Source organism: Heptranchias perlo, chromosome 4 (genome assembly GCF_035084215.1).
Source record: "Heptranchias perlo isolate sHepPer1 chromosome 4, sHepPer1.hap1, whole genome shotgun sequence".
Taxonomy (NCBI): Eukaryota; Metazoa; Chordata; class Chondrichthyes; order Hexanchiformes; family Hexanchidae; genus Heptranchias; species Heptranchias perlo.
In genome coordinates, this window is record NC_090328.1 from 118620066 (window position 1) to 118839785 (window position 219720).

The 219720-nt window shown below is 44.2% G+C and overlaps 4 protein-coding genes across 17 annotated transcripts; 2 read left to right on the forward strand and 2 right to left on the reverse strand.

Moving 5' to 3' along the window:
* The first annotated feature begins 219 nt into the window (after positions 1 to 219).
* On the forward strand, positions 220 to 63042 carry aco1 (aconitase 1, soluble). Its single transcript, XM_067983563.1, has 21 exons — positions 220 to 342; positions 7802 to 7912; positions 14574 to 14742; positions 16639 to 16776; positions 23802 to 23871; positions 24826 to 25009; positions 28218 to 28357; positions 28635 to 28806; positions 32325 to 32425; positions 35479 to 35595; positions 38185 to 38344; positions 40812 to 40947; positions 43691 to 43775; positions 44641 to 44797; positions 48570 to 48694; positions 49754 to 49858; positions 52477 to 52619; positions 56376 to 56523; positions 57825 to 57947; positions 59477 to 59662; positions 62586 to 63042. The coding sequence occupies exons 2-21, from the start codon at positions 7813 to 7815 to the stop codon at positions 62700 to 62702; spliced, it is 2676 nt and encodes an 891-aa protein (XP_067839664.1). The 5' UTR covers positions 220 to 342; positions 7802 to 7812; the 3' UTR covers positions 62703 to 63042.
* Positions 26441 to 157856, reverse strand: LOC137321234 (antiviral innate immune response receptor RIG-I-like). 14 transcript variants are annotated; one of them, XR_010962751.1, is made up of 20 exons: positions 157636 to 157856; positions 102116 to 102424; positions 93835 to 93966; positions 87292 to 87473; positions 85743 to 85893; positions 84892 to 85008; positions 83322 to 83435; positions 81196 to 81349; positions 76729 to 76987; positions 74261 to 74423; positions 73493 to 73594; positions 72383 to 72540; positions 71146 to 71281; positions 70750 to 70898; positions 70247 to 70328; positions 68812 to 68982; positions 67830 to 67981; positions 58493 to 58770; positions 52845 to 53007; positions 33494 to 33612 (listed from the first exon to the last, which is right to left on the reverse strand). XR_010962751.1 is itself a non-coding variant. In XM_067983558.1 (19 exons), the coding sequence occupies exons 2-19, from the start codon at positions 102219 to 102221 to the stop codon at positions 27663 to 27665; spliced, it is 2424 nt and encodes an 807-aa protein (XP_067839659.1). In that variant the 5' UTR covers positions 102222 to 102424; positions 157636 to 157856; the 3' UTR covers positions 26441 to 27662. The 14 variants fall into 14 exon arrangements, 6 of the variants coding, with proteins under 6 accessions (XP_067839659.1, XP_067839660.1, XP_067839663.1 ...); XR_010962749.1 differs by lacking the exon at positions 33494 to 33612 and adding an exon at positions 35519 to 35555 and having other exon boundaries at positions 52453 to 53007; XR_010962750.1 differs by lacking the exons at positions 33494 to 33612; positions 157636 to 157856 and adding exons at positions 35519 to 35555; positions 102715 to 102729 and having other exon boundaries at positions 52453 to 53007.
* An 88-nt stretch (positions 157857 to 157944) lies between these two features.
* Positions 157945 to 162365, forward strand: LOC137321238 (small integral membrane protein 27-like). The gene is made up of 2 exons (XM_067983565.1): positions 157945 to 158237; positions 161461 to 162365. The coding sequence occupies exons 1-2, from the start codon at positions 158193 to 158195 to the stop codon at positions 161572 to 161574; spliced, it is 159 nt and encodes a 52-aa protein (XP_067839666.1). The 5' UTR covers positions 157945 to 158192; the 3' UTR covers positions 161575 to 162365.
* A 2706-nt stretch (positions 162366 to 165071) lies between these two features.
* ndufb6 (NADH:ubiquinone oxidoreductase subunit B) lies at positions 165072 to 174779 on the reverse strand. The gene is made up of 4 exons (XM_067983564.1): positions 174480 to 174779; positions 172456 to 172548; positions 169254 to 169298; positions 165072 to 165268 (listed from the first exon to the last, which is right to left on the reverse strand). Exons 1-4 carry the CDS (start codon positions 174660 to 174662, stop codon positions 165209 to 165211), a joined length of 381 nt encoding a protein of 126 aa, XP_067839665.1. The 5' UTR covers positions 174663 to 174779; the 3' UTR covers positions 165072 to 165208.
* Between the last annotated feature and the right edge of the window lie 44941 nt (positions 174780 to 219720).

Sequence of the window (219720 nt, forward strand, 5' to 3'; positions counted from 1 at the left end):
TGTGCCGGACGAAATTGGTCAGCTCTTCCAAAGAGCCAGCAAAGGCACGACGGGCCGAATGGCCTTCCTCCCGCGCTGTAAGATTCTGGGATTACACCAGTACCACGTGCTGGTGCTTGGCCAACGCGGGAGAATGACGTCATCACGTCGAACAATGGGCCGATCGACGCACGGACGCCCACCGCGCGTGCGGTTTGACGGTGCGGCTGTGATGGGCGCATGCGCGGAGGTGTGGGAGCGCTCGGTACCAGGGCGAGCTGGACGGACCAGAGGGACGTTCCCGTGAGTGAAGCCGCGATAGGAGCGGACGTCGGCGTTTCGGGTTAGGGGCCGCCTCATCAGGTAACGTGGCCACCACGGCGAGGAAAACGGACTGACATCGAGTCTGGGGTGACAGGGGATATTTCGGTTTGCCGTCCGCTCCTGCCCGCACCGTTGCCGCTGTGACCTGCTCGTGCTGCTGCGGGTGCACGAGACGGCGCGTGACCGGTGCAGCGGCAGGACCCTGTGCAATGACACCAGTGCAGGCAGGGCTGGGGGAAAAGTGCCGGACCTTGTGTAATGACACCAGTGCAGGCAAGGCTGGGGGAAAAGTGCCGGACCCTGTGCAATGACACCAGTGCAGGCAAGGCTGGGGGAAAAGTGCCGGACCTTGTGTAATGACACCAGTGCAGGCAAGGCTGGGGGAAAAGTGCCGGACCTTGTGTAATGACACCAGTGCAGGCAAGGCTGGGGGAAAAGTGCCGGACCTTGTGTAATGACACCAGTGCAGGCAAGGCTGGGGGAAAAGTGCAGGACCCTGTGCAATGACACCAGTGCAGGCAAGGCTGAGGGAAAAGTGCAGGACCCTGTGCAATGACACCAGTGCAGGCAAGGCTGGGGGAAAAGTGCAGGACCCTGTGCAATGACACCAGTGCAGGCAGGGCTGGGGGAAAAGTGCAGGACCCTGTGCAATGACACCAGTGCAGGCAGGGCTGGGGGAAAAGTGCAGGACCCTGTGCAATGACATCAGTGCAGGCAGGGCTGGGGGAAAAGTGCAGGACCCTATGCAATGACACCAGTGCAGGCAAGGCTGGGGGAAAAGTGCAGGACCCTATGCAATGACACCAGTGCAGGCAAGGCTGGGGGGAAGTGCTGATATGCAGGACCTTGTGCAATGGCAGCAGTGCAAGGAGAGCTGGGGAAAAATGCTGGTATGTTGAACCTGTGCAATGACATCAATGCAGGCAGGGCTGAGGTGAAAGGTGCTGGGCCCTGTGCAATGACAGCACTGCAGGCAGGGCTGAGGGGAAAGGTGCAGGACCCTGTGCAATGACAGCACTGCAGGCAGGGCTGGGGGGAAAGGTGCAGGACCCTGTGCAATGACAGCACTGCAGGCAGGGCTGGGGGGAAAGGTGCAAGACCCTGTGCAACGACAGCACTGCAGTCAGGGCTGGGTGGAAAGGTGCAGGACCCTGTGCAATGACAGTGCAGGCAGGGCTGGGTGGAAAGGTGCAGGACCCTGTGCAATGACAGCACTGCAGGCAGGGCTGGGTGGAAAGGTGCAGGACCCTGTGCAATGACAGCACTGCAGGCAGGGCTGGGTGGAAAGGTGCAGGACCCTGTGCAATGTCAGCACTGCAGGCAGGGCTGGGTGGAAAGGTGCAGGACCCTGTGCAATGTCAGCACTGCAGGCAGGGCTGGGTGGAAAGGTGCAGGACCCTGTGCAGTGTCAGCACTGCAGGCAGGGCTGGGGGGAAAGGTGCAGGACCCTGTGCAATGACAGCACTGCAGGCAGGGCTGGGGGAAAGGTGCAGGACCCTGTGCAATGACAGTGCAGGCAGGGCTGGGGGAAAGGTCCTGGACCCTGTGCAATGACAGCACTGCAGGCAGGGCTGGGGGAAAGGTGCAGGACCCTGTGCGATGACAGTGCAGGCAGGGCTGGGGGAAAGGTGCTGGACCCTGTGCAATGACAGCACTGCAGGCAGGGCTGGGGGTAAAGGTGCAGGACCCTGTGCAATGACAGCACTGCAGGCAGGGCTGGGGGAAAGGTGCAGGACTCTGTGCAATGACAGTGCAGGCAGGGCTGGGGACAAATGCTGGTGTGCAGAAATTGGTTGGTGGGGGGTTGAAGAGAGGAAGAGTAGTTGTGAATATAAGCAGATCTTCTCAGAAAATTGAACTTGTCTGCAAGTGAAAGCTGGCCAGCTGCATTTCCTGAAAGGGTGGTGGAAGCAGATTCAAAAGCAACTTTCAAAAGGGAATTAGATAAATACTTGAAGGGTAAAATTTGCAGGACTATGGAGAAAGAGTAGGTGAGTGGGACTAATTGGTCAAAGAGGCGTTACAGGCACGAATGGCCTCATTCTGTGCTCATCATTCTATGATTTCACTTGCTGGTTTGATGCTCCCACGGACAGATCGGTTTCCACAATTAGTCCCTCTCTGGCTTTGTATAAGTTTCTAAGAATGCAGGCAAACCGCCTCGTGTTAATAATTCAGTTCCGTTTGAAACTGGTCGCTCGAGACACGAGATAGTACAATAACAAATTCATACTAAATTTATTTGATCAATTTTAAATAGTATAAAGCCATTCTTAAGGACTGCAGGTCTAAGCTCTGATATCTGGCGTATTTGCTGCCAGCTACGTTAAATTATTTAGGGGTTCAAATGTGCAACAATAAAGTGCTTCTGCTTGGTCAAGGTTTTAACTGTAAGGTATGTATTGTACCACATTGATATTTAATCCTTCTAAAAAGTACAGAACTAATTATACTATATAAGTGGAAATCAGTCTGCAATTTGCCTTTATGGACAGTGCTGATATGACTAGGGTACAGTTTTAGTCCAATTTGGTTTTAATATGCTGAAATCTAAAAATCTACCAATCTATTAATTGATTCAAACTGTGTAATCCCCTTTAACACAGTGAAACAAACTTGATATAACTGCAGTTCAGAGTTTGGTACAATACCATTTTTGTTCAACGAGCCACTTGAATTGATAACTGGCGCACTTGGCACTTCTGCTGGGAAAAATGTAAATGGTGATAAGAAATCTTCAATTTGTGTACATATTATGAAGAACACACTGGAATGTGTGATGAGTCAGCAACACAACACAGGATTGAGATGAAGATAAACTTAAGATGTGCTTTTTTTTTGATATGATCTTACAATTTATGTAAGTCTATGTTTTCAGTTTCTTATAGCAATATCAGTCACTAATTCCTCACTGTTAATGTTGTGGAGTGGTATGCGATACAGATGTCATTGGCTTGTGTTTTGTTATTCCGACAGATTTAGAGGGGCTGTTGCAAAGAATTTTCTATTTTAAAATGTTAAGAATCACAAGTTGTAACTTCATGTGAAAAATACATGTTTAAAGAATTTTTTTTTGTATTGGGATGGTTGTGGTTGTGGTTTTGTTTTTTTTTTGCTTGATTTTATTTTCTGTCCTGAAACTTGCAGTTTGAAGCGTGGTTGTCATACTGAAATGTTTTTCTATGAAAAGGTGGTAGAGTATTGTGCACTTCATAGACTGCGACTTTTGTAATGGTTTTCAGCCTTTTCTATGTATGGAAAACCCATGATAAAAGTGTGGATTGGTACCCTCTCACCCCTGAGTGAGAAGATTGTGGGTTCAAGTCTCACTGTAGGACTTAAGTACACAATGTAAGATCACATTTCAGTGTAGTACTGAGGGAGTGCTGCATTGTTGCAGGTATTGCCCTCCAAATGAGATGTTAAACTGATTGTAAAAGATCCCATGACACTCTTCAAAGTAGACCAGGGAGCTTTCCCCAGTCACTTCAACCAATACCACCAAAAAAAAAGTCTTTAATTTCATTTGCTGTTGGTGGGATCTTGCTATACGCACGTTGGTTGCTGCATTTACCTAGAAAATGGTGATTGCACTTCAAAAGTATGTCATTGGCTGTGAAGTGCCTTGGAACATACTTTTAGCAGATGATAAGGCACAATATCAATGCAAGTTATTTCATACGAGTAAGTCAACAAATGCAGAACACAGAATCCGTTTGGCTCCGTTGGAAGTGAGTGTTATGTCTGGCCCCAGACAGACATCTGACCTTGCAGATCTCATGGGCATCAGTTTGAAACATCATGTTATACTATCAGTATTGCATATGTTCATGTGTTTAGAAATTGAAAAGTTTGATACTTGAGTTTTGGTACAGCATAGATTGTTGAAAAATGTCAAGTGATTTTTGATGATGCATTTTTGGTAGATTTTCTTTCTTTTTTTTATATTCGGTCATGGGATGTGGGCGTCGCTGGCATGGCCAGCATTTATTGCCCATCCCTAATTGCCCTTGAGAAGGTGGTGGTGAGCTGCTTTCTTGAACCGCTGCAGTCCCACAGTGCTGTTAGGTGGGGAATTCCAGGATTTTGACCCAGCGACGATGAAGGAAAGGCGATATATTTCCAATTCGGGATGGTGTGTGACTTGGAGGGGAACGTGCAGGTGGTGTTGTTCCCATGTGCCTGCTGCCCTTGCCCTTCTAGGTGGTAGAGGTCACGGGTTTGGGAGGTGCTGTCAAAGAAACCTTGGCGAGTTGCTGCATTGCATCCTGTGGATGGTACACACTGCAGCCACTGTGCGCCGGTGGTGGAGGGAGTGAATGTTTAGGGTGGTGATGGGGTACCAATCAAGCAGGCTGCTTTGTCCTTGATGGTGTCGAGCTTCTTGTGTTGTTGGAGCTGTACTCATCCAGGCAAGTGGAGAGTATTCCATCACACTCCTGACTTGTGCCTTGTAGATGGTGGAAAGGCTTTGGGGAGTCAGGAGGTGAGTCACTCGCCACAGAATACCCAGCCTCTGGCCTGCTCTTGTAGCCACAATATTTATATGGCTGGTCCAGTTAAGTTTCTGGTCAATGTTGACCCCCAGGATGTTGATGGTGGGGGATTCGGCGATGGTAATGCCATTGAATGTCAAGGGGAGGTGGTTAGATTCTCTCTTGTCGGAGATGGTCATTGCCTGGCGCGAATGTTACTTGCCATTTATCAGCCCAAGCCTGGATGTTGTCCAGGTCTTGCTGCATGCAGGCACGGACTGCTTCATTATCTGAGGTGTTGCGAATGGAACTGAACACTGTGCAATCATCAGCGAACATCCCCATTTCTGACCTTATGATGGAGGGAAGGTCATTGGGCCTAGGACACTGCCTTGAGGAATTCCTGCAGCAATGCCCAGGGGCTGAGATGATTGGCCCCCAACAACCACTCGCATCTTCCTTTGTGTTTGTTGAAATGTGTAGAGTACAGAACCTGCTCTTGTCACATAGGCATTTGGAGCTGGGGCCAGAAGTATTCACCAAAACCACAGTGGGTTGCATATGATTACACAGAAATGAAAGTTCCCATACACACAAAAACTGAGACAAAAAAAAATCAAGCCTTCCCCAATCTCCCCCCTTCTCCCAAAAACTTGGAAGCTTTACTCTCAGCTTTTTAAATTTTCTGAGCCTCGAGAACTGGTAGAGATCAATTCCTGATTGGTCTAAATCCACCAATCAGAGAGTGACCTTTTCACAGTCCTTCAGACCCAAGAAGTTCAAAGAGCTTAAACGAGATAATCTTTGTACACAAGCACACACAAAGATTAAAAAGAACAGGAAGGGGCTTTGCGAGCCAGATTAAAGGAGCCTGTGGGCTGGATTTGGATGTTGTACACCCCTGCCACAAGTCACTGCTGTGTGTTCTGGTATCTTACGATGGTAGTTTTTAAAAGTAATACATTTTAATGTATTGATGAACAAAGTGAATGAATGATCAGGTATTTTCATGATTACCTGAACTTGCATTGTATATTTATATTCAGGACTTAGGTTGGGTTGAAGAAAATGGAATTTCAGTATAGAGATCATTTTAGTCAATGATTACTTAAAACTCTTCAGGATAGCAAACAATTGTTTAAATAATTTAATTCAGTACAATGTTTAATATGTTCTTAACTTTGCGGCCTTGTATGGTATACTAATTGAGCTTTCCCTGATTTGAAGAAGTCTTAAGTTTCTTTGCATTGTTCATTTATTGATGCTGTTGTGTAAGATAAGTTAAAAGTTCAAAACTTATGGCCCCCAGACAACACGTTTTAGATTGATTTGGAGTTTTGTGGGTCAGTGTAATAGGTCTGGTGCATAACCAATGAAGTAACTTCCTACTTTGTAATTTTGGATGCCGTCATGGAAGATATAGATAGATATTGCATAGACTAGGCTTGTATTCCCTTGAGTATAGAAGATTAAAGGGTGATCTAATCAAGGTGTTTAAGATGATTAAAGGATTTGATAGGGTAGATGGAAAGAAACTATTTCCTTTGGGTGGGCGGGGTGGGTGAAGTCCAGAACAAGGGGGCATAACCTTAAAATTAGAGCTAGGCCGTTCAGGGGTGACGTCAGGAAATACTTCTTCACACAAAGGGACATAGAAATCTGGAACACCCCGCCCCCGCCCCCCCCCCCCCACCCAAAAAAAAAGCTGTTGAGGCTGGGGCTCAATTGAAAATTTCAAAACTGAGATTGATAGATTTTTGTTGGGTAAGGGTATTAAGGGATATGAAACTAAAGTGGGTGGATGGAGTTGAGATACAGATCAGCCATGATCTAATTGAATGGCAGAACAGGCTTGAAGGGCTGAATGGCCAACTTCTGTTCCTTTGAAAGTATAGCTGATGGTAGTGTATGTTTAGTGCTTTGTACAATTGTAATCTTCATGAATGAAAAGGGGATGCTAAATAGCCACCTGGTTGCCCAATGAATTTGTTCACTGTTGAGATAGCATTTACCTTTCTCTCCTGTTCTGCCTATGTGCCCATAATTTGGACCCATGATATATTTACTGATGAAACCAGCTCACTATCCATGACTTTGTCACCCAAGCAGGACTAGCATAGATGACTTTATGTAGGATCACTCGGAAGTATATGCCCTTTGTACTGGTTAATGTACAGTAATTCATAAGCACCATAATTTTTGTTCACATTTTAAACAGTTAAGTTAAGTTGACAAGCTATACCGTTTACTAATTTCTGTCTTATCCACTTTACCATCACGTGTTTTTATTTGTTAAGAATATTTTGTATGGGGTTACAGCTAGTTGGCAGTGAGATACAAAGCAGTAATTCTGTCTTACGAGTCATTCAACATCAACCACTATTGAATCTTGAGATGAGTGCTTCAACTGGGTGTTTATTTTGTAATGTATGGAGTTCATAGAGGTGGCTTTATTTTATTTGGATCTATTTTGACAGTGAAGGAGACCAATCACTGTGCTCCATCTTGTGCTTTGAAGAATTATTTATTTCGTAATGAAAATTTAGAGGCAGAGCAGTTGACTACAGGGAAATAGAAAGGGTAACTTGCAATTTTGAGTTAGAATTATTATTAGAAGGAATTGAGAGCTTGGTATGTCTGATATCACACTGTGTACGTAACAGTATTCCTTCTGCAGTCTCATTATAGCATAGGCCTTAGGCGCTGAGCATTTTGCATATTGTATTTACATGATGTCCTGTAATATGTTTGAAAACGTCATTTCTCACCTGGCAAGTTTTTAATTTGAACTCTGTGGTGTTCTAACGCAAGTAGTTAATACAATGTTGGGTTTGTGCTGGTTTTATAGTAGTACTGATATTGTTAATCCATATGGCATTCTCTTAGTTATAGTACGTCTTAATGTTGGGGCACCAAAATAATTTGTTAACTTTATTTTTAAAAAAACTTCTGTAATTTTAGCTTTTGGAGAAAATTTAAGTTCAAATGTGTATATATTTTAGGTGATCCTTTTCCTCCATTAGGCACATTAACAATGATGAAGAACCCCTTTTCACACCTCTTGGAGCCCCTTGATCCTAATAGGAAGGAAAAGAAGTTCTACAATCTGTGCAAATTGAGAGACGACAGATATGGTAAGCTCATTGCTCTTTTCACAACAGCTTATCGCAAACGTTTTCATTGCAATTTAACCATTGTGCCCATATATTTAAATTGATTGTTAACAGCTTGATGGTCTTGCGCCAATCTTGGTGAATCCAGCAAGTTTGGGTGTGAGAGCCACATTTTGGGAACTAGTGGTGCAAGCACCCCTCTTAAGACTATGTAAAAGCAACTGTGCAACACATCCTTGAACATTTGACACCGGACGAATTATGACACTTCTGTTGTACATGCTGTGGTTCATTCACTGTCACTAATTGCAGTGTTTATATGTGGATGAGAAAATTAACTGGCAATGTTGTCCTCTCAAATTGAAATGTTCTTTGATATTGATACACTGCCATCCTACAAAGAGATCCTTTTACACTTTTCATAAGATAAAACGTATAAGTTACTAACCACTGGGCGGGCAATATTTTGTTACAGTCAAATTTATTTTCAATCATTGCTTTGCTCCGTACTGAATTCATGAATGCTGAATTCAGTCTCCAGCTTTCTCACATATAATTGTTCTTTAGTACATTAGTGCCAAAGGATGAGTGTGGGTTGAGTATGATGCCAGCATTATTCCTATATATGGGATGGCTGTTGCTAGAGGCTTAAACCTTTCGTAGTGTCAAATGTGTAAATATCAAAAATAAGTATGTTAACATTTGAAAACAGAGAACTGGATATTATCCAGGTAGTCCAGCAGCAAACCTGGCTTCTGTTAATCGGACACATGTAATGTTAATTGCAGAGAAATCTAAAATTGAAAAACAAATAGTGCTGGAAGGGGAGCAATATAGGAGAAATGGCTTTTATAATTTTAAAAAAAATTCAGAATCTTTGTTTTATTCACGAGTTGCGTCAGAATAATGTCTACATCCACTGGATTGCTCAGAACAGACTACCAACCAGCAGATGATATAGAAACATCTTTCTGATTCACTAAATTTCCTTAAGGCTGTGGACTAATCACACCAGAACAAAAGGGACTGTTTTTCCTGTGATAAGGTAGTTGCCAATAAGAAAGAGACAGATTGTGACCTTTACACTGCAACTCCTTCCCCTTCCACCTCACCCCTACATTCTATTGCTACTGCACTAGTATTATAATATATATTGGCAAGAGTCTTTATAGTATTTCAGACATAGGATTAAATGTTGCATTTTAGCACTAATGAATAATGGATTTTAATTTTTTTATCATGATTCAAATAATTCTTTCACATCAAAAGTTAGCATGTTTTCCACTGTTTCTTAAAATATAGTCCATCTTCATCATAACATTCATTAGTACAGTGCACCCTTATTTATAGCACTGCTGCTTTGTATAGGAGAAAAGGCTTTTTGTGGATGAAAGTAACTGTCAGATGGGCAAACTATAATTGGTATCTTTACTGGTCTCTTTACCTACAATTTGGCCTGGGTGCTTTTTCGTAGTTTCCATGGATTTTTATACTGCGGGCTGGCTGTAAGATCGCACTGCTGCTGGCTGTTTGCCCAGTCTTTGCACAAACACCAGTTGTCTCCTTGCAGTAGTGGAGTTCAGCGGCTAAAAAATATTCCTATTTTTCTTTTAAATTATACCAGTGGCTTCGCTAATCCCTTACCAACGACAGATCCCAGTCCAGTACCCTCAGTGGTGCATCTTAACCATTCAGCCTCTGAATAAAACTTGCCCTTGCAGTCACTGCTTGCCATTGAGAAACCCAAGTTTGATTTCAGGTCTGTGCACCAAAAACGTCAGGCACCGTACACAGTGTGTTTTGTTTTATTTAACTACTACTTCAGATAGATTTGTGAGGAGAGGGCGCCCCATTTGTCAAAGCTTCATATCCAATTGGCTATTTGCAACGCAGTATCCCGTGACTATCCCGTCAGCTGCCTCGGCCTTAAGCCCTGGAATTCCCTCCCTAAACCTTCACACCCCTCTCTCTCTTCCTTCAAGATGCTCCTTAAAACCTACCTTTTTGACCAAGATTTTGGTCACTTGTCCTAATATCTACTTATGTGGCTCAGTGTCATATTTTGTATAATAACGCTCCTGTGAAGTGCCTTGGGACGCTACATTAAAGGCGCTGTATAAATACAAGTTGTTGCTGTTGTGTATGGTTCGAAGGCACAAAGCTGCCTATAATTAAACTACCAGTCTCACTCAGGACAGCAAAAGATGGCTAATGTGGGAATTGGAAGTGTTGCTAGTCCAGTTAGGATTGTGTCCATTCGCTAAATGACGCAGGCATGTTTGACTTTTAACACTAGGTACTAAATGTGGGAAAATGTTAGAAAATGATTGTCACCAGTTGTAACGTCCTACACCATACGCAGTTAAAATGTTAACAAGGAAAAAAAACAGTTTGATATGTCTCATTTATGCAATTCTATTATTTTCCTGTCTTTCAACTGTGTATATATATATATATATATATATATATATATATATAATGTATGCAACGTGACCCACATATAAGACAACTCCCTGAAGCTCCATTCCCCCCAAAAAATCCATGATTCTTGTAACATTACAAAGATCCAATGCACCAAAAATCTGACCTCTGTTTGGCTGGAATCTACAAATAACATTTCCTGTCTGTTCTTTCTCATTTCAACTACCACATTCTTATCCACTGTCGTTCCACTCCTCAAGGACTGTGATGTTTAAATGATAACTCCCTCCTGACTTCAGTCCTGGCTCCCGCTGCTGATTTTAAATCTTCTCTCCCTGTATCCATCCTGCTGCGATGGATGCTAACTTTAAGTTGGAATTAGCAGCTTGGAATGGTGTCAGGAGGGAATGTTTTAATATCGCAGCACTGAAGGATTGCACTGGTGTGGTGCGACTACTGGGTCCTAGGAAGAAAACCTGAGGGAGGATAAGACTCGCAAATCAGATGACCCTGTCCCCTTACTTTAGTCCCAAAAAGAGACGCAAGTTTCTAGTCTTATCAGAGAGTATATTCAGGAGTACTCTGTGTTCCAGCTGGTATCTCCTGTACAAAATACAGGAAAAGGATAAGAAAGATTTTCATTTATATAGCGCTTTTTACAACCTCAGGACGTCCCAAAGCGTTTTATAGCCAATTAAGTAGTTTTGAAATGTAGATACTGTTGTAATGTAGGAAATGCAGCAGTCAAATTGCGCACGGCATGGTCCCACAAACAGCAATGTGATGATGACCAGATGATCTGTTTTTATCACTAGATCTCAAATTTTGAGCCACTTGTAATGCTTCAACAGTTGGAGTCAATCATACAGAATTGTGATTCTGCTCCTAATTACCATATAGGAAAATTCTTACATTACTTGAAAGAGAAAAAAATTAGTAACATAGCCTGTGAATGTATCTATGAATAGAGTGTTTCTGGGCACTCTTGCTGTCATATTATGATTTGTTGTTGGCTCACTAAATGCAGTGTACTTGCCAGAGCTATTGTATTGTCTAAAGATCAGCGGCTTGATCCTTTTATCACGTTAGCAATCGGTTACTTCATAAATATGTTTTTTTTTAAAATAAGCCTTTGATGTGATTATTAAGAGATTTTTCTGTGCCGTGTTCTGATTTATCTACGTTTAAAGGCAAAGCCACTGGTTCCTATGCCTGCTCTTGGAGCTTAATTTGATAGTTTGGCTGCAGAATGCTGAGAGAAAGGACTGTTTAGTTTGTTTCCATTTTTGCTGACTGTTACAAAGTTGAAACTTTTCGAGTGTTCGTTACCTCATGCAATATATTAAAAGTGTAGTTGTAGCAGGATCTGCTATTCCTTTACTGCACCAAATTGGTGGAATATTGTTTCAAATCACAATTTTAAACCATCATTAAATCTCTCTCTCTCTACATATATAATTCTTGTGTCACTTCATGCACTTCAAAGTGTTACACTTGCACCTGATTGATTCATGAAATGGCAACAAGTCATTAGATGAAGTACCGATGACCAGGTGTATCATATATATGGGTCAAACGAAAATGTAATTTTCCACTTGCTCATTGATTCCCTGTGAGGGAGTACTACTTTATCTCAGGATGTGCCTATTTACATCACTTCAAGGGCTAAACTTGATGAGTGCAATGTTCGTGTTTGAAACATTTGGAGACTTTCAAAATGTTTTTATTAAACCTTATCGTGGAGGAGAAAATATTTCAGGCCACCACTGGTTGCATGAGATCTTGTTTTTTTATTTGTTCATGGGATGTGGGCGTCGCTGGCGAGGCCAGCATTTATTGCCCATCCCTAATTGCCCTTGAGAAGGTGGTGGTGAGCCGCTTTCTTGAACCGCTGCAGTCTGTGTGGTGAAGGTTCTCCCATAGTGCTGTTAGGAAGGAAGTTCCATGATTTTGAACCAGCGACGATGAAGGAACGGCGATATATTTCCAAGTCGGGATGGTGATGACTTAGAGGGGAATGTGCGGGTGGTGGTGTTCCCATGTGCCTGCTGCCCTTGTCCTTCAAGGTGATAGAGGCCGCGGGTTTGGTAGGTGCTGTTGAAGAATCCCTGGCGAGTTGCTGCAGTGAATCCTGTGGCTGGTACACACTGCAGCCACGGTGCGCTAGCGGTGAAGGGAGTGAATGTTTAGGATGGTGGGTGGGGTGCCAATCAAGCGGGCTGCTTTGTCCTGGATGGTGTCGAGCTTCTTGAGTGTTGTTGGAGCTGCACTCATCCAGGCAAGTGAAGAGTATTCCATCACACTCCTGACTTATACCTTGTAGATGGTGGAAAGGCTTTTGGGAGTCATGAGGTGAGTCACTCGCCGCAGAATACCCAGCCTCTGACCTGCTCTTGTAGCCATAGTATTTATGTGGCTGGTCCAGTTAAGTTTCTGCTCAATGGTGACCCCCAGGATGTTGATGGTGGGGGATTCAGCGATGGTAATGCCGTTGAATGTCAAGGGGAGGTGATTAGACACTTTTTCTTGTTGGAGATGGTCATTGCCTGGCACTTGTCTGGCGCGAATGTTACTTGCCACTTATCAGCCCAAGCCTGGATGTTGTCCAGGTCTTGCTGCATGTGGGTTCGGACTGCTTCATTATTTGAGGGGTTGCGAATGGAACTGTACACTGTGCGATCATCAGCGAACATCCCCATTTCTGACCTAATGTTGGGGGGAAGGTCATTGATGAAGCAGCTGAAGATGGTTGGGCATAGGACACTGCCCTGAGGAACTCCTGCAGCAATGTCCTGGGGCTGAGATGATTGGCCTCCAACAACCACTACCATCTTCCTTTGTGCTAGTTATGACTCCAGCCACTGGAGAGTTTTCCCCCTGATTCCCATTGACTTCAATTTTACTCGGGCTCCTTGGTGCCACACTCGGTCAAATGCTGCCTTGATGTCAAGGGCAGTCACTCTCACCTCACCTCTGGAATTCAGCTGTTTTGTCCATGTTTGGACCAAGGCTGTAATGAGGTCAGGAGCCGAGTGGTCCTGGCGGAACCCAAACTGAGCATCGGTGAGCAGGTTATTGGTGAGTAAGTGCCGCTTGATAGCACTGTCGACGACATCTTCCATTACTTTTTTTTTAAACTTAATGCTCATCAACATGAGGTTATTACTGGAATATAGAACGCTTTCCTCTAAGGGAACCTACTTGTCTGCATCAAGCATTCCAGAAATAGGTATAGCCACTATGTAATAAATTGGATAGCCCATTGGATAGGGTGGTGAAGGATAGAATACTAAAGCCTGGTCTTCAGTTGCTTCCCAGCCTTTATTCACAGAGATCCACATTACCCCCTCCACACCCTAGATAAGCTCTCATATAAATGGATACGAGAGAGTACCCAATTGATACGCACCACCTGAATACAATTAACACTAGTTTATATAAATTACATGGATCCAATTAACACACTGGTGTATTTAATACTCCCTCTGCTTCAACACTGTGCCTATCCTCCCACTGCATCAGTGTGACATTTTTCCATTTGTAATACTATCCTTCGGTCTCCTAATACTGAATTAGGGAGTTTTCTGCTTTTGATCCCTGCTCACTAGAACTGGATTGAGATTACCCAAACTCGTTACATGTGGGACTCTTAACCAGCTGAGAGGAGACTTTCATTCCTTTTGGTCTGGTTTTGAACCCAAATCATTGAGCTGAAAGCCACATGTCTAATCCACTGCACCATCTAGTTTATCTTCTTCCCTTACCCCATCCCCAGCCTTTTTGTTTCATTTCGGGGGTGGGGGGGGAAAGAAAAGACCAGAAACACCTGTTCCTCAGGCCTCTTGCGCATCCCGATTTTCTTCACCCCACCATTGGCGACCGTGCTTTCAGCTGCCTCAGCCCTAAGCTCTGGAATTCCCCCTCTACCTCTCTCTCCTCCTTTTAAGATGCTCCTTAAAACCTACCTCTTACCAGACCTAATACCTCCTTATGTAGCTCAGTGTCAAATTTTGTCTGATAATCGCTCCTGTGAAGGGCTTTGGGACGTTTTACTACATTAAAGGCGCTATATAAATGTAAGCTGTTGCTGTTCCCCTCCCCCCCCCCCCCCCCCCACCACCACCACCACCATTTCTTTTATTATTCTGCTTCTACTACCAAACCCATCTCTGTTTCTTAAAGTAGTTTCTGCTGCTTGTGCAATTTATACTCCATAATGGTATGTTATTTTAAGATGATTTTTCTTCTCTTTCTTCAATAGCACGTTTGCCATTCTCCATTCGAGTACTTCTGGAAGCAGCAATCAGAAACTGTGACTGCTTTCTTGTGAAGAAAGATGATGTTGAAAACATATTGAACTGGAAGGTGACGCAACACAAAGGTGTCGAAGTGCCTTTCAAACCTGCTCGCGTCATCTTGCAGGATTTCACGTAAGTGTAATTTGAACATAAATGGCGCATTGCTATAACGTACAGCATAGTTTGTAAAAAGAAAAGGTACTAAGTACAAAATCCAATCAGCATTTACCATAATTTTATACAGATAATCCACAGACTATATTTAGAAAAATGATGTAAATGAACAATAGTTTTTTTTTGTTACACTTGTACCTAGGATTGACTGAAGCAGTGTTCTCTGTACTTTTCTCCATAATCAATCAATCCCTTCCTGTCTAAGTCGCTTCTCACGTAGGGAGGCTTTGCCCAAAGACTTAGAATGGCTAAATTTATGGATTGATGGTGTCAGTTGCGACATGTTTGCTTGTCCTCTTGTTGCCGCCAGACAAGATCATGTTTTCCTGGACAGTATTTACACATTGGACAATGTATGACGCAAGACTAGTTTTTGTTTTAAGCATAAATTTAAATGAAAGATAAAAGACATGAAGTTTTATTTGATGCATCCAGCACTTATGGGAGGATTTTCCGTATGGATTAGTACACCTTCAATGTCTAGTTTCCTCTTCTCTGTGATCAGTTCAGATTATACATGGGTGAAAATGCCGGGGGCTTAAAGGGTAGGCCACGGTGAGGCCCAGAGATAAATCCAGCTGGGAGACATGGTGAAATATGCAGCCTGGTGTGATGACCTCGGTGAAAGTTGCCACCAATGTACTACGTTTCATTGAGGTCTGGAATTTGGAATCACTCATCCGGGAGGAGGTTATGGGTACAAATGACCTTGTTCGCAAGAAGGTGGACATTTTTCAGGCTGGTGTGGAAGGGGTGAGCTGCTGCATACTTGACAGGGAGGATGGCAAGGAGGTTGGAGAGGTTGACTCTTGAGAAGAATGCACTGCATGGAGAGGAGAAGGGTGAGCGGCATCGCAAGTTGATGCTTGGTGGGAGCCAGTGGCACGAGCCCCAGTGAGTGGAATGGACGATGCAGAGCAGACAGAACTGCGAGGCTGGCCAGAAGAGATGAGCCTGAAAGCTATGCTAGGTGAAGGGAGGGGAGTATGAACAGCAGAAATCAGGAAGAGGAGGGACAGAAGATGATGTAGGAGAGTGAGATGGGGTAGATAGAGGGGCAGGAGACCTGTGTTCTGAGAGGCAGTCAGTATGCACACACGAGCGGACAAGGAGCATTCAGTAGTTATAACATGAACAGATTCTGTTTATGTGCAAGGGCAGAGTGAGTTTGGACATTGCAGACTTTGCTGCAACAATTCTCCTGGGGATTGGGTTTGGAGCCTGCCTGGGAGCTTAATTCAAGCCCTGTCAGGAATTTGTGATTCAAGACCTGTTGGAGGTCGGAGAATCCAGGATGGCTAGGGTCGAAGCCTGGAGATCGTAATCGTAATCCAGGAACTGCCCGGGAGTGGTGATCTGGGGCTTGGGAGATGCTTGGAACCATAACAGCTGACATTCATGGGTGAATCGTGCAACCTGAGACTAGATTTATTCCTTCAGTCTGGGTTGGACTTGACTTCAGGTCCTAGAATAAAAGGAGTGACTGCTAATGTTTTGTTCAGGTCTTCAGTCCATCTAGTGTTCCAATAATGTAGTAGCTAGCCTTTGCTACTAGAGGACACCACTGAGCCTTATGTGGAGTCCTGCCTAGAAAGGCCAATGTGGCATTCCCATTTCCTTTATAGGTCCTGTGGTCTTTATCAAGATATCTTTTCCAGGACCTGTATCCTAAAAAAGCAGGTCCTGGACTTTGGACCGCAGGGAATTTTTCAATCTATTGGTAAAATTAAGATATGTCTAATCCATAATTTATTTTCCTGTCATTGAAGAGAAAAGAAAGGTTGGGCATGGTTTTATAACGGACATGTTCTATGAAATGAATTTGACACCTGTGAATATTCACTTCCCCCACAGTGGTGTGCCTGCAGTGGTGGACTTTGCTGCTATGCGTGATGCTGTGAAAAAACTGGGAGGAGATCCAGAGAAAATCAACCCTATTTGTCCTGCAGACTTGGTTATTGATCACTCCATCCAAGTAGATTTTAACAGGTGGTAAGTTGTAATGATAAAATGCCAGTAGCTCCTGTTTCAGGAGTGTCCTCAGTTTGCAAAGGATTTTGAATTACTTTGTCAACTTCAAAAAAGGCAAGTTCTGTAAATTAATGCTATCAAGTGGGTGAAAGTGATCTTAATTGTCTAATTTTATCCGGTTTGATTACAGTTTTAATCAAAAGTGCCAAATTTTGGACATTATGATGCAAATAATGCAGTTTGTTGCATTACCTTTAAATGTTTATAGTCAGTCGTATAATATACGCCAAATGTGACGTTGTAGAACTCTTTCTAATAGTGCATAAATCCTTCGAACATTGGGAAGCTGTACGGACAATGACACAAAAGTAAAAGTTCTGGGTACGGTAGCATGGTGGTTATGTTACTGGATTAGTAACCCAAGGGCCTAGACTAATAATCCAGAGTCATGAGTTCAAATCCCGCCACGGCAGCTGGGGAATTTAAATTCAATTAATTAAATAAAAATCTAGAATAATAAAAAAAATAGTATCAACTAGTAATGGTGGCCGTGAAACTACTGGATTGTCGTAAAAGCCCATCCGGTTCACTAATGTCCTTTAAGGAAGGAAACCTGCCGTCCTTACCCGATCTGGCCTATATGTGACTCCAGACCCACAGCAATGTGGTTGATTCTTAAATGGCCGAGCAAGCCACTCAGTTGTAAAATCTCGCTGCGAAAAGTCATAATAAGAATAAAGCTGGACGGATCACCTGGCATCGGACCACTAGGCACCGGACACGACAAAGGCAAACCAAGTCCAGGCGACCCTGCAAAGTTCTCCTCACTAACATCTGGGGATTTGAGCCAAAATTGGGAGATAGTGAAGCAACAGCCTGACATAGCCATACTCACAGAATCATATCTTTCAGCCAACGTCCCAGACTCTTCCATCACCATCCCTGGGTATGTCCTGTCCCACCAGAGGTGGTGGTACAGTGATATACAGTCAGGAAGGAGTGACCCTGGGAGTCCTCAACATGGACTCCGGACCCCATGAAATCTCATGGCATCAGGTCAAACATGGGCAAGGAAACCTCCTGCTGATTACCACCTACCACCCTCCCTCAGCTGATGAATCAGTCTCCTCCATGTTGAACACCACTTGGAGGAAACACTGAGGGTAGCAAGGGCACAAAATGTACTCTAGGTGGTGGACTTCAATGTCCATCAACAAGAGTGGCTTGGTAGCACCACGACTGACTGAGTTGGCCGAGTCCTGAAGGACATAGCTGCCAGACTGGGTCTGCGGCAGGTGGTGAGCGAACCAACACAAGGGAAAAACCTACTTGACCTCGTCCTCACCAATCTACCTGTCGCAAATGCATCTGTCCGTATTGGTAGGAGTGACCACTGCACAGTCCTTGTGGAGACAAAGTCCCGAAAAGGACACCGTCCAACGTGTTGTGTGGCACTACCACCGTGCTAAATAGGATAGATTCAGAACAGATCTAGCAGCTCAAAACTGGGCATCCATGAGGCGCAGTGAGCCATCAGCAGCAGATTTGTATTCCAGCACAATCTGTAACCTCATGGCATATTCCTCACTCTACCATTACCAACAAGCCAGGGGATTAACCCTGGTTCATTGAGGAGTGTAGAAGAGCATGCCAGGAGCAGCACCAGGCATACCTGAAAATGAGGTGCCAACCTGGTGAAGCTACAACACAGGACTACATGCATGCTAAACAGCGGAAGCAACATGCTACAGACAGAGCTAAGCGATTCCACAACCAACGGATCAGATCGAAGCTCTGCAGTCCTGCCACATCCAGTCGTGAATGGTGATGGACAGTTAAACAACTAACTGGGAGGAGGAGGCTCTGTAAACATCCCCATCCTCAATGATGGCAGAATCCAGCACGTGAGTGCAAAAGACATGGCTGAAGCGTTTGCAACCATCTTCAGCCAGAAGTGCCGAGAGGATGATACTTCTCGGCCTCCTCCCAATATCCCCACCATCACAGAAGCCAGTCTTTAGCCAATTCGATTCACTCCATGTGATATCAAGAAACGGCTGAGTGCACTGGATACCACAAAGGCTATGGGCCCCGACAACATCCCGGCTGTCGTGCTGAAGACTTGTGCTCCAGAATTAGCTGCGCTTCTAGCCAAGCTGTTCCAGTACGGCTACAACACTGGCATCTACCCGACAATGTGGAAAATTGCCCAGGTATGTCCTGTCCACAAAAAGCAGGACAAATCCAATCTGTCCAATTACCGCCCCATCAGTCTACTCTCAATCATCAGCAAAGTGATGGAAGGTGTCGTCGACAGTGCTGTCAAGCAGCATCTGTTCACCGATGCACAGTTTGGGTTCCGCCAAGACCACTCTGCTCCAGACCTCATTACAGCCTTGGTCCAAACATGGACATGAATTCCAGAGGTGAGGTGAGAGTGACTGCCCTTGACATCAAGGCAGCATTTGACCGAGTGTGGCACCAAGGAGTCCTAGTAGAATTGAAGTCAATGGGAATCAGGGGGAAAACTCTCCAGTGGCTGGAGTCATACTTAGCACAAAGGAAGATGGTAGTGGTTGTTTGGAGGCCAATCATATTAGCCCCAGGACATTGCTGCATGAGTTCCTCAGGGCAGTGTCCTAGGCTCATCCACTTTCAGCTGCTTTATCAATGACCTTCCCTCCGTCATAAGGTCAGAAATGGGGATGTTCGCTGATGATTGCACTTCCATTCGCAGCCCCTCAGATAATGAAGCAGTCCGTGCCCGCGTGCAGCAAGACCTGGACAACATTCAGGCTTGGGCTCATAAGTGGCAAGTAATATTTGTGCCAGGCAATGACCATCTCCAACAAGAGAGCGTCTAACCACCTCCCCTTGACATTCAACACCATTACCATTGCCAAATCCCCCACCATCAACATCCTGGGGGTCACCATTGACCAGAAACTTAACTGGACCAGCCACATAAATACTGTGGCTACAAGAGCAGGTCAGAGGCTGGATATTCTGTGGCGAGTGACTCATCTCCTGACTCCCCAAAGTCTTTCCACCATCTACAAGGCACAAGTCAGGAGTGTGATGGAATACTCTCCTCTTGCCTGGATGAGTGCAGCTCCAACAACACTCAAGATGCTCGACACCATCCAGGACAAAGCAGCCTGCTTGATTGGCACCCCATCCACCACCCTAAACATTCACTCCCTCCACTACCGGCGCACAGTGGCTGCAGCGTGTACCATCCACAGGATGCACTGCAGCAACTCGCCAAGGCTTCTTCGACAGCACATCCCAAACCCGCGACCTCTACTGCCTAGAAGCACAAAGGTAGCAGGCACATGGGAACAACACCACCTGCACGTTCCCCTCCAAGTCACACACCACCCTGACTTGGAAATATATCGCCGTTCCTTCGTCGTCGCTGGTTCAAAATCCTGGAACTCCCTTCCTAACAGCACTGTGGGAGAACCTTCACCACACGGACTGCAGCAGTTCAAGAAGGCGGCTCACCATCACCTTCTCAAGGGCAATTAGGGATGGGCAATAAATGCTGGCCTTGCCAGCAATGCCCACATCCCATGAACGAATAATAAAAAAAACTCAAATTAATGGTCAAAGGTTGAATCAATAACTTGCTGTAATTTAACTCTGGTAATTATGCTTCAAAATACAGGACAGTGGGAAAACAGTCTTAGAGCTTTATACATCATTCCTTAATTCAAGCTTAATGGGGAGAGTCTATAATTTGTGCTCGATGGCGGAGGGATTCACATTCGGGATTGAGGGGGGGATGGGGAGTTTGATTTCACTTTCAGTATGAGAAGCAACATCCAGTTTTAATCTTCAGTTCCACTGCATGCTCATAGATGGGCCAGAAGTGGAGAATGCTTTAATGAATCGATGGTTCATCTAACTGGAGTGATTTCAAGGAGTGTGCTTAAGTTGGTCATTAATTGACTGTTACTTCAGAGATGTGGAGATGCAGGGAGAGAGCGTAAAATCTGATTATTTTTATATTACGTTTGACACTGTGGAAAGCAAGGATAAAGCTGATAAATTCCATAACAAAGGCAAATAATTAAAATGTTTTAATAAAAATGAAAAATTGCCATGAAGAATGTATGATGGAATTATAGCTGCTGAAAATCCAAGATGGTGGCCCTTGGCTCTGAAAATTTGCAGAGAGAACATCCCTGAGCATGTTCAGACTGGGCACAAAGCCGCACAGCAACCAGGCTCTAATAATGGCATGCTGAGTTTACATAGGTGAATCCCATATTAAATGTGAACATTGGAAATTATAATGAGAAAGTTGACACACTGACAACAGGAAGTCAAGTGACTGGTGCAGACAAAGTGTGAGCAGATGCAAGATTTTTAATTACTATGGATGGAAAGAAATATAGTTATTTGTAATCACATCACAGGCATTACATGATCAGCCAGTATTTATTGGTGATCAGCCAGCATGTAGTTAAATCCAGATATGCGTAGTCCTGATTTCTTTTTAATAAAAGGTTCTTGTTACTTCAGTGACACATGAATATTGTTGCTAAGCACCGTTTCTGCTCCTTGCATAGCAAGTAATGGCACAGTCAGTCCTGTTCCATGTCTTAAATTGGGTGTCCTTAGTACATAGAACAAGATTCCGCTGTAGATGTAGAATGATAAAGGGACAGCGGGTCATTTTAAAATGATTACTTGAGATGAGGTTTAAAAATTTCAGCCTTGCTCTTGTATTCAAAATTAATTAACAATAAATTATAATGGTTGTGTAACTGCTTTGTAACTCAATTGTCACCTTTTGTAATGCACAAAACAATTACGATTGTATATAAAATACCTGCATTTATTTGATTTTACAGTGAATTGAAAATTAGGTGGTCTTCCTAAGAATGAGGAGGAAAAAAAATTGTTGAATTTGGCCTGGCGCAACATCGTGCAACAATTACTGCACTTCTACTTATTGTGTGTAGCATTATTTGCTGCCCATGTGTCACAGATTTGCATAGGATGTTCCAGAAGCAGTGAAAATGCAGGTTTCTGAGGAATAGCAAATCACTTGCATTATTTATAGCCCATGGAAATGTCATTTGGTTGTGGGGTTTGCTTACGTGTGAATCTTCATAATTCTAAGTTGGGGGTCACCAGGGGGATCGTATTCCCTTTTCTAAAAGTAATACAGCACATTACCCCTTGGTTGGACTTTAGTGTAGATTAGGCAAGTGCTTGTGCTCTTTTAACCTGTGATGTTTGTTTCCTTGGAAAAAAAATGGCCATCTGTTTTGTGGTCACACAAATATGGCTAGTTTCCTAAAACCATTAATCTGTTTATAGTGGTTTTAGTTTGGATTTGCGTGACTTGCTTTGCTTTTTTTTAATATAGACTTGATCTATGCACTTGCCAGTTTTTTTTCAGCTAGCAGGCTCACTTTGATGTATGCGCTGTGTTGAAGTGCAAATGGCTCCTTGGGGAAAGTAGAAAAATAGGATAATGTGTATATTTAATTACAGAATGCTGCTGATAGGCTAAATTGAATACTGCTAATCTATATTTACAATCACATCAGAGAACTTGTTTGAACAGATGTATGCAACCTTCTTTCTGAAATTAAAGTTTTTTTTCTGACATTTTAAATTCATTACAGTTTGCACGTAGTTTCTGGCAGTTTGCGCACAATAAGCGCCTTGCTGATTTGGGGAATTATTGAAAGAACGATTCTTGTGATGTGGAAATTATGCAGCTGCTTTTGAATCCAAGATTTTGATATGCTAAACTTAACTGTTAAATATCAATAAGAAGAACTTCATAAACATGGGCTTGTGGACTAAAGCTTTTTTTCCCATTTGCATTGACATGCTATGTTCTAGGAAAGATCAAAGAATCTGCTATATGTGACAAAAGAGGAAGAGGGTGGAATTATGATTGAACGGAAGCCATCAAAGCTGGCAATAGGTTAGCTAAACCATCCCGGCATTACATATGCAGCATGGGTCAAGTGACATGAGTCCTAGAGGATCAAATAGAGATAAAAGCGCCCACTCATGGTGGAAGTTTTGGAGTGAGACTAAGGCACAGCAGCAAAAACCCAGGAAACATCAGGGGAGGGAAACAACTTCATTATTATTTTAGCATTTGGTCTTATTTATACGAAATTATAGCAAAAAAAAACACATCAAGATAGTTTAGAAATGGGCAAGCCTGGTAAATGAAGCAAACTCGGTTCTGTACACTGGTATGCTTGTGTCATTGCATGAGCTAGCATTGTGACACAAGCTTGCAGACCTACCAACTGGTTTGGTGTGTTTAGTGGGCTAGAACAGGGAGCATGTAATCCGACATCAGATTTCAAGGCTCACAAAAACTCTGGTTTTGCAAAATCATTGGACCTCTGGAAATCGTCTTTTTGAGTGTGCCATTGATACTGGGAGAGCTCCATTGCAGACATAGGTGCTATTCCCTCAAGGTGAAAGTGGCATGAGAGGCATCCAGGGCCCTATGGAATTTGCATTTTCTGAAATTAACCCATTTGAGGGCATTCTTTTATTGAACTATGTACAATTCCTCTGCATTACTATTTTGTGGCCTAAATTGGTCATTTTAATAGAATAGGAAGAAATACAATCCACTCAAAACCATTGTGGTTCTTATGGTTTAACTGAACTTTTACTTCCTAGGATATTAGCAAATTGTTGCTGGACGTTCGTGTTGTGAAACTGAATAACAGATCATACTGTAATAACCAGCATTAATTGAAATGCCACAATATCATTCTCTCTTCCGTTGCGGGGTAATCGGGAAAATAAAATATGTTGAGGTCCTGGGAACTTAGTACGTTATGTGTTGCTTCTGGATTAGTGCTCTGGATGGGACCTATCTATGATGTTCATTCTTTCACTGTAAAGCTGCATAGTATATTGTAGTGTTTCCTCCCTCCCACTTTACTTAGGTAACTTTATTAGATATATTTGCGTACTTACTTGTGATAAATTTGTGACAAATGTTTTGGTGCTGAAACTCATCTAGTTCTGATTTTTTTTCCCCCCAGGCCAGACAGCTTGCAAAAAAACCAAGAAATTGAATTTGAAAGAAACCAAGAAAGATTTGAGTTTTTGAAGGTACCTTATTTTGTGTGGTTTATCAAATGTTCTGCAGTAAAATGTCTTTTACTGTTCCATGTGCCGGGAAAGAACAATCTAGTGCATTACGGTCTTGACCTTATGAACTGAAATAAAGATTCTCCAAGGGGGGGAACCAGAATTCTGAAACTCTTCCATTTCCACCCACGATGGAGAATAAGCACAAGATAACAGAAAAGCTCATGAGCTGTACTCGAGTATGTTTACAGCAGAATATAAAAGCTTGGGAAAAGACAATCTTATAAATTTTTGATTATCTCGGTAATACTAGAACTTCCTTCCTGCTTCCCAGCAGTTGGGTTTGATAGTCGGTGCTGATATTTGATAAAATCATATATAAAGAAATATACTCTTGAGCTTGCTCAGTGGCTTAGCTGGTAAAGGCAGCTGAGCTATAGAAGCCAGGAAGTACCAGCGTCAGTGCCCAGTCTTAGAGTTGGCTGATCTCAGCCAGGTTGTTATTCGGGAGGCTAAAATTGGTTTGGGACACCTCTGTGCTAGAGGGGGGGGAGAAAATCAGTCACAATTCCTGCTCCTGCTTGCTAGCCACTGACTTCTGTTAGACAACCACACATGTGCATTTTCCATGAGGAAAGAGTTGGGCACAGCTGTGATACCCTCACAGTCACAGAGCCTGCCAGAACTGTCTGTGCTCATACTTAAAAGGTGGCCACTTGGACCCCAGCGGAGTCAGTACCTGCAGGAGAAGGGAAGGGATTGAAATCACCAACAAAACAGTACTTTGGTCGACAGTGATTCGAAGCTCCAACATATTGTTTCCCATCGGGTACTCGTTTGTGCCCATGAATCAACATTAGCAGCAATTTAAAGGAATAGGGATTGTAAGCAGTCATTTAGCTAATTATGTATGTTGTCGAGTTAACCATCTCTGCAGCTTTAAAATCTTTTTTCACCTTTTTCTTTAAACCAAAGTGGGGCTCTAAAGCTTTTCGAAACATGAGGATCATTCCTCCTGGCTCAGGAATCATCCATCAGGTGAATTTGGAATATTTAGCAAGGGTGGTATTTGATCAGGATGGATGCTACTACCCCGACAGTCTAGTGGGTACGGATTCTCACACAACAATGATCGATGGCCTTGGAGTGCTTGGCTGGGGTAAGCAAAATATTGTCACCTGCTAGACGTTTGCCTTATCTAAAGATTATGACTGGGATTTAATAGTATTATCTTTGCAGGAAAGAGTTTCCTTAGACCAGAGAAGGTTAAGGGGAGATTTGATAGAAGTGTTCAAAAGCGTGAAGGGTTATAATAGAATAAATAAGGAGAAACTGTTTCCAGTGACAGAAGGGTCAGTAACCAGAGGACACAGATTAAGGTAATTGGCAAAAGAACCAGAGGCGACATGAGGAAAAATAAATTTACGCAGCGAGTTGTTATGATCTGGAATGCACTGCCTGAAAGGGTGGTGGAAGCAGATTCAATAATAACTTTCAAAAGGGAATTGTTTAAATACTTGAAGGGGAAAATTTTGCAGGGCTATGGGGAAAGAGCAGGGGAGTGTGACTAATTGGATACATTTTTCAAAGAACTGGCAAAGGCACGATGGGCTAAATGGCCACCTCCTGTGCTATATCATTCTATGATTCTGTGATTAACTTTATGTTCTGACAAAAACGGTTTAGATTTGGTGTTGCTTAAGAGGTATGTTTTAAATTTCAACAGTATTTTTAAAATCTTCTGAATATTGTAGGTTTTTTTTTAGTCAAAACTCATCATTCTCTACTCAGCCATTTACAAACCATTTACAGCAAATGTCTTGGACTGGTTTTACAGAGAACAGTTCCATAATCCCAACGAATGTTAGATACTACAGTCACATTTCAGGATTTACGACTATTCTTTCATGGGAGGATCTTGGTGTATGTAATTTCTTAAAAGTGCTACTATTAAGTTAAATGTAGCTCTCGAGGGGTTAAATTCATAGAACAGTATAGCTGGGAAATTTAGATAAGGATTCAGATGAAACATCTGAACAAGAATGCCTTAGACAATGAAAGTTTGACTGGACATTCCAGTGAACATTCACACTTCTTATCATTGGGATGACCCATTCATGCGGTGTCTGCAGAGAACCTATAGTTGTCATTTTTATTGACTGGTCTAATGGCGAATCACTGAATGGGGAAGAAGTCAGATTGGTACCGACTTTCGACTTTGTGTGAGCACAGCGAAAATAAAAGGAAAGAGACACACGGGCAGGCAGTCAGGTTTTAAACAGGAGCCTGCAAGGTTTAGACCTGGAGCTGGAAGCAAAGGTACAGTTCAGTTTTTCATAGAATCATAGAATGGTTATAGCACAGAAAGAGGCCATTTGGCAATCCTGCTAATCCCATTCCCCTGCCCTTTCCCCGTAGCCCTGCAATTTTTTTTCCTTCAAGTACTTATCCAATTCCCTTTTTTGCAGTTAGAAATTGTCCAGCAAGAATGATAATGCTAAAAACAAGTCTGCCTTCCCATGGAAGGGACAGGATGTGTGGTTCATTATATTTTCTCATTTTTCAAGGAAAGAAGTGAAAATTGAGTGAAATAAGTGAAGTTTATTTACGGCTGTTCATCTGAATGTTCACTTGATGTCTTCAAAATAAAGCACTTTAATTATGTGCCTCAGGCCTCGTCTGACTAAAGTGTTTTTCAGTCCATCAAGGCACGATTTGAGAAATGCATGTAAGGGCAAATGTGAAAGACATAACATTCAGTTCATATCACAAGGAGGTGCTATTGTTACACTCCTGATTTATGCTAGCGTACAATTAAATATTAGTTACGGCTACACACCTGAATATAAGATGCACAGACTGCTTATGGGACTACCATCCCCAAGAGAATAGCTGAGCTAGACCTGAAACTTGCAACAACTACACTTCCACGTGCTGCAGGCATGAAAAAGTCAAGACAAGCTTAAAAAGTATCTGGTACTCGATTGCCAGTGAAATATTCAGTTTCATTCTACGAGCGCATATTGCTTGATTAAAATCTTAAGTGCGTCAATCAATTCCTCAATACCACATGCGCAAGAATTGATGGTTTGTGTGTGCGCCTTGGTTTTTACAAGTGTGTGAAACTCCCAGTCGTTCTGCAAAATAAAATTTTGGGCCGGTCAGTTCAGCCAATATTTTAGTCATTAAAGAATAAATTTTCCACTTGTGCACTACTGGCGTGGAGCCTTGCCTGGCAGGCACGCATGTCAGGAAATTGCATACCATAACTCATGATTTTCTGTGCATTCACTTTAATGGATAGAAAATCATGGGTTGCACGTGTGTAATTTTCCAACATGTGCTTCTGGCGAGTGAGGGTCTGCTCTACTTCAGACTACTCACTTTTTCTTAGTGTCATTCTAAGCCATTTTGCTTGGATGACTGCACTGATCTAATCTGCCTAATTTTGTAGTGCACTCACTGAAAAAATTTGAAGCCAGTCTAATTTAAATCATCCAACATGGAGTTTGTGCTTGCATGCACAGTTATGCTTCCCTTAATCTTGAAGGCCTGTATTCAGTAACCTGTGATACTGAATAAATGAGGAGAGAGTACAAAGTACTAGCCCCACTTCTGAGTCTCGGGGGGGCATCAGCAGACGGGAGTGGGGTGGGGGTGGGGGCGGTGGGGGGGAGCGTGAGGGCACTACGTTTTAGGCAAGATCCTCGCTTTAAGAGCACACTATCAGCCTTAGAGCCCTGAGCTGGAAATTACTTAGGCAGGCCACGTGTTTTTCAGTGGCTTTATTGATGTTGATAGCAACTGGAACTTCAGATTAGTGTGGGGCATCTCCAGATCCTAGAAAGAAAGAAAGACTTGCATTTATATAGCACTTTTCATGATCTCAGGACGTCCCAAGCTACTTTACAGCCAATGAAGTACTTTTGAAATGTAGTCGCTGTTGTCATGTAGGGAAACGTGGCAGCCAGTTTGTGCACAGCAAGGTCCTACAAACAGCAATTTGATAATGACCAGATAATCTGTTTTAGTGATGTTGGTTGAGATAAATATTGAACAGGACGCTGGGAAGAACTGCCCTGCTCTTCTTCGAAATAGTGTCATGGGATCTTTTACATCCACCTGAGAGGGTAGGCGGGGCTTCAGTTTAACGTCTCATCCGAAAGACAGCACCTCCGATAGTGCAGCACTCCATCAGTGCTACATTGGAGTGTCTGCCTATATTATGTGTTCAAGTCTCTGGAGTGGGACTTGAACCCACAACCTTATGAAACATCACCTACCAGCTGGGTATTGCTGCACCCAATGTTTGAAAACTGTGACGTCCTGGATTCTCACTGATGGTGTGAATACTGCTTCTTTTGCAGGCGTGGGTGGCATTGAGGCCGAGGCAGTAATGCTGGGTCAGCCCATCAGCATGGTCCTTCCTGCAGTAGTTGGCTATAAGTTAGTAGGAATCCCAGACTCCTTGGTAACATCAACAGATATAGTCCTCACAATCACAAAAGTAAGTACACTATACCTCCAAAAACTGAGGAGGTATTGTGGTAGTGTATATTAGGCATTTCAAGCTTAATGTTAGAATCCTAGTAACTTGCATTTTATATATATGTATGTATGTATGTATTTTAAATTAATTGTAACTTTTTATATATTTTTAAACTTTTTTTAAAAAGTCTTAAACTAGTTCTTAGCACCAACTTCAGAACAATTAAGCTATTGTTAACAAAGATTATTAACTTGATCATTGAAACAATTTGTTTTTATTTTTTTCTTCTTTGAAGCATCTTCGCCAGGTTGGGGTTGTGGGCAAATTTGTTGAATTCTTTGGGCCAGGTGTGGTGCAACTCTCCATTGCTGATCGAGCAACTATTGCCAACATGTGTCCTGAGTATGGGGCAACAGCAGCTTTCTTTCCAGTGGATAAAATAAGCATAAAGTACCTGGAACAAACTGGTATGAACGTGAAAATTAATATTAAATGCACATTGCAATAATCTGGATGTGTCTCCACCTAGTTATCTTCCATACTTTAATAGAGTAGGTAACTCTACTGCTGAAGTACTGATGTGTACCTATCCGTAGAATCGTACAGCACAGAAGGGAGGCCATTCGGGCCATCGTGCCTATGCCGGCTCTTTGAAAGAGCTCTTCAATTATTCCCATTCCCCTGCTCTTTCCCCATAACCCTGCACATTTTCTCCCGTTCAAGTATTTATCCAATTCCCTTTTAAAAGTTATTATTGAATCTGCTTCCACCGCCCTTTCAGGTGGTGCATTCCAGATCATAAGAGTTCTCCTAGTGCATTAACCTATTATTGGGAGGAGTTGTATTTTTCACATTAATAGCATGCGTGTGCAAATTTTTTAAGTGTGTACTGTGGATCATATAACGTTTGTGAGTGCTGCCATTAATTTACACATATCTGAAGATTTATCCGTCAATGTGGAAACAGAGCTGAGACCAGACATTTCCAATCGTTCGGGCGCAGGAAATGTAACCAGTAGAAATTAATGGAATAAGAAGTATAAATACAAATCATAGAATCATAGAAGTTACAACATGGAAACAGGCCCTTCGGCCCAACATGTCCATGTCGCCCAGTTTATACCACTAAGCTAGTCCCAATCGCCTGCACTTGGCCCATATCCCTCGATACCCATCTTCCCCATGTAACTGTCCAAATGCTTTTTAAAAGACAAAATTGTACCCGCCTCTACTACTGCCTCTGGCAGCTCGTTCCAGACACTCACCACCCTTTGAGTGAAAAAATTGCCCCTCTGGATCCTTTTGTATCTCTCCCCTCTCACCTTAAATCTGTGCCCCCTCGTTATAGACTCCCCTACCTTTGGGAAAAGATTTTGACTATCGACCTTATCTATGCCCCTCATTATTTTATAGACTTCTATAAGATCACCCCTTAACCTCCTACTCTCCAGGGAATAAAGTCCCAGTCTGTCTAACCTCTCCCTGTAAGTCAAACCATCAAGTCCCGGTAGCATCCTAGTAAATCTTTTCTGCACTCTTTCTAGTTTAATAATATCCTTTCTATAATAGGGTGACCAGAACTGTACACAGTACTCCAAGTGTGGCCTCACCAATGCCCTGTACAACTTCAACAAGACATCCCAACTCCTGCATTCAATGTTCTGACCAATGAAACCAAGCATGCTGAATGCCTTCTTCACCACCCTATCCACCTGTGACTCCACTTTCAAGGAGCTATGAATCTGTACTCCTAGATCTCTTTGTTCTATAACTCTCCCCAACGCCCTACCATTAACGGAGTAGGTCCTGGCCCGATTCGATCTACCAAAATGCATCACCTCACATTTATCTAAATTAAACTCCATCTGCCATTCATCGGCCCACTGGCCCAATTTATCAAGATCCCGTTGCAATCCTAGATAACCTTCTTCACTGTCCACAATGCCACCAATCTTGGTGTCATCTGCAAACTTACTAACCATGCCTCCTAAATTCTCATCCAAATCATTAATATAAATAACAAATAACAGCGGACCCAGCACCGATCCCTGAGGCACACCGCTGGACACAGGCATCCAGTTTGAAAAACAACCCTCGACAACCACCCTCTGTCTTCTGTCGTCAAGCCAATTTTGTATCCAATTGGCTACCTCACCTTGGATCCCATGAGATTTAACCTTATGTAACAACCTACCATGCGGTACCTTGTCAAATGCTTTGCTGAAGTCCATGTAGACCACGTCTACTGCACAGCCCTCATCTATCTTCTTGGTTACCCCTTCAAAAAACTCAATCAAATTCGTGAGACATGATTTTCCTCTCACAAAACCATGCTGACTGTTCCTAATTAGTCCCTGCCTCTCCAAATGCCTGTAGATTCTGTCCCTCAGAATACCCTCTAACAACTTACCCACTACAGATGTCAGGCTCACTGGTCTGTAGTTCCCAGGCTTTTCCCTGCCGCCCTTCTTAAACAAAGGCACAACATTTGCTACCCTCCAATCTTCAGGCACCTCACCTGTAGAGGTGGATGATTCAAATATCTCTGCTAGGGGACCCGCAATTTCCTCCCTAACCTCCCATAACGTCCTGGGATACATTTCATCAGGTCCCGGAGATTTATCTACCTTGATGCGCGTTAAGACTTCCAGCACCTCCCTCTCTGTAATATGTACACTCCTCAAGACATCACTATTTATTTCCCCAAGTTCCCTAACATCCATGCCTTTCTCAACCGTAAATACCAAATACACACAGTTCCTGTGGCTTTGAGCCAGATAGTCAAACTTCTAGGTCCCAATGGCGCTCAGGCTATACTTTGGACACTCAAAATTTATTAAGTTCAGTTCTGAAGCTTTTTTTTAAAGCAGGAATTCTGGTGAAGGAACGAAATTACATTTATATAGCACCTTTCACAATCTCAGGTTGTCCCAAAGCACTTTGCAGCCAATTAAATGCTTTTGACATGTAGTCACTATTGTAATGTAGGCAAATGCAGCAGCCAATTTGCACACAGCAAAGTCCTTTAAACAGCAATGAGATAAATGGGCAGATCATCTGCTTTAGTGATGTTGGTTGAGGGATAAATATTTGCCCAGGACACTGGGGAGAACTCCCCTGTGCCCGGTATCTGAAATGGAAGTTTAGAATCCCTGCAACTGAAGATTATGACACCTTGACAGGGCAGTGTTCTGTGCAGCCGGGGTGGAGAAAATCAGAGGAGTGTCATCACCGTGCTACTGTTGTTTGCACTCTCTGAAACCTGGTTAAAGAGTTGTAATGACAGAAGCTTGTGAACAGGTCAACTGGCTACCCATTGATTAAAGGATTTGATAGGGTAGATGGAGAGAAACTATTTCCTCTGGTGGGGGAAGTCTAGAACAAGGGGGAAAAACCTTAAAATTAGAACAAGACTGTTTAAGGCTGATGTCACACAAAGGGTAGTGGAAGTCTGGATCCCAAAAGTTGTTCAGGCTGGGGGTCAATTGTTAGGCAAAGGGCATTAAGGGTTACAGAACCAAGGCGGAGTTAAGAGACAGATCAGCCATGATCTAATTGAATGGCAGAACATGCTTGAGGTGCTGAATGGCCTACTCCTGTTCCTATGTTCCCCCTAGCCACGAGAGGTTTGTGGCCCAGTGAAGCCTCAATGTGGGGAAATGGAGTAAGTCGCATTCTCATTTTAAAAGAAAAAAGCATTCAAAAAGCTACTCCTGTGGGAAAATTTGATGTGTGACTATTTATTAGCGAAGGTACTTAACCACAGAGCTGTCAGCTGTATTGAGAGCATGTTACTGTTTGTCATTATATAGTTAAATCTGGTTCATCGATGGATTTCTGTTGCAGAACTTGTTTGCTTATTAGCGCAAGTGTCACCTCTTGTGTTCTGTTACCAAAATTGCCTTTAACGATTAAAAGGTATTACCTGTTTCTAGAAAGCAGAAGCAGTTTACCATGTTGTTGCTATTTTTCTTCCTTGTTTAAGGTCGAGATGAAAATAAGCTGAGTTACATTGAGAGGTATCTCAAAGCTGTTGGAATGTTCAGAGATTTCAGTGATCCATCTCAGGATCCGGAGTTTACTCAGGTAAAATGATCCCTGTGTGTTCAGGTGAAATCTCAGGGTGCTGAGAGATCCTGTAATGTCAAATTATAGACTTTTTTTTTAATAGTCCCAAGTCTTTGAGTCTATAGTTACAGTGTTGTCAAGTAATTCTAAGTGAGGTGTGACTTGGGTTGGGGGAGGTGGAGATGGGAGTTGCAGGTAATGCTGAGGCTGTGGAGATAAGGGTGGAAGTTACTGGTTTGGAGTGCTGCAAGAAGGAAAAGAAAGAACCTGTATTTATATAGCGCCTTTCATGACCTCATGATGTCCTAAAGTGCTTCACAGCCAATGAAATACTTTTGAAGAGTAATCACTGTTGATGAGGACACTGTAGGGGTAATTGGGGGGAGGGTGGTGTGAGGGTGGAGGGGTGAATGTGGGGCAAATGGGGAGGGGATAAGAAAAAGTCTCTTTGGGCTAGCCTCCCCTGCAAGTTCCCTGTTGAAATATCACACTCCCGGTACTTTCTTTTAAAAACTTGGCATTTGTGGGGGTTTTTTTTTAGTCCCATTGCCAGTTTTAAAAAAAAATTTTGAGCTCCTACTCCCTGTCTTTGATTTTATTTTTGAGGTCCCATTTATGGTATTCTTTTTTTAGTCCTGCTTCGTGTTTGTGCATATTCCATTAGTTCCATTCCTGGTGTTTGTGCTTTTTTAAAAAAGTCTGCACACCCTGACACTCCCCATCCTCCAAAACTCACTTCCCCGGTGCTTATTAATATATATTTTTAATTTTCCTCCTTACCCTTTCCCTTAGCATTCTCTTCGTAACTGCCCTAACTCCCTCTTTCCTGCACACACCTCATTCCAGCACCTTTTCTGTGGACGCCACTCAACTGTCATCGAACTCTCTCGATTCCGTAATGTCCTTCCTCCTCTTTTCCTTGCCCAAACCTTTCCCCACTCCGACATTCAACTTCCACCACCAACTGTTTCCTCAGTTTGCACCGCCACCTTCTCTGTAGCCCCATTCTTTTCTCCTCTTTCCCCCTCTTAACATTTTGTATCTCTCGCCACTCAATTCAAGCATCATATCCAATTTCACACTTACTCAATTTCACAAACTCCAAATTGTCTGCAGCCTCTTTGAAAACAATACGTCTTCCACTTAGCCACAATTCCTAAACTCTTGCCTTATGTGGCACATCTACTTTCACATGCTTGTTCCACCTAGCACAGGAAGTAACCCAGATAAATATAAAATTCAGTAAGTACTGTACATCTTTATACAAAATATACAATTAAATACACGTTATATAAAAATATTTGCACAGACATATACATCTATTATTCACACTACATATCTGTATTTTAATATACTATGTCACATGTTTCACTAATTTAACTCCCGTTCCTTTTATCACATAGACGTTACATCCCAGGCCATTTGGCCCAACCAGCCTGTTGGTGTTTACGCTCCACATGAGCAAATAGTTCTAATCACATTTACTCACCTTGTTCCCATATCACTTTATCCCCTTTTCCTTTATCCACTATCCATTCTAATCTTTAATGTTGACATAGTTTATGCCTCAACCACTAACCCTGGAAGTGAATTCCACAGACTCGCAACTTCTATATGAAGAAACTTGTCTTTCCCTCTGTTCTAAATCTCTTGCGTTTAATCTTGTATCCATGGCCCCTTGTTCTAGACCCCTTAACTATTGGAAACAGTCTGTCTTACCTCAAGGCAGTGAGTGACTCATACTGATGTAGAGTTTCATGGGCATTGCTGGCACAAATAGCATTCTTTATATTTGAGTCTAGACCATATTAGTAAACTATCTGCAAGGATGGGGCACAATAGTGCCTAATCCTGACTCTGTTCTTTCCCAACATCAACAGCAGGGGTCACTGGATAGTGATCAGGAGTGGGAGCCTTGGCTGACTTGTTCTATTCCTCCACATAAAAGTCCAGTTGTAGTGAGACCAACTAACAGCGTAGATTAGAGGCTATCCTGATCTGTATGGTTCAATACCATATCTTGCAGTGCAATTATTCTCCTTGAGGGAGCCCTACTTTGGGATAATGGGGAGTGTTTTTTTTTAGAAAAGAGTATCTTAATAGAGTGAGCAATGTCTATGGTCCCTACTTATTAGGAGAGCGTAGTGATGGCTTCTTTGCAGTCTGAGATTTAATTTGAATCTTTAATGTGATTCATTTACTTTAAAATGATCATCATCCACATAGACATTGAGATTTGGTTAACTTCTATGACCCACAAGAAAACTTTATTAATATGATGTGAAAATGGCTTTTAATATTTTGCGGTGTCCACACTGCTGAAAGATATGGCCTACTCCTGCCCCTATTTCTCATGTTCTTATAGTTACGTAGCTCAATATGGATGGTTGAGGTACTGCATAAAAATATTATTTTTAAAAAGTTGATACAGACTAGTGATGTGGGTTGCACACTGGTCTTCCACCTTTTGGAACTTGGGTTCCAGCTCAGCTGACACTGCTGGTGTAAAAGCCTCCTCTGGTTTCTAGCTGCCCTGGCGCAAAGTGAGTTTGCAAAATCTTGCTGCAGTTGCCAATGCCGCAGAGCAAATCTGTTGCTAAATCCGACACTAATTTGGCAATCTCACTCAGGCCGTGGAATGGTTGAAACAGAAGATTGGCAATTGTCATACAGGCACAATTCAGGGGATGCTCTTCTGGGGTTGAGTGGGACTGAGGCATGTCATTGGACAGAGTAGCAGGAGTTTTACTCTGCATCTAACCATGCTTTGTGCGAGAGGTTTGATGCTTGGATACAGGGTGTCCAAAATGGAAAATGTTCCGTTCCCCAGCAATAACACCTCTTAACAGTGCGCAAAATTAACAAATAAACAAAGTTCTAAAAGTTGACAGATTATAAAAGAATTTGCTATAGTGACAGGCTAAATGTGCTTTGACTGTCATGCAAATAAATGTTCCATAGAAAACAAAGAATGTTGTGTTCAGAAACATTGATTTTATGTAGTTTATGTTGCATTTTTTGAGTTGTGCTCTTCCAAACTGTGCAACTGTGAAATCTTTTGTTGTGTGCAGATTGTAGAACTAGATCTTAGCACCGTGGTATCGTGCTGCAGCGGTCCCAAACGACCTCAGGACAAAGTGGCTGTGTCCTGTATGAAGAAAGATTTTGAAAGTTGTTTAACTGCAAAGGTGAGCTTTAAATATGCTGTTTATCACTGGAAATGCCAAAAGATGAAAGTTTTACGCTGGGCATACACTGGCTGAAGGGTAGGAAACTATGTGTTCTATTTAGCAGTTATATCGGGTTGGGGAATACTGAGTGGGATGCCCCAGGGCCCAGTGCTGGGACCATCACTGTTTCTAATGCATAAATTCAGAAATGCAAAGTGGTTAGATTTGCAGATGCTACCAAACTAACAGGGGCAGTGGAATGGGAAGAAGTAGTTCAGAAACTACAGAATGAGTTGGACAGGGTATGAAAATGGGCAGAACAATGGCAGATGAAATTTCGCCAAGATGCATAGAAAGGTAAAATAGGCGACTTGCATTTATATATCGCCCTTAACACCGAAAAATATTCCAAGGCACTTCACAGAAGCTTAATCAGAGGACACGTGCACTCCATGAGTGTTCTGAAATAGCTATGGATGAAGCTGAAAGACACTTGGGAGTCTTAATAGATTCAACGCTGAACATGTCCAATGAATGCAGAGCAAAAATCAACAAAGCAAATAAGATGTTGAACTACATAGCTAGAACAATGGAATATAAGTCAGAGGAGGTAATGATCAAACTGTATAGTGCTTTGTTCAGACTCCACCTTGAAAACTGCGTCCAGTCTGTTATAACTGGATAGCCTGGTGGTGAAGGATAGAATACTTGAGCCTGGTCTTCAGTTGCTTCCAAGCCTTTATTCACAAGAGATCCACATTACCCACTCCACACCCTAAATAAGCTCTCATATATGGATACAAGAGTCTCCAATTAATACACACCACCTGAGTACAGTTAACACTAATTGATATAAATCTCATGGCTATAATTAACAGTCTTGTTGTCAAGAAACGAGAGAGACGGTAGAGGCAGTGCAGAGAAGGGCCACCTGACTGATCCCGTATCAGTGGTCTGAATAATGTGGAAAGATTGGAGAAACCTGGGCTTTTCAACCTGGAAAGGAGGCATTGGAGAAGTGATCTTGTAGACGTACATGATTGTTAAGGGTATAGAAAAAAATAACCGGGAGTATTACTTTAAATTAAACTGTGGAAGTAGAACTAGGGGACATAAGTTCAAACTAGTAAACGGTAATTTTTGGACTGATACATAGAAATTCATCTTCTCACAGAATGATCAACACTTGGAATAAACTTCCAGTTGGAGTGGTGGAGCCAAAAACTCTGGAATTATTTACAAAACAATTGTTGCTACTATGGGGGGTTGTTAGAATTGCTCTGGATGGATGAATTAAGATGGGCCGAATGGCTTTCCTCATCAGTAACGATCTTGTGAACTTGTTTGCACTGCAATTTTACTAAAAAAAAACACTTGTATTTAAGACCAAGCACAAGTAGATGTGTATCAATATGACTGCATCTTAGAGGAAGTGAAAGATACTGCAGAATTTTCTCAGTCTTCCTGAACCATGCTTGCTCATTCTGAATAATTATTGCATTTATGTGGCTATTCTTAAGAAGGGAATGCATTGTTAATTACCCTGAGATTCTTGCATACCACTTGGAAACACTTAAGTAATTCTGAAAGTTCCCAGACATGTTTGTTAAATCTGTTTGCATGAGTATATTAGTTGGATTTAAAAGAAGAGGGGAGTTTTTAATCAATGAGATACTTCTCCTTCTCTCTTCCTTCACCTCCCCTCCCTCTTTCCCCCCCCCCCCCCAAAAAAAAATAGCATTGTTCCTTGGTTTAATATTTGTGCTGGGCCAGTGCTAAATTTTGTTGGATGGGACAGTTCCATGTTAGCACCTGGGATCTGTCTGGATAGCAATCTGTCAGACTTCCAAGGGAGCTGGTTACTGATGTCAATGGAACGCCTCCTTGTAGAATGGGAGGACTCTAAATGTAGGATCAACACAGTGAAGAAAATGAAAGTTAAATCTAAGAATGGTCTCTTTCAGATGAGAATGTTTTACTAATTTTAGACTGACTTGAGGGGGTGGCATGAAATGGCTCTGTATTGCAAATGCTCCCTCTGGAACATAGGAACAGGAATAGGCCATTCAGCTCCTCAAGCCTGTCCTGCATTCAGTTAGATCATGGCTGATCTGTATCTTAACTCCATCTACTCGCCTTTGATCAATAACTGTGAATACCCTTACCTAATGAAAATCTATCAATCTCAGTTTTAAAATTTGTGTGAAGAAGTGCTTCTTGACATCTCCCCTGAATGGCCTAGCTCTAATTTTGAGGTTATGCCCCCTTGTTCTGGACTTTCCTGCCAGAGGAAATAGTTTCTCTATATCCACCCTAATAACTCCTTTAATCATCTTAAACACCTCAATTAGATCACCCCTTAATCTTATACACTCAAGGGAATACAAGCATCTGCACTCTCCTTTTTCTTTAAAGTTTAATCACACCCCTTTGAAAGTTCGAGTGGGGTTGTGGGAAATTTCACCAGGGACAGTTAATCAAAGATGAAGTTGTTATATTGAAATTAAATTTCTATTGTCTTAAGTGAAATCTTTCCAAAGATTTTTCTCCCTCCATATATACATGTGTATATATATATATATCTCTCTCTCTGCCATTCAATTTTAGCAAGGATTTAAAGGATTCCAGATCCCATCAGCTCGTCAAGACGAAAAAGTGAAATTTAAATACAATGAACAGGAGTATGAGCTGCACCATGGTTCAGTGGTAATTGCTGCCATCACCAGCTGTACCAACACCAGTAATCCATCTGTAATGTTAGGAGCAGGTATGTTACCTACTGTAGCTCTCAGTTACCTACCTACATTTGCCCAAAGTTGGGGCTTTTATTTTTGCTTCTGTTTGGCAAAATGGTTGTAGGATAACTGTAGATCTCGTGTCATCGTTCAGAGTAAGTTAGATGATATGCCGTTTTATGCTGACAGGAGTATTGCACTATGTATTACGCACAATGTATTCTGCTAAAGAGCAGCTCTATTTGACTTGGCCTGTTCTGTCCCTTTAAGACCACAGAGTCTAATTGCTGTTAATAGGACAGACTAAGATCAATAGAGGTCAATTTCAGTTTTTGAGAAAAGATTGGGAGATTGGCAGGTACTTGTAAATTCTTGCCTCCAGGTTAGAAGAAATTAGTGTGGAATGACTTCTTTGTGTATATATCCTCCTGCTGTCCTGTTCCGTGGATTTTTTTTTAAAGAGTCCACCCAACTGATACTGGCTAAGTAATTTCAGTGATATAACCTTGAATGAATTGTGGTCAACCTTGCAAATGGAGATAACTTATTTCGTTGGTGCCTGACCCACTTCTATTTTATGTGTTTTAAATATAACTTGTTGGGTAGGATGGTGGGTGGCTGTATTTAAGTTCCAGTGCACTGCGCCACATAGTGGTAGAATGCAGGTTTGCATCTATGGTTCTTTGCATGAGAAATTACAAATCTCGGCTGTTGGGAAGTGTTGAACAGAGCGCAGGTAGTTTCTCATAAAAAGGGAAGGGAAAAGTCAGACAGGCACACACCTGAGACTACTCTTGCACACCCCTGAGAAGCATCGCTAGACACCTGGGACCAGGCTACTTGCCCCACCCTCATTGACACAATTGTTGTGTGGATGCACTGAGCTCACAGAAAGAGAACAAATTACCTTTCTTCTTTCCTTGGTAACTTATTCTACAGTTCCCAGGCTCTCTAATATAAGTCCCTTCATGACTTCGCCCCTCCAAATCTCTGCTGCCCGTATCTTAACTCGCACCCATCACCCCTGTGCTTGCTGACTTACATTGACTCCCAGCCTTGATTTTAAAATTCTCATCATTGTTTTCAATTCCTTCCATGGCCTCGCCCCTCCTTCAGCCCTACAACCCTCCGAGATCTCTGCGATTCTCCAATTCTAGCCTCTTGCACAGCCCCGATTTTCATCGCTCCACCATTGGCGGCCGTGCTTTCAGCTGCCTAGGCCCTAAGCTCTTGAATTCCCTCCCTAAACCTCTCTATCTCTCCTCCTTAAAAGCTACCTCTTTGATCAAGTTTTTAGTCACCTGTCCTAAATCTCCTTATGTGGCTCGGTGTCAAATTTTGTTTGATTATTGCTCCTGTGAAGTGCCTTGGGACGTTTTACTACGTTAAAGGCGCTGTATAAATGCAAATTGCTGTTGTCTATTTGACGGATTGATTTTCATTCATTGATGTCTTCATACAGAAGCACATTGAACTTTATAAACTTAGATCAGCCGATGTAGTTTGTACAGGTTCATAGTGACTTGAAGCAACTCAGTTGTTTACTCTCCTTGCACTACCGTAAGATGATGTTTTTGTGCTCTATCTCGGTAACTTGTTAGTATTATTAGGCATGCTTGCCAATGAAAAGACTGCAGTTGAAGAAATCCTAAAAGCCTTGAAACACATTCTAGACCAACTATTGTTCTGGTTTTAAAAAAGAGTCACTTGTTGATTCAGGAATACTTAACATACATTCCTAGCATACTTGTGATGTTTTTCCCAGCTGCAGTTGTCTTGTTGACTCTGATTTAAACTGCTGCACAGGAAATCTGCTATGGTGCCTGTATTTCATGTGTTGGAGGCATATGTCAAAGAGCTGGCACAGGCTCGATGGGCCGAATGGCCTTCTGTGCTGTATGATTCTATTCTATATAGTTCTTCACTCTTGTTATATTGAAGAAGTGATTCATGCTTTAAGGAGCTGATGCATCTTTTGGATATGTGTTTACTGCACAGATTTTGAAATGATGTATCAAATCATCCAATAGTGGGAACTATTTTATGATGAGGCAATTGTGGCGGATCAGAATTCAAATTGTGCATTTTTCTAAAGCATTTGCTAAGTGCAGTGGCATTTCTGCAGTAATAAATAAAATTGATTCTTCTAACTGTGCTTTATAATACTATTCAGCATTGAAATTAGTAGGTTAAAGTGCTAATTGTTTGTCTTATTAAGTTGCCCTGGCTAAATTAAATGTTCACTTGGCAAAGCCATCCTGTGCCCTTCTCATTGAATAGTATTGGTCACTATCAAATGAAAATCAATCAGTGAGGCGAACTTTTCTTCATGCAGTATACACAATAAATCTTAGCATCCTCTGGTAACAGAAGAAATTTCTCTATTGAGGAGAGGGCTAGTGTAAGAAATGCTGAGAAGCCACCCATTGTCTTGTATCTTGCTGTCACGGTGTTTCATTCAGGAAGCAGATTACATTTTTTTCCCCCTGTACCTTACAGGGTTGTTGGCTAAGAAAGCAGTAGAGGCTGGCCTCAATGTCAAACCCTACATCAAAACCAGCTTATCTCCAGGAAGTGGTGTAGTTACCTACTACTTAAAGGAGAGTGGAGTCATGCCTTATCTCTCTGAGCTAGGGTAAGTCCAGAATTCCTCCGTGGTCAATGTTGGTAGTCTTGGTCCATACTGGGATACTAGTACAGAGATTGAGTTTCTCATTGGTACTGTATACAATGTAGTCATTTTTCAACTTTCTTCAACATTTGTGTATAATTCTTGGGACTTTATGGAATGTAGCTATAATGTGAGAGAACTTTTGTAACACAATTGTGCCAATAATTATGTATGTTCTCTAATTTTAGTATGTGGCTATCTCTTTAAATCCAGTCCCTGTACATTTTATTTATATATATATATATATATATATATATATATATAAAAAAACACTGCAGTTCAGATCCCAGTACCAGACTTATTTCGATACTTGCCATAGAGGGAGTGCAGCGAAGGTTCACCAGACTGATTCCTGGGATGGCAGGACTGTCGTATGAGGAGAGATTGGGTCGACTCGGCCTGTATTCACTCGAGTTTAGAAGAATGAGAGGGGATCTCATTGAAACGTATAAAATTCTAACAGGGCTAGACAGACTGGATGCAGGGAGGATGTTTCCCCTGGCTGGGGGTCCAGTCACAGTCTCAGGATATGAGGTAGAACATTTAGGACTGAGATGAGGAGAAATTTCTTCACTGAGGATGTGAACCTGTGGAATTCTCTACCACGGAAGGCTGTGGAGGCTGAGTCACTGAATATATTTAAGAAGGAGCTAGATAGATTTCTAGACACAAAAGGCATCAAGGGGTATGGGGAGAGAGCGGGAATATGGTATTGAGATAGAGGATCAGCCATGATCATATTGAATGGCGGAGCAGGCTCGAAGGGCAGAATGGCCTACTCCTGCTCCTATTTTCTATGTTTCTATGATACATATGTTGGAAGGATAGTTCAAACTGCCTTTCAACCTGTAAGCTTGAGAGGAGTAATCAAGCTAACTTTAATCAAATGCAGACACTGTGATTTGTTCAGTTAAATGCGCGGTGGGCAACTGTTTTAAATTCACTTTCAATTATGAAAAATCCAAACCAGCCATGGCAACCAATGAAGATATATTTAAGTGGCCGGATCTGTTTGTTGGGTTGAGTTATCAGAAGGTAGTTGAACTGTCTGGAGAATGCACAGGAAAGTATAAAGTAGACTAGGCAACTCCCATAGTCAGAAAGCGCTTTGGGATGTCCTGAGATTGTGAAAGGTGCTATATAAATGCAAGTTCGTTCTTCATTTAGATTGTGACCTTTTCTATTATTTTGTCTAGTCGTCGGATAAAGGACAGTTTACTGTAAAGATATAACTATTACATTACTGTTAGATTATTCACTTGTTCATTGTTTAATACATTCACTTGATATCTTAAACTGGAAAACAAGGTCTGATGTGATGCTCTATTGTTCTCAAACTGAAGAGACCCCTTATGGAGGCACAAGATGGTCGAGCACCTGAAAGCAATTGCCAAACAGGATTTGGTATTTGTTTCCCCAGGAGAATTACTAAAAGCTTACCTAGATCTCAAGGCAAGGTTAGACTCCTCTGAAGGTTTGGGGAGTTGGGACTCATCCATGATAGTGATCTAAGGTATGAGACCCAAAATAATTAGAGTAAGAAAGTTGTAAAAGATGTAAAAATATAACAGTATTCAAGAGAAAAAAAAATTCTGATCATTATAGTTTAGCCATATATATCAAAAAGTCAATAAATGAGTAAAGTTTAAAATGATTTTCTGGTGAAACACTTTACATGTTTTCATTCTGATCACAGGTTTACTTTATTGTAGGACTATTACGCTGTTTAAAAGCTAGTGGCCCTTCTCTGTTCAGGAATTAAATATTTCTCTCTGGAAATGCAAACTGTTTTAGTTTCATTCTTTGAAATAATGAATATTTGTTAACCCTGTTCCAAAAGCAGGGAACTGTGGTTATTGAGCGCAAAATGGCTGATAGTTTTCATGCTTTTATGAAGACATGGAAAATCAGGGAATGCTGCATTACAATTTCTGTGTAGACTTGAGACTTAACATCTCAAACTACTAACAGGGTTAGCTATTGGTAATTGAATGATCAACTGAGTGCTTCTTCTTTAAGCTGCCATGTTCATAAGAACATAAGAAATAGGAGCAGGAGTAGGCCAATCGGCCCTTCGAGCCTGCTCCGCCATTTAATAAGATCATGGCTGATCTGATCCTAACCTCAAATCTATATTCATGTCCAATTTCCTGCCCGCTCCCCGTAACCCCTAATTCCCTTTACTTCTAGGAAACTGTCTATTTCTGTTTTAAATTTATTCAATGATGTAGCTTCCACAGCTTCCTGGGGCAGCAAATTCCACAGACCTACCACCCTCTGAGTGAAGAAGTTTCCCCTCATCTCAGATTTGAAGGAGCAGCCCCTTATTCTAAGATTATGCCCCCTAGTTCTAGTTTCACCCATCCTTGGGCACATCCTCATCGCATCCACCCGATCAAGCCCCTTCACAATCTTATATGTTTCAATAAGATCACCTCTCATTCTTCTGAACTCCAATGAGTAGAGTCCCAATGTACTCAACCTCTCCTCATACGTCCGCCCCCTCGTCCCCGGGATTAACTGAGTGAACCTTCTTTGTACTGCCTCGAGAGCAAGTATGTCTTTTCTTAAGTATGGAGACCAAAACTGTATGCAGTATTCCAGGTGCGGTCTCACCAATACCTTAGCCTTGGAAGATGCAGGCAGGCAGTGTGGGACTTCCACGTTTCTAACTATTTGTGATTAAATAGTTTTTTTTTTACTCTAGGTTTGAAGTTGTTGGCTATGGGTGCATGACGTGCATCGGTAACAGTGGTCCTCTCCCAGAGACTGTAGTGGAAGCCATTACTAAGGTAAAGTGCTATTAATATCACAATAGTTTGAAGAGTCCTTTATTGATCATGTGTGTTTATTGTGGAGTCGCTCAAAATGTACAACAAAGATGACCTTTGTTACCTGTGACTCCATTTGTGCTGTCAAAAGTACTAACGCGTTATGGTCCTTTGAAGTGATGAGCTACTTAAACCACAGTGCGATTAGACAGCTCATATGAATTTATTCTGAGGTCCATTATTCTAGAAAAGGAAAAATTAACTTACAATTATTTTTCAGGGAGTTAAAGAACTAGCAAGAAGATTCAACCATGATCAGTGTACTTATTCCTCTGAACAGGTTGAATTAAAAAGTAAATATGCTAATTAGCATTACCAGGACAAAGCAGCCCGCTTGAGTGGCACCCCATCCACTACCTTAAACATTAACACCCTCCGCTACCGGCGCACTGTGGCTGCAGTGTGTACCATCCACAGGATGCACTGCAGCAACTCGGCAAGGCTTCTTCAACAGCACCTCCAAGATCCGTGACCTCCACCACCTAGAAGGACAAGGGCAGCAGGCACATGGGAACAACACTACCTGCACGTTCCCCTCCAAGTCACACACCATCCTGACTTGGAAATATATCGCCATTCCTTCATCGTCGCTGGGTCAGAATCCGAGAACTCCCTACCTAACAGCACCGTGGAAGTACCTTCACCACATGGACTGCAGCGGTTCAAGAAGGCGGCTCACCACCACCTTCTCAAGGGCAATTAGGGATGGGCAATAAATGCTGGTCTTGCCAGCAATGCCCACATCCCATGAATAAATAATTCTTAAAAAAAGAAATTAGCATTGCTTGTACAGGTATTTTCAGTTATTTAATCCTTGTTTGTTCAGGGTGACCTTGTCGCAGTGGGAGTATTGTCTGGGAACAGAAACTTTGAAGGTCGTGTACATCCCAACACACGTGCTAATTACCTGAGTTCCCCACCATTGGTTATTGCATATGCCATAGCTGGAAGTTTAAGGATCAATTTTGAAAAAGAGCCATTGGGTAAGCTGCCTCACTGTGTATCTCATCCTTTAACTGCTAAAGAAGGATTTCTACAGCAAATAAAAACAAGGCTACAGTTTATTTTTAATTTATTCTAAGGATTCGTTAAATATTTTGGTAGACCTGCAAGTTTCTATTAATATGCGGCAGTAGAAAATCTGATCACGGCAGCTTGAAGACTTTGTGGGTTCCATTGTTACGGTTTTTTTCTCTTTTTTTGTTTGTATTTGTATGTTTTTCAAAATGTTAAAGTATTAAGTGTACTTTAAGATCGTTATGTCCTTGCTCTTGATTTTGAACCTGGAAATTTTGAGAAAGGAAATGGGTGTATTCTGTGGGAACAGTGATGTCAGCAGGTTGACATTTGTTGTGCTGTGCAAATTTGTGTCCAGGATTCCCCTACGTGGCTGGGTTCCTGTTCTCACACAACGGGTGGAAGAGATAGAATCAGGGACCATGTCACGCGCTGGGGTACTCGGCATTTCCAGTAGTTGATAAATCAGCAGTGACTGAGTCCTGAGACCTTAGACTGGGAAATAGTGCATGCTGCCACTGAGTCATAACTCCTGCGTGTTACTTAGTGACCTAAAGAGCAAAAGAAACACTTGTGCATTTCACGACCTCAGGATGTCCAAAAGCACTTTACAGCCAATGTCGTAGTCTTGAAGTGTAGTCACTGTTGCACTGTAGGAAAAGTGGCAGCCAATTTGCGTACAACAAGTTCCCACAAGCAGCAATGTGATAATGACCAGATAATTTGTTGTAGTGATGTTGATTGAGGGATAAATATTAGCCAGGACACCAGGGAGAACTCCCCTGTTCGTCTTTGACATGCAACATCCTGGAGGAGGAGGTTAATCCCTACTCTGTTCCAACCATGCAGCCTTCAAAATAGTGCCATGGGATCTCTTACGTTCACCTGAGAAGGCAGGCGGGGCTTTGGTTTAACATCTCATCCGAAAGACAGCACCTCCCACAGTGCAGAACTCCCTCAGTACTGCATTGCAGTGTCAGCCTAGATTTTGTGCTCAAGTCTCTGGGGTGGGGGACTTCAATGTCCATCACCAAGAGTGGTTCGACAGCACCACTACTGGCCGAGTCCTGAAGGACATAGCTGCCAGACTGGGCCTGCGGCAGGTGGTGAACGAACCAACACGAGGGAAAAACTTACTTGACCTCGTCCTCACCAATCTACCTGCCGCAAATACATCTGTTCATGACAGTATTGGTAGGAGTGACCACCGCACAGTCCTCGTGGAGACGAAGTCTAGTCTTCACACTGAGGATATCATTCAACGTGTTGTGTGGCACTACCACCGTGCTAAATGGGATAGATTCAGAACAGATCTAGGAGCTCAAAACTGGGCATCCATGAGGTGCTGTGGGCCTTCAGCAGCAGCAGAATTGTATTCCAGCACAATCTGTAACCTCATGGCCTGGCATGTTTCTCACTCCACCATTACCAACAAGCCAGGGGATCAACCCTGGTTCAATGAGGAGTGTAGAAGAGCATGCCAAGAGCAGCACCAGGTGTACCTAAAAATAAGGTGCCAACCTGGTGAAGCTACAACTCAGGATTACATGCATGCTAAACAGCGGAAGCAATATGCTATAGACAGAGCTAAGCGATTGCACAACCAACGGATCAGATCAAAGCTCTGCAGTCCTGCCACATCCAGTCATGAATGGTGGTGGACAGTCAAACAACTAAGGGGAGGAGGAGGCTCTGCAAACATCCCCATCCTCAATGATGGCGGAGTCCAGCACGTGACTGCAGAAGACAAGGCTGAAGCGTTTGCAACCATCTTCAGCCAGAAGTGCCAAGGGGATGATCCATCTCGGCCTCCTCCCGATATCCGCACCATCACAGAAGCCAGTCTTCAGCCAATTCGATTCACTCCACGTGATATCAAGAAACGGCTGAGTGCACTGGATACAGCAAAGGCTATGGACCCCGACAACATCCCAGCTGAAGACTTGTGCTCCAGAACTAGCTGCACCTCTAGCCAAGCTATTTCAGTACAGCTACAACACTGGCATCTACCCGACAATGTGGAAAATTGCCCAGGTATGACCTGTCCATAAAAAGCAGGACAAATTCAATCCGGCCAATTACCGCCCCATCAGTCTATTCTCAATTGTCAGCAAAGTGATGGAAGGTGTCGCCGACAGTGCTATCAAGCAGCACTTACTCACCAATAACCTGCTCACCGATGTTCAGTTTGGGTTCCGCCAGGACCACTCGGCTCCAGACCTCATTACAGCCTTGGTCCAAACATGGAAAAAAGAGCTGAATTCCAGAGGTGAGGTGAGAGTGACTGCCCTTGACATCAAGGCAGCATTTGACCGAGTGTGGCACCAAGCAGCCCGAGTAAAATTGAAGTCAATGGAAATCAGGGGAAAAACTCTCCAGTGGCTGGAGTCGTACCTAGCACAAAGGAAGATGGTAGTGGTTGTTGGAGGCCAATCATCTCAGCCCCAGGACATTGCTGCAGGAGTTCCTCAGGGCAGTGTCCTCGGCCCAACCATCTTCAGCTGCTTCATCAATGACCTTCCCTCCATCATAAGGTCAGAAATGGGGATGTTCGCTGATGATTGCACAGTGTTCAGTTCCATTTGCAACCCCTCAAATAATGAAGCAGTGTGTGCCCGCATGCAGCAGGACCTGGACAACATGCAGGCTTGGGCTGATAAGTGGCAAGTAACATTTGCGCCAGGCAATGACCATCTCCTACAAGAAAGAATTTAACCACTCCCCTTGACATTCAACGGCATTACCATCACCAAAACCCCCACCATCAACATCCTGGGGGTCACCATTGACCAGAAACTTAACTGGACCAGCCATATAAATACTGTGGCTACAAGAGCAGGTCAGAGGCTGAGTGTTCTGCGGCGAGTGACTCACCTCCTGACTCCCCAAAGCCTTTCCACCATCTACAAGGCACAAGTCAGGAGTGTGATGGAATATTCTCCATTTGCTTGGATGAGTGCAGCTTCAATAACACTCAAGAAGCTTGACACCATCCAGGACAAAGCAGCCCGCTTGATTGGCATCCACCACCCTAAACATTCACTCCCTTCACCACCGGCGCACAGTGGCTGCAGTGTGTACCATCCACAGGATGCACTGCAGCAACTCGCCAAGGCTTCTTCGACAGCACCTCCCAAACCCGTGACCTCTACCACCTAGAAGGACAAGAGCAGCAGGTACATGGGAACAACACCACCTGCACGTTCCCCTCCAAGTCACACACCATCTTGACTTGGAAATATATCGCCATTCCTTCATCGTCGCTGGGTCAAAATCCTGGAACTCCCTTCCTTACAGCACTGTGGGAGAACCTTCACCACATGGACTGCAGCGATTCAAGGCGGCGGCTCACCACCACCTTCTCAAGGGCAATTAGGGATGGGCAATAAATGCTGGCCATGCCAGCGACGCCCACATCCCATGAACGAATAAAGAAAAAAAGAAAGCTATAACCTTCTGACTCAAAGATGAGAGTGCTACCCACTGAGCCACGGCAGACACAGCAACAGCAGCACTTCAATGGAGAAGGGAAGGTAGTAATTTAGACACATGGACGTTTATAAACATTCGTACAAATCTAATTTACACTTGAATAATTTGGAATATTTTATAAAGACCCATTATAAGAGCAGGCTGCATGGTTGGAACCAAGTAGTGATTAACCTCCTCCTCCAGGATGTTGCATAATGTGGAACAGTTTTATATTTACAGCTGAGCTATACTTCTTTTCCCTTTCAGGTGTTAATGCAGAAGGAAAGGAAATTTTTCTGAGAGATATTTGGCCAACCAGGGAAGAACTGCAAGCAATTGAAAGGAAGTATGTTATTCCTGCCATGTTCAAGGAGGTTTATGAGAAGATTGAGGTAAACTGGATGGACTTTACCCAGGAAATTAAAAGTTTTGATAGTTTAAATTGTTGCAACAGTGTCTGAGTGAAGCCTTACTGACATACTCTATTCTAATAAATATTTTAAAATATTTCAATATGACATTGAACCCTGGGCTTGGGCTGATAAGTGGCAAATAACATTCGTGCCAGGCAATGACCATCTCCAACAAGAGAGTGTCCAACCAGCTCTCCTTGACATTCAACGGCATTACCATCGCCAAATCCCCCACCATCAACATCCTGGGGGTCACCATTGACCAGAAACTTAACTGGACCAGCCACATAAATATGTGGCTACAAGAGCAGGTCAGAGGCTGGGTAATCTGCGGCGAGTGACTCACCTCCTGACTCCCCAAAACCTTTCCACCGTCTACAAGGCACAAGTCAGGAGTATGATGGAATACTCTCCACTTGCCTGGATGAGTGCAGCTCCAACAACACTCAAGAAGCTCAATACCATCCAGGACAAAGTAGCCCGCTTGATTGGCACGCCATCTACCACCCTAAACATTCACTCCCTTCACCACCGGCGCACATTGGCTGCAGTGTGTACCATCCACAGGATGCACTGCAGCAACTCGCCAAGGTTCCTTCGACAACACTTCCCAAACCTGTGACCTCTACCACCTAGAAGGACAAGGGCAGCAGGCACATGGGAACAATACCACCTGCACGTTCCCCTCCAAGTCACACACCATCCTGACTTGGAAATATATTGCAGTTCCTTCATCGTCGCTGGGTCAAAATCCTGGAACTTCCTTCCCTACAGCACTGTGGGAGAACTTTCACCACAGGGACTGTAGCGGTTCAAGAAGGCAGCTCACCACCACCTTCTCGAGGGCAATTAGGGATGGGCAATAAATGCTGGCCTCGCCAGCGACGCCCACATCCCATGAACGAATAAAAAAAAACACCACCTTTTGAAATATGGTAACTACTGGCCTCACTATCACTGTGGTCCTGTACTGGATTAGAGGTTCAGAAATGATAGGTCAGAAGTACAGTTACTTTGTTCATTCATACTTTTTCACAGAAAGGAAATAAATGCTGGAATTCTTTGAATGCTCCTGGTGACAAGCTCTACACTTGGAATCCCAAGTCAACGTATATTAAGTCTCCACCATTTTTTGAAAACCTGGTATGTACTGATAGTGGTGTTTTCAATATCTTAGGATCACTGCCCCATCCTCGCGGAGGAAAGATTCTAATATTACCTGATTTAATCTACCTGTAATATTTAGATTAATAATCTTCATAGAGTGCTTAAGATTGACAGAAATTCCGTGTGCTTAACACACAAACTGCAGTGGTGGTCACTCTAATGAAAGGAAAAGACTTTCATTTATATAGCGCCTTTCATGACCTCAGGATGACCCAAAGCACTTCACTGCCAACGTAGTACTTTTGAAGTGTAGTCAATGTTGTAATATAGGAAACACGGCAGCCCATTTGCGCACAGCAAGGTCCCACAAACAGCAATGTGATAATGACCAGATAATCTGTTCCTTAATGATGTTGGTTGAGGGATAAGTATTGGCCAGGGCACTGGGCAGAACTCACTTTGCTCTTCTTCGAAATAGTGCCATGTGATCTTTTGCATCCGCCTGAGAGGGCAGAAGGGGGCCTTGGATTAACGTCTCATCCAAAAGACGGCACTTCCGACAGTGCAGCACTCCCTTGTTACTGCGCTGGGAGTGCCAGCCTCGATTTTGTGCTCAAGTCTCTGGAGTGGGACTTGAACCCACGACCTTCTGATTCAGAGGCGAGAGTGATACCCACTGAGTCACGCCTGGCACTCTAATGGTTAAGTAGGGATGGCTGAGCTTTTTCCTTCCTGCAGCATTTGCCTGCTAGCTTTGACCACTTCTCTGGCTTATGTTTGCACTTCACCCTGAACAATTACCCAGATCAGATTGTGATCAATTAAAGCTAAAGCCACAGTTTTGTGTGTACTGGAAATGTGACGAAAAATAAAGCGAACAAATATTTTTTTTTGGATGCTTCCAAAGTAATTCATCTGATGTATGTGGGACCTTTCTATGCAAAAATAGCTGGTGTTTGTCCATATAGGAACATAGGAACAGGAGTAGGCCATTCAGCCCCTCGAGCCCGCTCCGCCATTTGATAAGATCATGGCTGATCTGTGATCTAACTCCATATACCTGCCTTTGGCCCATATCCCTTAATACCTTTGGTTGGCAGAAAGCTATCTATCTCAGATTTAAAATTCGCAATTGAGCTAGTATCAATTGCCGCTTGCGGAAGAGAGTTCCAAACTTCTACCACCCTTTGTGTGTAGAAATGTTTTCTAATCTCGCTCCTGAAAGGTCAGGCTCTAATTTTTAGATTGTGCCCCCTACTCCTAGAATCTCCAACCAGCGGAAATAGTTCCTCTCTATCCACCCTTTCTGTTCCCCTTAATATCTTATAAACTTCGATCAGATCACCCCTTAACCTTCGAAACTCTAGAGAATACAACCCCAATTTGTGTAATCTCTCCTTGTAACTTAACCCTTGAAGTCTGGGTATCATTCTAGTAAACCTACGCTGCACTCCCTCCAAGGCCAATATGTCCTTCCGAAGGTGCGGTGCCCAGAACTGCTCACAGTACTCCAGGTGCGGTCTAACCAGGGTTTTGTATAGTTGCAGCACAACTTCTGCCCCCTTGTACTCTAGTCCTCTAGATATAAAGGCCACTACATTGCAAAGTAATTCCTTGTTTGTGAAGTACTTCCAGATGTTTTATGTTTTAAGACATAAAAAGGCACTATATAAATACAAGTATTTTTATTTCTTTGAGTCAGGTGATTTCAGGCAGGGCAGCAGGCCTCAACGTCTCCAGACTGGGGAAGAATTTGCCAGAGTTCCAGCTTCTGATTTGTTATCCAGTTGCCCCTGTTGGAAGACTGAATTTGTGGATGCCAAATGAGGACTTGGCGCAGATTGCCCACACCTTCCCCATGGCCCCCCGCCGCCCCCTCCCCCAGGTTGACTCACGTGTTGATGCTTACTGTTCAGCCAGATTCCCTGATCTTTGTGCTGCTCCAATTCTGGCCTCTTGTGCATCCATGATTTCCATTGCTCCTCCATTGGCGGCCGTGCCTTCAGCTGCCTAGGCTCCAAGCTCTGGAATTCCCTCCCTAAACCTTTCCGCCTCTCTACCTCTCTCCTCCTTTAAGACGCTCCTTAAAACCTATCTGTTTGATCAAGCTTTTGGTCACCTGTCCTAATATCTCCTTATGTGGCTCGGTGTCAAATTTTGTTTGATAAATCGTTCCTGTGAAGCTCCTTGGGATATTTTTGCTACGTTAAAGGTGCTATATAAATGCAAGTTGTTGTTGATACTTGAAGAACAGTTATTTGGATGAGGTAGCAAAGGGCTGTTGATCATTGAGGCCACCCATGTTTGAGTTGCTATCTTCAGGAGAGAATTGTAATGGGAGAACATCAGACGGGGGAGTGGATTCGACTTCATTAGAACAAACAATACTAGATGTCCTAATTCAAAATTCAGCAGATGTACAAATTGAGCTTGCATTGTAATATCCTTGACCCCCTAGCCTGGGGTACTGTCCTACTTTCTACCAGCAGCTATGTGGTATCTGTATGAAGTAGGAAGACGTGAACGGTAATAATGGATTATCTGTTTGTAACCACCACAGTCAAGCCTGGAGGGTGATTAATGCATCATAGATTACATGTAGATTTTTTTTTTATTTAAAAAAAACTGACCTTGTCCTTTTTGATTTCTTCCAGACTGTAGATCTTCAACCTCCTAAATCTATCATTGATGCCCATGTCCTTTTGAACCTGGGTGATTCAGTAACAACTGATCATATCTCTCCGGCAGGGAATATTGCGAGAAACAGCCCAGCGGCACGGTATTTAACTGCTCGAGGGTGAGCACAAGCCTTAAGAGTTTTTTCTAAATATTCACATTTACGCTGCGCCCTGCTGCAAATGGTTCATAATGGCACACTGATACCAAGCTTGGGATATGTGAATGTAATTGCTGATTTTTAAACTTTTTGTCACGAGGTAAAGCTTCTACTTGTATTTTTATATGGATAATTTTGAACATCTGTTGTGTGAAATGTCTCTACAACATTATAGAGGGCACTTACTTGTGATTTTCCTAGAAAAATGGGTGGAATTGTGGACTATGATCTCCAAAACACTGATAAAATTCTTGGAAAATACCTTAGTCGTCATAAGCCAGTGTTTCTAATTACAAATAAACAGAATTGCAGAATGGGATCCTCAAAACACTGAAAAATCCTGGAATCCCTATAATAAAAAAGCAGAAATTGACTTATTCATTTGCTGGAAATCAGTAGTGTGAACATTACATGATACTGACAACAATTTGCATTTATGTGACACCTTCAACATAGAAAACGTGCCAAGGTGCTTCACAGAGGTGTAAGGGGAAATAATGGACACTGAGCCAAAGAAAGCACTATTAGGAGGGGTGGCCAAAAGCTTGGTTGAAGAGTTGGATTTTAAAGAGGGTCTTAAAGTACGAGGGAGTGGCCGGGAGGTTTGGGAGCAAATTCCAGAATATGGGGCCTAAGCAGTTGAAAGCAAGGCAGCTCATGGGTGGGGGGATTTGCATAAGGCTAGAATCAGAGGAACAGAGAATTTGAGCGGAGGTGTTGTGCTGAAGGAAGTTAGAGATGGGGAGGGGTTTAAACATGATGAGAATTTTAAATTTGTGGGATATTGTGGGACCGGGAGCCAATGTAGGTCAGTGAGGACAGGGGTGATGGGTGAGCAGTACTTGGTGTGGGATAGAATACTGGCAGCAGAGCTTTGGATGAGCCAAAGCTTAAGGAGGATGGGGCACTGGCCAGGAGAGCATTGGAATAGTCAAGTCTGGAGATGGCAAGAAGACAGGGTTTGTGGCAGGACCCAAAGATGATGGCTTCGTTCTTCCCAGTGTCTAACTGGAAGAAATTGCAGCTCATCCAAGACAGAATGTCGGACAAGCAGTCTGACAATACAGAAGCAGTGGAGGATTTGTGAAATGTGATGGGGAGGTAGAGCTGGGTGTCATCAGCATACAGATAGAAGGTGACCCCTTGTCTGTGGATGATTTTGCCAAGGGGCAGCCTGCAGATGAGGAAGAGGAGGGGGCCAAGGATAGATGCTTGGTGGACTCCTGAGATTGTTAGGCGTGGGGAGAGATGCCATTGATAAAGATCCCCTGGCCACGGATAGGTTAAGGTGGAACCAAGCTGGACAGTAGAGGAGAGGCACTGAAGGAGGATGGTTTGGTCAGTTGTGTCAAAGACTGCAGAGAGGACGAAGAGGGATAATGCATCATGGTCATAGTCACAGCGAATATTGTTCATAATTAGGGCAGTTTTGGTGCTGTGGGATGGGCAGAATCCTGATTGGGAGGTTTCAAAGAGTTGAGAGAGATGTGCAAAGGTCTGGGAGGCAGCAAAATGTTCAAGGACTTTGTAGATGAAAGGGTGTTGGAAATGGAGCAGTAGAGTTTGTAAGGACAGAGATGTCGAGGATGTTTTTTTGAGGGGAGCGTGTTGATAATGGTTTTGAATGGGAGCATACAGTTCCCGAGGAGAATGAACCATTTGTAATCCCTGGTAGCTTTGGGGCCAGGAAGGGAAGTTGGATGGTCAGTTTAGTGGGAATGGGGTGAAGGGAGCAGGAGGTGGGTCTCGAGGACAAGATGAGCTTGGAGAGGGCATTGGAGAAGAGAGAGAGAAACTAGAAAAAGACAGGAGTTCAGGGCTAGGGCAGGAGGGCCTTTGGGGAGGAACGGTTGGGTGGGGAATGGGAGGAAGAGCAGAGGTAGCTGAACGGTTGATCATTACCTTGGTGACAAGGAAGTCTATGAGCTTCTTGTAATTAGAGGTGAGGATGGAGGAGCAGGGGAAAGGGGTTTAAGGAGACAGTTGGTAGTGGAGAAAAGAAGGCAGGGATTATCTTTCCTCTCCAGAATGCTCCTGGAATAGTGGGCAATTTTGGCAGAGTAGAGTTAAGTAGAGGAAGATGTGGTCCACTCAGATCTGGCAATGGTTGACTAAACCAGTTGTGTGTCCCTTGTAGGAGGAGGCTCATGTGGAGCATAAACATCGGCATGGACCTGTTGGGCCAAATGGTCTGTTTCTGTACTGTACATTCTTTACAATTCTTCGTAAAGATGGAGGCGGTACAAGGGGAATAACAGTGAAGGCTTCGCTGGAGACGAGGGAATCAGAGGTAGTGGTTGAGCAAATGGACCAGTGGTATCGTGGTGAATGGAAGGCCAAAGGCTAGGCAGTTGGGAGTTTGAAAGTGCAATTGTAAGAAACAAGAAGGAAGAGTTTTTTTTTGGGGGATGGATGCAGAAGAGGGGGTTGGTGGTGGGTAGTGGGATGTGAGAAATTAAAGGAAGTGGTTGGAGAGACCTTAGCACTAAAATAGAGAGGACATGGAAGATGGTGAGATTGAGTTGGTGGCTGTGAAAGTGAATAGAAGAGTTTATATGGAGGCTAAGGCTTAGGACAGAACAGATGTAAACTTAGACGAGAGTAGGCAAGGGGAGCTGGGGCGGGGATTGGAATCAGCAAGGATGAGTTGTCATTCAGAGGCTGAGGGAGGATATCTTTGAGAAACTTGGGATGAGGCGGGCAGGATGTGGATAACAAAGTTTTTAAAGGTGAGATGGAGTTGGGTGGAGATGCTTGAAGGAGGAGAAAGTGCTGGAAGAGTAAGGAGAAAAACCAAGGTGTGATTTGGAGATTATGGGCCAGGCCACCACTGGCGATTTGGGCAAGGCAGATGGAAAGTATAGCCGGGCAGGGAGACTTCGGAAAGGGCAAAGTGCCACCATCCTTGAGCCAAGTTTCAAACCAAGCCAAATTGTCAACACAATCATCCACAATAAGTCTGTCTTCGTGAGTGAATGGACATTCTGGAGGGAAATGCGGAGAGGGGCGATTGTTGATGCAGCGGCAGAGTCCAAGTGGGCAGTGGTGGGCAACGTGACTGGGACAGGGAGGAGGTTGGTTGAAGAGGTTTATCACCAGCAGGCATGGTGGGGAAAGGTTGATGAGAGAGGAGAATAACTAATCGAATAGTAAAATCTGGAGGGGGAAAATGGTTTTGACAGGCTACAAAACAAAGATAATATCCACGTAAGATAATGTTGCAAAATTCTTGAAGTAAAGGATGAGGCTTGCAACTTAATTTCTATCATTTACGGTTATTGGATTGGATTTAAGTGTTTGAATTGGTAGCTTATAGTAGGAATATTATACTGGTGCCTCCATTTGATGGCGTTAATTAGCACTGGAGCTGGAACCTATAGGTCCAGAGAAAACTGAGAACTACTGATTTTGTAAAACATCTGGTTAATCTCTAGCTTAAAACCAATATCTCCACAGAATGGCTAAGGTGATATTTGGTATAATTATTTGAAATGTTCCAAATGCAGGATGACTTGAGAGATTTGGGGTGGAGAGAATGAGGAGAGGAGTAGTGGGGATGGGGAAAAGACAAGAGGAAATATTAGGAACACATTGTACTGGTAATAATAAAATGGACCTGTGTGAATTTCTGGTGTTGTGTGCCTGTGACTGGAAATTTTGAACAACATGCTTGGCGTTGGCCCTTTATATTAAAAAAAAATGATTATTTCCCTTTAGTTTAACTCCGCGACAGTTCAACTCCTATGGATCCCGTAGAGGTAATGACGCAGTAATGGCGAGGGGGACATTTGCAAACATCCGTTTGTTCAATAAATTCCTAAGCAAGCAGGGACCGCAGACTATTCACTTCCCCACTGCAGAAACAGTAAGTGAGAAATCAAATGTTTCATATCACCAAGCCGCAGATTTGCCACGTATTGAGCCCCAATGAGCTATCACACGCTAAGATATGGGTTCACCTTGTGGCCCTCTACATATTGAATTCCTGTTTTCAGCCATACTCTCCTGAAGTGCCTTTATTAAACATGAAAGTAATCAAAAAGGCTATTGCATAAGTGGCAGCGATTAGGGATGGTTGCTGTTTTCGTTAAATGGTCCATCATTAATCTTTTTTGAGCCCTTCTGTACTTGAGCATACAGTGCACTGCGCAGCATTTGCATTTGAGTGATAATGAGGGTGATCTGAAGGATTACGTAGAAAGTACAGCACAGAAACAGGCCATTTGACCCATCTGCTCTATGCCGGTATTTAGGCTCCACACGAGCCCCCTCCCACCCTCCCTCATCTGATCCTACCGACATATCCTTCTATTTCTTTCTCCCTCGTACTCATCTAGCTTCCCCTTAAATGCATCTATGTTCGCTTCAGCTACTCCATGTGGTAGCGAGTTCCATATTCTAACCACTGGTAAAGAAGTTTGTCCTGAATTCCCTGTTGGGTTTATTAGTGACTATCTTATATTTATGGCCCCTAGTTTTGGTCTCCCCCACAAGTAGAAACATCTTCTCTACATCTACCCTAGCAAACTCTTTCATAATTTTAAAGACCTCTATCAGGTCACCCCTCAGTCTTTTTTCTGGAGAAAAGAGCCCAAGCCTGTTCAATCTTTCCTGATAGGTATAACATCTCAGTTCTGGTATCATCGTTGTAAATCTTTTTTGTACCTTCTCCAGTGCCACTATATCCTTTTTATAATATGGAGGTTAGAACTGTGCACAATACTCCAGGTGTGGTCTAACCAAGGTTCTGTACAAATTTAACGTAGCTCCTCTGCTTTTCAATTCCATCCCTCTAGAAATGAACCCCAGTGCTTTTGTTTGCTTTTTTTATGGCCGTATTAACCTGAGCCGCTACTTTTAGTGATTTGTGTATCTATAAAAGGATACATTTCATCATACGCTGCTCCTGTAACAACCAGACTGATGTAATATGTAATTGAAAAGAAAGTGGTCTCTCCCCTTAGCATACTGCTACTCCATCCCAAGTTCTGATCAGGTCGGATGTGAATAAAGTTAATTGTTTTTATTCAGTAACTGTAAAATATTTAAGATATTTACATTAAACTGCAGCTGAGAATATATTGAATTGAAAATAATTTGTTCCAGTACTAAGTCTCAGCTTAAAAAAAGAATTCTAAACTGCATATGTTTCTCCATTGGCGGCAGCTTGATGTATACGATGCTGCAGAACGCTATCAACGGAACTCTCATCCACTGATTATTTTGGCTGGTAAGGAATACGGATCAGGCAGTTCGAGAGACTGGGCAGCTAAGGGTCCCTACTTGCAGGTGAGTTGTTTGCACAGTGAAGAATATCTACAATCCCTGATTACTAAAGAATAACTAACTGGTAGTAATATAACCAGCAGCTGCTTTTTTTTAAAAAAAGGGTTTTTTTTTTCCATGCTATTTGTCACCAAAATTGATTCTCCTGGGAAGGCGGGTTTCTGGGTGTGAAGTGGTGTTATAGGGGGAGTTGGAGGGTGAGAGTTAGGGTAGTGCTGAAATGGCAGACAGGGACCCCTGGATTCCACAATGGTAGGTTTTTGATCTATAGCTTCCCAGAATGGCAGAGAAAAGGGTAACAATGATGTTCACATTTTTGTTTCACCTTTGGACCTCATTTCACATCTTCCGTCAGCGGAGCTCCCAGATTTGAACCGGTCTTCCTGTTAAAAGTTCTTGCTGTTTTAAATATTTCTTTGCGTGCTGTCATCAAACAAAACGCATGCCAAAAAATGTATGGAAGCATTGCGGCTGCGAGGAGTTTGCTAAATGGCAGCTATCAACATGAACAGTGATAAAACTAAACTGTGAACTATAAAAGAACTAACCTACTCCTTGAGCAGGTGTGTTTGAGCCACCTTGCTTGTGCAGGCAAACTCATACTTGCTTTGCACCCTTTCATCTTCTGAATCTTGGAGTGCCACCATGCACGTACTCACAGCACATGATGTGTGAAAGCCAGTCTGCTCTGCATGTGGAGTCAGTATGAGTAATACTTCTGTCAAACTGAGGAATCTGTTTGGATAACTATAAAGGCAGGATCAATCCACAGTGGATTCTGGGATAAAAACAGAAAATGCTGGAAAACATTTAGGTCAGGCTGCATCTGTGGAGAGAGAAACAGAGTTAATGTTTCAGGTCAGCGACCTTTCGTCAGAACCCAGTGATGTCACATGGTCACTGCGATGTGGATTCTTTATTGTTCCTACAGACTACAGTGACAGTCATCTTTGTACGGGAAATTCCATTGGCCATTTTGATAAGATCTCAGAATAGAAGTGTTCCGAATTGGGACAAATTATTGCACATTATTTTACCCCACAAGTAAATCCAATGTATATAGACATCAACAAAAAAATTACTTCAGAATTTAAAAGGCAGTGGAAATCTGGGAGGTCAAGTTTGGACAGTGTGATACTGTCATTTTGAAGTGGTAGGTGATCCCATTTTGTCTTCCCCTCTCAAACCCGTTAATACAAAATATTGAATGAGGGAAGGAGAGTTAAAGCAAGTTTAGAAATAAATTTATTCTCCTAGTAAATGATGAGTGAACTTCTTGAAGAGGTGGGCAGACACTATTATTTTGCGTCGGGTATAGGCTGATGGGGTTCATACCACCACTCGGGAGCTAGACTAAACCATCACTTGCCCCTGAATGTGTTAGGCGATTTTGCCAGATTCTGTGCTTCACTACGCATCATAACTCAGCTGACAATGCTCTGACGTGTTTTAGTTGCTTTAAAGAGTAAGTTTGTGAACCACATCCTGTAAATTGAATGAATTGAGTAACCCAGTCATGGTCGTCTTACCAGGGAATCAAAGCTGTCCTTGCTGAGAGCTATGAACGCATTCACCGCAGCAATCTCGTAGGGATGGGGATAATTCCACTGGAATATCTGCCAGGACAGACTGCTGACAGCTTGGAACTTACAGGTCGCGAGCGCTATACCATCACCATTCCCGATGTGCTGAAGCCCAGAATGAATGTGGAGGTTAAGGTAAATTTTCGATTTCTATTACTGTGAACAGTTGTGGTGATAAGTGCAATATAATATTTAGAAAACAGCCGACCAGACTAGAGTGCTCTGACATGTAAGTGGCCCTTGGATATGTGCAGTACTTTGGATTCTGTAAATGGGCGTGAGCAGTTTTGTATGAGCCCCTGAGCCAGAGTTCCAGGGGAAATCCAACTACGAACATTTAGACTCCTATTGCCTTTGTTTCTGACTCCCCCACCCTGCTGCTGCATTGTCTCCTTTTAGCGTCATCTGATTTTCTTTAAATCAGAGATTTACAGCACAGCAGGCAGTCATTTGGTCCATCGCACCTGCTCTCTGAAAGGTCCATTCCTCTGCCATTTCCAAATACCCCTCTCATTTTTCAAATCATTTATTCACTTTCTTTCTAAAAGCTATTATGGATTCTGAAATAAAAACAGAAAATGCTGGAAATACTCAGCAAGTCAGGCAGCATTTGTGGAGAATGAAACAGAGTTAATGTTTATGGATTCTGCTTTGATTACTGCTTCGGGTAGGGCAGATCACAATAACCCTCTGCATAATATATTGTTTCCCTAACCTCTTTGTTCTTTTGATAATCTTTCATTTATGCCTTATCGTTACTGACTAACCAACAAGTGGAAATATTTTTTCCCTATTTGCTTTATCAAAGCTCCACATAATTTTGAACACCTGTGTCCAATCTCCCCTTCTCATAATTAAAGCCTCACATCCCTGGTATCATCCTAGCGAATTTCATTTTTTTTATGGGCGTTGCTGGCAAGGCCGTGATTTATTGTCCATTCCGCATTGCCCATGAGAAAGTGATGGTGAGCCACCGCCTTTAACCGCTGCAGTTTGTGTGGTGAAGGTGCACCCACGATGGTGTTAGGTAGGGAGTTGCAGGATTTTGACCCAGCGATTAATGAAGGAACGGCGATATATGTCCAAGTCAGGATGGTGTGACTTGGAGGTGATGTTGTTCCCAAGCAGCTGCTGCCTTTGTCCTCCTAGGTGGTGGAGGTTACGGATTTGTGGGGTGCTGTCGAAGAAGCCTTGATGAGTTACTGCGTTGCTTCCTGTAGTTAATACGCACTACAGCCACAGTATGTTGTTGATGGAGGGGGCGGACATTAAACTAGCTAATGGGTTACCGATCGTGGACTGCTTTGTCCTGGGTGGTGTCGAGCTTCTTGAATGTTGTTGCAGCTGCATTAATCCAGGCAAGTGGAGAATATTCCATCACACTCCTGACTTGTGCCTTGTAGGTGGTAGAGAGGCATTTGGGGGTCAGAAGGTGAGCCACTCGCCGCAGAATACCCAGCCTCTGATCTGTGGCTGGTCCAGTTGCCTTTCTGGTCAGTGGTGACCCCAGGATGTTAATGGAGGGGTATTCAGCGATGGTAATGCCGTTGAATGTCATGGGGAGGTGGTAAGACTCTTCCGTGTTGGAGATGGTCTTGTGTGGCAGGAATGTTACTTGCCACTTATCAGCTCAAGCCTGGATGCGGTCCAGGTCTTGCTGCTTGCAGGCACAGACTGTTATGGAGCACAGGTCTTCAGTACATAGCCGGGATGTTGTCATGGCCCATAGGCTTTGCTGTGTCCAGTACACTCAACGGTTTCTAGATGTCACGCGGAATGAATTTAATTAGTTGAAGACTGGCTTCTGTGACGGTGGGGACCTCAGGAGGAGGCCGAGAAGGATCATCCGCTCGGCACTTCTGGCTGAAGATGGTTGCCAACACTTCAGCCTTGTCTTTTGCGCTCGTGTGCTGGGCTCCGCCATCATTGAGGATGGGGATGTTCATGGAGCCTCCTCATCCTGTTAATTACTCAATTCTCCACCATCATTCGCGACTGGTTGTGACAGGGCTGCAGAGGTTTCACTTGATCCATTGGTTGTGGAATCGTTCCCCTCTGTCTAAAGCATGCTGCTTTTTTTGTTTAGCATTGCATGTAGGCCTCTGTTGTAGCTTCACCAGGTTGGCACCTTACCTGGTGCTCCTTTTTCATTGAACTAGTACCCTTCCTAAAGTAGGCTGTCCAAAACAGGATGTAACATTTTAACCTTTTTAAAAAAGAAGTAGCAATGTTCCAAACTTGGAAGCGTTTTACCCTAACCACCATTCCCGCTCTCCCCCCCCCCCCCCCCCCCCCCACAACATAAAAAGATGGTTATCCAGTAAAAAAAAAATGGCAAATCAACTTCTCTTTTCAGAAAACTAATTGTCACTTTTGGGAGATAATTGTTGATGCAGTATTTGTTCGATAGTCTTCACAAAAATGTTCTGTGACCCACATGGTGTTTCACTTGGGATCGATAGTGAGAAATGAAAAATGGGCAAACAAGCATGTGTTGAAAGTTGAGGTTCAATTTTAATTGAGGCTGGTACTTGCCTATTCTTGTTAGGTATTAAGGGTTACCGAACCAAGGTGGGTAGGTGGAGTTAAGATTCAGATCAGCCATGATTTAATTGAATGGCAGAACAGGCTCGAAGGGCTGAATAGCCTACTCCTGTTCCTATGTTTCTATCTACTGGGAATTTACTGGTCCTGAACCAGCATTTCCTTAAGTTATTGTTTTTGAAAAACTGTACTTTCATTTTAATAGCAACAGTGCAGCCATACAGTGCAGTCTGGGATGCTATCCACTTTTTAATGCCATAATGTATTGCTTTTATTGGTACAGTGCTTGGGATTGACAATGTTGACTATATAAGTAATTAAACTTGCCCTCTCCTTTGTATTCATGTTTACCCTGTAACTTGTTTTCAAAAATATGACTGAACTTAAGATGCCAAGTAAATGGGGACAATGTCAATGTTTGGGCTGTGCTCTAACTACTTTTTTCAGTAAATGTTTTGTGTGCATGGATATGTGTACAAATATTTGAACAGAATTTCTTCTTTTGTTCCCCTAGCTTGACACAGGCAAGACCTTCGAAGCCACCATGAGGTTCGATACTGATGTAGAGCTCACCTATTTCCGCCATGGTGGTATTTTAAACTATATGATCCGAAAGATGTTATTAAATTAGCTGAACGTTTTTTTGGGGATGGGGGAGGATGATAAGAGTTTGATCATGTCAGAAACGCACAGATTTAAAGCACTAATTATCAAAAGTAAATTTTGATATAATCCTGTTTATTCCCGTCTAGTTGGAGCAGTGAAATTGTTCTGACTGGGTTTTATAATAGATAAAAGATTTATCAGTATCTTTGTAATACCCATTCTTGAGCTAATTTTTAACTACAATTCCTTAACATGACTTTTCAAAATATTTGCAAGCTATATTGTATGGTTTGGCTGTAATAATGAAATCTATTTTTGAAAACCAGCCACCTTTGCAATACTATTAAACATGAAGTATATGAAAACTCGTCAGCATTCTTTAATGTATAACATTTATTTTTTATATGATTCGCATTGCTTCCACAAAAACAACTGGTTTGTTTATTTTCCAAACAATTTGCTGTCTTGTTTTTATGTTTGCTGAATTAAGCTGTGAAGTATGTTGTGAAATAAGAAATTCCATTAATGTGGATTGCCAACTTTTTTTTTGGCAAGAGGAAAAGTTTGGAGATTAAGACTGTTAGGTACTGCTGCTCAGACCAGTGATTCGTTAGCTTTGGGTTGGAGATCTGAGTATGGAAGTGTAGTGCTTATGGTACTGGACTAGTAACTCAGAGGTCATCTGTGACTTGGAGGGGAACGTGCAGGTGGTGGTGTTCCCATGTGCCTACTGCTTTTGTCCTTCTAGGTGGTAGAGGTCGTAGGTTTGGGAGGTGCTGTCGAAGAAGCCTTCGCGAGTTGGTTCAAAGGGCAAGTGGTGAAATTGAATTCAATAAATGTAATAGGCCAGAACCAGGAAAAATACCATGAAAGGTTTATCATAAAAACCCAACTGGTTTACTAACGTGCTTCAGGGAATGAAGCCTATCCTGTCTGTGACTAATCCGCATTATGTGGTCAACTCTTAATGCCCTCTGACATAACCTTGTAAGCCACTCAGTTGTAAAAAAAATTGCTACATAACATGCAGCGGATCATGAAGTAGGCCAACCACCAACCAGCCTGTGTTGCCCACACATAGGAAAAGGCCCTTGACTCGAGCCCAGCCTTTCTGTTTGCTTAGCCCCATCTTCCTACCTACATTCAACAACAACTTGCATTTATCCAGTGCTTTTAACGTAGTAAAATGTCCTGAAGCGCTTCACAGGAGTGTTATCAAATAAAACTTGACACCGAGCCACATATTAGGACAGGTGACCAAAAGCTTGGTCTGAGAAGGTAGGGTTTTAAGGAGCGTCTTAAAGGAGGAGAGAGATTTAGGGAGGGAATTCCAGAGTTTAGCACCTAGGCAGCTGAAGGCACGGCCACCAATGGTGGAGCATGACAATCGGGGATGCGCAAGAGGCCAGAATTGGAGGAGCACAGAGATCTCTGAGGGTTGTAGGGCTGGAGGAGGTTACAGAGATAGGGAGTGGCGAGGCCACAGAGGGATTTGAAAACAAGGATGAGAATTTTAAAATCGAGGTGTTGCCAGATGGGGGAGTCAGTGTAGATCAGCGAGCACAGGGGGTGATGGGTAAACGGAACTTGGTACAAGTTAGGATATTCATCTGTTCTCTCTCCAAAGACACATCTGTCTTTTAAACCCATTTATAACATTTGCTTCAGTAGCCTGTCTGGTAACTTGCCCCATAGGGTAAGCTTTATAAATCTATGCTCCTGGGGTGAAGTTTTGTGCACCTCAGTAATTTGGATGCAGGGGTTAGCATGATCTGAAGGATTTTGTGTCCATTAGTTTTACAGGTACAGCTGGAGTAACTGGTGTTTTGTGAATTTTATCCCGCAAGTTGCCTGGAGCATGGAAAGATTTGGAGAAGTTGTACTAGGGCATTCAACAATCTAAAAGAGCTTACATTTATAGTCGCAAATTTCCTATAGGTGATTGCATCCTTCAGAAATCCTGATTTGAAAAATGACAGCCAACTCTGGATTTGAACTACTTCAGGCAGGGGATAGTGTTCCAAACAATGCCAATTCCACCTCACTAACATCTCCCATCTCTACCTCTACCTCAGCTCATCTGCTGCTGAAACCTTCATCCAGGCCTTTGTTACCTCTAGGCTCAACTATTCCAATGCTCTCTTATCCGGCCTCCTGCCTTGCACCCTCCGTAAACTTGAGCTCATCCAAAACTCTGTTGTCTGTATCCTAACTCACACTAAGTCCCGTTCACCCATCACCCCTGTGTTCGCTGACCTACATTGGCTCCTGGCCTCGATTTTAAAATTCTCATCTTTGTTTTCATATCCCTCCGTGGCCTTGCCCCTCCCAATCTCTGTCACCTCCTCCAGCCCTACAACCTTCTAAGATCTCTACAAGTGATGTTCTGTGTCAGATTAAATAAGATTAGATAGAACTGAAGAATTGGATGAAAATTTACCAATGACACCATAGGACCATAAGAGATAGGAGCAGGAGTAGGCCATTTCGGCCCCTCGAGCCTGCTCCGCCATTCAATGAGATTATGGCTGATCTGATTTTTACCTCAACTCCACTTTCCCACCTTTCCCCCATATCCTTTGACTCCCTTACTGATCAAAAATTTGTCTAACTCAGCCTTGAATGTATTCAATGACTCAGCCTCCACAGCTTTTTGGGGTAAAGAATTCCAAAGATTCACAACCCTCTGGGAGAAGAAATTCCTCCTTATTTCTGTCTTAAATGGGCGACCCCTTATTCTGAGACTATGCCCCCTAGTTTTAGATTCCCCCATGAGGGGGTAACATCCTCTCAGCATCTACCCTATCGAGTCCCCTCAGAATCTTGTATGTTTCAATAAGATCTCCTCTCATTCTTCTAAACTCCAATGAGTATAGACCCAACCTGTTCAATCTTTCCTCATAAGACAACCCTTCCATACCCAGAATCAACCTAGTAAACCTTCTCTGAACTGCCTCCAATGCAAGTATGTCCTTAAATAAGGGCACCAAAACTGTATGCAGTACTCCAGGTGTGGTCTCACCAGCACCCTGTACAGTTGTAGCATGACTTCCCTGTTTTTATACTCCATTCCCCCTAGAAATAAAAGCCAATATTCCGTTTGCCTTCCGGATTACCTGCCGCACCTGTATGTTGACTTTTTGTATTTCATGTACGAGGACACCCAGATCCCTCTGTGCCGCAGCATTTTGTAGTATTTCTCCATTCAAATAATTTTTTATTTTTCCTCCCAAAGTGGATGACTTCACATTTTCCCACATTATATTCCATCTGCCAAATTTTTGCCCATTCGCTTAACCTGTCAATATCCCTTTGCAGACACTTTGTGTCCTCATTGCAACTTGCTTTTCCACCTATCTTTGTATCATCAGCAAATTTGGCCACAAGACACTCTGTTCCTTCATCCAAGTCATTGATATATATTGTAAATAGTTGAGGCCCCAGCACTGAGCCCTGCGGCACACCACTAGTTACAGATTGCCATTTTGAAAATGATCCTTTTGTCCCGACTCTTTGTTTTCTGTTAGTTAGCTAATCCTCTATCCATGTCAGTATATTACCCCCAACACCATGAGCTCTTATCTTGTGCAGTAATCTTTTATGTGGAAATCCAAATATACTGCATCCATTGGTTCCCCTTTATCCACCCTGCCCGTTACTTCCTCAAAGAACTCCGTGTTGACTCTCCTTAATTGTATTATGAGTCTCCAAATGTCCTGCTAGTACTTCCTTAATAATTAGGCTCTGCAACTCATGTGAAGAAAAACACCAGCACTGGTCATTCAGTCCATGATTGTGTGTCAAAAACTCCTCAGGCAAAAGGTTAGCGTAAAGCAGACAAACTACCTTTCCCTTGAATATATCTTTGTATGAAAAGATATTAGAGCATGAAGCTCACCAAAGCATTTAGTAGGTCTTAAAGATTGGCAGGAATCATTATTTTCCAGCTGAACAGTAGGTGTGCGTTTGAGACAGGGTTCACAGACATATTATCTAATTGAACTACCTGTTGGGAACCAGTGACCTCAAGGATAGTTCATCTGCTAAGCCTCATTGTTAGCCTGTAATTTCAAAATTATAACAAACCTTCAGCTAAAGCAGTAGAAATTCAATTAGAGTATACTTGGAAGCCTGAAGTACGGTGCAATCTAAATCCTGAAGAGTTCTCTCGTCATAGATCTAGATCAATTCTCCATTGCCATAAGGATTTCTAATACCCTTTCCCAAACCTAGAGAACTCATCTGACTCCATTCAACAGCAACGCCGTTAAACAAAACTGCAGAAGGAAAATTTGCCACCTGTTCCTTAATCTAAATAGAAAATCACTGCTTTTGTTCAGCAACCAACTTTGCAGGACCACTTGGTTAGAGTACCACAGGCAACAACTACAGTGAACAGCTGAAGAACCAGAGGGAAGATGAGAACTTTTTGTGCGCAGCGAGTTGTTATGACCTGGAATGCACTGCCTGAAAGGGTGGTGGAAGCAGATTCAATAATAACTTTCAAAAAGGAATTGCATAAATACTTGAAAAAGAAAAATTTGCAGGGCTAAGGGGAAAGAGGTAGGGGAGTGGTATTAAGTGGATAGCTTTTTCAGCACAGGCACGATGGGCCGAATAGACTCGTTCTGTGCTGCATAATTCTGATAGTGAGTTTCACCTGTTCCCTTATGCATGTGTTAATCAACACAAGAAACATATATGTCAGCAACTGATAGCTGGACTAAGCTGAGCGAAGTCCTGTGACTTCCATAGTCAACAGCACAGATAATCTTATACAATGCTCTCCGTACTAAAGGCCAAAGGAGAGCGAAGATTTGGAAGGGCTGCTTGACAACTTTTTAAAAAATGGTCTGCTATTGCACCTGCTGTGTTCAGAGATCAATTTGTTGTGCAATGCACAAATTTTACAAATGAGCATTTTATTTTCACTAACAGTGATTCATGCACCAGTATTATTATTAAAGTACTGTTGATCCTTTTTAACCACCATCAGCCAGAGAGGGAGGCAAAAGGCTACACTTCCCATTCACTGCTTAAACAGGAGCAGTGGGCCACAAGGGTGTCTGCGCAGGAGCTCTAGGTGGAATAGAATATTCCCATTTAACTAAAAATTAAGTTCCAGTAGTCCATTACCAGATTTCATTATTACCTTCGTGGCAAATGTTGCCTGGTCCAATTGTTGTACTTCATGAATAGCTTGGTACATCATCTTCTCCTGTATATAATTGATCATTTCTTTCTCAATGTTCTCTTTCTTGCTGGTAATAAGGATGCACTTGCTACCTTGTGCTCTTCCACGGCCTGTAACAACAACAGCAACTTTCATTTATATAGTGCCTTTAACAGGAACAAAAAGAACCGTCATTTCAGATTCACTAAACACCAATTAGAGAATGTGAACTGCAATTACAATTGTCTTTTGCAGGTTGATTTAAAATGTTTAACCACACCATGTACAGACTGAATAATAACATTAATGATATTAATGGCGGTTGGTAGGTGTATCAGGCTGGCTGTGCAAAGTCCTTTATGTTCCACTGTCGATAATTCTAGTTGAATGGAGATGCAAGTCAGCTGACATACTACTCAACTGCATGGAACTAAGAATTAGCAACTGCAAAGCAGCATTTCTGTACACTTTATCAAGGAAGTTAAATTCCACAGGCAGCCTTAATTAGTGCATCATCAAGCTCTGCATGGAATTTACAGCACAGAAACAGGCCATTCAGCCCAACTGGTCTGAGGTGATGTTTAGACTCCACACGAGCCTCCTCCCACCCTACTTCATCTCACCCTATCTGCCTATCCTTCTATTCCTTTCTCCCTCATGTACTTATCTAGCTTCCCCTTAAATACATCTATGTAATTCACCTTAACCAGTCCCTGTGTTAGAAGTTCCACACATGTGCTAAGAGATCAGGGGGAAAATTTTCATCTGCACTGCCTCGGAGCAGAGTGAATCGCCTGCCCGACCTAGAACCCCCCGCCCCGCTCCCCAAAAACACTTTTTACATTCAGCCTCCATTAACCACACCTAAACATTACTGAAGCAATACATGACTTGTTACAAATAAGAGGACACTTAGGAGGAGGGATCAGTTTATCACACCTTACTTAGTCAATGATCTTACCTCTTGTTTGGATCATTTTTATAACGTTGCCCACATACTCGTACAACAGTACAAGGTTACACTTAGCAATGTCGATTCCTTCATCGGCAACAGATGTCGCTATAAGGATTTTGCTTCCAGAAGCATCTCTAAATGAAGTCAGTGCTTCTTTTTGTGAGGGTAGAGTCATTCCTGTAAAACACAATATATGCATTGCTAAAGCTATTTTTTTCCTTTAATACCTTGTACTGTGCTCAGTAAAAAGAAACAAAAAAGATATTTACAATAATACACTACCTATCTCTGCAACCTCCTCCAGCCCTACAACCCTCTGAGATCTCTGCGCTCCTCCAATTCTGGCCTTTTGCGCATCCCCCACGCTTTTCATCGCTCCACCATTGGACCATATGAAATAAAGCAATGTTCCAAAACGCCATAACATCAGCTGTCAAACTCTAGATATTTGTCACTTGGTTTATTTTTAGAGTACTGTATTTGCTATTTTTCCTGTCCCAGGTACTGCTCTAATGCCAGGGAGGGAATGGAAGATTTACAGGCCCTTCTGATCAGTGAGGTTACAACAAATGGAACATTCCACATTACAACACAGATTGCTTTGCTCAGCATTGGGTGATCTAACCGAGGTGTTTAAGATGATTAAAGGCGTTGATAGGGGAGATAGAGAGAAACTATTTCCTCTGGTGGGAGAGTCCAGAACAAGGGGGCAAAAACTTAAAATTAGAGCTAGGCCATTCAGGGGTGATGTCAGGAAGCACTTCTTCACACAAAGGGTAGTGGAAATCTGGAACTCTCTCCCCCAAAAAGCTGTTGAGACTGGGGGTCAATTGAAAATTGAAATTGATAGATTTTTGTTAAGCAAGGGTATTAAGGCGGGTAAATGGAGTTAAGAAACAGATCAGCCACGATCGAACTGAATGGTGGAACAGACTCGAGGGGCTGAATGTCCTACTCCTGTTCCTATGTTCAGAATGAAAGGGTGGAAGTAAATGCAGCCGAGAGTACTGTGTCCACGTTAGAAATACATAGAATCATACAGCACAGAAGGAGGCCATTTGGCCCATCGTGCCTGTGCCGGCTCTTTGAAAGAACTATCCAATTAGTTCCACTCCCCTTTTCACGTATATATCCAATTTGCTTTTGAAAGTTACTACCGAATCTGCTTCCACCACCCTTTCGTGCAGTGCATTTCAGATCATAGCAACTCGCTGCGTTTAAAAAAAAATTCTCCTCATCTGGTGTCTCTGGTTCTTTTTGCCAATTAACTTAAATCTGTGTCCTCTGGTTACTCTGCCACTGGAAACAGTTTCTCCTTATTTACTCTATCAAAACCCCTCATAAGTTCAACACCTCAAATTTAAATTTCATCATCTTTGTACTGAGCGTAGAGTTTTGTCACCACATTAAAAATCTCTAATTGCACAAAAGATAAAATTACCAGTGCTCTTGGATCGGCCCAACAACATTTCAGGTTGTAAGAATGCTAGTGCCTGGCTCTCTCTCAGCCACTTTCTCAATGCCTGTATAAAAAAAAGGAAAATAATGTACACTTTTAAACAATGCTTCAAATAAAAAGACTATCCTCCCCAAACTAAATACCATAAGCTAATTTGGATGGATTTCACTTTTTGCTGCATTTAATTGCAAATCTGATTTCAAGTAAGATTTTTTTAAAAATTCAAATATTTAAGAACATGTTTACTTTCTATAGCGAACATAATAAGGAACACAGGAACAGGAGGAGGCCATTCAGCCCCTCAAGCCTGTTCTGCCATTCAATTAGGTCATGGCTGATCTGTACCTTTTGTTAGACACCCTTACCTAACAAAAATAATACAATAACGACAAGGATTAGGAGTTTGCTCTTTTATTGTTTAACTTCTTCCATGCCCCCAATGTTAATATATGCATTCTCATAAATGCCACTAATAGGTAGCTTACATCTGCAAGAGCTCTGGTTCTGACAAACAGGATAGTTTTCGTGTTTGGGTTGCTGTTGTACTCCTCGCTCAGAACTCTCCTCACTTCACTCAGCTTGGGATTCTCGTTGGTTGGGTCAGCGTCTATTTTGAGCAGTTGCTGTTTTTTATCTGGAGGGGAACAGAACAAGAACGGGATTGAACTGAGGTAGCGAAAACAACAACGGGCGAGGAGCAATGCACAGTGTAGCCCGCGTATAATCTTTCCTGATTTTAGCGTTAGAACTGACAAAACTTGAAAGGCCACCCTCCGCCAAAACATAAAAAGGGAGAGACCCCAAATGTAGACTTTTCTTAAAGCTTTATGAATATGATAAATATAAAGCTTGATCACTAATTAAAGCATGATAAATTTTACCTTCAAATAATTTGGTAAGCACCTGTTCCGTCTCATCAAATCCGCCTTCCTTCACGTTATTAAAAAATAGCTCCAAATAACCTACTGCATCTTTGGTGCGGGCGTCATCATTGATAATCAGAGCATCGTTGTATTTCTAAGGATGAGGACAGGTTATAATTAAACTAGTAAAAGAGAAGAATAGTTAATAACATTTACAATAAAGCTACCAAAGTAAATGGGGAATTCATTGCATGACCATCAGGAGATGAATAAGAAAGTGCTGGGTGTTTTGAAATTGTACAATAAGCAATAGATTCTAATAAATAAACAATAACAACAACTTGCATTTATATAGCCCCTTTAAGGTAGTAAAATGTCCCAAGATGCTCCACAGGAGAGTTATCAGACAAAATTTGACATCGAGCCACACAAGGAGATATTAGGACAGGTGACCAAAAGCTTGGTCAAAGGGGTAGGTTTTAAGGAGCGTCTTAAAGGAGGAGAGAGAGAGGGGCGGAGAGGTTTCGGGAGGAAATCTCAGAGGTTAGGGCTTGGCAGCTGAAGGCAGAAGAAGAACTGGCATGGCCTTTGGTACAACAATACAGATTGTCGAAGGTTAAGTGGTGATTTGATTGAATTTTTTAGGATTTTGAAAGGAATTGATGGGGTAGAGAGAAACTTTTTCCGCTGGTGGGGGAGTCTAGGACAAGGGGACACAACCTTAAAATCAGAGCCAGGTCATTCAGGAGAGAAGTTAGGAAACACTTCTTCACGCAAAGGGTGGTAGGAGTGTGGAACTCTCTCCCACAAAAAGCAGTAGATGCTAGCTCAATTAATAAATTCAAATCTGAGATTGGTAGATTTTTGCTAGCCAATGGTATTAAGGGATATGGAGCCAAGGCGGGTGGATGGAGTTAGGAGACAGATTAGCCATGATCTCATTGAATGGCGGGACATGACTCGAGGGGCTGAATGGCCTACCTCCTGTCCCTATGTTCCCAAAATAAAATCTTAAGAGCTTACACAATGAACAGATCAATAGTGCCCTATATATCCGAACATTTCAATGCACATAATGTGGTCATTTAAATTTTAAAATTATATTAAAAATACTGCTATATATAGAAAACCATATTGTTCTTGAATTCAAATTTTCAAAATGATTGAATCAGAAATGAAGTAGTTAAAAACCAATCGCACAGACACAAAACCTCACTGATGGTCAGGGTTGTGACAGCAGTACGAGCTCCCTCACCCGCAAGTGCTCGGTGTAAGTGAAAAGGGCCCGGCAAATCTGCCTCTCTTTTTCCACATCTTCCATTTGGAGAACTTTGCACTTTTTCTGCACTTCTACTATCCACTGCTCGTACTTCTGTGTCCCGTGGTTTCGATTGGAGATATGCGACAGTTTATCTGCAAGGGCAAAATAAGCACTAAGAGAGACACATTCCAAACAGTAATACCTCCTCTAATTAGCAGAACTTAAGGCTCAGGTGGGATAAGATGCATCTTAAAAGCTATCCCAATCATCCTGATCAAATAATTTTTTTTTAATATTCGTTCATGGGATATGGGCGTCGCGGGCGAGGCCGGCATTTATTGCCCATCCCTAATTGCCCTTGAGAAGGCGGTGGTGAGCCGCCTTCTTGAATCACTGCAGTCCGTGTGGCGAAGGTTCTCCCACAGTGCTGTTAGGAAGGGAGTTCCAGGATTTTGACCCAGCGAAAATGAAGGAACGGCGATATATTTCCAAGTCGGGATGGTGTGTGACTTGGAGGGGAACATGCAGGTGGTGTTGTTCCCATGTGCCTGCTGCTCTTGTCCTTCTAGGTGGTAGAGGTCGCGGGTTTGGGAGGTGCTGTCGAAGAAGCCTTGCTGCAGTGCATCCTGTGGATGGTACACACTGCAGCCACTGTGCGCCGGTGGTGAAGGGAGTGAATGTTTAGGGTGGCGGATGGGGTGCCAATCAAGCGGGCTGCTTTGTCCTGGATGGTGTCGAGCTTCTTGAGTGTTGTTGATCAGTCACAGGTAAACAACAGGTGCAGAATGGCACAATTCATAACGTAATAATATCGCGAACATAGATTTCCTCCACTTACTATTTGTAGTGAAACCTAAATACATTTCCAAATTTACTGCAAATAGCATAAAATGGAAATCTTTAACCCAGATCACCAGTTAATTGGTCCACCCTCTGTGAAAATTGAAAAATATCCTTTTCGATGATATTTCCTGAATTCGTGCAGGGACAAGACCGTGATCTCACCCAAAAGGAATTTCATTCATTATCTGTCTAATTCTATGTTTTACACGAGCAGGATTTTGTCCTTTCCAGTTCATCAAAATCAAAAAGCGTTGCACTTACCGATGTTGTATATCTTCCTGGCCATCGCCTCCACTTGAGTCATCATTCCAAAGATAATTTCCGCAAATGGATCCTTTGTACGTTTGGCAGCCTCCCGAATATCTGCCAACATAAAAAAAAAGTTTAAACAATACATCTCAGCTTTTCACTATCTTACAATTTAGACGTCAAACAAAGCAAACGTTAGCCTCACTTTTTATTTTCTCTTGTTCTGATTTCCTTTGTTATCCATACAGAACACACTATTACTCCAGCTTCCCAATCACTTTCTTTTGGAAGGTTTCAAGTAACATTAATGTCAGTCAGCTCCGGAAGGGACTGAATTATATGCAATTACATAGAATGTACAGCACAGAAACAGGCCATTCGGCCCACACGAGCCTCCTCCCTCCCTACTTCATCTCACCCTATCAGCATATCCATCTATTCCTTTCTCCCTTATGTGTTTATCGAGCTTCCCCTTAAATGTATCTATGCTATTCACCTCAACCACTCCATGTGGTAGCGAGTTCCACATTCTCACCGCTCTCTGGGTAAAGAGGTTTCTCCTGAATTCCCTATTGGATTTATTAGTGACTATTTTATATTTATGACCCCTCGTTTGGTCTCCCCCGTCTACCCTTTCATAATCTTAAAGACCTAATGGACATATTACATGGATAAATTCATTCCCAGCGGTTTTAAATACATTAGGGCTGGGCAGAATGAACATGTGAAGAAGACTGCACTTCAATGCTACCGAGATTCTGATACAGTAAAAAGTCTTACGTTTCTGTGAAACAAAGACATATTTTGCCAATTCTTCCTCATTCTTTTTCACAGTTGATATAGTCTCGGCATCAAGATTGGCACAAATCTGAATAATATAATTCACCGTATCTCTGACTGTTTTAGCATCACCAACTCCAACAGATGCTGTCAATCCAATGATCTATTGAAAAACAAAAAGGAGAAAGAAATCTTTAATGTTATTACACAGAGGGCTGATCAAGGGTAAGTTTAGTATTTCCCTTCCTTCCTCCCCATCACCATGTTACGATTGATTTATCAGCTTTTTTTGGTCCCCACGTGTACCATTCCCAGTTATCAGGCCCAGTTAGACATAGCTACTGAGGGGAAATGGTTCAGTGCGTTAGGATTCTATATAATGGCTGTGAATGAGAAGTATTTTGATATACTGGCTTATGAACTTGCATCAGGTGCGGTTTATTTGAAGTTGCCTCTGAGTGGGTGTGCGCGCGCGTGTGCGTATGTGTGTGTGTGTATACATGAGCGCATCTGTATGTGCAAGCATGTATGCATGTGGGTATGGGTGTGCATGCTTGCGTGGGTATGGGTGAACGTGTGCACGTATGTGTGTACATGCGTGCGTGCATGTGTACATGCGTGTGTGCATGTGTGAATGTTGCATCATCACACTGTCAGGCTGAGCAAGTCTTCTTATTCTGATGACGCCATTGGCAACAAAAACAGGAAAAAACCGTCCCCTCCCTCGTAGTGCGGCAGGTGAATGAAACAACTCAGCCATACCTCCGATTCAATTCTCAGCCTGTGCCGAGTTAGCTGATCTCTCCCAAGGCAGTGGTGATTGTGCCTTGGTGCTACTGGCTGTGAAGGAGGAAAATAATTGTTCAAGGTTCCTCCCCAAACAGTAACTCCACCTGGAAGTGAATGTGTGTGGAATTATGTATAGTCAAGAAGCTACCTTCAGGAGAGAAGGACTATGGGGAAATAGAAATAAATAATAGAAAAAACAAGTTTTTAAAATAAATAAAAACACAGGAATTGCTAGACCAAAAAAACCCAAGGTCCATCTGGTTCGCCTTCTACCATCCTGGTGGTCGCATGATACAAATGATAATGGAGTTATTGACTAATTATAATTAATCAATCTCTATTGATTAGTCTACAACAGACCCAGACATGTGGTGAGGAAAACTCCCAGTGGTGGAGAGCTTTGGGAACCGCAGGTTCCTCCCAAGCCTCATACACTTACCATATCAGATCCGTATCCCAAAATGTTATTTTCTGAACAAAATCTATCTAATTTGCATTTGAATGAATCGATACTATCTGCTTCCACCATCTCCCCAGGGACTCCGTTCCACAGACTGACCACTCGCTCACTGAGCTATTGTTTCCACAGATTAGTTTTGAAATATAATTCCTTGTAATCATCTGACTTTTAGAAAGAGGTCCTGATGGTGAGACTGCTCCTTTTAAATTTTAGCTTCTTCAGTATGAAGCAGTGGCATAAACAAACAGGAAGGAAATTTAAAACAAAGACAGAAAATGCTGGAAAACACTCAGCAGAGAGAAACAGAGCTAACGTTTCAGCTCGATGACCTTTCACCAGAACTGGAAGAAGTTAAGAGTTGCAATAGTTTTTAACCAAATACAGAGCCAGGGGAAAGGAGGGGGTGGGGGAAAGAACCAAAAAGGAAAGGTCTGTGATAGGGTGGAGGGCAGGAGTGATCAAATGACAAAAGGGATGATGGTGCAAGGCAAAATCATAATCATAGAATCTTACAGCACAGAAGGAGCCCTTTTGGTCCATCGTGCCTGTGCCAGCTCTTTGAAAGAGCTATCCAATTAGTCCCACTCCTCTGCCCTTTCCCTGTAATCCTGCAATTTTCTCCCCCTTCAATTATTTATCCAATTCCCTTTTGAAAGTTATTATTGAATCTGCTTCCACCGCCCTTTCAGGCAGCGCATTCCAGATCATAACAACTCGCTGCATAAAAAAAAATTCTCCTATTAAATCTCCCCTTGACCTTCTCTGTTCTAACGAGAACAATCCCGGGCTCTCCATGTAACTGAAGTCCCTCATCCCTGGTATCATTCTAGTAAATCTCCTCTGCACCCTCTCCAAGGCCTTGACATCCTTCCTAAAGTGTGGTGCCCAGAATTGAACACAATACAGATTACAAAGGTTCAGCATATTTATAAAAGGGGGTGGTAACGGGACAAGTAAAGAAACAAAAGATGGTTCTCGAGGAGGTGCAAGCGGAAACATCTCAAACACGAGAAGGGAAACAGAAGGTATTGAAGGTGAACAAGTAGGTAAAAGAGACAAACGGAAATCCCGTCAGAGGGAAGAGCAAAACTTCCTCAAGGCGGGAATTCCTGGAACAGAAGCAGCCGTGAATTAAACACTGAAACAAAAGCAAAATACTGCGGAGGCTGGAAATCTGAAATTAAAACAAAAAAAAAACAGAAAATGCTGTAAGTTTAACCTGAGGCAAAGTGTCCGGCCTTGTGCCCAGCTTGCTATCCAAGTATCGCTTCATTAAAACATTGTACGGGTGATTTTTAACTGTGTTGTGGCATTCATCGAAAATCAGCAGGCTGAAGACAGAGAACGATGGGATTCGGCCATCTTTCAGACAGTTCAGCAGAATCTGTGGCGTCAGGATCACGATATCATTCATCTCGACTAACATCTCAACTGGAGAGCTGTCCCCTGTATCACCACACAGTCCACACACTTTGAAGCTGGAAGATAAAGACAGATGCAAAATTAGTCTGGCAAGATAACCAAACACAGAAATTAAACTCTGACCATCCCTTACAGCTATAACTGTGAATGTTTATATATTGGAACCCACCAAATAACACAAGAAAAAAGAAAGAACTTGCATTTATACAGCGCCTTTCACAACCTCAGGATGTCCCAAAGCGCTTTACAGCCAATGAAGTACTTTTTGAAGTGTTGTCACTGGTGTAATGTAGGAAGCCAATTTGGGCACAGGAAGCTCCCACCAACAGCAATGAGATAATGGCCAGATAATCTGTTGGGTGAGGGATAAAGATTGGCCAGGACACCGGGGAGAACTCCCCTGCTCTTCTTCGAATTAGTGCCATGGGATCTTTTACGTCCACCTGAGAGGGTAGACAGGGCCTCGGTTTAAAGTCTCACCCGAAAGATGCCACCTCCGACAGTGCAGCACTCCCTCAGTACTGCCCTGGGAGTGTCAGCCTCGATTTATGCTCAAGTCTCTGGAGTGGGATTATGAACCCACGACCATCTGACTCAGAGGTAAAGGTGCTGCCCACTGAGCCAAGGCTGACACCAAGGGGGTGATTTTAACCCCCAAGAACGGGTGGGTTGGGGGGGCGAGTGGGAGTTGAAAATAGTTGTTTTTTGGGTCGCGACCGCAACCCGGCTTTATTTCCGGGTTTAACGTCAGTGCGTAAAAGTACAGGTTTCCCACTGGGAATGCAAAGTCTGAAAATTTTGCAGTTGCCACCCAAAAAAACAATTATTTTCAACTCCCACCCGCCCCCAACCCACCCGTTCTTGGGGGTTAAATATCACCCCCCAAGTAAGCACGTTAAACCCAGTTAGTCTCTACTTGTAATAATGATATTCTATCACTGCTATTTATTGTAGGGTGGGTTAGACACTGTTCTTTTACCTTCGGGACGGGGGCTCAAATCCAGCATTGACTGATATATTCCTGTCAGTCAGCTGTAAAGATCCAACACACTTTTCGGGTGTCGGGCACTTCCAAGTTAGTTCTAAGTGGGCACAGCTCCAGAGCACAAAACTGCCTCTAATTTGGCACCTATCTACTTTGAGCTGTTCAAGATGATTAAAGGATATGATAGGGTAAATCGGGAGAACTATTTCCTCTGGTGGGAGAGTCCAGAACAAGGAGGCATAACCTTAAAATTAGAGGTAGGTTGTTGAGGTGATGTCAGGAAGCACTTCTTCACACAAAGGGTAGTGGAAATCTGGAACTCTCTCCCCCAAAAAGCTGTTGAGGCTGGGGGTCAATTGAAAATTTCACAACTGAGATTGATAGATTTTTGTTAGGTAAGGGTATTAAGGATTACGGAACCAAGGCGGGTAGATGGAGTTAAGATACAGATCAGCCATGATCTAATTGAATGGCGGAACAGGCTTGAGGGGCTGAATTGCCTACTCCTGTTCCTATGTAATCTGCACTCATTAGCACTGTCACTCAAGCCAGAGGAGTGGTTTGGTGGAGAACTGGTAAAGTGTAACGTTGGTGCAGCAGGGGAAGGCTTTCTGAGGCTGGGACACCATTGGGTGCCTGACCTGGGAATGACACCTAAAAACAGAAAGGATTCCATCCCCCAGTACTAATGACCATCGTCATAAAGAGCACAAAATTCACCAGGAAGGTCATTAAAAAAAATTGTTAGCACCGTAACTGTATAAAAATAATTCTTCTGTCAAAAAAAAAAATCTTTTTCTGTGTATCTGTCGACCCCTCCACTGTCTGATTTGTCACACTGCTTGTCCAACATCCAGTACTGGATGAGCAGAAATTTCCTCCAACTAAATATTGGATGACTGAAGCCATTGCCTTCGGTCTCCGCCACAAACTCTGTTCCCGAGCCACCGATTCCATCCCTCTCCTTGGCCATTGTCTGAGGCTGAACCAGACCGTTTGCAACCTTGGCGTCCTATTTGACCCTGAGATGAGCTTTCGCCCCCATATCCGCTCTATCACCAAGGCCGCCTACTTCCAACTCCGTAACATCACCCGTCTCCGCCCCTGCCTCAGCTCATCTGCTGCTGAAACCCTCATCCATGCCTTTGTTACCTCTAGATTTGACTATTCCAACGCTCTCCTGGCCGGCCTCCCATCTTCCACCCTCCATAAACTCGAGCTCATCCAAAACTCTGCTGCCCGTATCCTAACTCGTACCAAGTTGGCCTCTGGCTACTTGCGCATCCCCGATTTTAATTGGCTGCCGTGCCTTCAACTGCCTAGGCCCTAAGCTCTGGAATTCCCTCCCTAAACCTCTCCGCCTCTCTCTCCTCCTTTGAGACCCTCCTTAAAACCTACCTTTGTGACCAAGCTTTTGGTCACCTGTCCTAATATCTCCTTATGTGGCTCAGTGTCAGATTTTGTTTGATAATCGCTCCTGTGAAGCGCCTTGGGATGTTTTACTACATTAGAGACGCTATATAAATGCAAGTTGTTGTTGTACAGGTTTCAGTGTGCACACTTGCTTTTGCGGGCGTGCTCCCAACACAATCACGTGCCTGCTATTAAGACTCTTCGTGCTGGCTTGCTACAAAATGTAGCATCCCAATGTTGTGGGATATTTGGTAGTGCATACCACTGGACTGTGCTCAAGGAAACACATTAATAAAACAAAAGAAACAAGAGTCGAGCTGCTGGAGAGTTTTATGCACCATTTTTAATTGTTGTAAAGCAAATTTCCTTATTTATAAGAACATAAGACAGTATAAACCAGAGTAAACCATCACTCCCAATCAGCTTGTTTACAAAGATGATACCAAAACTAAGAGGTTAAACCAGTCAGGAAATATTGAACAGGCTGGGGCTCTTTTTTCTAGAAAAGAGACGACTGAGGGGTGATCTGATAGAGGTCTTTAAAATTATGAAAGGGGTTTGATAGGGTAGACGTATAAAGATGTTTCCACTTGTGAGGGAGACCAGAACTAGGGGCCATAAATATAAGACAGTCACTAATAAATCCAATAGGGAATTCAGGAGAAACTTCTTTACCCAGAGAGTGGTTAGAATGTGGAACTCGCTACCACAAGGAGTAGTTGAGGCGAATAGCATAGATGCATTTAAGGGGAAGCTAGATAAACACATGAAGGAGAAAGGAATAGCAGGATATGCTGATAGGGTGAGAGGAGGCTCGTGTAAAACAAACACCGACATGGACTAACACAGGATTGTTCCTTTTTACTCAAGTTTATTATAACCCAAACCCAGGTATAAACAAGTACGACCTTTAAGCGGGGAATGCGAGTCGACCGCAGAGGGTGATCTGTCCTCAAAGAAACTTTCTTCACCACTGTTCCCCGACATCCCTTCTTTGGGGTCCCTGACGCTAGTTTGCGCCCTCTCCCCAGGCAACACACAATCTCATACCTCCGCTCCTCTGACCACAAAATCTTTAGCTTTCACCTCCTCCTAGACAACTATCTTCCCCAATCCGCTCAGGTGGAGCTGACTGCAGACCATTGTCTCATCGCAGCTTTGAAGCTGCCTCACCAATATGCCGGAGTCCACAGCTGCGGCCTGATGAAGCCCCTTTTAGACAAGGCCTTTGTTTACCAAGGTTATCATGTTCATTTTGAAAGAAAAAATTTGCAGGGCTACAGTGAAAGGGTGGGGGAGTGGGACTAACTGGACTGCTCTTACAAAAGTGCCAGCACGGGCTCGATGGGCCGTACGGCCTCCTTCTGCGTTGTAACCTTTCTATTCTATGATTCTGTTTCTGCAGTCTCAGCAAGGTCTAAGGAGAGGCGTGCAGGACCCGTTAGCCTTTCTACTGAACAAATCCCTATTAATTTTATCCGCTGGTCTAGATTTTAATCCCTGATTCTTTCGGAATCAGCATGACCCCTCTCCACAGGCGCAGTGAATGACTGAAATATGGCAATGGTGGTCTCTTTCCAAGGTTCCTAGCTCGAGAACACACTGTGGTGCACAGAAAGCAGCTTAGAGAGAGAGTCAGGCAGAAACTAGGGGGAAGGGGAAAAGAAAAACGTAATAACAAGAAGAAAATATAAATGGAAAAAAATTAGATTCAAATATGGTGAAAAGAAAAGAAAAACATTTTTTTGTTTAAATATAACTGGAGGTTGACCCACTGTCAAAAGAAAAGTCTATACAATAGTGAGACACTGGAGGTAACATTGCTTCTTCAAAGGGGCTGAGGTGTGTAGCCATTTCTGTGCATACCTGGTCTTTTGGAAGTGTTTCTTGAACAGGTCATATTGCTGTTCATAGACAGGAACTGTGGTAGCCATGAAGACAACTTTACGTTTCTCCTCCTCGGGGGCGACCGTGAGGTGTTGCTCACTTATCCGGAGTGCGACGATAGTTTTTCCACACCCTTGATCAGTCATTTTAGGACAGAAACGAGAAAGACATTTGTTTGACAATAAAATCATTCTCGTCAGCACGGCTAAGCTTGCTTACGATGTATTAATCTTTGTTTCTTTAATAGCTTCCCCTGTAGATAATAAGCAACAGCTATAATCAGAAGTGCAAGGGCAGAGTGTGCTGCAGTTGTAATGTGCTGCACGCAGAAGGATTAGGGCATGGGACGGGCTCTCATCACCACAGGGCCATTGGGGCAAGCACTGTCTGCAGCCCAGCCACTTCCCCACAAGGAGGGAGGAAAAGGTGGCAAATCATTCCACAAGGGTACGATGATGTAGTGACTACATTACTGGACTAGTAATCTAGGGGCCTGGATTAATAATCCATGGGAATTTGAGTTCAAATCTCACCATGTCAATTAAAAACATCTGGAATTAAAAGCTGCTAAGATACAGTCGATGTAGAAATGTAATGATTTATATTTTAATATATGTATTGTGTGTATTGTGCAATGAATTTATGTTTAATATGTACTGAAGCTTTGGATTTTGTTAAAATAACTACTACATGTATAAATCCGTGTAACAAGGTATAAGGTTGAGAAGCAAAGCATGATGGTGAATTAAGTCAAAAGGATGTTAAAAACAAAGCATGTGCTGAAGCAGTATTATTGAGTAAAAACTGCAAGGAAGGTGCTGTAGTAATGTGGTTGTTTCAAATAAAACCAAGGACAGAGCGTTAATTTAATCACCAAATGAAAGGGTTTGGAGCCTTCAGAGGCATCCCTTATCGCCAGAGTAAAAGACCTTTGCAACAGCTGAAGGGAGGATTGTTTGTGTAAAACTGCCTTTGTAGTAGCCCACGTAGAGACTGTTGATGTGAATTTACAGATAAGGAATGGTCCAGTCTGCATAAGCAAGGAACGGGGTGATACTGGGAATAAGCGTAGAATGTACTATTAAAGGTTGGGGAGGATGATTAAAAGCGTGGGCGCGATAGCCCAGGTGGCTACTTACGGTCACACAGGCAGAAAAAGGGTATAAAAGAACTACTATTGAACTAGAGAGGCAGCACGAAAACTCAGAGGAAAGAAGAAGAGTCTTCAGTCAACAGAACACAGCAAGAGAGAGAGACAGACTGCGCCACAGTCACATGGGGGCTACTCTCGAGGAACAGTCTGTGATTATTGTCTTTGTTAACTATTACTTCTTTGTACTAGTTGTAAAATTACTTAATAAACCTGTTATACTTATAAACAATATACCTGTACCCATAGTGGTTTGTTGCTATCAGGAACAAGTCTCTTGAGTAGGATTAAATTAAATGCTAAAAGTAGGACAAACCTACACTGCTGTCAGTAGAAGTGACCACAGAGCTGTTGGTTTGTGGTAAAAACCCAACTGGCTCATTAATGAAGGAAGGAAGCCGGCCATCCTTACCTGGTCTGGCCTAAACATGACTCCAGCCCCACAACTGACTCTGGAGTGGCCTAGCAAGCTACTCAGCCAAATCAAGGCGGCCCACCACTACCTTCTCAGGACAACTAGGGATGGGCAATAAATGCCGGCCTTGCCAATAACGCCCACATCCTGAGAATTAATTTTTTTTTAAAATAGCTCATGGTTTGAGAAATTATTGTGAAGGCCTAGGAGTGGGTCATCTGCCCATCCTCTTAGCCAAGGAATGCCATGGACCCCCACAGGGAGAAAATGAACCATTTTAAGAAATGTCTAATTTTTAGTAACTGACTGAAATTGAGTGCAAGCATATTTTGACTATACCCAGTCATCGACAATACCGCAGGAAACTACTTCAACTAGCAATTCACTTTCAGAAGAGCTTAGTTGGCGAAAAACTATGAGGTAAATTATTACAGATATTCTGGCAAACACACTTAAAAGTTTAGAATTGTTCGCAGTACATCTAAAAACAGCTTGTGATTGCAAACTGACAATAGTCATTAATTTCGCAGCCGTGTGTACCTGTTGGAGCACAAATGATTGTGTTGTCTCCTGCAAGGGCTGGTTTTGCAAGTTCCTCCTGGTATCCTCTCAATTCTAGATTCTCAATGGCAATCGAGTTTTGTTGGAACTTTTCTATAGAAATGAAACAATTATGGCACAACAATCTGGATCAATTGATGTGAAGATATGGTAATTTACAAAGCAGCATTATTTCAGTTTGAGAACATTGCCTGATGCCTCCAATGATCACTGCTTCAAGGCATCGGTCAACTCTTTTGTACCTGATGCATCATCCAGTTACAGGTAGGCACCTGGTAATATTAATCAGGGCCAGTTTTGATCGCCTAAAGGTGTCGGATACATGAATTTTCCAGATATTTTCTGGAAAATTGGCCTGGGTTTCTATCTCTTCGCCCCTCCCAGGGGATTACATGGCTCCATGTGGGTGGGGAATGTCTGTATGGCAATGCGTAAGGCATCACAACTTTGTGGGACAGGCTGGATGGACCAGTGGATCTTTTCCTGTCCCGTCTTTTTCGTGTTTTCGTAACTGGCATTACTGACATGACAGTGACGGTAATCCCATGTTATGCATGCAGCGTAACAGCTAGCTGGCACTGAATTACAGAGCCGTCGTCACTCAAGCAATAAGAGAGTCAAAGGCTGAGTTGAACAATGAAATGGAGCACCAGAAGAACAAAAAAGAATGAATTTCTGCCTTAAACTCACTGCCACATCTTTCTTATTCTATAACACGCAGTTTATTTAATTTACCACATGGTCTTCAAATTTTTTTTGGGGGTGGGGGCGGGGGGAACAGGAAAAGGCCAGTAAGTCCAAAAAATCTGCCCCTTTTTGACTGATCACAACCCCATCTCCCTATCTTTATCATTGATTCTTACCACCAGCCAAACACACTGATTGATAGAAGCAGCCTGTATAAACGATAAAGTAGTAACGATAATGGTGGAGATACCTGGTATCCTTGATAATGCTTTAGCACCCTTGAAGTCCAGGCAACTCATAGAATCATACACCACATAAGGAGGCCATTTGGCCCATTGTTCCTGTGCCGGCTCTTTGAAAGAGCTATCCTTTTAATCCCACTCCACCTGCCCTTTCCCCATAACCCTACAAATTTTTCCCTTTCAAGTATTTATCCAATTCCCTTTTGAACGTTACTATTGAATCTGTTTCCTCCACCCTTTCAGGCAGTGCATTCCAGATCATAACAACTCGCTGCTTAAAAACACTTCTGCTCATCGCCCCTCTGGTTCTTTCGCCAATGACCTTAAAAACTCAAGTCCTATTTACATTAACAAGCAGGAAAAGGGGCCAAAGACTGAACCCACCCATCCCTTTTATACTGGCTCATCTCTACCTACCCATCTTTTCATCATATCCTCAATCGATCCTCACCCGGTATTGGATTGGCTGCTTGTGGAAAACCACTGCGCCTTTCTCTCACCGATGGTCACCAGGGGACCACACGAGGGTCTGACTGTTGCATTTTACTGGAAAGTTCCTCGACAGCAAACTAAACCACCACAGCCTATACCCACCAAGGGAGGAACGCAGTCGTGCTTACCTGTATTGCTGGCTGCTGCCCCACAAGTATTCTGCTTTTCCGGCTCTTCTGAATAGTGCATTTCTATATCTGTGATTACAGAGCTGCTGCAGTTCTCCCCATCTGTGTTTTCCTCACCTATGGAAAAGAGCTAAAAGTGATACAATTGTTTCACAGCTCCATGCATGTTTTAGGTGAAATCACCGTAGCACTTATCCAAGCTCCCCTCCTGGCTATACGTTCCACCACATGCACCACCCAAACCCACCCATGGTGGTGGTGTGGCCATTATTCGATGATCCCGCCCCCTACACCACTGGTACTTTCTCCTCCTTTGAGCACCTCACCTTGTTCCACTCCTTTAAACCCCAACCCCCGCACCCCCCCCCCCCCCCCCCCAAGTTTCTCCCCGAGATATCCTCCCTCCTTTCCTCACTCAGCCTGTGCCGAGCGACTCCTGATCTTCAAGTGATTTCAATCTCCATCACACCTCCTCTTGCCCTCTCTTCTCTGAATTCATGGCCCTCCCGTCCTCTTTAAACCTCTCCCCCCATATAAACTCTCTCTACCCATTTCACAGCCATCTCCCGTGACCTCTCCCCAGCCCATGCTCTGGATCACAGGCAAGGCCATCTGTGACCACTTCCTTGTATCCCACACCACCCACACCCCCTGCCCCCTTCCTCTGTGTCCATCCTTAGATGAAACTCTCCCTCAAGTCATTTATATCTGCACTTCCTCTCTATCTATCCTATCAAACCCTTTAATCATCTTAGACATCTCAATTAGATCACCCCTTAATCTTCTATACTCGAGGGAATTTTAAAAAAGTTTACATTTCAATATTATTCATTGCTTATATTAATTCCTACCTGAATCTGGAGATAAGAGCTGGGTCACTACAATACAGTTGCACCTCTCCAAAGCTATGTGAAATTCCTTGTAAAAGTTTGTTTTGTCCGACCTTTGTAAACATTCCAGTAGTTTCGTTGCTCCAGCAGTAGGACCCTTGCGTTCTGTGGTCTGCGCAAACATTTGAGAAAGTCAGGTTTTTATTTGGTCGCTTAAAGTGAGTGTTAAAGAGACACAAGATCATCTTTGCAAAAGTATTTCCACACTTCCGTGTAGTAAATGATCGGCAAGGTGAAAGCACAGTCAGAAGGAACCTTTCCGAGCCTTGGAACAGCCATGCAGACTCTGCATTGACCATAAGCCCACTGCTTAGCAATACCCTGAACTAATTCTGCACAGATGGCAGAACACAAGACTTCAATTGCAACCACTTTAGCATCTTTGTGTAGTCCATTTGCAGAGATGACTTTGTGCATTGTGGCTGTGTGTTTTGTAAGCACACAAAAACAATTAATTAATATTTTCTTATACAACGACAACTTGCATTTATGTAGAGTCTTTAACATGGTAAACCATTCCAAGGCGCTTCACAGGAACGTTATCAGACACAATTTGACACCAAGCCACATTAGGTGTTATTCGGACAGGTGCCCAAAACCTTGGTCAAAGAGGTAGGATTTTAAGGAGCGTCTTAAAGGAGGAGAGAGAGGTAGAAAGATGAAGAGGTTTAGGGAGGGAATTTCAGAGCTTAGGGCCTGGGCAGCAGGAGGCACGGCCGCCAATGGTGGAGCGATTAAAATTGGGGATGCACAAGAGGCTAGAATTGGAGGAGCGCAGATATCTCGGAGGGTTGTAGGGCTGGAGGAGGTTACAGAGATAGGAAGGGTGGCGAGGCCATGGAGGGATTTGAAAACAAGGATGAGAATTTTTAAAATCGAGGTGTTGCTGGACCTGGAGCCGATGTAGGTCAATACACATTTTTAGTGCCAGAGCAAAAAGGGCAGGGTAGAGGCCAAAATCAGGCAGGGAGGATGCACACTCACGAGGGAATCTGCTCAATTTTCCTTCCATTTATATTGATGGAAAGGAAAATCGAGGTGGCTCCATTACTGGCAAGGGGGCGTGTAATTCCTGGACTCTGAACTGCACCAAGGCAATGCCTTACACCCTGGTGCTAAAGAGAAAAATCCACCTCAAGAAGTTTTAGAAACATAAAAGGGCCAATAAGCCCAATAAGCCAAATAGGCCAAACCCACCCATAGGGTTGCCAACTCTGGTTGGATTCCTGGAGGTTTCATCACATGACCTCCCGCCTCCAACCACCCAGTCAAACAATATTTTTTCCCCCCCATCTCCAATATTATTATAACTAATGAACAGAAAAGTTCAATGAAAAAACATACAATTTTTTTTAACGTCCCTATGATTTTTTTTTTCTCCCGGCCGTTGCTCGCAGCAGTGTCCTGGAGATTAGTTTTTAATTCCTGGAGACTCCAGGACAACCCTGGAGAGTTAGCAACCCTACCTACCCCACTTGCTTCCCCATATACCTCAATCCTTAAGAAATACCGTGCAAATCTCTTCTTTTTCTCTGACTAGGAGACACGTCGGCATATAAGTAATAACTTCACGTGGGTTTATGTTGGAGACAATCGTTTGTGAAATGCGGTCCAAAAGCTTTTTATTCATTTCCAGTTGCTCAATTTTGGAAAAGTTAACATTTTCAATGGCTTCCTGCAGACCAGTGTAACCTGAAAATATAACACACACAACATTATTAGAAAATGTTATACATACCAGAGGCAATTAGGATTGCCAACTCTGGTTGGACGTATTCCTGGAAGTTTCATCACATGGCTTCCTGCCTCCAACTGCCCCACCTGGTCAAATAGCCTTTCTCCCCCCATCTCCACTATCTTAATAACTTACAAGCAAAACTGTTCAAAACTCGATGGGCTCGAATTTAGCAGGCCTGCGGGTTCCCAGCGGGTGGTCCTCCGGGAGCGTGGAAAACGCGGACGGCTAATTGTGTGCGTCCCCCACGCGATCGCAGGATAATTGGACCCATTAAGCCCTGCTTCCGGGTTCTGCGCTCCCCAGCTGCGTGCCGGCCGGCTGCGCATGCGCAGTACCGTCGACGCGATGTAGGAGCTCCAGTTAAAAGGGCAGTCTCCCAAAGCCCCTCCTGCTGCAAGCAAGAGGTCTGGGAGAATGGCTCAACAAAGGGGAAAGGCTGCGCCCCGTTTTTCAGATCTGGCACTGCAGCTGATGCTGGAGGGCGTGAGGAGGAGGAGGGAAACACTCTTCCCAGAAGATGGGCGCAAGTTCCCTGCCGCCGCAACCAGGAAGGCATGGGCAGAGGTGGCGGCGGAGGTGAGCAGCAGGGGCAACACCCCAAGGACTTGGGAGCAGTGCCGCAAGCGCTTCAATGACCTGAATAGGTCTGGCAAGGTGAGTACACCAACGCACCCTCCCACATCCCGTCCCCACCATCACGCCAAGCAGATCACAACCCCCTCCTGCACAGCCACCACTGCGCTCCATCAGCAATCCTCACAGCCACTCATTCACCATCCTCGCCGTGCACGCAAGTACCCACCATCCCTGACCCCACCCGAACACTACCACACACCCCAATCCCCATGCAATGGGATGGGCACGTGGCCCACGCTTCCTCCCATCCGTTCCGCGCCACGCTCAACCCAACCACACCGATGCTCGATGCGTCTCACGATGCAAGACGCACCCACTCACACATCTGTGTTTTGCCTTCACAGGAGAAGAGAAGCAAGAACAATAGGGAAAGGGCACGCACCAGAGGTGGGCCGCCGCAAGTGGTGGAGCTCACCGACGCAGAGGTGGAGGCGCTCGACCTCGCCCGCACGCGACATTGCCTGTCGGTGGCCGATGGCGAGTGTGTCGCTGCCGAAACGGCCGGTAAGGGAAAGCTGACACTCAACACCCATGATCGCGAGTTACCGTCTCATCACCTGCCATCAGGCGCACTGTCAAGTTGGTCCACATGCCTCAAAGTGCCCTCTGTTCTCTTGCAGGTCCGTCTTTGGGTCAAGCGAGCGTGGAGGGCGATTCCTCAGAGGACATGGCGGTCTCTGAGGGTGCATCGTCACATCAGAGCCAACCATCCACCAGCGCAGAGACACGCACCTCGGTGGGTCCCCCTCGCCAACTAGTTGGGGTAGCACTTGGTGAGTCACTGCGCACGAGTGAGCATGAGCAGACCCTGGTGGCAGGGGCAGCCGCGGAGGGAGCACTCATCTCCAGGCTCTGCTCAGCCGGACCCAGATGCTGAACCCAGGGGGCCACCAGTGAAAAGGAGAGTCGTCGAGGGCCACCAGCTAATTGCTGAGGTACTGGCAGAGGTGCCGGGCGCATTGTCCACAATAGCGCAGGCGATGGAGGAGTCCACCTCCTGCATGTGGGCATTGGTGGCGCAGGCACAGGAGGGTACCGGCGACACAGTGTCGCGGGTAGGTGCGGGACTGTCTGCGGTGGAGGACAGGCTGGCCTCCCTCGAGCGTCACGCACAGCTCCACTTCGAGTCCTTGCAGGCCCTGACAACGTCTGTACGGATTCAGGGTGAGCAACATTCCGACGCCACCAACAGGCTGAGGGATACACTAGGGGTGGCCTTGCAAGGCCTCACACATGCCATCCAAACTGCCGTCCAGCAGGGTGGAAGGGGTGATGTGGGCCGAGGCCAAGAGAGGGATGATGGTGACCGGGGACATGGAAGCGGGGACGCCTCTCAAGGCGTCCCCACGTCCCACCCGTCGCCCACCTCTCAACCAGTACCCGCAATGGTGCCTCCTCTCCAGGTGGCCGAGTCTGCCCCTGCCCCGGTGCAGGAGGAGCAGTCTGTGGAGGTGCCCTCACGGGCACCGAAACCCAGGGGCCGTCCGCCAAAAGCATCTACCCGGTCAAGGCAAGAAGACGAGCAACCTGCCACTACCTCTGCTGGAGCCACAGGGGTAGCACCACGTAGGGGTTCCCGGAGAAGAATTGCAAAGGCCTTATAATCACAAAGGGAATACACCAGGGTGTTTATTATTTTGTACTTTGTTTCTTATATAATGTCACATTCCAGATATTAAATAGTCTATTCTCACCACTCCTGCCACCTCTCGTCCATTCTTCCGCGGCTTGTGCAATAGTTGCGTTCCGTGGAGGCCATCATGACGGCGAACACCTGCTGCCACCCATTGGGCACACTGCTGTGGGTGCAGGATTACTGGCAGCACTCTTCAGTGGAGGGGGCTGGTATGGCCGCTCGCATGTGCAGGTGAGGAGATGCGAGCGCCTCGCAGTGTCTGACTCTAGGAGAACCGTTGACGTATGAGTGCGTCCCTGGCCCGGCGACCATCCCGGTGAGTCGCGGCTCGGCGCATGGGTCGTCCAACATCCTCTGGCGCGTCCTCCTCCTCCGCCTCCTCCTCCGCATCCTCCTCCTCGCCCTCGCCTTCCTCAATGTGGGTGGCGGGTGTGGATGGGGCCTCCTCCAGCGGCACCCCTCTCTGTTGGGCCATGTTGTGCAGGGCACAGCAGACAACTATGATTCGTCCCACTCTGAATGGTGTGTATTGGAGCGCTCCCCCAGAACGATCAAGGCACCTGAAGCGCATCTTGAGAAGCCCTATGGTCTGCTCAATTGTAGACCTGGTAGCAGTGTGGCTGTCATTGTACCGATGCTCCGGCTCGGTGATGGGGTTCCTCAGAGGTGTCATGAGCCACGTGTGGAGGGGATACCCCTTGTCGCCGAGGAGCCAGCCATTGCCGGCGTTGGGTGCCTGCAGGATGGGCGGGACGGCGGACTCCCTGAGGACGAAGGCATCGTGGCAGCTGCCGGGGTATCTGGCGCACACGTGTAGGAATCTCTGGCGGTGGTCACAGATGAGCTGGGCGTTCATGGAGTGATACCCCTTCCTGTTGATGAACAGCCCTGGCTCATGCGGAGGTGCCCGTATTGCGATGTGGGTGCAGTCGATTACACCCTGCACCCGTGGGAAGCCAGCCATGGCATGGAATCCAACCGCCCTCTCCATCTGGCTGCGCTCGTCCATGGCGAAGTTGATGTAGTGGGAGGCCCTGCGGAACAACCCATCGGTGACCTGCCTTATGCACTTGTGTGCAGAGGACTGACAGACCCCGGTGATGTCCCCGGTGGCACCCTGGAACGAACCGGATGCGAAGAAGTTGAGGGCAGTGGTGACTTTGACGGCGACAGGTAAGAAGATGCTGCTTGGTCCATCAGGGAGCAGCTCGTCGTTAAGGAGGCTGCAGATGTCGGCGACTACCTGGCGATTGACTCTGAGCCTCCGTATGCACTGCTCCTCGGAGAGGTCCATGAAGCTGAGCCTCGCTCTGTACACCCTGTGCGGAGGGTAGTGCCTCCTGCGACGCATCTCTCTCTGCGGTTGCCCTCCCTCCTGCTGTGCAGGTGGGTGTGCCGCAGCACCGTGTTGGGGGGCCCCACCTCTCCGAGGCGGACGGCGTGGACTGCGAGGCTGCTGGGGCTGGTCATCCTGTTCGTCCTCCGACGATGTCAACGCACCACCCATCTGGCAGGTGTTGGTGTGAGGGGTTGTGCAGGGTAGGTGGGTGGGTCCTCGGACTGGGGCTGCGGTTTCGTGTCGGTCTGTCCTCTGGCTTGGCGGGGGTTGGTGGAGGGCAGGGGTTGCCCTATGTGACGCGGTGGCCTCCTGCATGGGTGTGGGCTCTCCCCCGTGGAGCGCACCTTGGCACCTGCCACAGGCTGCTGGCTGCAACACGCCTGGTTTGAAGGGTACTGTTTCCCCCAGTGTGGGAAACTGACTGCGTTGAACCTAAAATCCCACACTTCCTCTTTTGACAGCTGCTTCAGCTCATTAACTGACCACAACGAGCAAGTTAAGTGCTCTCAAGTGGAACCCCACTGGCTTTAATTGCCTGCGGGATTCCCACCAGCGGGGCTTTCGCGCGCAGCCCCGCACGTCAGCGCGGTACCCGGAAGTGGCCGGGATTTCGTCCGAATCCGGTCACGTGATCGGAGATCGGGATTTTCGGGGCCCCCCCCGCTGGAAACCCGCAGGTAACCCGACCCTAAAATCGAGCCCGATATGTCCTTTCTCCCGGATATTTGCTCGCGGCAGTGTCCAGGAGATTAATCTTTAATTCTTGGAGACGCCAGGACAATCCTGGAGGGTTGGTGACTCTGAAGCCAATTACCAATGTGTACTACCACGTAGGGTGTCAGCCGTGGCTCAGTGGGTAGCACTCTTACCTCTGAGTTAGAAGGTCATGGGTTCAAGTCCCACTCCAGGGACTCGAGCACATAATCTAGGCCGACGCTCCCAGAGCAGTACCAAGGGAGTGCTGCATTGTCAGAGGTACTGTTAAACCAAGATCCTGTCTGCCCTCTTGGGTGGACGTAAAAGATCCCACGGCACTATTTCGAAGAAGAGCAGGGGAGTTCTCCCCAGTGTCCTGGCCAATATTTATCCCTCAACCAACATCATTAAAAAGCATTATCTAGTCATTATTACATTGCTGATTGTGTGATCTTGCTTTGTGCAAATTGGCTGCTGTGATTCCTACATTTCAGAAATACTTCATTGGTTGTAAAGCACTTTGGGCTATCATGAGGTTGTGAAAACTGTCTTTCTTTTACAAACAGGGAGCCTTAGCTGCCAGCCACTCTTCTTGAGAGTTCATGGGCAGCCCACCCAATTCCCTGATATTTGTGGCCAGTGGGAAGCTTTGTCAAATCAAGTCAAACGTATCTATTTTAAAGAATGAATAATTTTGGTGGCACAGTGACATAGAACATTGGAACTCCAGCGTGTAGTGATGTGGAGTAGGGAGAGACAGGTTCACTTCTGCATTGAATACTGACCTCTCACCTGTCAGTCACTTTCCTCACCGGAAAGCGGGAGGGGAAAAATAAAAGAAACATAATTCTCAGACTATTTTCCGACACCATCTCACAGTCGCCGTTACAAAAACTAGGAGATTACCAGTGCGCTCCTTTTGTCAAGGGAAATACATCGTGCAAAGGTAAAGGATAGTTTTTTGTTAGAAAAAACTTTCTCCCCCTCCCCTTAGGTCTCTCTGTAACCTCCTCCAGCCCTACAACCCTCCGAGATCTCTGCGCTCCTCTAATTCTGGTCTCTTGCGCATCCCCGATTTTCTTCGCTCCACCATTGGCGGCCGTGCCTTCAGCTGTCTAGGCCCTAAGGTGTGGAAATCCCTCCCTAAACCTTTCTGTGTCCCTACCTCTCTCCTTTAAGATGCTCATTAAAACCTACCTCTTTGACCAAGCTTTTGGTCACCTGCCCTAATATCTCCTTATGTGGCTCTGTATCAAATTTTGTTTGATAATCGCTCCTGTGAAGTGCCTTGGGATGTTACAGGCACTATATAAATGCAACTTGTTGTTGTTGCCATACAGTGGCTAAAAGATGTCTAAACAATCTGCCTTCTTGTCCTCTTAGTCATCAGTCTTAAGGAGGCTCCTGAGAGAGCGTGTGGCCCATCTGCCAATGTGTTTTTTCACCTCTTGTTGCCTTCCCTATACACTCAGTTAGCTCCACACAAACCAGGGATCAAAGCTGGGACTTTCTGGTCTGTATTGGCTCAGTATCTCTCCATGTGATGCATTTATCCACCAAAAGAGACACTGTTTAAGAAACAAAACTTTTCAAGAAAAGAATGAATCTACCAATATTTTCTACTTTTCAGTTAAATTCTCTATCACTTCCTCCCAACCGGGTTATCTCTTTCTGTTCATCCCACCCTCCCCTGAAACCATAAGGTGCAGAGGTCCAAATTATGCAAAATGCTCCTTTTTGTCTCCCCAGCTGACTAGAGACCCTTGCCCACTAAATGTTCCAGCGTCAGTCAAGACTGGAATTCAAAACTCTCAATTCTTTGATTGGGAATTCAATACACAGCTCGCCTTGAGGCACTGAAAAAGTAATAGTAAGAAAAACTAATGGCACTCACCAAGATTCTTACTTATCCATATAATGATGATGCGCCTTAACAATAACCTTTGATTATAATAACAAACGCGTGAAGTATATAATTCTGACTTCCATGCAGCAATAGCTTACTCACCTGTTGCTCGAAGTTCATCTAAAAACGCTCGATACCACCCTTTTTCTTCCAACTTAAGCAAGCACTCAAGAAAGAGCTCGGCAGATTGTGTGGAAGATTTTTCTTCCTCTGATGAAATCCTTTCAATATCAACTTGGGGAAAGAGAACACTGTGAGTCTTTAACAGAATTGAAAAAGTGAATTGTCAATATGAGAGCCAAGCATAAAGCAAAATGAAACGTACAGGCCAGGGGAAAAAAAGGAGGGAAGGATTTGTAATCTTGAGGCACCGGAGCAAGTTCTGGAACAAGGGAAAGCCTTCACCTGAACTGAAGTAACACCAACGCTCTTGTGGAGAGGTAGAAATCGAGCGATAAGGGAGGATTTAAACTAATATGGTGAGGGTTGGGGGGGGGGGGGGGTGGGGGGCGGGGGTGTAAGAAAGTCTAGGATTGAGGGAAAGCAAGGTTAATAAACACGTTGGAACAGCAGAAGGTTTAACTGAAATAAATGGTGAGAAAATATCAGAGGAGAAAAGGAAAGAGAGAGACTTTCGGGTAGAGGAGTTAAAAACTCTGTTATAGAAGGGGGCGAGAATATTTTTTTTTTTTTAAATGAGATAACCAGGAAAATGAATAAGTGTTGATGTTCCAAAAAAAATTGAGAATTAGGATTGAGTGTTATGTATGTGAATGGACAAAGTATTCAAAACAAAACTGGAGGGTTAGAAGTAATAATTATGGAGGGATATGACACAGTCTCTACAGAAGGAACATGGCTTAAGTTTGAACAGGACTGGGAACTTTATATTCCTGGTTACGACATTTTCAGGAGAGGTATGGAGGGCAAAAAAAAATTAGGGTGGGGTAGCAGCGGTTCTAAAGGATTTTATCACAGCACTAGAATGTAACAATGTCCATGGGGATTGAATTAAGACAGAATCCTTGTGGATAGAATAGGAAATGAATTGGTACAATTCTGAGTGGGCATTACAGGTAGGGTTGCCAACCGTCCAGGTTTGCCCTGGAGTCTCCAGGAATGGAAGATTAATCTCCCAGACACTGCTGCGAGCAAACAACCAGGAGGAAAATTAAAAAATGTAAGTATTTTTTTTCATATTCTTTGAATGCTTTTGTTTATTAGTTATAAGAAATATTGAAAATGGGAATAAAAGGCTGTTTGACCGGGTGGGGCTGTTGGAGGCGGAAGGTCATGTGATGAAACCTCCAGGAAGTTGGCAACTCTAATTACAGGCCAACAAACAGTGGATATGAGAGGTGATGATTTGCAGATAGTTCAGAGAAATATGCAAGAACAGGGTAATAATGTTGGGTGATTTTAAGAAACAATGTTAGAGATAACTGTAGAAAAGGAATTGGTTATTAATTTTATAAAGTGGCAGAACTCAAGGCAGTAAAGCCACTGGCATGTATCTTAGTCCTTTGAAAAAAAAGCCAGAGGGGAGATAGAGGCAGCTCAGGCCATAGTCTTTCAATCCTCCTTAAATACGCAAATTCTGCCAAGGGACTGGAAAGTAGCCAATATAAAATCTTTGCTCAAGAAGGGAGGCAAGGATAAACTAGGCAACCATAAACCAGTTTAACATGAGTGACGGGCAAATTCTTGGAATCGATCACTCAAAATTAAATTAGTGAGCATTTAGAAATGCAATGGTTAAAACGGAGAACAGCCAGGGTGGATTTGTTAAAGGCAACCCGTGTTTGACAAATTTAAAAGGGTTCCTGTAGTTAAGCAGAGGAGAGCTGACGGCTCTCTCCATAAGGATTGTCAGAGGTGTTTGATAAGGTGTGCCACAAGTGGCTCGTTAGAAATATTCATGGGTGTGGTATAAAAGGAAATATAGCAGCATGGATAAAGTTGGTAAATGGACAAGAAATAAAGAGTTAGGATAAATGGGTGCTGCTTAGATTGGAGAAGGGGTCAATGCCAAGTCCACTTTTGTTCTCTGTGTATGTAGAGAATTTGGAATTGCGCATAGGGAGCATGTTAATGACATAAAAAGTAGGAGGTTTGGCAAACAGTGGAGAGAACTACAAAAGACTTCAGGAAGACACAAAGGATTGGAAACATTTTTTTTTTGGGGGGGGGGGGGAAAACTAGTGTTAACTGTAATTTAGTGTGGATAAGTGTGAAGTAATGTATTTCGAGAGGATAAACAAGGGATGGGAACATACATTTAACAGAAAGACATTGAAGAGTGCAAATGAACAGTAGACTCGGGGGTTCAAATCCGTAGCCAAAATCAAAATCTGAAATAAAAACAGAAAATGCTGGAAAACACTCAGCAGGTCAGGCAACGTCTGTTTCAGGTCGATGACCTTTCAGTAGTTGGAGGTTTAACAGTTTATATGCAAGTGCAGAGCCAGGGAAAAGGGGGGCAGGGAAAGAACAAAGGGGAAAGGTCTGTGATAGGGTGAAGGGCAGGAGTCCTATCCCTTTGATCTTTCCTAACCCCCACTTTTTCCCCTCTCTGTGTTATAGTTCAAATATGTAACTCCTTGAAAATGCAAATAATACCAGACATTTGTTGTACATTAAAACAGACGGAAATGGTCTGAAACTCATTATATCATCATCTCACCAGGTTGTGGAATCACCAAGTCTCTCTTGTTAAGTTTTGACCAAGCCATTGTATCACGTAAGGTACAAATTCATGAAGAGAACACAATCTAGATACCCTGTCATAGGTACAGCTTTCCTTGTCCTTTCAACATTATTGAGCCTTCACGTACAAATGAACAGCCGTCATCCAAACAGAGCTAAACCCACCAGGACAACATCCATTTAACAATCTGCTGTCATACTGGAGCAATAGTTATCAAGTAGCCTTTGCCTCCCACATATTTTATATACGTTTTTGGAAAATGCATTTCAGCTCGAGGGCCATCAGTGGTAGAAAGATTACGTTGGTATGAGGAATTTTAAACAGGCATAAATAGGAAACGCTGAATTGCCAGTCCAGAGAGAAACTTCAAGATGCTATTGGGAGAGAGCTGTGTATGTGAAGTCCAACTGAAGCTCAAGGAATGTGCAATCTCACGCCAAAGAAACTGAGTGTTCTTCCTCCAGACATTAAACTTCCGCAACAAATGCACAATGTCAACGAGTACAGGAAGTAGAATTGTGTAGATTTATGACTTAATCCTAAAGCAGGCCTGGAGCCTACAGCACGAAACCACTTATTAGCTTGGGCTTTCACAACAAGACAGTAATATTTCATACAAGCCTGTAGATTACTTCATGGGGCTGCATTCCAGATAGCATTAAGAGAAAAAAAATTGTAAGTTGGTTCAGCACTGCTTAAGATGTTAACTGTGGCTCATTGGGTAGCACTCTTGCCTCTAAGTCAGAAGGTTGTGGGTTCAAATCCCACTCCAGAGATTTGAACACAAAATCCAGGCTGACACTCCCAGTGCAGTACTGAGGGAGTGCTGCACTGTAGGAGGTGCTGTCTTTTGGATGAGACGTCTGCCCTCTCAGTTGGACGTAAAAGATCCCACGGCACTATTTCAAAGAGCACGGGAGCTCTCTCTGGTGTCCTGGCTGATATTTATCCCTCAACTGACATCACTAAAACAAGTTATCTGGTCTTTATCATATTGCTATTTTTGTGGGACCTTGCTGTGCACAAATTGGCTGCCACGCCCCTATATTACAACAGTGACTACACTTCAAAAGTAGTTCATTGGCTGTAAAGTGCTTTGGGATGTCCTAAAAGGCGCTACTTAAATGCAAGTCTTTTTTTTAAACCTCTTTTCCTTCTCTTCATATTAATCTCAATGATAATGAGGTATTTGTAAACTATAATGGTCATTTGATTCAACCAGCTCATAAGCAGATTGTCCAGCACTCCATGATGGCTCTGGCACTAGCATCTGGTGACAAGCGGCTTCAACTAGTACTGTTGTGCTGATGACATAAATACCACTGATACACTGACCAAAGAGCAGAGGGTAGATTTTATAAATTAGCAGTTCACAGCTTCATACAAGAAAGAATTTGCATTTCTATCACGTCTTTCACGATCTCAGGGCGTCCCAAAGCACTTTACAGCCAATTAAGTACTTTTTTGAAGTGTAGTTACTGTTGTAATGTAGGAAACGTGGCACAGTTTGTGCACAGCAAGATCCCACAAACAGCAATGTGATAATGACCAGATAATGTTTTTTTTAAAAAAGTAATGTTGGCTGAGGGATAAATATTGGCCAGGACACCAGGGAGAACTCCTTCGAAATAGCAAAAAGGGATCTTTTACGTCCACCCGAGAGGGCAGAAAGGGCCTTGGTTTAACGTCTCATCCTTAAGACAGTACTCCTTCAGTACTGCACTGGGAGTGTCAGGCTGGATTATGGGCACAAGTCTCTGGAGTGGGACTATGAATCCACAACCTTCTGATTTAGAGGCGAAAGGGCTACCCACTGAGCCAAGGCTCACGTGTAACAAAAGCGAACATCTGGAATTTGGGGTTCCCACACAATTTTCCATCCATTAGAATGAATAAAAAGGCCGAGCAACACTTCCCCTAGGGTTAAATGGTGCAATCTCATGCACTACCAGTTGCAGCCCTAGTAGTGCTAACTCCTGAGGAACAGAAACATAAATTAACTCTGGGAAATTCCTCTCAGACTCCTTACGGGAATCACCAGGAGACCATGGTTACCCGTGAAGCATCACTACACGTACATAAGCTAACCTTCCACTTAAATATTTCCTGGATAGCACCAGTCTCTTAAAAGGGACAGTGTCCCAGTAGTTGCCTCTACCTTCCAGTTTGAATGATAGCTGTCTATCTGCATGCGAGTGCTAAAGAAATAAATCACAAGGTAGTTAACTAGTTTTCACAGGAATTACTAGATGCAAAAAGACCAAGGTCCATCTAGTTCGCCTTCTACCATCCTGATAGTCGCGTGAGACAATGATGATGGAGTTGTTGACCAATGATGGCAATTCATCTCCATCAAATTAGTCTACAACAGACCCAGACATGAGGCGAGGAAAACCCCCAGTGGTGGAGAGCTTTGGGAACCTGAGGTCCAAAGTCACCTATGGAGGACAGTGTCCTCAAATAACTTTTTCAGACAAAATCCACATGCATCAAGAATCTCAAAAACACTGACTATTTTGTAAGTAGTTAGCTAATTTTATTGATGGCATGAATACACCTATAATCTAAAAAGATTTTTATTTTAAAATTGAGCCTCTCAACAGTTCCAACAAAAACAATCAAGTCGCCAAAAGGCCTTCTGCCTATTTCACGGGAAACTAAATAAATATGTAAAAAAGTGAACAGACCCAACTGTCCGAACCCATGATTTAAGGCGGAGTCTGCGGATAGAAGAAACAGCAAAAGGATAATGTACAACCCTGGTTCAATGAGCAGTGTAGAAGAGCATGCCAGGAGCAGCACCAGGCATACCTAAAAATGAGGTGCCAACCTGGTGAAGCTACAACTCAGGACTACATGCATGCTAAACAGTGGAAGCAACATGCTATAGACAGAGCTAAGTGATTCCACAACCAACGGATCAGATCAAAGCTCTGCAGTCCTGCCACATCCAGTCGTGAATGGTGGTGGACAATTAAACAACTAACGGGAGGAGGAGGCTCTGCAAACATCCCCATCCTCAATGATGGCGGAGTCCAGCACGTAAGTGCAAAAGACAAGGCTGAAGTGTTTGCAACCATCTTCAGCCAGAAGTGCCGAGTGGATGATCCATCTCAGCCTCCTCCCGATATCCCCACCATCACAGAAGCCAGTCTTCAGCCAATTCGATTCACTCCACGTGATATCAAGAAACTGCTGAGTGCACTGGATACAGCATAGGCTATGGGCCCCAACAACATCCCGGCTGTAGTGCTGAAGACTTGTGCTCCAGAACTAGCTGCACCTCTAGCCAAGCTGTTCCAGTACAGCTACAACACTGGCATCTACCCGACAATGTGGAAAATTGCCCAGGTATGTCCTGTCCACAAAAAGCAGGACAAATCCAATCTAGCCAATTACCGCCCCATCAGTCTACTCTCAATCATCAGCAAAGTGATGGAAGGTGTCGTCGACAGTGCTATCAAGCGGCACTTACTCACCAATAACCTGCTCACCGATGCTCAGTTTGGGTTCCGCCAGGACCACTCGGCTCCTGACATCATTACAGCCTTGGTCCGAACATGGACAAAAGAGCTGAATTCCAGAGGTGAGGGGAGAGTGACTGCCCTTGACATCAAGGCAGCATTTGACCGAGTGTGGCACCAAGGAGCCCAAGTAAAATTGAAGTCAATGGGAATCAGGGGGAAAACTCTTCAGTGGCTGGAGTCATACCTAGAACAAAGGAAGATGGTAGTGGTTGTTGGAGGCCAATCATCTCAGCCCCAGGACATTGCTGCAGGAGTTCCTCAGGGCAGTGTCCTTGGCCCAACCATCTTCAGCTGCTTCATCAATGACCTTCCCTCCATCATAAGGTTAGAAATGGGGATGTTCGCTGATGACTGCACAGTGTTCAGTTCCATTCGCAACCTCTCAAATAATGAAGCAGTCCGAGCCCGCATGCAGCAAGACCTGGACAACATCCAGGCTTGGGCTCATAAGTGGCAAGTAACATTCGCGCCAGACAAGTGCCAGGCAATGACCATCTCCAACAAGAGAGAGTCTAGCCACCTCCCCTTGACATTCAACGGCATTACCATCGCCGAATCCCCCACCATCAACATCCTGGGGGTCACCATTGACCAGAAACTTAACTGGACCAGCCATATAAATACTGTGGCTACGAGAGCAGGTCAGAGGCTGGGTATTCTGCGGCGAGTGACTCACCTCCTGACTCCACAAAGCCTTTCCACCATCTACAAGGCACAAGTCAGGAGTGTGATGGAATATTCTCCACTTGCTTAGATGAGTGCAGCTCCAACAACACTCAAGAAGCTCGACACCATCCAAGATAAAGCAGCCCGCTTGATTGGCACCCCATCCACCACCCTAAACATTCACTCCCTTCACCACCGGCGCACTGTGGCTGCAGTGTGTACCATCCACAGGATGCACTGCAGCAACTCGCCAAGGCTTCTTCGACAGCACCTCCCAAACCCACGATCTCTACCACCTAGAAGGACAAGAGCAGCAGGCACATGGGAACAACACCACCTGCACGTTCCCCTCCAAGTCACACACCATCCCGACTTGGAAATATATCGCCGTTCCTTCATTGTCGCTGGGTCAAAATCCTGGAACTCCCTTCCGAACAGCACTGTGGGAGAACAGTCACCACACAGACTGCAGCGGTTCAAGAAGGCGGCTCACCACCACCTTCTCGAGGGCAATTAGGGATGGGCAATAAATACTGGCCTCGCCAGCGACGCCCACATCCCGTGAACAAATAAAAAAATAACGTACAATTTGTGGCATTGCATAAGAATAGAAAAATGTGACGAGACAAAACACAGGCTCTAGTGTCCAAAAAGCTTTCCACGTGAGATTTACTAATTCTAGGACATTACCCATGGATGATTATATAGTTTAAAAAATGTCAAACTCAGTTGCCAGGCAACAAGATAACCAGACCCATGCAGCAAGGACACCACTGTCTTTCGAATCACAGAATCATAGAAAGTTACGGCACATCATCTCTGTGCCGGCCAAGTAAGAGCTATCCAGCCTAATCCCACTTTCCAGCTCTTGGTCCTTAGCCCTGTAGGTTATGGCACTTCAAGTGCACATTCAAGCATCTTTTAAATGCGATGAGGGTTTCTGCCTCTACCGCCCTTTCAGACAGTGAGTTCCAGACCCCCACCACCCTCTGGATGAAAACATTTTTCCTCAGCTCCCCTCTAATCCTTTAGGTACATCTTGAGGTACAATATTGTATGGTAGTAACAATCTTCCCTATAAGTTCCTGTTGTTTTGATACAAGAAAATGGCCGAGACCTTAACTATAGCCTGAAGAAGATTGATAAGACAAAATATTTGCTCATGAAATTATCCTCCAGCCTCGCCTCTTTACATTCAGTCTCAGCACCTCCTTCCAACACAGCTCAGGGGCAATTTTAACCTAACTCGCCAGGCTGGAAACCCACTGGATCGGGTGAGACGCCAGTTTTATACCCCACCCAATATTGCCTTCAATGGGGAGTAAAATGGGGACGGGGATGTAAAAACCAGCATTGCATCCGATGCAGTCAGTACCCGACGGGCGGGTTAAGGTTAAAATTGCAATCAGCGAGCAAAGTTACAAAAAAATGCAACACTTGGCATTCAATTATAAAAAAAAACAAAAGCAAGATCTTTGCATACCTGTCGAAAAGAAACTTTTGAGGAATCCTTGAATGTAAGTGGGTCGCAGGATGTTGGTGATGTACTTTCTGAAGTTGCGTAAATTTGCTTTGTCGACTTCGGTCATTTTAAATCTGTTTTGTATTTAATTTTTTAAACAAAAATCTCGACTGTATGTGCGACGTTGCAAAAAATACCACAAGCTGTATCTCAGCTTCTTCTTCCTCCTCCTCCTCCTCTGGATCCGCGAGTGAAAGGTTTTTATATCGTTCGGAAACTCCGCCTCTGCGGCGTAACTTCCAGTAAATCAGGTGGTGCTGAGAGCAGGAGCTGCAGGAAACAGAAACCTACCATTTATTAATCGTCAACTTTTTCCTTATTGGGAATAAGAAATCTTATTTTAATAAACTCGTCAATAACTTTCGCGGATTTCTGTGCCGGTGCAGGGGGACTTGGTGCTGAGTTAGGATAGACTCCACCCCTTTCCGCCAGGAACTTTAGTTTTGGTCGTCAGCGCAAGAATTTTGCCCCTTTTCTGTTGTTCATATTTTTAATTAGTTTCGGTTTTACTACTGATATCCTCCCTACACCCTCCCCCTCCCCCCATCCTTTTCATTTACAGATGATGCTGTTTTTCCTGTGCTTGTTCATGCTTATTGAACCAATGACAAACTCCCATCACTTTTTTCTCTGAAGCTGCTCCATGTAAAATCCTGGCAGGAGGGGTTAAGAGTCCAGTCTGCCTGCTGACCGACCTGTCAGCGTGCTTTCCAGTCTGATTGATTGATTGCCTGCCTGCCCGCCCTCAGCACTCCTAACTTGCACCGAGTCCCATTCACCCATTGCTCCCTGTGCTCGCTGGCCTACGTTGGCTCCCAGTCGAGCAACCTTGGGCCCGATATTAGGAGGGAGGCGGGTTGGCAGAGGTGGGGGGGGGGGGGGTCGACTGGGCGTGTGGGTAACGTGCCCAGTGAAATCGGGGTGCTCCGCACGCAATCGCAGCCTAATTGAAGGTACTTACCTTTGCTTCCGGGTTTCCCGTCCTAGACCTGCGTAGCGGGCACAGTGCGCACCCGCATCACAGGCTGTCAGCAGGAGGAGCCCTATTTAAAGGGGCAGTCCACCAATGCTCCTCCTGCAGCAAACAACCAATTTAGGAGCATGGAGCAGGCCAGAGGAAAGGCTGCTCCAAGGTTTTCGGACTCTTCACTCCAGGTGCTGCTCGATGGGGTCAGGAGGAGGAGGAGGGAAATCTTTTTCCCATCGGATGGGAGGAAGTGCCCTCCCTCCACCACCAAGAAGGCCTGGCTGAAGGTGGCCGAGGAGGTCACCAGCAGTGGCAATGTGTCCAGAACCTGGGTGCAGTGCAGGAAGAGATTTAATGACCTAACCAGGTCAGCCAAAGTGAGTATACTTATGCATTCTCCCACACTCCGTCTTCCACATCACCTCCACCACCACACAACTCCTTCTGCACTGCCACCACAATGCTCTCACATCACTCCTCACATCCACTCAACTATCATCCTTGCCTGCACATACTCATCGCCCCAGTTCCCATTCGAACACTACCAGGCAACCCAATCCTCATACAATCTCATGGCTATGTCGCACACGCACCCTCCCATGCAACTCCCTCACGGTCACCCCCTCCCACACCAATGCATGCAGCGGGTCATCATGCAACCATCACTCAATCATGCCTCTGTGTTTTGCCTTGATAGAAGAGAAGCCAGAATGCCCGGGAGAGGGCAAGGACCGGAGGGGGCCCGACACACCAGGTGGCACTAACAGATGCGGAGCAGCAGGCACTCGAGATAAGCCGGACCCTGGAGTCCCTGTCCATGGCGGATGCCAAGACTGGGATTGCACAAGTGGCTGGTGACAGAAAGCTAACACTCAGCATTCATGATAGCGAATGATCTTAGCATCACTTGGCATCTGCAGCACCTCAACATCTGTCCACATGCTTAATATTGCTTTCTGTTCTCTTGCAGGACCATCTGCGACTGCTGTGACTGTGGAGGGCGATTCCTCAGAGGGTCCATCGTCACATCTGAGCCATCCATCCGCCAGCGCAGATACACACACCTCAGTGGGTCCCCTTCCTCACTTAGTTGGGCTTGCACATGGTGAGTCACCATGCACATATGAGCACGAGCAGACCCTGGTGGCATGGGCAGCTGTGGAGAGTCCGCGTTGGTGGGAGCACTCTTTTCCAGGCTCTGCTCAGCTGGACCCAGATGCTGAACCCTGGGGGCCAGCCATGAAAAGGAGAGTCATCGAGGGGCAGCAGCACATTGCCGACGTGCTGGAACAGTTGCCACGTACACTCTCCACAATCGTGCAGAGGATGGAGGAGTCCAACTCCTGCATGAGTGGAATGGTGGCACAGGTACAGGAACTTATCTCCCAGATAGTGTCACAGGGACGTGAAGGCATCTCTGAGATAGCATCGTGGGTAGGTGCAGGAATGTCTGCGATGGAGGAAAGGCTAGCCTCCATCGAGCGTCAAGCACGGCTCAACAATGAGTCCATTCAGGCCCTGACAATGGCCGTTTGGATTCAGGGTGAGCAACATTCTGCCGCCTCAGACAGGCTGACAGATACCTTACAACTGGCCTTCCAAGGCTTTATACAAGTCCTCCAAACTGTCGTCCAGCAGGGTGGAAGGAGTGATGGTGGGGCCTGGGCCAGGAGAGGGATGATGGCGAAAGGGGACATGGAAGTGGGGAACGCCACTCAAAGCATTCCCACGTCTCACCCGTTGCCCCCCTCTCAACCAGTACCCGCAATGCTGCCCCCTCTCCAGGTGGCCGAGTCTGCCCCTGCACAGGTGCAGGTGGAGCAGTCTTTGGAGGGGGCCTCACGGGCACCGAAACCCAGAGGGCGTCCGCGCAAAGCATCTCATCGGTCAGGGTATGGACAAAAGCAACCTGCCCACTACCTCTGCTGATGTCACATGGGTAGCACCACGTAGGGGTTCCCGGAAATGTAAGGCAAAGATTTTGTGAGCACAAAGGGGATGCACAAGGGTGTTTGACGATTTGTCATGTTTTTAATTTATATTTGTTTTCTTCCACATTCACAATAAATCTTATTATTATCACCACTACTGCCATGTCTTGCCCATTCTTGATTGGCTTGTGGAATAGGTCCCTTTCACCATGAACACGCACACTTGATGACCCCATTGGGTCATTCTACAGTGGGTGTAGGTGTAGTTGCACCACTGTTTTGTGCAGGGGGCAGGGGAGGGGGCTGGTGTGGCCGCTCCTCTGTCCAGGTGATGAGGACTGGACTCTTCACACCGTCTGATGTTAAGAGAACCGTTCACATATCAGTGACTCCCTGGCCTCACGAGCAGCCAGGTGAGCCGCTGTTCTGCCCATGGGTTGTTCCTCCTCCTCATCCTCCACCTCCTCGCCTCCTCCTCCTCCTCAATATGGGTGGCAGATTTGGATGGGGCCTCTTCCAGCGGCACCCCTCTCTGTTGTGCCATGTTGTGCAGGGCACAACAGACGACTATAATGCGTCCCACTCTGTCTGGTGCGTATTGAAGCGCTCCCCCAGACTGATCAAGGCACCTGAAGTGCATCTTGAGCAGCCCTGTAGCCTGCTCAATTGTAGACCTGATAGCGACGTGGCTGTTATATCGACGCTGTGGCTCGGTGGTGGGGTTCCTCAGAGGTGTCATAAGCCACGTGTGCAGGGGATATCCCTTGTCCCCGAGGAGCCAGCCCTTGCAGGTGTTGGATGAGTAAAAGAGGGGCGGGATTTTGGACTCTCGGAGGATGAAGGAATCATGGCAGCTACCAGGGTATCTGGCGCACACGTGAAGGAATCTCTTGCAATGGTCACAGATGAGCTGAGTGTTCATGGAGTGATAGCCCTTCCTGTTGACGAACAGTCCTGGCTCGTGTGGAGGTGCTCGTATTGCTATACGGGTGCAATCAATAACACCCTGCACCAGTGGGAAGCCAGCCACAGCGTGGAATCCCACTGCCCTCTCCATCTGGCTGAGGTCATCCATGGGGAAGTTGATATAGTGCGAGGCCCTGCAGAATAAGCCGTTGGTGACCTGCTTTATGCACTTGTGTGCAGACGCTTGAGAGACCCCGGTGATGTCCCCGGTGGCACCCTGGAAGGATCAGGAGGCAAAGAAGTTGAGGGCAGTGGTGACTTTGACAGCGACAGGTAAGAAGATGGTGCTCGGTCCATCCGGGAGCAGCTCGTCATTAAGGAGGCTGCAGATGTCCGCGACTACCTGGCGACTGACTCTGAGCCTCCGTATGCACAACTCCTCAGAGAGGTCCAGGAAGCTGAGCCTCGGTCTGTAGACTCTGTGGCGAGGGTAGTGCCTTCTGTGTCACATCTCTCTCTGCGGTTGCCCTCCCTCCTGCTGTGTAGGTGGATGTGTCACAGCACTGTGTTGTGGGGCTCCACGTGTCAGAGGTGGACGGCGTGGTTGGCGAGGCTGGTGATACTGTTCGTCCTCCGAGGAGGACTGCAGCTACGGTGGCCCCCATCCGGAAGATGTACGTTTGAGGGGGTCCGCAAGGTAGGTAAATGTGTCCGCACACCGGGGTTGAGGTTCCAAGTTGGTGAATTTTAGTGTTAGGAGGAGGGTGGTGGAGGCCAAACTTTGTCCAAAGTGACAGAGTGGCCTCCTGCAATAACTGAGGGTCTCCCCCCACCACCTGTCAAAAGGACCTTTGCAGCGCCCACAGGCTGGTGGCTGCAACACATCCGTTTCAACTGGGAGTGTTTCCCCCAGTATGGGAAACAGTCTCAGTTTATTTGAAAATCCCACCCCTCCTAAAATCAGGTCTTTCCAACAACCTGAAGTACTTACTTAATTAGTTTAAGTGGCATCCCGCCGGCAATTAGTCCCACATGCGGGGGCTGCGCGCGCATGTCAGCGCATCACTGGGGAACCCGGAAGTGGGCGGGTTGGAGCCGGGCTCTGGACCCGCCCCAGGAATCCCCGATTTTCGGAGCCCCCCCCGCCACAAACACACCCGCTCAGAGGTGCGAAAATCGAGCCCCTTGTGTTCCAATCCCTCCATGGCCTCGCCTCTCCCTATCTCTGTAACCTCCCCCAGACCCACCCCCCCCACCCCGAGATCTCTCCACTCCTCCAATTCTGGCCTCTTGTGCATCCCCAATTTTCAGCCAATGAGTTGGAGGTGGGGGCGGGACTGGAGAGCCTCCAAACTCAGGACTGAAACTCCGACAAACGGAGTCTCCCGAGTACAGCAGGATTATTTCTCCTTACTTTGAAAATTGAAGTCCAGCTCTCAGCCTGGTTTCACCAGTTTTTGTTGCCTAAAATATTAATGACTGTCCTGTAATCTCATGACCAAAACTACAGCAGAGTCTCCCGAGTACAGCAGGATTACATAGAAGGTACAGCACGGAAACAGGCCATTCGGCCCAACTGGTCCATGCCGGTGTTTATGCTCCAAACGAGCCTCCTCCCTCCCTACTTCATCTCACCCTATCTGCATATCCTTCAATTCCGTTCTCCCTCATGTGTTTATCTAGCTTCCCCTTAAATGCATCTATGCTATTCGCCTAATAGTTAATTAATAATGAAAAATAAATTGATTATTTTTCCAGCAAAATGCAGAGAGTGGAGAATAGTTACATAATACAAATTATGTGCATAAAATCAATCCCAGTAACTTATAGCAATGCAGGCTCCAGGCGTGATTGAGGGGGGAGTTACCCAATCAACTTCACTCTGGCTGGAGCTTGTGGTGTCACTATATGTAGCCTATTTTAACCGTGCTCCATCCAGCACTCTGGCCTGTCCCCCAGCTGAAAGTGTCTTCAAAAACCCTCTACAGCTGTGACATATATGTAGCACCCTCTTCGCCACTGCCTAACGCTTCTGATTCTGTTGTGCTTTCAGCCAGTGCTTGCGCACTAGTCTCACATCTGGCTGCGGGCCTATACTTGGGGCCTGGGACTATGCCCAGTCTCACATCCCTGGGCTTAGCATCCTCTATCTCAATGCTCCCAATAATACATTCCCCTCCTTGTGCACATGCCTATCCCAGTACTTAGACCGCACAGCCCATCCCACTCATAGAATCTTACAGCACAGAAGGAGGCCATTCAGCCCATCGTGCCTGTGCCGGCTTGAGAATCCCTACGTGGTCAGTTTTCGGTAAAATATTAAGATGCCTACGTGGCAAAGAAGCAGAATGCAAAATGGTTAGAAAGGGTTAATTAGTTAGTAACTGAGATTGGTACAGGTGGCCTGGCCTCCTGCTGGGCCATATGTTTGCGTAGTCAGCAGGTTTGCATGGTCTTAGCAATGTAGAGTCTTTGATGTGATTCAAGGACTGGTCTGAATGTCTCCATGTTTATGGCAGATCAATATAGGTAACGAGCTTAGCCAAAGTTGAAAGACATTCCAGGTTGGGAGATAAGGAACAGAAGGGACAGGGAAGAACATTCCAAGTTGGAAGGTGAGGAAGTATCCCCTTTGATGTCTAACAGCAGCATGATCAGCACATGGACGATTTATGATTGGCCGGAAATAATGTAACCTCGCATGGCAACCTATGCCCGGCTTATGATTGGTGTTGACCCTCGTTAAGTATGTTCCAACCCTATTCATCTGTATAAAAACGTGTGGATTTCTGTATGTTTCTTGTTCTTGCTCTGCCAGCATAGAGGGACTCTATCAGGAGTCCAAATCAATGCTGCAGACTAAGAACCCTGCTATTAAAGTTGTGATGAACTTTAAAATGTATTCGACTTCAGTTTTTACTGAACCAGACTGAGGGGAAAGAATCCGGATCGTCATTTGGTGGCAGCGGTGGGATCTTAACGGTCGTTCACCGAGAGTTCGCGGAGTAAGAGGCGGATTATCTCAGACACGGAGGAAGGAAATGGCGCCCCGATGTAAGTAGTCTTAATTTACTACATCGGTTTTCCTCCAATCCGTCAGTCTGACGACGAATCGTCCAATCGCTAACACTCGTGTGGCGTCCTTACAAGATTCAGGTCAGTCTGGCGAATACACAGAAATAGCAGGAAGAGGTCAGTGGTCGAATATCACTGGGGGTCAGCTCCGGCTGAGGGTCAGCGTACGTACTGAGGGAATAACTTGTAAGCGGTAGGTCAGTGGTTAATATCACTGAGGGTAGTCAGGGTTTAAGTTCCTGGTGATTGGATATAAACAGGAACTATTGATAAAACTTAGATGCCGCCAAAAAGGCTCAGGAATTAATTTGGAAAAATAACAGAGGTACCACAGCCAAAGAACTAATTGCTTTATGGAGACAGTACTGTAAAAAAAAATGGATAGAATTAAGTGACTAGACAAACGTTTAAAAGACAGAGACCCGAAAAAGAAAGGTTCTGTTGTTTAAGTGTACTGTCCCTTTAAAAAGCCTGTCTTTGATCAGTGTTTTTTTTGTCGGTGTTGTGGGCCACGCCCCCTTCTTACTGTGTCTTGTGTGTTTTCTTCCTTTGTGTAATGTATCTGTCTTGTCGTGTGTTTAATTCTGATACTGCCGAATTAAAATTGGAGTTATTGAGGTTAAGTGACCTATTAAATTCTGGTTCTTATAAAGTGTGGGCATGTTAAATTCCAGACATGGGATCTTCAAAAAATTGGCATTTTGAATGTTTATTTTGTGATTGGCTGTGGTTTAAAAAGAGGTTAAAAATTAATGGGATACATTAAAAAAACCATCAGGATCATTGTGATAGGAAAAGTCGGAAAGCTGGAACAGCTCGGAGCGTTGATTATAATCACATCCACTAAAAGTATGTGAAAAAATAGTGTGCAAAAATATAGTATAAAGCAATCCACAAATGTGAGAATTAAAAAAATCAGTCAAACCTGTGTGAAGAGAAATTTTGAAGGTGGAAACTTAATCTCAAAAGGGAGAAAGGATCAAGTTACTCCTACCACAAGAGCAAGTTAATATTAACCCCTTCCATCCCAAGAGCCAGACTGTCATGCCAAGACCAGTTCAAACAGATAGAAATGACCCAGTCGGTTGAGAACTGTCTGAGGCTTGCCCAGAACACAGGTGAACATGAGGTAACAATTGGTATAGGTTATATTAGTAATGTTGTCCCAATTACTCGGAAATGCCAAAGGCTACAATTGACTGAGATATAAGTTTTCACGCTACAGTGAAAAATTGATAAGAAAGGAATGTAAAACAAATCATATGAAAAGGACGCATAGGTTAGACAATTGGAAGTCCATTACTTGAGCTATGTACTGACACAGGGTACTAAACACCTATCAGTTTTACCCTGCCACAGTATGATAAGGAAGTTTTGACAAGTTCTGGGGCTATTCAATTTTATTTGAAATTAATAGTAGAATACAAGATCTGACCAAAGAGGGGAGACCTTCCCTGACAAATTATATAACTCGCATTGAGAATGCTAAGAAAACTCAACAATTAGATCAACACCTCCTAACTCAAGTGTTAAAACAAAGAGCGACATGGAATGGAGGTGGACATCGTAAAAAGAGATAGGCAAATATGGAGACGTAAAGATCTGTGATAAGTGATATAGCAACTGCCTTTACCTCAGTTGTTAACACCATTGATTTGACAACATTAGATCAAAAGGTCAGAGATTTAGGGTCTCGCATTAAAGATATATTAAAAGATAAATGAAAATACAGATAAGGAATTGTCTGAGGATTAAATGCTGACCATATATTTGCAAAGGATAGCTACAGTGCTAGAAACACATGCCCAAACCATTAATAAATTAATAAAAGAGGAATATAACGTATCTTAGCAGGCGGCTGCTAATGATATCTGCTTAATGTGGTTACATCTTGAAAACACAGAGATTAGGACTTGGAGTTAGAAATTCCAGTCTGCAGCCCTGCGTACATCTGTATGTGGGAGAGACAGTGTTTATTTCAGACAGGCTGCGTGCTTCAGAGAGAGAGAGACTAGGCAATTTCTCTCTCCTGTTTTGTTTTCTAAATTTGTTTCGGGTATAGGGATTATTCCTTTGGATAAATAAATAATAAATGAAGATTTGACAAATTAATCACTTGGGCTCTCAAGAAGAGCCGCAATGGATTTTCTGTGTTTCTTTTAAAACAGGTGACCCTGGGTTTTTTTTGGACCACGTGAGTGTTAATGGTGCAGGATTACCAAGAGTAGTTACAAAGTTACGGTGCAACCTTTGCTGGAGAAATTTGGTGCAGGAAACGATCCAGTGGTGTTAAAGATTTAAGACTTTAGCTGCAGACATCAGCGGATACCAAATGTCACAGCGTGGTGATATCAACCTGATTCTCTTTTGAAAACATTTTGATTTGTTTTGTTTTAACCTATTTGTTGTCTTCCGAGACAGAATGCTCGAGGTGGGGAGATATGGGAATTTCTCTAAAGTCATTGAATTGGGCATGATAAAAAATCAATCTGGCATAAATATACAATCTAGTGGAAGTCAGGAAAGTGTAGTTGAGAATAGTAAATTGATAGCTTTCTCGTGGAGATATTTGTGTCCTTGCCTATAATGAATAATGAGAAAACTACACTCAATAGCCTGGCCACTACCCTGACATCGGGACCATGCAGGGGGAGATAAGCACTCTAGACACCCCTGATCTTTTTGATAAGATAACCTGAAAACCTAAGAGTGGCTACAGTGGACATAAAAGATACAAATGTATGTTGCCATCATCTGAAACGGAGATCAGGATGAAGAACATGATTACAAAGGCCTGTGGCCTGGTGAGCTATTGCAACCACTCTTTAAACAAACCAGTTGCTTTTACAGGACTGAATCCTACAGGACATATGATGTGTGCCATGGAAAATGTTCGGAAATACCATGAGGATGAAGAGACTGGCCAGCAGAAAGTTAATATCCAAGAACACTAAGCTCATTCCTATGAGATGCTGCTAGTATGCGGAGATACATGAAGAAGATACATTGAAGAATGAGTCTCAGACAGGCTCAGTTACTTGACAACAGCACAACAGGAAAATGGTTAATGTGGTCCAGGCGAGTGAGAAATCCTTTTAAACAAGGCACTGACACATGGTCCATAGAGAAACCAACTAATTAATGAAACAGTCAGGAAACACTGGTATCAATCAAAAGGACTGAAATTAAAGTAAAGAGGGACACAGTAATTTGGATTTCCAAAATTCAGGGTTAGGTTCCCATCAGTTAACAATAAAATTGGGAGAAACAATATTTAGAAGATATCCGCACGATGGATACAAAATTACAAGATTATGAGGGGCTCAGATAAAGTAGACAGGAAGTACCTGTTTCCCCTAGCAGAGGGTTCAAGAACTAGAGGACGTAGATTTAAGCTGATTGGCTGGAACAAAATTAAAGGGATGTGTTACTAGACATGTTGTCACTGTGTGTCCACATAGTGTTGGACACAGCCTAGAAGCACAGTGTGGGTTTAATAATACCGGTACCAATCCGGATATTAACTGTACCATGGAGGCCCTAGCGGCGGATCTAAAACCCACTTAAGTGGCATATGCCGGAGAGGGCAAATATTGTGTTACAACTAATTTGAAAACGTTTAAATATGCCAATCTAACTTGTGATATTTTAAGTCCAGAATTCTACTCCATTTCTGAAGTTCTGGTTCGGATTGGACCCGAGGAACTGGTAGAGATACACCGGCATAACCTCACCACCTTACAAGTTTCTGAGAATGTCAGAAAGGACTTAAAAGCATATCAGGACACATTTGGGTATCTGACATCCCTGTTGCCTAAATACTTGAAAGCATTGCGAATGGAGATACGCCTCTCCGAGAAGGTTTATTATAACCTACAACAGGACAATAACAACATTAAGCATGACATTGACCAAATTAAAGTCACCACCTGGTGAAATGACCTCTGGAATTTGGGACTGAATATACAGATCCATCTTTGGATTAGATTAATTTCATATGTATTAGTCGTAGTGCAGTTTGTTGTAATGTGCTTCTTGATTTTCATTGCATGTAATAAATGTAAGCAGAGGATGAAGGGTTTGGCAAAGATAGTAAAACAGAGCCTGGGTGAGAATGTCCCCATTGTCTCTGTGGTTTCAACGAAGAACACATCTTAATGGTACCGGGAGTAGCACCCGCTGGGGTAAGGTGCATGTAAAAGGGAAGACAATTATAGTTTGATAGGATTATCAGATGCTCTGCCTCTCTTCCACCCGGACTGGTGGCCAACACGAAGGGAACCTGGTTAAGATGAGGTACAGCATCTAATGGGATATTGTAGGGAGAATTTGGATTAAGGGATATAATGGGGAGGGCACCAATTCACAGGTGTAAAATGGTCTGAAAGGTACCATTCAGTCTAGTTAGGCTGGAAACAAAATATAAAGCACCATAGGATATTTGACTATGTTAGCCTTTTCAAATTAACATGAATAGGTTTAGCTGACCAAGGACATTCGCAGCTTACTTGAGAGATGTTTAGAAGGAGTCTGTTCCTGAGAACAGATAAGAGTACAAAGGCGTATTGATGAAACATGTCTGTGTTCTATTGGGACTTCTCTAGTTCAAGGGCTAGTCATATTCATTGTTATAACTCTTATAGTTTATTGCTGACTTAAATGTTGCTGCGCTGCAGAACCTGCAGAACCAGTGAGCACCGTAATAATTGGTTATCATGAAATGATAAAAGGGGGGAATGAGAATCCCTACGTGGTCAGTTTTCGGTAAAATATTAAGATGCCTACGTGGCAAAGAAGCAGAATGCAAAATGGTTAGAAAGGGTTAATTAGTTAGTAACTGAGATTGGTACAGGTGGCCTGGCCTCCTGCTGGGCCATATGTTTGCGTAGTCAGCAGGTTTGCATGGTCTTAGCAATGTAGAGTCTTTGATGTGATTCAAGGACTGGTCTGAATGTCTCCATGTTTATGGCAGATCAATATAGGTAACGAGCTTAGCCAAAGTTGAAAGACATTCCAGGTTGGGAGATAAGGAACAGAAGGGACAGGGAAGAACATTCCAAGTTGGAAGGTGAGGAAGTATCCCCTTTGATGTCTAACAGCAGCATGATCAGCACATGGACGATTTATGATTGGCCGGAAATAATGTAACCTCGCATGGCAACCTATGCCCGGCTTATGATTGGTGTTGACCCTCATTAAGTATGTTCCAACCCTATTCATCTGTATAAAAACGTGTGGATTTCTGTATGTTTCTTGTTCTTGCTCTGCCAGCATAGAGGGACTCTATCAGGAGTCCAAATCAATGCTGCAGACTAAGAACCCTGCTATTAAAGTTGTGATGAACTTTAAAATGTATTCGACTTCAGTTTTTACTGAACCAGACTGAGGGGAAAGAATCCGGATCGTCAGGCTCTCTGAAATAGCTACCCAATTAGTCCCACTCCACCTGCTCTTTCCCCATGGCCCTGCAAATTTCTCCTTTTTAAGTAGAGATCCAATTCCCTTTAAAGTTACCATTGAATCTGCTTCCACCTTCATCACATATCCCAGCCACCTAGTGTCAGCATTACCCTCTCTGCTTGTCCACAGACTCCCATCACCCCACCCCAGTTGGGCCCACAAACCCCCAACCTCCTAAAGCTGCCCACTCCCAACTTCCCCTCGAATGCTCTCATCCCTGTCGTTGCCTCCCACCCTGAGTACTCCCCAAAACTGCAGCCCCCTCCTCGTCCCCCAATTCTCCCAGGCATCACGTCCCACTCCACAGGTACACCCACCAGCCAGAAACCTAAACTCGCATTTAAATGCTGTCTTTAAGATAGTCAATAACTCGAAGTGGTCTGCAGAGGTGGAATGAATGCTGAGCAATGGCCGGAGAAGAGTTAGAAGAGATGACTGAGGACACAGCCGAAGATTTAGGTCATGAGCAGATCTTTGAAGATGGAGAGAGAAATTGTAAGGTTTAGAGTCAGCATTTTACAAGAATATGGCTAGATGGCTGAAAGCTTCCACCATGGCTCGTGGAAGAGAGTGAAAGGAATGCCAAAAAAAATCTTGCATTTATATAGCGCATTTCACGACCTCAGGATGTCCCTAAGCGCTTTACAGCCAATGAAGTATATTTGAAGCATAGTCACTGTTGTAATGTAGGAAATGTGGCAGCCAATTTGCGCACAGCATGATCCCACAAACAGCAATGTGATAATGACCGGATAATCTTTTTTTTTTTAAAAGTAATGTTGGTTGAGGGATAAATATTGGCCCAGGATACCAGGGAGCACTCCCCTGCTCTTCTTCAAAATAGCACCACGGGATCTTTTATGTCCACCTGAGGGAAGACGGGGCCTCGGTTTAACATCTCTTCTGAAAGACGGCACACTCTAACAGTGCAGCACTCCCTCAGTACTACACTGGGGGTGTCAGCCTAGATTTTGTGCTCAGGTCTCTGGAGTGGGTCTCGAACCCACAATCTTCTGACTCAGAGCCGAGAGTGCTACCCATTAAGTCACGGCTGACACCGTCAAGGCACGATTCAGAAGACATGCAATGGTTGCTGAGGTAAGCTGCGGCAAAGTCTTGGAGAGATTTGTAAAGGGGGATGTGGACTTTGAATTCAACGTGTTGGACTGGGAGTGAAGACAGGACAGATGGGGAGTGGAACTCAGTGCCTGATAGGATATGGGCAGCAGAGGTTAGACAAGTTGGAGTGTAAGTTGGTTAGAACATGGCAGGTCAGTAGAGAAAATACTGGAGCAGTTGAAAGGGATGAGGGACTTCAGTTATGTGGACAGACTGGAGAAGCTGGGATTGTTCTCCTTAGAGCAAAGAAGGTTAAGGGGAGATTTAATAGAGGTGTTCAAAATCATGAGGGATTTTGATAGGGTAAATAAGGAGAAACTGTTTCCAGTGGCAGGATGGTCAGTAACCAAAGGACACAGATTTAAGGTATTTGGCAAATGAATCAGAGGGGAGATGAAGAGAATTTTTTTCATGCAGTGAGTTATGATCATCTGGAATGAAAGGGTGGTGGAAGCAGATTCAATAGTAACTTTCAAAAGTGAGTTAGGTGTATACTTGAAGGGGAAATATTTGCAGGGCTATGGGGAAAGGGCAGGGGAGTGGGACTAATTGGATAGCTCTTTCAAAGTGCCGGCACAGGCACGATGGGCTGATTGGCCTCCTTCTATGCTGTATCATTCTATGATTCTAGGTCTGGATGAAAGTTTAAGCAGCCAGTGGGGGGTGAGGGTTGCAGAAGTGGAAGTGAGCAGTCTTGGTGACCGATAATCTGGATAGATTTCACACTGCAAATACCACACTTTGTAACAGATATCAGTTTCTCAGGTTGAATGCCTATTTCTTATCTGAGCCAAAAGCTGATATAGAAAGCTGGCAAGTAAACTTGGTGACCTGAGCTTATGTTTACTTAATAATTAAACGTTGCTGCTTTGTTGGTACACAGCTTCACTTTAGCAGAGTAATATATTTGGTCTTGCATGATCACAGAATCTTAGAGCACAGCAGAGGCTATTCAGCCCATCGTGCCTGTGCCGGCTCTTTGAAAGAGCTATCCAAATAGTCCCACTCACCTGCTCTTTCCCCATAGCCCTACAATTTTCACCCCTTCAAATATTTATCCAATTCCCTTTTGAAAGTTATTATTGAATCTGCTCCCACCACCCTTTCGGGCAGTGCATTCCAGATTCATAGAATCATAGAAAATTTACGGCACAGAAGGAGGCCATTCGGCCCATTGTGTCCGCGCTGGCTGAGAAACGAGCCACCCAGCCTAATCCCACTTTCCCGCATTTGGTCCGTAGCCCTGCAGGTCACGGCTCTTCAGGTGCATATCCAGGTATTTTTTTTTAAATGAGTTGAGGGTTTCTGCCTCTACCACCCTCTCAGGCAGTGAGTTCCAGACCTCCACCACCCTCTGGGTGAAAAAAACTTTTCCTCAGTTCCACTCTAATCCTTCTACCAATCACTTTAAATCTATGCCCCCTGGTTAGTGACCCCTCCGCTAAGGGAAATAGGTCCTTCCTATCCACTCTATCGAGGCCTCTCATAATTTTGTACACTTTAATCATATCACCCCTCAGCCTCCTCTGTTCCAAGGAAAACAACCCCAGCCTATCCAATCTGTCACCATAGCTAAAATTCTCCAGTCCTGGCAACATCCTCGTAAATCTCCTCTGGACCCTCTCTAGTGCAATTACATCCTTCCTGTAATATGGTGACCAGAACTGTGCGCAGGACTCGAGCTGTGGCCTAACTAGTGTTTTATACAGTTCAAGCATAACATCCCTGCTTTTATATTCTATGCCTCGGCTAATAAAGGAAAGCATTCCAAATGCTTTCTTAACCACCTTATCTACCTGTCCTGCTACCTTCAGGGATCTGTGGACATGCACTCCAAGGTCCCTCACTTTCTCTACACCTCTCAGTATCCTCCCATTTATTGTATATTCCCTTGTCTTGTTCGCCTTCCCCAAATGCATTACCTCACACTTCTCCGGATTGAACTCCATTTGCCACTTTACTGCCCATCTGACCAGTCCATTGATATCTTCCTGCAATCTACAGCTTTCCTCCTCACGATCAACCACACGGCCTATCTTTGTGTCATCCGCAAATTTCTTAATCATGCCTCCTACGTTTAAGTCCAAATCGTCAGTGTATACCACAGAAAGCAAAGGACCTAGTACAGAGCCCTGCGGCACCCCACTGGAAACAGCCTTTCAGTCGCAAAAACACTCGTCGACCATTGCCATTTGCTTCCTGCCACTGAGCCAATTTTGGATCCAACTAGCCACATTCCCTTGGATCCCATGGGCCTTTACTTTTTTGACCAGTCTGCCATGAGAGACCTTGTCAAAAGCCTTGCTAAAATCCATGTAGACTACGTCAATTGCACTACCCTCCTTGTCACCTCCTTAAAAAATTCAATCAAGTTAGTCAGACACGACCTTCCCTTAACAAATTCATGCTGACTGTCCTTGATTAGTCCGTGCCTTTCTAAGTGATAGTTTATCCTGTCCCTCAGAATTGATTCCAATAATTTACCCACCACTGAGGTTAGGCTGACTGGCCTGTAATTACTTGGTCTATCCTTCGCTCCCTTTTTAAACGGTACAATGTTAGCAATTCTCCAATCCTCCGGCACTACGCCTGTATTATAACAACTCGCTGGGTAAAAAAATTTCTCCTCATCTTCCCTCTGGTTCTTTTGCCAATTACCTTAAATCTGTATCCTCTGGTTACTGACATTTCTGCCAGTGGAAACAGTTACTCTTTATTCACTCTATCAAAACCCTTCATGATTTTGAACACCTACTAAATCTCCTCTTAACCTTCTCTGCTCTAAGGAGAACAATCCCAGCTTCTCCAGTCTATCCACGTAACTGAAGACCCTCATCCCGGGAACAATTCTAGTAAATCTTTTCTGCACCCTCTCTAAGGCCTTCACATCTTTCCTAAAGTGCAATGCCCAGAACTGGACACAATATTCCAGCTGTGGCCGAACAAGTGTTTTATAAAGGTTCAACATAACTTCTTTGCTTTTGTACTCTGTGCCACTATTTATAAAGCCCAGGATCCCATTTGCTTTTTTAACCACTTTCTCAACCTGGCCTGCCACCTTCAAAGATTTGTGCACATATACCTCCAGGTCTCTCTGTTCCTGCACCCCCTTTAGAATTATACCATTTGGTTTATATTGCCTCTCCTCATTCTTCCTGCCAAAATGTATCACTTCGCACTTCTCTGCTTTAAATTTCATCTGCTACGTGTCCGCCCATCTCACCAGCCTGTCTATATCCTCTTGAAGTCTATTACTATTCTCCTTGCTGTTTACTACACTTCAAAATTTTGTGTCATCTGTAAATTTTGCAATTGTGCCCTGTACACCCAAGTCCAAATCATTAATATATATCAAGAAAACAGTGGTACCTACCCCTGGGGAACACCACCGTACATCTCCCTCCAGTCCGAAAAACAATCGTTCACCACTACTCTCCGTTTCCTGTCACTTAGACAATTTCTTATCCAAGTCACACGTTATCAATTGGCTCAAAGTAAAACAGCAACAAATTAGAATTAAAGGGGCAGGGGACGTACAAATCCAAAGCAAGAAAAGTGGCTAGAAAATTGCCATTGTGTATCTACTGAGTCCATATTTATATGAAGGAAACAACAGTCCTGAATGATCAGTCAGAGAACTTACCAACAAAAGAAAGAAGGCAAAACAGTCAACTGCTCAAAATACTTTTGGAAACTATTTCATTTGCCATTTTTCAGCCTACCCACTACTGGCTCAAAATAATGTCTCTAATATAAAGACATTTAAAAATTACATATTTCACAATATGATTAGATTTACTTACATATAAAAAAAATCTTTAGATTCTTTTAGTAGCGTCATTAATGTTTTTACTTGACACCCTCAGCCTCTCTCAAAAGCTTTGGCTTGGAGTTGATATTTTTTCCCAGAACTAGCATTCTGTCAACAAAATGGTTTAAGCAGCAACAACTTGCATTTATATAGCGCCTTTAACGGTAAAAATGTCCCAAAGTGCTTCACAGGAGCGTTATCAGACAAAATTTGACACCGAGCCACATAAGGAGATATTAGGACAGGTGATCAAAAGCTTGGTCAAAGGGGTAAGTTTTAAGGAGTGTCTTAAAGGAGGAGAGTGAGGTAGAGAGGTGGAGAGGTTTAGGGAGGGAATTCCAGAGCTTAGGGCCCAGGCAGCTGAAGGCACGGCCACCAATGGTGCAGCGATGAAAATCGGGGATGCGCAAGAGGTCGGAATTGGAGGAGTGCAGAGATCTCATAGGGTTGTAGGCAACTACAACTGTGCCTGCAATTCCCAGGACGCTACAGTCTGTGCAGTATTTTCCAGCAAGTATTGATGTAATTCTTTTAGTGTACAACTTGAAGCACATCTTTCCTCACGCTGTAACAGGATTTCTGAGTTTCCAAATTATTTGAAAATAAAACAGAAGCTTAAGGAGCTTTTTTTTAAATAAAAATTTCATATCAAAATTATCAACAGTTTTTCTTTTAAACTAGAGGCGCAATTAGAGTGTGGCACCAAGGAGCCCTAGTAAAATTGAAGTCAATGGGATTCTGGGGGAAAACTCTCCAGTGGCTGGAGTCATACCTAAGGAAGATGGTAGTGGTTGTTGGAGGCCAATTATCTCAGCCCCAGGACATTGCTGCAGGAGTTCCTCAGGGCAGTGTCCTAGGCCCAACCATCTTCAGCTGCTTCACCAATGACCTTCCCTCCACCATAAGGTCAGAAATGGGGATGTTTGCTGATGATTGCACAGTGTTCAGTTCCATTCGCAACCCCTCAGATAATGAAGCAGTCCGAGCCCGCATGCAGCAAGACCCGGACAACATCCAGGCTTGGGTTGATAAGTGGCAAGTAACATTCATGCCAGACAAGTACCAGGCAATGACCATCTCCAACAAGAGAGAGTCTAACCACCTCCCCTTGACATTCAACGGCATTACCATTGCCGAATCCCCCACCATCAACATCCTGGGGATCACCATTGACCAGAAACTTAACTGGATCAGCCACATAAATACTGTGTCTACAAGAGCACGTCAGAGGCTGGGTATTCTGTGGCGAGTGACTCACCTCCTGACTCCCTAAAGCCTTTCCACCATCTACAAGGCACAAGTCAGGAGTGTGATGGAATACTCTCCACTTGCCTGGATGAGTGCAGCTCCAACAACATTCAAGAAGCTCAACACCATCCAGGACAAAGCAGCCCGCTTGATTTGCACCCCATCCACCACCTTGAACATTCACTCCCTTCAGCACCGGTGTACCGTGGCTGCAGTGTGTACCATCTATAGGATGCACTGCAGCAATTTGCCAAGGCTTCTTCGACAGCACCTCCCCACCCGCGACCTCTACCACCTAGAAGGACAAGGGCAGCAGGCACCAGCACGTTCCCCTCCAAGTCACACACCATCCCGACTTTGAAATATATCACCATTCCTTCATGATCACTGGGTCAAAATCCTGGAATTCCCTTCCTAACAGCACTGTGGGAGAACCTTCACCACACAGATTGCAGTGGTTCAAGAAGGCGGCTCACCACCACCTTCTCAAGGGCAATTAGGGATGGGCAATAAATGCTGATCTTGCCAGTGACGCCCACATCCCATGAATGAATTAAAAAAAGTTCAGGGATAGAGAGAGAGGAAGGCAGTTAATGATTACAGCACCTGTGCTTTCTGTTTATATGGAGGATTTAATTATGGAACTGGCCTACTTGTGTGCAAGAGTATACTGTTACCCAATCATTACATTTATAAGCAAAAGGACACAGGTGCTGAAAAATATGTTTTCCCCCCGCTTTACGTACACTAAGGCATTAAAGAAAAATTGAGTTACGTGCTGTTTGAGATGATTTTTTTTTAAAGACAATTGCTGTTTGTGCCAGGGCAGTTTATTCATGTAGCTTACAATTATTAAACCAGCCCACATTTACCCAGGGTCCAATTATCTTCTCAGTGTATGGGGAGCAACAGTTTTAAGTTCCTATCTGGTCAAGACTGCTCCCTCATTTGGGGCATGTGTGCGTGTGAGTGAGAGGGGGGTAATAGGGAAGAGAAACTGGGTTGACTTTGCAGTGAGAGGGCGTTACACTTAACGTTACGTGACAGGTATTTAACACCGTAATTGCCAATCACAGTGCCACCCACAGGACTTTTCAATGCATTTTTTAAAATGGAATTTTGTGATCCGCTCAGCAATTTTATTAATTAGATGCGTGTTGCAAATGTTGAATACATAATGAACTGTACTACAGCCAGAGTTCAAGTCTGAACATAAATACCTTTTATAACCTTTGATAAAGATCAGTAGAGCAGGAAACGGTGAAAACAAGGAAAAACTCTGTGGACTTTCCACCTCCGTACACAGTTATATATGTAGACTGCTAATCATTGCATGATGACCCAGTCAGGTTTTAGGCTATAGGATACTTGTCTGTTGGTGTCCCAGTATATTATTTCCAAGTCTTTCTGTGCCTCAGAAAACTTAAGAATCAATTGTGGAAAACTTCTGTAATGTTCTAACTGTCTCTAGCTGCACCCTGTTGTTATGCAACCTGTGCACAAAGAAAATACTTATTGACCACGATCTGCATATATTGACAAGTTTATGCTACATACTACATACTGTAAAGTGCTTTGGGACATCCTGAGGTCGTGAAACACACTATATAAATGCAAGTCTTTCTTTCTTCTTTGTTACCGATCTGTAAACTGCCTGGAAATAATTTTCCTTAAGCCACTTAATTAATTATCTCTATTTAATCTTAAAACATTTTTGGTGAATTTTCATGCTTATTAAAGCACGTCCAGCTCACGTTTTTTGCACAGTTGAACTCAGGAGAAACCTCTTTTTACTCTGTCTCCATGAAGAAGTCTTATCCCAAATTCATAAAGGTGCCTCCTATTACACTAGTATGAATTTTTTCTATTTCCCACGAGTTACCCTTGGGGATTTGAATCCATAGAAACATAGAAGTTTACAGAACACGATGGACCGAATGGCCTCCTTCTGTCCGTGCTGGTTTTTTTTGCGGAACCAATCCAAAACTAATCCTACTGTCCTGCTCTCTCCTTGTATCTTCCTCTGCTTCAAATATTTATCCAATTTTCTCTTAGAAGAGGCAATGGTGTCTGCCTCAATCACTCCCTGTGGCAAAGCATTCCAGTCTCCAACAACCTTCTGTGAAAAGAAAATTTCTCCTCTCTCCTCGGCAATTTTAAATTGGCGACACCCCCCTGCCACCAACTCCCCAATCAGCATAAATAGTCTTCTTTATTCACTCTATCAAAGCCGACGTAATTGCCAACATGCATGGATAGGACAAAAGTAGTCTCAGCTGGCTGTAAGGAGTGGTGCAGTAGCAATTTTAGAAGTGACTATACAACAATAACTTGAATTCATGCTGTGCTTTTAATGTAATAAAAAGTCCTAAGGTGCTTCAGAGGAGCAATTATCAGACAAAATTTAACAGCCACATATGGAGATATTAGGACAGGTAATGAAACGCTTGGTCAAAGAGCTAGATTTTAAGAAGCATCTTAAAAGGAGGAGACGGAGGTTAAGGGAGGGAACTCCAGAGCTTAGGGCCCCGGCAACTGAAGGCACGGCTGCCACTGGAGGGACGAAGGAAGTGGGGGAAGCGCAAGAGGCCAAAATTGGAGCAGCGCAGAGATCTCGGAGGGCTGTAGGAGGTTACAGAGATAGGGAGGGGCGAAACCATGGAGGGATTTGAAAACAGCGATGAGAATTTTAAATTTGAGGAATTGCTGGACCGGGAGCCAATGTACGTCAGCGAGCACAGGGGTGATGGGTGAACGGGACTTAGTGCTACTGCATTGTATATATTGGATTTATTTTGAGTGAGGGTCTTTTATTTCTTATCAACTGTTTTATACTAATTAGATTTATGGAGAGAAAATGTCATAAAATGTGGAATATAAATGAATGAGGATTCAGCGTAACTTATAATGGGGACTACTGTATTGTAGAAATGCATAAAGAGTTACTTGACCATATTAATGTAGAAATGCATGAACAGTTACTTGACCATAGTAAAGAAGAAATGCATGATGGATATTTGACCATGTTAACTCTTTGGCTCACATAATGGGGTAGCTACAGCACACACACACAGAAAGACACAATTGTGTCATTACGTTTAAGCCTTGGTATGTTGATAATTAAGTTGGCTGAGCAGGTGCTTAGTACCGTCTGGCCCCCCTAGCAGATAAGGGTATTGCTGACTATAAAATATAATGAGAATACAGTTTTATTGAGAGGCCATGTGGCCTTGAGACTGACTTCAGTCCTACTGATAACCAGCTCAAGAATGTAGGGAGGATAGTGTGCTCAGGCCTACGAGGCCTACGTGCCAAAATAGGAATGAGCTATGAATGTCCAGAGGGGGCAGGCTCACTACTTGATTGACCAACTTCCTGAACCAATAAAGAATGTACATGTACGCCCATATTCTATGACAGGTGGACATTACTAATTAAACTGTATAAATGTGAACTGTTTCCTTTGTTCAGTGAAGAGGTTGTTCTGACCATTGTTCAGAATACAGCTTCCCTTGTATACAAGTCAATTAAAGTAAAACTTTTCCCTTTGTGGTACTGGTCTGAGTGTGTTAGTGCATTGGTATAGTGTTAAGTTTCGACAGTATATATGAATGCAGAATATATATATATATATATACATACATACATATACACACACACACACACACACACACACACACGTATGTATAATGGAATAAACGGTATTCAATCCTCCTCCATTTCATCACCCTAGTCCAGAACTAGGGTTGCCAACTCTGGTTGAATGTATTCCTGGAGGTTTCATCACATGACCCCCTGCCTCCAACCGCCCACACACTTCCGCCATTGGTTGCCCAAAACGTCCATCCTCACAGCGGCCCGCTTCCCAGGGCCAATTGGAAAGTGAATAGACTCTTCATTACCCGATTGACTGACAGTCAAGAATCATCCAAACAGCCTTTATCCCCCATCTCCGATATTTTTTATAACTAATAAACGGAAGTGTTCAAAGAAAGAGAGGAAAAACACAATTTTTTTTTAAAGTCCCTAAGATTTTTCTCCCGGGTGTTGCTCGCAGCAGTGGCCTGGAGATTAATCTTCAATTCCTGGAGACTCCAGGACAATCCTGGAAGGGTTGGCAACAATACCCAGAGCTGGCAACTTCCCCCACCTGACATGACTAATCAACCTAGCCACTTGCTCATGACTACGCTCGATAGCCACGGCCTCTTGCACTAGGCAGTCAAGGTCAAGAGCCAGCCCCATCACTTTTAAACAACACCTACCAGTGTAAAAAAAACTAAAATAGCAACAACAACTTGCATTTACATAGCGCCTTTAACTAGTAAAACATCCCAAAGCACTTCACAGGAGTGATTATCAAACAAAATTACACACCGAACCACATAAGGAGATATTAGGACAGATGACGAAAAGCTTGGTCAAAGAGGTAGGTTTTAGGGAGCATCTTAAAGGAGGGGAGAGAGAGGTGGAGAGGTTTAGGGAGGGAATTCCAGAGCTTAGGGCCTGGGCAGCTGAAGGCACAGCCGCCAATGGTGGAGCGAATTAAAAATGGCGATGCAGAAGAGGCAAGAATTGGAAGAGCGCAGGGATCTCGGAGGGTTGTAGGGCTCGAGGAGGTTGCAGAGATAGGGAGGGGTGAGGCCATGGAGGGATTTGAAAAAAAAGGATGAGAATTTTAAAATCGTTCCCGGACCGGGAGCCAATGTAGGTCAGCGACCAAGGAGTGATGGGAGAATGGGACTTGGTGAGAGATGGGATACAGGCAGCAAACATAGAAACATAGAAAATAGGAGCAAGAGTAGGCCATTCGGCCCTTCGGGCCTGCTCCGCCATTCAAATGATCATGGCTGATCGTCTAACTCAGTACTCTGTTCCTGCTTTTTCCCCATATCCCTTGATCCCTTCAGCATTAAGAAATATATCTATCTCCTTCTTGAATACATCTAATGACTTGGCCTCCACTGCCTTCTGTGGTAGAGAATTCCACAAGTTCACCACCCTCTGAGTGAAGAAATTTCTCATCTCGGTTCTAAATGGCATACCCCGTATCCTGAGACTGTGACCCCTGGTTCTGGACTCCCCAGCCATCAGGAACATCCTCCCTGCATCTAGTCTGTCTAGTCCTGTTAGAATTTTATATGTTTCGATGAGATCACCTCTCATTCTTCTAAACTCTAGTGAATATAGGCCTAGTCAACCCAATATCTCCTCATACGTCAGTCCTGCCATCCCAGGAATCAGTCTGGTAAACTTTCGTTGCACTCCCTCCATGGCAAGGACATCCTTCCTCAGATGAGGAGACCAAAACTGCACACAATACTCCAGATGTGGTCCCACCAAGGCCCTGTATAACTGCAGTAAGACATCCCTGCTCCTGAACTCAAATCCTCTTGCAATGAAGGCCAACATACCATTCACCTTCCTAACTGCTTGCTGCACCTGAATGCTCACTTTCAGTGACTGGAGTACAAGGACATCCAGGTCTCGTTGCACCTCCCCTTTTCCCAATCTATCAAAATTCAGATAATAATCTGCCTTTCTGTTTTTACAACCAAAGTGGATAACCTCACAGTGGATAACCCCCACAGCAATGTGGTTGATTCTTAATTGCCCTCTGAAATGGCCTAGCAAGCCACTCAGTTGTAAAATCTCACTAAAAAAAGTCACAATAAGAATAAAACCAGACGGACCACCTGGCATTAGACCACTCGGCACCGGACACGACATAGGCAAACCAAGCGCAGTCGACCCTGCAAAGTCCTCCTCTCTAACATCTGCGGACTTGTGCCAAAATTGGGAGAGCTGTCCCACAGACTAGTCAAGCAACAGCCTGACATAGCCACACTCACAGAATCATACCTTTCAGCCAATGTCCCAGACTCTTCCTTCACCATCCCAAGGTATGTCCTGTCCCACTGGCAGGACAGACCCACCAGAGGTGGCGGTACAGTGATATACAGTCAGGAAGGAGTGGCCCTGGGAGTCCTCAACATGGACTCTGGACCCCATGAAATCTCATGGCATCAAACATGGGCAAGGAAACCTCCTGCTGATTACCAGCTAACGCCCTCCCTCAGCTGATGAATCAGTCCTCCTCCATGTTGACCACCACTTGGAGGAAGCACTGAGGGTAGCAAGGGCACAGAATGTACTCTGGGTGGGGGACTTCAATGTCCATCACCAAGAGTGACTCGGTAGCACCACTACTGACAGAGCTGGCCGAGTCATGAAGGACATAGCTGCTAGACTGGGCCTGCGGCAGGTGGTGAGCGAACCAACACGAGGGAGAAACTTACTTGACCTCGTCCTCACCAATCTACCTGTCGCAGATGCATCTGTCCATGACAGTATTGGTAGGAGTGACCACCGCACAGTCCTCGTGGAGATGAAGTCCCGTCTTCGCACTGAGGACACCATCCAACCTGTTGTGTGGCACTACCACCGTGCTAAATGGGATAGATTCAGAACAGATCTAGCAGCTCAAAACTGGGCATCCATGAGGCGCTGTGGGCCATCAGCAGCAGCAGAATTGTATTCCAGCACAATCTGTAACCTCATGGCCCGGCATATTCCTCACTCTACCATTACCAACAAGCCAGGGGATCAACCCTGGTTCAACGAGGAGTGTAGAAGAGCATGCCAGGAGCAGCACCAGGCGTACCTAAAAATGAAGTGCCAACCTGGTGAAGCTACAACTCAGGACTACATGCGTGCTAAACAGCGGAAGCAACATGCTATAGACAGAGCTAAGTGATTCAACAACCAACGGATCAGATCAAAGCTCTGCAGACCTGCAACATCCAGTCATGAATGGTGGTGGACAATTAAACAACTAACGGGAGGAGGAGGCTCTGTAAACATCCCCATCCTCAACGATGGCGGAGTCCAGCACGTGAGTGCAAAAGATTAGGCTGAAACGTTTGCAACCATCTGCAGCCAGAAGTGCCGAGTGGATGATCCATCTCGGCTGCCTCCCGATATCCCCACCTTCACAGAAGCCAGTCTTCAGCCAATTCGATTCACTCCACGTGATATCAAGAAACGGCTGAGTGCACTGGATACAGCAAAGGCTATGGGCCCCGACAACATCCCGGCTGTCGAGCTGAAGGCTTGTGCTCCAGAACTAGCTGCGCCTCTAGCCAAGCTGTTCCAGTACAGCTACAACACTGGCATCTACCCGACAATGTGGAAAATTGCCCAGGTATGTCCTGTCCACAAAAAGCAGGACAAATCCAATCCGGACAATTACCGCCCCATCAGTCTACACTCAAAGTGATGGAAGGTGTCGTCGACAGTGCTATCAAGCAGCACTTACTCACCAATAACCTGCTCACCGATGCTCAGTTTGGGTTCCGCCAGGACCACTCGGCTCCAGACCTCATTACAACCTTGGTCCAAACATGGACAAAAGAGCTGAATTCCAGAGGTGAGGTTAGTGTGATTGCACTTGACATCAAGGCAGCATTTGACCGAGTGTGGCACCAAGGAGCCCTAGTAAAATTGAAGTCAATGGGAATCAGGGGAAAAACTCTCCAGAGGCTGGAGTCGTACCTAGCACAAAGGAAGATGGTAGTGGTTGTTGGTGGTCAATCATCTCAGCCCCAGAACATTGCTGCAGGAGTTCCTCAGGGCAGTATCCTAGGCCCAACCATCTTCAGCTGCTTCATCAATGACCTTCCCTCCATCATAAGGTCAGAAATGGGGATGTTCGCTGATGATTGCAGTGTTCAGTTCCATTCGCAACCCCTCAGATAATGAAGCAGTCCGAGTCTGCATGCAGCATGACCTGGACAACATCCAGGCTTGGGCTCATAAGTGGCAAGTAACATTCGCGCCAGACAAGTGCCAGGCAATGACCATCTCCAACAAGAGAGTCTTACCACCTTCCCTTGACATTCAATGGCATTAGCATCGCCGAATCCTCCAACAAAATCCTGGGGGTCACCATTTACCAGAAACTTAACTGGACCAGCCATATAAATACTGTGGCTACAAGAGCAGGTCAGAGGCTGGGTATTCTGCGGCGAGTGACTCACCTCCTGACTCCCCAAAGCCTTTCCACCATCTACAAGGCACAAGCCAGGAGTGTGATGGAATACTCTCCACTTGCCTGGATGAGTGCAGCTCCAACAACACTCAAGAAGCTCGACACCATCCAGGACAAAGCAGCCCGCTTGAATGGCACCCCATCCACCACCCTAAACATTCACTCCCTTCACCACTGGCGCACAGTGGCTTCAGTGTGTACCATCCACAGGATGCACTGCAACAACTCGCCAAGGCTTCTTCGACAACACCTCCCAAACCCGCGACCTCTACCACCTAGAATGACAAGAGCAGCAGGTACATGGGAACAACATCACCTGCACGTTCCCCTCCAAGTCACACACCATCCCGACTTGGAAATATATCGCCGTTCCTTCATCATTGCTGGGTCAAAATCCTGGAACTCCCTTCCTAACAGCACTGTGGGAGAACCTTCACCACACGCACTGCAGCGGTTCAAGAAGGCTGCTCACCACCACCTTCTCAAGGGCAATTAGGGATGGGCAATAAATGCCCACATCCCATGAACGAATAAAAAAAAATCCCATGTGCTTTAATTGTGCACACTAACCACTAGTGTGGATCCTTGTCAAAAGCCTTCTGAAAAATCCAAATACACCACATGCACTGGTTCTCCCTTATCTATTCTACTAGTTACATCCTCAAAAAACTCCAGTAGATTTGTTAAGCTTGATTTCCCTTTCATAAACTCATGCTGACTTTGTCCAATCCCATTAATGCCTTCCAAGTGTTCTGTTATCACATCTTTTATAATAGACTCTAGCATTTTCCCCACTACTGATGTTAGCAAAGTTTTGGATGAGCTCAAGTTCATGGCGGGTAGAAGATGGGAGGCCAGCCAGGAGATCTTTGGAATAGTTCAGTATGGAGGTAATAAAGGCATGGATGAGGGTTTCAGCATCAGATGAGCTGAGGCAGGGACGGAGATGGGCGATGTTACGGAGGCGGTCTTGGTGATGGAGCGGATATGTGGTTGGAAGCTCATCTCAGGGCCAAATAGGACGCCAAGGTTGCGAATGGTCTGGTTCAGCCTCAAACAGCGGCCAGGGAGAGGAACGGAATTTGCAGTGGGGACCAAAGACAACAGCTTCGGTCTTCCCAATATTTAGTTGGAGGAAATTTTTGTTCATCCAGTACTGGATGTCGGACAAGCAGTGTGACGAATGAGACTGTGGAGGGGTCGTGGGAGGTGGTTGTGAGGTAGAGCTGGGTGGCGTTAGCATACGTGTGGAATCTGATGTCGTGTTTTCTGATGATATCGCCGAAGAGCAGCATGTGGATGAGAAATAGGAGGGGGCCAAGGATAGATCATTGGGGGACTCCAGAGGTAATGGTGCGAAAGTGGGAAGAGAAACCTTTGCAGGTGATTCGCTGCCTCCGACTGGATAGATAGGAATGGAACCAGGTGAGTGCAGTCCCACCCAGCTGGATGACGGAGGAGAGGCGTCGGAGGAGGATGGTGTGGTCAACCTTGTCAAAGGCTGCAGATAGGTCGAGAAGGATGAGGAGGAATAGTTTACCATCATCACAGTCACATAGGATGTCATTTGTGACTTTGATAAGGGCCGTTTCAGTACTGTGGCGGGGCGAAAACCTGATTGGAGGGATTCAAACATGGAGTTGCGAGAAAAATGGGCACGGATTTGGGAGGCGACAACACGTTCAAAGACTTTGGAGAGGAAAGGGAGATTGGAGATGGGGCGGTAGTAATAAATATATTGATATACCCATTAGAAGTGCTATAATTTTTTTTCTTTACCAGCATCCTTCTTTACCCAGAGAGTGGTTAGAATGTGGAACTCATTGTCACAAGAGTGGTTGAGGCGAATAGCATGGATGCATTTAAGGAAAAGCTAGATAAGTAAGAGGAAGAAATAGAAGGATATGTTGACTGGGTTAGAAGAGGGGTGGGAGGAGGCTTGTGTGGAGCACAAACACCGGCATAGACCAAGTGGGCCGAATGGCCTGTTTCTGTGCTGTACATTCTATTTAATCCTAAACTTCACCCAACTTGGAGATTTTCTCACACGGACAAGTAAGCTTCAAAACATCTTTCCATTGTTTACGTACCCTGATTCAACTGATTTTATTCTCTCTCATGAATTCCACCCAGAAAGCAGTGATTTCTTCTGGTACTTCCAGATATGTGACCTCTTGCCCAATTCTACAGCATAGCAAGGGTCATAGGACCCCAATGGCACTTGAGGACATTTAAGTTTGACTAAATTTATTCCTCTAGCTTGAGTCATGTTTGACTGCATGAAATGCTAATTGTACTTGTGCTGAGAAATCGGAGGAATTCAGTCCAGCCATCCAGCAATCTTGTTCATGAAATCACTGATGTAGCCTGACTGTGGCACCAGGGTATATTAATGATTGGAAGATCTACTTAAGAACATAAAGAAATAGGAGCAGGAGTAGGCCATACAGCCCCTCGAGCCTGCTCCTCCATTGAATAAGATCATGGCTGATTTTCTACCTCAATTCCACTTTCCTGCCCTATCCCCATTTCCTTTGATTCCCTTAGTGTCCAAAAATCTATTGATCTCAGTCTTGAATATATTCAACGACTGACCATTCACAGTCCTCTTGCATTTCATCCCCTCAAACATTTACAGTAGCAGCTTGTGGAAGAACTCAGTTTAGAAGGTTTGTCTCTTTAGATGGAGTGCAGCGCAGATCCACCAGAATGATACCAGGGCTAAAAGGGTTAAATTATGAGGCCAGGTTGCATAAACTAGGCTTATGTTCCCTTGAGTATAGAAGATTAAGGGGTGATATAATTGAGATGTTTAAGATGATTAAAGGATTTGATAAGGAATTTCCTCTGGTGGGGGAGTCCAGAACAAGGGGGCATAACTTTAAAATTAGAGCTAGGCCATTCAGGGGTGATGTCAGGAAGCACTTCTTCATACAAAGGGCGGTGGAAATCTGGAACTCTCTCCCCCAAAAAGCTGTTGAGGCTGGGGGTCAGTTGAAAATGTCAAAACTGAGAGATTTGTGTTAGGCAAGGGTATTAAGGGTTACGGAACCAAGGCAGATAAATGGAATGAAGATACAGATCAGCCATGATCTAATTGAATGGCAGAACAGGCTCGAGGGGCTGACTAGCCTATTCCTGTTCCTGTGTTCCTAGAGCATTGGAATTAACTCTAATATGAAAAAAACAGCAGAGGCTATATCCTAAGGCATCTGCCTCCCACTATTATTCCAAGCATTGTTGCTAATAAGTGGCAGCAGTCAGAGCGGTTAGTGAAGTTGCGATAGATAACGTCTTGGTTAAACTGAACCAATTGGCCGCAGATACAAAAAGCTTGCGCTTGGGCATTAGTGGGCTACAGAAGGGCTGTAAAGTCGGAACATGATATGTTGAATGGTGAAGATAAAATAGGAGGTCACCTTGGGGGAAAAGAATCCTGCTGAGAAAAGATAAAACAGCAAGAGTTGGGCTGTAAATCTAATAATCATAGGCAGGAGTTTAAGTTGATTCTTCTAGTTATAGCAGGGAACACCATGAATCTGTCATCCTTAGCCAGTCTTGTGTATTCCTTTTTCTTCAACGACAAAAGGTTATCTTTGATATAAAAACAAATTGATTTAAAATAGTTGATATATTGATTTTAAAAAGTTTAAAAATATTTGAGTCAACTTGAACGTAGACGTTTCCACTTGTGGGGGAGGCCAAAACTAGGAGCCATAAATATGAAGGCCATTAATAAATCTAAAAGGAATTCAGGAGGAATTTCTTTACCATGAGAGCGTTTAGCAAGTGGAACTCGCTAGCACATGGAGTGGTTGAGGCAAATAGCAGGTGCATTTAAAGGGAAGCTAGATAAATACGTACGTACTTAGATAAGTACATGAAGGAGAAAAGAATAGGATGTGGTGATAGCGTGAGGTGAAGTAAGGTGGGAGGAAGCTTGTGTGGAACATAGACATCGGCACAGACCCATTGGGCCGAATGGCCTGATTCTGTGCTGTAAATTCTATGTAATTTGCACGGCCAAAGTATTGGCTTGTTGATGGCATTCTTAACTTGAAAGATTCAGGCTGTTTTTTTGTTAGAAGAGGAGATGGGCATGTCCTCCATAGTGAATACTTAGTGGAAGTAATAATTTAGCATATTAACTATCTAATGCTCAATCTCAGTTTCAGTCCCATTTAGATTTTTAGGACTCAGACTGCCCTATTATTGTTCTAGCACTGAAAGAAATTCTTACTGTTGTGTTTTTTTCCCCCAAGTGCTCTGACCACTCTTTTAATATGTTTCTGCAAGCTCTGGTATCGATCCTGGTAAAGATCAACCCCTTCATCTTTTTCCTGCAGGATTTGTTGAATCAGGTTTTCCTCCTTATTTTCCTTCTGAGAATCTCCTGCAATGGCTTTACTTCACGCTCCCGCGCCTCTGGAGTCCCCCCAAGGATCTATCCTTATCCTCTAAATCCCCTATCCTCCTATTTCTCATCTACATGCTGCCCCTCAGCAACATCGTCCAAAAATATATCAGATTCCACATGTACGCTGACGACACCCAGCTCTACCTCACCACCACCTCCCTTGACTTCTTCACTGCCTCTGATTTGTCATGCTGCTTAAAACCTACCCCTTTGACCAAGCTTTTGGCCACCTGTCCTAATATCTCATGTGGCTCGGACAACCCTCCTGTGAAGCGCCTCGGGACGTTTTACCACGTTAAAGGCGCTATATAAATGCGAGTTGCTGTTGATTGTAATCCATTTAGGCTCACATGTTTTTACCCTATGCTTGTGGATCCTAGGTATGTTATTTATCCTGCAAGGTCAGCATTACGCTTTTAAACTTATTTCACTCGCCCTCTACTTCAATGTTGAACATTTTCTCCCCATCCATAATTTGCTTAAGCTGTTCTCTCTTTTCTTTGGAATTAGATCTTTTAGTTATATATCTAGCTGCTGGTCCTAAGTATTTTGAATCCCACATCATGTCAAACTTGATCACTCTGTGGTCACTACCCACTAAGGATGCCGTAACTTTAATTTCCTGTATGCTGTCTGGATCACTTACCATTACCATCTCATGACATGCACTGCCTCTTGTGGCTTCCCTGTTCCACTGGATCATGAAGCAGTCTCGCTTTATGTTTACTGACATGACCTCTGAAAATCTTGTTATTCCCAATTTATGTTTAGTTGATTGAAGTCACCCATTAAAATAATCTGCCTGTTTTCACAGACCCACTTTATCACTTCATAATGTAAACCATCTAATTTTTAATTCTGACCATGGGGTTTGTAGCCTAATGTTAACTCTGTATTTTTCACACAATAGATATCTAATCAGAGCAGTTCATTGTGTAACTTTCTCATCTTCCCACAGCATCAACTTCTTAGGTGTCCTGAGTTTTTTCCTTTCCTAAATACACTGAACTCTTGTATGTTGTATATATCATCCTCTGGGATTGGCTATGGTTCTGAAATTTCCACTACACTGTAATTCCCTACAGCATCACAGCCTCTAGTACTCGCATCTTATTCCTAGGTGACAGCCTTGGCTCAGTGGTAGCACTCTCATCTCTGAATCTAAAGGTTGACTGTTCAAGTCGCACTCTAGGATTTAAGCACATAATCTAGGCTGATATTTAAGTCCAGTACCGAGGGAGTGGTGCATTATCCAAGGTGGTGTTTTCAGTTGAGATGTTAAACCGAGGCCCCATGTGCTCTCTGAAGTGGACATAAAAGATCCCACGACACTATTTGAAGAGCAGAGGAGTTCCCCTGGTGTCCTGATCAAGATTTATCCCTCAACCAACATCACCAAAAAAAATTAACGAGTCATTTTCTCGGTGCAGTTTGTGGGACCTTGCTGTGCACATACTGGAGCAATAATCCATTATCTTAACTGCAACTACACAAATTGCTGTGAATTCCCTTCCTATTTGCCATGTTTGCCTACAAAAAAAAAATCGACTACACTTCAAAATTAATTCATCGGCTGTAAAGCGCATTAGGTGACATGAAAAGCATTATATAAATACAAGCTCTTTCCTTTTTTTTAATGCTTTTAGGGTTTCAGTATTTATAATTTATCATAGATTTGCTTTTCCTGTCTCCCCCCCCCCCCCCCCCACCGAGTTTGCTGCTCCCAGTATCCATGTCTCTCCGATTTTACTGCATTCAAACCCGCCTGTTAGCTGCCTTCCACTCTTTGATCAGTATTGTCAGGGATGCAAATGCCTCTTTGCCCTATCCTACATCTATCTAGTTTAAATGATTCTTTACAAATGCCTCAATGCTCTTCACCAGGTTAATTTGGTTTCTACATTTTGTTTGGTGCAGTCCATCTCTCCAGTTCCAGTGCTTTTTGTCTTGAAAATGCTTCAAATTACTTATGACGTTTGCATCATTATATTCATACCAGATTGCCAGCCATTTATAAACATCCTCAATTTTTTGGTGAATTCCCTTCCTATTTACAAAAATGATACCAGAACTGAGAGCTTATAACTATCAAGAAAGACTGAACAGGCTGGGGCTCTTTAGAAAAAAGACTGAGAAGCGACCTAACAGAGGTCTTTAAAATTATGACGGGGGGCGGATTTGATAGGATGGACGTAGAGAAGATGTTTCCACTTGTGGGGGAGACCAAAACTAAGGGCCATAAATATAAAATAGTCACTAATAAATCCAATAGGGAATTCAGGAGAAACTTGTTCACTCAGAGGGTGGTGAGAATGTGGAACTCGCTACTACGTGGAGTGGTTGAGGCGAATAGCATAGATGGATTTAAGGGGAAGATAGATAAACATGAGGGAGAAAGGAATAGAAGGACATTTTGGTAGAGTGAGATGAAGTAAATAGAGTGGGAGGAGGCTCATGTGGAGCATAAACACCGGCATAGACCAGTTGGGCTGAATGGCCTGTTTCTGTGCTGTAAATTCTATGTAATTCCAAACATGGGGAGCATACCGGAGAACATTATGTTGCAACCACTATCTGAGTTTTCAGGCAATCCTCATATATGTGATTCTCCATATGTCATTTGCCCCTATGTGGAGATGCCATCATTGTCCCTTCTGCATTCCTTCTAACCAAATTTGGATTCGGAAGTACAATTTCAAAATTTGCAGACAACACCAAATTGGTGGGGGGGGGGGGGGGGGGGGGGGGGGCGGGGCGGGGGGAGTGTAGTTAATACAAAGGAAGAATGCGTCAAAATGCAAGAGGACATTAATAAACTTGCAGAATGGGCATGTAATTGGCAAATCAATTTCAATATAGGTAAGTGTGAGGTGGTGCATTTTGGTAGAAAGAATAAGGAGGCCTCAAGTTGCTTGGATAATAAGAGTCAATACGGGATAGAGGAGCAAAGGGATCTGGGGTACAGATACACCAATCACGAAAAGTAGCGATGCAGATTAATAAGACCATAAAAAGGCAAATCAAACAGTGAGGTTCGTTTCTAGAGGGATAGAATTGAAAAGTAAAGAAGTTACGTTAAACTTGTATAGTTCCTTGGTTAGACCACATTTGGAGTATTGTGCACAGTTCTGGTCTCCTTATTATAGAAAGGATAGAGAGCCGTAGGAGGGGGTGCAAAAAAGATTCACAAGGATGATACCAGAACTGAGGGGATATACTTATCAGGAAAGACTAAACAGGCTGGTACTCTTTTCTCTAGAAAAGAGAAAGCTGAGGGGTGACCTGATAGAAGTCTTTAAGATAATGATAGGATTTGATAGGGTAGACGTAGAGAAAATGTATCCAGTTGTGGGGGAGTCCAAAACTAGAGGTCATTAATATAAAATAGTCACTAATAAATCCAATAAGGAATTTAAGAGAAACTTCTTTATCCAAACAGTGGTAAGAATGTGGAACTCGCTACCACATGGAGTAGTTGAGGCAATTAGCATAGATACATTTAAGGAGAAGCTAGATAGGTACATGAGGGAGAAAGAAATAGAAGGTTATCCTGATATGGTTAGATGAAGTTGGGAGGGAGGACGCTCATGTGGAGCATAAATGCCAGCATGGACCAGTTGGGCTGAATGGCCTGTTTCTGTGCTGTAGTTTCGATGTAACCTTTCTTCATTGAGTACTGCTCTAGTTCCAGGTAAACAACTCACCATCCCATAGGTATTGCCCTTCTGACATGTCTAGCCACCTTCCTTAACAAGGAATCCCATATAACTATATCTCCCTGCACCTGTCCGTCTGCATCTTTGTCCCAGCTATCTTCTATTACCTGATTTTATCCAGCATTATTGAAGTGCTCGGTATCTGTTAATGTCACTCCTAGTGGTAGTTTTACAGACTTTCTTACCTTCTTCACTACTTTTTCCAACCGTAATCCATCCAATATCCCTATTTTCTTGGTTTCTCTCAGTAGCTGCCTCCTTGGCAACCCTGTAACTGAATGCTTAGATCCCCAACTCAAAATCCTGAAGACCTTCTTGAGGTCCAGTGCTGGTCTGTCCATTTCATTGACAAATCATTTACGGAGCCTAGTAGTATCCACTCTCCCTTGGTATTCCCCTATTATTTGCCCTTTAATTCCTCTACCCTTCTCTCGAAGGCCACAGCCTTCTCTTTTAGTTTATTGATTCAACAATTTTCACAATTCTGCCCATTTATTACACTTGCTTCTCTCATTCAGAAGCATCCCACAGCAAGCATACCTCACAGCCCCCCATCCTAAATTACATTTCTCCTGGGGGGGGGGGGGCCCACTTTAATTTTATTTCTCTCAAAATGAGGAAATTTAGTAAAGCATAATGCATAAATCTGCTGTACTTTGTAAATAGGGAACTGGAAACTTTCACTCATATAAATATCAGGAATAACCCACCAGGACCTATATACATGGAAACAAGGAAGAAAAAAAGAACGAACTTTCATTTATATCGCATCTTTCATGACCTCGGGATGTCCCAAAGCGCTTCACAGCCAATGAAGTACTTTTGAAGTGTAGTCACTGTTGTAATGTAGGGAGACATGCAACAACAACTTGCACTTATATAGCACCTTTAACATAGTAAAACGTCCCAAGGCGTTTCACAGCAGCGATTATCAGACAAAATTTGACACCGAGCCACATAAGGAGATATTAGGACAGGTGAAAGAGGCAGGTTTTAAGGAGCGTCTTAAAGGAGGAGAGAGAGGTAGAGAGGTTTAGGGAGGGAATTCTGCAGCTTAGGGCCTAGGCAGCTGAAGGCACAACCGTCAGTGGTGGAGCGAACAAAATCAGGGATGCGCAAGAGGCCAGAATTGGAGGTGTGCAGGGATCTCGGAGGGTTGTAGGGCTGGAGGAGGTTAGAGATAGGGAGGGGGGGCTAGGCCATGGAGGGATTTGAAAACAAGGATAAGAATTTTAAAATGCAGGAAATCAATTACATGTAGAGTGAATTATTCGATAAAATTTAAACTATTTTCCCCCCTGCACATTTTGACTATCTTTAACTAAATTGCTGGCAGGTTTATGCAAGAGCCCGTTTAAAACATTTCACAATGCCCCTTCACAAATTCCTCAAACACAAAAATTATTTCTTACAAATTACAGGTAGTCTCACACACACACACTACATTATACATGTTTTAAAAAAGCAGCTCTTCATCTGCAACAGGTATAATTATCGGGTACATCAGAAATATTGACCTAGAAATAGAAAAGGTTAGAAATTCCCTTAATCCAAATACCCTCCTTCTACCTTCACAGCAAACTTTCCTAGTTTGCTGGAAGTTTTAACCAGGGTGACATAAATCTACAACTATGTAATTTTTTTTTGCAAAGCTAGTGCAAATCATAATTCTGTATAAAAATGGCAGAAACCAGCTCCCAAGAAACAAATCTGCTATCACATTGAATCATAATTGCTGGTGGAGCCTGACTAAAGCCTAGGGCTTGTAGCTGTTTCACATTTACATCAAGTATTACCATCAAGAGAGGCTGAAAGTATTTCACTTCCTATGGCAACATTTCTCACCGTGATGAGCACAAATTTCACCAGAAAAATTGAACACATTTATCAAAACTAATCTCGTAAAATGATTCAAAAACATTTTATTGCCAACCCAATTGCCAGTTTGATTGTTTTTATATATTTGGCAACTATTTTAGAACATTCAAGTACGATTATTTACAGAAGTGTAAGTGCCATTAATCTTCCCATCTGCATATTGTATGATTATTGACAGCCTGGAGCAGTTAAAATTGTTAAGTTTGTGTGATGCACTTTTTTGGCAATGATAAAATCAGATGAAAAGAAACATGTAACGTGTTTAAATAGATAAACCCACACAACTTCTCACGGCAACATAATGAGTCAGACCTTAATACAGTATAGTTATAAAATTTCCAATGTACAGATTCACCTTCCCAGTCTTCCTAAAGCAGCATCTGCACGTTTGATTGATCCGTACAGTGTTAGCAGTCTTGTCGACAGGAATTTTAAAAAAAACAAATCTGTACATATGATGCCAGCTTGATGACCATACACTCAGTAATCCTCTCTTGGCACTACTGTATGAATCTAATAAAATTCTCTTGGTTTTGTGGGGGGTGGGGGGGGGGAAGCCGGGGGTAGGAGGGAAAAGGAGCGATTTCCAATTTCAAACAAACTTTGTCTTGGGGAAACTATTTCCATGCATTTTCTGTTGAATGGTTAAACAGGTTGGTGCCATTAATGAACCTCTTTGGGATTTTCAACACCAAGGGTGGCCTGTCGGAGGAGTTTTTGGGAAGGGCTGTTGTTGGCGAGGGACAGTGTCCGTGGTCTTGCTCTTCCCCCTTGAAATTCCGATGATAGTCAGCGTCGGACACTGGATTTACGCCTTCTTGGCCGAGACAAGTCTGCGTGTTTGGATTTTCAGGACTGAGATCAGAATCCGTGGACAGCCCACACACATCCAAGGACTCCGTGCTTGTGTGCCTGAAGAGGATGTTAGCTGCTGCATTGGGAAGTTCCCGAGCTGCCCCTGGCTCAAGAACGCATTTCTCAACAAGTTCAAAATGGTTATTCTTAAGGTTAGTGGTTTTGCCTACAGTGCTGTTGTCACATTCCATACTTGTAACAATCACCTCATCACTATCACTTTCAATGGTTATGACAAGGGGTGAATGACGTTCATTATCCGCCCTCTCGCTGCTTTTTTCCTTTCTGCGTTTCTTTTTGTGTTTCTTCTTTCTCTTATGATGTCTGCTTGCTTCTGTTACCTTTCCTTCATACACTATTTCCACACTTGAACTCCTTTTCTTCTCTTTCTCTTTGTGTTTTTTCAATTTTGGTTTGCTGCTTAACGCACTCTCAACTAACGCAGAGCCACTTTTAGAGTTGCTGCTACACTGTGAAAGAGGACCAGGTGAACTGCCCTCCCTTCTGGGCAACATGTGAATTTCTGATGATAAGTTAGTAATCTGCAAAGTTGCACTTTTGCCGTCTTTGCTAGATGAACTTTCCAAATAATGAGTTTTATATTTTCTTTTGCCCCCTGGTTTCTCTTGCCTCACCTTATCAGTTCTACCAGAAGTAGTTCTAGACCTGGTGCTGGATGGGCTTCTCGATTGATAACTTCTATATTGGTAATAGACATCTTCCCTATGGCTACTTGGGCTTCTGAAGGTTGTACTTTCGGAACTAGATCGAACTCTATAATCTGAACATGGTGACACTCTCCTGTGGTGAGCTCTGGTTCTAGTTACAGAATCATGGCCGTCGTTAGTTCTACTGTGGTAACTATATCTTTCCCACTGATAGGAGAAACCTCTATTTCTTTCCTGGTATTCCCTCATATAGCTGTACGTCCTCTCTCTACTTCTGGACCGCCTTCTGTCTCTCACAGTAGCATAGCCTCTGCTCCAAGAACGTGATCTAGCTCGATGCCTGTAAATGATGCTGTCACTGTTTTGTGACCTGGTCCGACTTCTTGTGGGCGACGCTCTCTCTCGGTTCCTCGACCTCCTTCTGTCTCGGGTTTGATGGGCACGGGTTTCTCTGCTGCCCGATCTCGCCCTCTCTCTTGATGAAGATTGGTCTCTGCTGATTCTTCTGTTCCAGTCTTTAGCTCTGTGTTCTCCTCTGCAGTAAGAGTAGGTCAGCATGGCTCGATCCCTGCTGCTTGATCGGTCACGCCTCCTAAGATCACGCTTGTCTCTACTTTGTGATCGGATTCTAGACCGATCCTTAGCATTGCTGTCAACTCTGCTTGAAGTCCTTTTCCTGTGTCTACCTGAAGATGATGTGCTGCCCCCAGAATGGGAACTTTTTTTATGACTGTGACGCTTCTCTCTTTTTGATTTATTACTCTTTTTCCGTTTTGATTTTTTTCTTTTCCATCGGTCCCTGGACACAGACGATCTGGTTGACGAGGACCTGGTTGACATGGACCAACTGCTGCTGCTGCTGCTGTGGAATCGTATATGCACAGGCTGTTCAACAACCTCGTTGTTCGTGACCTGCACTGAAACCTCAGAATCTGAACTCAGCTCGATAAGCTCAGGCGTTCTTTCAGCTAAAGGCTTCACGTAACCGACTATTAAGCAGTCATCTCCCGAACGGGTTGAGCCCTCTTCCTTTGTGCCAGGGTCGGTCTTTATTGGCATCCCATGTAACGACGAACCAGCCTGTGGTGGAGTCTCTTCAGAAACAAGAGAGGTTTCATCAGGCGAGGAATTGCCCGGCTCCATGGTTTCTGCGACTGAGTAAGAAGGGCCGGGAGTTTCGTCGTCCCACGTTGCTTGACTCAGGCCAAGAGCTAACTCTGAAGGATTAGGGATTGCTCTATCTTCTTCCTGAATGTTTGTGGTGTCGGGAGATATTGTGATGACAGATAAATCGGAGTCACTTTCTTCCTCATAGGATGGAGCTGGACAGTCATAATTGGCCCTCTGGTCATACGATGCCATATTAAATGGCGCCCGAGCAAAGCTTATAAACTCGTGCAAGAAATGGTCCGTGCGACTGAGCAAAAAGGGCCTCAGTTCTTCCTGAAATGCCTCACTTTCCATGTCGTATCGAGTGATGTTAGACATGACGATGTGCTGCACAATGTTGACTACAGAACCGTGGGAGCCAAACAAGACACAGAGTTCACGTTTCAACCATGGCATCAACCGGTGAAGACATGCGGCATTGCGGCGGAAGAACTCGGCTGAAATGTCTCGGTACCGACCCCCATCCTGCACGTTCCTGACGCGCACGCCCGATCGGTACAATTCCCGTCTAAAATTGATCATCTCTTGCTCTTGGACCTGGCGTGTGGATCTGCCCTCGGACTGCGCTCTCCTCCGCGCGCCCAGTCGCAACATCATCCGTCGGAGGCTGCGTCCTTGATGTATTCGGGTTTGTCGCCCAAGTCCTTCAAATAGCACTCCGTTGTCAGGCAATTCGGAAATAACCGGAGACCTCCGAGGCTGATAGGTCATTCGACGTTCCCGGGTTAGTGTCGTTCGGTATCTAAACCTCTGCCCTCCTGGGCTGCCGAATGAGCCATTCTCTGTTGCCTTCAGTACATATTCCTGAAAATCATTTTCAGTGCGCACACTGTGGAAGATGGAGTTAAAAGGCTGTTTGCACAGAGGGCATTCTGCTTTGTTTCGAGACCATTCCTGGATGCAGCGAAAGCAGAATTTATGGAAGCAGCGATCGATGTAAGACATGTTGTCAAATCTGTCCAGACAGATGGGGCATTTCGCATCCGGCGATGCTTCAGCCCGGACTCCATGTGGAATCTTGCTGGTTTCGGGTTCTGGTGAAAATTGGTTATCCGCATTCAAATCCTCTGTAGCGGAAGCCATAATCTGAAAATCAAAAGTAAAAAATCCCATGAAGTGCTTTTGAACCCATACCAAAAGAAAAAGCTTAGAAAAGGTGTCATGTGTTTCCCTGTAAAATCCAGTGAAGTTTTCCATGTATAGTACAGACTGGCTGGAAATCAAGTCCCAGGCCTCTGCCATTCTATAGCCAGCTACTAGGAGGATCGTGAGAGGGGTCTGGGGTAACATGCCCTCCAGTTTACCCTCCCCCTGGGGGTGTACCTGAAACCTGGCCCGGTTGAGATAATAAGCTTACTTTGTCAGGAACTACAGGTGCAAATTCAAGCAGAACCACTTTGAACCACCTCATTTTAAAAAAATATACATGATAATTGAACAAGGATGTGGCTTAAAATAGCCAGAGTTCAACATGACTAGAAAAGAGAAGGCTGAGGGGTGACCTGAAAGAGAGAGGTCTTTAAGATTATGAAAGGGTTTGATAGGGTAGGCCTAGAGATGATGTTTCCACTAGTTGGGGGAGACCAAAACTAGGGGCCATAAATGTAAGATAGTTATTAATAAATGCAATGAAGAATTCAGGAGAAATTTCTTTACCCAGAGAGTGGTTAGAACATGGAACTCACTACCACATGGAGTGGTTGAGGCGAATAGCACAGATGCATTTAAGGGGACGCTAGATAAACACATGAGGAGAAAAGGAATAGAAGGGCATGCTGATAGGGTTGGATGAAGAGGGTTGGAAGGAGGCTCATGTGGAGCATGGACCAGTTGGGCCGAATGGCCTGTTTCTGTGCTGCACATTCTATGTAATATTTTACAGGTGGTATCTTGCTGATATACTAAGCCTCTGGTTTGCACAGCGACTGCACAGCACCAGCTGGATAACACTTTGGTAGGTAGCATTTCTCAACTGTAGCATTGTAGGACACCTCTATCTGCAGCATAGGATAGTTAAGGAGTACAACCCCTATGTTCCACACCTTCAGCTCTACAGACCAAATAATTACCCAAGTCAAGTCTGTGAAAAACTTTAGGCTCATCAGTTCGTCTACCTGACTCTCCCTCCCCCAGTCCCAAATTCTTAACAACTGCACGACTTATAACTAAAGCTGAAACCAGAATTCTTAGCTTTGTGGGCACGTCCAGAATGTAGTGCGATGCTTTGACATTTGGGTTGCCATTATGGATTGAAATGACAGTGATTTAAATTTCATGCAGGAAGCAAAACTGGAGTGTGGACTTCAATCCATTCCAGCCCACTTGGAAAACACAACCAATATCATACGTGTAACAGCAGACACAAACCATTATTGACACCGAGGACCACATACAAATTGGAGAACATTCTGAGCCCTTTCTTTTTTTTTAATATAAAGAAATCTAATTAAAGTAAAAATGCAGAAAGACCTTATGTTCCAGTTTTGTTGCAACAGCTAGCAACAACCTGAACCAGTAGCATTTGCATGCAACCCCCACCCCCCTCCTCCCAACTCTCCAACACATTCAAATTTTCTAGGGCAATTGAATCCTCCCTGTTCTTGCATCCAGTTTTCCTCAAATTTAATGACACATGGAAGAGATGTCCCATTATCCTGTCAGGGTCAGCAATATCAATGGGAGTGGGTAGAGGAAACTGCAGCTGCACAGCACCACTCAACTAAAATCTGAATTTCAATATCACAGGTAGCACGTATGTAGTAAAGGGACAAATAGATCCAATGGTGAACATGACACTGTTCAATTGTCGAAACTTAACACTATACCAATGCACTAACACACTCAGACCAGTATCACAAAGGGAAAAGTTTTACTTTAATTGACTTGTATACAGGGGAAGCTGTATCCTCAAGCCATGATTGAAGGCACAACTTCCTCGAGTCATTGAGACAGCTTAGGTTTATACAGTTAATTGTGTCCGCCCACCTGTCGTATAGAATGTGGGCGTACACGTACATTCTTTATTGGTTCAGGTAGTTGGTCAATCAAGTAGTGAGCCTGCCCCCTCTGGACGTCCATAGCTCATTCCTATTTTGGCACGTAGGCCTCGTAGGCCTGAGCACACTTATACTCCCCACATTCCTGAGCTGGTTATCAGTAGGACTGAAGTCAGTCTCAAGGCCACATGGCCTCTCAAGAAACTGTATTCTCATTATATTTTATAGTCAGCAATACCCTTATCTGCTAGGGGGGCCAGACGGTACTAAGCACCTGCTCAGCCAACTTAATTATCAACATACCAAGGCTTAAACGTAATGACACAATTGTGTCTTTCTGTGTGTGTGTGCTGTAGCTACACCATTATGTGAGCCAAAGAGTTAACATGGTCAAATATCCATCATGCATTTCTTCTTTACTATGGTCAAGTAACTGTTCATGCATTTCTACATTAATATGGTCAAGTATCTCTTTATGCATTTCTACACAATCTTTGGAGGCTGTAAGGATGGAGAAGGGACTGGCTGGGTTCTGGAGAGAAGAAACCAGAGACAACACACACATCCCACTAGACTTCTCAGCCAGGAGGTAGTCCAGTCCAACCTGCACACATAACCACTACTCCTTCGTTCAGCTGCCAAGAAGCAAGCTAAAGAATGTGGAAGAGGTTCCCCCCTTCTCTCTCCCACGTTTCTCATCAGCTTTCTGTACCTCTACCTGAATGACTAGCTATGACCGATAAAACTCAGCTCCTGAATAAGTACTAGTGCCAAGATTAGTCCACTGGATTTACAATTTGGATCTTCCAAGAGTCCAACTTTTTTGGTAACATTGGTATCTCCATGAATCCGATCAGTATATCCACATTATAACCAAAACAACTTGCGCCTTTAACGTAGGAAAATATCTCAAGGTGCTTTCTTTCCCACGGTTTGCTTTCTATGTAGAAATCATAATTTGCTATTGCCTAGGTCATCCTCCAACTTTCTAATGTGTAACAGGCTTCAATAGTTTATAAAAGGACTCAATAGCAAACTGTCTTGTGTGTGTTTGTATCTGTGTATAATAATATATATATATATATATGACTAGATTCCTTTACCCAGGGAGTGGTTAGAATGCGGAACTGGCTACCACATGGAGTGGTTGAGGCATTTAACGAGAAGCTAGATAAGTTCATGATGGAGAAAGGAATGCTGTAACCTACAGGGCTACGGACCAAGTGCTGGAAAGTGGGATTAAGCTGGATAGCTCTTTTTCAGCTAGCATGGACACGATGGGCCGAATGACCTCTACCTAACTTTCTATGATTCTATGAATAGATGTTTATGCTGATAGGGTTAGATGAAGAGGGGTGGGAGGAGGCTCATAAGGAGCATAAACACTGGCACAGTTGGGCCGAATGGACTATTTCTATGCTGTATATTCTATGTAATTCCTCTTACCCTCCCCATCACGTAGGATCTTATAGCTGAGAGAGGGCAGACAACAGGGTGGTTGCGCCAGTTTTTAATCTTTTCAATCACTATTACTAATGAGGCTCAATGTGCTTACAGCAGCACAGGAGAGGATCAGCTAACAAGGTATTGTTGAAGGATGGGAAAGGAACACTGATTAACAGAAACAAATGTAAGGAATCTTACAACACCAGATTCCTTACATTTGTCCACCCCAGTCCATCACCGGCATCTCCACATCATAACAAAAACAATGCATAGATAGTTGTAGCAATCTCAACAAGATTTACTGAAACCCAAATCCAAAAACATGGCTAAAAACCTTCCTAACACAAAGCCCCCATTTGTGTGTCCAGTTTTGAATGTGTTAATGTTACTATGCTGGGACTTTCCACCATGGGGACATCATCTGTTTGCTGCATACAGGCTCATCTGAAATACAGACAGGCTACACCATGAATTTTTCCAGAAGTTTTGAATCTGTAATTTAGAGAAAATAGTACAACAACTGGCAGTGTAAAAACTCAATTACAGGAATATTTTACCATGGATAGAACCCCAGCAGACCTTGTGATCAGTTTTATTCCAACCTACGACACCATCCCATTTGATGACTAATACATTAAGTGTATCTTCCCAGCTTCATGCATTTTTTACTTATTACAGTTTGAAAGAACTTTAAGATTTGGGGTGATAACTTTATTGCTGATAGAATTGGAGAGACCTTTGTCTGACATGGGCTCATTTCTTCATGGCAAAGTTTTCCTTTCTGGATACAGTGCCTGAAAAAAAGTCAATGTTTTGAAACCAAAAACTCAACGCAAAAGAGTATCTCGCCCACAAAAGGCCCTAAGATCACCCTCCTCTAGCGTGGGAAAGAACTGACGAAGAGAAAAATCTAGCAGTGTTATAAGAACCCCATTGATACACAATGCAGCAGAAAAAGGGGGTGACATCCCTGATTTCATGATATCATTGATGTCAAATACCGTAAACAGACATCATCCCTTGTGACTTATCCATTGCAATTGACCTGGCATATGTGTGCTCACTCCATCAGAGATAGCGGATGCATTGGTTATGATCTTCCAAAATTCCCTAGATTCTAGAACGGTCCCAGTGGATTGGAAGGTAGCAAATGTAACCCCGCTATTCAAGAAAAGAGGGAGAGAGAAAACAGGGAACTACAGGCCATTTAGCCTGATATCAGTCATCCGGAAAATGCTGGAACCCATTATTAAGGAAGTGGTAACAGTTAGAACATCATAGTATGATTAGGCAGAGTCAATGTGATTTTATGAAAGGGAAATCGTGTTTGACAAATTTATTAAAGTTTTTTGAGGATGTAACTAGCAGGGTAGATAAAGGGGAACCAGTGGATGTAGTATATTGGATTTTCAAAAGGCATTCGATAAGGTGCCACATAAAAGGTTGTTATGCAAGATAAGGGCTCATGGGATTGGGGGTAACATATAAGCATGGATAGAGTGCTTGGGCCTCAGCCATTTACAATCTATATTAATGACTTGGATGAAGGAACCGAGTGTAACATATCCATGTTTGCTGACGATACAAAGCTAGGTGGGAAAGTAAGCAGTGAGGAGGACACAGAGTCTGCAAAGGGATAGAGACAGGTTAAGTGAATGGGCAAGAAGATGGCAGATGGAGTATAATGTGGGGAAATGTGAGGTTTAGTAGGAAGAATAGAAAAACAGAATATTTTTTAAAATGGTGAGAAAGTATTAAATGTTGGTGCCCAGAGAGATTTGGGTGTCCTGGTACAAGAAACACAAAAAGTTAGCATGCAGGTGCAGCAGGCAATTAGGAAAGCAAATGGCACATTGGCCTTTATTGCAAGGGGGTTGGAGTACATAAGAACATAAGAAATAGGAGCAGGAGTAGGCCAATCGGCCCTTCGAGCCTGCTCCGCCATTCAATAAGATCATGGCTGATCTGGTCCTAACCTCAAATCTAAATTCATGTCCAATTTCCTGCCCGCTCCCCGTAACCCCTAATTCCCTTTACTTCCAGGAAACTGTCTATTTCTGTTTTAAATTTATTCAATGATGTAGCTTCCACAGCTTCCTGGGGCAGCAAATTCCACAGACCTACCACCCTCTGAGTGAAGAAGTTTCTCCTCATCTCAGTTTTGAAAGAGCAGCCCCTTATTCTAAGATTATGCCCCCTAGTTCTAGTTTCACCCATCCTTGGGAATATCCTCACCGCATCCACCCGATCAAGCCCCTTCACAATCTTATATGTTTCAATAAGATCGCCTCTCATTCTTCTGAACTCCAATGAGTAGAGTCCCAATCTACTCAACCTCTCCTCATATGTCTGCCCCCTCATCCCCGGGATTAACCGAGTGAACCTTCTTTGTACTGCCTCGAGAGCAAGTATGTCTTTTCTTAAGTATGGAGACCAAAACTGTATGCAGTATTCCAGGTGCGGTCTCACCAATACCTTATATAACTGCAGCAATACCTCCCTGTTTTTATATTCTATCCCCCTAGCAATAAACGCCAACATTCCGTTGGCCTTCTTGATCACCTGCTGCACCTGCATACTAACTTACTACAATTGTACAGAGCTTTGGTGAGACCTCACCTGGAGTACTGCGTACAGTTTTGGTTTCCTTATCTAAGGAAGGATATACTTGCCTTAGAGGCAGTACAAGGAAGTTCACTAGATTAATTCCTGGGAAGAGAGGGTTGTCCTATGAGGAGAGGTTGAATAGAATGGGCCTATACTCTCTGGAGTTTAGAAGAATGAGAGGTGATCTCATGGAAACATATGAGATTCTGAGGGGGCTTGACAGGGTAGATGCTGAGAGGTTGTTTTCCCCAGCTGGAGAGTCTAGAACTAGGGGGCATAGTCGCAGGATAAGGAGTCGGCCATTTAATACTGAGATGAGGAGGAATTTCATCACTCTGGTTGTGAATCTTTGGAATTCTCTAACCCAGAGGGCTGTGGATGCTGAGTCGTTGAGTATATTCAAGACTGAAATAGATCATTTTTTTGATTTTGGGGGAATCAAGGGATATGGGGATCGGGCAGGAAAGTAGAGTTGAGGTTGAAGATCAGCCATGATTTGATTGAATGGCGGTGCAGGCTTGAGGGGCCGTATGGCCTACTCCTACTCCTGTTTCTTATGTTCTTATGTACGTGGAAGATTGAAGCTGTTTCTGTTACAAACATGTGGTACCGCTGTCTGTTAATACCTTTTCACCTTTTGTAAGCTCCCAGATCAGATATAATACTACTGGATACCGAATGCAATTCTCTCTACTCTGCCTAGCAAGATACCTTAGGCCCAGCCTCACATTACATCAGTGTGGCATTTCCCTTACCTGCACCAGCCACCCTTGTAGCCTCTCTCAGTGAGACTGCCAATTTGGAGATTGTGGGTCCACTAGAAATTGGGCTCAGACTTGCCCAAACACATTTCATGCAAGACTTTTATAGGTAGTAGAGAGAGGACACTTTCATCTCATCACTCTGGTCTGCATTCTAAACTAGGTCTCAGAGCTTATTCACTCACTGCACCATCCAGGCCATTTTTAATACTTTACTGGGTACATCACGGCCCATTACTTCCAAATGTACCCCCAAAACCAAACCAAAGTAAAAAGTGGGTTTTCAGCTGAAACAGACCTGGTAAGGTGTATCTTCACAAATTCACGACTCGGCAATGGGAATATTTTTCACTTTGCCACAATTCTGTCATAATGATTTATTGCCCAGGTGATGAGATTTTTCTTATTTTCTAATGAATAAAATCTTAGCTTCCCTTCAAAAATATGTGTTAAGCAGAATACACATGCTTCCTTCCCCACCAAAATTCAATCTTTATTTTCTTGCAAGACTTTCTGTAACTCTAAGCACACAATTCTGCCAAACGCAAGTTATCCAACCATCTTCACTTGTGGATATAAAACTCTTATTTCCGGGGGAACGAAAAGACCTTTAACATTAGAAATAATGAGAATGACACCAAAATGATCTCTGCACACCACTCTCCTGAGTTTACACCCTCTGGTCTCCTTTTAAGCTCACTGGAAGCAGATTTGTAAGGAGACCTGCTTCTGTATATATGTATGTGCAAGTAGGACACATCATCACCAAACAGAAAAAGTGTTATTTGATTTTAAAAATCCCTTTAACGGCATATTTAGACCAGCAGCCACCAAACATACCAACTGTAAGGCTTTAATTTAATTGATCACGTGTATTGTAATAAATAGATGCGCCATCTGAAGATTAAATATCAGTGTCACACATTTCCCTCCTTTTTTGTCCATCAGTTGACTTATGAGATTATAAAAAAAAGAACAAGTTGGTTCAAAACAAGTTATGAATTTGGTAACTTTCTCCAGTGAACCCCCCACCCCCACAAGACATATAAGTGTTAAAGAATCTAATAAGATTTTTGTCACGTTTTCACATCACTTTGGACAGGAACGTAAGACGGAATACAACATTGCCCTAGTAAAAATCAAAATTTTATTAGCATGTCCTAGGAATTATTTCATGATTTTATGAACACAGTAACAAGATAGGGATTATTCATGCTTCAGAAACGCTGTTCAATTGCACAAGCACGCTGAATAATTAAATTACAGCATAAAACAGATCCTCCTTCAAACGCCTTCAAAAAGGCAAAACCTTAAAATTAGAGCTAGGCCGTTCAGGGGTGATGTCAGGTAGCACTTCTTCACACAAAGGGTAGTGGAAATCTGGAACTCTCCCCCCCAAAATGCTGTTGAGGCTGGGAGGTCAATTGAAAATTTCAAAACTGAGTTTGATAAGATTTTTGTTAAGGTATTAAGGGTTACAAAACCAAGGCGAGTAAATGGAGTTAAGGTACAGATCAGCCATGATCTACTTGAATGGTGGAACTGACTCAAGGGGCTGAATGGCCTACTGCTGTGCCTACAACACCTTTAATCATTTGGTGTTTGTTGTTTAGTGAACGGATCAGAGGTAGTTAAATGACCTTGAAATGTCAGGCCGAATTGCTTCCAACAGATGCTGGATGCACTTTTTATAAAAAAATAAACTGATTACTGAGTGATAAAAACATTTACAGCCAGAAATCTCTCAAACTAGAAATTGTGTAATTGCACCAACTTCCTTACTTTTTAAAAACAAAAGCAAGTTTTGATTAAGACATATAAAGTTTTTTTTCCAGAAATTGGTTTGTTACTTGTACATAACATCACACCATCAGAAATATTTATGTGATAAGGTTTTTAAGAAAATGCTCACTTCTGGATACCAATAACAAATTATTGTTGGATAAGCTTTTGGTTTCTTACTGCTGGCCACAGTGCATACACGGGGCTAATATTTTGCAAACTACAGGAATGCACAGTAATGATATAGCAGGCCAAAATGTTAATGTTTGTCTGAATTTCAGTTCCTGTTGAACAAAAAGGTGTTTAATATGATAATGTTGATTTAATGCAGGGTCATTGATATCAATCTGTTGAATAGTGTTTTTGATAACTGGCTGGACAACATTGCTGACAATTCAGTACTTAGCCCTATTGCTGTAACCTCCTCCAGCCCTACAACGCTCAGAGATCTCTGCGCTCTTCCAATTCTGGCCTCTTGCAAATCCCCGATTTTAATCGTTCCACCATTGGCGGTCGTGCCTTCAGCTGCCTAGGCCCTAAGCTCTGGAATTCCCTCCCTAAACTTCTCTGCCTCCTTTAAGATGATCTTTAAAACCTATCTCTTTGACCAAGCTTTTGGTCACCTGTCCTAATATCTGCTTATGTGGCTTGATGTCAAATTTTGTTTGATAACGCTCCTGTGAAGCGCCTTGGGATGTTTTAGTATGTTAAAGACTCTATATAAATGCAAGTTGTTGTTGAATTACCAGCAATGTTGTCAATACTAAATATCCTAAGTGATTGACATGCTAGGGTGACAACTGTAACTGGGGTGAAGATATCGATCAGCATATAAAAAGGAAAAGACCAATGATTCTTGGTAATCCCATTGATGGACAGCTCTCTGTCTACCATTACTAACTGTCTCCCTAAACCCCTCTCCCCTCACATCCAACTGTCTCCCTAAACCCCTCTCCTCTGCCCCCTCCACCCTCACATCCAAATGCAACAAGCTCATGAACTATTTTGTTACTAAGCTTGAGAACACCCGGTCAGCTGCCTCCCCCCTTCCCCACCAAGACAAACTTCCTCATGGCTCCCTGCTGCACTAGCCCCAAAAATGTATCTTTCTCTAGTTTCTTTCCTATCTTCCCCCATGGCCTCTTGGAGCTCATCTTGTCCATGAGACCCATCTCTTGCTCACTCGACCCCATTTCCACTGCTGACTACCCAACTTCCATCCTCACCCTCATGCCAACCGATATTGTAAATGATTCCTTCTCCTTAGATACTCTCCCCCTCTCTTTCAATGCTGCCTGTATCATCCTCCTACTTAAAAATCTACCCTTGACTTCACTGCCCTTGCAAACTACCACCTCTTCCAACCTCCCCTTCCTCTACAAAGTCGTCATCTCCAAAATCCATACTCAGCCTTCTCACAATTCCATATTTGAATCTTTCCAATCAGGTTTGCTTTTCTTCCACAACACCCAAACGAACCTAATCAAACTGACAAATTACCACCTCTGTGACCATGGTGCACTATCATGAGTGTGGGACAGGCTGGTCTGTGCCGGTGTTTATGCTCCACACGAGCCTCCTCCCACCTTATTTCATCTCACCCTATTAGCATATCCTTCTATTGCTTTCTCCCTCGTGTATTTATCTAACTTCCCCATAAAGGTTATTTACCTCAACCACTCCATGTGGTAGCGAGTTCCACATTCTCACCACTTACGCTAGGAGTGAAAGCGCACAGATTTTTGGGCCCTTTCTGTTTTTAGTATCTTAAATCAATTAATTTAAAATAACTGTTGGCAATAATAACAGACGATGTTCCTATGATATCTGCTATTTTAAAAGAGGTGCTAACCTGGTTAACTCCATTTAGACAGTTTAACACCTTTGTAAAGACAGCAGAGGAATGTCACATGATGCATGAGTTGTTCACTTACTATTGTTGCCAGCACTAATTTCTGCAACAACAACATGCATTTATACAGCATCTTTTAACATTACGGTCCTGCTTTGTCATATAACATGGGCTGTTCTGTACTGCGAGTCCAAAGCACCTGGAAACTTCAGGAATCAGATCGATGTGAAATTTCCAACTCCAGACTCCAGGCAGAATGGCAGGCCCAGTTGAGGGAAATTTCTTGCTGGCATTTCTAAAAATTAGTTAACTAAAATTAAGCATACAACTGATGATTTCCACTTCACCCACCCCCCAGAATTCTGTAGTTTTTGTTATAAATGTGACTTCTAGCAGTATACTTCACCTGAAGAAAAGCAGCAGATGAAAATTGACTGAAGAAAATGTTCAAGTAATTTTTACGGTTTTATGGTACTTGCTACTTACTGAGTGGTAGGTAGCTATGGAAAAAAAAAGGAACAATTTGACATCCGAGTTTTCTTTTGCTTACTTGTTCCTCATTGGTACTTACCGATTGATTGAACCGTTTTTGATTCATGCATGTTTAGTCGATCAGATATTTGATTATTAACTTAACAGAAAAATTCAGCCAATCACAAATTTTTGCCCTTTGGACATTAATTCCATGAAGTTGGATACCTTAAAAGTGACACGATGGACGGACCTTATAAGTAAAACTTTTAATTATATACCAGTGAATCTCCTGTGGCATGGTTCATGGTGAGTCAGGGGATACAGTAATAGCGGAGAAGGGAGAGATCTTGGGGATTTAGATACGCTGTGACCTTGATCTTGAGGCTTGGCTGTGTTATGTGGGATGTCCAGTGGTTTAGTCCATTGGGGTACAGAAGATGGAGTTAAAAAAAACGTTGAAATGAATTTTGATGTGAAACTTCTACTCAAAAAAGCTCAGCTTCTTTCCATATTACTTGGGAAATCAAATTCAAATACAGTTACAAACCTGAACAAAGGCACGCATCAACACTGAGAAAAATAAATACATTTTCTATAAATAATCATTCTTTTTGAATTCAAACTTATCTTAAAGAGTGCAGTGAATAAGTGGGAAAACCTCATGCTGACAGTTTGTGGTACTCACAACAACTTGCATTCATATAGTGCCTTTAACGTATTAAAATTTCCCACGGCGTTTTAATAACTTTCACGAAACTTAATCACCTACTGACCACCTGCTATACAACATGTTGAGTGGGATGCACTGAGTAGAGGATTGTATTGTGGGAAAAAGAAATGGTAGGTAGAGTGAGATCCAGACAGTCGCTGGTAGCTGGCTATGGGGGTTACAGTGGATTAATGGTGCCCAGGGAACAGGCATCTTGGATACTGTCTTGGCTATAGACATCAGGTCAAGTGAAGGAAGAAAACAGGATTAAAAACTACAAAAAAAAAAATCAGTGCGGTAAAATACTCCACAAAAATAAAGTTAACAAAAATGTAACCCCAATGTAAAGTAGATCAAAAACACTGTCTATGATGTGCTAACATTAATTTTTGAAATGTGTAGGACAAGGGGCATGTTCTCAAATAAAGAAACAACTAGCTTATCTATGGGTTAGAAATACCTTCTCAAATCTATAATATGACATTACCTATACGTGTCACATAATCTAGGTGTCACGATTCTATGACACAGTCACACCTGTGGCTGCACACTTCTTCCACTAGATGGAGATTAATAAGCTGCCGATTCCCACACCTATATCTACAGTATCACTAATTCACTGAGGAAAATTCACTTTGTCCTAACTTTCTGTGGGTAAAAGCACAGAGATCTACTAGTCGATTTAAATTGCAGAGAATTACACTCACAGTCGGAACAATCCAACATTTCCATAAAGCTTCAGTCTAATTCACAAATTCTACATTCGGAATTGTTCTGGGTATAAGTGAAGGGAGCGATAGAAGTATTCAAAAGATAACCATTTTCAGTTTGCTTCATAGTTTCCCGGACAGATAAAGATCGGGGGAAGCAACTTGTAGTGGAGCAAACATTCTGCAGTTTTTAAACATCAACTTGTATTTATACAGCGCCTTTAACATAGTAAAACGTCCCAAGGCGCTTCACAAGAGCGTTTTCAGAAAAAATTTAACACCGAGCCACATAAAGAGATATTAGGACCGGTGACCAAAAGCTTGGTCAAAGAGGTAGGTTTTAAGGAGCATCTTAAAGAAAGGGAGAGAGGTAGAGAGGTTTAGGGAGGGAATTCCAGAGCTTACGGCCTAGACAGCTGAAGGCACATCTGCCAATGTATGGCGAAGGAAATCGGGGATGCACAAGAGGCCAGAATTGGAGGAGCGCAGAGATCTCGGAGGGATGTGGGGCTGGAGGAGGTTACAGAGATAGGGAGGGGCGAGGCCATGGAGGGATTTGGACACAAAGAAGAGAATTTTAAATTTGAGTAAATAAAATGGGTGTGTCCCATGTATCAAATCAACATTACAGCCCCAGGTGACTTCATTGCAAATTCTAATTTTGGACTAATTGTAAACAAGATTTGGATTCGAGATTTCTGTTACAGCAGTGGAGAGAAATTTATGGAATAGATACACAATATACATATTCTGAGGGAACCCATTTAGAGAAGGATTGTTGTCTGTAGCCTCAGGGCACTACACAGTATGAACTCAAATTCTTGAAAAACAAGTTAATTATACGGTCTGGTCCAACATTATTGGACACATATACAAATACGCATACAAGGATCACTTTATATATTGTTTAAAACTATTCCCAGCAACATTTCCCTTCAAAAGATCCCTTCTGCCAGCTTAGATAGCATATCAGAATTATTAATTATACAAGATTTTCAGGCCTCAGCTGGATTACTGGGACTTGGTTTTTACCAAGCAGCTAAAGCCGAAAGGCTTTAGATCTCTGATGATCTGACCTCTGGCTTCAGACAAACAAACCATTAAAATAAAAACATTCTATTTGGAAACCTAGACCACTGGACCATCCGAAACCAAACTTTCTTACACTTTCAGATGAGGTGGGTGTAACATATCCCACGGCCACTATTTGAAGAGCAGGGGAGTTCTCCCCGGTGTCCTGGCCAATATTTATCCCTTAACCAACATCTCTAAAACAGATTATCTGGCCATTATCACATTGCTGTTGGTGGCATCTTGCTGTGTGCAAATTAGCTGCCACGTTTCCTACATTACAACAGTGATTCCACTTTAAAAGTACTTCAATGGCTGTGAAACGCTTTGGGATGTCCTGAGGTCAAGAAAGGCGATGTATAAATGCAAGTCTTTCTTTCTTTAGCCATCAATTTATGACCAACATCCCAAAACCTTTTTTTATATACAACAGCCAAATCTGTGAATGAACAGCAATAAAGAACCTTGCTGTGAACTACCTCATGGAATTGAGTACAGGCAGTGACAATTAGAGCCCAGAGGAACAAAAGCCAAAATAAAACTTCAAATACAGTTTTTCCTATTCTGAGGCTTCCCACTGAATCTCTGAAAAGGCGTAGATGTAAAGTGAGACGTTAAACCAAGGCCCCGTCTGTCCTCTCAGGTGGGTGTAACATATCCCACGGCCACTTGTCTGGAGTAGATATTGTTCTACTGTTGAGCAGTATTTCTCCTCTGCTAATAGTGCCATTTTTGGAATGCCTCTCCATTCCTGATGGAAGCTGCTGCAATGGTTCAGTTACTAAGCGTGCAAACTGTATATTCATTAAACTTGTTAACATCCCCCCCCCCCACCCACCCACCCACCCAAGTGTCAGTTACCGTGTCACCTCCTTTGCCTAAAGCCGTTAACTATGATTCAATAGCAGTAAAGAACTTTCTTCTCTAGTCCCTCTACATAATTGAAGTCCCTCATCCCTGGTACCATTCTAATAAATTTCCTCAGCACCCTCTCCCAGGGTTGTTCCTAACGTATGGTACCCAGAATTGGACACAATACTCCAGCTGGGGTCAAAACTAGTGATTTACAAAAGTTTTAGCACAGCTTCCTTAACCCAGGAAGCCGCTTTTTCATATGTGGACACGTGGATCGGTATATACTGTTGACTTATCTGTGCAATAATGATTGTGTTCAGACTCTGCTTATACTAAACCACCTGAATGCCACTCATTCAATAGAAAGACTTGCATCCATATAGCACCTTTCACGACCTCAGGGCATCCCAAAGTGCTTTACAGCCAATGAAATACTTTTGAAGTGCAGTCACTGTTGTAATGTAGGAAATGCAGCAGGCAATTCACGCACAGCAAGCTCCCACAAACAGCAACGACCAGATAATCTGTGTTTTCTTCAATGATGTTGGTTGAGGGATAAATATTCCAGTTCCTCCAACATCTTCCAGTTCTGACGAAAGGTCGTCGACCTGAAACGTTGACTCTTGTTTCTCTCTCCACAGACGCTGCCTGACCTGCTGAAAGTGTTTTCCAGCATTTTCTGTTTTTATTTCAGAATTCCAGCATCCCCGGTATTTTTGCTTTTGATAAATATTGTCCAGGTCATTGAAGCGGTCAGTGGCTCATCTTAGTTTAAGTGGGGACCTCTTTTCCTTGTCTTGTCACTCGCAGCTCCAGGAGTTGATCAGTCTGCAATCCGCGTCTGACTGTGATACCGTCACTCCAGACCGCCGGCGCTGCTGACAGGCCTGCCCGGGCCTACCCGGCCTCCCTCGCCACACAATCCACCCCTCACCCCGGGCTCTTACCTGCAGCCTCCCTCACTCGCCGATCTTCCTCACGGCCAACGCTCGGACTTAAATTATGTAACTGTGTTTTTTTTTATCATTCATTAAATGTTGAAGCATTTTCCCCTCCTCCTTGATCCCGTGGCGTATTATTTCCGCTCAGTTCCCCTCCTTAACGCCGGGGACAGGCCTCTCAAGCCGCTGCCTGTGAGGGTGTAACACCATCACACAAGCTCGGTAGGTGACGGAGGCGCACTGGCCGCCGGGACGCTGGAGGACCGACGCGCCGCGCTGGCCGCCGGGACGCTGGAGGACCAACGGCGCCCGCGCTGGCCGCTGGGATCTTGGAGGACCCAGGGAGACAGTGAAGGAGGTCACTGTTGTTTGACCGCCATATTTTGCCGCTGGGATACAGAAAGTGCACCTCCACACCAACCGTTGGGATTTGAGGAGTGGTAGTGGGAAGTGGGGGGTCCCAAACATTTAGATTTCCTCGGTCTTTTTATTTGGAAGTGACAGCTTCCCACTGGTGGCCCGGCTCGCTCGGTTGCCATAGTGAAGGGAGCCCGGGGGCCGCCATGATCCGTGTGAGTAAGCGAGCGCTGGACTGGATTTATTCCATTGTGAGTATAGAGTGTGAGCAGTGCTGACAATTAAACGTTAACTCTATTTCATGGTCCACAGACTTGCTGAGTATTTCCAGCATCTTCTGCTTTTAATTTTAGATTTTTAAATTTCAAAATATACTTTATTTCATAAAATTTAAAGATGCCACAATTCCAAGGCGATACAATTCAAATCAATACAACACAGATCGTACACAATACGATTCCAATATTTCAATTTAAAACACGGTACATATCTTATACATGCTGTACAGTACAAGGTGGGGTGGTCTTACACAGTGGCCTTTGAGTAGGCTGCACCTCGCTTCAGTGCGTCCCGCAGCACGTACTCCTGGTACTTGGAGCGTGCCAGTCGGCAACACTTGGTCGTGGACAGCTCCTTAAGCTGGAAGACAAACAAGTTTCGGGTGAAGCAAAGGGCCTCCTTCACCAAGTTGATATCTGTGATGTGGAGATGCCGGTGATGGACTGGGGTTGACAATTGTAAACAATTTTACAACACCAAGTTATAGTCCAGCAATTTTATTTTAAATTCACAAGCTTTCGGAGGCTACCTCCTTCCTCAGGTGAACATCGTTCACCTGAGGAAGGAGGTAGCCTCCGAAAGCTTGTGAATTTAAAATAAAATTGCTGGACTATAACTTGGTGTTGTAAAATTGTTTACAAGTTGATATCTGTCAGTTGATATCTGTCTCAGTGTGTCCCCCGTAGAGCAGATTTCCCGCATCCGCGGTATTTTGCTTTTGAGTAGTGGGGGGGTGGACAGGTTTGCCAACTCCGGTTGGGCATATTCCTGGAGGTTTCATCAGATGACCTCCTACCGTCCTGCCCCCACAATCCTGCCATTGGTCACCTGACACATCATTCTGCCTTCCTAAGCTAATCAAAAAGCGAATAGACTCTTCATTAACTGATTGGATGATTCTTGACTGTCAATCAAACAACCTTTTTTCCCACCTCCAATATTTTTATAACAATAAACAAAAGTGTTGTAAGAACATTTTTTAAGAACACAATTTTTTTTAATGCCCCTATGATTTCTTCCCACCCCTTGGTTGTTGCTTGCAGCATTGTTCTGGAGATTAGTTGTTATAATTCATGGAGACTCCAGGACAATCCTGGAGGGTTGACAACCCTACAGGGAGGGTTGTTAGCAGAAACACCGCAAACCAGATCATAACAACTCGCTGTGTAAATTTTTTTTTCCTCATGTCGCCTCTGTTTCTTTTGCCGATTATCTTAAATCTGTGTCCTCTGGTTACCAACCCTCCTGCCACTGGAAACAGTTTCTCCCTATTTACTCTACCAAAACCCTTCATGATTTTGAACACCTTTATTAAATCTCCCCTTAACCTTCTCTGCTCTAAGGAGAACAACCCCAGTTTCTCCAGTCTTGCCATGTAACTGAAGTCACTCATGACTCGTACCATTCTAGTAAATTCTCTGCACCCTCTCTAAGGCCTTAAAATCCTTCCTAAAGTGTGGTGCCCAGAACTGGACACAATATATAAGCTAGGGCCTAACCAGTGTTTTATAAAGTTTTAGCATAACTTTCTTGCTTTTGTATTTTATGCCTCTGTTTATAAAGCTAAGGATTCTGAATGCCTGTCCTTCTCAACTTGTCCTGCACCTTCAAATACTTGTGTACGTAAACCCCCAGGTCTCTCTGTTCCTGCACCCCCTTTCAAATTGTACCATTTAGTATATATTGCCTCTCCTCACTCTTCCTACCATGAAATAATGAACATTGTTAATGCCTCTTTAATCAATGGTGAAGATGAGCAACATTTAAAGTCAAGGGCCCACATTTTGGAAGATGTAGTTGGTGCTGTGGCACTTTACAAGCATTTCTGTGTTCACATTACAATGTGGTAAGGAATATCACTTACTGAGTTAATGTGGATTCATTAGACAATACAGTGTGAAGTATGGAAACTTCTGTTAATCAGAACTACTTAAATTTAGTTCAAATGAAAACATGCAGCAATTTAAAAAAAAATCAATTGGGTTACTTAACATTTTTACAGTACATTCAATTTTATGATGTTTATGCTATTGCTGTCAGTAAAGCAAAATATTTTCAGTTTTTGGTCGGAATGACATTTGTATTGTGTTTTAAAAAGGAAATTAATCTCTGCTTTTTAACAATAATACATTTTGATGGCAATTTCCTTTTCTCCAGGCCAGAAATATGACTGGCTAAAAGTGCCGTAACCTACAAGGCTACGGACCAAGAGCTGGCAAGTGGGATTAGGCTGGATAGCTCTTTTTCGGTTGGCACAGACATGATGGGCCGAATGGCCTCCTTCTGTGCGGTAAATTTCAGATTCTATGATTCATGTGGGAGGTCCCAGTTTGCAGAAATTATGCAGGAGTCACTATGGGTGCTTCAGAATCATCTACTGTATGAATTCAGTCCTAGTTTATTTAAATAGAAAATCAATTTTTATAGCGTGTGGACATTTTGCATGACTAATGTTTCTCATCACTAATTGAAAACATACAGAGTCTTATCCTTTTATCAGATTGATTTTGTCAGCAAATACAGTATTACAATGAAATCTTGCCTTTACAGACTAGCTGTACAGAAACTTACTGGTAATTGTCTGGATTTAAAAACTGTTGTTTAGGGATAGATAGAGAATTCTTTATTCTGCATTTAGCTTGTGCAACACCTTAACTGGGAGTGTTTGATGCTGGTACCTGGTACTAAATGTGCTCAAAACTCTAGCATAGACAGATACCCTTCATGTTAAGGCGAGTGAAATTTATCTTCAAAAATTCATACATATATTAAGTTCTTAGAGAATTACTGATCACTAATTGATTGAAACAATTCACTAAAGTAAATAAGCCGCCAACAGATGGAAGAGAATGTCTAATCTTCTGGTGGGATATTTTCATTCTTTCATTATCTGCTAGGTATTTTTGATGTTTCCATCTGTTTCTGCATCATCATATCTGCCACAGTACCTGAACCTGCATAGAAACTGGTTAAACTAGATAAATTTAAAATGTATTGTTACATGCAAAAATAGACTACCATCTGGAAGAATGAGGGTAAAACAAAGCTTATACATATTTTAAAAATAAAATACAATATAGCTCTATTAAAATCCATGGGACTGCATTGGTGAATAATGTGAAAAGAATTGGTAGTGGTCTCAAGACCTTCTACCACAGTTCATTTAATGTAACGTGTATATCTCATCTTATACAGATACTCCTGACCATCGTCTTACTCTCTTGGGGATTTGTTATTTATGCAGCCAACTTTAGCGCTACAGAGCAGCTGCAGGAGACATACCCATACTTATTCCCAGAAAATATCTGAAAAGTTAGAACTTCATAAAAATTCTGCCGGTCTGAGGACACCTGTGATCACTAACAGACCAAACAGCACAGCGATGATGAGAAAAGCCTCGTGGACTGTGTCAACTTGTGCGAGATTGGAGAAAGAATTTGCACAAGAATCAAAATGGTTGCAGAGTAATTGATGCCTCTTTCAAAGCTGCAACCAAGTATAGACCTGTTACAAGCAATGCAAACATAACTAGATTCACGTGCAAAGAATGACAATGCCAGATTGCAAATGGGTGTTTAATATATTTCCTTTTTTAATCACTTCCAATCATTCAAAATGTTGCTGTATATATTTTAATAATTAAGCTGTATTACCAAAGAATTGTTGCCCTTGTATTTCTTTATATTGTCACAAAGCATTTTTCCATTTGCAAACACTAGTGAAGTTTGAAATATTTTGGTTTGTCGTTGCATGGATTTCAATGAAGCAATTAACTGAAAATTTTGCACAAAGAATTAAAAAGCAATACTGCTACTCGTATGTGCTTCTTAGATGGATTGCACTGTATTTTTTATAATCTGGAGTAGACTTTTCAATATGCGTCAACTTTACAATTTCATGAGTGCCACATGAATGATACACTCAGACAATGCACCTACACAATTACAAGGGTGCAAGGACTCTGCAGTACAGGAAGAATAATTACATCCCAGAGCAGTTGAGGTAAGCTCCCTGCTGCCCTGACCCTTGTAGTCCCTTTATATGTGGCACTCCTTCATTCATTACCCTCATGGTGCCAGAGGTTAAAGTGGAATTTAACGGTGGGGTGGGGGGGGGGGGTGCGGAGGCTCTACAGAAGACAGTCCCCGATTCCTGATCCTGCGGCTCAGAATCTCTGGAGATACACTTTAGCCTTGTTTCTTACACTTGTGCTGGGCTCCATCGTGGTTTAGGATGGGGATGGTCATGGTCATGGAATTTCCTCCTCCTATTAGTTGCCTGGTTGTCCACCACCACTCTTGGCTGGATGCGGTACGGCTGAATTATTGGTTAGGGGAATTGTTTGGCTATCTATCGTCTGCTGCTTTTGGTGTTCATCATGCAGGTATCCTTCTAAGGTTCCTATGTTCTTACAGATGTTGAGAGGTTGTTTTCCCTGGTTGGAAAGTCTAGAACGAGGGGGCATAGTTGCATAGGTGACGGCCATTTACAACTGCGATGAGAAGAAATTTCTTCACTCAGAGGATTGAGAATTATTTGGAATTCTCTACCCCAGAGGGCTGTGGATGCTGAGTTGTTGAGTATATTCAAGGCTGAGATAGATCGATTTTTGGACTCTATGGGAATCAAGGGATATGGGGATCAGGCTGGAAAGTGGAGTTGAGGTCGAAGCTCAGCCATGATCTTGTTGAATGGCGGAGCAGGCTCGAGGGGCCGTATGGCCTAATCCTGCTCCTATTTCTTATGTTCTTAAGGTATACCTTGTTGCTGCTCCTGGCACAATGTTCTGTACTCGACATTGAATCAGGAGTAGTCTTTTGGCTTGACGGTGACCAAGGAGTGAGGGATGTACCACTATGAGTTTACAGATTGTGGTGGTGTACAATTCTGCTGCTGCTGCTGATGGCCCACAGTATCTCATGGATGCCCACTTTAGGGCTGCTAGATCTGTCCGTAGTCCATCCCACTTAGCGCAGCAGTAGTGCCACCATTGACCAGAAGCTTAACTGGACTGGCCATATAAATACAGTGACTACAAGAACAGGTCAGAGCTGGGTATTCTGCGGCGAGTGACTCACCTCCTGCTTCCCCAATGCTTTTCCACCACCTACAAGGCACAAGTCAGGAGTGTGATGGAAACTTGCCTGGCTGAGTGCAGCTCCAACAACACTCAAGAAGCTCGACACCATCTAGGACAAAGCAGCCCGCTTGATTGGCACCCCATCCACCACCTTAAACATTCACTCCCTCCACCACCGGTGCACCGTGGCTGCAGTGTGTACCATCTACAAGTTGCACTGCAGCAACTCACCTAGGCTTCTTTGACAGCAGCTCCCAAACCCGTGACCTCTACCACCTAGGACAAGGGCAGCAGGCGCATAGCAACACCACCACCTGCACGTTCTCCTCCAAGTATGGGTTCAGAGGGATATGGGCCAAATGCAGGCAACTGGGACTAGCTTAGTGGTATAAACTGGGCGACATGGACACGTTGGGCCGAAGGGCCTGTTTCCATGTTGTAAACTTCTATGATTCTAAGTCACACACCATCCTGACTTGGAAATATATCGACGTTCCTTCATCGTCGCTGGGTCAAAATCCTGGAACTCCCTACCTAACAGCACCGTCACCACACGGACTGCAGCAGTTCAAAAAGGCAGCTCACCACCACCTTCTCAAGGGCAATAAATGCTGGCCTTGCCAGTGACGCCCATATCCTGTGAATGAATAGAAAAAGAACTACACAATGCAAGATGTCCTCACTTAGGAGACGAAACTTTGTTTTCACAAGGGCTGTATGGTGGTTACTCCTATCAATGACAGACATATTTGTGACAAGTAGACTGGTGAGGACAAGGTCAAATAGGTTACCGCCTTGTGTTTTCCTCACTACCTGAGAAACCCATCCTCATAATTTAACCCTTTAAGCCCTAGTATATCTGCGCTGTACCCCGTCTATCTGTGTGGTCTCGATAATCTGTTGCTCTGCATGTTCATTTACTGTGAAATAAAGCAGCAAATGATTTACATCTGGCTTCATCTTACCAAGTGTTTTCTCGGTCTGTTTTCAAGGAGATTGTGTTTTAAGACACAAAAATCAGATTACAAACGAAAACTATTGTTACACCCCTGGGTTACACTGCCATGTTAGATATTGAGCAGTACAGGCGCACCTTTAAAGACAAGACCTCAGCACTGCTGTACCCGAGATGACATCTAAGCTTGTAACCATAGCAAGTCAATCACTTAGGATATTTGGTATTGACAACATTGCTGGTAATTCATCAACATTTATATAGCACCTTTAACGTAGTAAAATGTCCCAAAGCACTTCACAGGAGCATTACCAAACAAAATTTGACACCAAGCCCCATAAGGAGATATTAGGACAGGTGACCAAAAGCTTGGTCAAAAAGGTAGGTTTTAAGGAATGTCTTAAAGGAGAGAGAGGTAGAGAGACGGAGAGATTTAGGGAGGGAATTCTAGAGCTTGGGGCCTAGGCAGCTGAAGGCACGGCCACCAATGGTGGAGCAAACAAAATCGGGGATGCGGAAGAGGCCAGAATTGGAGGAGCTCAGAGATCTCCGAGGGTTGTAGGGCTGGAGGAGATTACAGAGATGAGGAGGGGCAGGGCCGTGGAGGGATTTGAAAACAAGGATGAGAATTTTAAAATTGAGGCATTACCGGACTGGGAGCCAATGTAGGCCGACAAGCACAGGGGTGATGGGTGAACGGGTCTTGGTGCGAGTTAGGATACAGGCAGCAGAATTTATAAATTGTGTATAAATGAAAAGCAACCTTCTGCATCCTGGTAAATCAGCATTTAATGATAAATAAGTCTTTCAAAAGAGCAACTGTATCTGTGTCTTTCCTCTGAAGTTAATTGCACAGCCATTTACACTAGACATCCATATGTGCCTTTGTCCTCTGATCAGTGGTGCTCCTAAGGCTCATCCCCATTCAGTGGTGGAACAACTTCTCCCGTCTCCAAAACTGTGTCACCCTGAAGGAACAGACCAAAGGATAGACATCAGCTGTGTGATTAGCTGACCGTGTGATCAACGGGTTATCAAGCGATTTAAAAGCCCAGAGCATATTATTCTTTATAATAACATTTCGAGTTTCTGTCCTAATTGCCGAGCCAATTTTCTTCTTTCTCATTGTTAAGTGTTTTAAGTCTTAAGAGTTTTTGTTCTAATTGGTTATTTTCTATTTTTGTTACTAAGCAATCAAAAATCTTCCTCCCCAGTTTTAATTTTCTCTCAATCTCATTGCACCAAAAAAAAATCTACGCAGTTAACAATCCCATGAAAAAAATTCTCCAACACAGTTGCTGTAACAGTTCCTCATCCACACCATTATGTATCCCTAAAATAAAATGTACCGGATTGTCAAAAAAAGCACAAAAATGTACAGAGATCACCGGCAGTAATTTCCATGGGGATTCTCCCAATCTCCCGCCAGTCTTCTGCTAAAGTTATGGCAGGAGTTTGGGGAACGCCCAAGGAAATTCCTCCCACTTAAACAAACCCTCCCTTTCACAAACCATTCTTGGGGTTTGAGTAGCTTTATTACATGCCATTTTATTATTTTGTTTTCAGTTCACACACTGATGTTGGAAGCAGTGTGTTTTCCAGGCTCTGCCAACAGTCTGAGGGCTACCATTAATGTGACTGAGTGTTCAAGATGTTGGATCAATGTCCTAAAGAGCCTGGTGTTATGACCAACACACTTCTCTTAACAAATACCACCCAAAAAACAGATTATCTCTTTCTTGTTTGCCTACATAAGTCAGTGTACTCCAAAAGTAATTTATTGTGTAAAGGTCTTTGAGACATTTTGATGACATGATAAGGTGCTATATTACATAGAATTTACAGCACAGAAACAGGCCATTCGGCCCAGCTATGCCAGTGTTTATGCTTCACACGAGCCTCCTCTCACCCTACTTCATCCAACCCTATTAGGATAAACTTCTATTCCTTTCTCCCTCATGTACTTGTCTAGCTTCCCCCTAAATGCCTCAACTACTCCATGTGGTAGTGAGCACCCACTGAACATTCTGGGCATGAAACTCCCCCACATACTTCATGATTTCTGCTCAGCCATGGATCCCTTATGTTCAGAGGCCTCCAAACTCACGCCGCACCCCCCCCCAAACAATGAGACAGTTCCTGGGACTTGCCAAGCAGCTGGAACTCTCAATGCACGCGGAACAAATCAAGCTTCTTTCTTCATATACAAACACCAGCACAAACACCAGTCAGCACTTTCCTAGCCAACGTTTCCACTTCTTGGTCATCCATTGTCTTTTCATTTGTGTTTGTTTTGAAACAGTTTAAAAGGTACGTTTCATATTGATCGATTAAGGTACGACTACAAAGTACACCTGCAGTAGTTCCAGCTGGCCGCTCAGGTGCTACAATGCTTTTCACAATTCCCTCTTGCAGCAAGAAAATGCAGATCCCAAAGCCATTGTGTGCATTAAAGTTAAATCTTGACTGCATCTGCCATATGTTGGTGCCTATATAATAGCTTTGTTGTTGAAATGGATTAACATTTTGCACATTAACACTGCAACATTTTGACCAATTTTAAAAAAAATGTTGTTTTGTTGTGCCTTAATCTGAGCCAACTTTGGTGTGGAAAACATTGGATGAGGAAATTGGGATTCATTATACTTGACTCTCTCCGCCCAAAGAGATGGATGCCAAAATGACAGAGGAGGACAGCAGCCTGACAGCAGGATGATGAAACTGTTAAGAGAGCAACACGGCACCAATAACTTAACAGATCAGCGTGGAGAGAGCGTCTCAGGTAGTGGGCATGTTATCGGAAGAGGGGCAGGATGCTTACCACTGGATAGATCACAAATTGCCTGGTGAAGCCTCCTCCAGGTGCTAAGACCATGCCCGCGGTCGGCACGGCAGATTTCTCCTTGGTCGAGGAGGAGCCCGAGTGCAGCTCTTGAGCGCGCTCACGGCACCATTATCCAACTGCAGTCCCAACAGCCCTTTTGCGATGCGTCAAGGTGTTAGTGGGAAGTGAGTAAAACTGAGGCAGTTCAAATATTTGAGAGATCACCAGGGCCACTAGGTTCGCGGTGACTCAATACGTCAAAATATGGTTTTACGGCATGAGATTTTCTCCCCGAGTGGGTTAGTGGGAACTGTTTTCTGCGATTCAGTCTGCTTTAGCCTGTGAAAACCAAAAGCTGGTGCCCTCGGTCATCGTTAACAGAAGCAACAATAAGTTCAGTTCATGTAAGGCTGACATATATAGTGCTGCAAGTCGTTAGTTGCATTACTCTTTTGCGGGCAGCGATGAGACAGAACATGTGGGGTGGGGTGGGGTGGGGAATAGAGGAATAAATCCTGTTGCAGGAGAGTACATTTCTTGGGGAAGGAATGATTGCTGTCAGGGCTTAGAAGGGCCACATTATAAAAGAAAAAACCTTCTCAATCACCTTGAGCAACACCACAGAAGGTCTACAAGTTTTTATAAACTTGCAATAATATAAACTTAACAATGACACTACAAAAATTAACCGTAAAGTGTAGGCATCATCGTCCATCAAATGCATAGAGAGCACTGGTCATCAATATCACAATGGCATCCTTCAGAGACGAAAACAAAATTTAAAAGAATGGAGGCAGCAGTCTTCAGCTGAACACTCTATGAAGGAACAGCGATATAGGTCCCAAGTCAGCATGGTGTGTGATATACCATCCTGACTTGGGACATATGTCAGCCGTTCCTTCATCGTCGCTGGTTCAAAAATCCTGGAACCCCCTACCTAACAGCACTGAGGGAGCACCTTCACCACACTGACTGCAGCGGTTCAAAAAGGCGGCTCACCCCCACCTTCTCAAGGGGCAACTAGGGGATGGGCAATAAATGCCGGCCTTGCCAGCGACGCCCACATCCCAAGAATAAATAAAAAAATACCAGCTATTCATTACTCTCCAGTGGAGAGACTAGAGAAGCTGGGGTTGTTCTCCTTAGAGCAGAGAAGGTTATGGGGAGATTTAATAGAGGTGTTCAAAATTATGTGGGGTTTTGATAGCGTAAATAGGGAGAAATGGTTTCCACTGGAGGGTCGGTAAACGAGGACACAAGAGTTAAGGTAATTGGCAAAAGAACCAGAGTGGAGATGAGGAAACATTTTTTTTAATGCAGCGAGTTGTTATGATCTGGAATGCACTGCCTGAAAGGGTGGTGGAAGCAGATTCAATAGTAACTTTCAAAAGGGAACAGGATAAATACTTGAAGGGGAAAAAATGTGCAAGGTTACAGGGAAAGAGCAGGGGGAGTGGGACTCATTGGACAGCTCTTTCAAAGAGCAGGCATAGGCATGATGGGCCAAATGGACTCTCCGCTGCTGTATGATTTAACTGCAGTTTCAAATATTAATAAACAGTACTAATAAAATGTTGAATCACAAAAGCATCACAGGCTACTCCTGTGTGCCAGTTAAACAGCTATATTGACAAGGTCCTAGCAGGAAGTTCACTTTCTCGATCGGGCAGTGGTGCAGGAAGTCCTAAAAAGGTCATACAATTGTGTTTTTGTTTGAGAGAAAAAAGCCCAGTGTGAGAACTGACTTGTGTTGTGGTTCGATTCCACAGGTTTCAGCATTTCCTGTTTCCATTTCATTTCAGATTTCCATCATTCTCAGTTTTACTATTTTTAATCTCGCCATCTTATTACATTGAAGATATATATTTTACACTAACACATACAGCGCATCTAAAGTTTAATTAATTCTGATGAAGGGTCATTGACCTGAAACGTTAACTCTGTTTCTCTCTCTATCCGCAGATGCTGCCTGACCTGCTGAGTATTTCCAGCATTTTCTGCTTTTATTTCAGATTTCCAGCATCCACAGTATTTTGCTTTTGATAACATTTAATTAATGTGACCCCAGAAAAGCTGTAGACTTTAAATACATTGGTTTAACTAATTCATCAGTTAATAATGCAACTTACCGGGAAAATCCTCGGCTTCACTGTCACAATGCCATATGGTTTAGTCTGTGGAACAGAAATCACAGATTTAAGAATTGGAAAAGTTCTTCCAGAAATACATTTGTTATCTGTGAGGCCCCTAACTACATGCAAATACTGAATACAATTAACAACTTGCATTTATATCGCGCCTTTAACATAGTAAAACGTCCCAAGGCGCTTCACAGGAGCGATTATCAAACAAAATTTGACACCGAGCCACATAAGGAGATATTAGGACAGGTGACCAAAAGCTTAGTCAAAGAGGTAGATTTTAAGGAGCATCTTAAAGGAGGAGAGAGAGGTGGAGAGGTTTAGGGACGGAATTCCAGAGCTTAGGGCCGAGGCAGCTGAAGGCACGGCCGCCAATGGTGGAGCAATGAAAACTGGGGATGCGCAAGAGGCAAGAATTGGAGGAGCGCAGAGATCATGGAGGGCTATTGGGCTGGTTACAGGTTGCAGAGATAAGGAGGGGCGATGCCATGGAGGGATTTGAAAACAATTAAATACAGACTGTGATTCTGATACGTATCCCATTTGTCCTCAAGATGTGTGCCTCCAAATTTACCTGTTCTACTCCCTGACCACCTTTCCATCTCATTGGAAATTTACTTGTGTTCATCCAATCCCCAAGAAAAATGATTTCGCGACCCTAACTACTACCACCCTAATGCACCCCCGGTCAGTACTTCTTAAAGTTATGGAAGCTGCCATTAACTGTCAAATTATCCCTTGCCTTGAAAGTTGTGGTTACCAGTATGATTCCACTGGTGATCTTGTTGAGCAACTTTTAAAATGCTCTCGAACGCTTTGGAGATTTGTTTGTCAGATATGGTTTGACACTGTGTGCTTCTAAATTAGTTGCCATTATAGTTCTTCTACCTAAGTTGTGCTTGTAACTAGCTTCTAGTTTCCTCTCAAATTCCTGCATCTATGCTGCAGCAGGTGAGCTGATGGGTCGTCCACTTTCTCCATCAGCTCGGAAGTTTTCCAGGGCTCTGTTTTCTCTCTCTCTCTCTCTCTGTTCTCTCGTATCAATGATCTTGCCTCGATTGACTTCATCCATTCCTTTGCTGATGATTCCATTCTACACTCACACCCTCGCTGCACACCACGTTCATTGCAACAAAAACCTTGCTTCTTTCGGTTCTTCAAAGACACGGTCTCCTGGACTGGTTTCGATCGCCTTTGGGGGGGGGGGGGGGGGGGGGGTCGGAGAGGAATTTTCCAAAGTATTTTTTCCCCTTTTTGGCCCTGGTTTGTTTTTTGGCACCTCCCCAGGAGGTCACATGGCTGTGGGGATGGGTGAGAGGTGGGGGCAGGGAAGACATGTTTAGTCATGATGGTCCAGCTATCATGATGTGGATCACGCTTGATGGACCAGCTGGTCTTTTCCTGCCTGTCAATTTCGTATGTTCGTATTCACATTTCTTGCGAGCCCAACAGATGCCTTTATTGCCTCCATCAATTGACATTCCTAACCTCACAGTCTCCCGATATCAAATCCCCCAGGGTTTGAGGAGACAATGCAGGCTGACCCTCCAGGACAACACTGAGGGAGTTCGGCATTGTCTGGTCCAGTGGTTCAGGTGAAAAGTTAAAGATCCCATGACTGAATTCGAAGAGCAAGGAATTTTCCTGGTGTTCTGAGATGAAAACTCGTCACACTGCCTCGTACTCTCACTATTAAAACTGTGCAATTTCTTACTCCCGTTGGTATTTCTTTCCTCCTACAACAATTGGGCTTTTGAAATCCAAGCTGGGTTCACCTAGTTGCCATTTCTTAATTTTCCTAATTTTTTTTTTATCTTGGTGTCCTTCGCTTTGGTGTCAGCCGTGGCTCAGTGGGTAGCACTTTCGCCTCTGAGTCAGAAGGTTGTCAGTTCCAGTCCCACTCCAGCGACTTGAGCACAAAATCTAGGCTGACACTCCCAATTTGGTAGAGGGAGCGCTGCATTGTTGGAGGTGCCGTCCTTTGGATGAGACGTTAATCTGAGACTCCGTCTGCTCACTCAGGTGCATGTAAGAGACCCCATGGCGTTATTTCAAAGATCAGGGAAGTTCTCCCTGGTGTCTTGGCCAATATTTATCCCTCAACCAACATCACTAAAAAAAAGATTATCTGGTCATTATCTAATTTGCAGGACCTTGCTATGTGCAAATTGGCTGCCGCGTTTCCTACATTACAACAGTGACTACACTTCAAATAATGAAGCAGTCCGAGCCTGCATGCAGCAAGACCTGGACAACATCCAGGCTTGGGCTCATAAGTGGCAAGTAACATTCGCGCCAGATAAGTGCCAGGCAATGACCATCTCCAACAAGAGAGAGTCTAACCACCTCCACTTGACATTCAACGGCATTACCATCGCCGAATCCCCCACCATCAACATCCTGGGAGTCACCATTGACCAGAAACTTAACTGGACCAGCCATATAAATACTGTGGCTACGAGAGCAGGTCAGAGGCTGGGTATTCTGCGGCGAGTGACTCACCTCCTGACTCCCCAAAGCCTTTCCACCATCTACAAGGCACAAGTCAGGAGTGTGATGGAATACTCTCCACTTGCTTGGATGAGTGCAGCTCCAACAACACTCAAGAAGCTCGACACCATCCAAGATAAAGCAGCCCGCTTGATTGGCACCCCATCCACCACCCTAAACATTCACTCCCTTCACCACCGGTGCACTGTGGCTGCAGTGTGCACCATCCACAGGATGCACTGCAGCAACTCGCCAAGGCTTCTTCGACAGCACCTCCCAAACCCGTGACCTCTACCACCTGGAAGGACAAGAGCAGCAGGCACATGGGAACAACACCACCTGCACGTTCCCCTCCAAGTCACACACCATCCCGACTTGGAAATATATTGCTGTTCCTTCATTGTCGCTGGGTCAAAATCCTGGAACTCCCTTCCTAACAGCACTGTGGGAGAACCGTCACCACACGGACTGCAGCGGTTCAAGAAGGCGGCTCACCACCACCTTCTCAAGGGCAATTAGGGATGGGCAATAAATGCCGGCCTCGCCAGCGACGCCCACATCCCATGAACAAATTTTTAAAAAATTGGCTGTAAAGCACTTTGGGACGTCTTGAGGTCCCATAAATTCTTCCTTTAGCTCTTCACCTAGATTTGCCAATAATTAATAAGTCTATACTGTAAGTCTTTGTATCATTACTCACCGCAACATGGTATTTTACGTAGTAATGGACAATCCACGCAGGAATTAGTAGCCGGGTGAGAGTCCACCAGCCTGCATTACATGTCTTATAGGTCTGAAATATAAAAAGGTCAGCCACCAAATGAAAACATTTACGTCAAAGGCTTGATAGGAATTGAAGAATTAAAAAAGATATCATTCAAAACGGTTTAGAAAGATGCCACTCAGCGAACCTAGATTAGAACACTCAAAATATATGTTTAGAAATAACTTATAGTTTTTGTTCAATTTCACAATCAAAACTGTCGATGAGACAGAGTGCATGCATTCAGTTTTTTCTTGCTTAAAACAATCTTATTAATTTAACCTCACATTGCTAAATTATTGTGGGTGAGTGATGGTGATGGGGTATGCACAAGGAATGGAGTGTACATACTTCGACAAACTCCTACGTAAATACTGGCCAATTACTTGTGTTTTGTCCTGGTAATCCAGCCATTAATCCTATTCATAGGGCTCATTTATCTTGATACTGACTGTCCACACGTGAATGGAGGCCACTTGAGTGAGGTACCGGACGGTGACCACTATTCAAAGAACCGTACCTCAGTAAGGCAATCGATATCTTCAAGAAAGCATGGAAGGGAAAAAATTTGGGAAGGGGGAAAAATCACAAGCAGTCAGGAGCAGTGAGCAGGGAGCACAATACCTGCTCATCCTAGGCTCAGAATACTGCGGACTTGGGAATGTTAAACAATAGTACATTGATAAAGTGCCGCATAATAGGCTCGTCATCAAGACTGAAGCCCATAAAATAAAGGGGGCAGTAGCAGTATGGATACAAAATTTGCTAAGTAACAGGATGCAGAGAGTAGTGGGTGAACGGTTGTTTTTTGGATTGGAGGGAGGTGTACAGTGGTGTTCCCCAGGGGTTGGTGCTGGGACCACTGCTTTTCTTGATATATATTAATGACTTGGACTTGGGTGTACAGGGCACAATTTCAAAATCTGCAGATGACACAAAACTTGGGCGTGTAGTAAACAGTGAGGAGGATAGTAATGGACTTCAAGAGGATATAGACAGGCTGGTGGAATGGGCAGACACGTGGCAGATGAAATTTAACACAGAAAAATGGAATGTGATACATTCCAGTAGAAAGATCGAGAAAAGGCAATATAAACTAAAGGGCACAACTCTAGAAGATAAAGTTTAAATGAATGTTTCCATTAATATGAATATATTTCAAGTTGCTGATTCTCACAGATCTTGTTCTGATTTAGGGTTTATCCACTGTTGAAGATGCAGTACTAAGAACAGCTGTTCGGAAAACTGCAGGTCCCCAAAATTCAAACAGGACAAATTGGAGAGTACAAAATATAAGTGCAAATAGAACTGAATTGCTGGACATCCTTGGCTGAATTGCCAAGGTCACAGGCTGTAGTTTGGATGCCTCCCTAACATAAAGCTTGACTGCATTTAAAATAGGTAACTTTTTAATACATCAAGAGTGAGAAATGATTGACTGGTCAAATCGTCAGAGAATGTTAGGAGTGATGTTTGATGATCGATCAATTGCAAACCCATTTTGCACACTTGGGTCACCCTCCTGGGCCAAGGACAGGAACAACGGTACACGGCTCAGTGAGACTTAACCCAACCACACACGAAGCAGCGTCACAATCCATACGAGGTCACAATCAATCAATATGAGGTCACAGTCCGCACGAGGTCACAATCAAACAGTAAGAGGTACAATCCGTACGAGGTCACAATCAACCAATGTGAGGTCACAATCAATCAATGAGGTCACAATCTGTACAAGGTCACAATCAATCAATATGAGGTCACAATCAATCAATATGAGGTCACAATCAATCAATGAGGTCACAATCTGTACGAGGTCACAATCAATCAATATGAGGTCACAGTCCGTATGACGACACAGTGAGTGCCTGTCAATCACTGCTGAGTGACAGCTGAATGTCACTCGGTGAGATGCCCCACCTCCACCGCCCTACAAATAACGGTGTGAATCGGAGACTCACGTAAACCCGCCAGAGACTCCGCGGCTGCAGGAACCCCTCCCAGAACCTGCTCACAGGCCCTTTGCTGTCGTGTGGGAGGACGGGTTCGCGCGGGCTCAGCTCCTGGTCCTTCAGCCACCGGCGGCGCAGGTTCACCAGCTGCTCGAACCGCGCCTTCTCCTCCGGCGTGTAACCCAGCGGCATCTCCGCGATCTCTCTCAGCAACCCCGCGCTCGGCTCTAAAGCAACAGAGCGGCAAATAGGCCCCGGTCACTCGGACACCGCCTGCCCGGGTCACAACACGGCGCACTGTGATGTCGTCACAGCGCCTCTCGCTCAGGCTGGGTGGTGCCCCCTGCTGGCGGGGAGGAGGACGAGTCATTTCGCCCCCTGCTGGCGGGGAGGAGGACGAGTCATTTCGCCCCCTGCTGGCGGGGAGGAGGACGAGTCATTTCGCCCCCTGCTGGCGGGGAGGAGGACGAGTCATTTCGCCCCCTGCTGGCGGGGAGGAGGACGAGTCATTTCGCCCCCTGCTGGCGGGGAGGAGGACGAGTCATTTCGCCCCCTGCTGGTGGGGAGGAGGACGAGTCATTTCGCCCCCTGCTGGCCGGGAGGAGGACGAGTCATTTCGCCCCCTGCTGGCCGGGAGGAGGACGAGTCATTTCGCCCCCTGCTGGCCGGGAGGAGGACGAGTCATTTCGCTCCCTGCTGGCCGGGAGGAGGACGAGTCATTTCGCCCCCTGCTGGCCGGGAGGAGGACGAGGCGCTTCGCCCCCTGCTGGCCGGGAGGAGGACGAGGCGTTTCAATTCAATTTTACTCCAGGGATTTCACTTGGTGACTGATTTAGCCTCAGATTCCTATTGTGCTCTGATCTGTCTGAAGATGAAGATGAAGAGTTGGGTCAGAATCATTGTTGGCTGCTCCTTCAGTAGGTGATTCTCAGATGTCCTGACAATTGTCTCTAAGTAACAACTAATATCTATTATAACCTCACCGACTCCCACAGCTAGCTTGATTACACTTCCTCCCACCCCGCTTCCTGTAAGGATTCTATTCCCTTCTCCCAGTTTCTCCGTCTCCATCGCATCTGTTCTGATGATACCACCTTCCACACCAGTGCTTCAGATATGTCTTTCTTTTTCCTCAACTGAGGATTCCCCTCCACTGTAGTTGACAAGGCCCTCGACCATGTCCGTCCTATTTCACCCACTTCTGCCCTCCCCCCCGATCCATGATAGGGTCCCCCTTGACCTCACCTTCCACCCCACCAGCTTCCATATTCAACCTATCATTCTCCGCCATTTCCACCACCTTCAGTGCGATGCCACCACCGAACACATCTTCCCCTCCCCTTTCAGCGTTCTGAAGGGACCGCTCCCTCCGCGACACCCTGGTCCAGTCTTCCATCACCTCCAACACCCGCCCTCCTCCCCACGGCACCTTCCCGTGCGAGCGCAGGAGATGCAACACCCGCCCTTTCACCTCCTCCCTTCCCAACGTCCAGGACTCCAAACACTCCTTCCAGGTGAGACAGTGATTTACTTTACTTCTTTTAATTTACTATACTGTATTCGCTGCTCACAGTGCGGTCTCCTCTACACTGGGCAGACCAAACGCAGATTGGGTGATCGCTTTGCTGAACACCTCGCTCAGTTCGCAAGCGTGACCCTGACCTGCCGGTCACTTGCCATTTTAATTCCCTGTCCCATTTGCACTCTGACCTCTCTGTCCTCGGCCTCTTACACTGTTCCAGTGAAGCTCAACGGAAGCTCGAGGAACAGCACCTCATCTTTCGTTTAGGCACTTTACAACCTTCCAGGCTCAACAATGAGTTCAATAACTTCAGAACATAACCACTGCTCACATTTTTTCGGACAGCAAGTGCTGGTAATGGTTCTGCTGTTGCCATTTACAGCTAATCTAGACTGATCTTTTCTTTCTTAACTTGTCCCATTACCACCCTCCTTGCCTTGCACCATCATCCCTTTAGTCATTTAATCACTAGCCCTCTACCCTATCGCAGACCTTCCCTTTTGTTCTCTCCTCCCCTCCCTCCCCTTTCCCTGACTCTGTACTTGCTTAAAAAGGTCATCGACCTGAAACATTAACTCTGTTTCTTTCTCCACAGATGCTTTCCTTGCATTTTCTGTTTTTATTTCAGATTTCCAGCATCTGCAGTATTTTGCTTTTGTATCTAAGTAATGCTTTGATACAATTTTAAATGGGGTGCAGGAACAGTGAGACCTGGGGATGTATGTACACAAATCTTTGAAGGTGGCAGGGCAAGTTGATGAGGCTGTTAAAAAAAAATGGGATCCTGGGCTTTATAAATAGAGGCATAGAGTACAAAAGCAAGGAAGTCATGCTAAACTTTAATAAATCACTGGTTAGGACACAGCTTTCAGTATTGTGTCCAATTCTGGGCACCACACTTTAGGAAGGATGTCAAGGCCCTGGAGAGGGTCCAGAGGAGATTTACTAGAATGGTACCAGGGATACGGGACCAGTTATGTGGAGATACTGGAGAAGCTGGGATTGTTCTCCTTAATGCAGAGAAGGTTAAGAGGAGATTTAAAAGAGGTGTTCAAAATTACCCCTCTCCAAACTCTGCATCAACCCCCCTCCAAACCCTACATCCACCCTTCAAACCATTGCATTTACCCCTCTCCAAACCCTATACCTACCCCCCTCTCCAAACCCTACATCTACCCCCCTTTCCAAACCCCACATCTACCCCCCTCTCCAAACCCTACATCTACCCCCCTCTCCAAACCCCACATCTACCCCCCTCTCCAAACCCTACATCTACCCCCCTCTCCAAACCCCACATCTACCCCCCTCTCCAAACCCTACATCTACCCCCCTTTCGAAACCCCACATCTACCCCCCTCTCCAAACTCTACATCTACCCCCCTCTCCAAACCCTACATCTACCCCCCCTCTCCAAACCCTACATCTACCCCCCTCTCCAAACCCCACATCTACCCCCCTCTCCAAACCCCACATCTACCCCCCCTCTCCAAACCCTACATCTACACCCCTCTCCAAACCCCACATCTACCCCCCTCTCCAAACCCTACACCTACCCCCCTCTCCAAACCCTACATCTACCCCCCTCTCCAAACCCTACATCTACCCCCCTCTCCAAACCCTACATCTACCCCCCCTCTCCAAACCCTACATCTACACCCCTCTCCAAACCCCACATCTACCCCCCTCTCCAAACCCTACACCTACCCCCCTCTCCAAACCCTATACCTACCCCCCTCTCCAAACCCTACATCTACCCCCCTCTCCAAACCCTACATCTACCCCCCTCTCCAAACCCTACATCTACCCCCCCCTCTCCAAACTCTACATCTACCCCCTCTCCAAACTCTACATCTACCCCCCTCTCCAAACCCTACATCTACCCCCCTCTCCAAACCCTACACCTACCCCCCCTCTCCAAACCCTACATCTACCCCCCTCTCCAAACTCTACATCTACCCCCCCTCTCCAAACTCTACACCTACCCCCCTCTCCAAACTCTACACCTACCCCCCCTCTCCAAACCCTACATCTACCCCCCTCTCCAAACCCTACATCTACCCCCCTCTCCAAATCCTACATCTACCCCCCTCTCCAAACCCTACATCTACCCCCCTCTCCAAACCCTACATCTACCCCCCTCTCCAAACCCTACATCTACCCCCCTCTCCAAACCCTACATCTACCCCCCCTCTCCAAATCCTACACCTACCCCCCCTCTCCAAATCCTACATCAACCCCCCTCTCCAAACCCTACATCTACCCCCCTCTCCAAACTCTACACCTACCCCCCCTCTCCAAACCCTAGATCTAACCATCTCCAAACTCTACATCTACCCCCCTCTCCAAACCCTACATCTACCCCCCTCTCCAAATCCTACACCTACCCCCCCTCTCCAAACCCCACATCTACCCCCCTCTCCAAATCCTACACCTACCCCCCCTCTCCAAACCCCACATCTACCCCCCTCTCCAAACCCCACATCTACCCCCCCTCTCCAAACCCTACATCTACCCCCCCTCTCCAAACCCTACATCTACCCCCCTCTCCAAACCCTACACCTACCCCCCCTCTCCAAACCCTAGATCTAACCATCTCCAAACTCTACATCTACCCCCCTCTCCAAACTCTACACCTACCCCCCTCTCCAAACCCTACATCTATCCCCCTCTCCAAACCCTACATCTAACCATCTCCAAACCATGCATTTACCCCTCTCCAAATCCTACATGTACCCCCGTCTCCAAAGCCTGCACCTACCCCTTCAACCCTACATTTACCCCTCTCCAAACCCTACCTCTACCCCTGTATCTGACCTGGGGAGGGGGGGGGGGGCTTGTTGCTGACACTTGGCCCTGAAATGAGAGGAGTTCCATTGCTCAGCACTTCCATCACTTCACATGAACAAAAAACGGAGAAAAAAGGAAAAAAAAACAGTGTGCTCCAAACCTAACTTGTAGAACATTGTTTTTTTGCGGCCATCTGAAGATAATGCCCAGTGACCACTAGATGGTGTGATACATTCAGCAATCAGTACAAGCGACCACAGCAAGATTACATAGAATTCACAGCACTGAAACAGGCCATTCGGCCCAACTGGTCTATGCCGGTGTTTATGCTCCACACGGGCCTCCTCCCTCCTTACTTCATCTCACCCTATCAACGTAACCTTCAATTCCTTTTTCCCTCGTGTGTTTATCTAGCTTCCCTATCTAGAGAGGAAGGTCGGGGATTTTTTTATTGAACTGTATTCTCAATAGCTTCGATGGGGTTCTGATCAGCAGACCGTGTCCAATAATCTGGAAGCTATATCTTTTTCAATAACCACCCTCCTGTAGCATTGTGTGATCCAAGGATTAAGAATTACTGTGCTCATATAACCTATTTATTGAATTAAGCATAGTTTTCACACTTCTGAATGATAAATACTAATCTCAGATCAAGGTTTACAGACAGCAACAAATAATATATTTACATTTTGCTAGAGAGATACGAGGATAGGTTACTCTTGGCACAGATACTCATTTGCTGCGAGCGTGTAATGGAAATTTGGGCATGGAAGTCATTGGGTCCCACAGGATTTTAAGTCCGTTAATGGAAGGAAGGTTGAGCCTTTCACAACCTCAGGATATCCCAAAGCGCTTTACAGCCAATTAAGTACTTTTGAAGAGTTGTAATGTGAGAAATGCGACAGCCAATTTGCACACAGCAAGATCCCACAAACAGCAGGGAGATAATGATTTAAGTGATGTTGGTTGAGGGATAAATATTGGCCAGGACACCGGGGAGAACTCCCCTGCTCTTCTTTGAAATAGTGCCGTGGGATCTTTTATGTCCACCCCTGAAAGCAGACGGAGCCTCGGTTTAATGTCTCATCCAAAAGACAGCACTTCCAACACTGCAGCACTCCACTGGAGTCTTAGCCTAGATTTTGTGCTCAAGTGGGACTTGATCCCATAATCTACTGCCTCAGAGGCGAGAGTGCTACCCACTGAGCCACAGCTGACAGCACAGAAAACACCTCAGAGTCGTGTAAGCAGTGTGGAAATAGTCCAGTGAACGGTCGTATCTAGCGACTGTTACAATAATGACAACTTGCATTTATATAGAACCTCTAACACAATAAAACATCCCAAGGTGCCTCACAGGAGCGATTATCAGACACAGTTTGTCACCGAGTCACATAAGGAGATATTAGGACAGGTGACCAAAAGCTTGGTCAAAGAGGTAGGTTTTAAGGAGTGACCTAAAGGAGGAGAGAGAGGCAGAGAGGTTTAGGGAAGGAATTCCAGAGCTTAGGCCTAGGTAGCTGAAGGCACAGCTGCCAATGGTGGAGCGATGAAAATCGGGGATGCGCAAGAGGCCAGAATTGGAGGAGGGTTGTAGGGCTGGAGGAGTTTACATCATAACATCTAAGCCTAGAGCCATGGTACAGCTTTTCATAACAATTGATTGATACTATAACCTTCCTTTTAGCTAATGTGATCCATGGTGATTATTCTCTTCCTCTGTCTCTAACCACATGCCTCTTTGATCAGTAGTGCCAGGAACAAGCCTAATTACTCCCGAAACTCTGTAGAAATAGGGAATGGTGACATTAGAAAATAACGCACAAATCATACAGCACAGAAGCTGCCAGATACAACGGCAGATGTCATTACGAACATAAGAAATAGGAGCAGGACTAGGCCATTCGGCCGCTCGAGCCAGCTCCGCCATTCAATAAGATCATGGCTGATCTTCGACCTCAACTCCACTTTCCCGCCCAATCCCATATCCCTTGATTCCCTTAATTCCCTTAATCCAAAAATCAGTCGATTTAAGCCTTGAATATCCTCAATGACTGAATATCCGCAGCCCTCTGAGGTAGAGAATTACAAAGATTCACAACCCTCTTAGCGAAGAAATTCCTCCTCATCTCAGTCCTAAATGGCCGACCCCTTATCCTGAGACTTTGCTCCCTAGTTCCAGACTCTCCAGCCAGGGGAAACAACCTCTCAGCATCTACCCTGTCGAGTCCTCTAAGAATTTTATACATTTCAATGAGATCACCTCTCATTCTTCTAAACTCCAGAGAGTATAGGCCCATTCTACTCAATCTCTCCTCATAGGACAACCCTCACTAGAGTCACTGCTATCTCTTCAAACCTTATGATTCAAATTATCGACCTTCTGCACCCTGGAGGAGATGAAGATTGAACACAGCGTGACGATGGATGCTGCCGCCATAATTTTGGTTCTGCTTTCACAGCAGGGGGAGCAGGAGGATTAAACTTTAAAATCTCACCTTTCTCTTTCTCTCTCTCTCTCAAAAAAGAAAGATAATTAAACTCTATATGAAATAAATCTTAGTCTGGCCATTCAAAGGTCACGCAAAGGCAGATGTAACAATCGTTCTTTTTATAAATAATTGGTAAAGTCTTCGGGTGAGAAATTCCGATCAGGATGTGATTTATATTCAGGCTGTTTACACAAAGCCATGGGGTCGCTGCAAATTTAGTGTCAAAAATTGTTGATCAGTTTCTGATTGGGAAAGTCAATTCTTTAACATCGAGTTGACTGAATTATTTAATACAACAGATTATAAAGTAGTCAAATCACTATGTTATCAGAAAGATTGGGAATTTGTTGCTATTTTGATGAAAGGTTTCCCGCCTAAAGTGGAATTGTTCTCTCTGTGGTAACGGGTCAGAACTTGCTGGGAAAATAACGGTGAGTTTAATGGCCCTCGCCGTTATTAATGTGTAAATTGTCCAGCAACTTGTGGTGAGGAAGAGATTCCCTGTGAATTGCGAATCGCCACAAATTGCTGGACGATTTGTGCTGCTCCGCCATTAGCCTCGCGAAAACGGCAGCTCGTCCTCAACCTCCCCGTGAGTTTCAAGAAATTGCTGCATTTGCTCATTAATTGCCCATTAAACTCGCCACAGAAAGTGGCATAAGGACCCTTTTAATGATGAGATTTATGTACCTGCAATGCCACTCAATCTTTCTGGCCTAGAATGGGAACAATTGAAACTATAAAGTCTCAATCCTGCAGGTAGTAAATTGTTCCCAGAGGTTTTTAAAATTTATAATTTAAAATTTTTAATTTTTTTTCTTACTTTTTCTTTCTGTCGCTTTTTTTCTCTCTCTTTCTATACAATCTTTTTTTCCCTCCCTTTGTTTCTCTTTCTGTCCCTGATTTGAGTCTAAGTCACCCTATTTCCTTCTCCGTCGTCCCTCTGTTTCTTTCTCAATCCTTAAATCTCACTGGTTAAGGAGATAGACTGTTGGACCCTTCGTTCACCGAGGGCCCAGATGCCCCGTTATCAGCTCACACTTCCAGCAACTTGTGGCGCGAAAAATTTTTGAGCTGAAGGGTGAGGGAAATAAACATCCAACTAACGGGGCACGTGGAGAGATTGCCCCACCCCCACAAGATCCGGGTCAGTGTTACCACTCGGTTTACTTCTTAAAGCAGAATGGTCATTTCAGTGATAACCTATTTTTGGCACTAGTATTTTCTGCAGTTAAGCACAGCGTTAATATTAGACAGTGACTGGTTTGATTAGCGTTTCAATCATTAAATGCTGGACTTGACTAATATAAGCCAATTTTCTGCAACTTGCCTATACACTAAATATGGCACGTTTGATGTAGGCTGGACTCTGTTAGACACATGCTTGGTCACAAATCTGTCATCCGTCTTGTGAGCAGAGGGACGAGCTTCAAAAGGGGCCAAATGACATTTTCTCATATTCTGTGTTTTATAGATCTACCGTGATTCATTATCATGAAGTCTGACTGAATCACTCTTACACATCCCACTTATAAGCCAATGCTTCAGTCTCATAAAGGAGCAGAGTGCTGTCACTTTATTATTTGTTGCAGTGTTAATATCTCTGTGCAAGGGCTGCTGCTTCATAAGATGCAACTTGTGCTTCAGTGGAAAGGCTGGGGCCCCTCTGTTGGTTCTTATTTCTACATTGAATCCAATTTGCAGTTTCTTTCAACTCCCCTTTGTACTTCCTTTTGTGCCTGCTCTTTCCGAAGCAACGCCATGCTTATTAGTTGTGGTAATCATATGGGTGTTCGTGGGTGAAGTACAATACCTCGGGTTTTGCTTGTGCATTTCATTTGCATTCAAAATGTTCTGGTAGATAAACATTTGCAAACATTTTGCATATCCGGCCTCATTCGTTCAGGTCCCCTCCTCCACCTGCTTCATCTCCTGCTTTATCTGCAATACCGTGAGCAACACTGATAGAATTTCTAAAGCATTTAATCAGCTACTGAAACAATACCAGGCAGGTTTTTAAACCCATAAACACAGGGACAGGATGTATTTCACACCATTTGTAATGTGCAGTTCAAGTAGCTCGGGAAGTTACAAATATTTCCCAAACGCATGCAGCTGTACTTTCAAACCTGGGGACCGTTTGCAAACAGAGCGAGAGCATTTCAACCCCCATTCTTTCTATGTAGTCTTTTTTTAAATGTATTTTCTAATAACACCAACTTGCATTTATATAGCACCTTTAACGTAGTAAAACGTCCCAAGGCGCTTCACAGGACTGATTATCAAACAAAATTTGACACCGAGCCACATAAGGAAATAATAGGACCAAAAGCTTGGTCAAAGAGGTAGGTTTTACGGAGCATCTTAAAGGAGGAGAGAGAGGTGGAGAAGCGGAGAGAGTGGGGGAGGAATTCCAGAGCTTAGGGCCTGGGCAGCTGAAGCCAATGGTGGAGCGATGAAAATCGGGGATGCGCAAGAGGCCAGAATTGGAGGAGCGCAGAGATCTCGGAGTGGTGTGGGCTGGAAGAGGTTACAGAGATAGGGAGGGACGAGGCCACGGAGGGATTTGAAAACAAGGATGAGTTAGAAATGATGGAACAAAACAAGTTCCCCAGTCTTCCAGTGTACTAAAGTTGTAAGAAATTGAACTAAACAACAGAACCTCACAAATTTATTCTATTCCTAATGCCCCCCCGCACCCCCACCACCTCCACACATAGTGTAAATCCTTTTGTATGCTCATGTTTGGGGTCAGGTTGTATGCTCATGTTTGGGGTCAAGGAATGGAACCCCCCCCCCCCAAGAATGTGGTACACACTTTGTGGAGAGAGGTGGCTGTGGCAGTGAATGCCGCCTTCTTGATCCCCAGATCTCCTTTGCAGTGCAGGAAGAAGTTGAACAACCTCACCGGAGCAGCCAAGGTAAACTACCTGCTCCTCCTGACCCTTCCTTGGAGTCTCTTTATATGTGTGGCACTCCTTATTAATTACCCTCACAGAGTCAGAAGGTTGTGGGTTCAAGCCCTACACCAGAGACTTGAACACATAATCTAGGCTGACACTCCCAGTGCAGTACAGAGAGAGTGCTGCACTGTCAGAGGTGCTGTTTATTGGATGAGACATAAAACCGAGGCCTTGCCTGCCCTATCAGGATGTAAAAGATCCCATGGCACTATTTTGAAAATAGCAGGGGAGTTCTCCCTGGTGTCCTGGCCAATATTCATCCCTCAACCAACATCACTTTAAAAAACAGATGATTTGGCCATTATTACGTTGCTGTTTGTGGGATCTTGCTATGCACAAATTGGCTGCTGCGTTTCTTACATTACAACAGTGACTACACTTCAAAAGTACTTCATTGGCTGTAAAGCGCTTTGGGATGTCCTGAAGTCATGAAAGGCGCTATATAAATGCAAGTCCTTCTTTCTTTATCTGACAGTGGGGACTGGAGGCTCCGGAGAAATCAATCTCCGACTCCCGAGCCTGCGGATTCAGATCTATGGGGTCTTGGTCCAAAATGAAGGATGCTGGATAAGCATCACACGCACATGAAGGCCCTGAAAACCACCTTGGACTCAGTACTGCACTGAAGTGTCAGCCTAGAGAGTTCCATGTTGTAACTTCTATGATTCTATGATTCTAGATTATGTGCTCAAGTCCCTGGACTGGGGCTTGAATCTACAGCCTTCTGACTCAGAGGCAAGAGTGCTACCACTGAGCCAAGGCTGACTTACCTTTTCCAACCTTGTGAGGTCATTGAACGTTTCCTGGCACTGTGTGGCAGCTCTGGGGTGGTGATGGTTGCTCCGACTGCCTCTGTCACCTCCCTCCAGACCACCCTCTTGTGGGGCTTCCTGCCCTTAGTGCCCATTAGACAATCCCTCCTTGCCTGAATTTCTGCCAGCAGCCTGTCCATAGATGCATCTGAAAACCTCTCCAAACATTCAATGCTATCTACACTCTCCAGCCACTCTTCCAATCATTCTGCCTACCACAAGGCTTATTGCTAGTCTTCAAGGGCTCTTCATTTAAAAGACGAACGCACCTCCAATGTTCAACATCGTGGGATGCATGAGCTCACATGGGGGAAAGTGTCCCTGCCACTCTCTAACATTGTACTCTCTCCCTCCAAAGGAAAAGGTGGTCTATAACCAATACCAGAAAAGTACCGTCGAGGGAGAACCACCACAATGGAAGACCCTAAGTCCACAGGAGGAGGAAGCTCTCCAAATTCTGGGCAGATGCATAGGTGAGCCTTTAGGAGAGGGCGAGGTTGGAGATACTAAATATAGTGCGCTACAAAAATGGTAGGACGTAAGTTTCATCTTCATAGCTTGGATATCGTTGGGATGGGGATCAAAGTGAAAGCAGAACAAATTCTAACCAGAGGGAGGGTTACAGAGAAAATCAACTCTTGCCAACTTCCAAGAAACTTTCTTGAGAAGCTTAGAAACAGGTTGATCCAGGGGAATGGAAACTTGCAGAAAGAGACAGATAATAACTAACAAAATAACGGAGATAGTTAAGACCGAACCGCAGCCTTAATCATTGGTAAATTTTACCAGCAATTACATTTCAGGTTATTCAAGAACAAAATAAGTAAGCAGACCATGGGATACAAATTGGAATTCATTGCTCCCATTTTCTGGGTGGAAAATGGGGACAAGAAGTTGTTGAGGCTGGGGGTCAATTTGAAAATGTCAAAGCTGAAATTGATAGATTTTTGTTAGGCAAGGGTATTAAGGGTTACAGAACCAAGGCGAGCGGATGGAGTTAAGATACAAATCAGCCATGATATAATTGCATGACAGAACAGGCTCGAGGGGCTGAAAGGGCCTACTCCTGTTCCTATGGGCCTGATGTTAGCAGGGCTGCGGGTTCTCGGCGGGGGGGGCTATTGGGTGCGTGGGTAACACGCCCGGCGAAATCAGTCAGCTCCCCGCGCGATCGTAGCATAATTGGATCCACTTACCTTGTGCTCCGGGTTACCCACTGCTGATCTGTGCGTCGGGCGGGCTGCGCATGCGCAGTAAGATCTGTCAGCTGGAGGAGCCCTATTTAAAGGGGCAGTCCTCCACTGACAGATGTTGCAACAATTAGAAAAAATTACAGCATGGAGCAGCCCAGTGGGATGGCTGCTCCCAGTTTAATGATGCCTCACTCCAGGGTATCAATACACGGGGTGAGGAGGAGGGGTAGGACAGAGATCGTCCCCCCGGCGGGTGGGAGGAAGCGGCCTGCCTCTGCCACCAGGAAGGCGTGGCTCGAGGTGGCAGAGGGGGTCACCTGCACCACCAACATATCGCGCACCTGCATACAGTGCAGGAGGTGCACCAATGACCTCAGTAGGTCAGCCACAGTGAGTACACTTACTCATTCCCCTACTCTCCATCTGCCACATCACCGCCCCCACCCCACATCTCCTTCTGCACTGCCAACACTACTCTATCACATCACTCCTCATACCCACTCAAACCTCATCCTCATCTTACCTGCACTTACTCACCTCGCCAGTACTCATCCCGCCACTACCACTCATCCCAATCCTCATACAATCTCATGGCTCTATCTCATACTCACCCTCTTGTGCATCTCTTTCACGGTCAGCCTCACTCAACCTGCCACTACCTGTGCTGCAGCCACAGGGCATGCATCACATATGTGCAGTAGGCAGCGAAAGGCAAACGTGTCGTAAGCATGAAGGGGATGCACAAGGGCGTTTGAGAGTTTGTCACGGTTGTTACTTATATTTAATTTCTGAGCAACTCACATCACATATTATATTGGCACCACTACTGCCACGTCTTTGCGAATCTTGTCTGGTTTGTGCAATAATGCCCTTTCCTGAGGATCACAATGAAGACCCACACCTGATGCCACCCATTGTGTCACTGCAGAGTGGGTGTAGGTGTATTTGCAGGGCTCTTTTGTGCAGAAGGCTGAGAGACGTCGGCGATGTCCCCGGTTGCACCCTGGAAGGATGCGGAGGAGAAGCTGTTGAGGGCAGTGGTGACTTTGACAGTGACAGGTAAGAAGATGGTGCTCGGGCCAGCTGGGAGCAGCTTGGCATGAAGGAGGCTGCAGATGTCCACGACTACACGTCGAGTGACTCTGAGCCTCCGTGTGCACTGCTGCTCAGAGAAGTCCAGGAAGCTGAACCTCGGTCTGTGGACCCTGTGGCGAGGGTAGTGCCCTCTGCGACGCATCTCTCTCTGCGTTAGCCCTCCCTCCTGCTGTGCAGGTGGATGTGTCACAGCGCTCTGTTGTGGAGCTCCACGTGTCAGAGGTGGACGGCGTGGATGGCGAGGCTGGTGAGGCTGGTGATGCTGTTCGCCCTCCGAGGAGGTCATGACTGCAGCTACGGCGGCCCCCATCCGGAAGATGTACATCTGAGGGGGTCCGCAAGGTAGGTACATATCTCTGGACCCCGGGGTAAGTGTGCAAGTTGGTGACTTTGATTGTCAGGAGGAGGATGGTGGAGCCCAAACTTTGTCCCAAGTGACAGAGTGGCCTCCTGCAATGAGTGAGGGTCTCCCCCACCCCCCACCTGTTAAATGGACCTTTGCAGCTGCCACAGGCTGACAGCTGCAACAGGTCCATTTCAACTGGGAGTGTTTCCCCCCGTGTGGGAAACAGTCCCAGTTTGCTTTAAAATCCCACCCCTCCTCACATAATCCCTTAATCAGGTCAGTTAATGACCTGAACAAGCAAAATAAATGTCTTCAAGTGGAACCCCACTGGCTTTAATTGCCTGCGGGATTCCCACCAGCGGGGGCTGCGCGCGCACGCCGGCGCGTCAGTGGGGAACCCGGAAGTGGGCGGGTTCGAGGCGGGCTCCGGTCCCGCTCCGGGATTTCCCAATTTTCGGGGCCCCCCCGCCAGGAACGCACCCGATAGCGGGTGCTAAAATGCTGCCCTATGTTCCTAAGGACCAATTTTTGCGGGATTATGTTCTGCTCTGGAAGGACGTCCAACCCCTTTATTGGGTCGGGCAACTTTTCAGGCGGCCCCGGTGGCTGCCTAAAACAGGCGTTAGGGTCCTTACGCATGTTAATGAGTGGTCTAATGCCTGCCTTAGGACCCCTTCCTGAAATTGGGCTATCCTTTGAAAGCAAATATGCCTGGCCCTTTAAAAGTGATGCAAACAAAGACACAGAAAAAAAAATGATCAATGGCACAGGCACTAGAGAAGAGATTTTAAAAAAACTTTCCTATTCATACGACATCTTGTACTGTGTTTCCTTATATCCTGCTTAAAGATTGCTAAAATTGGCCTTTGGAGCCCATTGTAAATAGAGTCTCAGCTGCTGCAGACTTCTTTTTAATGGATCAAATGTTGAATCAGATAGTCTCCAGCTGTGGAATGACTTGTGTGCGTCCAAGTACAGTCTAATCTTTGGATTAGATCTTGATTTCTTTTGTGTTTTGCTTCCTTAGTTCTGCTGTTTTCTCCCCTTGTGTCGGTTATTTGTATGGTGGTTACAACATGTTCATGACCTTACCCACACTCATTTGTTTCATACTGAGAAACATGCAGGAGGCTTTTATATGATTTTTTTTCTCGTTGTTGAGAACGCAGGTGGTGGGCCTTGATACATGGTACAGGACGCCACCAAGTTTAAGAAAAGTGAAAGAAAGATTTGCATTTATATAGTGCCTTTCGCAACCTCAGGACGTCCCAAAGTGCTTTACAGGCACAATGAAGTACATTTGAAGCTTGGTCAGGGAGCGCTGCACTGTTGGAGGTGCCATTTTTCGGATGAGATGTTAAATCGAGGCCCTGTCTGCCCTCTCAGGAGGACATAAAAGATCCCACGGCCACTATTTCGAAGAAGAGCCGGAGAGTTCTTCCCAGTGTCCTGGTCAATATTTTTCGCCTCAACCAACACTTAAAAACAGATGCTCTGGTCATTTATCTCACTGCTGTTTGTGGGAGCTTGCTGTGCGCAAATGCACTGCCACGTTTCCTACATTACAACAGTGACTACACTTAAAAAGACTTAATTGGCTGCAATATGTTTTGGGACATCCTGATATCATGACAGGCACTAAATGTAAATTCTATCTTTCTATGGCCCATAATGTGTCGTGTAAAATCTGTGTGCATAACGGCCCAGAAATTGCTTAAAAAATAACGGAGAGCTCAACAGCGCTCACTGTTGTTAGTGGTTAGAGGAGCAAGCTCCGGTGTTCACACATGCGCTGTCAAATGCGGAAATCCAGAACTTGCTCCTCCTGGTTCACCGGCGATATGACAGCTTTGAATTAAAGGGATATCGCCGGCTGGAATCAGTGAAAACAATGGACCAGCGCCAACTTGCTCATCTGCCCAGCTGGAAAGTAACTAATATCGTCGCAAAACAGATACGCTTAAAAATACCAGGTCTAAACTAAGTTTTAACAGCGCGGTAGGTCTTAATGACTGCCAAACAACTAAAAATGAACTTTTAAGAATGTTGAATCTCATTACCCCTTATTTTAAGAGTTTCTGATCATTAAAATTTTTTTTTAACTTTTTCCTTCCGTCTCTTTTATCTAATTCGATTATTTCTTACCCTCTCTTTTTTCCGCTGTCTATAACTGTTTTTACAAATGAATTTAGTGCTGTACCTTTCACTTCCTGGATTTTACTTGCAGAAACTGTTCGCAACGTGTCAAAAATGCTGCAGTCTGATTGATCGAGGGGAGAGATCGATCCTCTCGCATCTCCCACGGTCCTAGCTTCGCTGGAACTGACACTGGGCTCTTCTCCCCTTCCTATTAGAGGACGTGCATCCAGTAATGTCCGCGGGAAGTTAGTGGGTTAGTATAAATCTAGGGAGCGGCGAGCACTGTTAGTTCACCGCTCCCAGCAATTTCTGGGCCATTATTGATTCTACTCCATTGTTTGTAACTGAAGAACTGCTTCAATCCTTCAGAATGTTAAAGGCTTGTTTCTGTCTGTAGTTACCTGAAATCCCAAGATCGTAAAGAAATTACATCGATGGCCTTTTACACCGTGGCTAATACTGAGGTCCTTATTGAGGTTGCACCTTTCTTTTATTTTAAAAGATACTGGGCTAGATTTTGCTGAAAAAATAACGGTGTGTGAACAAGGCACGCCATTATCAATGCGCAAATCGGCCAGCAACTTCTAGCAAGGAAGAGATACCCCGTGAATCGCAAATCGCCAGGTGCGTTATCAGACAAAATTTGACACCAAGCCACATTAAGGAGATTTTAGGACTGGTAACCGAAAGCTTGGTCAAAGAAGTAGGTTTAAAGGAGCATTGTAAAAGAGGAGAGAGAGAGGTAGAGAGGCAGAGAGGTTTAGGGAAGGAATTCCAGAGCTTAGGGCCTGGGCAGCTGAAGGCACGGCTGCCAATGGTGGAGTGAAGGAAATCAGGGATGTGCAAGAGACCAGAATTGGAGGAGCGCAGAGATCTCGGAGGGTTCTCGGCTGGAGGGGGGTCATAGAGATAGGGAGGGGTGAGGCCACGGAGGGACTTGAACACATGGATGAGAATTTTAAATTCGAGGTGTTGCCAGACCGGGAGCCAATGTAGGTCAGTGTGCACAGGGGGTGATGGGTGAACGGGACTTGGTGCGAGTTAGGATACGGGCAGTAGAGTTTTGGATAAGCTCAAGTTTACGTAGGTTGCAAGGTGGGAGGTCGGTCAGGAGAACATTGGAAGAGTTGAGTTTGGCGGTAACAAAAGCATGGATGAGGGTCACTGGATATCATGGATGACAGCCCATATTCTACCACCCTATGGAGCAGTAGGTTCTCTGCTCCTCTGCTCCCAGCTGGGAAGCTGCATTTGAGGAAGTGTAGGTCAGACAGAGGGCTACAGCACTGTCACTCTGATTCTTTGACCAGCGCAACTTGCAAAGGTGGTTTCCAGTCAGGAATGCGGGACCACAAAATCATTGAATCAGCTCGAGTGTCCTGCATCATGCCCTAGTTACACATTGCACCAACAGTGAGTGTGGAATTGACTAGATTTTCCATAGGTGGCCTGAGCAGACTCCAGTATTTGTGTATTCCCTCCAACTAGCGGCTGCATCTCAGTTCCCAGGCACGGCATCCTAACTCCCCCCTCCCTATCTCTGTGACCTCCTCCAGCCCTACAACCCTCCAAGATCTCTGCGCTCCTCCAATTCTGGCCTCTTGCACATGACCGATTTTTATCGCTCCATCATTGGCGGCCGTGCCTTCAGCTATCTAAGCCCTAAGTTCTGGAATTCCCTCTCCGCCTCTCTACCTCTCTCTCCTCCTTTAAGACGCTCCTTAAAACCTACCTCTTTAACTAAGCTTTTGGTTATCTGCCCTAATAGCTCCTTATGTGGTTCAGGGCTAGAAATTGGATGTGTAGCGCTCATTGTTTCCGCGCTATGCGGCCTCCTGAAGTGCCAAGATGGTGTCTTGGCTGTGCGTGCACGTTTCCAGCGGACGCCTTCTTGGTATAGGAGTTAGCGCATGTGCAAATACTGAATGCCGGCAGCGCGTAAAGTAAGGAGAAAATAGATACAATTTAAAGTGATACACACCATTTTGGGACTTAATGCCCAACTCAATGCACAGTCTTAACCCCGACCATCTGAACATGTCTTACTCATCAGCGCTATTTAAAGGGACCATGCAGGATTTAAAGGTTAGTTGCTGGCTTATTGCTTCTGGCTGCTGATGCATTTGTGACTGTTTTTGGAGGTCTCCTATACTTGAATACTAGGACGCGGGGACACAGCCTAACATTTAGAGCCAGGACATGCAGGAGTGAAGTTAGGAAACGTTTCTACACGTAGAGGGTGGGAGAAATTTGGAACGCTCTTCTGCAAATGGTTGCTGATGCTAACTCAATTGTGAATTTTAAATCTGAGATTGATAGATTTCTGTGAACCAAGGGTATTAAGGGATGAGGGGCTAAGGCGGGTATATGGAGTTAGGTCACAGATCCACCATGATTTCATTGAATGGCGGAACAGGCTCGAGGGGCTAAATGCCACTGCCACTTGCTGCCTCCTGATATGCGCCACCTTCTCCTGAAAGAAAGCGGGACGTGTGACTGGGTGATGTGCCTGTCATGGTTGAATAGCTGCCAGTGTGTGTGGCCTGTGAGTTGTGGGTGGGCGGCTTGCAACAGTGGTAATGTGTAAGGGTGAGATGAAGCATCTGATAGGAAGAGTTGAGTACTGATGGAAAGAGTTTGTTGGTAGGTGGATGATGGGGGGTGTAGTGCGTGGTGCAGTGGATGCGGCTAGTGGTGCAGTTGGTAGGAGACGCCACTTGACAGTTGACCTCACTCACCTTGACCACTCATGTCAAAGCATTGACCTTCTTCCTGCACTGCATCCATGTTCATGATGCTGTGCACCTGGCATTGACTTTGTTCCCTGCTGCCTCCCACTGCCTTTTCAGCATATGTCTCGAGGGCCTCTTGCCCAACCCCCACCCCCCCACCCCGTGGATATAGGATGTCCCTCCTTCTGTTCACCTCTTGCACCAAGGTCTCCAGTGCATCAGCAGAGAACCTTGGTGCACGCACTCTCACAGGTCTGGTACAAACTCAGATCGGTAGATCGGTAGATCGGTGAGGTCTGGCATGCAGATTGGAGGATGTGGGATTTAGTAGCGCGCAACCTTTATTCATTGTTTTAACATAACTCATCAGTTTGTAAATGTAGGGACGGGAGCTGCATCTATGTTTTACGTGTGCGATGTCTGATCTCTGTTCAGACTCTGTGCAGACAGCAGACTGTTATTTTTAGCAAATAACAGGTACCGGCTACCTTTAAGAGATTTTAAGAGACATCCTCCCTTTAAGAGATTGGGGCTCCCCCTGCTGGTGGAAAGTGCGCATTTACTTCAATTGTCATGTCAGGCCTGGTTTTCAATGCTGCTTGAAGGTAAGTCCACAGGCCAGACGAAGTTCTCGTCCTGACTGCAATGGAGCCATCAGGCGCGGGTTAATAGTGGATCGTGCTACCCGCACCCAACAATAGGCCTTATCCAATTTCCCCCCCCCCCCCCCCCAACTTGGTGTCAAATTTTGTTTGATAACGCTCTGTGAAGTGCCTTGGGATGTTTTACTGTGGTAAAGGTGCTATATAATGCAAGCTGTTGTGGTGTGGTACAGATGCTAGACTGACAGGCGTGATGGCCTTACTATCGCTGAGTGGAAGCCAAGCACTTCCCCACCGGGAAGGGAAGGAAAGAAAATCAGACAGAGAGTCGGGATGGATTAGGGAATCAATTCCATAATTGAAAAATCCAAAACAAAAAAAAAAGTCCTCCTGAATAACATAATGTCCAGTATTCAGCCCCTTCACAAAGAGACACCTGTGTTTAAGGCCAGGCAGCACTAAGAATATTTGAGAATTTGAGAATCACAGAAATATAAAACAGTTATAGAAATAATGTTCCTAGTCAACAATTACAACAACAACAACCTGCATTTATATAGCGCCTTTAATGTAGTAAAACGCCCCAAGGCACTTCACAGGAGTGTAATCAGACAAAATTTGACACCGAGCTACATAATGAGACATTAGGACAGGTGATAGGTCTTAAAGAGCATTTCAAAGGAGGAGAGAGAGGTGGAGAGGCGGAGAGGTTTAGGGAGGGAATTCCAGAGCTCAGGGCCTGGGCAGCTGAAGGCACGGCCGCCAATGGTGATTGGCGATTGTCATATAAAGGACATCCACCTAATTATCATTAAAAAAAGCCTCCTTTTCAGAAATCTGTAATTGTGGATTTGGCCTGAAAAACGCACAATTATTTACCACAATCTTGAACAAGTTGCTTAGAAATTAGGACCACAAATTCAATGTAATATTTCACCATGCTCCCTATCCTGACCAGCCTTCATGATATAGGTCTTGCATTTTACTTTCATTGACAGTATTTGATGAAAAAAATTCTTGTTTGTTTTGCCGTGAGAGTGCATGTAATTAATGAGGCTTTTGCTCATCTCCTTACATATCATTCAGTATGTACTCTAGATAACAATAGCTCTCATCTGTAACTAAAGCTTCTATTAACAGATCTCCATTGCAGTGACTTGGAATTGGAATTAAATAGCCCTTTCATATTCCTACCAAATTTATAATTAACTGGGAGCCCTGGAGACAGGTGCGTGATGATTCAAATTTTGATGTAAAAGATCTTTTCATCGGCCTCAACAGTCGGTCATATAGCTGAATTATGCTAAAAATTAATCACTACATTACACAGGACCCTCTCAGTTGTGCTAATCAGGAGGGCTGTAATCATCCTTCTTTTCCCCTCCTCATCAGCATAAAGACTTCATAAACAAGCCCTCAGTCCCTGCCTTCAAATGAGTGAACGATAGTTGAGTGAAAGGTGCATGCAATGAAATCGCATATCACCCATCACAGAGCACGTAGCCAGTGAAACCTGGGGTGGCACTTAATTAAGAACTCGACTCCTTGTCGGGCATTTTAAGTTCTACTTCTATTTCTCATGCGGGTAGTATGGCAAAGAGAAATCTTTGGAAGATGTAGGTCTGAGACGCTCTCACGTGCAAGCAAGTCGAGGACCTACAGTCAAGGTAGAACTCATTCATGTATTAAAGATTTTATTAATAAATTTCAGCCTACTGCACAAGGATATTATTGCCTGGAATTTCCGTGAGGGTTATCTGTACTCCCGCCATTGACATTGGCAGAATCTCCAGAGAAACGGCACGAATGGCTGTTTATGCCGTTTCTCCGAGGCTTCTGCCAATTTTCCACCGATGTTACGGCGGGAGATAGGAACATTGGAACAGGAGTAGGCCATTCAGCCCCTCAAGCCTGTTCCACCATTCAATTAGATCATGGCTGATCTGTATCTTAACTCCCTCTCCCCGCCTTGGTTCCGTAACCCTTAATACCCTTTGCCTAACAAAAATCGATCAATCTCAGTTTTGAAATTTTTAATTAACCCCCAGCCTCAACAGCTTTTTGGGGGGAGAGAGTTCCAGATTTCCACTACCCTTTGTGTGAAGAAGTGCTTCCTGACATCACCCCTGAACGGTCTAGCTCTAATTTTAAGGTTATGCCCCCTTGTTCTGGACTCCCCCACCAGAGGAAATAGTTTCTTTCTATCTGCTTTACCAAATCCTTTAATCATTTTAAACATCTCAATTTGATCACCCTTTAATCTTCTATATTCAAGGGAATACAAGCCTAGTCTATGCAACCTGTCCTCATAATTTAACCCTTTTAACCCCAGAGATCCCCAGTGGAAATTCCACCGGGATAATGTTTTTTTGTACGGTTAAACAAAGATAAGGAATCTTTGTGAAACCTTGTCCTTTGCTGCCTTAAGTGCTGTTATCTGCTAAATTACATAGAATTACATAGAATTTATAGCATTGAAACAGGCCATTTGGCCCAACTGGCCTATGCTTATGCTCCACACGAGCCTCCTCCCATCCTATTTACTTCATCTCACCCTATCAAAATATTCTTCTTTCCTTTCTCCCTCATGTGTTTATCTAGCTTACCCTTAAATGCATCTATGCTATTCGCCTCAACTACTCCTTGTGGTAGCGAGTTCCACATTCTCACAACTCTCTGGGTGAAGACGTTTCTCCTGAATTCCTTATTGGATTTATTAGTGACTATCTTATATTTATGACCCCTAGTTTTGATCTCCCCCACAAGTGGAAACATCTTCTCTATGTCTACCCTATCAAACCTCTTCATAATTTTAAAGACCTCTATCACGTCATCTCTCAGTCTTTTTTCTAGAGCAAAGAGCCCCAGCCTGTTCAGTCTTCCCTGATAGTTATAACAGCACATTACCTTTCAATTTCATGCTAAGGCTTCTCATGATCCACAAGTACTCCTGAAGGAATAGGTCCTGACTGCAAATAAAATTCAAGCGGCATGTGTTGTTCAGGGTAGGTACAAGGCATAGTTATAAAAGCAATTTATTTTATATTGAGTTGCATCAGGAGCCCTGGCCTAAGAATGCTTAGAAAATATACAGCAAAGGTACCAGACAGCACAGGCAGTGCTAATCCGCCAACTCTACTGAACGGGTTTCATCGGCCAGCGTTTGTCAGGCATTTCCTAATGAGCCACTGTTAAGAAAAGATGGCGAGCAACACATATGCCAAGGGGCACAAAACATTGGGGGAGCAGTTCTGAGGTGACTTAATCATCGAAATGAGGAGACTCTCGCCTATGAGTCAGAAGGTTGTGGTTTTAAGTCCCCACTCCAGAGACTTGAGCACAAAATCTAGGCCAACACTCCCAGTGCAGTACTGAGGGAGTGCTGCACTGTCGGAGGTGCCGTCTTTCAGATGAGACGTTAAAACCGAGGCCCCGTCTGCCCTCTCAGATGGATGTAAAAGATCCTATGGCACTATTTCACGGTGTCCAGGCCAATATTCATCCCTTAACCAAAATCACTTAAAATACAGATGATCTGGTCATTATCAAGTTTGTGGGAGCTTGCTGTGCGCAAATTGGCTGCCGCATTTCCCTACAAGTGACTACACTTCAAGAGTTCTTCATTGGCTGTAAAGCACTTTGGGGCGTCCTGAGGTCATGAAAGGTGCTATATAAATACAAATTCTTTCTTTCATTATAATGCTGCATGTGTGATTTCACTGGCACTTTTTAGAATCAGTATTCACAGCTCTATTTAGACATTTAGACAGAATTTTATTTGCTGATGCAACCAATCCTGTACAATGTGATGATACTTTCTGTGCTTCATCAGCCATTACCCTCAGATCCGTTTTTGCTGATTTGCCTTATTTAATGTTATACCTTTCATTTTGTAATTATTGTTGCTATTTTTGGTCCCAATGTGTATTGCCTTACAAGTTTCAATATTAAATGTCATTTGTGATTCATCTGACCAGTTGCTAATGCTGCGGTTATACTGCAGATATCATTCCTGGATTAGTATCTGCAGAGTGCGAGGTTAAGGTTGGTACAGCATAAAATTACCAGGGCTAGAGTGATCTTCTGGACTAGTTTCAATCGTCTGGAGGGGGTGGGGGTGGGGGTCGGAGAGGAATTTCTCAGAATTCTTCCCCCGCAAATTGACCTGGGTTTTTAATCTGATTTTTTGGCCTCTCCCAGGAGATCACATGGTTTCGGCTGTGGTGGAGAGTGTATATATTGCAACACACAAGGTATCATGACCATGTGGGACAGGCTGGAGCGACCAGAGGGTCTTTTCCTGTCCATCATTGTTCGTACGTTCGTCTGTTCATAAACTGGCAGACCCACTGCTATCTGTACCTCCTACAGGGGATAGTGAGAAGAATCTCTACATGGTTGGATGTATGAGCAGAGCTCTGCTCCTGAATGGTTCACTGTTATCATCAGGAGAGTACAGGCTGCAGCATGATACCTCTGAAAACATTAAAAACATATCCTTCAAGAATTCAGGAGAAACTTCTTTACCCAGAGAGTGGTGAGAATGTGGAACTTGCTACCACAAGGCATAGTTACATTGAACACTGGGCTGATGTTACACTGTACCCACAGCGAATTTCAAAAGATATGTATTGGAGGTGATCTCACATCTCTTGTGCTCAGGAGTTGCAACACCAACCTGATTCCTAAGTTATACTCCAAGTCTTGGTACATCTGTTTCAACATATCCCAAACATTCTGTTTCCTCACACAATTCGCCTGAGATCTTAGATATTCTGCTTTTCACTGCAGCAATCCACAGCCATTCTCAGCAGGAAATGATATTAAAGGTTCTACGTCCGGTTGTTATGGTGGCAAAGTATCATGATTTCTTATGACTTACTATTGGATGGATTAAGTTCCTGTTAGTATAAACTATCATTCAGGAATGTGGGTCTCAACGAAATGAGACATATGGAGAGTGCACATACTTATTCTAGTTAGGGTTGCCAACTCTGGTTGGACATATTCCTGGAGGTTTCATCACATGACCTCCTGCCTCCAACCGCCCCACACTCCCGCCATTGGTCACCTGACATGTCCATCTTCACGGTGGCCCACCTTCCCACGGCCAACTGGAAAGTGAACAGACTCTTCATTATCCGATTGGATGATTCTTGGCTGTCGGTCAAACGGTCTTTCTCCCCATCTCTAATATTTTAATAACTAATAAGCAGAAGTGTTCAAAGAAAATGAAATAAAACCACATTTTTTTTTAATGCCCTCTATGATTTTTCTCCCAGGTGTTTTGCTCCCAGCAGTGTCCTGGAGATTAATCTTCAATTCCTGGAGTCTCCAGACCAATTCTGTAGGGTTGGTGACCCCTGACTCTAGTATGCTATGGCCTAATTTCAGGGTCAAGTAGTCAAGAATGCAAACTCCATTCTCCTTAACACATCATGGAGTTGCTGTAGCAGTGTAGTGACCCAAACCGTTAACATAAACTTTCCTAAAAATTGATCTTGCTAAGTATAAGGAATCCAGCCATTTGTTGAATTATAAAGATATAAAACTCAGCTTTGAAGTTTAAAATTCAGTGGAGAATGTTTGGCAATATTTTTAGTTTGGGGCAGGGCCGAAGCTACAAGCTACAATCTCATCACATGATGACAGCGGTCTATTTTAACATGCTTTATGTCATTGCATTGTTAGTCAGCAGTGGCTTGCCAAATACCTTTTCATGAATGTGTAGTTCCTTTTTGGCTTATGTCTCCTTTATTTTGGCTTCCGTTTTCTCTTATTTTTGTGAATGGGACTACGGTTGCTAAAAAATATGGCACTTAAAGAAAGACCTACATTTCTACAGCATCTTTCATGACCTCAGGATGACCCAAAACTCTTCACAACCAATGAAGTATTTTTGAAGTGTAGTCACTGTTGTGATGTAGGAAACACGGCAGCCAATTTGCGCACAGCAAGCTCCCACAAACAGCAATGAGATAATGACCAGATAATCTGTTTTTAGGTGTTGGCTATTATTAATATTAATTAACCTGTGCTTAAAATACTGGTGTAGTTTTTCTCTTGGTTAAATGTTTAATTTTATGTAATATGAGAAAGAGTTTAGCCTGTAAAGAAACAGAAAGATTTGCATTTATATAGCACCTTCCTCTACCTCAGGACACCCCAAAGTGCTTTATAGACAATTAAGTACTTAGAATCATAGAACGGTTACAGCACGGGAGGAGGCTATTTGGCCCATCGAGTCCGCGCCAGCTCTATGCAAGAGCAATCCAGCTAGTCCCACTCCCCCGCCCTTTCCCCATAGCCCTGCAATTTTTTTCCTTTCCAGTACTTATCCAGTTCCCTTCTGAAGGTCATGATTGAATCTGCCTCCACCACCACCTTGGGCAGTGCATTCCAAATCCTAACCACTCGCTATGTAAAAAAGTTTTTCCTCATGTCACCTTTGGTTCTTTTGCCAATCACCTTAAATCTATGTCCTCTGGTTCTTGACCTTCCGCCGATGGGAACAGTTTCTCTCTATCTACTCTGTCTAGACCCTTCATGATTTTGAATACCTCTATCAAATCTCCTTGCAACCTTCTCTGTTCCAAGGAGAACAACCCCATCTTCTCCAGTCTATCCATGTAACTAAAGTCCCTCATCCCTGGAATCATTCTAGTAAATCTCTTCTGCACCCTCTCTAAGGCCTTCTCATCTTTCCTAAAGTGCGGTGCCCAGAACTGAACTTTTCTTTATAAGTGTAAGTCACTGATGTAACACAGCAGCCAATTGGCGTACAGCAAGGTCCCACAACCAACAATGTGATAATGACCAGTTTTAGGGATGTTAGTTGAGGGATAAATATTGGCCAGGACTCCTCTGCTCTTCTTCGAAATAGTGACCGTGGGCTCTTTTACTTTCACCTGAGAGGGCAGACAGGGCCTCGGTTTAGCATCTCATCTGAAAGACGGCGCCTCCAACAGTGCAGCACTCCCTCAGTACCGGCTCTGGCAGATTATATGCTCAAGTCTCTGGAATGGGGAATATGAACCCACGACCTTCTGACTCAGAGGCGAGAGTGCTACCCACTGAGCCACAGCTGACACTTAATGTCATAGAATTTTTGCCTAGTCGTTATTGAAGATAACGTTGTCTTCTAACTGATCAGCTGTGTGGGCCGTTAGACAATGCGGCAAATTAGTGAAAACGATACACTCCTGTGAGATTACAATTACACTGCCGTTTACAGCATCATTCTGCATCACTGAGGAGCAGGTCATGCTTCTTTGACAGATAGGCACAAAGTAACAACCTGTCTGTGCAAAATGGAAAGTCTTAATTAATCCTGTAATTTAGCCCACGATTCTGCTGACAGCTCTCCTCCTCTATGCTGGCATTTGCATTCTCACTATTCCACTGTGACAGCTCACTTCCCTGTCAGTCACTTCATCTGGATGTGTCTGACAGTGAAATATGGCCTCATTAGTCAAGAATAACTCCGTTTAGTTAACCTTTAAAGCCCTGACCTTCCCTGGTTTCCAATTATAAAGCAAATATAATGCAGTGATACTCCAAGCACATGAGAACTTCAAAACTATCAAATATTCAGTAACAAAAGCTGGCACGGACACGATAGGCCGAATGGCCTCCTTCTGTGCCGTAACTTTCTATGAAATGCACGCACACACACACACACACACACACGCGGATGCACAAACACACAAACATAGAGATCTCCATTGGCATTGCACATTGAATGTCAGAGGATGAATTATTCTTCACGACCTGATTACACAACAACAACTTGCATTTATATAGCGCCTTTAACGTCCCAAGGCGCTTCATAGGAGCGATTATCAAACAAAATTTGACACCGAGCCACGTTAGGAGATAGGACAGGTGACCAAAAGCTTGGTCAAAGAGGTAGGTTTTAAGGAGCGTCTTAAAGGAGGAGAGAGAGAGGTTTAGGGAGGAAATTCTAGTGCCGAGGGCATGAAGGCATGGCCGCCAATGGTGGGGCAAAGGAAATCGAGGATGCACAAGAGGACTGAATTTAATGCATTGCATGACACCATGCAATGCACAATGTATTATTCTGCTGCTACGGCGGTGCTACATTTAAGTTGGCCTATATCTTTGAGGTCAGAAAATCTAATTTCAATAAATACAGCCCGAGGTCACTGAAGAGTTTAATTGTTTGATAAGGCAACTTTACATATGTCTTGTTTTGTAAGGTTGTAGCTCAGAAGCATCTATAGTTTTAACATTGTTTTGCATCTGTAAGCAAAATGCGATGCCCGAGTATGATGTACTACGTAGAATTACATAAGCACAGAAACAGGCCATTCGGCTCAACTAGTCTATGCCAGCGTTTATACTCCACACGAGCCTCCTGCCACTCTAATGACCTCTTCCCACCCTGCCCCCGTATCCCTCTATTCCCATCTCCCTCAAGTATGCATTAAACCTCCTCTTAAACGCTTCAATGTTGTCTGCTTCAGCCACTCCATGTGGCAAGCAAGTTCCATATTCTCACCACTCAGTGCAAAGAAATATACATAGGTGCATATGATGAGATGTTTAGGGTGTTTTATATTTGATTATAGCCATCAGAAAATTAAAAACTGAGTAACACCCTACTGAAGGGCGATGCATTGCTCCTCCAGTGTGTTGTGCCTAGTTTGGACACGGGTTTGTGCTTTGTTTTGCGTAGTATAGAGTTGGGAAAAAAACAACATTGAAAAATGCAAAGTATTCTAATCACTAGGATTCTAAGAAACAAAGATTATTTCAAAATGAAATAAAAACAGAAAATGCTGGAAAAGCTCAGCAGTTCAGGCAGCGTCTGTGGAAAAAGAAACAGAGTTAACATTTCAGGTCAGTTTTTAAGCAAGTACAGAGTCAGGGAAAGGAAGGGGAGGGAGAGAGAGGGGAGGAAAGAACAAAAGGGAAGGTCTGTGATAGGGTGGAGGGCAAGAATGATTAAATGACAAAAGGGATGATGATGCAAGGCAAGGAGGGTGGTAATGGGACAAGTAAAGAAACAAAAGATGGGTCTGGAATAGCTGTGAATGGCAACAGCAGTCCTTCCCTTTTGTTCTTTCCTCCCCTCCCCTCCCCTTTCCCTATCTCTGTACTTGCTTAAAAACTTTAACTCTTTTAACATCTTCCAGTTCTGACGAAAGGTCTCCGACCTGAAACATTAACTCTGTTTCTTTCTCCACAGATGCTGCCTGACTTGCTGAGTATTTCCAGCATTCTCTGTTTTTATTTCAGATTTCCAGCATCCCACGGTATTTTACTTTTGATTGTGTATTTCAAAATGTTTGAGTTGTTTCAAACTTCACAGTTAAGAAAAGAGTCTTGGATGGAGTCGTTACTCTGTGTGAAATGTTATATCCTGAACATGTTTAGGTAAAGTCCTTACCAAGTGACTTAGGATCGATGGCCTTTAAGGCCTGTTGTAGCAAATCTCCACCCTAACGCTAACCATAACCCTAATGGTAACCATAACCCTAATCCTAATGTAGCAAATATCCACCCTAACCCTAACGTAGCACATCTCCACCTGAATCCTAACCCTAACCCAAACCTAAACCCTAAACCTAGCCCTGACCCTAACCCACTACTGATGAACTCTTTGGCGGAGGTCAAGGAGCTCACCAAAAATATCTAAATGACCCCAAGGCTGGGGTCAGGATTCTTGTTTGTGGTGGGTCAAAGTCCCGCCACGTTGAAGATGCCCCTCAATCCTGCAATAGCCGAGGTCTTGGCTCCTCGAGTCGATCTTCTGCTGGCAGCCATGCTTCTGTTTTGCCAGTAACATCAATACTTTTGTTAGCTGGTTGCATACCTCTAATTTCAATCTGGTGATGATGATGTTGGCAATGACCAGGACACCTGATCTATGTGCCATAAGTAAAAACTACTTAGTATCATAACCGAAGACACTGCAAATCTACAGAATGTCCATCCACATCTGTACGCTTGAGTACGAGACTATTCACTGGATGCAAGTTTTCAATTGAAGGCGTTGGGGAACCAGGAGCCAATGTTGGTCCTCAGAGTGATAAGCACAGGATGGGATATGGACAGCAGAGTTTCAGATGAGCTGAAGTTTACACAGCATGGGAGATGGGAGGCCGACCAGGAGCCCATTGGAACAGTCGAGTCTGGGGTTGTCAACGGTATGGATGAGGGTTTCAGTGGCAGATTGAAGAGTTGAGGCAGGGGCGGAGGCAGGCCACGATAGGGAGGTGGAAGTTGGCGGTCCTTGTAATGGAGAGGATATGGGGTCGGATGTTCAGCTCAGGGTCGAATCGGACAGCGAGATTGCAAACAGTCTGGTTCAGCTGAGACAATGGCTGGGGGGAGGGTGGTGGGGAGGCTGAAGTCAGTGCTGAAGGTACGGAGTTGTTGTGGGGGCCGAAGATCATGGCTTCGGTCTTCTCAATGTATAAGTGGAAGAAATTGCAGCTCATCCAAGACTGGATATCGAACAAACAATCTGACAGTGCAGGTGCAGTAGTGGAGTACAAGGCACCATTTTATACTACCAGAGTACAGCTGACAGCAGTCCATAGCATTAACCTACTGATCCACAGTAAACCAGAAGCATTGTAGACCCATGCAAACTGGGGTCCACATATTTGGACTTATTCAATTTGGTTTTCTACCACTTGGCCATTTAAAGCAGCCTCCCTCCACCTGTTTAGTTTGCTTTTCATCTACCACACTGATAGTGAATCCATTACAGGAGAGTTTCACCATAGTATCAGGTACTGTTCTGTTACTTAGTTCCACACAAGGGGCCCTCTGGCATAACTGTTATTAATTTTCATCGGTTACAATTTTACTGTGGATCCCAGCAGCATCACAGAGCCCAGCTCCTGAGGCAGAATGTCCAATGGGGAGAGTGATGCTTGGAAGTTATACTCCTGGACACTGTAAGAAATGGGTTAATATTGATTTCATTTATATTAATTTCTTTAATTTCTGGCTTTTGCCCGCTAAGTGAGTTTCTGTTAGAAGGCGGGAAATGTCAATTTCTTTTCCAGTGAAATGAAAAGCAAGGACATTGATTTAGCTGACAAGAGGTCAGCAGAGGCAAAAACAGACGTCCTTCGTTAAATGAAATGGCTGCATCAACTCCCATAAGTCGCGCAGCAGCGAGATAGTTGAGAGGTTAATGGTGCCATTCGTTCGAGAAGTTATGGCTAGGATGGCCGACTCCTCCAAGAACATTGCTGAGGAATGTGGTCAAGAGATAATTAAAGTATTGGGCCCCTGTAACTGCCTCCAGTTGAATGAATTGATCGACAACTCAGTCAAGATAAAGTCTTGAGAAGGTGTATGGGAGGCCTTCTTGTTTAAAACTGAAATTCATGAAGTGAATAATGGGATAAGATAATCCTTTGATAACATACGAATCCGCACTAGAGGAAAAAAAATATATAAAAAGAGGGGTGTTGGAACAGACTCTTCAGAATTCGACAAGGCTTGGCCAGCCAATCCCCTCAAGCTTGAGACCTGTAACGTGTGAATTCTCCAATAATTCACTGTATCTTTAGTGTGACCTTAAGTATATGTGTAATTGTTAGTAATAATAGTTATCATTGTATATGTGTAATTCTTAGTAATAATAGTTATCATTGTACATGTGTAATTGTTGGTAACAATAGTTATCATTGTATATGTGTATTTGTCGGTTGCAATGGGTATCCTTAATTCCTATGAAAGCCAATAAATGCCTTTGAATCCTATTATCTTGAGGAATTACTTATAAATATGAACATCCATTCCCCAACAGCACAAATCGTAAAAGTTTACAGGTTATTGCGGACTTGCCTTCATGATGACCTTTTGAACCAGGAACGATGGTCAAACCCCATATATAGAAGCACAGCTCAAAGTTTTGCTGAGCTAAGTATGAAATGACGGCCAATGAGTGGGCTGTGCTGAGTGACGTTTGCTGTCCCTTCAGGTCATTTTATATTTAGAAAAGTACATTTATTGTGTCCGTGTCACAGTATCCAGTAATAAAAAATAACACCATCAGTTGTTTTGAATGTGAGCAGGGGTGTAAAAATAGCTTTGATTAAAAAGACGAAGTAGTTTCGAATTACACATATCACAGCGCAGTCAGTTTTTGCTTCAGACTACGGTGGGTGTCTCAAAGTTGCTGCATTAGATCTGAGGGTCATGAATTTGGACCCCGCCCCATCTCATACTTATGCACAAAAAAATTTTAAGTCTCACAACAAACTTCTGACATTGAAAATGTGCAAAATAAGAAGGCCAGTGAGCAGTGCAGAAAAGGATCGGAAGGGTTGGCAATGCAGGCACTGGTCCGGGGCCAATTTTAACCTAACCCGCCCATCGGGAAACTGACGGGATCGGGTGCAACGCTGGTTTTACACCCTGCCCGATTTTACTCTCCATTGAAGTCAACGGAGAATAAGATTGGGTGGGGTTTAAAACCAGCGTTCCACCCGATCCCGTGGGATTCCTGCCCAAAGAGTTAGGTTAAAATTACCCCCTGAAAGTGTAAGAGCCTACACGTGCTGGCACCATTTCAGAGTTATCTACTGTAATCCAATTTTTCTGTTCTACTGCAATATCCTTTTATATTTTATCACTTCAAGTTTTGACTTCATTTGCTCTTAAATGCCGTGATTGACAAGGCCTCAGTAGCCGTTTGTGGTCATTTTTAAAACTCATTCTTGGGTTGTGGGCGTCGCTGGCAAGGCCGGCATTTATTGCCCATCCCTATTGATACAACTTAGTGGCTTTCCAGGCCACCTCAGAGGGCAGTTAAGAATTAACCACATTGGGCGTGGGACTGGAGTCACATCAAGGCCCGACGGGGTAACGACGCAGACAAGATCCAAGAGTTAAAATCTTTCGGCCCTCACTCGACCGAGGGCAGGAGGGTTTGTCTCCCGCCTTAGCGCCCGCCCCCCCCCCCCCCCCCCCGACGTCCCCCCGCTCACCCGATTCCCACCGAATTCAAAAGGAATTGTGTATCCTCCTGCAGCTATTTTTTTATTCCAATACTGAGCTATCAACTCTCCTTCTGCTCCAGCACCTCATACACATAGCTCCCCATTAACTGAAGGGAAGAAACAAAATGACACTGAAATGGATTTGCTGCTGAGACCTCTGTGTTACCTCTAACATCAAACTACACAGATCTAGCATCTTATAGAATCATACAGCACAGAAAGAGGCCATTCGGCCCATCGTGCCTGTGCCGGCTCTTTGAAAGAGCTATCCAATTCGTCCAACTCCCCCCGCCCTGCTTATTCCCCCATAACCCTGCAAATTTTTCCTTTTCAAGTATATATCCAATTCCCTTTTGAAAGTTACCATTGAATCTGCTTCCACTGCCCTTTTAGGCAGCGCATTCTCTTATTTGGAGAGAAACAACAACAACTTGCATTTATATAGCGCCTTTAACGTCCCAAGGTGCTTAACAGGAGCGATTATCAAACAGAATTTGGCACCGGGCCACATAAGGAGATATTAGTTCAGGTGATCAAAAGCTTGGTCAAAGAGGTAGGATTTAAGGAGCGTCTGAAAGGAGGAGAGAGGTAGAGAGGCGGAGAGGTTTAGGGAGGGAATTCCAGAGCTTAGGACCTAGGCAGCTGAAGGCACGGCCGCCAATGGTGGAAACATGGAATAGATGTGACCAGTAAGCCTGGCAATTTTGCAAGATTTCTCCTTGATTGCCATTTCTCTGGCACTTCAAACAGGAATTGCGATGGAAACAAACATTACGTTTGACAAGCACAGGAAAAATACTTTAATAATTTTCATACTTTCGCTACAGGCGGGCAAACTTTCCTTTGTTACAAAATCCCACCATTGCTCACAAATGATTTGTGATTCAAATCTAATCTCTCCCTCCACCCTCCCAAGGGTTCTTCTAGTCTCACGTCACAAACCAATGGCCTTCCATGTATGATATAGAGCAAAAAATAAACTGAAATATAACCACAGGAATCCTCTGTTCTGTGCGATGGGAGAGTTTCACAGCTGCATGTTGGGATTTGTTTCTGAATTTACAGCCTGTTGTTGTGATGCTGTATAATCTAATCCTTTCAGGAAGTATCACAGCACAATACTTGGACTGCACGGATACTAATTAGACAAGCCAGACAGCTGGAGACACTGCGTGTTTTGTTTTTAAAATAGTCCTGTTTGAAGTATGTATGAATAATAAATAAATATTAAATATTTTCCTTAAAAGGACATTGTTCACTTTTGACCAAATTTTATTTTATTTTCCTCTTTTTTTGTTTAGGTTTGATAATTTAAAAAATGCGTTGAGTCCTTTGGTGCTGTTTTATAAGGTAAATATCATGTTATCCCTTTCAGGATTATGGTAATATGGTGGTGCTGTCTAGTCACAAAATTGGTTGGACCTCCTCAATAAAATATTTTATATGCAATCCCCATTCTTTTTTTCTTACTAGAACCTATATTGTTATCACAGAATTTTAAAACAAATTCTGTAAGATCCTAAGGGATTTGTATCTTTCTTTCCAAATTTCGGATGAATTTATGTGATAGTGAATAGTGATAGACTTCAGGAGAACATAGACAGGCTGGTGGAATGGGCGGACATATGGCAGATGAAATTTAATGCAGAGAAGTGCGAAGTGGTACATTTTGGCAGGAAGAACGAGGAGAGGCAATATAAGCTAAATGGTACAATTCTAAAGGGGGTGCAGGAACCGAGAGACGTGAGGGTATATGTGCGCAAATTTTTGAAGGTGGCAGGACAGGTTGAGAAAGCGGTTAAAAAAACTTTCAGGATCCTGGGCTTTATAAATAGAAGCATAGAGTACAAAAACAAGCAAGTTATGTTGAACCTTTATAAAACACTGGTTTGGCCACAACTGGAGAATTGTGTCCAATTCTGGGCACTGCACTTTAGGAAGGATGTGAAGGCCTTAGAGAGGGAGCAGAAAAGATTTACTAGAATGATTCCAGGGATGAGGGACTTCAGTTACGTGGATAGACTGGAGGAGTTGGGGTTGTTCTCCTTAGAGCAGAGAAGGCTGAGAGGAGATTTGATAGAAGTGTTTAAAATCATGATGGGTTTAGATAAAGTAAATAAAGAGAAATTGTTCCCATTGGCGGAAGGGTCGAGAACCAGAGGGCACAGATTTAAGGTGATTGGCAAAAGAACCAAAGGCGACCAGAGGAAAAACTTTTTTACGCAGCAAGTAGTTATGATCTGGAATGCACTGCCTGAAAGGGTAGTGGATGCAGATTCAATCGTGGCTTTCGGAAAGGAATTGGATAAATACTTGAAGGGAAAAAATTTGCAGGGCAACAGGAAAAGTGCGGTGGAATGGGACTAACAGGATTGCTCTTACAAAGAGCTGGCACAGGCTCGATGGGCCGAATGGCCTCTTTCTGGGCTGTAACGATTCTATGATTCTACCTTCAGGAGACTAGTGGAGAAGATTGGGTGAAAAATGGCAGTGGGGAGAGTGAAGCACTGACAGTATTAGACATTTTTTCAGTGTGCAGCTTCTTATATTAAGTACTGCTGAGTGAGATATGGCATAAGTCACAAGTACCCATTGAAAGTTAGACTAACAAGAACTCTGCCAATTGAGAAACAGGTGCACAGAACTTGCAATTGCTTAGGAACTGACAGAAGTTGCTGGTTAATAGATTAAGGCGTTGTGCTTTAATTGAAATTAAGTGCAATGACATCAATTGAACAGGCAATAGATATGGCTGTGACATTTGATGCAAACTTTTGATCTAAACTGGGCAGTTTTGACTGCGTATGCCAAGAGTCATTCATTAAACTGTTGAAGTACCAGAATGTTCCCAGATGTACGTTCCTTCACCCGCTCCCAATATTTTTAAAGAGCAGTACTTCCCAGTTAGTGTGAAGTCCAAATCATCCATTAATGAAATCAGAATTCATTCAAAACCCAACCAGTCCAGAAAAAAAGAGACTTGCATTTATATAGCACTTTTCATGATCTGAGGATGTCCCAGAGTACTTTACAGCCACTTTTGAAGTTTCGTCACTGTTGTAATGTAGGAAACACAGCAACCAATTTGTGCACAGCAAGATCCCACAAACAGCAATAAGATAATCTGTTTTAGTGATGTTGTTTGATGGATACATATTGGCCTGGATGCCAAGAAGAACTCCCCTGCTCTTCTTCAAAATAATGCCATGGGATCTTTTATGTCCACCTGAAGGCGCCAGACGGGGCCTCGGTCTAACATCTCATCTGAAAGACAGCACCTTCAACAGTGCAGCACTCCCTCAGTACTCGCACTGGGAATGTCAGCCTCGATTTTGTGCTTAAGTCTCTGGAGTGGGTTTTGAACCCACGACCTTCTGACTCAGAGGAGAGAGGGCTACCACTGAGCCAAGGCTGACACAGTCCTGCATAGAATTACATACAAACCCACTCACTGGCACTATTTTGAAGAGGAGCAGGGGAGTTCTCCCTGGCATCCTGGCCAATATTTATCGCTCAAACACCACCACTAAAACAGATTATCTGGTCATTATCTTATTGCTGTTTGTGGGATCTTGCTGTGCACAAATTGGTTGCCGTGTTTCCTATATTACAACAGTGACGAAACTTCAAAAGTACTTCATTGGCTGTAAAGTACTTTGGGACATCCTTGGATCATGAAAAGTGCTATATAAATGCAAGTCTCTTTTTTTCTGGACTGGTTGGGTTTTGAATGAATTCTGATTTTATTAATGGATGATTTGGACTTTACACTAACTGGGAAGTACTGCTCTTTAAAAATATTGGGACCGGGTGAAGGAACGTACATCTGGGAACATTCTGATACTTCAACAGTTCAACGAATGACTCTTGGCATATGCAGTCAAAACACATTTTCCCATTCACTGCAACACAACATTAAACCCTTACATAATCATAGCATTGCAGTTCATTATTAAACCATTGCATAGAGAAAGGGGACTCTCCTATATGTATGTATATGATAGAGTGCCAGAGAAGCAAAATATGCTTTAAATGATATTGTCATATATTGGGTTCCATAAAAGGTTCCAATGCATACTTCATTGAAAATACTAATTATCACCTAGAACAAAAATGGCTTATCAATAAATAAGCTGCCTTGCATACCTTTTCAATAACATGCAGAGGCATTTCAGTCTTTTAAGCTGCTAAATAATGTTTCCATATGCTTCTTAGGTTCTTTGAAGTACCACAACCATGGAGAAAGGTGTACAATAGCAGAAGTGCAGACATATCAACTACACAAGGCAAATGTTAGTCCTTTGATGACCTCTTCCCCAACATCCCAAATCATTGCAGAAGCGGGCATGAACCTACTTATGTACATCATTGACATTACAAGGGTGCAATTTGAAAACACCCATATACTTTAGAAGGGTGTCAAGGCCTTGGAGAGGGTGCAGAAGAAATTTACCAAAATATACCAGGGATGAGGGGTTTTAGTTATCTGGAGAGACTAGAGAAGCTAGGTTTGTTCCCCTTACAGCAAGGGGAAATTTAATTGAGATGTTCAAAATTATGAAGGGTTTTGATAGTGTAGATAGGGAGAAACTGTTTCCACTGGTAGGAGGGTTGGTAATCAGAGGGCACAGATTTAAGATAATTGGCAAAAAAGGCCAGGGGGGAGATGAGGAGAAATTTTTTTACGCAGCGAGTTGTAATGATCTGGAATGCACTGCCTGAAACGGTGGTGAAAGCAGATTCAATAGTAACTTTCAAAAAGGAATTGGATAAATACTTAAAAAGGAAAAATTTGGGGAGAGAGCAGGGAGTGGGACTAATTGTTAGCTCTTTGAGAGAGCCGGCACAGGCATGATGGGCTGAATGGCCTCCTACTGTGCTGTACGATTCAGTGATTCTACGCATTGATATGGTCATTCCTCTCAGTGTTGTTTGTAGGACTGTGCTGTGTGCAAATTTTCCTACAAAATGACAGTGACTACTTTTCTAACGTAACAAATTGGCTGTGAAGCACTTTAGGATGTCCTGAGGATGTGAAAGGTGCTATATAAATGCAGGTTGTTTCGTTCTTATCTTATATCAATTTCATGCACTTCCTAGTGGCAAATTTCAAAGCAGCGTTGGTGGAGGCCTGAGCACTTGTCACTTGTCCACACTTGGCTGGGAGAGAGCCAAGTATGGGAAGAAGATAATTACATGAAAACAGGGCATTGCATTCCTAGCGCACAAAATTCCTACCGTATTTTCTACATGGACTTTAAAGCTGAATTTTCATCAAGGCATAAAGAAAGTTGGATTCTCACTGCAATTGTATAGAGATGTTTATACACACTGCTTGTGTATATACACACTGCCCCTCCCTATCTCTGTAACCTCCTCCAGCCCTGCAGCCCTCTGAGATCTCTGTGCTCCTCCAATTCTGGCCCCTTGCACATCCCCAATTTCCTTCACCCCACCATTGGCTGCCATGCCTTCAACTGCCTAGGCCCTAAGCTCTGGAATTCGCTCCCTAAACCTCTCCGCCTCCCTCTCCTCCTTTAAGACGCTCCTTAAAACCTACCTCTTTGACCAAGCTTTTGGTCACCTGTCCTAATATCTCCTTATGTGGCTCAGTGTCAAATTTTGTCTGTGGAGCGCCATGTGACATTTTACTACGTTAAAGGTGTTTTATAAATGCAAGTTGTTGTTGTTGTTGTTCATGACTCTTGAGAGGAAAGATGACTGACTGTAGAAAATGATTCATGCTACTTACTGCACCTGGAGCACTTGTGATGCTTTTGATTGATGTCACCCTCTCCCACGTCTTCAATATGACTGTTTAGCCCATCTGGAAAACTTGGATGGAAGAAGGAAGAGAGACAATAAATTAGAAACTCTGAGAAATCCAGCAAAGGACTAAAATTATGCTATACGTAGAACTCCTTGATCAATTTTTGGCCAGCCTTCGTTGGGTACATATCACTTACTGGAAAAGCCCTGATAGGAAGGTTGACAGGAGAAATACTATCTAACGATTACGACTTCAGGAACTGGAAAGATTTTGGAAGTGTCTTGTACATGTTCTTTCATTTCTCTTGGCATCGCTTGTGTCATTAATACAAGTGCTACTGAGAGGGAACCCATTTTGCAGCTCTAATGGCAGCTGCTAGATAACTCAACACAGAAACCTAATCTGGTCTTTTCAACTCTCAGCCAGTCGGACTTAACTGATCTTAACACATGCCAGTGGGGATTGCAGGACATCCCAATCAAAGGAAGTGAGGTAGAACTTTGGCAGTGGAGAGCGATCCCAAAGGAATGATAGGACTGAAGACTCCGTTATCTGTTTGTCCACTTATCTTAAATCCACTAATGAACAGGTTAATTGTTCACACTAACTGATTCTTGACTTTTCTCCTTTGTGAATTTTCTGTAAATAATTTGGTTGTCTCACATTTTAAATTTAAGGCTATAATTTAAAAATAAAAGTCTGTCCACTTTTCTATCACCTACTTCTAAATATCCTTTCAGCAACTTTGACAATGTGTTTATTCTGCGCTGTCTCTCTTTCCCTTTTCTCCTAACAAGGTGATTTCTGCTGTAATTAATTGGCTTTTCACCATGATCAGTGTGTTATATTTTCCAATGTGAATGTCTTTCTAGTTCCCTATTAAGCCCAAAATCAACCAAGAGAACAAATTAAGCCTGATTTTAGCCCCCCACCCCTAACCCTGCGGTTTGGAGGTTAAGATGGGTGGTCCAACTGAGTGTTTAAGATGATTAAAGGAGTTGATAGGGTAGATAGAGAGAAACTATTTCCTCTGATGGAAGAGTCCAGAACAAGGGGGCAGAACCTTAAAATTAGAGCTAGGTCATTCAGGGGTGATGTCAGGAAGCACTTCTTCACACAAAGGGTAGTGGAAATCTGGAACTCTCTCCCCCCAAAAAGCTGTTGAGGCTGGGGGTCAATTTGACCGGCTGCCGGGTGGGAAACGGAACAAAAAATTATAATGACGTTCTGCCGTTAAGGTCAGCAGGGCCTCTGCGTCCCCGGCTAAGTTCTTCAGCCGTTTTCAGCCTCCCCTGCAAATATCGGGGCTATCATCTCACGAGAAGACCTTGAGAAACAGTAGTCTAGAAATTCCACCATTGAAATGGCTGTGGAATCAGCGTAATCTGGGCAAGGGTGGAGGAGGTTGTGAGGGATGGGTTCTGTTTCTATCCATATTATTTTTAATGCATATTAATTGGCCTGTCAGAAAGAAAGAAAATAAGAAGAAAGAACCTGTATTTAAATAGTTTCTTTCATGACCTTGGGACATCCCAAAGCACTTTACAGCCAATGAAGTACTTTTGCAGTGTAGCCAAAGTGGCAGCCAGTTTGCACACAGCAAGGTCCCACAAACAGCAATGTGATAATGACCAGATAATCTGTTTTAGTGCTGGGGCATGGAACACATTTCCACATTTGGTTTTAAATACATATTTTGTTGATTAGTCGCAATTTTGCTTTAGTACGTACAACCAAACCAAGTTTCTATTTAATTAGGGCATGTATGGACTAACCTGTCAAAAGAAGCTGTTGTTGTTCATTGTGTAGCTATGGCATGTACGTGTTATGAATTAGATCTTTCCCAATGCAGCCTCACTCTTGTCAGCAAATCAATTATAACCGGCCTGTTAAGATTATATTGCTGTAGCTGCCCTTTCTAATTGCCACAGACTAATTAGGAACTTATTCAAAAGGAGTAATGATCCATTATCCTCAGTATCAGCCGCACAGATGCTCTGATAATAGGCGAGTCTGCAGAAGAAAGGGAATAAGTCATTCCACATCAGAAACTACAATAGTGAGAGCAGCAGGCAGGTCCTTTAAATATCCCTGCAGTTGTCAGCAATTAGTAACAATATTAATCAAAGTGCAGAAAGATTTTGGCTGAGAACTGTATTGGTGCCATGCCCATTGTACAGGTATAAAATGGGCGCTTAGGCGTCCAATGTGGCGGAAGGCGTGCGCGCGCATTCCGTGCCAAATAAATAAGTTAGGGAGGACCAGGTGTCACAATTTTAAGTTGTACGAGACCAGGTCGAGGTTAGATGTCAGGAGGTGCTTCTTTTCCCAAAGAGTAGTGGGCCTCTGGAACGGGCGGCCGGCTCGTCCGGTGGACGCCAACTCGACAAATTCCTTCAAGCGAGAGCTGGAGCTGTTTCTGGCTGGGGTGGAGGTCACCTCTTACAATAGGGTAGGTATTGAATAGAATTATCAGGGCCAGAGTGATCTCCTGGTCTAGTTTTGATCGCTGGGGTGGGGGGGTGTCGGAGAGGAATTCCCCAGATTTTTTTCCCCCAAATTGGCCTGGGATTTTTAATCTGTTTTTTCTCGTCTCTCCCAGGAGATCACATGGTTTTGCATGGGGTGGAGAGTGTATATATTGTGACAGGCAAGGAACCGCGATTGTGTGGGACAGGCTGGAAAGACCAGAGGGTCTTTTACTGTCCGTATTTGTTCATATGTTCAAATGCCCGCCATATTGGTAAAGGCGTGAGGCCCTTTGTATATGCAAATAGGGGGCCTAAGTTTAATACACTTCTATCACACTTCTTAGTCACCTTTCATGATAGTCAAAATGTATTATAATTATTCCCAAATTAATAGCACTGAATGCACTTTGTGTGTTCAGCAGGTCCCCACGAGAGTGGACTGTTCACTTCTGGTTGCTGATATTTCCATGAGCAAAGGTAGACTAGCGGAGTAGAAGGAGAACCTGGAGATGCAGAGATTAACCTTTATAGAGGATTTACAGGGAGGGACTAACTATTTTGCTTGAATGTGTGCGTCAATTCTGTCTTGGCAAACACACTCTGATATTTCAAGTGTTAAGCGCCGACATGAAATCGCCCTTGCACACAGCGACTACATTACCTGTAGCTGCAACGATATCTGCAGCTATGTTGGACATGACCGATTTCTTCCAGGCACCTGTGAGTGATCAGAGTGGAATCTCCGCTAACCAGATCCAGTCTTGCTCAGGAATCCCTGATGCACAACTTCCAAATTTATTCATTTTACAAAATACGAGGGGCCACAGGCCCACCACAAAGAAACAGTTGCCCCTTGAGAAGGTGGTGGTGAGCCTTCTTCTTGACCCGCTGTAGTCCGTGTGGTGAAGGTTCTCCCACAGTGCTGTTAGGTAGATAGTTCTAGGATTTTGACCCAGCGACGATGAAGGAACGGCCGATATATTTCCAAGTCGGGATGGTGTGTGACTTGGAGGGGAACGTGCAGGTGATGGTGTTCCCATGAATCTGCTGCCCTTGTCCTTCTAGGTGGTAGAGGTCGCGGGTTTGGTAGATGCTGCCGAAGAAGCCTTGGCGAGTTGCTGCAGTAATCTTGTAGATGGTACACACTGCAGCGACGGTGTGCCGCTGGTGGAGGGAGTGAATATTTAAGGTGGTGGATGGGCTGTTGGTCAAGAGGATTGCTTTGTCCAGTGAAACATGTGTTTAAGTTCTCCAGCAGACTGGTAAACCAACAATGTGTGACAAAAGATAAGCATCTTCGTGTTAGGCTATCGATTTGGTTCTTTTATTGCTGGCCGCTGTATACATAATATTAATGGTTATTTCTCCAAGGTACAGGAATACACTCCAGAGACTTGAGCACAAAATCTAGGCTGACATTCCTGTGCAGTACTGAGGGAGTGCTGCACTGTCGGAGGTGCTGTCTTTCGGATGAGACGTTAAACCAAGGCCCCGTCTATCCTCTCAGGTGGACGTGGCACTATTCGAAGAAGAGCAAGGGAGTTCTCCCCGGTGTCCTCAACCAACATCACTAAAAAAAACGCTATCCTGCCTCATCCTTCTTGACCTCTTTGCAGCCTTTGACACCGTTGACCCCACCATCCTCCTCTGTTGTCCAGTTCAGTGGGGCTGCCCTCACTTGGTTCCATTCTTACCTATCCAACTGTAGCCACAGCACCTCCAGCAATGGCTTCTCTTCCTATCCCCACATCATTACCTGTAGAACCCCCCCAAGGATCTATCCTTGGCCTCCTCCTCTTCCTCATCTACATGCTGCCCATGGATGACATCATCTGAAAACATGGAGTCAGGTTGTACATGTACGCTGATGACACCCAGCTCTACCTCTCCACTACCACTCTCAACCCCTCCACTGCCTCTGTGTTGTCAGGCTGCTTGTCCAACATCTAGACCTGGATGAGCCATAATTTCCTCCAGTTAAACATGGGGAAGACTGAAGCCATTGTCTTAGGCTGCCACCACAAACTCCGTACCCTTGCCACTGATTCCAACCCCCTTCCAGGCCACTGTCTCAGGTTGAATGGCCTCTTGTGCATTTCAAGGTTCCTTCGCCCCACCATTGGTGGCCATGCCTTCAACCAAGACAGAATTGACGCACACATTCAAGCAAAATAGTTAGATCTGGAAACCCTCCCTTCACATCGCTACCTTGCCCTCTCCTCCTTTAATACCCTCCTTAAAACTCATTTCTTTGATCAAGCTATTAGTTACTCCTCCTAATATCTCCTTCTCTGGCTTGGTTGATTTTTGTCTAATTATGCTTCTGTGAAGTGCCTCGGGATGTTTTTCTATGTTAAAGGTACTTTATAAATGCAAGTTGTAGTAGTAGTATTAGTAGTCGTAGTATACTCCTGACCTCTCCAAACTAGTGGGTAAACCATGTTAACAGACCATGTAGCACAGGCTAAACTATTAAGTAGAATTTATTGAGCAAAATAAACATTATATAGAATAAATCAGCAGATAGGCATAATAAATACAATATTTTTCACACAATTTATTCTAAAACAATAAAAGTTTTGAAGACTTAGCAGTTGTCTTCGGCAATTGAAGAATAAGACTCCATGATGAAAAACTATACATGAGAAATTAACCTCATAGAGCCCCTATTCGCCCCCAACATGTATAGCAACACAACAAAATTGGGAAACTGAAAAATTCCCTTCACAATTAATCGAAATTGTCCCAGTTCTAATTCCATCTTGCAGACAGATCAGAGACAAAAGCAACCTGCAGATTTAAACCACTTTAACAAATAAAACCTAGCTAAACAAGATTTGACTTATTAAATTCGGATCCTAAACAATTTACGTATTCTCCTTAAGACTCAGAAACCTATTACTTGCTTTCAAAATAGCGATGCATGTGCCAATAAGGTAAGGGCAGAGACAGGCAGTGTTGCAGGGAAATAGGTGGTCTCTGTAATGGTTAAGATGTGGGGATTGAAGCTCATCGCAGGGTCGAACAGGATACTAAGGTTTAGTATAGTCTGGTTCAGCCCAAGGAAGTGACCAAGGAGGTGAATGGAATCAATGACAAGGGAGTGGAGTTTATGGCAGTGGCCAAAAACAATGGCCTTGGTCTTCTTGATGTTAAATTGGAGGAAGTTGTGGCTCATCCAAGACAGGACAGGATGTTACACAGACAGTTTGACAGCATCGAGGTGATTGTGGGTTTGAGAAAGCTGATGGAGAGGTAGATCTGGGCATCGTCAGAATATGTATGGAAGATGACCCTGTACTAATGCATGGTGTCACTAAGTGGCAGCATATAGGAAGAGGAGGGGGCCAAGCATTGAACCGTGGCTGATAGCAGGAGTGGCAGTGTGATGGTGGGAAGAGAAGCAATTGCATGGAAACATGTTGACTTATTCTTATCTGTGGGGTGAGGGCAGTCCCATGGAGCTGGACAATAAAGGAGAGGAGTTGGAGGAGGATGGTGTAGTTCACCTTATCATAATCTGCAGAGAGATGTAAGAGGACAAGGAGGGATAATGCACCATGGTCACAGTCATGGAGGATATTGTTTGCAACTTTGGCCAAGGCCGATTCTTTTACAAGGCTTCAAGGGGGTTGACGATCAGATGGAGAGAACCTTGAGACAAGGCATCAACAGGTTTGGGGATCAGCTTAGAGAGTACCTCGAGGTAGGATGTCACAAACCTCAGGTTTGCTCTCATGCAGATCAGTGGAAATGCTGAGCAATTTCCCAAGTAGCTGGAGTAGGTGCAGCCGTTTCTCAGGGGGAACGCCACAGCTATCCCATCCAGCCTCCCTGCTCAAAGGACAGAAGATGTTCCACAAAGCCAACCCCCTCAGTAGCAGATATGGAGGAAAATAACTGCAAGGTCATCTCATGACCCAGCATGAGGAAGTATAGAGACACCTCAATTGCCAGAAGCTCCCACTGACACCCAACTGCCTGTCACACCTCACTTACTCCTCCCACTGGGAACGTACCTAGAAGGAGCAATAAAATATGTTCCAGAAGACACGCACCATACTCTGTCACCAAGGGGAAGCACCCGAGTACAAAACAGTAACCGCACACAAACAGATCACTTACACAGAAATAAATTGGCCACATTTTATTTCAACTTTGCCTAGGAAGTTTTCTACTGACTGTGCAAAAGAAAGACAGACATGCTTTTATATAGCAACTTTCACAATCTCAGGACATCCTAAATCGTTTTTCAGCCAATGAAGTGCAGTCACTGTTAGAATGTGGGAAATGCAGCAGCCAATTTGTGAACAGCAAGCTCCCACAAACAGCAGTGTGATAATGACCCAATAATCTGTTTTAGTGATGAAGGATAAATATTGGCCCAGGACAATCTCCCCATGCTCTTCTTGGAAATAATGCCATGGGATCTTTTATATCCACCACGAGAGGGCAGACGGGGCCACAGTTTAACATCCAAAAGACAGCACCTCTGACAGTGCAGCACTCCCTCAGTACTGCACTCGAGTGTTAGCTTGTATTATGTGCTCAAATCCCTAGAGTGGGACATAAACCCACAACTTCTGACTCAGAGGTGAGAGTACTACCCACTGAGCCACAGTTGACACACAATGAAGGGACTAATGCCTATTTAAGGGCCCCTCCTGCCGGGCCTGCTCTGCTCAATTTTATGGTTCCTTCTGCAGCCTAATCAGGAGTTGTTAAAGGGGCCGCTGGAGGTTGCCACCAAAAGCATGTGTTGTTTTTTAAACTTTCCTTAATGCCGATCCAGAAGGAGCAGGAGTGTTCCTCCTGGCCCCACAATACTACTGCAGGCCATTGCAAGCCTGCTTCACCTTTCCCCCCCGCCCCCCACCCTATCCAAGGACTACCTGAGGCCCAAATCAGAGCTATGGGGACCACCGAGCTGCCTCTGGAGGCCCAACAGGCACTGGAAATATTAGGAAGGAGCCCAATTTCAGAAGAGCCTGGGTCCACTGGCTTCAGGTGGTCACTCCAAGCCCTTCGCCCATTCCGTGCCCATAAGCGGGCCTAAACCAATTTCTAGGCCACTGTTTCTCTAGCGAAGTGCTGCCTTTGGACATCCCCGGGTCGGTATATCTGTGTCTGTATACACAACTCCCTAGATAAGGGAGGTGGGGGTTAAGGGAATGTGCTTCTGGTGCAAGATTTTTATATTTGTCTGTGGAATGTGGGTGATGTTGGCAAGGCTGCATTTATTGCCCATCTCCAGTCGCCGTGAGAAGGTGATGGTGGGACATCGTCTTGAACTACTGCAGTTCCTGCAACAACGGTGCTCCCACAATGGTGTTCGGT

Excerpts from the sequence above, each read along its gene's own strand:
- aco1 (XM_067983563.1), top strand. The coding sequence starts at position 7,813 with ATGATGAAGAACCCCTTTTCACACCTCTTGGAGCCCCTTGATCCTAAT. Across the intron at positions 28,807-32,324 it reads AAAGTACCTGGAACAAACTG|GTCGAGATGAAAATAAGCTG; the intron begins GTATGAACGTGA and ends TCCTTGTTTAAG. Across the intron at positions 40,948-43,690 it reads CCTTATCTCTCTGAGCTAGG|GTTTGAAGTTGTTGGCTATG; the intron begins GTAAGTCCAGAA and ends TTTTTACTCTAG.
- ndufb6 (XM_067983564.1), bottom strand. The coding sequence starts at position 174,662 with ATGCCGCTGGGTTACACGCCGGAGGAGAAGGCGCGGTTCGAGCAGCTG. Across the intron at positions 172,549-174,479 it reads GGAGTCTCTGGCGGGTTTAC|ACCTATAAGACATGTAATGC; the intron begins GTGAGTCTCCGA and ends TTTATATTTCAG. Across the intron at positions 169,299-172,455 it reads ACGTAAAATACCATGTTGCG|ACTAAACCATATGGCATTGT; the intron begins GTGAGTAATGAT and ends TCTGTTCCACAG.
- LOC137321238 (XM_067983565.1), top strand. The coding sequence starts at position 158,193 with ATGATCCGTGTGAGTAAGCGAGCGCTGGACTGGATTTATTCCATT. Across the intron at positions 158,238-161,460 it reads TGGACTGGATTTATTCCATT|ATACTCCTGACCATCGTCTT; the intron begins GTGAGTATAGAG and ends CATCTTATACAG.
- LOC137321234 (XM_067983556.1), bottom strand. The coding sequence starts at position 142,508 with ATGGCTTCCGCTACAGAGGATTTGAATGCGGATAACCAATTTTCACCA.